Below are 248,327 nucleotides of genomic sequence, written 5' to 3'. Positions count from 1 at the left end.
GGGTTGAGTTCAGCCTGGATCCACACAGAGGATGTTGAAAAAAGGGATCATCATGGGGAACAGAGTTTGCTTCAGGCAGGCATGGAGTCACACACTTTCAGACACATCCCCGACTCTTGGCTTTTCCCATAACGTGTACATAATATGCCACCTGAAGTGTTTATTTCAGTAAGAGGATATTACGGCAGGTGTAATTTTATGCTTCAACACCTCTTCTTTCTCTTAAAATGACTAAATGACAGAAAAGAGTAAGAAGTGAAAAGATCTCTGAAAGACTGCCAATCCACAGACTTCGCTCCTCGCATTTTCCATTAAACAAACACCTGGTTCTTCATATCAAAGCACCATGCTCTGTCTCCTCCTTGATTGGTCGAGATATAAAAACTCTCTTTCGAAAGACAACAACCATCTGTCTTCCGTGTTTTGACTTTACATGAAAGAACTCTTGAGAATCTAAATATGCTCGATACCTCCAATGATAAACGTGTGTGTGCGCTTCATGGTAGGGTGGCATCAAAGTTTATTATCGCTCCGCATAAAAGCACCGGGAACTGTTTCAAACTCTCATATAAATCATAAATTAGAAATGTGCTGTGGAGGGAGCATGAAATTGATTAGGCTGTAAAAGAACAGCTTATATCAGCAATCAGTGGCCACAAAGGCAAATGCTTCTCCCAAAGTAAATTAACACCAGGAGAAACACATTCTTATTTCATTTTCTGTAGAAATGTAGATCTAGGGGGGGAAAAAAAAGAAAAAAAAAGCTAGCACATGGCTCAAAAACCGCAGTGTTTATATAATGAATCTGCAGAATTTCATCCTGTATGTGCGTGTTGTGCGTATGTGCGGGTGTGTCTGGGGCTGTGCGCGAGTGTGTGCTCAAAGGCTAAGAGCTCATTTCCACTCCTGATGATCACAGGCACCATTGATTGTAACACTGAGGGGAATGTTGGTTCAGCCCATGTTGTACGGTGAATCTGGACTTATTTAGGGCTCTAACTTTCATGTTTTTTCATGCTGGTATGAAGCTGAACATTGATGCTGCGGGCAGCTGGCTCTCATTAAGAAAACATGATGTCAAATCGAGTACCTACCTGAAGAAAGTCAACTGCTCTTGCTCCTGATATGCTCATTGCATCTTCTGACAGATGCACTGGGAACCCATTGACTCCCATTGAATATCTGATTAGTTTCAAAATGCACAAAGTCATTATTGCACACTTAAATATAAGTCATCTTTATTCTGCCCCGATGTTAAAATGTTATGTTGCACAAGACACATTAAAGAAACTCATTACACTATACTAACTTTGTGAATTTATATGTAAACAGTTTTAAAGATTTATGCGACAATAACAACATAGAAAATGTGCTGTTTCTAAAATCTATATCTGGAAAATGTCTCTGCTTCATTTCTGCTGTGATTCAAAGTTTAACGATAATTTCCTGGGCGAAATCTAGCATTTTATCTAAAGTGAGCAATTTAAACAGATATTACATGAGATATCTTAGTGGAAATGCTTGTTGTGATTAATGTAATATAAACTTCTTATCTGATGTAATTTTAGCCTTAAGTTATGACTGTTTCTATGCCAGTAGCAACAGCAATGTTACGATGAATTTTTAGATTTGGCTCTTAGTTTATGTTCTGAGGTGAAAAATGAACAAACATTTAAAAAACATATCATGTTCACTGTGCACAGATATAAGCATTGCCTTGGAGTAGACAACTGTTTTTTTTCCATTCCAAACTACTACAGTGCTTCATAAAAATGCCCATAACAATGAGCATTCCTAATTATGCCTCGATAAAAATACATACCAGTGGGATGCATTGGAAAAATGTCCTTATCAAAGGTGCTTTTGTCTGAAAAGGTCAGGCAATTGGCATCATCTGTGTTTATAAGACTGACATTCAATTTTACTATTCAAATATTACCCATCTTCATATTTTCCTTACAGTTTTTTTTTTTTTGCTTTCTCCAAGGAAATGTCCGTCATAAACGACTCTCTGTAAAGGAAATTGCAGTCGCCTTTATAGGAAACTGCAACCAGTTATTCCTTTGATATAGCTACCTAAAGTCAGAACATTTTACACTGTAAGTCATCTTTTGAAGGCAATACGGTTGTGAGAGATTAGACAGCTTTGTTTGTCAAGGATATCAAGACAGTCATAGCATAATCTTTCTTCTCAAAAATGTGAGCAGGCAGCTCAGTGACTTGATGCAATGTTCTATACAGGAATATATCAATATATCAACAAATACTAGAATGGCCTTGCAGCATTTTCTGTCACTCTCTAATGTGCCTTAAAACTTTGCAGATTTAATTTAGGGTGGAATAAATAATTACACCAAGGGTGAGTTTTTAGCTGATATAAATGCCCACGTTCTGATAAAAGTCAAGTAGGTTATTAAAGAAAACAAAACTGGCCCAATCACAAACCCAAAAGACATATCTTAAGATTTTTTTTTAATCTGCTTCCTAATTATTAATTTTATGCATGAAACATGTATATTTCATATATTTTTACAATACTAAGCCTGGTTCACTATTGAAAAAATTTTTTTTTTTTTAAATGTTTTGACACGCTTTCCTTTAAAACTATGGATTTAAATATCTTTTCCGTACACATTTTTGGGACGTCTGAAAGCACTTTAAAATGCAATGAGGACGGATATAGAGTAACAATAAACATGCAGTTTTCTTTTATTTTGAAGTCTGAATGACCTTAATCCATTCTAAATGTCTAGACATAAACAATCTTATGAATGACCTCAAATGTCAGACTGCACAGATGGGAAGGATCATTCTCTGCACACAAGGATGGTAGATGTAGCTTATGAGACCTTTACAAACTCTGTCTAATAAATTAAATGATCAGTGTGAACAACATTCAATACTTCCACTGTTTTGATTTATGATGGTATTGCTGGCTTTCCGGTTTCTCAGCATACTTGGAAGAACACAATGAACAGAGCAGCATGATGAATCCACAGCTGAAGCCGTTTGAAGTGGTCAATTTACTCAATAATTACCAGACCGAAATGTGCAAGAAGCAGAGATGCTGGAAGGATCCGTGTCCAACCTGCACCAAGTGACTTCGGAAAACAAAGAAGAGCTGCGACATCCTGACCATAAATCCCGTGTCTAAACGTATCGTTGCGGCGGCGCTTTTCCAACCCTGTTTGCAACATAAACACTTCCGCTCGCGTTGAGGTGTTGAGTGGAGCAAAGATTTAGGTGAGTCGAGGGAATCCTGTGATTCAGTGTCAGGACAGGCTGCGCTGTGCCAGTGCAAGCCTGTAACATGTTTACGACACTCGCGAGAGGCAGAAAAACATATGGTATACATGTTAAAAAGGCTTTTACAGCACAGCTTAACTAGGAACAATCATCCTTTTTCCAGGCTTTGATGGTAAGTGGTTGTTACTGCGTCCACCTTTGGGACAGGTTGCATTATCATCTATCTGATGCTTTTCTGGACAATTTAGATTTTTTATGTGGCAGAACTCTGGAGCATTCACTACTTTCCATCTTCAGTTCAATCCAAACACCCTTAAAATACCTGCATTTCAACACTGTATTCCCGTTTCTTCCATAATCACTGCATTCACTGCACTCTGTCCTCCACCCACCCATCAATCCAACCATCCTTCCTTCTTGTCCCTGGATTTTCCAAATTCTGAAGCTAAAGCTTGACATCTAATGACACGTCTGACTTTAATTCAAAGTGAGCTTTATTTACTGGAAATCTGAGTGCAAAAAAAATATGGAACTCCTTCTTATAATAAATCTGATTCCAAAATAAGCAACACACCTTGTGGTTTCTAATTGCTTCATGCGCAATTATTACAGTCACAAAAGCAAATGTTTTTGCCTGAAAATCTGTAAGAAAAAAAGAAACAAACAAAAAAACACCATGGAAACAGCGTTGATGTCTGACCCGCAGTTGACATCTGAACATTGAGTTCTTGTCCCGAAAGGTCCTCCAACAGTCATGCGAACTAAAGATCATTTCATATTTTAAAAATTTACCGCTTCATCTGATTTGTACCCTGTTTACTCTTCATCTCCCCTCGCACATCGCTCCATTATGCAACGTGCCAATGATCTCGCTGAACTCACTTCATTCCTGGCACCGTCCGTCCTCATGTTCGCAATCCTTTCAAGCAAAACTCCAAAGACAATGAAATATCGTGCAGATCTGATTGAAAACAGACCCCCATCATGTGAGCCTTGCAATCTCTCAGACTTATGTCATTCTGACTTTAAAATAGACCGTTTGAAACTTCACGGTAATTTGATTAAAATGGATTGACAGCCTTGTGAGTTACTGTCAGTGCGCCAGTGGGAAAAGAGTGTTTCTGATTTCTCTCGAGGAGAATCCTTCACCTCCCCAGCAGTTCCTTTTAATATGAGGGCAGCGCCTTTCATCCGCTCCTCTGAGCGAGGCTCATAATGCGTTGCAGATTCCTTGGGCTCTGACAGTGTTTTACCATTATCTTTTGAAGGATATCTGCAATGGATTTCAATTAATCTTATGTGAAATGAACTCATTTTTCTCCCGTTTTTGTCAAAAAATTACATACACCATTTATACTCTGTGATCATGCTGTGAAGCTGTTATGTAACACAAGTTGAATAATAGACCATAGATTTGATATGATTTACTACATGAGAAAATGTCTGCTACTCAGATTGGTGAGATACTAGAAAAACAAAATTGTGAGCCATGTTTGCTTTGCACAGCTGTTACAAAGAAGTGCAAAGGAAAAATGAAAAAATCTGCTGCTTTTTTTTTTTTTTTTAGCACTTTCATGTTAATTTTCTTGCTGACAATCAGATAGGAAGATTAATACCACTGTCACTTTGTGTTTTATCTGCAAAGATATGAGGATTGGAGTCACTCTGACAAATTTTGGGTGCCTGGCCAAAAACAAGACTTGGACATGAACCCTCTTTACCTCTACTTTTAAATAGAGAAAGACAAACTTGAGTTATAAATCACATTGACTTTAATTATCTACATTTCTTAACTGATCGAGTAAGGGATTTTGTTCTACTTTCAGTATATGAAGAAGAGATGATGGAAACTGTCCAACATGTTGTACCCTCCAACTATGTTACAAACAGTCTGACCAAACACACATTTCCCCTCCGGGTCAGTTCTAGGTAAAGGTTGTAAAATGTTTCAAAAGTACAAAAATTTCCATCACACTCTCCTACAGTGCAAAGTTCTTTCAAGGGCCAGAGCTTTCTCCCAGCTTTATGCAGCACAGACCAAAGGAGCATTGCCCTCCACCAGCACTATGGGCAATAAACACTTGAAAACTAATAAATTAATATATGTTTGATAATTAACATCACTAAATGTTACTGATGCCATTAATATAACTGGAACAATCAATATACTGTGCTGTCATAGCAGCAGGAAATGTTGCTTTTCTGTATCAAATGTATGTAAGTGTTGATACCATGATACAGTAAAACAGTGGTAATTTTTTTTTTATTAAAGGTCATCATACTACATCAACTCCTGGTTGCACAAAATACATTTCTGAATGTGAAAAGTTGTAGAAAATTCTATAAACAACCACATTAATTAAATTATTGTTGTTATGAATTAAGTGATACTACTAGTGTGAACATTGGCATACTTTGCAGATATTCCACCTTTACCTGATATTTTTATGTTTTCCAAACATATTTGCCAATGTCTGGGTTTATCCTATGCTTTAAGATTTTTTTAAATGACAAAGGATATAATTTACTTATTGTTGTTTTCCCCCCTGAAGTCTTAGTCTCTGGTTGGGAAAACAACTAATCTAGAACAGTTAAAATAACAAAGAGCACAGACATTCCCACCAAACATCAGAAATGTTATGGAATCGATGGTCTTAGCTCAAAGCCTGTTTCTGGAAATTCCACTTTCTTTTTAGCTTTTTTTTGTTTTCGTTTAGCTTATGCTCTTCCCAGTGATCTTCTGCAGTAAAGCTTCAGCTTTGTGGCTTATTCCATCACACAGTGGTTGCTGTTTTGTATAAAGGTTGCATAGTTTCCTCCTAGTCCAATATTACCACTTTATCCTAAGGTTTATCACAAGGTCTTGAAAAATAGTGAATGCACCTTGAATTTTTCTAGATATTGCCATCAGACCTATGAACAGATTGTCCCACATAAGGTGTGGATCTTTGCTGCTCCTCATAAATGTCCTGAAGCTTGTGTTTTTTTTCTACTTTGTTTATTTCACTTATTAGCAAATCAAGATGACTCACGAGGCTTCATTCTTTACTTACGGATCTTCGCACATCAGACCTTTCATGTCATAGGTGTACACAAAGCGCAATTTAACGTTTTGTAAAGATTTTTTTAGGTTTCTGCAAAAGAAGGCCTGAGAAAGAGTGGCCTTTATGTAACTTTATTAAAGATGATGAGACCTCATACTTTACACAATAACTCTGCAAATGGAGCATCAGAGAAGCTTGGGAGAACATCTGCAGCATGCATCAGCAAAGTTTTGAAATAGGATGTTAAAATCGCACCTGTTTGCTTTTGATTGGCATTATCTAATTGTGTTTGTATTCATAATCTCAATGATCAGTCAGCGCAGATATGTTGATAATATCAAATGTTTTGTCTACAGTAGGTTCTTCTCTAAAAGAACCCATTACACATACCACCCAAAACGTCAACTATTCCTTTAATCAACACACTGTATTTAATGCAATATTTCTCTGCTCGGCCGTCCCATTTGCTCTGGCTTAACCCTTTATACAGGCTTTCATGCTCGCTTAACTAAATCAACATTCGCTGTAGGACACAACCCTCTGATCCTTCATTAACCCCATTAGTATAACCAAATCAAGAGCAGGAAGTGAAAATGAATGAAGATGATACAAAAGCAAACAGCTCTTATTGAGGAGCAACTTGTTGTGTTCTTTAAAAGCCCCCGGCAGTCCCTCGGCCTCTCCGTGTGATGTGCAGGCCGGCGCTGCCTGCCAACAATAGCACTCTGGCTGATGCGTCTGGCTCTTATTAACACGAGATAGATTTGTGTCAAGCACAGCCGCTCTGCAAGCTGAGCCGCTCCTCGCTGCAGTTAGAAGAAGATTGCACGAATATTGTGCAATTGCTCACCGGCAGAGACATCAGGACGACTACAAATGACACGCCTTCAATCAACTGATCCTCTGCCAGGCTGAGTCATTTGTCTTGTGGCAGAATCCTGACACAACTCCTTTGAACAGGTGTCCAATATACTTGTTTTTTTCTTCTCATCATTTATTTCTCTCTCTTTTTCAAAAAGATAAAAAAAATAAAATAAATGCAAACAAATGTCTACCTCTCCCGATTCGTTCTAAGCAATTTTCGAATAAAAGAGACATTTTGCCAGCCTCTGGAATCGATCATGGACAAGAAATGTTTGAGGAAGAGAAAGTGCTTTAAATATGAGCCTTTGCAAGAAACATTTTCACACTGAGTGCAACTGTTTCACAAGAGGGGAGGGGTAATATTTCTTTAGTAAGATTACTTTGCCGCATCCCGATCCCATTTCAATAAGCTTAAAGTTTCATCCAAGTGTAGCATCACCAGATAAATATCCAGTGACTTTCCTCTCTTGAAGCCTTGCCAGCCCATGGAGGGGCTGGTTTTAATTGACCGACTGTCCACATGGTTAGAATATTATTCCCAGGCAGTGCCACGGGCAGCCCCATCTCATCAGAAGCTGCTGTTGGTTGAACATCTCAGATCTAAAGGCCAGTAATTGAATAAATGGGCTTTTGATTGATGTTTAGAGGAAGTCCCGTTACCATTTAAATATTCATGGGTCTGTAGCCTGCAGGGATGAGACAGGAATCCAGAGCCAACCTGCGCACAACAATGCGCCTCAGAGTTTCGCCTGTCTGCTTTTCATTACAGTAAGTACGCCTTCAGAGCTACCATCCCTGTCTGCATTCCTGCACTTTGCTCCAGATGATTTGATCTGCTGCGACAAGCCTCAAAATATGTAATAAATAACGCATGAAAGTTAGCACTGGCATGACTGACATTGTATCTTACTGAGTTTCACGTCTCTTTTTCCTGCACAGACGGAAAGTGCCAAAATGTTGTTCGCCACACAAGTGTTACTTCGAGGATGCATGCATGTCCCCCATGAATTGTTGCCATGGATTCTGTTTGTTTTGTGCCAAAAATATTCCAAAAGCAGATGCAAGAAAGCAACATTATGCATGATTTAGTATCAGGCCTGAAACAATTCCCCAGCTAATAAAGCACAAGAGAAATATCAAGTATGTTTAACCAATTTAATCCTGAATCAGCATTTTATGGTACCTCCAGTTCGATCCTTTGGCAATTCAAACCCACACGTAATCAAATTGTTTTTAATTGCATGTACTTAATCACATGATCAGTTTATTTCTTTATGTAGAAAACAATTTTTGCTGAATTTCTGAAAAAGAGAAATGCTTAAAATCTCACATAAATGATCTACATTATTTTAAAAATATTCCACATTACATCTGGGAGGAGACCAGAGGAAGACCTAGGAGGACCAATGTTTCTCGGCTGATCTGGGAACGCCTTGGGATTCCCCAGAGCTGGGCAAAGTGGCTGAATATATTCCATCTTTTTCCATTAATTGCTTTTCTGTTTCCCTTTTTTGCCAATTGACTCTTGGAAAATATGAACTGCAGTCTAAATTACCACTGATGGCTATTGTTGAAGTCACATAATTACAGTTCCCTACAGTGAATCATGACTATATTGCAGAAAAATACTTTAAATTAGCCGTTGAGCAAACAGGTATAAGAAGTTCCAAGGATTCGATTGATGATTGCTGCATTATTGGCACAAAACATCTAATGCCAGATTGCCTTTGCTTCCCACAGACGTCTGGCACAAAATAACCAGGACTGCAAAAGTACAAATTGTTGAAGGGGCGAAAAGACTGGTACGCTTTATAACACGATAAGAATGAACTAGGAGCGTGAAAATTTTTGTTTCAAGGTTTTGCAGTGTTTAAACATCATGTTTCTTGTCACTGTACAAAATGCAGTCCAGTTGCTGTCCAGAGTAAAGTATTAATATGAACCCCTGATTTTGAGATGTGTACCTATACTTGACATCTTGTGTTTGTTTCATCCTTATTTCGAAGTAATGAAGGAAATAGCCACTTAGTTGTTCTGTTGGACTGAGAGTTAGTGAACATTGTTGCCATCTTAGCAAACCTGCTGCCAGATTTAGTTAGCAATCGGACATTTGTGAAGACTCACTTTGAAAAAAGCAACGTGTTGTTTTTTTTTCGTTAGGAAATTTAATGAGAAAGCATGTATTGTTTTAACTCTTCTCAGTGATGAATGAGCACTTTTGAGTGGCATCCATTTCATTATATGTACCTTGTTGATTAGTCAAATTAACTGATGCTGTCATTTAGAGTTTCATGGCATACAATAGTCACTATTGACTCTGTTGGCTTGTTGAGTTATTTGACAACACCTATTAGCTATGTTAGCACTGAAGAAGCCTCACACTTAAATTGTTCGTGTGGAAGCATTTTTGGGCAATTGGCAGACAAATGACCTAAGACATTTTTTTCTACAGCCATCATTTACTCTTGTTTATTTTTTTTATGTGCTTTTCCACTGTAGTCTAAAGAAGGGATATAACGTCAGCAGACATTAAGTGAAAACTCTTTCCACTCCAGCAGCGCTGACTGAAGTCCTGCTCAGTCAGTTACTGAGTGTGAAAACAAGGCTACAGTTGTGAAGTTAAAAGCCTTAAAACCATACATAATGATTCTGTTACACCAACTATAATTTCTAATCAACATAGATTAACTACAAACTTAATGAAAAGGTATACATGTAACAAATTGTGAACGTACTTTGGCATTGCCATAGTTCCAGTCGCTTTTGAGTTGATGGAAAGCAAGAGGTTTCTGTCGGGATGAAAGCCCAGCGTTCTGGCCACAAACATCTTGTTATTTCCCAGCGATTACACTGTGAAACTATATCATAATCCTTTCCCAGACGTTTGATATATTCCTACATATATAACAAAGCCTGAAAGATGTGCCTGAGCAATCATAAACATAAAGGGCAACTATGTCTCCTTGAAACCTGTCAGTAATCCAGAAGGCGCCTGGTTGCTTTAATTTGTTCCTCAAAGTAAAATAAAGGTTTACATATCTTCCACGACAGATGAGTGAAAATTGACATTGAGGATAAATTGTCTGCTACAATAACTTTTAGAGTATTTTACATTACATTAAAATGCGTGGCAAGATGCAAACGCTCTTTAAAGTGCTGGGAAATCCATAGCCAGCTAGCTTTTCACTGCTAGCAACACTTAAGTTAGCTCCTTATTGCTGCTCTAAGATGATGGGCCGTTTCAGTTTTGTGTTTTTTCAAATTTGTGAAAGAATCTTAAACTGGCAAAATCTGAACTGATAATGATACTGAACAATAGTTGTTTATGAGATCTGTAAAACCTTTATGCTGTTTATGAAAACATAAAATGGGTAAGTTTCGATTCTCTTGCTAGCATTAGAAACCTCAAATTTAGACAAGGAAAAAACTAAAATGCAACACACAGATTAGGTAAATCTTCACCAGAAAACATTCTGTCCTGTTGAGAGCATCTTTTACACATGTTGTGAATTATGAAATATTTACTCTTATTTCTGGAGAGGGGGATTTTTCACTTTTATGGAGAAACTGTTAAAATCTCATCTTGTTTTGTTCTTGTGAAACCAATGTCCAATACTGCCTCATTAGCCAAATCTATCATTACACCCGTATTACAAGGAAAAAATGTTAAAACCACCGATCACAACATTTTAACTTTGGCAGATCAAGAAATACGCAACAGGGAAGTGAATACAAACAAAATAATAATAATAATAATAAGATTAAGCAATATTGTCCATCAAGTCAAAAGTGAATCATCGGCAGATGTCTTTTCATTCCAAAGGTATTGAAGTTGACAAAAAAAAAGTGTTAAAATTCCAGACTTCATCCTTAGACTTATAAACAACCTTCCTGAAGATGTGAGTCATTAGAGGTGGTGAAAGCTGCCAATAAACCATGAAAGCAGTTCCAGGCAAACACCTCCTGACCAGAGTACGAAGGATGCCTCATTAGCGTTGTAAAAACCCCTGCACATTGTCAGGTGTGAAAATCCTGGCTGCCATGAGCAATTTTAATTGCTCATTTGACCCCAGGTCTTGGTTGATTGTCAGCTTACTGCTGTGTAAAACTCCAGAGGCAGCCTTGGAAAACACAGAAACAAGAGAGAAAAGGCTCCTGGAAGCAAATCTGTGTTACTTTTGAGGCTGCAAACACAATCTTAGTTTAAAGTGACCAAAATGACTCATCTCTGGGAAAACAAATGGGATTGGATTGCCGGTAGAAGTGTTTTCCATTCCGAATATCACCTTACTTTTCCACAAGCACATTTCTGATGGAGGTTTTAATTAAATGAATGTGAGAGTTTGTTTGCAAAATAGTAGGAAAGCAGCAGAATGGTAAAAACTTGGTTCTAAAAAGCCGAGAGTCAAACAGAAGTCTGTTAAATAAACATCTCATATATCTGTCAGCGAACGTAATTCAATTATGCACAGTTTGTCTTTGTATCAATAAGGCTTGTGAAGATGGAGCTAACGTTAGACCAGGGGGAACAAAAAGATCTACACAGACGCAATTATGGCACTTTTTTTATTTTTCTGATTTCTGTCTCTCGAAGAAGAACTATTTCTTTTGTAATTAAACTCAAGTGATGCCCTGAAAACCTGTTTATATAAAATACAGCCATCTCACTTTCAAGCAGTTGCTTAGATGGCAAGTTAGCTCAGAGAAACATGTCAGTTGATTTTCAGCAGCGACTTTGAAGTGGGAGACAAAGTGGTGTACGAAGCATAATATCCCCAGGGTCCCATTTAGTATTTGGGAAAAATAAACATTTCCCAAGCCCAGTCTTGTGTGACTGATTCTGTTCATATAGTTCTGGCAGCAGAGTCCGCTCTCCAGTGTAATTAAACTGATAGGTACTCCGAGTTGGTCTGTGTAGATGATGTAATTAATCAGTCTCATTGACTTCAGGGAACATTAATAAAGACACAGCAGATAATATAAATAATAAAAACACACAAAGTATACTTCAAGGCCAATTTAATGACAAAATTTAATGTTGATGTGTTTCTTGCACACTTTTGGTCCAATCCAGTGTTTTTCTTCAAATTGATAAATAGACAACCATTAAGCATACAATTTCCAGATAACATTTAGTTCCTGTATGTTCTAACATCTAAGGTACACTGAAAGAAAAGCAAAACAAAGGAGATATTTTTATTTTACATTTGGTAAAATGAATTAAGATTATCCTGTGTCCGTATACTCCACAGTCCAAGAACCCCACAATAACGCATTGTAAAAAAAAAAAAAAAAAAGGTGCTGCTTCTATCTGGGCTTTACTTGAAACCAAACTCCATTCACCCCTCTAACATGATCAGGTGATCTATTGTCTTAGAAGTATCAAATGTCTCTGGGAACTTTTAATAATCAGAGAATGGTTTAATAAAAAGAGAGCTAAACTCAGTGAAGGAAATGGTCACGTTCACCAGTAGTTGCATAAAGTACCCAACCTACAGGTGCTAATTTCTTTCAGTATGTAACAATTTTTTGGTTTGATAGGATATCTTCCATATTAGACGATTGTACAGTATGCAATGATCAAATCTGTACTGACTTTCAGAACATCCAAGTCTCCCATCGTTGGAATGAAGTAGCCTGGTTAAACAAAGCTACTGACGGATGCTGAAGAAGAGAAATGAAAATCTGAATTAACTTCACTCAGGAATTAGATAAATGTAGCAAAGAGTATAATGCAAGCAAAAATGTTGTGACTGAATTAAATAAGTTAGATAGGTCCTGTGGTTTCACTTGTGGGTGAATCTCACACCTCAGCTTTTCACCAGATCCAGCAGGTTCCTGCAGGGTCGTCACAAAGACCTAATTAGCCAATGAGACGTTGCATAAGGCAACTAATAAAAACAATGGATTCTACTATTTTTTCTTCCACAACTAGCGAGAAAGAGAGAGATTTAAACAAACAAATAAACAATGCGTTATTCTACATTATTGTAACAAAAAAGTCCACATTTTGAGCTTAACTCATTATTTACTGTTGAACATGAGGTTGTCACAGATTGGTTTTTTAAGCTTTTACCAATTTATGTTGTGTGGGCAGGATCTGTTGTACACTACGCAAAAACTCCACGAGAAATTTAAGTTTAAGTCCAATGTTTCTTTATAGCAGGGATAGTTAACTCCAACCTAAATATATATATATATATATATATATATATATATATATATATATATATATATATATATATATATATATATATAACTGGTACATTTTCTTAGTAATAAGTTTGCAGTGAGAGGCAGTGGCACTGTTAAGTTCAGGGGGAAAAAGAAATCTTGCACTTTCATGATTAGTGTAAAAAAATAAAATGTATAAGGTAGTTTTAAAACCCTAAAACAACCATGAAACTTGAAAACCAGCCTAAACTAACTTTATGACAACAAATATAATAAAGTCACATAGCTGAAGATATATTTTGTGCCCAAAACAGAAGCAAAATCCACCATAAACAAGTGTGAATAACAGTTTCTTTGTGTTCAAATGTAGGTTTTTCAATCCGTTTTACAAAAGTTTTGCAATAATAGCATCAAGCAGGCATTTTTTAATCATGATGTGAAATTCTGTTATCTTGACAGTAGGAAGCATTAGGCCAATTATATTTTAAATGAAGACGGGAAAGTAAAAGGATCAAGATGGACTGTAGATCCCCAGATAACTGACTCATCAAAGTTTATCTGTGCTTTTTTTAAATGACTGACTTTCTCCTCGGCATTTGCTCAGAGGTCCTTTCCAAGAAAAGGGGAAAAAAAAAAAAGAAAAATCCTTGTTATGAGTAAGCACATATTTTTTTAATCTCTCTCCAAAGCCCACACTTCAACCACTCATTACATCCCTGCTGAACGTCCTGATTTATTATATCTCAGAATTTCACAATCTGGGTTTACAAATTGGTCTCCTCAAAAATGCACGAACATGGCCGAGAAGCCCCATATTAGTCGAAAATGCATTCCTGATGTTGCAACATGAGAGAGTATGGGCACGATGCATGTCACTGCAGATTAAAGGAGATGCCATGTTTTACGACCTGCAATACTGTTACTAATATGGGGAAACTAGATATGGGGCATTTTCTTGAAATGCAGACAAACACTCAAAAGTCATAGTGCCATGTCTTTTTGGGGGCAATTTGCAGGGCTCAAGGTGAAATGCATGCCAGGCTTCCTGGGTGACTTGGATAAGCAACTCTTCAAACAATGAAATGGAAATAGACTGTCATGGCAAAACACTCATAAAGAGCTATAAACTGGCAAGTTGTCTATCTTCACCTCTTGAGAAATAATAACTTCCTTCTGGATATATTCATGAGTGTAAAAGGGTCCCTACTGTCACGGTTTTACAATATACAAAAAGAAAAAAAGGTTAGATGCATTATATGCATCTAATCTTTTTTTTTTTTGCATCTAATCTGGAGTCTCTGGTGCTGCAAAAGGGCATGTCTGAAGTGTCACTGCTTTCCTAGTTGATGGACATGTTTTATAAAATCAGTGTGAGGCAACGAGAGGAAAATATCAAGATATATCAGAAAAAAAGCAATGAATTGTGGTGGTTCATCTTCAGAGCTCTGTGAAGTTAAGGGGTCTCCGCCTTTTATTTACTTCTATAAAAGAGATAATAATGTCAGTGGGAATAATTTACCTCAGTGAATATCTATACAAGATTGCCAGTAAAGAAAAAAATAAATCTTCCCCTTTGATGTGGCGTTAAAGTCCATGGAAACTGAGAAGTAAATTGAGTTCAGCTCTTTTGTGTTTACAGCAGCATTGAGTGAAAAAGATCTTTCTGACTTAAATGCAAAATGGAGGTGCAAAATGTGCCAAAGCGTATTGACAGCAAGACGCATGCAAGCACCTCTCGAATCAGAACAGAACACTGTTCACTGTACAAGATCAAAGGAGGAATTAGACATTTTTGCAAGTACTTTGCAATCACCGGCAATAACTCAACCTGACTAATTGCTACATAGTTTTTCTGTTTTTATTGCTGTTAGTGATTTTATTGCTTCTCTGTTTAGAAATTATTTAAATATGAAGCAAATGTGTGATGAATTTTCACATTTTTGCCTCATATTTCATTTCATCTTTCTGTCTATGTGTGTGTAATGTTCGTGATTTGCAACCCCAAATCCATGCCTCATCAGAACACATCTTCCCATTCGTTGAAAATGAAGACAGAGAGATGGACGGATGGATGGACAGACAGATAAAATGAAAAATAAATTGTTCTGGAGTTGACTCATTCAAAATCTATAATTTATTTCAGCCAGCTCTTCAACAGTGTGCAGCCACAGAAGTACTCTGTACTCTGTGCTTCACTCAGCAAAGCTATCGAAGTGGTTAAAATTTACAAATTTTTATTCCAACGCTTTTCAACGGTTTTCTCAGACAGTTGCAGCTGCTCCAGAAGGCTGCTGTTCGCATTCTCACTAAAACTAGAAATGGAGCACATCAACCCAGCTCTCGGAGCAACACTGACTCCATGTAGCTCAAAGAATGGGATTTAAAATACTTTTGTTAGTTTATAAATCACTGTATGGCTTAGCAACAAAAATATATTCAAGATCTGTTGTTGCTATCAACCCTCCAGGCCACTGAGGTCTTTTGGTTTACTCTTCATCCCCAGAGTATGAAGAAGCAGCGTTCAGTTTATTTTGCTCCTCTAATCTGGAAAAAAAAAAAAAAAAAAAAACTAACAGAAAAGTGCAAAACTAGTAAAACTCTGAGTTCTTTTAAATCAAGGCTAGAAACCCATTTGTCTAGAGCTGCCTCTGACTAATAACTACTGGAAGATCACAAACTGTACTCTGTTTTTCAACCTGTCGTCATTTTTTCTTACTTTCTCTTACATGTCACTGCAGGGTAACATTTCTTTTGCTTTTTTGTTGTTCATTTTTCTTCTCATCATGAAAGTCACTTTGAATTGCCTAGCTGCTGAAATGTGCTATGCAAATAAAATCCTCTCGCCTTGCCTTATCTTAGAAGCAGTAGTCTGCCATGATCTAATTAAAGAAGCCAATTGAGTGTAACGTTCTACTGGCAGCGCACAAAGAAGCCAGTAAGGGTCCAGAAAATATCCTGTACCATCACCCTCGGCTTCAGTGGAGAAAGAGTAAACACAAACAACTGTGGAGAATAAGCTAAAAAAAATACACGCAGTCCATTAACGCTGCATCAGAATAAAACAAAAGCAGGTTTTCAAAGCGTAGCACACTCCAAGACAAAGGAGAAATCTGAAAAACACTTCAGTGTGTGTCATCCGAGAAGGAGACTGTTTACATGTTACCACAGGATTAGGAAAGGATGGATTTATGCTTCGGCATGGGTTCAAGTAATTCCATGTCAAATCCATGGACCAAATGCATATATTTCATTCACCTTTTGTTCCACGGCCTTTTCAACTTGATGGATACGGTGAGAGCACATGACGTGTGGATGATTTGCTTCTTTCTTCTGTGACTGCTGTGGCTTTGTCTCTGTCTGAGCTCTCGGAGTCTCTAAGGATCTTGCAGGGATGTGTTTATTCATCAGGAGCCCATTTGTAATAGATCCATATTTCTAAGCAAAAGCAAACCATCAAAGTATTTATTTTATTTATTACAAAAAGCACCATGTTTATGAATGATGATACAATGAGGAAATAAGCTGGATGAAATGCAAAAGAACAAGAGGAACCCTAGGATGTAATAATACCAGCAAAGGAGAGCACGACTTAGCATATATTTGCAGAATCAATTTATTTAGATAAATCTCCCTGAAAGCACATATGTTCATAAAACTTTAAGTCATTGTACATTATGTTGATTAGTTCTCAATGTGTTTTCTTCTTGGAGAAATGTCTCTGAGAATCAGGAGGAATTCCAGAGCTTTGCATCAACCTTCTTCTAGATGAACCCAGCTTTATGTGTCTCTGCGAGCTTGTAAAGAAGGAAAAGAAAATGTCAGTAAAGGGAACGCGGATATACTATTCCCAGCGGAACTGTCCAGACTTTAAGAGACAAATGTGCTCCATTCTTTCCCTCTAAATGGCTTTTGCTATTGATATATTTGATTAAATATGAACAGTTCTCTTACAAACCGTGCCAGTGACCTGAAATGTTGTAAAATTGTTCCTGGAATATAACTCGGAAGTGAAATAAATGGTATTCTGGGTGCCTGTTTTGAGCCTGTGTATTGTTAAGATGTGTTATTGCTGTTTCTAAAGTCATACAAAACCAAAGTTATGAATATGACTTATTGTGTGGAAAAAGGGGTATAGAAAAACTTTCATACCCCTTGAACCTTTACCCATTTTTTTCACAAAAAAATTTGATTTATCTGATAGACCAACACATAGCAGTGAACAATGTGAAATTAAAGGAAAAGTATACATAGTTTTCAACATATTCATACAAAGAAAATATTAAAACTGTGGCTTGAGTTAGCACCCAGCCTCCTTTATTCTGAGACCCTTAAAGGTATTCTTGTGCAACCAATCGCCTTCAGATGACAGAAAAGTAGAAGTCAGAGAATATTAGCGAACGAACAGGTTTGGTGACGAGAGCAGCCAAAAGGCCAATGCAGAGATCATATGCTCATGATGCTATGTCTGGTGGAAAGCCAACACCATGAACACATAATTACTCAAAATGAAATGTGGTACAGGGCATTCCTAAGAATTGGACATTGACTCTTAAACACACTACCACATTTACAATGGAATGGTTTGAATTAAACCATATCAATATTAGAATGTCCTAGTCAAAGTTCTAACTTATAAACTGCTGTTCACAGATGGTTTCCATCTAATCAGACAGAGCTAGAGGTATTTTTTGAAAAGAAAATGACCAAAAATGTCAGTATCTAGATGTGGAAAGCTGACAGAGAAACTCCTGCAAAGCTCTGGCTCTACAAACTATTGACCCACTACTTTTAAAAATTTTTATTAGTTAAAAATGTACAACAATGTGTATAATTTCCTTCATCTTCCCTATAATGTTTGTCTAAAACATGTAATCTTAATAAAAATACATTGAAGTTTTATTTTTTGTAACATAATAAAATGTGAAATGCTTCAGAGGGTCGGAATGTTTTTACTCTGTTTCTTGCAGATAACCTTTAGAGGCTGTTGCAAGTAAACCATCTATGGTAGCCAAAACAGATTGAACTGAATGTGAGGCAGGAAGCTGGTGATAGAATTTAGGTTTTGACCTATTTTTGTTTGGTTTCACCTTTGTTTGCATACCATATCCCCACTAGATCCTGTGTTGACATTTACTGGGCACATTTACTTCTCACATGTAGTGAAAGCTGAGAATCCCTTGCTGTCTGTCAGTGGAGGGTCAACACAGCCATGCATCCACATACTGTAGCTCCGTGTTGCAAACTTGGTGACATGAGAGCCGAACCTCGATGTCCGGTTGCCTTGTAGAACCACAGGACTACTTCCTCTAATTAGTTTCCTCATTTATCAGTAAGACCCTTGACCACACGCCTGTGAAGTACAGTGATCCCCATGACCAAGGCCCCTCCTTTGATATGGAAAATAGGCTATTCATCACCACATTCGCTTCACATCGGTGCCGACTGTGGCCATTTGTTGTGCGAACATGTTCCCTCAAGTTCCCTCTGATTTTGCTTTAATCTGAGGTGGAAAGTCAAACAGGACGAGAAAGAGCAAAACCTCTCACATGAGGGTCTCTGGAAGTCATTTGCTGCGGGTGTTTGGACCTTGCTATGAGGTGTGAGATGGGAAACAAGAGACAGAGTTTAGTGGCTGCAGCTGAAAGGACATCTATCACTCTTGCCAACTCTCTCCATCCCTCCGCTGGAGCAGATGAGCGCTTTAACCTTGAGGGCATGGCAGTGGTGAACATATGCAAGTCATCTGTATAGAATAAATACCAGGACAATCTTATGACAATATGTGCAGCCGCTCTGGGGTTTGTTGTTGGCAGAGAGGAGAGGGCTCTCTGGAGACAACGGTGTCAAGCCTCTTATTGTCACTAAGGTGATCCAGTGTTGCTTGACTGGTTTTCAAACTTCATTATGATTTCTAAGCTTTGAAAGAGCAGCTATATAATAGTTTAAACCCTGAGATTAGTTGTTATTAATATTCTGACCTGCTACGTGTAGGTTGAATCTCAACAACCACCTCCCAAGTCATATGTATTGACCTGAACAGCAGAAAAAATATGATTCAGAGCTTCTTTGTTGTACAGGGGTTTAAGAGCCGGGTGTGAAAACACTCACACAGTTAAACTTCCAATTCACACATCACTACATGTAAAGGGCGGGGAGCTAGTTAGGAAACATCTAATAACGTGCGAGTAACGGATCACTGGAAAACAAACTGCTTTTATGCCCCCCCCCCCCCTTCCCTCCATTAGTGAGATATCAAAACCAGACAGAGCTCTTCCAGAAAAATAAAACCTCAACATCAGCTCTGTCATTCTCACCACCAAGTCAGAACACCTTTCCCAGCGAAGCTACAGATTGTGGATCGGCTCATTTCTTGTGCACAAGGCGGGGAACAGATGGATTGCGCATTAAAAGACCTCAGATCTGCCAGTGGCCGTTTATAAGAACTGGAAAAAAAGGTAGGATGGAGGTGACATTCTTTCAGGAAGGAGAGAGATTTAGAATGACATGATTTCCCTATGGCCTCTGTAACTGAAGCGCAGCTGGAGAGGAAACTTAGTCAACTATATCCATCTTGACTTTGTCTGATTTGTTCTGGATCTGGATTGAGGTTCCGTAAAATTGGAACACAAAGTAAACCCGGGTTAGAGTTCTCACAGCATGGCTGAAGAGGATCAACAAATTATGTCAGGTTATTAGGTTGCATGTGAACAAATGCTCGTGTTTTTATGAATCAATGCAATGCTCAGCATTGATTCATAAAAACTTTATTACAATTAATACAGTTTTAATATGTCTTAAACTTATTTATATTTTGTCATATTAAATTATTTTAAGTGAAAGACCAAAAAAGTAGTGCAGAACTATGAATTGGAAAGAAAATGATCAATTGACCAATGCAATGTGTAGTGGGTAGTTAACTTTTATAAAAAAATAGTACATACACACATACTCGTTCAGAAACAATCACAAGCTGGAGGAGGGTCTAACCACTGTCAATCAACCTTTATGTACACGCTGCTCACATCCTTCCCCCTTAGTCTCTGCTTTGTTACAGCTCCTTCCCCACAGAGGAGCCTGTGGTGAATGCACAGGCTAGTTAGCATGACTACTGAATATGGCAGATAAACAGATGTAAGTTGTTTCTTTATTGCTGTTTACATGAAACAGCAAGTACACAGGCATGATTGACAGCGTTAAGACATTCCATCTGGCTCTGATTAGTCGGTTTTGAATAGGAGCAGTGCATTTCTGCAGATGCCAGTAGGACCACAGGGAAGAGGCAAAAAATGAAACTTTACTTACTACACAACATCCTCATGATTAAACATGGTGGAGGTGTCATGCTTTGGGGAAGCTTTCTTGAGGAAGAACAGAACAGCTGGCCAGAGCTGGTGAGAAGGAACCCTTTGTCTATTCTTTATAGAAAAACCTCTTACTGCAGTGATGGCTGCAAGTCTGTAGAAGAAGGAAAGTCTTTTCCATTGACAATCCTGCACAGTTTATATTTATATCATGACTGAACTACTCTAACACAAGAATAAGGTTTGATCTAAACCACTCTATTGTACCTCTGTACTTTCAATGTCTTTATCCTGCTGCCCCAGTCTTATATATTTTGCAGCTTCTAAAAGGTTTCAAAATCATCTTCACAGCATGTCTCTATCACTATGATTCATCATGGTGATGATGTGTTAGGGTTATGAGAAAATTAAAAATTTCCAACACAACAGTATGACAAAAAGGCCAAAAAGATGGACTATACTTACCAATTACTTGTGAATTTACTTGGTTATGCAGTTTTTTTTATGGAGAGGTGTTTGGGACAAGGTGACAGAATACCTTCAACTTCACTATCACATGCTACTTTGATTGGTCCATCACACAAAGTCTTAATAATATATGATGTATTTGGGTTTGTACAAGTGTAAGGCAATGCAGACACAGTTCTTACTGGGATTTTATTCTGGCTTGGATTGCTAAAAGATAATATCTCCCAGTGCTTTACTGAGATTAATAGCAGCCTTTGTCTCACAGCACATCAACATTAGATGGATGAGAACACCGCATTTTATCGGACATCTGTTCAACGTGATCACTCTCGGACACCCGTCAGACCAAATGAAGACATGAACTGTTACCAACACTGTGCAGCGACTTGTGGTAGACTGTCATCCAAGAATACCATATAAAACCAAACCAGTCTTATAAAGCCCTGCGGTCCCTGTGGCTTGAGTTGGGCCTTTGGAGCTTATAACTGGGGTCCTAAAGTCCTTTAAGAGACTGTGTAGCCTCGGGAGTTAAGGTAACAGCTAATTGTTTCACTTGTGCTCTGAAGATATTTACTGTGAGCTCATGAATCAAGCATGTAGCCCTTGCATCGAGGCCACATCCCCTTGTTCTCCTCCTGTCGCATGCAGCCAGTGATTTATGGCTGGACAGTGGCCTGCAGAAGTATTGGATTAAGCGAAATGTAGCGGGAGAACATCTGGAAAGTGTATTAGGTCCACATCACATTTTTCTGACACTTTGATAGTGATAACTGGAGCAGGGAAGCAGCATCTTTCTCATCGAACATACACATGTGAAGTCGTGAAGTGTGGATCATGCTTTAAGTAGCATGGGATTAATGGTCCTACTTAAAGCACCAGGTGAGCTAACAAGAGCCCCAAATGAGGCTCTTCAATGTGTCCCTAATGCCTCCCAGATGTGGAGAATTTCAGTTCTGTTGGCGTCCTTGGTTGGAACAAAAGGCAGCGCCTAATTTGAAAAATGAAAGAGCCTTGATAGGATAAAGTACCCATTCCAAAGCTGCGTGACATGGCCAGTATAACACAAGTCATTTTAGTCAAGGATAATTGGGTAAAAAAAAAAAAAAAAGGACATCAGCAGGGAGTGCATGAGCACTGTACCTCTGCCTCTGCTCATCTCAGCCCTGTAACAAGAGCACAGGGAGGTGTGTTGAAACACAACCACTATTCATCCTAACCCCCTCGGTGCAACAATGACTAGTACGCGGTCTGCTTTTCATTTAAGGGAATTACCTTTGGGAGGCCAGCAGACGTCTCCTGAGCTGCTCCGTGTGTGTTCTTCTCATCCCTGTGGAGCTGTCTCATTAGCACGAGTTTGGTTTATCATACCCCCCCATCTCTGTCCTGCTGAAACCTGCAGCCTGCTGCACGGAGACCAAAAAATAATGACTCGCGTGGAGTGACGAGTCCCCACGCGGAGTTCCCAGCTTACTGTGGCGCAGACAGTCGGGCTCTCTAACAAGTTGACTGCAAAGCCGAGGCCACTTAAGACCCAGAGAGAGCGACGGAACCAAGAGGTAGAACTGGGTTGATATGAAAAGTGAAAGGAGTAGCCTGGATAAGTCTAATTTATGACCTTCATAAGAGACTCTGTGACAGTGGGTCCAACTTACCTAATGAGGTTTTTGACATGATACAGAACTTCTTATTGCATCTCACTCTGAACCATGACATGTTATCTTCCTGCAGGTATTACTCCTTCCCTCTGTGAAGAATGTTTTACTGCCTAATTATTCAATCACATGTCGGTGGGCTACTTCCTTTCGAGCCGTTACGAGTACAGGCGTCATCCCACCGGGGAGTGGCTCATATCATTTACATTTCATTAAAAGTGCGCTGCGAGACATCATTGATTTGTCTAGTAAACTGGGATTTTCCATGAGGCAACCTTTTGAGTAGGAGGTGAGGGGGAGACCCATCAGAAGCTGTCAGAAGCCGTCAGAGGACAGGATCCAGACCTGTAGCCAGGAAAGACCAGGCCAGCCAGCTGTCACCTCACTGACACTGGCTGAGACCATCCATCTGGCTGAGAGGGGCCCACCATGGGTGCAGAAAGGCATGCCAGGTCCCCTTCTACTTGCACTGGTAATGTGCACACGAGCACAGGAGCAAGCATTTACATGTGTGCAGGGACATACATGTAGTCCTCTCTCAGGCATCTACGCACGAATGACCTTGCACAATGCAACATACATGTACTGATTAATCTCCAGCACAATCTGCAGTGCTGCCAGCAGGAATCATTCCTTCACTGGCGGATCAGAGAAGCCGAAGTGACATGCTGCCATCGAGCTAAACAGACACAAATAAACAATTAGAACATTTGGCAGCAATGCTTGCTTTCACATACAGAAACATTCCGTCTCACAGAGTGAACCTATAAACTAGAGGGGTTTTTTTACCCATAGATCCAAGGAGCATTATAGAGAGCACAAAGAAGTCTTCTGCAGGCAAGATGCATAAGGATTCTGAATCAAGGATTTGTTTCACTTCAAGTGCCTTGAGTATCCTGTTAACTGTTAGATGTGTCCATGGTCCAACACAACTGAATCAAATAGCTGAATTATCTCCTCAGTAACACAGTAGAGTTCTCCAGAGTCGTGCTATGACTTTGTTATTTGACTCAGGTGTGTTGAAGGAGAGACACATCAAATGTTGCAGGACACCAGACTTCTCTTCTGTTTTGCAACTGTGTTACTGTGTGTTGTGTTTTTATTATTAAGCATGTTCCATAGTAAAATCTTCAAAACAGCAAATTATTTGCAAATAATATGGGGTTACCCTTCACAGGAATATTTGCTAATAGGTGAATCTGTGAATACTGATCTGCAAATACACCAGCGTCTACTGTACAGTAATCCTATTTTATCTTATACTGTGTAACACAGGCAGTCTATTTGCACTGATAAGGATTCACCAATATCAGAATGATCAATGCTTGGAGTGCCACAGAGCCATTGTCTTTTTCTAAGTTTTAGCACAGAAACAAGATGAACAGATTCTTTGAATCCAGAAACTAGAAACATGAAAGAATTCTATAAAATCTATATTTCTAAAGATTTGCTTAACATGGAGTAGAAATACTCTGCTCTGAATGGTCTCAGTTTTGAACAGATAGAAAAAAAAATGTTTGGAGCAGAGACCAGAGTTTATGGGATCCTGGGAGTGGATCCAGAGCAGATTTCTGACTTCTGCTTGAACTACCCCTAACACTTTTTTATTACCGTTTACACAGGCATCACTTTTAAGTTATCTGTTTAAGAAAAGTCTGTGGTTATTTACTCTAAAGAACACATTGGTATGTGCCCTTTTGCAAACTGTTTCATTTGAAGGTGAAACTGAACATTTTTAGTACTTTGGAGAACAGAAATAGGAAAAGTGAAAAGTAAAGAAAAATACGGACGTTACAAGATCTTGTGGTACAAAATTTTGCAATTTAATATTTCTTGGAAAGTAACTAACCAGCTGCAGTTCAATGCCTGAATTAGCATTGAAAAAGACATATATCACTTTTAAATTATTCGAGAGACAGTTGATGTAAATGTTTTATTGTCTTTCTTTTTATTCCTAAGGAAGCATCTGATTTAGATTTCTTATTCATAGCGACCAATCTAAAGTGCACATTTTATGTTCAAAACTCACAGATTCTCTCAAACAATATTTAGGATTTAATCAACGTTATAATATTTTTGAAGGACTGTGCCAATTCATAGCTTCAGAGAAAGGCTATTTGATTTTCATTAAAGGAAATGAGATTTCATGGGATCATTTTTAGAGCAGCTTGAAGAAGTGCAAAACTTGACCTTCAACAGTTTTGAGAATAACTATTTTCATATAATATATATGTTTTTCAATTCTTTTTTTTATTTAATTGTATTTGCTTTAGAAGCTCTTTATGAAAAAACTTTGTTAAAGTTGGCCTGAAAGTGCTAAAATCTCCTTTTTTGAACCACCTCTCATCAGCTGAAAGCAATGTTACAAGTCTAAAAATATAACTTTATTCTTTGATTTTCAATTGTTTGAACTACAATAAAATTATAACAGTTGACTGGTTTTTACTCTGCCCTAATTTGCTTGACGTATTCCATATTACAACATCTGTTTTAAATGAAACAAATAACGAACCACTGACAGAACATGTTTGTCACTGTAAATAATCATAGAATGAAATGTGCTTTTAAATAGGTTCCGTAATGAGGCATTTCCCCAAACGTCCTATTTCTTTCAACCAAGGTTGTTTAGAAAGCTTAACTCATTACTCGTGACTTCTTTGCATGTCCCCATTTTACAAAATCCAAACTGTTCCTTCACAGCTACATCATAGTTTAGGGGGATAGTTTAAAAGAAGCTGCCAGCGGAAAACATTCTCACCCCTTCAGTTTGTCTACATTTAGTTAAAACTGATTTTGGAAAAGTTTTTTTGTTTTCTTTAAAAAGTCATCCAAAAATTGCATGTCACAACAAAGTGATATTGATATCTTGGAAAATGTATTTACAATTTAATGTGTAAGTATAATATGTACTGTTTTCACATCCTTTGCTGTGACACTTGAATTGAACTCTTTTGCATTTTTGGTGCTGATCATAGTTAAGCTGCTCCTGCACCGCTCTGCACATCATGTTTTGAGGCAAACATCTGACCCACATGTAGGAAACTCTCAAGAGACAACAATTAATGTTTGAAAATCATGTATTCAGTACAATGCTTCAGTCTGCTTCTGATTTTGCCAAAAAGCAAATTAGATGTTGTCAAACCAGGAAAAACTAAATCACTGGTCTGTTGAAAGCAAAATACATATTTTTTGCTCTAACTCCAAATGCATACACCCAAATAGTAAAGTCTATGTATATACTTGAGCTAAATATGTCAGTGCACAGTAGCTGTTCATTCAACCTGTCTGAGCTTTGGAGGATCTTTATAGAAAAATGGTTGTAGAGAAATACCTCAATATCCTTCATAATATATTTTCCAGGCACTTAGTGCCATTTTATAGCACAATAAAGTAGATGTCTGATTAAAAATCCTGTATCAAATTTAAAATGAAAAGAGATGACATAAAATTGCCATCTATCTCTTTAAGAAGCATCTAGCTTTAAGTAGATGACATAATGCTTTTTAATACAAATGATTGTCAGACCAAAGATAGATTTAATGCAGACTTCTCTTCTGTTATATGTCAAGTTAACAGATAAACAAAAACGACTTTTTTCTGACTCTTTTATCTATCTTGCTGAAATATTTGGTTGTTTGTGATGGATACACCTGAACTGGCTTTGTGATGGAGACAGGGACTATATGATGCTATCATTTTTACGTGGAGAAATTTATTAAAACAAGCAAACAAAAGAAATATATAGAAATATCACACATTTCTAAGTCTCCAAACCTGTCTCAGGGACATCATAAAACATGAGTTTTGTCTATCATTACCAGAAGTCAATATATTGTTTCATCCTTGTTTCAGCAGAGGCAGAGATGCATCACTGCTAGGAAGCAGTCTGTTTTTCTGGTGAAGTCATTAGGATTTCTTATCTCGCTTCTCAGACGATAGGCAGCAGGGAGCCACGGGAAATGTTACTGACAGCTCAGGGCAGACCCAAGAAGACAGAGAGAGGACCAGAGTGGGAGATCAATGATAATGCCATCTGATGACTTTGCTGAGAGAGCTGTTCCCCTCCGGTGGTCCCACCATCGACCCACTCTCACTCGAAGACGGTGAATTTTGTTTGGCTTTAATCTTCCCATCAGACAACACAAAGCGAGCAATGTGCTGCGAGTGTTTTCCATTTTGGGCCCCCAGGAGAATTGTGTCAGGTTGCGCAAGTGCACAAGTGCAGATACGTCAGCATGGCACATTGACAGGCAGCTTGTTTGAATAAAGAGCCGACAAAAAAAAAAAGCTTGAGGCTGCGCAACTTGACTGCTGAGAATAGCTTTATACAGAAACACATGACAACTGAAAACAAAAACAAAGTTATTCCCTCCGCTGGCTTGTGGAAACTGTCAGTGGTGCTGAAAGCATGCATTTCTAACTGCTAAAGCTTTATCATTCCTTCTTGGTTACAGAGCTGTTTAAAAATGTGTTTTCTTGAAGAAGTCAGAATGTTCAACATCTGGGGTGGGGCTTATCTTTGACAAATGGACTCATATGGTTCTGGTTTCCAGACAAAAGAGTATGTGAGCAGATAATGATGAGTTGCGCTCATTACACGGGTACTGTGTGTAAATTATTGTGCAAAGCGCGGTTTTTAAGTAAGTTTTATTTTAAATTATGTGTTTATTCTTGGAAAGAATTTGATCAATATATTAAATAAAATGCTTAAAATAAAAAGGATGTTCTATGGTTTTCCATGTTTACATTAATAAACATTTTATGGAAAATATTTCAGATCATTATTACAAATCTTCATTCAAAATTTGACAGCACAAAAAAATAATAAATCACAATTTATTGACCTGTTCCTAACTCTTCAGGAAAAGATTTTGTCCATGGATGTACTTAGGTTTCTTCCATGCTTTGCAATAACAAATCTCAGTGCCACATCTCAAGAGGTCAATTTTATCACTCAAAACGTCCTAAAATTGACTTTTTGAATCCATTTTAGACCTCTAACTTTGCAATTTTGGGATAAAAATATATAACGTGTATTTTCAGCATACAGTATTTGAAGTCACTATTATGCAACAGACTGCTCAGGCTGGTTTAGACAGAAAGATGCCATCATAGAGCATTGCAGCGAGTGTGTATTGCAGTTTGTTGCATATGGAGCCTCATATATAGCTGTAGACCAGTTAGGGTGTTAAAGCTGACCCTGGATATTAATTTGATACGTTTCATTAACCTAAGCAATGCTGCAGGTCATTTAAAAGCTTTCCAGGAAATAGCATTCCCTGGTGGCTGAAAAATAGTTAAGCACTGGTTTGAGGATGACCAAACTGTAAGTGTTGATTTGGCCTCCAGATTGTTGGGATCTCAACCTGCTCTTAACATCTTGGTGCCATAGCCATGAAGGCGATGCCTCAATGAATCAGAGCTGTTTTGCTAGCAAAACACAGGTCTGCACACTATTAGACAAGTGGTCATAATGTTATGCTCGGTCACTGTAAATAACTATATTGTTGAACTGATGTTTTCTTCACCAGGAGCCTTGCCCATTTTTAACACCAGACCTTTTAATGCTCAACTGTGTGAGCACACTGTTCAGAGAAAAATATCATCAGGTCTGCTTCTTGGCCCTCGCCACAAACATGAAAGGTGTCTCTACACCAAATACTCAAGACAAACCACTAAAGCAAACAAGTAAATATTTCAAAGGTTCCTTCTGACCATAAAGAAAATAATATTTACTCATTGACTACAGTATTGATGTTTCAGCAGGAACCAATTGTGAAGACAGATGACAGAAAAATATGTGTCCCAGTTCTTGCCAGGCCACACGCAGACTCCCTCTAATTAGCTTTAGGCTGTCACAATGTGAAGGAATGCACTACGAGAGTCACGCAAACATGGCTGCCACCGTGCACACCTTCACTTAGCCTGGAGGTCTAACAACCTGTTTACATTGTGGTCACCTAATATGAGCCTGGCAACAGTGGTGTGTTTCATAAGCGGCATCTTAGTCACTTACTGCACAGCAGACAAGATCCTAAAACGACTGCATCTAACTACCATAACGCTGAATGATAACAGTGAATCTGAGCAATTTGACCCTTCCATGCCTGAATTATATTAGTCTTAATAAGTTTTGTTTTCATATATCTTCATTCATGATTTACTTTAAACTTGTACAGATAAAAGCATGTTCACTTTCCACTCTAAATATAAAATATGTATTTTAAAAAGAAATTATTATGATATGTTGTGCAAAAACCATCAAATATTGTTGCTAAACTAACATGGCCACATATTTGAGAAATTTCTATGATGTAGTGCAATGAAAAATTTTAACCCCGTTTTTGACCTTCATGCTTTAAGACATGTAGATATTGTCAACGGCAAACAAAAAGGAGAAATACAAACTGAACTCAAAATATTAATTAGATACAGAAAAATAATTAAAATCATCTGATATCATACGTAAGCAAAGAAGTCTCCTAGATTAAAACAGCTTCTGATATCTTGCTGTCTTTTGTCTTAGGTGTCTTTAGCGCCTTTATGATTTACAGCATCCTGAGTTCCCATCAGCGTCTTCCTTGACGGCTGATGTACTGCATGTTTCAGAAGTGTTTCTCCTCCAAATTAACTTACATTTAAACTCTGAAAATCATGTATTTGATTCAAGTGTGTTTAAGAGGTGGTGCAGCTAAAACATGGCGCACGTCCAGCCTCGAAAAGTAGAATTCCCCACATGTCACTCCTCCTTTTTCTGAGTGATATAAATAGGCACTGTCAGTGGCACCATCTTCATTTTACCTGGATGTAAGTTGCAGACAGGGTGTTGTAATCTTAACTGTAAAGTTGCTGTCCCACTGTTTCCAATCAACACAAAAACTGTAAATTACAGCCCCACAGCCAAAAAACAGCAGAAAAAGTAACTAATGTAGAAGTATTATCAGAAATAGTACGTTCAGGCACAAAGATGCACAATGTCACTTTTAATGGACAAACGATGATTGACAATTTTCTCCAAACATTAAATCTACACCTATAACATCAATCCTCCATTGTTATGTGATGCTACCATTACTATCATGTGCCCACACTGTTTGGTGATTAATTGGATTGTATGATGTGACACATTAATGTCCAAAGTGGTGGCTTTTGTGCAACTGTGTGACAAACACTCACACATGAAGCTTTTGAATCGCTGTCCACTGCAGTCCCCACTTTGTGTGAAATTCACTTAATGTCCTGACCCAAATTCATGGCAACTATAATTATTCTTGACAACTGAGATCATACAAATAACTCACTTCTCAAGCCTACACTCATTTTATCTGTCCCATTTGGAGCACTTATTAGCGATTGTTTCCACTGTGTTGGCTACTCCTATGGCTGTAATAATCCTTCTGCCTTGGGCATGCTTGAATTTTACATCATGACCAAATGTTTGCAGAAAAATAAATGCATAGAGTCAGGGGAAGGGAAAAACACAGTCATAAAAATCATCACCCAAAAGGGAGACCTTTAATAAACTGTAATAAAATTAATAATAAACAATGTTGGATACTCGTCCTTAGAAGTAAAATCCAAATCCAAATCAAGCTTTTTAATAGAGATGGGAAATAAAGGGTTATTATTTCCATTAAAACGTCTTAAAAATATTTAACAGCACAATCACATCATTACGTTGGTGCCCAGCTTGTACTGTCACAGCGAAGAATGGCCCAGGGATAGCCAAGAACGTTTACTGAGCGGATATTAATTGATTTGTCCTGACCTACCCAGACCTGGCCTCCCTGGGCTCGGCTTCCTCAGCAGAGCCATGCCAAAGCTCTCTCCTAACTCTGCATAAAAATAAATGAGAAGCCGTGGGGCTATAGTCTCTAAAGCCAGGGGATATTGTTCGATTTCACGTCAGCCCTCCAGGAGGCAATTTAAACAACCCAGCATGCTAATAAGCCCCCGTATAAAAGGCACTTCTGGAGGGGAGCCCACTCTTCTTTTAGCACTCTTTTTTTTCTATTGCAACAAGGACGAAAGGGCATAAACAATCTAAAGAAGTGCAAGCTTGACCTGATCTTAAATAGCTCACTCCTGCGTAATGGTTTGTGTATCACAGATCATTGTTTGCACTTAAAAACTAACTAAAAAGGTCTTTTGATCAATAGAACTGCAGCACTGCTCCTGGATCTGAGGAGACAGAGCCCCACAAATAACTCCATACTCCAATAAAGCCTCGGTATTTGTTGTGGCCACAGAAATACAATATTGTTCATTCTGTTCGTGTGCCTTGAACCCACAGGGCAGGTGGTAGCAGATCACAGACTTCTCAAAGACTCAGAGGCTAAACTAATCATGCACGACTCTCTCACACGGCCCAACTACTGCCCTCCCAAATCTACACCAGCTTCTCATGTACTGATACCACACAGCAGTCTGGTTGACTGACCTGTTATGCTTTCCCATGTGGTAGCGCTGTTCTATACAGCCTGACCCTTTGTTTAATTGTGCAGCTCATTAACAATAATTAATTATGAAGAAGTGATCAAATTGTCTGACTTGACGACAAGCAGTCTTTCATTGAGGCACAGGAGAAATTTGTCTTGACGTCTCAAAATGATATCCAGGATTCCACACGTTGCCCTCATAATACAGTTATACAACACTCCATCAACACACAGCCTTTAACTCAAAGCAGTATTTCACATCTGAAGGTTCCATTTGAAAAATGTTCTGCAATAAATTCATTAAATGGGACATTTCAACACTGCATTCTAAATGTTTTTCAATCAAAAATGCTTTTATAAACGCTATCTTGCAACCATTAATAGAGTAATTAAAAGAGAATTAATTTCTAATGTCCAAATTGACGGTGGGGAGGGGGGGGGGGAATTTCAGGAGGTAATGACTGTTAAACACTGCCCCCTACTGACGCGCGAATATTACTACATTTCAATATCCTGGTGGGATGCTTGTGCACAGTACAGATTAATGCGTTGCAATTTTAAGCTATCAAGCACATTGTTTTAATGTTTTTCTTATTTTGCTGATGCTTATGCTATTTTATTTTACGTAATGCATGTTGCCCAGCTTTAAAATCCAGTGTATTCTTGTTTGACAGAATCTCCAAGTGTACATGTGCATCAGTTTGAAAATTATTCCACAAGTTCATCTCTGAAAAGTCACCTCACATTACACATGAATGTATTCAAGGAGTGTATTCATGCCAGTCTGTGCAGGAATAATGCAAATGAACTGCACAGTGAATGGATAGTTTTCAGCCATGTTTGAAAAACATTTATATTTTATTGGCTTTGAATTGTAACTTGTCTAACTAAATCTGTATTTTTAATCCATAATCGTCCTAATTAATTAAGTCTGTGGAATAGATGTATATAATAAACTAGTTGTACCTGTAGAATTGAATAATGAAATCATTTACTTTTTAATTATATATGAATTTATTGATATTCACCATTATAAAGGTTAAAATATGGCCACCTTATAGCAAATCCTGGGTTGCCCTTGAGATATCTTTCTTGAAGCAAATAGAAGCAGAAAAATCACTTTGCATTCACATGAGCATCAAGTTCTAGTGATCATAAAGGCAAAATATGGAAATGGTTTGCTGTGGCACAGAAATGATTAAGCAAATTAGAATTAACTAATGCTAAATGCAAGTTTTTATTAGTTAAAAGTGATTTATATGAAAATGTATCATTATATTTAACAGCAATGTTTCAAATTGCTATTATTATACTACAGACTTATTTAAGGTTGTGTGTTTTTACAAGTCAAAATTAAATTTACCTCTAGTTTGTTAAACTTTACCCCAACAACAAAAGTACCTTTTTAATACAGCCACAGACAACTTAACAGAGGTACCTGTAAAGTTAATAAACACTTCCATAATCTCATTAAGAGGTAAAAATAAAAAATACAAAAAAAACCCCTCAGAAGTCCTTTTTTAGAATTATAATAAAATTTATTGTTATAAACAATACAGAAAATAGATAAAATTAGGTGGTGCAAATTATATTTTGTTGCTTTAAAAAGATATATGTTAATATACATCAATCAGATTATTATAACATTATGACCATGGATAAGTGACATGAACAACATACTCGCCTATGAGTGAGATATTTAGTCAGCAAATCAACAAAGTTAAAGTGCAGCAAATTAGCAGACCTATCCAGATGTTTATACTAAATTTAAGATGTCATGCCTAATTATTGCTTTGTATTATAAATACACAACTTTATAGTGTATTATCAAGTTTATACTTTTCTGAACATCTGAAAAACAAATTAAACTACATACAGTACATCTGTAAACATTGTAATTCAAGATTCAGATGTAGTCGAGTGTAATTATCAGTGAATAGATCACTAAGATTTTTAAATGTACAAAATTATATACATTTCCTGACATGATTGTGTAGAACTACAGGATGTATAGTATTTGCAACCATAAATGTAATATTATAATGTGTACAATCAATAACTTTAAATTAGCTGTTGTTAACTTACATGCTAGAATTTGAATTTTTAAAGCAAAAAATACTACCCCCTGAACAAGCTTTTGTGGAAACTTTTTACAAGACAAGATGCTGCTCAAGTTATTGGGAAAATAAGTGAAAATAAACCTGGTAAAGGATGTAAAGGGCTGGACATTAATGCAGCCACAGATGCATTAAAAATGGTTTAGATAAAATATTCATGTGTTACAGTGGAATCAGCCTAAATGTTATTAAGAAGACTTAAATATGTATCTTCATAAATGCTCTCCATTGAAACTGACAGACTTTGAGCTTTTGAAAAACAGAATGAGAAACATTTTAGTGTATTGCTATACAAAGCAAAAGATGATTCTATAAAACTATATCATCAGGGAGATGAAGTTATATACACACTGCACATTAAATTTTTCATTCTCGAAAAAAAATGACTGTATTGTTTTCCTTCTGATGAAGAAAATATGCACTTTGTCTTGATCCATCACTAAAAATTCCTCAACACATACTGTGTAGCTTGTGGTTGATACTTGCAAGTCCATGTTTAGAAAAAGATGGAGCACCCATTTTTCTTCAGCTTACTGTAGAATATCTCAACTTGACTATCTCAGAATAAAACTCCTTGTTACTTTTTATTTTGGTCTTTGTTCCTTTCTATCTGTCTTCTTTATTTGTTGGTTTCTCTTGGAATTGTGCCCATTTGTCATGTTGCCTGAGAGCTCCAACAATTTGCCCATCTTTATTCTCTCTGCAGCTCTTACTTTATATTTTCGTCTGCGTAGGTTAATCTTTGTCTTCAGCAGATTGTAGTGCTATGTCTGATCTTGTTCTTTTCTTCTTCCTCTGAGACTGTATTTTCTCGATCAGGTTACTCTCAAAACTCTTTGCATTGCTGCTTAGTGTCTATTTCTTGGTCTTGAATCTGTTCTGTGAGAATCGGGAAACGGATATTTGCTGTCTTAGTTTGGGTGGTGTTGGTCACTTATTTTGCAGGGTCTCCATTTCAGATTCTGTTTCAGAGAGAGCAGGCTGTTGCTCCTCCACTGTTGTTTCTGAATCAGTCTTTTTGGGAGTGGAAGCGGGCAGAACATGCTCCCTGTTTTCTGATTCTTCTATGGATGATGAAGAAGATTCTCCATTACTTGTCTTTGCACACTTATCTGAGTCGATGTCTTGTTTATGTACAGCCTTTGGTGAACTCTCTGGAGAGTTTTGGCTCAAAGGAGAATTCTCCTTGGCAACAGGCGGTGGCTGAACATCATTTTCAGGGGTTGATTTTCCAAACTCATTCTCCTCTTTCTTACTTCCTGAATCTGAAACAGACAGTAACAGTTGTGCTAGAACCCATCTGCTAAAAATATGCAAATATGTTGAACCGTTCATTGTAAGTAACCCCCCAAAAAATATCCCTGCATGGACTTTTTAGTACTGAACAAAGCAAAAAAAAAAAAAAAAAAAAAAAAAAAATCACTTCTAAACAAGGCAATGGAGTGCATTAAAGGTAATCAAATTGAGTCCTTCTTCCAGGTTGTGACATGCTTGTGTAAATACAATTTAACCTGTCAAAACTGATGAACGTTAGTCATTCCTATAGATGGAAAAGTTATTCACAATAAGTGTTTTCTTTTCTGAATCAGAAAATACTAGAACATCATGAATAAACAATAACGAAACCGCCGATGCTGAACCTATTGTGTCGGGTTCCATATTTTGAATATAGAAGACGTAATTTAATCTGGAAGCTTTGGAGATGAGGACATCATAAAAATAATAATGTTGCTTTGGGTTTATACTTTATGGTAATCTTGATGTATTCCACTTGACAAAACAATGACAGTTTTGTTCTTTGAAATACAGAAACAGGCAAGAAAAACATTCAAAGCAACCATATTAAAGAAAAATATGTACATATAATATGTAAAAAAAAAAAAACTAAAGAAAAAAGATTAATTGGGAAAAATGGTGACAGAGGAAGTAACATAGCTACTAAAAATATAAGTAAATAAAAATCATCTCATCATTAAACACATGACACCTTGTTATATATCTTTCTTTTTCGAAAAATATCCAACAACCCAGTCAAGGAAGTAAATAATTTCCAAGAAAATATTGTGGAACATCAAGTACTATATGCCTCACTTTTGATGTACTCCTCTTGTAAAATGTACATCAATATTATAATCAATGGTAGATCAATGGTATAAAATTTAAAGTGCCCTGCTGGATTATAGTTATGAACATCATTTTTCCTTTATGTCACCCTCTTGTTTGATTTATCTTTCCATAATAAAAGCTAAACGTTCGATGAACCATGAGTGCCCCCAAGTGGTCGAATAATTATTAAACAACTATAAGACATCAAGTAATGGCTCAAGTTTCACTTTTGGTTTCAACCATTGAACGTCTGAGGTGAGCAAAGCATCTGACCAGTGTAGTGTCAATTAAGGGATGTTAATACTACATTGTTCTTTCAATATTTGAGCCACCAGAAGGTATGTTATTCTCCTGTTGCATCATGTATTTCAATACCATTAAACATAAGGATGTATAAAATAAGAGGACAAGGGCGTTACTAACAATTGTTGTAAAACTACGATAATAATAAATAAAACAAATAACTTAGGAGAGCAAATAGGGATATAAAATTTAATATTTGCTTTGAAGCCTGGAAAACGTCCGGTGTTAAACAACCAAAATGACAATGACATACCGCAAACAGAATAAACTATATATCAGTTTTAATATAAAAAAGTTTCAATTGCTTTGTATGTTCAATCATACTTTTTTTGAAAATACAACAAAACATTTCTTTTCATAAAAAAGAAATTTTCGTGGTACTGTGTTTAAAATAACATAGTTAGTTCATTTGTACTCACTCTGATTTTCTGGCACTTCATTTGGATTCCCAGAATCTGAAGGATCATTTGAAACTGGTCTCTTATCTTCTGGGTCTGTATTTCCAGTCGCTTTTTTTAGTGCAGAGAAATTCCGAACAAGGTTGGATTTCTGAGACACTGAAGGAGGATGTGAAGCTCTGTTATCCTCATCCTTATTTTTCTCTGAGCCTGATGAACAAAAAAGAAAAAAGCAGAAAGTGATTAGTGGTTAATAGAGTTAGGAATTTTTAACTATAAAAATAGCAGAGAAACACATAGTGTAATGTATGTGTAATATTGTAGCCATTATTGCCATTCAGCACACCAGGTAAAGCATCCTTAGTCTCTTCAGCATCTATAGGAATATCCTCTTTATCCAAAATGTCTGGAAATTTATCTTCATCCCCTAGTTTTTTGTCATCCGTACAAGGATGACCAAGACGGGGTGATGCCTCAGGAAGAGATGAATTTCCACTGTCTTCAGGTTTTTCACTTAAACCTATAATAGAGACAGAAAAGCTATAAGAAAAACTAATTCTTTCAAGGCAAGCAAAGGTTTATTCTTGACACTCTTCCACAGACAATATTACCTCTAGAAAAAGACAAAATGGTCAAAATTGTGACATTAGAGGAAGTAAACTGGTTGCTAAAATAAAACAAAAAATCAGCTCATTATTAAGCAGGCGACACGGTTTCATATCTTGTTATGTCTGCTTTTTGAGAAATAACCTACAATCTTCCAAGCTTGATGAAATAAAGGATCTTCAAGGAAATGTTGTGGGACATCAAATCATGTCATGTCTTTGAAATATGCCTCGCTTCTGATGTTCTCTTCTTGTAAAATGCACATGTACTTTTGATCAGTGGTGTGCACTACTCAACAATGCACACCATTACTGCAAACATTACTTTCCCCTGATGTCCTTGCCTTGCTTTTATTTATTTTTTCCATACTAAGAGCTAAACCATCAGGGATTTTTTTTCAATGCTCCATGAGTGCCCCCAAGTGGTCAAGCAATTATTAGATAAAACAATCAGACAGTAAGGGATTGGTGTGAGATGAAGGGATGTTACTATCAGGCAATACTGCAAAATTTGAGGTATGTTATTCCCCTGTTGCATTATGTCTTACAAAACCATTAAAATATAAAGTGTTTTAGTCACAATTGTTATAAAACCGATATAATAATAAATTAAAAGGAGTGTTGATGAGCAAACAGAGGTATGAGACAGACATTTTCATTAACATAATGTTGCTAAAACCAGATTTAATGTTTTCTTTGAGGTTCAGAAAAAGTCAGGAACGAAACAACCAAAATGACAAACAAAACAGAACATAAGGAAGTTCACCATATATTAGGTTTAGGAGAAGAAATATTGTTTGAGTTACTTTGTATGTTCAATATCTTTTTTTAAATACAACAAATTGTTGTTATAAAAAGGAGTTCTAAGAGTGTTTTCTTTAAAAAATGGTTAGTTAGCTTATTTGAACTCACTCTGATCATTTGACACCTCATTTGGATTTCCAGAATCAGCAGGGTCATCTAAACTTTGCTTCTTGATAACTTTCGGATTTGTATTTTTAGTCACTTTTTGTAATGCAGAGAGATTCCGAACAAGTTTGGATTTTGGAGGCACCGGAGGACGATCTAAAGCTTTATTGTCCTCATCGTTATTTTTCTCTGGACCTGTAACATAAAAAAGGAAAAGAAAAAAGAATAGAAACAGAAAAAAAGTTAATAGGAACAAATTACTTTTTTTATGTACAGATTTCTATTTTAATTATCAGAATTTTTTAATTATAATACTTTGAATTTCTTTTGGTACTTCTCAGAGACTTCATGTCATTTAGAATTGTAGAGGGAGGTGATAAATAGCTTTAAAAAGTTTAATTTCTAATGATAGCAGAGAAAGCAGATTTTAAGGTAAGATCATGTGTGCTCACCATTGCCATTTGGCACACTAGGTAACGCATTTTCCTTAGAGTCTAGAGAACTGTCCTCTGTTTCCAATCCTTCTGGAAGTTCATCTTTTCAGAAACACAAATCAACCTAAATAAAATTCTAAAATATTTTGATTCCAAAAGGCAATTGATTTTTTCAGTACTTTTCATTTTAGCCTCACATGTTTGACTGGCTATTCTTAGTTAAAGATTGTAAATTGCATCTGCCAATCTGAAGATAGTAGCAGTTTTTATTACCAGACATTGTAATGTCTTGCTTTTATTAGAAAAGTCTTTCAAATGTTTTCTTCCAAATTTGTCCCACATTTATCCTCATCCATCTGTCATGTGCTCTAATAAGCCTACCTGTCCTGCTGAAGAAACGCATCCCCCAAATGATGCTGCCAGCACCGTGTTTCACTGAGGCATATTTTTAATCCATATGTACTCACTACTTTCAGATGACAAAGCTATTAGCTCAGGATCCATAGTCTCAGAATCTGAAGGGTTGTTCTCCAAGACTTCTTCCTCCACAACCTCAGCTTCATTAGCTTTTCCATTCTCCGTCTCAAATGACATGCAAAGTTGTTTAACCGGCGAAGAGAAAGGAATTTCGCTGTCTTGGACTTTGTTCTTCTCTGAATCTATACCACAAAATAATAAAAAATGTGAGTCTTCAAGGTGATGCAAGAGTGTTAGTTTTCCACCACAAATAATTGTGGCCACTTAGGCCACTGAGTTTAATTTTGGTCTCATCTAACCAGACACCTTCTTTTAAATGTTTGATGCACTTCTTTATTGTTTGTGGCCATCTGCAAACATGACTTTGATGGACTTCCAGCCATGAAGGACTGACTACAGGAGATTGATGTGTGAACGGTTAATCCTGCAACTGCATACTTTCAGTTTTAATAGAAACAGGAAGGAAACTCTTATGTCATGTGAACCTTGTAACCCCTACACTAAGACAACACTCGTTCTCTTTGCAAAACTGGTGCATAAAGAAAGGATGTCCTTATGAACCTCGCTACATACCCGATTTCACTTGGTGAAAGCCCTGCTTTATATTTCTCCAAAATACTACCCTTAACCTGTCTAGTGTGTTCTTTAGTATTAATATTGCTTTTTCACTAATAAACCCATTAGGTCTTCATAGAATGACGGTATTTGTACTGAGATTAAAACACATTTTCAAATTAATCTTTTAAGACAATTAGTTGTAATGACTGTTATTCAAGAGCATTAGAAAGGGCTGAACCCCCAAAAAGACCAAATATTTTCTTTCACAAGCTTCTTCTTTTCTTATGCCATTGTACAACTAATTTCTTTGTCTAATTGAAAATCCAGACCACTAAGTTACTGACAGATATCTTTAGAAGTTGCAGTATTTCCACATAATTGTCAGAATATTTGTTCCTTGGCTACATCAAGGGATCAAAAAGAAAATTACATAAGCCCCGGTTCTTACTTTACAGATGTTCTCAAACTCAAGTTGCATGTGAACGCAAGTACAATATTTAATACATAAAAAAACTGAGTGAAAAGTGAGCTGTAAACATTACCGTTACTTGCAGAGGCAAGTTGGGATTTGCCTTAACCTGCATGTGGCTTTTGTCTAACTGGTAAATTAACTATGTCATCAAGGAGCATAATTTGGTGAAGATAATTACAAGAAAACATGTACAACCGTTTGGATTAAATGAAACTTCATTGTTGTAATCAAACTGGTCAAACGTGAAGTTTCAGGTGATTGTCTTTTTACGTTTTTACTTGATAGAATATTCCTGTCAGAGATTCACTAGCGCAAATGGGTGTGACATGCTGTCACATCAATGAAATGTTATTTGGAGCAAGCACAAAACAGTGACTGCTTGGTTTTATTGAAAAATAGCTCTATGGCAGTGGAAAAAACTGTTTTCCCCTTCCTGATTACCTATGTTTTTGCATATTTGTCACACTTTGGTGTTTCAGAACATCAAACCAATTTAAATATTAGTCAAGGACAAGACAAGTAAACAAAATGTAGCTTTTAAATGAAGGTCCTTAAGGAAAGAAGAAGAAAACAAGCCTTCATGGCCCTGTGTGAAAAAGTGACTGCTCCCGTCCAATGGCAGACTTTGGAAGGGAGCCATTTTGGGGCCCAAGGCAAATCTTTGTAAAGGGGCCCTCGCCCACGTCTGCCGTCATTTAGCAGGAGGCCCAAAGGGTGAAAGATCCTGAAGGGCTGTCACAATGACTTAGGGCAGGGTGCCTGCAGCTGTGGTGAGATTTACTTTACACAAGCGTTTTTTTGGTGGGGGGTTTGTATTAAAAAAAAAAAAAAGATCAAGAAAGCAATCATTCATACAGGATTAGAGTATCCAAAAAACATATTTCAGTAAGCATAGCACCAGTTCAATAAATTTTAATCCAGTAGAAGAGTAACCATCCAAGAAATTACTTGAGATTTTTCGAAACAATGAAATGTGACAAACATACAAGAGATAGGAAATTGGGAAAGGAGCAAATGCTTTTTTCACACCACTGCAATTTGTCTTGACTTTAATTGTTTTTTAGCAACCTGGGTGTCCATGCATACTTCACAGGGGTCAGAGGTGGGAGGTGTCGGTGAGGGGTTACAGCTCTTTTCTTCAAACAAATGGTGTGAGTAACTTTTAAAAAAAGACTTTAGAAAATAGTAAAAAAAATACTTCTACAATACTACAATACTTCTTATGGTGAAATGAGAAAGTAGCAAATGTCAGCTCTATGTGAAGTGTTTTTTGTGTCTAAAAATACTTTTAAACATGTTTATGGCAGGTAGTAGCAGAGGGAAAAATGCTATTTTTTAATCCATATGTACTCACTACTTTCAGATGGCAAAGCTATTAGCTCAGGATTCATAGCCTCAGAATCTGAAGGGTTGTTCTCCAAGACTTCTTCCTCCACAACCTCTCTGGGCTCAGCTTCATTAGCTTTTCCATTCTCCTTCTCAAATAAGGTGCGAAGTTGTTTAATCGACGGAGAGAAAAGAATTTTGCTGTCTTGGACTTTGTTCTTCTCTGAATCTAAACCACAAAATAATAAAAAAATAAAGCACAGTGTAATATTGAATTTTTACAGACTTTGTAAAAAACAATGTCTGACTTCTGATACAGCATATTAAACTTTACTTTGTAACTTAAGACGCCTAAAATGATTTTTTTCACTTCATGCATTTTTGCCATTGTTTATACAGAAAAATATTTCCTCTACCACTACCAAGTTCTTTGCTTTAATTTACATGAAACAGTTATGCTTCACTTTCTTTAATCAAGTAAATCTTTCGGTAGAGTTTACCCTTTTGGGAAGGATCCAACGGGGTGTCATTTCTTTGGTTTAGGTGTCCAAGAGCATGTTTAGAGGGTAATGTAGGTGCTCTGTCCAGAAGACCCTGGCTTTCTTCACTTCCAGATGTTGCTAAGAAAAACATCAAAAGACATAATAAATGTAACTGGAAATCAATAATTATAACAATGACACTGTCACTGTTAACAAATAATTTACATGAAGATGATACTAAGAAATGCCTAATATAGAGAAAAATCTAATCTGTTACTGTAAACCTGCTTCTTTGTTTCATAGCAGACCACCATAGAAAAATTACTATGAGCTGCTTAAGAAAATGCTGTTTCAAAATGTAAAATCAATTCAATAATTGTTATATCATATCTAGATGACAACTAAAAGGCAAAAAAACATTTCTGTCATTTACACCAATAAATTATTACAAAAACTTAAATTTTTTTGCTTGACTTTTTTATCCCTGGTCCAGACAAAGTACTGACATACCTTTTGGAAATCCAGAATTTGACAGAGTTTCCAAATCAGACTTCTCACGATTTGAGCGTACTATAATCAAGAAAAGGGTATCATGATTAAGTGTCAGAGAACTGCCTATCAATCTACTTCTTCAAATCTTTGAAAAAATAACTACAATAAGGAAAGAATCAACATTTTTATCTGTGCATATATTTCTAATGAGGGTACCGACAAGAAATCTACAACAGATATTAGTAACAATCAGAGAAATTTACACATATGAAGAAATCTAAATAAAGGAGCAATTCATGTGTAATATTGTAGAAAACATTCATTAAAATGTATGAAATACTTGATAAAAGTAGCTTGGTGAATGATGACAGCTGCAAGACATATGGAGAAATCAATTGAATGTATAGCTTAGGTTAGATTGTGACTTATGAATCCAGTGAATGACCTAAACATTTTAAAGTTCAGGGAGACTTACTGTATATTATGCACTCTGAGAATCTATTCTTTCCATAGTTTTTCAATTGGATTCATATGGGTTTATTAACAGGGCCATTCCAGCTATTTTATTTTTTTTCCTCAGAACCAATTGAGTTTCATTGGCCGTGTGTTTTGAATCAATGTCTTAGGAATCTCTATGGCTTATTTTGTTCATGATTTCAATTATTTAATTTTATTCCACTTTATTACTCATAACCTTATTAATTAACCAGTTTATTTGTGACAGTACCTTTTTTAAGACAAAAGAAGACCACCAGCAGTAGAATCAGCAGTAGAACAGCAACAACAACAGCAACAACAACACCAGCAATCAGTCCGGCTTGAGCCTTTGTCTCTGTAAAGAAAAACAAAGTGAAAAACAAAAAACTGTACATAAAAAGAACTAAACTGCAGAAGATAAAATTGATAATCTGGTCCGAAATTACAATAAAATTGATTATAAGCATTGATCATACATCTTTTATCTGCTTTTGTTCACCAGTTATCTCTGTATTAAACACATGACCATTGAAATGTGAATAATAGCCCCTAAGGTATGTTTGTTTACTAAAGAATAAAAGTGTAAAACAAATATCTTACCAGGATAGCAGTCCTTAGCAAAGAACACTGCTGAATCTTGAGTGAGTGGGTTGTTTACAGTACAGTTGTACTGACGATCATCAAATTCACCTCCAAGGGAAATTTTCAGCATGTGTCCGAGATGAATCTTTGCATTTGTGCTCCACTGAAACCTCAGTGAGGACTGATCAGAATGGGATGGTAAAGAGCAGAGCAGAGTTGCCTTCCCTGGTGACTCAGAAGTGCTTGCATTGCTTATTTCACAGGATATGGTAGGCTTGGTGACTTTGTCTAAAATAATGCACAAAGGCAAACAAGTTACATGAATTGTTTCACCCATACTGACTGATTCATCAACATAAAAAAGAATATCTGACAAAATATTAAATACTAAGAGTTTTCCACAAAAGAACTACATTTGAATTATTTAATTTAAAAAAATGTAATTAATTTTAACATTAATGTTAAAACAAATTGATTTCAACTGCATATTGCCCTGATAAATCAACCATCTAATACAGTGAAACAATCTCCCTGAGTTTTATGATCTCAGTCGCAAAGATCTATATCAGTTTTGGGATAAAACTAAGAGCAAAGGTCCATCTAAGTGGACAAATATATTATTATCATGTTGCAGACTGTTGCATCAAACAATCATTAGGAGTTGTGAACTACTAGATAAATCTAACTTTTTTCAAAAAGAAAACCCAAGGAATCAAATATGAAGCCAAGGCATAAAATGTACTGTTACACAACTTGAAGTTTAAGAGAGAAACTGAAACACTATCAGAGAGTTGCACACCAGTGTCTGTTGAAACAACAACATGCTGCGACTTGCAGAAAAAATAAGTTGCAAAATTTGCCTTTGATAGAAAGTTATTTATCAAAATGTGCCTTATGCCTGATTAATGCTATTCTTGTATTGAAACCAGTAATGAAGTATCATGAGGTAACAGTGTGCAAAGTAGGATCATTTGCCCAGAGACTTTGATACAATCTGGATTATATTTTACAGGAACTGGACAAACCCCCCACATCCATTAGACAGACTACAAGTTAAAGGCTCTTCTGCACTGGCTTGACTACATTTTTTAAAATGTGTTACCCATGCTGCGATTCAACTCTGTAGGAACCTATTCATAGCAATAATGCAAACTATGCATAAAATAAACACTAAAAACCTTCTTTATGGCTTCTCATCAGCTAGTTACTTAAAAGAACAGAGTACTCAATGTCAATCTAAAACTGCTGTCAGAAATGTTTATTTTTAGGGAAAAAAAAAAAAGCTTACCAATGACTATCAGTTCATATCTTTTGGTCAGGTGTTGGTTGTTAATTAATAATTCCACGTCATATGATCCACTGTCTTCATATCTCAGGTTGCTAATGGACAGATCTGCAAAACGCCAGCCAAGAGTGGCCCGACCTTCATATGACCCAAAGAATTGTTCTTGTCTGCTATCAAAATGCACCACTTTGTGTACGTTGTGTCCTTCTATATGCTTCCACAGAATGTCGGCAGGGGATTCTTTATTGTCGCTGAAGCCTGGGAAGTCGACTTTCTCCCCAACCAGTACATATTTTGCATTTTGTCCAGAAACTACAAAAAGAATTAAAGTGAGAGTAGACATGTTAAAATGTAAAAAGATTAGTACACTATACAAAACAATGTAGTAAAGTAGAATTTCAAGCCCACCCCTGAGAATTTGTTTACTCAAACACTGGGGGAAAAAAAATGATGAAGTTCCTAGATTTTTATTCTTTCAAAATATATATGGCCCATATAGTGGAAAAACACAAGATATTACCAAATATTTTTGGTCTAGTTGATTTTTTTTTTTTACCTAGAAATGAAATAAACCACCAGTGAAAGTAGTACTTTTTAAAAATCAACATCAATAAATTATTTACTTAAAACAAGCTCTTAGATCTTACTGAAAAAGTACTTGTAGGATGGTTTTCCTCTGTTTCAAGTGTACCAAGATATTTGCACTAGAAACTGGAGCAGAAATTCTTGGTAAGACATTGCATTTTGCAGGGTAAGCTCTTCAACCAGTCATTTCTAATTCAAAACATGTCCTGTCTCCTATTATTGTCAACAACTTCCAAAAAGTCAGCAAGATTTAATTCTTGTGGAGCCTAAATACCCTGTTTTTTATTTATTTATGTTTTTACATAATTATAAAAACGTCAATTTATTAATAAGAACTAACAAAAATATATTATATTATTCTTCTCTATTGCCCACCCTTGAGAATGTTTTTATTATGAGGTCGGATAAGATTCTCTATCATTAAAACTGTTAACCTAGTCACAGGTAAAACACTCCATGTAGCGCGTAAACACAGCAATATTTACAGTTAGAATATACAGACAATGCTGTCAACGTCAGCAATGCTAGCTGCCCTAACGACACAAATTATTAACAGAAGAGGTTGAAAACAGTTGGAAAAAATTAGGTTTTTAGTCTTCATTTCTCTGAAATGATTTTGTTAGGATTAAGAGACCAACACAAGGTGATGGGACCTCCTTCATTTTCAGATGAGTTGGGCAGTGCTCAGTGGGAGGTTTAAAGCTTAGAATATTGTTTAACAACCAAAACTTTCGCTACTTTTCCACAACTCTGTAGCTGACCCGACTGGGAAGTACCATGGCAAACAAATGTTTGCAGTGTAAGAAAAGATAATAATCTTTTGTTGGAATTGCAGAGCTCTGAATGAACAGAGCAATCTCCACCCAGAGATTCCTACACAAAGATCAAAAGATGATAAACACTTTTAAGAAAGTTATTATACATCAGAAAGACAAAAACATATAGTTACGAGAATCTTAATACCTTAATAAAAGGTAATAAAGTGTCTTAAGTTATAAACGTTAAAGTAAGTTGGACGTGCAGTCAGAATGTGTACAAATTAGGTGTAGAAGAAGAATGTTGTCCTTGTGATGTTAAGGAAGAAGTGCGGTGTTGTTTTGTCATTATGTACAATGCATGTTTACAGAAATGTTCAAAGTAGTTTGAAAAGTATTTTTCATGTATAATTAAACTTACCCAGACAGCAAGTAAGAGAGAAGCAGGCGATGAAACACCGAAGATTCATTTCTGGACCACCGTCAAATTGAAGTTCGCAGTTTAACTCGAGGCCAAAATTTACTTTCACTTCGCTAAACAGGTAAGCGACAGCACAGGTTACCGAAGCCGGTTAGGTATAAATAGAAAAAAACGTCGAGCATTTTACCTAAAACCGGTGTGGACAGGATTGAAAATAATCTTAAAAATCAAAGGTAAGCTTAAGGAACGACACGAAACAACCTGTCTACTTGCGGGTTTCGAATTGCTTCACCTGTGTTACACCTGAATTTCCGGTGTCCTTCGCACCGGAAATGAGTAAATATTACTTCAACTATTAAAACTCTTTCACTAGTAGCTTTGGGAAAATAAATAGTTGTTCCCTAAATTAGCATTCCTAGTAGGGGAAATATAAATACCTTAGATGATTAAAAATGGAAAACATGAAACATAGATAAAAATAAATAAATAAAACGTTTACTTTGAAGCTTTCCGTAAGAGGACCGGAATCAATTAAACGTGTCTTTTCCAGCTTTTCGTGTCCTTGCATGTGAGGAAAGATAAGACTTACAGACAGCAAAAGCTACGAACATTCCTTTCGTAGGACTACTTAGATTGGTTTGTGGGCAAAAAATTCAATTGTTTTCTTTTTTAAAAGCACGCAAAATCTACTATTAATTTGGTGTTTGCCTCCACATCAGTTTATGTCGTGTAGTCCAAAGTCAGTCATGTTTTACAGCAACAGTTTTTTGGAACATAAATGTGCATCTCAGTAAATTAAAATGTAATGGAGAAATCATTGCAGTAATTAAAACCAAAAAGTGGACCTATCTCAAGTATTTCTGCCAGTTTTACTAATTTTGGTTCACAGTAGTCAAAAGTCAAAATTCAGTTTCTCAGATATTTAAGCCATAAACCATAAAATAAGTTTCTAACACATAAATGTTATGTTATGGACACAGCTAAGTGTTGCGCTCAATGTTAATCGAACAGACTAACTTTAGCAGTTCGTTTATCTGTGTTTTTCTAATATGTGCACATAATTTCGACAACAGAAATACCAAAATGTTTTACTCTAAGTGGGCTATTTTGTTCCAAATTTTCAGAATATTTCACAAAATATAATGGTGTAATCACCTGATTACACAAACTGTATTTAATTTTGTGTTATAAGACTTTAATCTTTGTTTTTGTTCTTTGGAGTAAAATAATATTTAAAAAAGAAACTTTGTTAATTTTCAGTTTCATGATAAACTAAATACAATTCTGTCATTTTAGTTTGACACTTGATAAGGTACTTATTTTCAAAGGATCAAGTGTTATTCATAACTCTAGACAAACTTTATTTAGTAGAAATAGGTAAAAAACAAATAGCTGTTTATATATTACAGGAACCTAACACATGACTTATACAATCATGGGAAAGACTGCTTACTTGACAGATGTCCAGCAGACAGTCATTAACAGGGTACAAACAGACACTAAGCAGAAAAAAGGTAAAAGAAGCTGGCTGCTCACACAGTCATGCATCTAAGCAAATTAAGGGAAAGTTAAGTGGAAGGAAAATCTGTAGTAAATTAAGGTGCAGAGTCAACAGTAAAAGGTGAGGGAAGAGAGAAAAAAACCCTGAAAACAAGGACAATGATTTGTTGCTCAATGATTCAAAGACCAAGATTAAAATAAAATTGTCTTTTGAATTGAATTGCTGAAATAAATTGCTATTAAATCATATTCATTGTGTTAAGATTAATTTTTACTGCTGAAATGTCGTTAATACACATATTTATACATATTTATACCCCAGAGAACACAAAATCAAGGAAAGATATTAACAGTTATTTTTAACCAGAATAGAGCTCAAGAAAATATATATTTATATTTTAAACTTTCACTGCTTACATTAGTACAAACACAGTAATATCTCATGGTAAAGTGGCAAGTGAATGAAAAAGATACACTTTCCCTGCATCATTTTGATATCTTACTTGCTGTAGCAAAACTAAAGTCTGGTACATGGAAGCTTGTGTCATTGGCACTCTGACGAAGGTGTGACTCTGTGAATGTGCGTGTAAGACTTCATGAGCGTCACACTGCCATGGTGGGATACGCCCAACGGTAGGACACACTCCTCTGTCAACACCCCTCGATCCACATCCCAGCACATCACCGTGGAAATCACTTGGTTCTTGTTATCCCTCCCCCCTGTGATAAAAAGTTTGTTGTTGCAGGCTGCGATGGCACAACTTGCCCTCTCCCCCAGACGAGCCACCAGGGACCAGGAGTCGGACAGAGGGGAGTAGCAGTACATGGCGTGCATGGCACCACCTGGAAGAGCAATAAAGAATTAAAGGTGAGCTAAAGGTTATGTCATAAAGCATACAAGCTACTAAAATTGGTGACTCAAATATTAATGAATATTATGTATCTACTCATTTTTTATCTTAGCTCATTTGTAAGCACACAGGAGTATGTGTGTGTACCGACACACATACTCCTGGACCACTGCTTCTGTGTTTCTTATGTCTGTTCAGCCTCCATCCAGCTGTCACAGCTGGTCTCCAGCGAAGTTAAGGTTATCCTTAACCTAGTTTTAAGAATAACCAGCTTATGGACCTGGTTATCCTGGTTAACCTGGTTAAGGCCATTAACCAGATTAGGTTAACCCTAACCTGTTAACCTGGTTAAGGTCCTTAACCAGGTTAAGATTAGCCTTAACCTGTTTTTTTGCAGGAAGTTTCTTCCTGTTTACGTGGAAAATTACAAGATCACATCTGCTAGTTGTATTGCTATATGTTTATTCTAAGTTCCTGTATAGTCCCACCAAAATATAATTATTTGGGTTACATGTAGAAGGTTGGGAGTTGTTTTCCACAGCTGCATTAGAACCAGACTGTCTCACCCCTTGTTTTGGAGCCTTTATCCTTGATATAAAACTCATGTGTTGTCTCTGCCTGGCAGAGCTTTTCATCCAGACTTGCTTCATTATTGATTGTCCTATGAGCTCTCTGAGTTGTGCACAATTCATCAATAAACCTGATTGAGTGATTTTACCTGAACAGTGCTTGGTAATAGTGTTTTTTCCACAACACTGTTTAAAGAAAATGTTTCTCTCCACTGTAGTCCCATGCTTGCTCAAGCAGAAGCATTGCTGCAAAGCTAACCTGGCCTTTCTCAGCTTACCAACACAGTACAATTAACTTACTTTAATTGTACTGTGTTAAAATCAGCATAGAATTGGACAATATATAACTCAACCAATCTGAAAAACTTAGGTTAATATGAGCTATTTGGACAGAAATGTATTCTGGACATTATGTGTATTGGAGCCCTTAGTCTTGTAAAGAGCCATGAAATTACATTTGTTGTGAATTGGGACTATATTAGTGAATTAAGATTTCAACATAGATGAGATATAAATAAACTGAAATGAATACCCATGGGTTATTGAAAGCCACATATGGATTTACTGTATGTACTGATAAATGAGTGCCTTGTTGAACTCTTCATACCCCTTGAACCTTTTCCCAAACTTCAGTGTATTTTATTGGGATCACGTGTGATAAACCCGCACAGAGTAATTGATCATTTTGAAGTGGAAGAAGGGGGATAGATGGTTTTCACATTTTAATTTTTTTTTTTTAATAAAAACAAAATCTTCAAAGTTAGCCATGCATTTGCATTCAGCCCCATGATTTAACAGTTTTGTAGCTGTTCTCACTTGATTACACATGGCTTCTGCATGGAAAGCTTAGCCTCATCTGACCAGCTTCTTTCACATGTTTGCTGACTGCCATAATTGGTCAGTGGTAAACTATAGAGGGGAATTGTTTTGTCTTTCTATCACCTAATCTTGCCTCATTTTTTTAAAGACAAATTTGTGGACTAATAGTTGTCCTACCAAAAGATTCTCCCATCTTGTGCATCTCTGCAGATCCTCCATATTTACCATGGGCATAGACGGAAAGGTAGGTGAGGTGGATCATGATCTCATGGTTGGTTTGTACTGCTCTCTTGTCATTTTCACCGGATGTATTGAACAGTGCCGCATGATATGCTCAAAGCTTGTGATGTTTGGTAAACTAATCTACAATTTAATGGCAGGTACTTTTACCTGCCATTAAATTTTATTTACAGTGAAAGAGTGAAAGTGAGAAAATCCTCACTACACTTGTCACATAATTATTATTTTTTAATTTGAAAAGCATGTTCCATTTTTCTTATATTTCAGAATAATCTGTTACTTTCCATTGGTCCATTGATCTAAAAATATGTCAAAGTTTGTGCCTCCAGTTAGTATAGCATAATTTTAAAAAGCCCAATCAGCAATGATACCTATTTTATGCACTGTTCTCCAATATATTCACTAAATAAAATTAATAAAGCTGCAGAATATGGCGAGTATGTAGTGTTAAAATAGTATTTTCTTGCTTTTATGCTCACTTTAGATGCTACCAACATAATAAAGGTATGGATAACTCCTCCGTTATTTGAAATTTTGAGGGGTTAGAAACTGAAATCAATCCCAGCTGTTTTGAAGGACAAGTTCTTTGCAGAATGTTTGAGCATTGTTCATTATGCATTTCAAATAGTTCATGATATATGAAATGTTTGGGTGGGTTACTTTTCTCGTTTGAAAGTAAGATATCTTGGTGCCTGGACTCTTGCAAATTTTGCAGAGAATGTGGTTTGGCATAGAACTGGTGAGATAATGGTTTGCCTTTCCTGAGGCTGTGAAGGCTGTGTTCCACTTTTGCACCTGTGCATGCTGGTTGTCCTGTAGTGCAAATGCAAAAGCAGAACTTCCTCTGAGAGGAATGTAGCCTTTGATAATATGTCTGTGACTTTGCTGCAGTTTAAACCAAATGTTTGCATTGAAATAAGTCTACGTTGGCTTTTACACTGTCAATATTATGCCAACCAGAAAAGATAACAAGCAATTTACAACATCAAACCATGTTGGTACAGCTTTCACAGAAATGAGCTAAAAACCGCCACAACACTTCAGAATCATTTTGCTATGCATGTTGAAGTGCTAAATAGCAGTTCTGAATGCAGTGGCGAATTTCACACATCGCCATGTTCTCAGCAGCAACATTATTGTTTTAGGGACTTTGCCTTGCACATGAAGAATTTGACATTGTATTTTATGCATTGTAAATAATTGCAGATTTCAGTTTTCTTTTTTATACAGCCTTTAATTTTTAATTTTAAACTTCAGAATTTCTCAGTCTTGCTGCACCCTGTTTAAGCATTTTTACATTTTACTGGTTTCACATACATAATGACCAAATATTTTACAAAGAAATTAGGAATATTATCTTTGTGACATATTAAGCTATTTATCTAAGTTTCCACACCTCAGATAATATCTTTGTTTACATCTCAAGTAACATCCAACTTTTTTTAAAAAAAATACTTCAAACTTACCAACGACGTAGATGCAGTTCTTGAATGTAACAGCATTGGTGCATTTGGTTTCTATAGGGATGGGTGCCCGCAGCTCCCAGCTGTCTGTTCCTGGTTCCCAGCACTGAACTTTATCTGTGGCTAGTTTTCCATTAGGACCACCACCGATCACATAGATCCATCTGCCAAAGCTTGCTGCAGCAAAAGAGCTGACACCCACTGCAAGAGGTGTCACCTGTGGTAAATACATAAAGAAGTCTACTAAGCAAGATAATATCAGTAAAGGGAGCTAATGTGGTAGTGATTCACAGACAAATCTCTGTTTAAGTAACATTTTTTATTGCACGCAGTGTAACATTAGGTGATATTACACCTGACCAAGACCTCCCATCATTCTCTAGGCTTTCCATGGTTTTTCAAACTTTGCCAGATTGCAGCAAATTTGAAAAAAAAGTATTTGTTTGTTTATTAGGATCCCCATCAGCCATTGCCATGACAATAGTTACTCTTCCTGGGGTCCACATCATAAAAACACATTTATTACAAAAACAGTTACACATGTTTAATATAACATGTGTAAGAAATATAATATAATTAAGTGATAAATTTACAATTATAGCACTAATAACATAATTAAACCAGGCTCCTTTAAGTGCTCTAGCATTTGTTACATTTAAAAAAATGTGAAGGAAGGGAGTTTTATTTGGGGAATTCTAAGGAAGGCAAATATAATCTTGCCTCACACTTAATAGTGAGAACATATTTTTAATCCTGCTTTCCTCTTCCCTGTTTTATCACAATGACAGTGACCAGAAGTATGATATCTAAGATGTTTCCCCACAATTTGTAACATTTTTCTAAGCATATTGGAGATTTGAAACCTCCCAAACCTCAGATTTATGCACCTCCAACATAATTTGGAGCTTTGTTGTGGTAGACTCCATCACTGTTTTCATCAGTTTATCAGCAGCAAGAGGAAGGTAGATGGCTTTACAAAGCACAGTACATATCTGTTTGCATGTTTTAAATGCCATTTTTGACAGCAAAACATCTTGCATCTTTTAACTGCACAAAACATTCCTTAGTCTATGAGCAATCAGCCAACATGCACATTTCAGAGGTGTATGCACTTGTCCTTTGCGCTGTATACCAATGCTGGGAAAGTGAGTGTTGCATTTCTTTACATTAACCCCACTTATTGGGATAGTGTAATAAGATAAAAAAAAATGAAAAATGGCTGGGGAAGTGCACTGGGGATTCTGTGTTTCTGATGTACATGAGGAACTCTTTAAGATCATCCATGTTCAGGGGAACTTTTAATACTGGTGTGGTGTAATTCGAATATAAAAGGGGACTTAGAGACATCAAAGTCAATTTTGAACTAAATGTGTATTTACCTGTGTCCAGCGATTGTGAAAAGGATCATAGGCTTCCACACTAGCAAGCCTCTGAATCCCATCAAATCCACCCAGAGCATACACTTTTCCGCCATGAACTGCCATCTTGTGTCTCCAGCGTCCATTCAACATTGACTCAATTTGGATCCACTTGTCCAGGGCGCCGTTATATTTCCAAACATCGTGTTGGGTCTCTTTACCACCTACAGCAAGCAAATCATATGAGGAAAACGTCACCTTTCACCAAGACTTTATATCCCTCTATCCTAACATGTAGACTAAAGATTAGTCTTGATGCCTGCATTGGAGCATTTGGTCATATCTAGGTTTAGTGCCAACAGGCCCAAGACCTTGTTTTAACTTTTGCAGCGTGCGTCAACCTTGGCAGTAAAAATACCCAAAGTTAAAATGTCAGTTCCTGGGTTGGGAAACGCCTAAAACCACAGTAACTGTTCTGCAGAAGACACCACGCCTTCCTGTTTGTTTTGTTCTCTAGTAAACTCAAAATGTATCAGTTCAGCCATCACATTTCAGTTCCAGTAAAGATAATATATTTTGGAAGCAACAATTATGATGGAAGATATCAATAAAAATTTATGGTAGGATCATATTTCAGTCTTTATGCATAAGATTGTGATTGATTTCTCACCTGATATGTAAACTTCATTGTGGAAAGTGATGCAAGAAAACTCCACCCACTTCTTGATTTGGGTCTCATCTTCCATTTCTGTCATTGGCAACCGGGCCACCTCCAGTCGGCTGCGTCTTAGAGGATCCAAGCAGGTGACAGTGGGAATAAAGCGTTCATCCTTAGTGCATCCTCCAATGATCAGAAAAACTTCTGACAGAAAGTGCTGCACTCGTGGTTTGGTTCGCTCTGAAACCACCTACGAATACGTCAATGATAAAGATAAATATTTGTGTAGCTCTCAAAGCTGTTTTTAATTCCAAAAAGTGAGATAATTTGTCTATTTAATGGCTACAAACCTCTCTACCAGAAAGATGATACATGCGAGCCTCTTGCAGCAAATAGAAAGCCTCAGTGCAGAGACGTATCAGCTCATCTGACTCCACTTTCTCCACAAAGTACGCCGGCTCCAACAATGGCAACCGCACATGTGAAAGCAAGCTGGCCAGTAATGGATAGCGTTCATCTTGCTGGGCTCTCACCCAGCACATCAGAGCTTCAAAGACACACTCCTCACACTTCACATTGAGGTCATCCCTCTGCAGGATGGCCTCCAGAGACTCTGCAGGCAGCTCTAAGAAGTCCTTTTGCTGCACCACCTGAGAAAACTGAGAGGTGATGAAGTCCTGAGCCCTGGTCCTCAGGGTGGGCAGAGCGTGGCTGTCAGCCAGATTTAGGATCCCTATGCAGGTCTCTAGATGAATAGAGTTGCTCAGAAAGCTTGCACATGCATCGACCACACGGAGGAACTGAAAAACAGAGGACATTTTTGTTTATTACAGTCATCCCTGGCTGACACAGATTTACAACACTCATTACAATAAAAGTAATCAATCTTAAAACTGAGGAGATGTATTTTCTGATGTCATTTTAAAACAGTTCTCCAAAAGGCTTGGAATGCTGTATGACATAATGTGGTAATATTAATTTCTTTAAAGGTTTAGTCGGCTCTAGTGACCTCTTTTTGACAGTCGTCAGACAGGAAAATGGTTGTTAGAGAGCCTGCATTCAGTCTACATGGTATCCGGCTGCTGTACAGGCCAGTGTGGCAGTTGTCTCCACTAATTCTTTTATAGCTTTGCATTTTAACTCAGTTATGTGACTCGGCATCAGAATATGAATTCACTGCTTTGTCATATTGGCGAAAGGAAGTCAGATGTCAGAATGACTAATATTTTCAGTAGTTAATGGTAAAAAAAAATAGCAGTCTCTTTCTTCAGAAGTGTACATACTACTTGTAGACTTGTTGCTGTAATTGACTAACCCTGTTATCCAATGGAAGAGCATAACCAGGAAAAATTCATCATGTACTCATCTTATGCAGCTCAGTCCTAAGATCAGCTTGCTGTTCTATTATCCAGCTTCCATTTACAAGCACCACACATTATGTGCGTCCCGACTTAATCAGTTGGATGTTTCCTAATTTGTTACACGTCGTTTATTATGGGAAAAAAAAGTTAATCATTTTCCATAAATGATCAAAGATTATCCAGAAATATACTTTCCTTGGATACTTTGATGACTGTCTTCGGATATTAAAAAATAAACATACTTTTCATGTAGTTTATCTTGGAAAAAAAAAGGGTTTATTAAATTCTATAAATTCTAAAAATGTTTCCAATAATACACACACTTTTCTTGGAGCAACAGTGGCCTGTGAAAAGTTTGCACACTGCAACTTTTGAACTTTATAACTTTTAAGATGTCCGCTTTAGTCATATCAAAGATGTTCTATAAAACTTCTTCTCTACAGGTCTTACACATTTTGTGAAGCAAAAGCGAAGCCCAGCTACAAATTGACAGTTATCCACAATTGTCCATGTTCAGACCGCTTTATGTAAATGACAACTTTTGTAAAACCATACACATAATTTTAGTGTTGCTGTGTGGAAAATAAAACACACAATCATTTTCCATTATGACGCTAGCTACAGACGTGATGGTTTCTGTGTTCCACTATAGCTTTTTTAAACTCATGCTTTAAATAGAAGCTAAATCACTCATGCCCTAAGTTATTTCTTTATGCCACAAGAAAGTTTCCTGTTTCATTCATTTATCAGTAATATACGAAGTCCCCAAAAACAGAAGCACTTGTGACTAATATTTTTATGCATTTCAGGCATGTTCTGGTATTTGTGATGGGTATATATTGTTTTAGGAAATGTTCTAGTCCTCACACTGATTTCCACCACGTAACTGTTGTTATGTTTGATTAGCTTCACTATGGAAAAGTTTTTGATTTTATTTCCATCCATTTGCCCAGCCGTGTGACTGTCTTCATTGTTTCTGTTTCTGTTTGTCAGCCGTTGTGCCTGTACATGGTTCTGTCTATATGGTTCATAAGGTTTATAGATACTTCACTGAATTTTTAATAATATCATGAACTGACATTAGTTTAGCCATCTGAGTGAAAAAAAATATCTGTCTAGTAATAGTTTTTCAATATGCACCAACGGTAAATGGCATTTTCCTTAATAAATGTATATTTTTGTTTGAGAACAGACATCAAAACAAAAATGGAAAATAAATTGTGCTCTTAAGTAAAAGTATTGATTTGAATTGTTAGGCTGACAAATATGTTGAAAATATTGTTTGATCTGATTTTTAATCATAATTTGGCATAGAAAAATATACTTATCTCAACAATTATAATAATTCTCAACTCATCTAAATCATGTCTGACTTTAACCACAGTTATGGCTGCAGGAATCACTAAAACAGCAAAAAGGAATCAGCCTAAATTCTTGAGTGGTTCATTTTCAAACTCCAATGCACAAATTGCTTTCTGCAAAAATAGAAACACAAAAACACAAACACCTGCCTCCTCTGTCAAACTGCACAGCTGTGCAGTTAATTTAAATCTAAATGGAAAACTGATCCTGAGTGTAAACAACAACCAACTTTCACTTCCCTATTAGAGCAACTGAGATCTTACCCCATTAAGTGTGTGTATCGTATCCTATAATAGGAAAGGTGTTTTGTGAAGTGAGAAGACAATTTATAGTTTAAATGAGTTTAAATGATGTTCAGTGTTCAATTACTAGAGCTACCTTTTCTGAGTGTACTTTTTTGCTGTTAGTTTTCTACTATTCGGCACTGTCTCTTTTAACATACCGTTAAATTAATCATGTGGTTATTAGAAACCACTAGCTGTTAATATGAAGCTTTACAGAGATAAATAGCATTTTACCTCCTTTGCATATTATTGCTATAATTCATTTTACCACACAAAACATGAGTGTTAGAAAGCTCACATAATGAAGCCATCAAAAGCCATCTTCGATAAGCCATTTAAAATGTCGAAGCATTCAGAAAGTCAAATAAAATATTTTTGAATGGGCTAATTGGCTTGCAATCTTGATACTGACATATGGGTTATGATAATAGCCTTTGTGTTATTCATGGGTCCCACTCATTTCGTCCCTTCACCAATTCATAGCCCCCCTTCATCGCTATTGCATTTTGAACTTGTAAACAAACTTTTTTTAATACCCATTTCCTTGAACCCTGGTGTATCAGGGTTTTTTCTCATTGTAATTCAAATGTATTGTGAATTTTGAGGACAAATTATAATAAAAATACTCAAACTTGACAAATAATAGAATTTAATAGTAAAATGTAATTGCAAACTCTTTATTGTACCTACTATAATTTCCATTTGAATCAAAAGACTCTCGTGAATAATGACAGAGAAAGACCCTTGATCCAATCAGAGTCAGCCACTTAAAAGCTCTAAACATGTAAGCTTTGGATGTTGATTTAAAATTATAATTTCTATTAATGGCAAATAAAAATTTGGTCAGTTTTTTACAGCTTTAACGTATTTGCAGAATTTCTGAGTGTTTTTTTTATTCCAGTGTTTAGTTTTGTGAAGATGAATTATCATTAACATTATATATCATTATATTCCAGTTAATATTGGTTAACAGATAATGGCCCCTAACTTTATCCTACAACCTCATGCTGGTAGGAAATGTTCATAGGCCTCACATAACTAAATTGACTTACAATAAGTAGTCAAGAAAATTACTTCAAATTATTGAATGTCAAAGCAGCGACAAATATCCCACTGCCTGGTAAACTGACGCCTGATTGCTCGGGGGTAGACGGCACTATTTTGTATGGGAAAAAGTCAATCATGAAGCCCCCATGTGAAAGTTGTTTGAGATAAACATTTGAGAATCTTTATAAAATATCAAGCTGCTGTACCTGAAACTGGCTGGCTGCCTCAAGTATTCTCTGGACATTTGAGTGTGTGAGGAGGGCTCGGCTGGTGTAGGTGTACTCCAAGAGAGAGCGCATGGTCCCGCTGTCCAAGCCTTTTATCTCCACACGCTCCTCATGACTCTCCTTGAGGCCACTGCAAAACATGGCCCTATTCAAACATACATCTGGTCAGTGAAGCTAGAAGTCCCATCATACTACCTTCATTGATAACTGGATTGTTTTTTACCTGAAGTACTGACTGGCAGCAGCCAGAATGGCCCTGTGGCAGAGGAAGTCTTGCCCTTGAACACAGAGGGTCACATCGGTCAGCTCTCTGTTCACCCTCAGGGTTTCCATCCCTCTCTGCAGCTCCACAGGTAGGCCTCCATCTTGCCAGCATAGCTCACTTGCACCTCCTGGTTTCTCTTTCTCGTCAGTCAGACTGGACCCATTTGCGAGTGGCGACACTGGACAGTCTGTCGTCCTTTCCAGTGAGTCACTCATCTTTCTTTCCACCAGTAATTTCCACTGAGGTAAAGTTTCCACTGAAGAAAACCAGTCGGCAGCTTCCGAAGCACCTCAAGGCTTCAAGAGAGAAGAAAAAAAAAAAAAACCTTTGTGGTTCACAGTGAGAGCAGTTGTGTCGCTTTGAGATGAGGATTTGTTGTTTTTTTCTCTTCTGTCCTCTTCATACTTCCTATTCCTGTTCTGTGGGGAACATGCGTGTGTAGCAATGCTTGTTTCTAAGCACTTCCTCTTTGAATGTGCTGATCAAATTTCCCCTAGCTTACCTAATATTCCTCTTTTTGCAGAAAAAAAAATGATTCTAGACTTTGTGCTGTAGACCTCAACAAACAGAGATAATGGTAAACAAAGCCAATGAGCAGCTTGAAGTAGATGTCTTTTATTCAACTCTGTAGTTACCTACTCTCCTGTACTCTGGCTGATTTACAGGGAAAACTTGCTTATTTTTCTTGCTTGCTTAAATGAGAGATGTACACAAGTTGTCCTTTTACTGCCACTTTTACCAATTTTGAGGCACAGCAAAGAAAATATCTTAATCTTTCTCATTCCAATCATTTTGGAAGAGTGAACAATTAGTCTTATGCTACATCTGTGTGAACTACAATGCAAAAATGTGCTCCCTGGGATCTTGGCTTTATATGGCAACTAAGAATCCATGCTGCATGGGCATTAGTACAAAGTTTCAACAGTCAGTGATAATATTAAAAAAATGTCATCGGGAAATCCTGATTGCCACCAACTATCAATGATTTGAGATTTTTTTTACATCTATTTGAAGGATATTTTGTCCAATCTTCTTTGTAAGATGTCGGAAATGATTTCACTGGACTTTTTTCGAGCAGTTCTTAAAGATAGGTAACAAGATTCTATGAAACAGTGTCATTGTTTTTAAATTGTTTTTATTGTTTTATACTTGTGCATATGTATTAATTGTTTTTATCTTGTAACCAGGTTGCTATGTATTGCAAATTTTTTGCCCAGGTCCCTCTTGAAAATGAGATCTAGATCTCAACGGGGTTTACCTGATTAAATAAAGGAATTTAATTGAAAATTGTATGAATTAGGTCACCTATGAGGTTTTTTGCACATAAATATCCTGTTTAGTGTCATGCCAGAAAATCACAATTAGATTTTGATTCTTACTTTGACTGAGCCACACCAAAACCTTCATTTTGTTTTTTGAATCATTTGCAGGTTGATCCATGAACTGTAGTCAGACACTCTCCTTTATGATTTTGAGGTAAAGATAACCTACAATCACAGTTTGAAAACTGTGTTTTATATTTACTATGCTTATCACTGTCTGATGATAAAATTTGTTTGAAGATTTTTTAAAGAAGGGAATACTTTTTTATAGAACTGTAAAGCAACAAAAGTTAGAGCTTGGCATTTGGATGCATTCATACTGGTATAGTCTGTCACAAATGAATCTCAATAAATTAAAATATTTTTGAAAAAAGTTTAAGTGAAACTTATGTATCATATGTAAAATATTCATTGCACACACAATATTATATTATATTAAAAGCAAATCAATTAACTGAAGGAATTATGAGCTATTGCTATTAAAATCCAAAATAAAGTTTCTTCGAAAATGTTAATATTAAATAGTAACAAGTAACAAAAAAATAATAATAATTAAGACAAAAACATTGTCATAGCCCAAATAAACATGGGGATGACTGCTGTCTTCACAGCTTTCAACACAATGTCACTAACCCCCTCAACAAGAAGTGTAAGCCTCGAAAGGTCATTGCTAAAGAAACTGTCCACATAGTGATTTATCAAGTACATTCACAGGAAGTTGGGTGGGAGGAAAACATAAGTAGAAAAAGGTTCACAAGCAACATGGATTACTATAGTAGAGGAGATCGAAAAGCACAACCCATTTAAGAGATTCAGTGTTGTAAAAGTTTCAAGAACCATTACACACAGATGTCCTCAAGACATGAGGTACAACTGTTGTATTTCTTTCTTAAGTCACACTTGGCCTTGAGACAATTTCAGAAGCATCTTACGATGGCTCAGTGGTCTATAGTTACTTACTCTCCCCTACTTACTTCAGTGTAACTCCTAGTTACTTACTCCTCAGATTTCAGTAAGTTTTGTATTTTATTTGGAAACCAAGATCCCAGGTTGAGAGACACAGAATATATGCTGCCTGGGCAATAGTGCAAGGTTTCAACTGTCAGTGATAACATGAATCATGTCATCTGATGGTTCTGGTTCACTGAATATCATCAAACTTTAAGATAACACAACCATACAGCAGGAAGTTTTAGACTACCTTACGTTTCCCTCTGCTGGTTTAACGATAATAGTATCACTGTGATTCATTCACCAGCAAACTGGCCTAAATAAGCAATAGTGAATTTGCTGTCAAATTCAGCAATTATCTTCTCCCCTCTGGTGGAGGTTTCAAGAACTACAGGTGGTAAAAACCAGATTTGTTCATGAGTCAAAGATGCAGTAATGTAACAAACAATTCTACTTTTGGAATGTTGACAGTAATTGAAAATCATATTTATTAATTTTTTTTTCAATTCATCAGTTTCAAATAATGTAACAATTAATAAAATCAATCAATGTTTTAGAAAACAAACTTAAAAATATATGCATCTGTAAATAATTTGTAATACAGTACAAATTAACTGAATATTAATTTGTACAATATGTAAAGATTCTACATATTATAATTGAAGTTAGGCTTGAATATTCACAAAGAATATTGTGATGGGAATTTGGCATTGACAATTGTAAATAGTCAGAATGTAATATGTAATCAATATACTACACTAACAAATTTCATATGTAAAATAACCAAGACTTAGTAATATGGAATAGAAAAGATGATTGAAATTCAAGTGAAATAGAGAAGTTAAAGGGGGATTATAATACTGATAAGAATAAGTAGCGAGTCCAAGACAATGGTTATTACCAAGGGGTCAGATTAAGTTTACAAGAGTCAAATAAAATCAAAAGCAATGAGTGGCAATTGTTAAACAATCAAAAACTACATATGTTTTGCCAAGACCTAGCATTTTATTGCAAATTTCTGGAGGGCTATGACCTCTGATTCGAACAGCTTCAGCTTTAGATGCCAAAGATGGTAGAGAGCATCTAGTGGCACACTGTCACTGTGGCGTTCATGCATTTTGAATTTCAGAAGCAAATATTTTGGTGATATTTTAATTTGTTGAGAAGGACCTGTGCATAATTTATACTAAAAAATGTATATATTGATAAACCAGATAAAACACAACGCATGGGAACTATTTCATCAATGTTAACGACAATTAATTCAGCAGTTTGCTTTATCAGGGCAGATGTTCACACAGTAAAACTTCAAAAAAAACTTCTTATATAATATTGTAGCTAGTGATTTGTACATAAAAGTTTATGTCTTTACAATTTAAAGTAATAAATTAAAACCAAAAAATACAGGAGCAGCAAGATGGAGAACACTCTTTTAGACACGGGTACGAGTTTAGACCATGAGACAAAACTGCAGGTCTGATAACTTACCACTAGGTAGCAGTGTTGTCCCGTTAATGTTTTAAGGGCGCATTTGAAGTCGTTTTAGGACCAAATTCAGGCTGCTTAGAAATATGTAATTTTTTTTATGTTACTTGTTACTTAGCAACGTATATCAATCCCGCATCGTTTTGTGGAGTTTAAAAAAAACATTAAAATATGCTATTATTGTTATTATCATGGCTATACTAATACATGAACAGGTATGATCTGTTCTGTGGGTGTTGCCCACAGCAGTACTGTCCACTGTACAGTAACTTTTCACAGCTATGCATAAAATAAATGCCTCTTGTCTGTAACTTTAGCATTTGCGGCTTGTCTTCTGTTCCGTCTACCGATGTTAACCAAAGGAAGTGCTTAGAACTGGAACAGCAAGTCGGTCTTTACCCCTTTTAACTCTATTACCTACTCGCTGCGCATGCACCTTTTCTCGTACCGGGAAATGTACCTCTTGCTCAACATCGACGAGAAGACTAAAGCAGTCAAATTAGCTTGACAAGGGACACTGGTGTGCTGCGAACAACGTCTTGCATGCGTTCACAATGAAGTCCTCGGTGTTCTCCCTGTGGAGACCCTTTTTATTGATTTTACTGGGTTTATTTCTACTTTCCGGTAAGTAGGACAACTATTGTTGTGAAACTTATATTGTCTTTCGCAAAGCCACGTTAAAGTCAACGTGTAATGTGAGACTTATTGGGGCTATTTATTATTAATAAATTCAACTTTAATTGACTAGTTTTATTTTAGATAAGTCACAGAAAAGGTAAAAGTTACAACTCAGTTTTAAGTTTCTAATAAACTTTGCGTGTTTCTATGATTACCTTGAAATCATTTTTGACGTCTGGCAGCGAGTTCCCTTAATATTTAGTCTCGTTTTGGGTCGTTATTCTTAATAATTCATATTAGGTAAATTGAAGCTAATGAATTACCTCTGATAATATTCTTAATACAAAACACCGCTGTTTAAATTGAATCTTACTAAGCCCCTGTCTTTGTAATTGCAATTTTATATTTAAAAACTTTGAACAGCAATACATTATCATTATTATTATTATTATTAGTAGTAGTAATAATAAAAATGTATAATTAATGTTTTCTGTTTCCATAGGAATCATAATAATGATTATTATAGTTATGATTAGTAGTAGTCATGATAGTAGTAGTGTTACTGTACTGTAACATTACATTCTCTGTTAATGTGAAGACTAAAATTTCTTGTAATTTTCATGTTCAGTTCTTACATAGTCGACAGAAGTCAAGTGATGTACTCTTAAAGCAAGATGGTAGCAAAAAATACACCTATAAATAAAGTCAATAAAACCAATATAAAATATTAGGTATCAAGAAATAACATGACATGTTGGGAGCTGGGGTCACAAGACAGACAAAAAGAAAAAATACCAAAAATGGATAATTCATTGAAGCAGATTTCATAAGCTTTGCAGCTTTTTGAAGGAAATTTCACTCAAGTCCCTTTGTTCTACATTTGATGCTGCTTAGCCTTCTGCCTCTAGGTCATGGGTTTGATGCTTCCCTCAATATGCGGGACACTGTGCTCCACTACGTGCTGTGGCTGATATCCTCTGCTGAGGGAAGTTAGTTACTTTGTTTTTTGGTAGATTTATGCTTTCAGCAGCCAAGCACTTCCTGTCTGGTGATGCCGTGCATACTCACCACCTCAATAACTGAAAAAAGGTCTGTATGAGTCAAGCTTGCTTAAGACCTCTGTTGAAATACAGACATGATCGTGCCTTATTTATGATGCCTGCTGGGAAGTCTGTGTACATACATATAAGGACATTCACCTCCAGCCTCAAGCACGTTGGAGCCTCCAACATCTCCATCCTTCTTCCCATCAACTTTGACCGGCTTCCTTGTCTCTGCTGTGGGAAAGCTGTCACACAGTACGATGTTTCTACCGCCATGTTTAACTATTTTTCAGTTTTCTCTCAACAATGTTTTTTTTTTCTTTTTTTGCTATCTTCCATTAAAGTCAGATATGTGGAGAGCATGATTAATAGTTTCTGTAGACAGATTCGTCAAACTGAATTATGGATTTCAGCATTTCCTCCAGAGTTAAGATAGGCCTTTTGGCTGCTTCTGTGGTTAATTCTTACCGTTAGTTTTGATGGATGGCCATGTTTTGGCCATGTCTTGTGTCTTATGCTTTCCAGTTTTAAAGGATATTGTTTTATATAACCTAACCACCATTCAGTCATCTTTACAACTTTCCCCTTGACCAATCTGCCCTGTTCCCTGATCCTCATGATGCTGTTTGCTTGAACAAACCTACGAGGCTTTCTCAAACCTCATGGATTTATACTGAGATTAAATTGTACAAAGTTAGACTGTATTTACAAATAATTATTTGATGTCAGGGCAAATGGGGTGAATAAAAATAGCACTTAAAAATATATTATTAAAGAAAAACCATGGATCATGTTACTTCCTGTTCAACATTATTTAAAATTCCAATAGAAGTAGTTAGAGGGAGTACAATTGCAAATAACATTAGGGTCATGCCTTCCCAAGCCCATAAGTCTTCTGTACATGTTTTGAACATCTGTCCATTCATTATATCATCAAGCAAACACATTTTACAAGCCAATGTAAACACTAGAGCTTCAGTGTTTCATATTGTTTCAAAAACTCTCAATCATTACCCATTACTAATTTCATTATCTCTGTTTTGTCTTTGCTTTATTCCTTAGAGGCCAGAGTGAACACTGAGATACAAGCTGGGCCCCTGTATCGTGTGGTTGGCTCTCTGCTCTCCATCTCCTGCAACACAAGTGGATTTTCCAACGTCAATTCTAAAAAACATTTTCAGATCCGCATGAAAGATCCTTCAAAGCCCTTTCACGAAATTAATATCATGAGCTCCGAAGACGAAGGCTTTAGCTATGCTCGTTTTATTCCTCGTATACAAAACAGTGAGATGTCTATCAAACATGTTGATTCAAACTCAATCATATTTGAAATAAAATACCTAAAGAAGGAGGATGAAGGGGTATACGAATGCTCCGTAGTCAATCCAGAATATAATTACAATGGAGTCTACTCTGCAACGACAGTTGTTAAAGGTAACTAGTTATTCTTTTAGCTGCCACACCTGAAGGTCTGGTTATAACATGTAATTGATACAATGTTTATCTTTCTTGCATTGCCACAGTGATTGACAATTCCCTAAGTGTTACATCCAGTGACACCCACACCTCACCCAGCTATAATGAAGGGGAAGCTCTCTCTTTGACATGCCAAGCCTCCACCAACACCATCCAGCACGTCCATCTGGCTTTCTCTTGGTACATCCGTAAAGAAGGGGAACAAGACGCTAAACCGATAATTTCTTTGGACAAAGATTTCACACTGGTTCCAGGTGAAGGTTTTGAGCAGCGCTATAGAGATAAAGCCATTAGATTAGACAAATTAGATGAGGCCACGTACAGGCTTAATATTGCTGAGCTTGAGCCGTCAGACCAGGGTCAGATCTACTGCCAAGCTCAGGAGTGGATCCAAGATCCTGATCGTTCCTGGTACAAGATTTCTCAGAAGGATGCAGAGGAAATTTCCCTCACAGTCAAAGCTAAAGGTAAGATGAAGTAACCATTTAATCTATTTTCATTAGTGCCCTGAACTAAGTGGCATGTCTTGAAATGAATCAGCACTTGTTAGCATATTTTTATGGCTACTCAATAAGAAGTTAATGGTGTCTTATATTTGTTTATTCTGTGTAGTGGTGACAAGCATGTCGGTTGTGAAAGTGAGTCTTTCGGCAAATAATGAACTCCATGAGGGGCAGGAGCTGTTGCTGTCTTGTGGCATAAATGCACAGAACCTCGCAAAACGGTTCTTCTCCGTAGCATGGCTCTGGGAAGGAATTGAGTTGGCCAAAATTGGCCCTACAGGCATTCTAACTGTGAGGCAAGAGTATATCGACAGAGAGAGAAATGGGGAGCTAAAAGCCACGCGGACTGGGAATAATAACTATCAACTCAGGGTAAAGCCAGTGAAAACTACAGATAAAGGGAGTTACAGCTGCAGGGCATGGCCAGAAGAGAGAGGAGAAGATGGAAACTTTAATCAAGGAGCAGCTCAAGACTCCCAACCAGTGGACATCAACATCTTTACTCCAGGTTGGTTGAGATGAACTCATACTAAAATAAATCTTTGCATAAATTATCCTTAATTCCGAGACAGTGCCTTGTAAAATGATTCATACCCCTTCACACACTACGTTTTTGCACAAGAAGTTACTCTAATGTGATTCATTTTAACTGATAACACCACTTAATAGTCAACTGTGATGTGGCTGGAATGTGATGTATGGTGTGAAACATTTTCACAAATTAAAATCTGAAAGGGTGACCTGCATCTGTCTTCAACCTATTTAACATGAATATAATTTAAATATATTCATATATATAAAACAGAAATGCACAGCAAACATGTGACAAAAGGTGCTTTGCTAAAAAAATAAATAAATAAATAAAATAAACGTTGAACTGTCTGGCCTTTGTGTAGCATGCTGTATATAGTGTAGATCCTAACACACCATTCCTATTGTAAAAGATGGGGAAAGACTTGAGACTGAAGCAAAGGTTCATTTTCCTATGACCATAAACATGCAGCAAGGCCCAATGACTCTGTCAAAACTCAGACCACAATCTAATTAAAAATATGTGGCAAGTAGTGCTGCAACTAATGATTAGTTATTCTATCAATTATTCTGACAATTGATCAGTTAATCAGATAAAAAAAATTGCACATTCTGCAGATTTTTCATTTTTATGCATTATATATTAGAAATAAATTGAAATGTGAAAATAAACAAATAATTTAATTCATATTTTAAAATTAAAAAACAAACATTTTACTGCCTAAATTGGAATAACGTAGCATAGCAAAAGATATGTCTGCAGGTAAAAACATACTTTTAACATCAACTTGTTAAAAGCTCAGCCCTTTCTGCTTGACTTAACATCAACATTGCACTGGGCGAATTTATTTGGATATACTGACTAATACTTGGATAACAAAAAGTGCTTAATAGGAGATTATTTTTTACAGAATTTGAATCAGGTGAATTTTAAAATGCATTGCATGTTTATAGAGAGAGAGAGAGAGATTTCATTATATTATAAAAACTTGTGGTGAGACTTAAAAACTGCCATTCACAGAGATTTACAATCCAACTTTACTCAGCTTGATTGATTTTGCAAAGAAAAACAGGCAAATATTACACTCTGATATGCATATTTGATCCTACAAAGTTGGGACTCAGGAGGATAATACCAAGGTAAACCACGTTTTCCATATTTAAAAAAATAAACTTTAGAAAACATGTTACTTCTCTTCAATGCTCCAATTTATTCTACTTGTGTCTATCAAAGTAGAATTGATTGATATTGTTTAACTTATTAGAATTACTCCAAATTTGTGGTTCTAAGATAACAAAAAGTGAAAGTATTCAAGGCTAATACATTTTTTTGCAAAGGAGTATACATTATATTTCAGTGATAAGAGGTTGCTGATGACAATGTTGATAACATTTTGCTTTCTGTCATCATTTTGTCAAACCCAGTCACATCTGCTGCCTTATCTGCTTACAGAAAGTGGACTCTCAGTCAAAATGGAAAACATGAAGCAACCTGTTTCCCCAGGAGAGAAATTAAAGCTCATCTGTGAAGCTGATGGGGTCAAAGGTCAGCTCTCTGTCAGCTGGAAACGCAAGGCCACACCTCCCACGTCATCTTTGTTTGCCACCATCATCAGTCTAAATGAGAACGGTGTCACAGAGAAAGCTGAGGCTTTTACAAGTCGGGAGGTGACAGTGACGCGTCCGACGACAAACAGATTTGTCTTCGAGCTGGCTGACGTTGCAGACTCTGATTCGGGAATCTATGAGTGCATTGTCTCTGAAACGCAGCCCAGCGGCAGAACTCAAAGCCAGATGCAAAATGTCAACGTCACTGTGAAGTCTATTGGTAAGACGTGTGTTTGTTTTACATAGCTTATTCAAGATAAATGATGAAACCTACACATTTTTTTAAAGACAGCTGATTAATAAAGATATACTTTCTATCTGTGACAAATCAGACAAACTGTTGGACAAAAAGAGACATTTAGTGGTCACATAGTCTACCAACTGTACCAGGAATACCGCACACTTTGGTCACATGAGCCTAAGACTGAACTTTTCTTGGGTGAAAATATGAATGTGGAGATGCACCATACTTAACCTCCACAGTTAACAATGTTGTAGTAACTGTAATGCTGGGGGTATCCTGACCTCATCATGACACTTTTAGATGCTGGATGGCCTGTTGCAAGATTGCCTTTAGGTTAAAAGAAATTATGGAAGTTCCCTGGTTGCTCAACTTAGTATTTCATAACTCCTCTAGTGATTACCCTATTGCCAACATTTGGTCAGATTATAATATTACATATATGAAAATGTAAAAATAATAATAATAATTTCAAGTTTAAAGATATTTTACTTTATCCATTTCTTGCCATTTCAATTTGTGTCTTAGATTCAATGGTAAAGGTGGTACTGAGAAATCGAGACCCTTTGGTGACTATGGGAAATGACGTACAACTAATGTGCAAAGTATCAAGCCCACGTGTGCCGATGACACTTACTTGGAGCCAGGAGACAGAAGACAACAACCTTAATACCATAGTGGTACTATACTCAAATGGTTCCATCAGCTGGTCTGGAGACCAGTACCGTTACCAAGTGCAGGTGGACAACCAGGGTAACAGTGTCATGCACTATCTGAAAGTCCTTCGTGCCAGCCACAGGGAAGCAGGAAAATACCAATGTATGGTGTCAATTTTCCTGCATAACGTTTACAAAAAGCTTCCTGCATCCAATCTGGTGAATGTGAAGGTACAAAATCCAGGTAATGCAGAAATTTGATCACGACATGTTTTGTAGCTTTGTTTTCAGTTGTCACCTTTGTACCTCTATTTATTTGTCTCTCATCTTTCTAGAAAACAAACTTGCCCTATCTCCCAGTCACACCATTGCCCAAAGAATAAATACTGACATACAAATTGATTGCAAAGTTACCTCAAGAACATCAGAGTTTTCTCTATATGCCGTCACCTGGGAACTTCAACAAGATGCTGGAAATAAGACCATTCTGACCTCGGACCGTAATGGCATCACTATGTTTGGGCAACAGATTGAAGAGAGTCATAGGAAACGGATCAGCATGAGGCACACTGACGGACCTACTTTTGAACTAACTATTCAGCAAGCCAGAATTTCAGACAAAGGCATTTATATGTGCAAGGTGGTGGAGTACCTACAAGATCCCTGGGGAGAATGGTATTCACTCTCAGATAAACATTTAACCACAGTCGTTGATGTCACTGAACTAGGTAAGTTTCTATTTTCTTAATTAAAATTTTCTTTAATCCTTTCTGATTCTAATGTATTTTACATTCTTCTCTTCTTTTTATTTATATCCAATGGCTTCATTTAAAACATTGCATGTTTATAGAGAGAGATATATTTCATCATGTTACAAAAACAAACATCAATATTTTATGTGATAAACAGACAGAAAGTAGAGCATAATTGTGAAATGAAACTACCATAAACTGCATATCCAGCTGCAAGTATTCTGAGACATGTTTTTACCAGCTTTGCAAAGATATTGACTGAAATATTCTCTCATTCATCTCTGCAAAATAGCTTAAGCTCAATCAAATAAGATGGTGAGCACATGTGAACATATTTGGCCACAAATTCTAAATAGGAAATAGGTCTGGGCTGTTCTGACGCATGCATGATCTCTGACCCAAGCCATTTCATTGTATCTCTGTCTATACAGTAAGGGTTCTTATTCTGTTTAAGGTGAAAATCCAAATCAAAGTGTTTTACAACCGCTGAACAAAATTCCTTCCATGTTTAACTTGTGCTCTCCTCAGTTTGTCTTCCCATCAACTAACCATCTCCCATGTCACTACTGAAGAAAACAAGCAAATAGCAGAACTGGATTTAATTGAGGGGTTTTGGTGTAAATAGGGGTGAATACTAGACCATGATAAACTTTAAACCCATGTATACCTTTTTCACATTTATGCTCTTCTTTGTCAGGCACGCAAAATATAGTAAAATGTTTGGGAGTTTGTAATTCTAATGATACAAAATGTCTGTAAATTAATGTAGCAAGAGTGTTTTTGCAACATACTTTACATTTTGAAGATGGAGTAGATTGATGTATGTACCTAAATAATACAGTATTACTTTTGTTCTCTAGAAATGCAACATGACTAGAGTAAAAAAAAAAAGATAGGTGTACTTTTGAAAATCATTCCCAGGTACACCTGTGAATTCACACCTATGAATGGGAACTGTCAAGGGCTATCAGATAGCCTTTGGTACTTCCCCACAAAGGCTATCTGTAGATCATGTCAGTGTGAATTTTGATTACTGGAGTTGCAAAACCTGACTTCTCTATTTCTGTATCTGCGAGAAGGCCACTTCTTTTCTGACTGTTGTGTAAAACACTTTTCTCTCAGGATTCTTTCATTGCACAATCTACTTCTCAATCTACGCCTAATATTTTTATATGTATATTTTTCTTCTCTTATGATGTTCTTTGTTGCAAAGCCATTTAATCCCCTTAACCTTTTTTCCAGGAAGTTAGGTTTTGCTTTATTAATGCATTCAACTAATATTTGCTCAAAATATCATTTTATGCATTTTCTCACAGAAAAAAAATTGTCCATTGAAAAGAAAGAGGTAGAGATGAACATAAGCATTGCAGAGGATTTCTCCATTCCCTGTCACATCACCCAACAATCCAGCAAGGAATCCCAGTTCCAGGTCACATGGTTTTGGCAGCAAGGCACCGAAGTTAAAACCATATTTACAGCTTACAGAAATTCTACCTTACAAGCCAGAAATAAGAATGTCGTCGTAAGATATGATCACTCCTCCCCTCACCAATTTGACCTTACAGTTTTAAAGTCTAATTTGGAAAACAGCGGCATATATTTCTGTGAGGTAGAGGAGTGGATTCACGCTCCTGCTGATGGGTGGAGGAAGCATGCAGTGGAAAAGTCTGGAAATTTGAACGTGACTGTTGATGCAGAGGGTAAGCTCTCTATACCGTTGAGCTAATTTTCTTCTTGGGTGTTGCAAAATCACAAATGTTGAGACTTGCTTTTTATTGCCACTTTCTTCCAGGGCAAGTCGGAGCTGTGACTGATCTGACATGGCGAGCCAGTACTTGGATAACAATATATGTAATAACTGTCTCAATCTGTTTATGCATCATAACAATTCTGACGTGCAAGCTGTGCAGGAGAAAGACTTCAGGAGGAAAGAACGCAGGTCATTCTCTCTGGACAGAACAGGTCCCCCTGGACACTTAGCTCTGAATCAGTGAAACTAGAGCAATGTACAGAAAAATAAATCTCTTATTAAGTCTAAGAAGTATATGAAAAAGGTTTTAAAATGTACATTTTATTTTACTTTGAACATATTTTTTTATTTTTTTATTGAATCTGTTATTATTGTTAAAAAGTTTTACTTTCTATGCTGGTGGGAATATCTTAGCTTTTATGAATAATTAAAATTTGTTACTAATTTTGAAATGAAACAAGCATTTGTCAGATTGGAGCTAAAGTCTCTCTACACACTCATTTTTTCAGTTTGAAGCTGGAAGTTGAGGTAGGCAGCAGATTTTGTTTGTGGTTTGTGCAGCTTTAAAAACATTCTTATTTTATGTTACAAAGTGTAAAAACTATGGATTTTTTTGTTATTTTTTCATTGGAAATTATCTGAAGCTTTGTGTGTCCAGAACAGCAGCATGTCATAAAATGTGGCAAGATTTGAAACCTTTGCAAAGAAAAGGAAGAAGCGGAAGTTTTCTGCGGTTGTGCACATGATGACGGTAGACAGTCTGCAAGCAGTGCTTGTGACAGACATTCTCACAATCAGGACATTTTTTTCTTTTTTTCTTTTTTTGAGAAAGACGCAGGCTTTCAGGGCAGTGTTGGTTAAAACCTGCATGTGTGCATGTTATACTTCTCTTATTTTGCAACTCTGATGAGGAAATCTGATGATGTTAACATTTCTTATGCAAGTTATTCAGCTGGCTGTGTTGCTGAGAAACTGAGTGGGTGTTTGTGTAACCTGTTTCTTGTGGCAAAGACTTAATTTAATATTTAATTTTTTTTCAAATATGATATATGAAATAATAATATGATATAATAAGCATTTCTGAAATTGACAGCATGGTTTTCACATCCTTGTTGGTTTAACCCCCCCCCCCCACACACACACACACACACAAACAGCAGCTTCTGTCAAAATAGCCAACATTTGCAGGTGCCTCTAAGCTCCTACATGCATGTTAAATAAGCATGCTTACGTTACAGTACTATTTTTAAAAAAATAAAAAAATCCAAACAAATGATATCCTAATATCTGATTTTTTTTATTTTTAAAAGGACTAATGTCACATTGTTGCGTTGAATATTGCTACAGTGTTATTACAAGTCTGCCTAAAATGTCACTCGGGCAGCTTCAGTTGATCAAGAATGTTTCTATTCATATTCTCACTAAAACCAGGAAGACAGAGCAGATCACCCCAGTTTTAAAGTTCTTCCAGTGGCTCCTTGTAGCTCCAAGAATAGACTTTAGAATACTTTTACTAGATTATAAATCACTGAATAAATATCACCAAAATACATTAAAGATCTGTAGTTGTTGTTGAATCTGAAGAGGAATAAAATTATGTTAATAGTTACTAATTATGTTGTCTGGCTGTTTTGCACCACAGCATGTTTTTATCAAAATCAAATGTACTGGGCCACTCTGATCTAGAAAGCCAGGAAGGAATTCAGATTTTTAGAGATGTGTAAATAACAAATTGCTAAACTGCTGTAAACAGCCAAATCGTGAGAGGTTCCAGCTGGACAGTTCTGGAAAACTCATAAGATTACAGCAAAACACAAGCCAAGAGATCTGTGTCAACCAAAGGGCAAACTGGACTGGTTGAGAACTGTACATACACATAAAAGAACAGATTTGAGTGTCAATGCACCCTGCTCTCAGCGAGAGTTGAAGGTTGCTGTGTCGTTTGTTATTAGCCACTTTTTCAATCCTTTAAGATCACTCAGGTCTTCTGGTTGAAGTCTACTCTCCATCATAATAACCAGAACAAAACATGGAGAAATAACATTAAATTTTTATGCTCCGTAAAACTGGAGCAAACTTCCAGAAAACTGCAAATCATACAAAGCACTGATTTCCTTTAAATCAAGGCTAAAACCTTACTGGTTCAGGGCTGTTTTTAAGTAAGTGGAACATTGATCAACAAATTTGATTCATATTTTTAATAAATAATAAATATGATAATTTTGATGATGGCATTTCACAAAATGTAGCATTTATTGCTTGTTTCATAATTGGTCAACGTATAATTTTATGATGTAATGGACTTTGAACTGCCTTGTTGCTGAAATCTGCTATACAAATAAACTTGATTTGAAAAAGAGATTTTATCTCAAGGCTATTCCTGGTAAAATATTGGTTAAATAAATGCACTCCAAACAAAGTTGTGTTCTTTTTGCAAGATTTTTTGTAACATTTTGCTCAGTTGTGTCTCACAGCAAAAAGCCGTGGTCCTCAAACATTTCCGAAACATTTGAGGGGTCTCCCTGACAAAAGTTACCAGTTGTCAGGAGAAAGGTATGAAAAAGAATCCAAAAATGCTAAAGTAGACCAGTGAAGACAGTTATCATAAAATCATCAAAAACTAATAAAAAAAATGCTCATCAGGGAAGTTTACAAGCCTAAAATGAACTGTATTGTAAATGTGACAACAGTTGTCGATACTCATACATTTAAGAGCAGGTAGGGTGAAAAAATGGAATCTGTTTCTGGGGATAAAATCAACCTGGTATGACAAAACTGTGCAAAAACAAACTTGTATGGTCTCCTGAAAGCATGTGGTGAAATGTGCTATGACCTGATGGAATAAAGGATAACCTTTTTGGACTTGATTTCAAAAGGTATTTTTGGTGCAAAATAACATAATGGTTGCATCATAATGCTTTGGGGCTGATTTTGTTCAACTGAAACTACTGCTTTAGTCAAGGCAGAGAACAGTTTCAACCACCACTCAATATAGGCACAACATTGAGTGGTTAGATAGAACAGCAAACAGGAAGAGGACCATCATCTTTTTTGCAGAACCAGAATCAAATTCTAGCATCAAAATCAACAAAAAGAAATCAAGCATAACACAGAAACTAAATCCAATTACAAATCTGCAGGAGATACACTTGATAGAAGCGTTTCATTTTTGCATGGAAGCGTGTGAAACTATTGCCAAGTTAAGATGTGGCATTCTGCTACACACCTATCTAGATATCACAAATGTTTGACTAAAATCAAACGTCGTTACAATTCCAACAAAGTATGAGGTTAAGGGTGTACAGAAGCATGCAACCACATTGTTTTAGGTTTTATTTTCCTCATAACGGAATGTCCACTGTAGATGGAAGACATTGGTCCAAAACTACTTTTGCAACAAATTAAAAAGATCTAGATTTAATTTAAATTTCAGTAACACCATGATTTTTACTTATTTGTGGCAAGCCACATTTCTTTTTTAGTAACTGTAAAACAAATCCATGTGATCTGGGATATGAATGTTTTCATTTGTTGTGCATAATTGCAAACATCCCAGGAGCGTTGCATAAGGTGGGGCAAGCAAATCAGTCAATAATTAAGTTCCCTGCCCTATTTGTCCTGACGACAGCTCTATCAGTCCATTTGTGTGAGGAAGTAAAACAGTTTAGTTATTGCATTTACATTTGCTAAGAGCAGGACACAACATAACTATTGCATATTAAGCAGAGAGAATTATACTAGTAGTTCTAATTTTGATTTTCTATTTTAAGATAAAAATGTGAGAAACTACACAAAGAGCTTGTTCTGTGGTTTTCCTTAGTTTTTTTTATCTCAAGATAAAAAAAAAACACTGCTTCAGTAGATCTGTTACATAGTGTAACTCTGGAGGAGATGCAGAGATCCACAGTTCAAGTGGGAAACTGCTTTGGTCATGTTATGGATAAATGATTCTGTGTTTTCCTCTGTCTCTTTTAGTTGCTTGAATGCATGCATACACACACGTGTGCACGCCCCCGCACACACATACACACATAAGGGAAAGGAAATGACTTCACAGGAGAATGCCATCTTTAGGTCATAGCTTATCTGTGAGTAAAAAGGAACTGGAAACTGTTGTTCGGGCCATTTTCTGTGTGTCCCTTAAGGAAGCATGGTGATGGACCAGCACTGTACAGTTAACTATTTCTCTGTTGTTCCAAAACAAAGTTATCACTCATTTGGCTTAATAAATTGGACTGAAGATTTTAACTCGGTTTTCATGGTTATTCGAGACAATCCCAGCTCAGTCAGAAGAGACAATAATCAATATTTATGGTCTACATACTATCTATGGTGGAATCCTAAAACAGTACATGCCATACTTTTGGGGAAATTGAAACACGGGTGTGACATCATGCTGTCAGGATGATTTTCTTCAGCTGGTACAGAAAAGCTGGTTAGAGTGGATTTAAAGATGGGCTGAGGTAAGCTAAATTCAGTGCAGTACTTGAAGATAAACCCTTGAAGGATACAAAAGATGTGTGACTATTCCAGAGTAAAAAAAACAACAAAAAAACATAATTCTATGAATCAGTAGTTATGTTTTTATTAACCATAAAATTGCACAAATTGAAATGACAAAAATACATTTCTTTAACTGAAATGCTCCAATTTTGAAACAATTCATGCTTTTTGACAAAATGTTTTTACGCTAAGATGGGGTGGTTCTTTTGAGTGTATCAAAATGGTTGTTTCAAATCTGCAATGGGTCACATGATCAATAGCTGGATGTTACTACAGGCAAAAAAAATACGTTATTTTACAAAGTACTATATCAGTAATATCCATCTTTACTAAACCCATGAATGTTTCCGGTAAGTAACTGGGTTAGTTATTATCTCTGCTGATCTCTTTCCAGATATGATTTCACATAATCGGCTTGGTGCTCTGCCCCATGGTGCTGATTGAACATCAGTTAAAGCTGTGATAAAATAGTTTTTCAAGCTGGGACTGATAAACTGACTTTTCTTTCAAGTCTGACAATGTCATCCTGATAAAAAGGAATCCTGGACACACCCTTTTATTTTATGCTCTTCAGAAAGGGGGCCACAGATATAGATCAACATTTAAAAAAAAAAAAAAAGGGAAATTTTTTTATTTAGTGTTTTTCTATATGTTCTTATTTTTGTTTTTTATTTATCTGAATGTCCATGTAAATTTCAGGAATGCAGTAGGAAGAAATACAATTTTTAAATCTTACCGGCATGCAAAACATGCAAAAATACATTGCTTAACTCTCTGTGTTGAGACCAAAAATAATGTTCAGCAAATCTAATGTTAAATCTCAAATCAATACAGCGAAGGTCTAACTTAAATGACAGTTTAACCGTCCAATGTTTTACCATCACTAATGCAAATAAAGCTTCAACAAAGAAAACAATAACGTCAGCCTATACATGTGGGCTTGAAGTAAAATCCCACATGTAGTTGCTTCCGACTACAGAGGAAGCAAAGCTGATTTACATGTCAGGCAGGTTTTGTTGTTTTGGAAGTTGTCTGTCTGGTTTAGATGAACTACCTGATAGGAACATGGTATTAACTATTTTACTTTCTTTTCAGTGATCAACTACCTTTGCCCAAAGCGCCATCATGTGGTGTATCAGTTGAAATGCCTCAGCAATAATTAGATAACTTGTCCTGCATTAAGGTAACAGATCTAAGAACATCTCCATCCTCCATGAAGCCATGCTAGTAAGCTGAGGCTAGCAAAATATATGATGTACATAGAATTAAAATGAGTGAAATAAGTTTTCCCTTTACCTTTTATGACCCATAAGGAGCAAAAATTTTCTTCTGCCAAAGACACGATTGAACCGCTAGTAGATACATTTGCAGACAGCATTGGCTTTGTCCACGACCACATATTTAAAGTTGTAATAGCTTAATTATTTACCACTGATATTGAATTATAAAAAGATAACTTTGCATTGGCATATACAGTACAGACCAAAAGTTTGGACACACCTTTTAATTCAATGAGTTTCCTTTATTTTCACTATTGACATTGTAGATTCACACTGAAGGCATCAAAACTATGAATAACACATGTGGAAATATGCACTAAACAAAAAAAAGTGTAAAACAACTGAAAATACCCCTTATATTCTAGTTTCTTCAAAGTAGCAACCTTTTGCTGTGATTACTGCTTTGCACACACTCTGCATTTTCTTGATGAGCTTCAAGAGGTAGTCACCTGAAATGGTTTTCACTTCATAGGTGTGCCCTGTCAGGTTAATAAGTGGGATTTCTTGCCTTATAAATAGTCATGAAAATAAAGAAAACCCATTTTAACTAGAAGGTGTGTCCAAACTTTTGGTCTGTACTGTATGTTTAACTAAAATATCAGTCTTGATAATGCAAATATATTAGTCAATGACGCATTATGCAAAACCTCAGATTAAAACACTTCCTCTGAGGTTCTTGTTGTCCTGCTGGAAGGAGAAACATCACCCTCTGTCAAAGGCAAATGCTAAAAACTTATATTAACGTTTGTGGTTGTAATGCGATTCAAAGGCGATAAGAGAAGTTTAAAAAACCAAAGTGTACTGTATGTGGTCAAGCTTAGTACCAGTCCAAGTCACATCTTAGACAGACACCACCACTGCCAACATGAGCAACCAAAGTTTGCCCTAAACAGTCTTCTGAAATAGAGCATAACATGTGCAAGGAAGACATAGTGATATAACATTCAGAGAGGAGAAACCACCAATCTGCCATCTGTGCGAATTACATAACATGTCTGCTAGACTCTGAAAGTCTGCCTCTCAGAGGTGCTGCTTCCTCTTACCTCAACTCACCCCGTTTTTCTTTTTTAAACTCAGATCCACTCCCTGCTTCGTCATAGGTTTATCTTACTCTCTGATGCTACTTTTACTCTAAAAGTATTGACAAAGCTTAGAAGTACTCCCTAACATTCTCAGCATGAATGAGAAGCTGCAGTTTCTATTTTTTGACTTCCATAATTTTTTTGAACACTAGATGGCGCTGTTGTACTCCCAAAATAAAAGGATTGATGCTCTTGTAATCACAAAAAAGCAGCCAGTGTTTTCCAGCTCGACTTTTTGCATCTTATTTAAAATTCTCCAACCATAAAATGTTTTCAGTTCCTTCTGTTTTAACAAACACTGTTATCACATGCTGGCACTAAAAGAATAGTGAATAAATATTTGTAAGTAAGTAAAAAAAATATATATATATTTAAACACCAACATATAATTATCTAAAAACGTGTGTTGTGCCGTTGTTTTCAGCCTATTCACTCTGATACTCCTCAGCAAATTCCTAAATGGACTGTACTTGGAGTTGTTTCTAAACTACTACTTGTAGCTTAGATTAGAATTGGTCTGAGAGACCTGAATAATAACTGGCTGGAAAAGCAAAGCAATTAGAAAACTGGCATGGAGGAAACTGACAATGAAGAATCTGGTGGGAAGGTGAGGAAACAGAAAATATCCTGTGCAGCTGAATGTGGTGAAGCTGGGGAAGAAACACATCTGAGAATCTGAAGGAAGGTGACTATTAAAAACAGAAAAAAGCAGAGCAGATTATACCAGAGAAAATGAATCTAATCTGCTAATCAAAGAAAAAAAGAATTAAAACTAATAAGATCCTAGACCAAATACAGACCAGAACACAAGAAAGAACCAAAAACTCCACACAAGGAGATTTGGAAAGACCTAAGTGGCATCAGGAAGCAAACCGAGTATCTCAGCACAAATACTCATGGGTAAAAACAGGTTAAAGTTCCTTCAAATGAGACAATGACCCTAAATAGGCAGTCAACACTACAGAGGATTTATATATATATATATATATATATATATATATATATATATATATGATTTAACTAGCCATTGACTACTGGAACTGGACAACCATGCTTTAGATCAAAGCATTTTTATATTTTAAAATGACCCAGATGTAGTCGAGATCCAACTATAATTCACAGTGTGAGGCAAGACATTGAGATTCCAATTTGTAGATGCTCTCTGTCAAATCTGAATGGGTTAGAGCTATTTACATGGAAAACTGGGCACAAATCTGAGTGTCTTGAGGCTTATAGAGACATAAAGTCAAAATACTTGTAGCTTTAATTTCAGTGAAAGGAGGTTGTACAAACCATAGACACAATATGGCTAAATGCAAAGGCAGACCACAAAGTTTTGATTTTTTTTGTGTGTGAAAATGCCAACATAACTCAGGTATTTTGAACTTAAACATACTCTCTTTTTTACTTTTTGTGTACAACTAAGAAGTAAAAACACATCATATTCACCTTCATGTACTTCTGCTATTTTAAGATGAGCACGAGGCCACTACCATGCTGTAGACTCAGAAACTTTTCATGAAAATCTGGATGTCCTTTTTATAGGAAGCATTTGTTGTTTTATGCTCACTCTCCACAATTGCATATATTTGGACACATGGGATCATATATATACAAGTTATAACAAAAGCCTTATAATCCAGCCTCTTTCTGTTCTAAGAGAAAATGCCATTTCAAACAATGGCATTTGGGAGAGAGAACTAAGCATGACTGACGGGTTTGTTCAAGCAAACGCTCAAGAGTATTACTTCATTTGTCGAACTCCACAACAACACACAAGTTCATGAATTCACAGACTACTCCATAAACTGTTCAGAGCCATCTGCTTTTCCTTGTCGAGGCCTGATTGTTTTCCCCCAGGACTGCTGCTGCTGCTGCTGTGTGACAAGAATGAGCTTGTGAGTCCAAAATAAAAACAGCCTTAAATGGTGCAATATGAAGTAATAGCCATGGGAGCTCTCAATAAAGTAAAATTTTTTGGTCTTCACAGACGCAACTACACGCATGGAAACTGAATGAATCTGCTTTGTCTGTGCTCCTCCTGTTACGATGACCCAATCGTGAACACATTTTTACACGCACATGCTGCCACTCACATTTTTCAATAATTTGGCATTTTTTGCCACGTTTTCTCAGACAGAAAGCAAGTGTTCAAATCTCAGTATCATGCTGCATGCACAGATTCATGTCATTGCATCCTTTTTTTTGCCGCCATCCTTTGTTCCGATTTTTCATTTTGTTGTTTTTGTCTTTGTTATGTCGGTGGGTGGATGAAAAAAACAGCAACGATGCTAAACTGAGTCTTGATTGAGCATATTTCTCCTTCCATCTTGCCTAGTCTCCAGAGGCCACACAGCTTAACAAGACAGGAAAGATATTTCCATCCAGCTGACAAACACGAAACAGATTAGTCATTTGGGGATTTAATGCAAGTCTCCAGAGTTGATAAAAATGATAACAACCTGTCTGCGCTTCTTTTATAGAACTGCTGAAGTTCTTAGCATGAAATCGACGCCTTCCTGTGTTGCTTGTTCTGATCGTTAACAGTTTTAATTCACAATAGCATCATGCAGGAATAATAACATACTAGAAGCAAAGGCATGACATTGACAGCAACATGTGAAAAGTGTGAATACCAGCTGACTCATGATGGGAGTTACTTCCCATACCTAAATACAGCACCACTATGGAGACTTCCAAAATTATGAAGAGTCCCTGGTTCTTTTTCAGCTTGTCTTAAATTACAGTCATACATTTCAGAGGGCTTGTATTCCATGAAATCTGAACAAAATGCAGGAAAGTTTGTTCTTTTGACAATATATGACGAACTTCAGTGGGCTCTGAAAGGATGTGTGAGATTTCAGCTGCAGCAGAACTTTTTAAAAATTGAACCGTGACTTCTGACTGAAGCTGCTCATGTGAACTCTCCTGTGGGGGGAAATGGCAAAACACTAGTTAAGTCGATCCAACACTGTTTGTGCACAGTTTGATGTTATCTTGTTTTGATTCTGGCAGAGCTGCCACAAACGGGAGGCCTCTTAGCGAAAGGGACAAGAGCAGAGGAAAATGTCAGCGGCTTCCGAACCACTCAGTCTTTCTCTTGTATCGGAGCAGGACAACAAATGTTGGCTATCAGGAGAAATCCATCTGCAGTGCAAGTGCAAGTGGGTGGCTGGCCAGTTCCTGAAGGTATTCTGACTTTCATCATGTTTTTTTAAAAAAAATGAGTAATGCTGCAGATAATTTAGTTTTGATTTCATGTGATAACAGCGGGGCAAGACTCAGAAAGAAAGGAAAATGTAAAAAAAAAAAAAGCTTGTCTTTGTGCTGATTTTCCAAAAGTACTGGTACCCCTTCAGTCCACAAAGTCCTAGGCTAAATCCTTTCAACAATCTGTGGCGAAACTTAAAAACTGCTGTCTGGCTGAGCAAGAAATATCTTGCTAAGACAAATGGCCAGAAATTTGGTTGAGATGCACTTCAGAAAACTTGTAGCAGAGCGAGAGTTTACAGAGTTTTGACACAAACGTGCTGAACACAAATCTACACCTTACTCTTCAGATTTTCATTGACAAAAAATAATAAAATGTCAAACCATGTGTACTTTTCTACTTCATAATTCTGTCCTACTTTTTCGAGGTTGTAATGGCTTCATCTCTTGCATGGCAGCATTTAATTATTTTAATAGATGTTGTAGACCAATATCTCAGCCTTTGCTATCCCAACTTCTTTTTTTGGTCCTGCATCTGTCATTTTGCCCTAGTAAAAAAGAAAGTCAAATGAAAGAAGACTGGAAAATAAAAAAGGAATACAAACTCTAGCCTGCCTTTGCTGCTTTAAGCCACGTTTTTTTTTCCATCTACTGTGGATTACTGTATTTGCCATCACAGCCAAATTATGCAGGGAAAGACTAAGATGACACAAATCAGCTCAAAGCTGAAATCACACAGATCCATCAAACAAACAGAACCAATCTGTGTTTGTGTTTGCTGCTTTCTTTAGTTCCGATCTGGACATTTGAATAGCTGTGCAATGCCATAAAGTCTTCATCACCACAAATAGGAGTGAGATAATTGTGTATTTACAGTCTCAAATGTTTTAAGTTTTTTTTATTTTTATTTTTTTTTATTCCTCACTGTTCCGGCTGAGTCTCTCAGTTTCTCTGTTGTCTGAGCAATTTATTCACACCATAAAGCCCATTTTGACAGGCAGCGAGTCTCTGAATAAGATAGCTGATGTCTTCATTAGCACTGGTTTAGATTATGCATCTCTCTTTCTCCCTCCCAAGCCACCAGCAGCACCGACGCTCCGCTGCGCCCATCAGCCTCACTCTGTGTGTGAGGCGCCGTCCCAACTGCTGAAGCACTAACTCATGTTGCTAATTAGCTGACAAATACTCCACAGCTCCACTGAGGAGCTGGCAATTTAACCACAATAATATTTGTATACTTGGGCAACCCCTAACAAATACGCAAATGTGTATTTGGATGCATGCATTCAGAATGAACACATTACATTTTTGTGCATTCATACGGCAATAAGAGGTAGTGTCCCTTAAACACTACATAAGATTTGTTTTACTTTAAGTTGATTTAATGAGAAGATCGAAAGGACATCAACAAAATTTTCTCCGGGGCCAAAATATCTTTAAGCAGATAGTGCTGGGGTCAACATCTGATTAGCCATGACAATGGTAATAATGCATCTCAATGTGTTTTATTAATGCAAGTTTTGCAGGAGCAAATAAACAGCAAGTACTATGCTAATTTATTCTTTTGTTTATCTACTTCTGATAATATAGTGACATAAAGCCAATGAAAATAACAAAGATAATGCTTTCTGAGTTAGAAAACACTGATTCTCAAAAAATAAAAACATAACAGCTCAGTGCTGTCAAAGTTTGTTTTGACACAAATCCAAAACAATTAGATTTAGAACAGTTGACACAATTAAAGTGTACACATATTCAATTTGGAAGACAACTTCACATAAAACTTCACACATGCTTGAAGGTGATTCGGACAAGACATTGTTTTTGCAGCTCAAACTTTGGTTTCTGGCATTTAAGCACCTTCTGTTGAGTCAACTTGGGTTTAATGATCAGCAGTTGATACATCTATTTTCGCATATTCTCTGCTGGGATTTCTAAAATCTAAGTCTAAAACAATTGCCTAAATTGCTCCTCAGAATCCAGAAACTGGATTTGAAAAATTAACAACTACCCCCCAAAAATTCTAGCATCCAAATGACTGTCTTGTTCATAAATGTGCATTATTACTTTAGTATCTGCACTTTGATCGGCTTTTATCTTTTTGACTTTTATATTATCGACTTTTACTTTATCAATAGTGCACATAGTAATGTGAAATCCTTAATAGTGACACCAGCAGTGATCACTATAGCAAAATCACTTCTTAAAGTGATGTTCTGTGAAGTTATTACTTTCCTGGTGTAGACGAATGTAATATTGAAAAGTCAGAAGGCCTCAGAGTAGATTAAGGAATTTCAGTGATTTTAGCAATTTAACAATTTCTTTCAATCGTGATTTTTTTGTGTTACTTGTTATTGTACTGAAAGTCTAGCTGGTCAATGTCTACCAGCATAGCACTGTTTTCCAATGACATAAACATTCAATTTGCGTTATTTATTTATTTTTTACAATTTGCGTTATTTTGAATGTCTAAAATTAACTAAACAATTGTAACAATGATGGTGACAATGGTAGGAGTTTGCTCAGCAATCGTTGGGTTGCCTGTTTGATTCCCACTCTGTCCGCTTCTGTCGGTGTCTCCTTGGGCAAGACACTTCACTTGTCTTGCTTGCTGGTGATGGTCAGAGGACCAGATCAGACTGCCCCAGAGTGGCTGTGGCCAGCTATCCACTAACTGGTCATAATGAGCGTGTGAATGGGTGAATGACTGAATGTAGTGTAAAGCACTTTAGGGTGCTCTGGACTTGATAAAGTGCTATACAAGTACAGATCATTTTACCATTTAAAAAGTTTGGTCCATCTGACTATTGGTTCTAGAACTATGAGTATTTCTTCACTTTTCTACAAGCTATCAGTAATATGACAACTGTCAACAATAAAAAAGGGAACTATAACCCTCCTTAGGGTAGCTGGAAAGGAAAACCAGTGTCGTAGTTTCAAGTGGTTTGCAGATTTTCTTCCAGGATTGTCCAGCATCTAGCTCCGCCTGCCTCCCCATCAACTTTGATCAGCTTCTCTGTCTCTGCTGAAGAGTAACATGCCCATAACATTATTCTGCCACTACCATGTTTCACTGTTGGGATAGTGTGTAGCATTAGTTTTGCATCCCCAACACAAATGTCAAATTTGGTCTCATCTGTTCAGAGAACCTTCCTCCACATGCTGTCGGTGTCCCCTATATTTCTTGTGACAAACTGCAAGGAGGTCTTCTCATTTCATCAGATATTATACTACTACTTTACTTATTTTGTGACTGTAACATGAGAAAATATGGTAAGGTTTAATTGTTCTAAGTAATTTAGCAAAGGCTTGCTTGTTGCAGTACTTGTAAATAATACTCTCGGTGTCTGATTCTTTAATTCTTTTAGATGTAGATGAGACACAAGACAGACTTAGAGTCCCTGACAGTGGAGTGGAAAAAAGGAAATGAACAGGATCAACAGAGAGGAAGCAGGAAAGGAGCAAAGGCATCTGTTGTTGAGTCATGCTCTCAATCATAAGTCTGTGGCTGGACCAAGCTCCTGAGATGTTGAAAGATGGGTGAAAATGTCAAACGTCTGCACCCTTGGTGATAACCCAGCAAGCTTTAATTTCAATTAGCTGCAAAAAATAAACAACAAAAAAAACCCACATGCATTTACAACTCAGAGTGCAGTGTGACTGGAGGCTTGAGACAATCAAATTTTCACCGTACCAGCAATTTTCTGCCCAGCTGAAATGGGAGTGGATTTTCCTTTGAGTAGAAATTATGACAAATAGAGCAAAAATTGATTTATTGTGTTCGTTATGGCAAATAATTACAGTTTATAGTCTTCCCGTGTAGCCTGCATTCAATTTATTGAACAAAGAAACACTAAACACTAAATAGCCTAATTTTAGATCCAAATGAGAGAAAGCAAATTTTACTTGCAGCTAGAACAGCTGTCTCTTCAATGCCTAGATCTGTTGTGAGTGCAATCAACCAGAAACAGAGTGATGAATAGAAGAGAAAAAATGCAGTATTGCGCAGATTATTGTTAGCTTCATTATAGCTCCTACTTTGCTCTGCTATAGACCTAAAAAAATAAATAAAATACACCTACATTCGGACTTGGACCAGACTCTGGGTCTGCCCTGAAGGCCCTTACAGTGTCACCCTGCCAAACCTTTGCAATGTGACAGCGCTGCCTGCCACGGCATCCCACAAACCAGCTGCTCACTAAGAGCAGGAAGGTTGCCTGAGTGAGAATGAAAGAGACAGAAACGCTGACATTTCAACATGTGCTGTTTTCACCTGCCTTGATCGGTATCATGAATGTCAGTCTTCTGATAAATTTACATTCTGAAAATTTATTTTCTCACAGATTTACTTTTAACATTCCCATGGAGTCGGTTACCATGGCAACCTTGGAGTTCGTAGTCAGATTCTCCAGTTAACTGGAGAATCCAGTGACTGTAAACTAGCTGACTAGTGAGACAATATTAGGGCAGGAGGTTCAATCTATTGCACCCACTTGTAATTTTTTTTTAATTACAACTATCCCAAAACCTTCCAATAATGAAGGTTAGAGGTGAAATGTTATGGCTTAGATTGAAACATATCCACATAAGTCCCCTTCTCAGTACAATCTGAATGAGTTTGACAAAGAATAGGCAGAAAATGCTAGTCCCTGGGTGTACAAAGCTCAGAGAAATGTGCCCCAAAGAATCCATCTTTAGCTTTAAGAAAAGATGGTACAGACTTTGGCTAGTTGAATAATTTGCTTGATGCAAATTTCAGATATGTATTTATATTAAAAACAAAATAAAACCATGCAATTAATTATCTATCACATCAAATTATAATTAAATTTATTGAAGTCAAGTCAATATTTATCCAAAGAGCACTTTTAAAAACAGCCAAAGGGTGATAAAAAAAGAGAACAGAATTCAATCGTACATTCTGTTGGCAGTGGTTGATAAATGCCCAAATATACAACAAAGTACAGAACAAAGAAGAGACAAAAGCCCTGATGTTTTTGGTCACAAAAGGTGTCTCTTTAGTCTTATGTTTTATCTTTTTGCTGTGGATATAATAAGGAACAAGATTTTAATGCACGTTTTTCTTGATTTGTTTTTTGGAGGAGAAAACCCTAAAATATAAAGGCAAAAACAGAACACTACTTCAAAATATACTAAAATGAGGAAGAAAATCTTATTATTTGACATTCACTTCTTCTGTCATGCCACACATTCTTCCATCTCTGCTTCATCTCTCCTACCTGTAAATGGCTGCTGCTCAGGATGTCCCTGCGTCCTTAAAATGTCACACAGTCTCTGCTAGGGGCAACTCTGCATGCTTCCAAGCAGCAGCAGCTGATTGTGAATCCAGGTCCTCTTCCCTGTCACATTGGTGGCAATTGGTTATTAAATAAAACATCACAAAAAAATACATTTAAACAGATTTTTGAGTCTATTGTTTCCCAGAAGCTGCAAAGATTATAACAGTTTCATAACTTCCAAATGATTAGTTTTATTCATCAAGCTTTTAGCTTTTGATTATCAGTCTACATGTGCCACGATCCAGGGGTGTTTTGGAATTTTCATTTGTGTTTTGATTATTTCCTTGTTTTAATTATGTTGCATGAGTCTTTCCAAACTCATCTAATTTATCTCTGTTAGGAATGTGTTTCCATATTCACCCATCCGTTTGTGTTTAGTTTCTTTGTTTATTCTTGCATTCTGTTCCTAATAAATTTGAATTTATAATAGTTTCTTTGAGTCTTCAGTTCATTTTTTCAGTTAATTAGTCCCTCCTACTCAGTTTCCCTTTTTTCTTCCTGTCACAGCTGTTCCTTGTTGCCTCTGATTAGTTAATCTGGTTCCTTTGTCATTTTCCACCCTTCCATCAGTATTTAAGTTCCTGGTTTGATTTTTCCAGCAAAGCAACTCATCATTGTTTTGCAGGGTACTTTCTAACCATGAACATAACAGCATCAGAAAAGGATCTGCCAACATTAAATGGTTAATGTCCAGGAAGTCTTCAAGCCCACCTGCAACTGTCAGTCAGGCGGAGGGCTAATAACTGGTTGCATTTACGTACTCAGTTACATTTACCCACTTCACTAAATAATGAATATGCTTGTTTTAAATGGTCATATTCTGGAAGTATTGTTTATTATTCTAACATGCATACATTACCTCCTTTAAAGATTTGCTTCAAGGGTTTTAAAAAAAACTGAGGATTTGAGTGTTCTTAGTATTAAGAGATGGTTTATTTTGACATATTTTATTGTTAACAGCACCAGAATCTGCACATAATGTTATATTTTGTCTATATGGTTTTCAGTTGACTACTTTTTTTATTCCACTTCAATAAAAACATATACTGAAGTTGTGTTACCCTTAATTGAGTAAAATCTTTGGCTTTAGCTCTGCTCCCAGCTATTTTACTCTGGGAGAAAGCTCACCGGCAATATAGGATGCTAATTTAATTCCTTGTTTATGATCACTTAACTGCAGATGTTGGCTTATAGGGCTGTGTTTCAGCTGAAAAAAAGATCATGACATAATAAAAACCATTTTAAAGGCTGTATCACTATTAGATCCTGTAAAACCACACTGTCTAAACAAGCTGCAGAAGAAGCTCTGATACAGGTTTCACAGTGAGAGAAATAGCAACAAGCCTTTCATCCCGTGCATCTCTCTCTGCCACAGCAGGCCCATTAGACGTCATGATGCAGTGTGCAGTAATTGGTATTTCTGTTGGTAAGCAGCTTCCTGCCAGAGCTGAGCTCCATGCTGTGCTGGAGACTGATATCAGAACTGCAAAGAACTCCTGACTGAGCCTTTACAGCAAGAGACTTATCACTCAGACAAACACCTCCCGTGATAAAAAAAAGAGAACAGAATTCAATCGTACATTCTGTTGGCAGAGATTTGCTTCAGTCTGTGTCTCACGTCCTGCAGTGGAAGCATCTCTGTATGACGATGAAGCAACAATACCTCCCCTAAAAGGATAATAGTTGTTGCATACTTAATGTCATTAACTGAACGGGAGGTAATAAATTAACATTATATTAAACGCTATGAGTTATCAGAAGTGGCTCCTCGGTTTACATAGATGGCAGCAGGGCGCTTGCCCCTTTGATGTGGTAATAGGATGTTGTGGTTTCTGTGTGTCTGGTGTGTTTTAACGGTGACAGGCATTCCCAACAGTTACTACTTCAAAATCAATTAAAACCCTTTTGCAAACAGCCACTGCCTGGTTTAAAAGGAGCCAAAGTAATTCCCTCTCCCTGAGATCTATGCACAAATCATTTGAAGAATATGGACCAGGAGGAGAGGAGATATGAAGTCCTGAGGGAGTGAGAGAAAAGTCCTGAATTCAGAAACTTTTGCTGCAAAATGAGCTTCACTCCATGTTTGCCACATTCACTGTAGTAAAAGCATGTGCCTGTGTGAAATATAGTCCAGCTGGATCAATGCGAAAGCTTAGCTTTTGAAATGTGTTGTAATTTTTTGTAGCACAATTTCAGTGACAATTACAAGTTTGTGGACTCTTGGACGTCTTCCTAATCACTCCAGACTTACCAGCCCAAAAAGCAGAGAAAAATATAGTTTGCTATTAATTTTTGATTGACAAAAATCCCATATGATAGATTTTTGGGGAACAAATGTATGTAAATTATAAGAGTAAGAGTTACTTCTAAAACTTAATACAGAGCACATTTCTACAAGTGTAAGAAAAGAGTCAGAAAAAGGTTGTTTCTGGACAGATGGGACCCAAAACCACAAGACTAACTCAATTTCTGGCTATACTTGCATCACAGTTTATGATTCTGGATCAGGGAGTCTTGCTGGCATTGACAAAATCATAGATTGTGAATTTGAACATTTACTGATAAGTCCTATTTTAAGAGAAGACAAATCTTGTAGGAAGCCAACAGTTTAGCAATGTTTTTTATAAAATAATTTCTGATGTCTTAGTAATCCGTTTGCTAATTTTAAAGGTTGGATTTATAGATACCACAAAAAATGCCTGTGGGTAAAAAAAACAACAAAAAAACATTCCAGCCTTAGCTTATTACTGACCTGATACTGTTGCCCAATACTCTCCAAATGTATTCATACCTCTTGAAACTTTTACTTCTTTCTGGCACAAAGTTCAATGTATTGTGTGGTCATTGAACCAATAATTAGATGAATTATCACCTAAGCCACCCCATCAGTATGTCAATAGGTTCTGCAGAGGCCCTGAAATGAACAATTAATTTGATTCTGGTTTGTTGAACCAGGTAAACATCTAAAAAACCCAACACATTGGCTCTTGAGGATGGAAGTTGACCCCTGCTGCAACAGATAAACACAAAATGCTGCATTATCATAAAACAGATGCATAGTTCCCAATATTTTACAAACAAAAATCTAAAATAACGCGGGGATGCATCTGTATTGAGTAGTGATGGGAAGATTAACTGTTTGCATCGATCTAAGGACATGCAATTGCGTGGTAATTTCTGCGAAAAAAAATCTAATTACACCGGATTTTTCCACTTATGGTTCAAATTCGACATTGTATTAAAACAAATTTTAAAATATAATTATTGACCAAACAGCACTTCCGGTCGACTGGAGCAGCTACTAGACGAAAAAGCTGTGCGTTAGGGTAGGCGTACACCTGCCAAAGATGGCGCAGCAAGCGGAACCGATACATTCACCATCACACTGTAAATCTAAGGATTGGCAACGCTGTGAATTTTACAAGAGAAACGGACAGATTGATAAAGCAAATGCAATTTGCAAAATGTGCCATGCTGCTGTCAAATACACTGGAAGCCCGACTAACCGTATGCCTTTCTTGAAACGGTGACACAGAATCCATGGAGACGCCACCATATCAGCTCAACGTCTTCAGAGGCAGATTCACGTGGTTCTTCTTCCTTCAGCTCCACGCATGGTGAGGTTAGCATTTCATCCTTTTCAGCGGACAATTGTCTATTAAGCCATAACAGATGGCGTAGGCCCCTTGTATGTTATAGTTTACTTCCGGGAAGTGTGCACATGCGCACAACGCTGATGGGCATTAAGACTTCTTTTGCACACCGTCCACAGCCGCGCTGCCATTGGAACCTATAGATGTGGGCAATTCTTAATTAAGGGATTTGCGCCACAGCAAAGGGGAAAATATCGGAGAAAAACCACTGAAGAATAACTCAAAACCACTCGTATTTTTTTTTCTTTTTTCCTCGCTCTCTGTCTCGTCTATGCTACGCACAGACTCGCAACTGACAACACCACTTATATGTATCAAGATTCACACAAAAAACACTCAAACGTTTCTCACACAAAGATTATATGACATATTTTTTGTTAAAAAAAAAAAACCTTATCTAAAAGAAATTAATTTGTAAATTATTAAAATTTGAATTGCTTTAATTAATTAATTAATAAACAATATATTTTTCAGCTAAGTTCATTTCAAAATTCATATGATGAGGACATAAATCTTATATAAATGAATTGCTGGTTAATGAGGAGGAATCTTAAATGCAACGGATCGTAACTTGTGAATCCAGATGTGTATCGTATCAGGTAGAGATCAGAGATTCTCCTTCCTCGTATTGAAGCCTTTTAATTCTAATACCCCCAAATAAAATAAAGTAAAACCAATTATTTTCAGTCATAGTTGACAGATTCAATCCCTGCATAATTTTGTCTCCGTATGTTCCAAATGTTCTGTGAAGCCCTTAAGAGAACATTTGTGAACAAATTGCATCATGACGACAAATGAAAACAGCAGGCAGGTCAGGGATAAAGTTGTGGGGAACCAGGGATAGGTTGCATAACAGTGTCTTAAGTTCTGAATATTGAAAGAATATGGCCAAATCACAAACACATCAACTTAAGGTTGCCTTGGTAACTTGGTAAACTGACAGGCTGCCAAAAGACCTTTGGTGACCCTGTTAGGAGCAGCAGAGAACAAAACTCAGGTGACAGAATCTGTTGACAGGACAACTTCACTTATCTGTCCTTTAGGGTAAAATGACTACAAGAAAGACAGTATTAACAAAAGACATAAGAAGACCTGTCCTGGAATAAAACCAGATTGAGATTGTAAAATAGAGACTAGTTTAGAGGTTCAACTTTCCTTAGAAAAACAACCCAAAACATACAATTAGAGGTCAAATCATATTCTTGTGATTAGAATGACACACTCAATGCCCACACCCAAAAAATAAAGAAACTCAGAGTCAATGGGAAGTTTTGAAGTGTAGTGTTTGCAGACACTGATCATCCAGTCACACTCAGCTTAAGCTATTTTCAGAGTAAGGAGGAAAATAAATCAGTCTACAGATATACTAAGTTGGTTACTCTAAAGGTAACCAGCTGAAAGACTTTTAGTTGTAATTGCAGTCGTTTTAATTTTCAGACAACTCTGATGTAAGTTGTTAATATTAGCAACAGTTAACAATCAAAACAAAAATGTTGCAATAACAAAGCAACTGTGTTTGCACAAGATTAAACTGGTACTTTAGCTAAGTGCCACAAGAGTTATTAGTGGTTTCATGCAACCAGGGGAGAAAGTCAAGACTTGTGAAGTATTGTATGTCATAATCCACTGAATGAAGGTTCCCTGTTTCACATGAGCTTACAGAGACATTGAAAATTGAGCTGTGTTTGCTCAGGCATGCTGAAATTTACAGCACAGTCAACACATACTAGTACACCCCTTCATGTGTTGCTGTCTGTATGTCTGCAGGGTATTTGTTACATTTCCCTCTACAACCTATGTATACGCAACAAAGGTCTTACAGCCTCCAGGAACAAAGCTATAACCCCACGTACCTGTTTCTAGTCCCAGAGGGACACAAAAAGCAGAGGAGGCTGAAAGGTATGACAGGGAAAGTGCTTTGCCTGGGCGTGATACCATGAGACAAAGTTTGCGTCACAGGCTTCTGTTGCTCATTGTAGATAAACATTATGTGCAGTGCATCCAAACATGTGCGTGCGTATGTGTCTCTTTGTATCTCCGCACCGATGAATATGTAAGTGTGTTTGTGTAAGAGAGTTGAGTACATGACTCAGCTAGAGGTAGGCAGGCAGCTCACGTTTCTTCTGGCAGGAAGCAGAGAAAAGATCGAACTGACCGGAGCATTTAGGAAGCCACGGACTCTGCCTCTGCCAACAAACATGCAACCAACTCAGAACTTAAGTCACACTGTACACATATGACTCATTTCATTAAATATCAGATAGATAGATCGATAGATAGATAGATAGATAGATATTTTATTCATCAAAGTAAAGGTGGGTAAATGTACAATTATGCTCTATATGAAGTACATTGAAGTTTGTTGATGTAATTCAAAAGTATGTGGAAAGAGTCAAGGAGTAGAAATACTTTAAGACACTGTAAGTTGATTAATCTTCTAATTTTCTTCTGTGCTGATGCAGACACACAACCAAAATAATTCATCTCCAACCAATTATTTCCTCCGGATGAAGGACACTCGTAGCAGACAAGGAAATCCATTTCTCTTCTAACTGGGTCACAGGTTGACATCCAGGTGGAATGTGCTTTCTTTAATGACTGGATTCTGATTATGACTAGTGCTTTATATACAGTAAGGCGGCTGGTCATTTGACCCAACTAAGTAAAGTAAGGGTGGCAGAGCAGGTCACAATGGGGTTGATTCAACCTCTTCATGGCTGAAAGCTTCTTGCTCAGTGAATAAGTAGATTAGTGACTCAAAATTGCCGCTGGTTTGAGTGGTTGGCTGTGTTTATGTGTCAGCACTTTGATTGATGTGTTGTCTGTCCAGAGTGCACCCTGGCTCTCGCCCTATGTCATCTGGGATCAGCTTGATGGGTGGATGAATGGATGAAACGACAAGAATATCGGTGACAAGCAGCACTTCCTTTAAGGTGACAACAGATTGACGACTTTGAGGAGTATTCTGTTTGCTGAGAGGGGAAGATTGGAAAATAGATACTGGTTTTGTTGACATACAAAACCAAGAACTGGAAGGCAATTTGCTTAGCTTACTACTCAATACAGAAGCGTGAAGTAAGAGTAACTCTACTATTTTGTCCTGTTTGTTTTAGAGGATTGTATCTACTGATTTTTTTCTGCTGTAGAATTGCTGATTATTGGTATTCAGACAATTCCAGACCTTTTCTTTTTAACCACAGTAGTCATACTTAAAGAACTACCTGCTTGCTTTAAAGCATGTCTCCTCAAAATAAGTCAAAATTTAAAATAAGACGTTGATACATTTTCAGATTTGCTTGTGGATATAATGTTAATAGGCTGATTGTTTCACTCTGACTGACGTTCTAGACGACAAACTTATTTTAGCTAGCAGTGTTGTTTGTTCCTCAGCTATCGGCTGTCCGTGTTGTGTGAAAACATTAGGGCTCCCCACTAACCAGTTCTTTATCAAGAAATGTTCACATGTCAGTGACTAAGCTGATGTTTTATCTATGGGAAAGTGAGTAATTTAATTTCAGTTAAACAATAAACAAATATTTTTATCAGAAAAACACAATAGGACAACCTACCCCCTAACATCTAGTCTTACACGTTTAGCTGAAAATCTTCAGCATGATGCTTTTTGTATCCTTCCAGCAGCTTCTGACATGTGTCTGAGAAAAGTTTGCTCCAACCCTTGCTTTCATCTGTGAGATGTCTGAAGGGTTTCTTGCATGGCCAGAATATTTCAAGTCGTGTAAGAATCAGCCTGGCTGGTTTTGACAGCCAGCGCATTCGATATCTTAGTTTTCATCCAGTCCATGGTGGATTCCCTGGTATGTTTTGACTGGGTTATTATCATATTGCAGCGTCTAGCCCTCATACAATTTTAGTCTTTATTTACCTTTATTTTCCAGGAAATATATCCATTGATCCTTCTTTACAAGGATGACCAGGCCAAGATAAAATCAGACTTTTGTACAAGATTCCAACAAGTTATTCCATTTACAAAGTTATTCCATTTACTAACAGAAACTCTAACAATATTAATAAACTATGTTATTTGTAGTAGCTGCAGGGTGTTAAGCAATAAAGTATAAGAAAGACAACACTTACTGTAGATGTTGCAGGTCCAAGATGTAACTAAGACCTCTGTCAGTTGTTTTACACATGGTCTCACATTTTCCTTGCGCATGCAACTTGGACTTCAGAGTGGATTCTGTGATCGTAAACTCCCAGGTCCTCCTTGAATTATTCCCAAACCGTGACACATCCCGTTTTATGCTTCAAAGATGGTATGCTGATTTTTAAAATGGAATTCTGCATTTAATTTATGCCCAACAGTTTAGTTTAAAGAAAACTCTTCCTAAGTTTTCTTTAACCTTATGACACACTGTGCAGACAAAACAACCCAGTGTGTACGATACTGGAAACAAATTTCACCCGGTGCCAGGGTGCTCCTTGGATCTCCCTGGTATATAACTATGTACATAGAAATGTTTTGATAAATATCTGTCTTGTGGTATTACTAAGTATTAACAAGTTTCTAGGTCAAATAGTATGTTTCTACTTACACCTCTGGGCAACTTCATCCTGACATAGCGTGCATGTTTTTAGGCTGTGGGAGGAATCCAGAGCACCCAGAGAAAACCTACGCAGGCGGCACAGGGAAAACATTTCATATATAATATAAACATATTCTGCAATTATAAAAACCCAATCTCCACTTCACAGTCACCAGTTATAACCCAATTTGGTTTGAAATAATTACTACTTGATGTCCCCGCTATCAAATTAAAGCCATATTTCCAGCCTGTAAACAACTTTCACATTCAGACTCCTTATTTGATAGCATATTATGAAACAACTTTGACCCATTTACCAATTAGGATCCAGTCAGTGGTTAACAGCATTGCTTCCATGCCCACGATTGTTCCCTACAGATAACTGTTAAGTAATAGTTATTCTAGACCTTGGCTTTTGCAAAACATATTTTCAGATTTACTGTAAGTTAATGAATGGTTGGTTTTCTAGTTTTTATAACTGATTATTAAAACAAAACAGAAAATCCTAGATTAATATTTTTTCTTCATTTTCTGAATTTATGCCAATTGAAAAGAAAAAGAAAAGAGAGTCAACATTTTGAAATCATCATGCAATTATGGCTGAAAGTCTTTTTAGGTATGTTTCTACTAGGTTTCCTAATCTCTGAACATTTCAACTGTTGACAGATTTCTTCAACGTATTCAGATCTAGGCTTTCAGAGAGAAATCCTAATAATACGCTTTGTTTTTGTAGCTCTGGTTGTATGTTTGGGACTGTTGTCACAAGTTTCAACTTGTGTGCAGCCTCTAACAAGTTTTCTATAAAGATTTTCTTGTATTTAGCTGTTTTGATTCTTCTATCTGTCACTGGCCAGCTCTGCTATTGTTGCTGAAGAAACTCAGCCACAAAGCTGGACATAACCTGTTTGCATATAGGCAAGAATGTTCTACATACTTCCTCTATGGGTCAACCTCAAGGCCTAGGGACCAAATCCAGCCTGACATAAGTTTTCTATGTAGCTTCAAGTTAACAGTTGCCTGCTGAAATATTATTTTATCAATTAAATTAAAACAGTTTTTTTCTCTGCTTCCTGCCAAATTGCATCAATGTGATGTGATTTTGTCTGTGTCTCTGACAGGCATGTCTTGGTAGATTCACAGTTGTGAGATATTCACAGCTGGTGTCAATATCTTATGGTCATGGATGAGAGGCAGGACACATTCTCAACAGACCTTTAGTCCATCACAGAACTCTACAAGTCATAAATTGATTTTAACTATATTAATGATAAAATTAGAACAAAGACAATGCATGCAATAATCTGCTACTTTATTAAAAAGACCCCTAAAACTTGTATTTTAGCCACTTATATTCTCTTCCATTTATAAAGCATGTCAGTTTAAGATGTGGAGGCAGAGTGAGTGAGTTACTATCTCCTGAAAATCGAAAGCTTTAGAAAGCATGACCATAGTGTAAAATTAATGTATTTAAGCCTCCAGTTGATAGATAGCATCTGCTTTTCTGCTGTTGGGTAACAGCAGAAAGGACGAGCCCTCTACCTGTGAGGGATGATGATGACACGTGTTGTGTAACATTGTTGTTGTTTTGGGACACAAAGATGAACGATCCAAGTAGCAAGTCATGAAAACCTCCCTGAGAATATTGTGCCAGGATGTGTGTGTGCTAGAGAGAGAGAGAGTGCTGTGAATGAATAATGCATGATGCTCATCTGTGTTTGCATGTTGGGCAACACCCACTTAATCAAGAGAAGAAAGACTGGCAAAGACAGAAGCAGCTAAAAGTGGAGAGATGATTGCAGTTCAAATGCATGACACTTACTAAAATTAAGACATGACTAAACCAAAAAATACTATTCTCCTGCTCTGAAGCAAAAGATATGTAGCAGTCACATGTAAAAAGGAATGAGTTTTATCTTTATAACAGACTGCGTAAACTAATTGTTTTATGGACTGTCAAGAAGTCAACATGAACACTTATACTATAGTCATCAGTAAAGTGCTCAATCTTTCCATGTTTAATTGACAATCAAAAACAAACAAGATCAAAACACTGATAAAAAAAGAAAAATACATCGTTTTTGTTATTTAAAATTTTTGATTTAGATTTTAAGAAAAAAAAAGAAAAAAGAAATTCTCCACAAAATTTAATTTTAACATTTGATTTTAGTTTCATCTGACCCAGAATGTGTTTAGCATGTAGACAAAATATCTTCTCTTCTTTTTTTTACCACTCCAGGGGGTCTTTTGTGGGCTCTAGTGTCCCTTATATGAAAGTAGGCTGACAGGAAAGGGGGAAGAAGAGGGGGAAAGACATGCAGCAAATATCGCTGGACCCGCGACTGCTGGACCGTCGCGGGTCCAGCAGTCGAACCCGCGACGGCCGCATCGAGGACTACTCAAGGCCTTCAAACATGGGTCGCGCTATCCCCTACGCCACCACGGCACGCCCCCAAAATATCTTCTAAGGCAGCTCAGCTGATTGCTTTAAGTTGTTACCTTTGCAGCAATTCCTTATCCTAAAAAATATGTGGGAACAGTAGAGGAATAACAATTAACTTTAAACCAGATTAAATCACTTCCACAAGCAGGATTATCATGAATGACAATCTACCACTGGGGTCTGGGGGCTTAGATGACATGAAGGATTTACAGAAAAAAGCAACAAAGCCAGTGAGCCAAGAGTACTTTCTATTGGGAAAAAAACTAGATACAAAAAAGATCAATGGCTCTTTTGATGGCTCCATATAGGAAAAAGATGGAGCTGAACACAGAAGGACTAAGCCAGGAGAACATTCTAAAGGAAAGTAAAACTGAAAGTACAAACAGCAAATGTTAGCAGAAACTTTAAAAGAATCTTTCTAGGAAAGCTATAGACCTGAGCAAAAATACAGTAGACCAGGTGTGCTTGCTATAGGAAAGAAGAGAAAAGTACTCAGAATTACTGATAAAAAAAAGCTCCATTTATAACTCTAACCAGCAAACTGTCATGGCAAAACATAAAAGCACTGAGCAAGGATGGCTCTCTATATGAAAAGAAACAAAGTAATAATATGAAAAATCAATCAAAATCATCAAAGACAATGCTGAACATAGAAACACTAAGCAAAGCATACTTCTGATGAACAGAAAAACAAAGAGAGTACAGTTTATGGCAGTGAAAGCTCCATCGCTGACTCTTCCCAAGGAAAAAACAACAAAATAAATAGTAGCGCTAGGCTAGGTGTACTTTCCATGGTAAAGAATAAGGAGAAAACAAAAGTAATGACAGCAAAAGGCTCTGTTGGTCATTTTGTCCAGAAAAACACACACAACATAAATGAACCGAGCCAAGAGCAACCTCTACTAGAAAACAAAAAACAAAGCAAGTACACATAGTTGTAGCAGCCACAGCTGTCAGTGACTGTACTGTACAGGAAAGACATGCAACTAAGCAGAGAAGCATAGAGCCAGGTGTACCTTTGTGAAAACGACACAAAGAGTGGGACCATATAACTGCAAAATAAAGAATACATAGAGAGTTGCAGGAGAAAATAGGGTGAAGTAAGCAGGGGCAGGTGGGGTGAAAGAGCCTATTGTTACTTTACAGTTCAGGCATTCTTCTATTTCATTCTAAAGCCCTTAATTACCACATTGAGTTAGCATTGCATTTTACAGTTCACTATTGCTTATTTTTCATAAACACTTGTCTGTTAACCATTATAAAAATTAAACATCGATGTTTAGTACTTGATTCTGTGGCAGCTTGGCTATAATTTTACAACAAAAGAGGAATTTAAATAATCACATACTATTTAAATTATGTGGTATTTTAACCACCTGCAAAGCTAGAAAGTGTCCCTGTAAGCCTCAAACACACACCCACATATTTCAGCGCACATAATTATCAAGCAATCATTCTAATCAGAGCTCTCAGGTGTAAAGAAGCACAACAACATAAAGTGGCACAATCAGCTTTCTGCACAGAAGAAAGAAAAGGGAGCGACATGTCCAATCAGAAAGCAGAGGGGGATACAGACAAAAAACAAGGACCCCAAAAATGATCAGCTTGACACTCGTTTCATATTAATATTCCACATCAGGAGTGCTTATGATGAATAATTAATCTACTGGCAAAATGTGGTGATCTGTGTGCTCCAGCTAGACTACGGGACATGTGGGAATCTGATCATGAACGTTTACAGGCAAACTTTGAAGTGTGTTTTTAAGTTTACGAAATTGAGTTTGACTTTCATCTGTTTAAAAAAAATGTTTTGCACTTGACATAAATTACCATCTTTAGCTGAGAAGCTGTATGCTTTGTTTATGATGGGAGCTTATCTGACAATCTTAATCTTTCAAGCAGCTATAAGAGGAGGTGTTAGAAGTTAAATAGTAAGTCTTTTGCTGTGTGACTCAGCTCACATTAGATCCTTAACAAAAGAGAGCCAGGTACATCTAAGTGATTGAAAGATGTATATCTGTCACCAAAAACTGCAAAATCTTTTAAACTGGTAGCTTTGCATAAATCATTGAAGACTGATATTGTAAAAAAAAAGCAATTGAAACCAGACTATTGCTTATGCTTAAAACATTTTTTTTCAATGCCTGATATAGAATCAGAATAAATGTTTGTTGTAATGTCAGTTTCCAGAACGTATTTTCTGCTAACTGCCAGAATAATGATAGAATTATTTCAGGACTTTTTATATTACTTTCTTCAATTTCAAAAACGTATATGCGCAAGTGCAGTGTTATCAGGCTTTCAAACAATTTGGAAAACCCCAGATGGAGGTTTCATGGCTTTATAAGCAAACCTGCGATTTTTAACGCAACAAGTCAAACAAACTGCTTCCTTGTGTGACATTGTGGAGGATGGAAAAATTGTGGACTTCTACATGTATGATTAACCCTTTGGTACAATTTTCAAACAAATGACTTTGCAGCATTCAGGAAGGAGATGGGTCTGTGTCCTGGAATTGAGCATCTTTTAGCATCTTCAAGTATGTAACGCATCATGCTATGTGGATGAGTTTGGGAAGATACTGAGTGGATCCAGTAGAAGAGTGCCATTACAGGATAAGATATTCATCCATTAGGTCTTTGTACATGTGAGTGTAAAGTTTAAGATGTGTGAATGGGGAACCGGAGGTGACAATTGGTGGGGGATTTTTTTTAGACTTAACATTTAATGCTGGAAGCACAGTAATTTCTTTGGGATTTGTCTCTGTTGTATCCCCCGCATATTAATGTAACAGTCATGTGAAGATGAGAAAAAAAAATCCCATAAATCATTCAAGTACTTTTGGGATGTTTTTAATGATGACATAAATGAACAAATATTTTTTTTCCCTTCTTATCCATTAAATGTTAGTAGCTCAACAGAGAATGCTACAGGACATTAAATTATTAGATTTGCAGTCTTATTTATATTAAATATTTTAGCCCAGACTTTTATAAGGGTTCTGCATTTTTATTTTTTTGTTATTATCACAAGTTGTTTTCTTACCTTCTGTAGACACAGGTCATCACCAACTGAAAAAGCATTATTTATGCCTGCCGTTCTGTCCTTGTGAATAACATCTGGCATCAGGAAGGACAACTCAGATCCTGTTGAGAGGGGATCTGTTCTATTGTTTTGGTGAGTGAGTGGCGCTCACATAGCAGGAGGGTAGATTTAGAAAGCATGTTCATACCAACATTTATGCACGTAAAATATAATCCCACGTGGATTATCTAAACCAAAATGTCATATAAACGTTAAAAAACACCTAAAAATAACATTTATAAGGTCAAACTGTGGTTGCTTGCTGCGTCTGAAGAGAGAGAATTTAAATGATTTTGAACATGGCAGGGTTATCAATAACAGGTGGACTGGTATGAGTATTTCAGAAACTTTTCATCTAACTGGATTTTAACAATACTTCTCAGAATTATGAAGATAGCCATGAAAAAGAAAAAATATATATCTAGTGAGCATCAGTTGTGTGGATGGAAGTGCTTTGTTGATGTCTGAAGAGGATGGGCAAGCTGGTTTGTCACAACCAGGATATTCAGATTCACATCTGTCAACACATATATGTTGACAGATTCAGATTGGGTGATGTGGTAAAGGACCACATCTGGTGCTACTCCTGTCCACTACGAACAAGAAAGTGGTGTAATGGTGAGGGAGATATTTTATTAGCACACTTTTTTATTTCCTAATTGTTGCCTTTTGTTTGTGTGTGTTTCGGGATCGGGATGTATTAGTTTAGCTGTGTTGCATGATAGTGATGCAACACAGGATTATATTTAAAGTAATAAAGCAATGCCGGCGGCAGTTTTTTCACTGTGTCGAGGTGGTCCGGACATGTATACAATTTATCATCAGTGAATATCAGTTATTGGAGAACAGCAATCTTATCAAACCTCAATACTGGCCCAAAGTTTTATATCTGCATCCCAATCATAACCTACTGGGACCTACCTGGATATTATTACTGATCATGTCCATCATGATCAGAACACTGTGGTTTCATAAAACACGAGGGTTAATGTAGCTCCTATTTGTCCTTTTGTACTTTCTACTTTTTTATTTTATTTGGTAGGCTAAATCTAAAAGTACTACACACATGTAAATGGGTAAGCAGTAGAGCAATAAATTATCAACATTAATATCACAATATCATAAAGTCCAAGTCAATGAGTGCAACATCAATGTATAATAGGCTGCTCCTGAAGTTTTTCTCTTGCTTGCCACATGAGATTATAAATCATTAGATGCAATCTTCAAGAGCCTTGTTTGGATGTTTTATTCTGACAAACAAAAGGAATCACCCTTAAAAGTAGAATTTAAGACTGAAGGGAATATTGCATGTGAAGTCATACTGACTAACTGGATAATCTTAAAATTATGTTCTTACAGTGTTCCTCACAATGCAGCAATAACAATTTAGATTCAGTAGCAACGGAATACAGTTAAAGTATCTGCACTACCAGGTAGACTTGCTTTCTCTCTGGAGTTTTCTATAAAATTCTGCTCCATTTTCTCACTTCCCTGCCTCTCATCTTTCAAGCCAAAGAGCATCTTCTGCATATTCTGGTTAATATAGAGATCATTTTGTGCTGTAAAGTAATAGCCTCATTACAAATTCCATCTGTAATTTGTTTTTGTCACATTTATATGTTTCAGACCATCAGCGAAATCCTTGGTACCAAAAAAATCCTGAGTGACTACAAGAAGCTGTTTCCCAATTGGGTTTTTAGTAATAGAAGCAAAATAATTGCCATCATTTGTTATATTTATGAAATAGCTGTAATGAATCCCATTTTAGCTACATGGCATGAATACTGACTGACATGTACAATTAAGAAATTACTCAAACAAGGTGGAAAAACAAAGTAATTGACATCTATCAGTCTGATTACCAAATAATTTCTAAGGTTTTAGGCCCCCAGCAAACCAAAGTGAGAGCCAATTGCCATATATGTGGAGAATATTTGACAGGGGAGAACTTTGCCAAAACATCGCATTTTAAAAAAAGAACATCATACTGGCAAAGATGATGATGATGATGGCCATAGTGTGGCTTTGCCTCTTCAGGTGCTATAGTGACTTTTTTAAACTGGGGAACCATAAATTATGCTTTCTCCAGGAGTCTGATATTAAGATGTATTAATTAAAATGTATCTGAAACATTTAAGCGTGACAAAACGAAAAATCCTTTTTTTTTGTTCCTAAAAAAAACAAACAAAAAAGTTTTTCTTTTGTTCCTATGTGTTCCTAAAAAAAAAAGTGAAATCGTTTTATTGTTGTGACTCTTTGTGTTGGGTAAGTCTTTGGGCAGGATGAAAAGTCTCAGCATACACAATTGTGCACTGTATGTAACACAGACATTGTGAGGTCAAGAAAATGAAATTAACATGAATCTAAGACAAATGTGTTAGAATGCAAAACTAACACTGCAACTAAAATAGTATTTGCTTGCATCTGTGTGTGAAAGTTTTGATTTTGCGCTGTGTGTATGGCTACAACTACTTTCTCTTCCGTGTGAAGATACACTGCAAGATCAACGTCACTGCAAAATACATTCAGGTATTGCTTTAAACTTGTCAAAGTGTAAATTTATCTAAAGTAACTGTGTGATATCACACAAATGTTTTATCTTGAGGATGTATCCCATTATAAAATGTTTAACGCAATACTCTGTTTCCATGGAAACCTGTTTGGTCCATTGCACATATTACACCATATGTTTCTCTGAAGACTACCTACTGTATATGTTTCATTTTAAGAAAATATATTGAGTATATTTATATTGTATACAAATATCACAGGATTAAACTAGATCTTATATTATCTGCTAATATCAAATAGCAATAAAAAAGAAAACAAACAAACAAAAAAAACTGCATTGCCTTTTAAGCTGCCTACATGTGAAAACTGTGCCACTAATAGGCCAAGTTGCAATATCAGGTCTGTGGAGAACTGAGCTAATTTTAGGTGCAGCAATATGTAGACCAGGTGGACAAGCATGGCCTACCTAGCAGCTTTGTTTGGCTGGTTTTTATTTTAGCAAGACTGGACTTGAATAGACTAAGGAGAGGCTGAACCCACAATTCTTCTCTGCAAAGTCGAACCCTTTTCTGATTTACATTTTGTTCCTTGTTAAAGCCTTTGTTTTCTTAATATAAACATGCTATAAGCTTCCCCTTTTATGTCAATTGTATGACACATTTCTGGGCCCAGGGAGGCACACGATTTATTTTTCTTTGAGCCCATCAATTTATTAAGTTAGATTTTATATGGATAATTGGCAGATTAGATATAGATTTTTACTAAGCTGTTCATAGTTGGTAAACATTTACATATTTAGCCATGTTACAACAACAAACTTTTAGGTGTCTTATTGAGATTTACAAACAAAGTAGTGCATAATTTTGAAGTGGAAGCAAACTGATTAATGTATGCCAGACTTTTCAGAATTTTATTTGGAATATTGTGTGCTGATCAATAACAAAAAAAAAAACCCTGAAAATGCATTGAGCCAAGCGGAGAATAGTTTTACAAGATACTCTGTGCTTCTGGGCTTGAATTTGTCTGTATGTATTTTTTATTTTTTTACGTTTTAGTTGAGCTCAACAATCTATGAGCAAAGCAAAGGGTAAATAATCATTTTCATTGTCTCCCAAAACCCCCAACATCCATGTCATACTAAAGCAGTGGTCGGGACTTGCAATTCCCAGCTGGTAATGAGAAAACTGGATGGGTCTACTGAAATTACTTTTGGTAGGCACATGCAGAGGCCTGCTTGTTCATTTATTTATGCATCACACAGAGAGGAACTTTCTGTGTCTGAGAGTTACAGCCTTTTGCATTCTCTATGTCTGTCCTTTACTGACAGCATCTTTCCTTTTGCAGCCTCACACCAATGAAGTATTATTTTGCTTTTCACAGTTTACCTGCAAACCACCCTCCTTTTAGCAGGTCTATTTTGAGATCTTGCTAATAATGCAGCAGAGTCATAAAAAGCCATAGCAACTGTGCTGGTCATAAGTTTGCATGCACTCATCATAGACATGAATGTCACATTAAATGGCTCTTTTGGGGGGGGGTGAACTGATAATTCAATGATGAAAACAAAACTTTGGTGCAGAGGTTTGAATTCAATTTGACTTATCTGTTATCCCCACAGAGTGAAAATAATTTAATCAGGCTCAAGTATATAAAATAGTATTCAATACATTTTAGTTTAGCAAGGTTCATGCATTTCACCAGCTAAATTCACTAAATGAAACACATTTTTAGTGGGACACACCATAACCATTAGGAAATAACGTGTGATCAACAAAGAACAAAAACATTTTTAACACAATGAAGGAAAATTATGTTTAATACCTGCTTAAAGATTGCTATTTTTAAAAAGGTACTTGCAATCATACAACAAACCTCATTGGAACACATATCTTAATGTATTAAATGTAACTATACATACACCCAAAACATACTGTCACTGTGTAAGTTGTAGAGAAACTTTAGTAAGATCTTTCTTGAGGCGGTGGATTCTTCTTAGGGTATCATCCTCTAAGTCCATGGTAAAGTTCATCTTGCTTCAACTTGTCTCTAACATCTTCCACTTTAGTCCTTCTGTTCACTGTCAGTATAAAAGAGGGGAATAAACGAAGAGGCGAGAGCTAGGAAATTTCTGTCTGCATCACAAACGGCTGGGCAAATTATGTATGAGAAGGTGACTTTTTGTGAAGAGCGAAAGACAAGTGAAACCCATTTATGAAAAGAATCCTTTTTCATCATGTACTTAATATGCAGTATATTGTGCAAGTGATCTGTGCTGTCACTGAAGGGTGATTACTATCTGTCTTGCAAATAAAAAGATGGGAGAAATGATAAGCTTTAAAGATTTTACTTAAAGGCTTCTCTGCTTCAGTTAACCTGCTCCTAGGGTTTTCAAAATCTGGTACAAGTGTCACTGGTTGCACATGTGCTGCCTTTAATTGTAATTAAAAACAAAGCATTGAACCAGGAATAAGTACTGGAGGTTGTTTTGCTGTGCTCTGGTTAACACTAAGGTCAGAAGTTAGATCTGGAGATGACATCAAATCCAATTAATCTGTGCTCGATATCCATGTTTAGTTCAGTGACCGTTCTAACTACTGCTAGCAAACATGCTATTGCAATATATTTTCTCCATTTTAAAATATCAAACGCTGTCATATCCTCACTAATGGAGACAATACAGCATTATGAGTATAGAAATTTAATAAGATGCAAATTGTCAGAAGAGTGGATAGTTTGCTTCTGTTTTTAAAATCCAGCCATAACTAATTTTGGCTGGATGCAAGACAATCATCAAAATATTAGATTTTGAGGAAGAGGTTGACATTCCCACTTGGAATTCTGACTTCAAGAGACTATTATGTTAATTTTTTCCAACTTCAAATGCAAAATGTACACATTTGAGTGAAAACACATGACTTTTTGCAGCTGTACATTCTGTACATTAAATACTTTTCTGTGTTTCTGCACTTTTCCTCCAGAAAAAAAAGAAAAGAAAACTTTGGATGACTGTTACGACTGGTTCAAAGTCATAACAAATACAGGAGACCATGCAGCGGTTAAGGTGGAGAAAATGAATATTTTATTAATAAAAACTGCAACAGACTGTGAAAGTCAGTCTGAGTGGCGTAATGCAAATGCTTGAATGTGTTGTATGTGTGTGAAGGAAGTGTTGAGGTGCAAAAACAAAGACAAACTCAAATGTGCAAAAGGAGGGGAGCTGAGGCACGGCATCAGGGCACCGCACACATCAGAAGGCAGAGTGGGCACCAAACATTTCTGTTATATCTAGTTTAAGAGTGGCTTGACCCAAGAGATGAAACATAGGAACAGATCATTTTTTAGAGCACATTAATATGCTTATATACACAGCTCTGTTTATAGCCAAGAAAAGTCAAAATTCCCGGTGATTGTTGGCCATTACATGATCTTGGAATAACATTTTTCTATAAAAAAAATATATATATATATATATATTTATCTTATTGGGGTTATGTGATCATAAATTTTGCAGAGGTCCTCACTAGTTGTAAATCATAACATTTTCAAAGTTATTGAAAAATATCACTCTCATTAGTGAAATCTTTATGATATTTAGATTTACATACCTGTACATAATCGTATTGTAGTATTCCATGATATTTTTGTTGTTGTTGATTTGCACATCTGTTACTGCTTTAAATTGTTCCTCTGTGGTGGTACACTTGGAGCACTTGCTACTCACTGAGATGGTACTTGAACCTTAAGCAGCGTGCTCCAGAATTGTAATTGAGAAATGCAAATCTTAACTTCTTCCATGCAGTGGCAGACCCCCCCCCCCCCCCCCGCGCTGCCGGGGCGTGGTTTCTGCGAGTGGGTGGGAGCAAACGCCACGCTCGTAAGTTTTCAAACTGACCAAAGTAAAAACAAGGAAATAACCTTGGAAGAGAGCAAAAAAAAACAGGATCGAAAGGACGTCTACTGGGATAACAACATGATGCAGTCATTTATTAGACATAACTGAACGAGTTTATTTGAACGGACGCGCACATTTTCTTGGAATCGTTGCTAGGAATTAGATGGATAAATTAGGAGACTGTCAGGTCGTATAGTTGGAGTGTTTTGAGTCTATGTTACAATTTTATAAATCTGATAGGTTATATCAGAGCACAAAGCCGTGCATCTGCTTCATCTAGAGCGCCCGCCCCATTGAGGCTTTCTGCGGAGCGATGGTGAGAGATTTATTATAGTCTCCGGGATTTGCCGTGGAAAAAAGCCAGAGAAAGAGCTGCTCTCCGATCAGCGAAGAGGACTTATCCCAGACTCCTTCGCACTCCCTACATCCCTCAAGACGCTCTTTGAGTCCTTTTTATGTTTTGGATCAGGGATCCAAAATACGCACAAGTCACGCCGGACTTCTTTTTAAAATTATTATTCTAAGGAAGCTGCTGGTGTGTGTGCGCGTGTATGTATGTATGTATGTGTGTGCTGGAGGGGGGGGTCGCCTCCGCAGTCTCGGATGCGTAGTAAGCGGGAGAGTGGGTTGGGTCGCCTTGGAGCCAAGCACACGTCGTCAGTGATGAAAAGCGTATAGGTGAGGGTGAGGGCGAGGGGAATACGCGTCACCAGAAGCTTGCGTGTTGTTGGGGGAAGAAAGTCGCACACCGGACTCGCCGGCTCTGGATTATAGACTCTGCCGTCCAGACACCCCCCTCAGCAGGTTCTTGTGGGATCCGTACACCTTTCTTCATCTCTCTGATCCAGGATCAGCGATAGTGGCTACGCTGCCTCGACCGTTGCATACTCATCTAAAAAAAAGGGGGCGATTTGGTGGTGATTCCGCGGACCAACACATACAATGGCAACCGGTGCGCTCCTGCTCGCCTGTGCGCTGCTTGGTAAGTCCGATTGCTAAAGAAAAAAAAAAAAAAGAGGAAGAAATAAGGAAAAGCTTTGATCTTGTTTCCATTCTGTGATTTTTTTTGTATCCTTTTTTACTATACCTGTATGAGACACGATAAAGGGTGACGGTAGTCATGATGAATCAGGTACCAGCAGAGATCACATCTATGATCACCGCATTAACAACAGATGTCTCAGAACAGCTGTTTCTGTGTGTGAAGTAGGTTAATATCGTGTGGACTTTAGTCACACATTAAGCCGGTATATTGTTTGATCGCCGATCTTAAAGACTGGTCATTTAGAGAAGCTGCTGTTTTTTTTTTCTTTTTTCTTTTCTAAGGTAGACACACAATTACATCATTGATACACCTGGATAAACCTCATGATCTGATTGGTGAAATCTCTCTGTGGGTGTGAGCAAATGTTTACAGGCATAGTGCCTTGTGATGGTTTTGTCACAACCCCAAATGTAACTATATTTTATTGGGATTTTGAAAAAAACTATCTCCTGTAAACACAATCTTTATGCTGGAACATTGTAGTGGCAGCATCAAGATATAGGGATGTCTTTCTTTACCAAAGACTGGAAAGCTTTTCATAGTTGGTTTGATGATGAATGGGGCGAAATGCACAATCCTAAAGAAACCTGTTAGAAGTGGCAAGAGATTTCAGCCTGGGACTGAGGCAGCATGGGCAAATAGTCATTGCAACATGGTAGTGGGAGAATCATGATAAGGTTATTTAGAGTATTCTTTTCTTCAGGAGGATGGCAAGAAGGGAGTTGGTACATACAGGGTGGCCCTGGCTGAAAACCTCTTAGTCTTCAAAAGACTTAAGAACATACAGTCAGAACCTCAAAGGACTGGTGGAGATCAAAGCACATGCTCAAGCAGTAGATTCAAAGTCAAGACCTACATCTAATTTGAGACACTACTCAACAGTTAAAAGGTGAGTTTGGCAGATCAGGTGTTCCCCGTCCAATCCGACTTTGATTTTGCCATTTTGCAGATAAAATTGTTAAAAATGCAATCTTTAGATGTGCAAAGCTGATTGAGACATGCCCTAAAAGACTGGCAGCTGTTTTTGCTGCCAAATGTAGTTTTGCAAAGTTGAGAGGCTGAATACAAATACAATTTACACTTCCAATTATTTTTCATAAAAAAAAGAAAGGAAACAAAACAATCAATACTTTAATTTAACTTAAACATTATGCTCTTCTTTGTGGTGATCTATTGCATAAAATCCCCAAAAAATTATGTTGAAGTTTTGGATTGTGAAGTCCAATTAGTATTTTGCAAGGTACTGTACACAGTTCCCATGTGTTATGTTTCTAATTACCATTTTTCTGTAATTTATTGAATTTCATGGACAAATACAGGATTGAAGCGTGAGCATCCCGGTGACACACACCCAGAAGCACACACAGAAGCAGTGACAGTCACACAGGCGTGACTCCCGACACACTCACGCCTGCACACGCACAGCCTCCCTTCTTGCCATACATCCTGTGTATGAGCTGTCCCAAACAAACACCAGATGGCTTTTCTGTTCCTGGATGGGGTGGCCTGTCAGCGCTGCTGGGGGGGTGGACAGAGATTGGGGATGGGAGTGGAAGCTGGCCCTCTGGAGGCCCCCACTCAGCCAAGAGGATTACCAGTCTGTGCCTCGCCTCAAGTCCCCCTTTTAGCATGTCAAGTCACTTTCACTGGGGTAGGGTGGAGAAGGGGGAGCGAGAGAAAGTTGTTTTTCTTTTGTTTAAATGCAAGTATCTGTTGGTCCTAATAGAGATGGATCTCTCTTTTTCACTAAACACTAAAGGATTATGTCAGATGTTTTGAAGTGAGGGTGTGTTAAAAGGTTATATGCAGTTTATGTCTCACCTGCAGTGGATAACTCACTTAGTGTTCTCATTTAGTGTAAATCCAGATTTGTTGGTCCCAAAGGCAGAGGCTAACGACTACTCAGAGAGTGGCCAGGACCAAAGTGAACCTCTCTTGTCTTAAAACAACTCCAGTCTCAAAAATGTCTAAGGGGTTTATGTGAACACTACTTTATGAACCTTTAAACTGTCATCAATATATTGAATGGCAGGAACATTTAAAAAGGTTGTAGGTCAGAATAAGTGCATGATATCAAAGTAAAAATGATCCCAGTTAAAGTGAGGCGATATTGTTTTGAGTTTCATGCTGTTTTCTATTAGACATGTTCCTCTGACTGGATACTTTATATGTTCTTGGTATGTGTTTTTGACAGGAATTTCATTGGTGGTTCATCCCCGCCTCCTTCAAAGTGTTTTGTGTAATAAAAAAAAAAAAAAATCAGCTTCTTAAGAAAGAACCATGCAATGCATACATCACAACAGAATAAAGATTCATAAAATATCATTTGCAAAAAAACACTGACATCTTTAAGACTGAAATTGCTAAAATCAATATAAGTTTTCCATCATATTTTAAGCCGTCTTGGACTTGCCGTTGGTGTTAGCCTCCAGGAGCAATGGATTTATACTAAATGAAATAACAAAGATAAGATAGTACATGCTTGTAGGTTTTTAATAAAATCTCTTTTTAAAAATCTGAACTATTCTTTAAGCTTTCATTATAATCCTGAATCCGTAAAGTAGTCTGAGATGTTGGGGAGTATGGAGAGTTTGATGAAGATGAATTTGATTAATGTGATGTATGGTTTTCATTACCACACTGTTCTCACCCCAATCTCAGACAGGCAACTGAGATGTGTCTCATCATTATAGATCCAAATCTGCTTTAATTATTCTAAATTTAGGTATTCTCAACAAAACTTTGTGAATGTTTTGGTAGTGTCGGCTACAAAGAACAGTTTTTGTTTGTTTACATATTACACATCATTTGCACTGAGTAAATAAAGTGTGAAAGGAATCAAATAGATTCTGGTCATTTTGCCAACTTTGCTGTTACCTGCCTGGTTTTAGGTGTTAGGTATCCAGCTTTTGTACCAAACTGAGTTGTCTGTTGTGGAATATTTTCTAATAGACGATGCTTCAATTTGTACCCACAAGGTTGATGTTTCACATCTGCTTTGACAACCTTGATTTAAGATGTTTTCTATATTCTACTCAGCCTCCTGCCAGCAAAAAGTTGCTTTGGTTTACACAGGGATCATGATCATAAAAATCAACTGGCCCAATACCCCAAATAAATGTACTTATATTACTAAATTATTAGAAAATGATATACTTGTACACTTAATCAGAGAATTTGATCATTTCCACAATTACTCCTCTCCTGTAGAAATGAAGCACTAATGCTACTTGCTTTATAGATTGTTGTTGGGGTTGAGGCCGACTTGTGGGTCATAAAACACCAAGCATGGGGTATTTAAATGATCTCCAGAAGTCAAAGTGATTTCACTAATCATTGCTTATGGTATATTAAAATAGATGGAAACAACTGGGATAAATAGCTTTAAAGTAGTATCCTGGGTTTGACTTATTGGCAAGATATGCATGTTTCAGCTAGAGCTGAACAGGGTCGTAGTCTTGCTGCAGTCTGGCTATAGCACCGCTGCTTTTCCTCCACTAAAAACATAAAAAATTCTTTGCAATAAATTGCCATGTCATTTTTTAAAATCTTCCAAACACTGCAGTCACACGGTTCTAAGAGATATGTACCCAAGACTTTATGTGTGTGATCAGCTCCCTGTTCTACTGCCACCCGTCAGGCAACCCAAATGTTTGCGCTTGAATTTTGCTTGTTCAAAATGAATAAAATAAAGACTCCTGACGGCTGCGTTCGTTGAAAACAGTATCCATCATAGTTAGATCTGGAGGTGTCACCTGCAATTTCTTTTTTTTAATTTTTTTTGCAGGTAAATCTTATTTTGCGTTATTTGTGCTGCTGAGCTTGCAACCAGGTGTGAGCAAGTGAGAGCGCGTGCATGCGATTCTGTTTGTTTGTGGCAGAGGGGCGTGTGGTATAAGGCACATAAAAAGAGTCGCCTAAAGGAACGAATGGTTATTAGCTTTACAAACAGGATGTCTTCCCTTTTCCCCCACAGAGAGTGAGAGAGATTTCACGCTTTTTCTGTGCTGTAACTGTGTGTGTTTTGTATGAGAGTGGGGCTTGAAATGGGAAGCCAAACCCAAAGTCCCAGTTTATTTAACTAAATTGAAAGTTTAAGATGTGTGTGGCTGACTGCTTTAACTGTTAAAGGCATCAGTGCTTTCCATTTACTTGGCTGACAAGAGAGCAGCCAGAAGTTCTCTAGGTTCTGGTTGAGTGCTGTTGGTTCTGAATATCAGCTGGCCTGAGAACAGCTTCGCCTTATACAGATTGAGGATTTCGCAGATTATGTCTGACAACGTGCACTTTTTTTCTTACTGGCACTATAGTGGTGTGCCAGCCCAGATATGCCAGCTTTTAGGACAAAGTTTACTTACTGGTTTGGATTGAGTAGGTTGGTTGTGGATATATATAAGAGAATAAAACATTTTTCACACAGCTGGTGAAGGTGGTAATATGCAAGAGAATCATAAGCACAGTATTTCTATGCAGCGAAAAGTCTTGCAGACAGCATCATATTTACATCTCAATTTTCTGGCAGTCAGGGTGATGGACTGTTTATAAAACATGGATGTAGATATGGGATCTGAAATTATTCAAGCCAGGTTACATTTGAAGTGAAGTGCCTCTCCTGAACTCAGAGGGAGATGGAATAGCATGTGAGCTATGGGTCTGTTTTATTTTGATCTTCATTAAGTACAGTTACTTGTTGACACGAATAAGGAGTATCTTATTTGTGTCAATAAATAATCCAATGACATGGCGGCAACCCAATGTATTTAGCCATGTAGATGTTGTGAAGATGACTTGCAGAAGTTCAAAGTGAGCATCATGAAATAAAATTAAAAAAAAAAAAATCGTTGGATCTAAGTCTCTTTGAACGTGGGATTGTTTTTACTACTAGATGGCCTGGTCTGAATATTTTAGAAACTGCTGTTCTATGAAAATTTTCCATCTTTATGGTAACTCAACATGGTCAGAAAAATAGTCTCTGGTGATTGTCACTTGTGTGGATGAAAATGTGTTATAAATGTCACCAGTCAGAGAAGGATAGTAAGACTGATTTGAGATATAGAAAAACAACAGTACCTCAAGTAACCCATTACAACCAGTGTACGTGGAATACCACCTCTAAACAGACCAACACTTGAGTCATGTTAGGTATAGTAGTGATCCCGTGCCAATCCTGGCACCTAAGAACTTGAAACAAAAGCTACAATTAACAGAAGCTCACCAAATTTAGACAATAATGGACTGAAAAAAAGGTTTTCTGCTCTAGTGAGTTTCAAATTCAGGCTCTCCACATTAAAATGATGGGGTCAGAGTTTGACATAAAAGCACCGGTTCAACTGCAGCTTGGTGGTGGGAGCATGATGATGTGTAACATATTTTCTTTACATATTTGGAACACCTCTGTACCAATTGTCCATCATTCAAACTCCACTGCTTACTTTAGTATTGTTGCTGACTATATCAATCTCTTTATGACCGCAGTGTCAGCACGATAACACACCATGTCACAAACCTGAAACCACATAGGCTACTGGTTTCTTGAACGTGATAATGAATTCACTGAACTTTCCGTTGTCGCCAGATCTCATTCCAACAGAGCATCATTGAGATGAGGTTGGAATGGAAGAATCACGTCATGGATGTGTAGCTGAGAAATCTGTTGCAACTGCATGATGTTATGGAGTCAGTATGGAGGAAAAGAGGCAAAACCTGGTCCAACGTGGAACTAGAAATGTGAACTTAATAAAATGACTGTTAGGATTAAGGCATAGTTGACACCACATTATGCAACTTTTTTTTTTTGTCCTTTTGTCTTTGTTTGCGTTTTCAAGTTTCTGTTCTTCACAAAACATCATCTAAAAAAATGCCATCTCTTGTAAGCTGTATTAGCACAAAGTTTTGATAATGTTACAATTATAAATGGCTTGTGGGTGCATGGGCTAAAAAACATGAGATAATCAAGATTGCTACAATATTGTTTGGATTCACTATATAAGCTCTCATGCTATGCTAGCCTGGTAAAAACCAGACTACATTCTATGCCATTTGCTTCGTACACAGAGTCTGGGCTCTCAGCTGCTGAGAAACGATTGCTTACTGGAGGCGTGGCTTTTACCCAATTGCTAACATCTGCCAGTGAAGTATGTAATGTGCTATTTTAATGCTATGAAACTTACTGGAAATTGCCTGCCGATGAAGGCGGCTGTTAATGTTAATTCAATATTCGAAAGCGTGGCCTGAACGGCTTTGTTCACTTTGTCTACTGCCATTGCTAAAACTATTAGCAAACTGCAATTCTGAAAGAACACAGAAAATCAATGTCATCCTTCACAACTTCTCCTTCTGTTTGCTGATTGGCCCTGTAAAAAATCTGCCAGAGACAATCCAAGTCAAGGGGAGAAAGCCAGACTGTGCTTGGAGTGAGAGGAAGGCAAAGGCCAGGCTGCACACATCCTGAACTAAAGCACAATGTGGCGAAACTGTATGCACAAATTCTCATTCCTGTGGTGTATGTTTATAACATATTTTGTCAGCTTGTGTCTTTCTTGCTACCTAATGCAGCAAGGAAGACACTTTTAAACAATAGTGTTGCTCAGCTAGATGAATGTTTAGCATTTTAAGATTCTCCCACAAGTTCTGAGAAACTTCAACAAGACTTTCTGCGTACCAAGATAATTTTTAATTGTTTCACTTCTTCCACAAAACTGTTTGGTTCATGTTATCTACTGTCATAATTTCTGGCAGCTGAGCAAAAGACCTCAGAATAACCTTGGTTTCTGGAAAAGTGTTTCTGCAGTCAAAACACACCTATAGTGTTGGATCGTGTGCTAGCCAAGACAGTTGGGCAGATTAAGGCAAAAATGTTGGCACATTCAGCTGCACTGTGGCAGTGACTTGGGCTCTGTGGTAGGTGTTGCATTTGGTTGCATTGCCTTAGACCAACAAGGTTATTATTGGAGGGTATTTTGATTCGTTATGCTGTTTCACCAAAAATATAGGTCTGATCCAATATTGACAGATCTGCGATCAAGCTATGTAGTGTATATATAAGTAAAGCAATGTATGGCATACAGAAATTGTTCTTAAATTATATTTCTCATTCTAATACAACACCTCAGGGGATTATTATGAGGATTCTTACTAAGCTGGATATACTGTGGAATATTCAATGTGGATTCAGTTTTATCAAAAGAATTATAACATTTTCAGATAATACACAAGGACATGACATTGGAATTATCTATGTTTTAGTAGCAGGGATGACTAACCAAGTAAATCCTCAGTGAAATGTGAATATTTTCCTCCTAAGCCTTCCCTATGGTTAGACAAACAACTTTCCATCCATGATAGAAAAACAAACCTTTACATTGGAAACTGTAGAGCTACTACTCTGGTTGCCAGATTTGAAATAGTTTTAACGTTTAAGTTGGGAATCAGTGTGAGCTTACGGTTGGCACATTTAAACACATTTAGACACAGTTGGCTAAATTTATCCCCATTAATCCTAACATGTCATTGTCAGCAAGAAATTTTCTTGTTGATATCCTATACGTGACAAGAACTGAAATGCAGAACTTTCAGACGGTCTTCATAGGACTTTCTTACTGCAGCACACTTGCCTCATATTTCTTGGAGACCATAAGAAAATTCTGCCCGGAATAACAAGCTGCAAGAACTCCCAAACCAAGGCTGCAGGAAAAGAAGAATGTTTGCTGCCCTGAGATGGAGAGAACAATTTCTCTGTTCTTATGGAGTGTGTATTGGCCTTCATATTAGATCAGAGAGACCTAGCAGTCTAGCATATCTTTTTCACATATTTAAAAAACAAAATCTGAACTGTATATTTTGAAACGAAATTTGCCTCATGACTTTGTGCACTGTTTGAAAACAAATTGGATTCATACAGACCCCAGAAAAGCAATAGGATTCTTTCTTTTATTCAAAAACATTATGCATCTTATTAAACTGAATTGATCAGGAGGTGTGAGGGGCTTCTTTTGCTGTGTTTAATAGCTGGTTTCAATCAGAGAAGATGCTAAAACAGGAGCTATGTTACAGGGCTATTGAGTGACTGTAAAAATGGAAAGTTATGAGTATGCACAAATGCCAGCAAATGTTGAGCAAATCAGCAAGGTGTAAAGCCAGTGCTGCATAATTGGCACAATTAAAAACATGGCTGTAGTTAAAACCTCATTTTCAACTTAGGCATAACTAGCTGTTGTCTATTGCTCTGTGTTTGTGTGTACTATTCCTAAACATTTTACTGTGTAGTAAGTTATGACATTTAAAGCCACTCAAGCATACATTATTTTTTATGTCTTTCTCTGTCAAATGGCACAAATGTTTAAGAGGGCTTTTGTTTGAACAATAACATTTCTTCTTGTCAGGAAAACTCATTAAATTAGTACATTTCCTAGTGTGAAGCAGGTTTATAATTAAAACTGAAAGTGAATAAAAAACAGTTGCATTTGGTTTAATTATCTGCTGCACAGAACTGGTAGTGTGAGCATTAGTTTTAGACAGAAAAAAAAATGGATGACAGGCAGGAGTTCTATGTTAAAAGAGATGGCATAAAAACAAGTTTTGACATGAACAGTTCTTAAAAAAAAAGAATTCAAACCCTGTGAACATTTCACTATTTGTCATGTTACAACCAAAATGTAATTTATATACAATGAACCAACCTAAAGTAGTGTATAATTGTGCATATTTCTAGAGAACGACAACTGAAAGGTCTGACGGGCATCAGCCCCACTAAATCGATACTTTGTAGAACCACTTTTAAGTGCAATTACAGTTGCTAGCTTTTGATGGAAAATCTGTCAGCTTTATAATTCCAAAGACTGAACTATTTTTTCAAAATTGCTCAGCTATATTCTCAAGTAGATTAGATTAAGTTCTGGACTTTGACTACTGGAGTATTGTTACACCTAGATATACTTAAATCAAAACCTTTTTGAGGTTCTTTTTATTTTATGCTTCTGCAGCTTCCATCAACACTTAGTTGCCTACCGTTCTCTGTTTGAACAAAACCATCTCCTTAGCATGCATGCTAGGTTTCTCTATGGGGATTAGCAATTTAAGTTTTTTTGCCATACATAATAAGTTGCATGTTGGCCAAAATGTTCAAATCTGATATCTTTTGAGCATCTTCTTCTATAGTTTCCTCTTTCCACTGCTTGTGGAAACTAAAAACAGGGCTTCTTTCACCCATGGCTTTCTTTCAACATTGGCTTTCTTCTCTAATTGACGCCCTCCTTCCTCAGCCTGTCAGTTTAGTTGGATGACTAGGCCTTGGTCTTTGCCATATTCTTTCCACTTTCAAATGGAATATGTAGAGTATTTGAAAGTGGAAACGGTATGGCAGATCGGTACTCCGAGATATTTGAAAGTTGAGTTTTTATTTTATCAGATAACCCTTCTAGCTTATAAAGATTTCTTAGCACTTTATCCCTGACCTGTTTGTTTTGTTCCTCGGTTTGTATGATGCCTTTTCATCGCTAATGCTCCCTAACAAACTGTTGAGGACTTCATAGACCAGCTGTGTTTACTCTGAGATTAAATTACACATAGGTAAACTCTACTGTTATTTACTAATAAGGTGACTCATAAGGTTGTTTGTCAGGTTGTTTCCCTCCTCTCATGGTCTGTAATGTAAAATCGCACAAAATACTTTAGAGTTTGTGCTTGTAATATGACAAAACATAAAAAATTGTTTAGTCTCAGGTTTTGTTCAACCATTTACTGGCCATTTGTTGGTAGTTGTTGAATTATTTAAACCTGCTTTTAAGGTTCAACATCCGAGGTGCCACTCCCTGATGCCACCCCCTGACGTTACTCTGTCCCAAATGAGAGGGACAGCTGGAGGCGTCCCGCCCAAAAATTACACACATTCTACATGTGGTTAAGCCAGTGTGTCCTCTTATTGGGTCAGCTTTTAAAACTCTTAAAAATGTGTTTCTTGTTTATTTGTTTTTTTTTCTGTTTTACTGTGACAACACACTCTGAAAGTGTGTTGTTATTTTCAGAGTTACAAGAACAAAATATCTCATTTGCATGAGATATTTCAGTCTAGACAATATCAGAACATAATAAATCACCGTCTAGGTGTTTGCGTCTGTTCTATGTTCTGTGTATGGCTTGGGAAATCTTTGGCACTTGTTCTCTGAGATTTGCTGGTTGTTGTCATGAGAATCCAAGGCAGACCTTCTGGCTGTCAGCGGAATCATGGCCTCGTGTAGCTTGCTCTCTGATTATTGCTCTCTGTGCTTTCCTTGTTATTTTTCTGTCTTCTATATATGTCGTAGTTGCACAGATGCTGGTTTGCAAAATAAACGCCAGCGCCACGTCTTTGTATACCCTCATGACAACATCCCCTTTGTGCTATTGTTTTTTATCATATCATAACACTGTTGACTCAACTGACAAAGGACAAAACAATAGGAAAGTAGAAACAAGGCTGTCAGCTCATAAAAAAAGTTTTTAATAAACAGCTGTTAGAGTTGGTACATATTAAAACCACGACTCTCTTTGTCAATATCTATTCATGCCAATCATGTATGCATCAATAGGACTTTATAAGTTGGGTTTGATTGCAGTAATGGGGGGTTTCGTTTTGTGCAGGGGGATTTTTTTGCTTCAGGTACACCTTCAGGCACATACTAGTTAGTGTCAAATAGCCACAGGGCGAGTAACTGGCCTGTACTACAGGCTTCACAGTCTGTTACTGAAACTCACACCGAGTTACTAGTTTTACTGCTACAGTGAATTCTCCAATCAGGGTCCAACGTCTCGCTCTCTCCTCTTCAAGCTAAAAGCCTAGTAACCTGTTGTTCCATTGTCACTTCCGAAGAGATGAAGCCATTTGTTCTTCTTTAGTCAGAACTGATTGAAGTAAAGTTAGCTATGAGTAACCACAGTGTCTTCTCAAGTATACAGTGTCTGCTTTTTAAATGATGATCCTCCCCTGTGACCCAGATTTGAGATGTGGTCTCTCTCTCTCTCCCCCTCAAATGGAGAAGACGATTGACTGACGAGAAACAAAAGACTGGTTTTAACCATGAGCCCTCCATTGTTTTTCTTTTTGGGACATATATTCCCTGAACCTTGTATTTTACCCTGGTTGTTTCTTGTGTGTGGTTTTATTGTAGTGTCCATAATAAAGCCACATGCTTAAATATTGCAAAAATTTTGACCTAATTATTATGACATTTTGTCGTAACAATTACACTTTATAGCTATTACGAAGTGACTACAATCTACATGGAAAGTACACTTTAAAGGGTTTTTGCTGCGGTAGACTTATTGTCTTCTCACTTGAAATTAGACAACAAGAGAGGCTGACATTACAACCTCGTGATTTGACACATTTACAATATGAAACAGAATTGAAATCACCTCTAAAGGCCTATGTGTACTTCACAGGGACAGATAAATGTGCTGTCACTTTCAGAGCTACACAAACAAAATGACAGCATTCTATTCTGGAAGTTCTGACAGCTTTTTAATATATACTAACAATAGAACAAATTTCTCTCTCTCTCTCTCTCTCTCTCTCTCTTTTTTTTTTTTTGCTATGCATGTCTTGAGTTGGCATAGTAAGTTTGTTACATTTACAGCACTCCTGTTAAAAAGGTGACTGTTTTATTTATTATGTGTGTATATGCATATCAAGTCAACAGGGAATGATCCCTCTACTTATCCCCCTCCCACAGTGTAATAGCTGTAGGAAAACCCTGTCACTCCTTTGATTCATGAGGATACTATGGACACTATTTCACAATTTATCATTATTTTGTCTGCATTTGTTACTCTCTAGTTGTAAATCTAAAATATTTAGATTAAAACAGAGTTTGGATTTGAAAACCCATTATTCTGTTTGTGTTAACACATAAAAAAAGATCATTTCCAGGGCTTTGTTTTTTGGCATTTTGGCCTTGTTTGACAGAAAAGTCTGTCTACTTCCAAGCACAGAGCTCAGAAAAAGGGGATCGTCCAGAGAATTAAATTTGCACAAACTGCCACTGACCTATTCTGGTTTCTTAGCTTAAACGTATTCACAGCTCGCTGGTTTATGTAGTTTTAATTTGTACTTCAGAACAAAAACTGTCAAAATATTATTTTGACTGTACGAGTCACTCACAAGAGAGAGTAATTTAAAATCAGCAGAGGATTTAAATCATATATTATTATAAAGTTAAAAGAAAATATGACGTGTAAATCAGTCTAAACAGAAATTATGGGTGGGGGAAAGTAAAATATTCAAAAGTCCCTTCCTTCATGAAACCCTGCCTAAGAGCTGATTGTAAATAAAAAGAACAACCTTCGCTTGAGGGGTATTTTATCCTGATGGATGCAGTGGAAATACAGCCTGGCCTAAGTTTTTGAAGGAGACATTCTGCCTGCTGCAATAGTTTAGTAAGAAGCTACTGCTGGACACAGAACAGGGGCAGCTTTTGCTTTGTATCTCATTTGAATCTACTCCCTGACGTCTGTTTAACCGTCTGGTCTTTACACTCCTCCACAGATTCACAGAATCTTGTCGCTGAGCCGGCTCATCTCTTCAGATTATATCTCGCGTGTTTCTGATAACAAACCCCAAAACAGCCTTCCAGCTATTAGTGAACTGGTTTGTTCTTTTTGGGCTGATTTGCATGGTTCTCTGCCTTGTGCACGTTAAAGGCACACCAGCTGCTTTCTCTGCAGTGAATAACCCCTGACCTCCCTCCCCCACTGTTTTTTGAAACAATGCAGGGCCCATCCCACCCATTCTTCAAAGAGCACTAATTAGAAACTGATAGTAAGTGGGATGCAAACTAGATGGTTTATCCACCTTAAACGGGAGCTTTTGTCTGTAATAGTCACGTTTAGCTCCAACCTTCTCAAGATTTAAAGACTAAAGCAAACCCCCTCTCTTCTCCTTTGGGAATTTGTCTGCTCCTCCTCCCTTTTTTTTATGTTTATGTGGTGGGAGCAGTGATGGTGGCTGGCTGGAGAGAGGACTCCACTTCACTCCTCCACACCAACACACAAACACAGAGCTCTATGAGCTACCGTCCCTGCATGCAGCTACACTCTCTCTGCTCCCTGCTTGATCCTACACCCAAGCAGATCCCACGCTGGTGGGATGCACACCAAGCGCCGTAACTATGGCTACGGCTCCCAGCACACACGCTGCCGATCCAGGAGCGGTGACAAACGCTCAGCCTGGTGTTTCCCATTCAGACTGTGCACCTAACTTTCTGTCAACAACAAAAATCTCTTGGCTCTCTTTGTGTTTTCCAAAACTATCCCTCTTTCCGCTTCACTCCTCCAACCTAAATAGGTGGATGCATTTGTGTGTGCATCCTTATTTTGCATTCATGAATGCGTGTTTTTATCCAACTCATGTCTTTGACAGCCGGAGAGGCAAATGACAGACAAAGGCAGAAAAAGTCTGTTTGAAGTAGACTACTTAATACTTGATTACTTTTGTCTTCCAATCTGAAGCTTTATGTACAAACGCCATGGCAGAAAGCGGGTTGCCAATCATGCAAAAACTAGCAACTGTACATTAAGTAGATGCAGCTGTCAGACATAATTGTACACAAGTCTGAGATGGATAATGACTGAACATAGCATCTCAGCTTGGTCTTGCTTGCCTTTATTAGCATAATTTATTCACGTGGATTAATTTTGGTGTTGTGATGTGGTTAATTCTTTAGTTTAAAACTTTTGTTTAGCATAGATTTGGGACTGTGTGATTGTTCAAGCAGACCAAATAGGGGGAAGTGTGTGAGGTCGGGATGATTATTGGGGGAAGGGGTGGTTGGAGGTTAGTAGGGTAGCAGGTGTCCACAAAGAGTTAATGGACTAAGTGCTGGGAGTATAGCTGGAGGCTGTTAATGTACTCGAAGAGTGTGTGTGCCTGTGTGTATCAGTGTGTGTATGTGTACAAGGGTTGATATGAATGGACCAGCCCTTCACAAAACCAAAACTGGTGTTGCCAGCCTTCTAGCTATTAGTGAGTCATTAAAACTGTTTTATCTTACCAGTTCTAACAGCAGATATAACTAATCTCCGGTTAGCATTTGACACTAACAAATGATAATCTTGAGAAAAAGCACTGTGATATTATAGCATTTACATTTAAATTTAAAAAAGGATGCTAATGATTCTACTTTTAACAAAACAAATATGTACAGTTTCATTTTATTTAATGGACTTAAACAAAAGTAGGAAGTAATTACATAGGAATTAGTTAAATAAAGTTAGTATTTTTAAGAAAACCTGCTCATTTAATTAAACTGATATTAGATAAGTAATTAGGGGAAGTTTGTTCTTTGGTAGCCTAACAGACGTGCTGGGTGTAGCTTACCAGCTGTAAAATGTTGCCTTGACAGGCATATATCACCATTTTACAACTTTTTCTTTTCAACTGTGTCCAGGTGCTCTCTGAATGCAGTAGCTTAGAGATGCAACAAAAGAGCACCCTACAGAGGGATTTAAAAATGCTCTGTAGTGATCCCAGTCTGCATGTAACCATGGCCGATGACTGCTGGTGACTAAAGCTGTAGTTTAAAACGCAAAAATTCTGATAGTAATTAAATAAACAACATTGTTTGTTCTATTACTCTCTTTTCCACTGTTAAGCTAATGCTCATGGATGTCAACCCTCCCATTTTTCCATATGCCAGAATAATTTTATGCAGGTGTCACTTTTCTCCATGGAATCAGTATGTGTTTTACTCGTGGGGGTTTAACAGCCCTACAGCAGTGTAGCTGTCAAAATGGCACTCATTGGACACAGTCTGTCAAACCTCTCCAACTTTAAAAGGCTGTCCACAGTTTCGTCACAGCAAGATGTTGTTCAGCCATAAAACGTCACTTCAAGCTAATGCTACACATGCTGTGGTTCAGAGGAAACTCAGACTACCAAAACAGGAAGGGTAGTAAAATGTTTCCCGTGGGTGTCTGAGCCTCATTTGGCTCCATTGCTACATTTTCTGACTTGATAAAATGTATGCTAATAACTAACACCTAGAGTTGCCTAGATGTTCATGCATCAATGTCATAATCCTAAGGCAAGACGATTTTCCCATGGAGAATCAACCATCCCCATAAAAATGTTTTATGTTTGATTAACAGTAGTAAGACAGACATCGATTCATTGATGTTTACTTTAAAATATATTAATGTTTTTCACAACTGAAAACATTTCCAAACACCCACAATTGCCTTGTTACATAAATGTGAAATTTTGAAGCAGTTTAAGACTATGCTTTGCCTTACTACCAGAAGTTGACCCTTGACTCCAGACATAACTGCTGGGTTTAAGCACTGACTTAAACACATCCATGTTGCATAAACTGTTTTTCAGTTCATCACATCCTATATTAAATCTACAACTCTCTTATGTTCTTGAGCACCAAGCTTCCAGAAAACCTGTCTATTTTATCCAACATTCACATTCATTGAATACATTTCTGCTGGAGCTAGAGAGGTGCTCTTCTTCACTAGCAAGCTGCAGCTTCTCATAGTCACTCACTCTTTTTTTAAAATTTTAATTATTCATTGACAATATGGTTAGTAAGGAGCTGACTTGACACATACTTTTTAGATTTTAATGAAATTTATATGACAAGATGTTTCTCTTGCTGTGCCACATTTGACTGTGGTGCAGCAGATGAGTTTCAGCTCTGCCCAGACTCTCCCTGTTGACTTTTGCTGCAGTGCTCCAACGCTAAATGACACAGTATTTCCAACTGCGTTCCAGAGTAAGCTTGCATACTTTGTAATATTTCCATGTTGAAGGGCAGATTAATAAAGTCACATGTGGCATTTGATAAATGGTTGTTTTGCAGGATGAGCAAGAGAAAAACTAATGAATGTTGATCGAAATTGTGCTCAGGCTGTTATTTGAATGGATCAGAGGAATCATTGCGTGCTTATTAAATCTGATTCCAAAGGCTTCTGTTTTTCTGTGGTCAAACAGGAAGGCAAAGCAGCTGAGGATGTGGGAGGAAGGATAAAGAGGCAGCTGTTGAACAGAGGAGGATAGATGTGATATGGCCCAAGCAATTAACACAATAGAAAAATGATAAAAAAGCATAGGGATAAAAGAGGAGTGAATATGAATTGTCCCAAACTGGAAATAAAAAGGCATTATGGTAAGTGGCCTTTTATGGCAATAACCACTAACGGATAGTATTTAGTAAAACCCAAACACAGACATATGATTTAGCACTGAAAACTCCCCTTTGCTTCCATCCTGGGTGCACCAGCTGTTATGAGCAACAGTGCAGGTGGGGTCATGACTGCTGTGGCCCAGGGGAGCCATAAATCAGAACTAGTTAGCATAGTGAGAGCAGAAGAGAATATGACCGAGGTGGAAGTCACAGCGGGAGTTCAACTTCAGGCAAACTTTTGAGGCCTGGACTTGACTGACAGAATGTAAGCATTTGGCATAGACCTGTTTGCACTGAGACTCTGCTTAGCAGAGAAATGTGCCTCCTGGTTTTTAAAAATTTAAGGCCTTTATGTATCTCTCTGTCCATGGCCTTGAGCTGCATGGATGTCACCGAGAGGCATGCCTCATATTTAGACTGATTTTGTTGAACCAAATTAAAGTGAAAACTTACAGATACACTACACTTCAGTCTCACAGGGAACTTCAATGGAATAGAATAAAGGGACTTTTCACTAGAATATAACTGCAGTTTTGAATACTTGTGGTTTTATTGGAATAACGTATTAAAGTAGAGAAAACAACAAATCCATCCACTTGATATTTTCTAAAAGTTGGACATCATTGGTTTTTCTCTACATTTCACTAGTAATGTATTCTTGGAGTCTCCCTTCGAGTTGAACTAATAATTTTGCTCTCAGTGCGCATAATTGGCACAATCTCAAAAATCTAAGATGCACACAGAGATCTGTAGAAAGTTGCAGTGGACACTAGCAGGTGGGTAAAAAATGTATAGCGAAATTTATGTCTTGTAGCCTTTACAATAAGTCGACTGGAAGCCATAAATTGGGCTTTCAAAAACAGCTCTGATTCATCTGCGCATTACGTAAAGCTTTTAAGAGACAGGGGGAACTCCTCTATCTGTTAAACATGGGAGTAGCAATGGCGGAGCTAGTTTTTGGAATGAGAAGGTAAGTAGCACCAGCTAATACCGAATAAAGTCTGTTTTTAACAGTGAAAAGTCACATGCGACAGTAGTTAAGGGTCACAAAATGTAAGAAAAAACAACTAGATATTGGAAAAAAACCTGCAATGGGTTTCTTCATTGATTCATCTTTTGGACCTTTCATTATTATTATTATTATTATTATTATTATTATTATTATTATTATTATTATTATTATTATTATTATTGTTATTATTACTATTGATACAAAAATCGAGCTAGTTGTCATGGCATGTCAACCATGCATCAGTTATTTCCCACCAGGGACATGTTTTGTGTCTGCTTTGACAAGTGATGATCTGAAGAAAATGAGATTCTCACACTATTTTGTGAGAAATATTGTACACTAGCTGGGGGTCACTCAGTTATTTTAGTTTGATTAGGGATTCTAATCAGTCACCTTATATAAGCCAACTGGTTGAAATGGAAATGAGAACCAAGTCAATTTGAAATAAATGTTTTACAAAGTTTTTCAAAGCACTATACAGCTAAGTGAAATTATAGTTTGATTTGATCCTTTGTATGAGGACTAATCCCCATAATTAAAAGGGGAAAAACAGATTTGAAAAGCTGATCTATAGGTACAAATTGCTTTATGTGAACACAATGGAAGTAGGAAGTGAAAAAATGAGTGCACCAATTAAGGAAGGAAGGCATTTATCTACATTCCCTTGTGATTCATATAAATGAAATGTTGCAATTCTTGCTTCCTTCTGAGTGCTCTTGATGCACATCTTAAGGAAGGTCCTCAGTTGGAAAGCTTGCAGTTATCTGAGGAGAGGGAACAAGGTCACATAAGTTAAAAAATGTCTGGAAAAAAGTTAGTTTGACAATCTCGTGTTATAAAAAGATTATCCAGCAGTGGGCTACACAGTAAAAGAAAAGATAAACTGACTTGACAACATGGAGGTTATGTTAGACATGTGGAGGAGTTTACAAAATCTAACATTGCTCCACAAACACACCTTTGGCTTGGACCTTTAGTTGGACATTCTGCAGACTACTGTGAGCTCTCCTTACATTTCGAGGCCTGGTCGAAGGTTTTCTAATACCTTTAGAGGTGACAGCAAATGCAGAATAATGGGAAACCAGGCAGAAGGTTGCACAGCGTCACAACCAACACATTAGAACTAAATAGCAGCTTCTCTTCTGATGCTGTACGGCTCATGAACTTGTCTTCACAAACTGCACACTAGATTTTGTTTTTATTCTTACATGGGCATTGATGTATTCTTATATTTATTTTTTATGTTGCTTTGTTTTTTATTGCTAAATTTTCTATATCTGAGTAAAAAGGACTGGTGTATGCAGAAATTCAGATCTACTCAAGAGAGATTTTTGGTATTCAAATTGATCTCATGTAGGATCTCTGACCAATATGTAATCACATACTACAATTATTGCAGAGAGAATTTTGTAGCCTTTTTAATAGTTTGAGAAACAGGCATTGTTTGTGTGTCAGGCTTGTTGATTATGTGAGAGTGCAACATATGAAATTAAAGTAAAGACCCTTTTGAAGTGTAAAATATAAGGAGAGGTAAAATCTAGCATATCTGTCTGAAATACATTCAAGGAATATTAACTTTTCTCATGAAGTACTAAATCAATAGTTTCTCCCTGAAGTCACTGGCTAGAAAAGATATAGCTATTAGGCCCCAAAGATGGATATTTGTGTCCAGATTAGGAGTCCTTCTGCACTAGATCCTTGTGTCAAATCAGAGATAAAGATGACAGGTAGAAAATATGCATAGCAGGCTTATTTAGAATCTGCTTTCAGGTTTCTCATTTTTTATATTCCAGCAGCTAATCAGGTTGATATTGAATAATCAGATCCCATGCTGTTTGAAATAGTTAAATATGCTTGAGAATGAATTCTGAAGTCTTGCAGAGCAGAGTGTGTTACGCAAAAATGAATCAAAAGCTCAAAAAGAGAAGATATGCATTGCATTGAATTCTTTTCTTTTAATATTCTGTGTTGGTAACATTTTGATGTTATTACATTTTTCTCTTCTTGAAACTTGCACAGTTTTCTAACTACTAAGAACAGTGCACTTCTGAATGCATATATCTAAAGAAATAAGCCATATTCTTAAGAAAGACTGGAAATGGACACAGTGGGTGGCAGGTTGAAGCATTGTTGTGATGAGGTGATGAAGGGGGGTGTCAAAAAGGGTAGGAAATTCTTAGAGGCAGAGGCCAATGTCAAGCTGTCAAATATGGCGTTAATGCTAAGTTAAATTTATTTTAAATTGTTTACAGTATTTTTTATAACACCTGAAGGTGACATAGTTACTTGATTGTGGAAATGTTAATAATTCCCCCTCCCAAAATGTTTTTGGCTCAAATAACTATTGGAAAGATAATTTATTTTGAAATGGCCAGAATGATGATGCTACAGGCAGGTATTACATCATTAGCCAGTATGTAGATGTTGCAAAGCTTCAGAAAGATTAAGAAAACCAAGGTCTTATTTTTGAAAAGGATGCTTCAGGTATTTACAAGAAAAACTTTTCATTTTCCTCTATCTTGATGCAAACAGAAAGTACATTAAAGCAGTCTAACATGTAGTGATTCATCTCATGCCTTCTGATGTTTTTGGCTTTCGAAAGCTTTGAAAAGTACAACGATGAATCATTCATGCTGGCAAACAAACAACAAAAAAAACACACTAAAAATTGAAAATCCTCTTGATCGTTACCTAAGCATCCAATATTTATATGACAGACACATGCCCAGCCTTAGCTCTATATGCTCCATTGATATGGAGACACAGTATTCTGACATACACAATGACTACTGTTATGCTCGCTGCCTGTACATCTTGTACTCAGTTGCTTTGCTCCGATTAGTGCTGTGTGGGTGTAATGGGCAGTTGTTGTAAGTGTTTGTCAGCTGTTGAAGTGACCAGACGGCCTGTCTTACCGGCCGCTAATGGAAGTCAACTCTTAAGTCTCCCTTTGTATCAACTCTTCTTCAAGTTGCACTCACTGTCACACCTGTTTTTCAACTGACAGACTTTCCGTGAGAAGTGTTTTCTGTTAGCTGCTAATACTTCAGTTTTTTTTTCTCTCTTAAGAAAGATATTTGTCTGCAAAACATGGATTTAAAAGATTCTATTTAATAAATTAGTCAGGCAGTAAGGGATTTGTTGAGGAGTCTGACGCTGGGAGCAGGGTCAGGGGTTGTTAATAACATGCCTGTTACAATGATTTTTACATTCTGATGCAGATGGTGATTATCACTGCAGGAAGGACAAGGGCTGAAAAAGGAGAGAGAGGGAGAGAGAGAAAGAGGAGGATGCTGCCTGAATTGTAATGTTTGACGCTGTCCAGAGCCACTCAAAGAGCCAAAACACTGTGAAAGAGAAATGCTGGGGATTCTCATCAAGGATGAAATGATTTCCCAGAGTTATCTACTGACTCATTTCTTCCTCAAAGACAATATGGGCATTTTCAGCCTCCAAGAGCTCATTTCCTGTCACTTCTATGTTGGCACAAGTACAAAATCACTTGTCATGTCAATAAGAAAATACTTGAAAATGTGTTTCATATGGCCTTAGTCAATCATGGAATGTTAACATTCCCATTTTTTATGTCTCATCTTTTTCTGTTCATCAAAGAATCTGTTTTTTTTTTTTAACTTTTTTTCCTACTCTTTCTGGTAATGATGGTAATGGGGTCAAACGCTTGCAGTGGCCTGAGGGCAGACAGATCAATGGCGGTACAAGAGAATTTTGAACCAGTACTGGAGGAATGGGGGGGGGGGGGTATACTCTGATGTGCCGTTTATTTCTCTCTGATATACATATGTGCAGAGTGTAAGTGAGTGTCACACTCATATATTCACTTAGCTCAGTGCTTTTTAGGAGTGGTTGGGACCCTGGAGGTAACTGTCGACCTCCTACTGTTTTCGCTTTTTTTCCCAACCAAGCAATTTCTTTCTCTGCTCTTCTCATCGTTTTCTTGAGTTTTAGGAATCTTCACAGGAACCAAGCATAAGTTTGAACTTCTCTTGGGGCAGATAGGACATAAATTTCATCCCTTTCATAATTGGTTCATGTTTTAATAACAGATGTTATTTCGGTGATGTTTTTTTGACATGTAAGTAGTTGGTTGATAGATTATTGGATATGCCTTCTGCTAAAGAAGACTGCTGTAGTTCATGCTAAATTAGTGTGTACTAGGGTTGAACGTCATCAAAACTAAAAAATCTACAACCCAGCTGAGCTTGCAAATTAATATCGAGTTACTTTATCAAATATTCATGGCTAAATAAAAAAAAAAGTGAATCACTAGAAAAACACATTTGTTACCAGTATTTTGCTACAAAACTGAAGTAAGAGCTAGAAAGTCGTATTCCATCAGAGTTAATTGCACTCATTAATGAGATGATTAGTGAAAAAGAAAAAGACTTAGTGCTTGAAAAATTGACTGTTTACTTAATGTAACATGAGTTCATTATAAATAAGCTACTCTGGTTCATTTTCTCAATCTGTTTGTGAGTGTAGTATAAGAATATAATTGACATTTTAGAGATTACTCTTAATTGTTTTCAACAACACAAGCAAATTTGATTCAGGTTTTGATGTAATGTAAACAGATAGGTTTAAAGCTAAAGGTTGCTTAAAGTACGTTCATCTTAGTGCTACTGCATGTTTTTGTCCAAAGACAGTGTCATCCATTTAGGTAATGAGCACTTTCCAGTCACCTAGATGTTCAATTGCTTTTAAGTACCAATAGTGGAGCCACTTTTAGGGACCATCACATGCTGAAGTTTGAAATGAGCATCAAAAGGGAATGAAGGAAATCTAAGAGACTTTGATTATGTTGTGGTTTTTGGTGTCTGTAGGGCTGGCCTGAGCATTTCAAAAATGTTGATTTACTGGGAGTTTCATCTACAACCATCTCTCAGGTTTAGAGCAAATGGCCTGAATATTTCAAGTGAATAGCAGTGATGTGAGTGAAAATGCCCTGTTGATGTTAGAAGCCTTAGGAGAATGAGTAGACTGGTTTGAGATGATAGAAAGGTGTTAAAATGGAACTCCGGTTTTTGAGGAATGTTTGACACCCTGGTGAATCTGGGCCAAGAATAATGAAGGAGGTTCTGAAAGCAAGGGCTCCAAGTCTGTACTGCAATGGTTCACCTAATAAAGTGGCCAGTGAGTGCATATGCCTAGGTTTCCTTTACTCTTGTATCTTTGGGGGCACCTGGTTATATTATCTAGTGGGGGATTAAGGTTGGGAATGCGGAAATATTCCTATTACTTGTATAGGAATATGTTGTGTATTTGATATTTCGGACTGAGACATTAGTGACAAGAGAGTCTAGTGTTCCTAAGAATGGTTGTAAACAGCATCATGGAGGAGCATTGTTGTGATGACAGGCTTAAAGGGGAGTGTCAGAAAGAGTAGGAGCTTCTTAAAGAAACAGAGTCCCAATTTCAATTGCAAAATCAAATTTCTTACATGTCAGTTATTTTTGACATGAATGGCATTTTTTTTATAACAACTGAAGGTAACACACTTCAGATTTGTTTAACTAAGCCTTAAATTTGGGACATTATTTATGTGAGTGCCATCAGGTTTGTGACTTTGAGCACAAAAAGTGAACTCTTTCATTGAGGTCAGTGTTTGTTTTTAGGTTTTGGATTTTAGCTGCCATTTGCATTTGTCAAACTTATCATGAAGACTACAGAATGCATTAAGTTAATAGAAATCCGCACAAAGCTATCTGAAAAACAGCAATGTGTGTGTGTGTGTGTGTGTGTGTGCGTGAATAAGCGAGCTTAGTTGATGAATACTTTGAATCTCCATGTTGGCACGTTTCCCCGCTGCTGTGAGTATCTTCTATATTACTTCACCCCTGCTGCGTTTTTATTATACACCTTTCCAGGTGTATAATTATCACGTGTCACAGCGTAGAGATGATGTCTGTGGAGCAGGCATGTTTCGCTGCTTTTTCCGCTGAGAATAAGACAGTGGCCACAAATGATTGGATTAGTGTTTAACCCCCACTTCCACTTAGCTTAATCCGCTTTGCAGCTTTGTGTGTGTGTGTTTGTGTTTGTGAGTTTGAAATCATTTGCTCCCATTTCTGTTTGTTCCAACTGATGAACATCAAGGACAGCTTATTTGTGGTCACTCAGCATCATCTTCCATTGGAATCACACTTCCTGCATCCAGTGAAGGTGTGTGGGAAGCAGCTAGCAGCTAAACGAGAGAGATGAGACATGGGGAAGGGGGAAACTGGAAAAAAGTGAGGTGGGGTGCAAGAGAAAGTAAAAACATACAACATCAGCGGTTTGCAGAAATGAAGATGAGCATTAATAATAGAAAAAAAAATACTTAGGCCCTGTTGAGCAAACCCAGGCACCTGGAGATCAAGCTGGCACAGCCAGAGGTGAGGAATCTGTGGGGGGGTTGTGGGCGCAGGATTATTGTGGAAGAGTGGCGGAATAGAGAGATCAGTTGAAGGTCTGCAGGGTTCGGTATGTCATTGTCATCCTTTCTAAACAGCCCGCAGAACGATGGGGACTTTGAAGTTCCACAGAGCTGCCTAAATCCCGCTTGAAAAGATGCAGAGAACCGCGAGGCAGGGAAAAGAGACAGGAATGTGGAGAGAAAGAAACTGCAGGGGCAGGACAAGGGAAGGGATTGATGACGGGTGAAACACAGAGGAAGGAAAGTGAGAGTAATCAGAAGTAAGGAGGCTCGTTTTAAGAGGGATGACAGGAGACAGGCAAGTGGAGGGAAAGCTCTTAATGCACCAACACTGTGAGAGATGAGTAATATTAGTTTTTTTTTTTTTTTGGAGGTGTATGAGTAATATGCTTCCAGCAGGTCTTGAAGATGGACTGAAACATGAGAAGCGGTGATGTAGCAGTACAGTTATAAGCTGGTCTGAGCTGGAAATTGGTAGCTGTGGTGCTGCCAGATCAGCAAAGTGCCAATACAGCAAAGGGAAAGAGGCGATAGAGTCAGGGTCCTTTTTAACTTCATCCCAGAACATTTAGAGCCAGATTCCTTTCAGGCATTTTTGTACCAATAAATACTGTTCAAGATTTGCTCCTTTTGGAAGAATTTTTAATTCTAAATGAATTTCTTACTGTTGAAGTATTTAGCAAATAATCTCTTCTTTGAAAACACAGTGTAAAAAGAGATATGAGGGTAAGTACAATGTCCTTTGGAATACAAGATTTGTTGTATTGTATTGGTTATCTTCTAAACAAGAATCATCCTGTGGAAGGAAGCCGGAGGATTCAATGAACTCTTGACACGGGAGACATTCATGGCTGAAATACAAAAAAAGAGTTTTTCTTACAGTGAATACATGTTAAAAGAAAAATTGAATAAATATTCTATGAATATTTGTAATTAATCTTGTATTCCCAGTTTGATATATTCTTTTACATGTCCCACAGGAGTATCTGTTTCAGCTTATTTTCTATGGAGCAACAAAACAATGAAAATAATATTGCTTTGTGCCTTTGCATAAAGCTGCATTTTCCTCATGGAAGATAGGAGTAATGTGCATGTGGGCAGAAATATCATCAAATGCATTCGCAGCTTAAGTCAACTGAGTTTAATAATATCTCAAGTAAGGCTGCATGAGGTTAGGGAAACCTGCAATAATACTGTATTAGTGAATCTGGTGATGGTGATATGACTTATGAAAAGGGGTTGATATCTTTCTAAATTTGGTTCATAGTAAACAAAGACCTAAGATAGGGAGCAACTGGAAACAAAAGCAAAAAAAGTCAATCAGTGGCGATTTCTGATTTGGGTGACATGGGCAGCCCCCATTTTATCACATCAGAATCATATCATACTAAATTATGCCTACTGAAAATAGTTTTCATCTATTTATTTTGTAACTTTTCCAGTCATGTTTTAGTGAAAGATCTTGTTTAAAAAATGTTATGCAAAATGTATACACACATGCCTTATAGCTCACCAATGAGTTGCATGAATCTCAGAAACAAAGAATGAAAAGTGTTAGAGCAACATATATATACTCACCGATACATTATTTGCTCATAAATATATGCAGAAGTACAAAATAATTATGTATCTTCTTCACCAATTCCAGATTTTTGTTGACACAGGGGAAATAAAGGGTGTGTGCATATTTAATCTTACAACAACATAAGTATTTCTCAATTAAAATGTAGACATCTCTCACATGGACACACATTACATGGACGGAAAAATCGCTGTCTTAAAAAACGCTGAATGAAACAAAGTAACTTTAGGCGGAAGTGTGAGAGAGGCAAGGATGTTAACGTTAAAAAGCTGTTGTAGTGAATTATTAATACTGAGCATTGTGCCCACAGACTTAGACTTAGAATTAAACAGACTTTCTTTCTCTAAAACACACACACATGTCTGCACACACAGTTAAACAGCTGCAATCCCCAGTTGCTTGAGCAGACAGGAAACGGCACGCTTGTCCCTCTGTCTAGATTTGGGGTATGTGTAAGTGCTCTGTTGTCTCCGGCCTCAGAGGGATGTTTGTAGTTGTTCCCTAAATGGGGATTTTGTGGGTAGGCGTGTGAGTGTGTGTGTTTGAAAAAGGTTGCGTCAACATTCACATATGTTGTATCCCTAAATATAGGTTATAAAGATGGGTAATGATCACTGTACAAAGGGGCTTTTCAGACAGCAGTCTGGTTGTGTCTGTTCTCAGGATAAGCCCAGGCTTTATTCCATTTACAGTTTAAAGAACTGTAAGATGCAATATCAGCAATTTTTAAAAGATTATATATTCTAATTTTTACAAGTTTTCCCTTTTAACTGTGAAGCATGTTGATGAGACTCTTTATGCCAGTTTGTCCAGTGAGGAGAAGAAAGTTAGGAAATGTGTTGTCTGAGAAGCAGCACTTTGGAGACCTAGCAGACTGGTACCCTACTCAGAGATTTAGAAGCACTCCAGCCTGCCTGATTTGAAAATATATATATATATGATTCGAAAAACGAAAGATTTCAAAGACTTCTGATGTACACAAGTGCACTTTTTTTTTTACCACTAGTCTGGTTAAAACCAGCCACTTGCACTATACTTTTCTTTGTACAGAGAGTCTGGGCTCTTGGCTATTGAGGAACAATTGCTTCTTGGAGGCATAGGCTGTGTTGAGGTTTTAAATTTTACTTAGTCACTGTGACATATATAATGCACCAGTTTACTGAAAATTGTCTCTGCTTTAAACAATCATCCTTCACTGCAAAGAGAGACAGCTGTTATTGTTAATTCAATTTGTGACCAACACAGACTGAACCACGTCCTTTGCTAAAACTACAGGCAGAGTACAATTCTAAAACAGCACAGAAAATCTATGTCAACATTTGTTGATTGACCTAGTCAAAAATTGATTGATTGATTGATTGACTTACCAATATCACAGCATATATTAGAAGACTATGTAATGCTTATACAGGTTTCATTTTTCTACACGTAATCATCTCATTTTACTCATCACCTTTTAACTTGAAACAACTGGGGCTGAATAGGAAATGTAATTGTCTTAAAATTGGTTATTGACTGGTTTTTGAAATTATTGGTTTATGTAAACTTTCCAGCAACATGTCAATGTGCCCTCAAGTAAGGCACTTAACCCCAGTTTGTTAGGCTATTTTTGTCAGAAAAGATGTTTTGAAATTACCAGATAAAAAAAAAAAAAACATTTCAAATTGACTCTTTAGGTTAATCCTTCTGCAGTCGAGGATTTAGTCTACAAATGTAGAAAAGACAGTTTTCGTCACATGTTTTAAGAAGCAGTACTGTCTGCCTGGTAAAGTACATTTCAAAATGACCATAAAAGTTAACTCTGTGAGGGAATTTCATCGTTATGTTTATCCCTTGCATGCTTATGCCAAGTGTGTTGCCAATAAACAAATACTTGTTTGTGTCAGCCTGGCTGATGTTTCAGTTTGACTCAAAGCCACGGTTTGTTCTCATCCATGCTCAGGAATCATGGCATGACAAAAAGATTAGGGATGCATCAGGGTAAACACTGTTTATTATCCACTTCAAAAGCACCTGTTCTCTTTGCAGCTTGACAGCCTTAATGCGTCTCACGGGCTTGTGTTTTACCTGCTCACGCTGAGCTCTCACGTTACTCCCAGATGGCTTCCTCTAACCTCGGTGTAGTGCAGCCTTATTGCTGTGCGTAAGGTGAAGAGCTAATGTCTGAGTGCATGTAATAGCAGTGAGCGACAACAGTTACGGTGATCTTTTCGAGTGCCATTTTAAAAGCCATGTTTGTGTGATTGTCTGTGGGCATTTCTACCTCAGCAAGAACTGCTCTCAGAAGGCTTAGCTGCACACACGTCAGTCTTTTTCTGTATTTCCTGGGAGATGTACGGTGTCTAAACTGTGTCAGTGTTAAATATTTAAATTGCAGCTTTTTAACTCATGTTTTCCTTTCTTTTCTCCCCACTTTCACTTCTTTCTTTCTTCTTTTTTGCTTCCTTCTCTTCCCATTGTTATCTTGCAGCAGGCGTTGCAGTTGCTCAGAGGGTTGTGACAGTCCAGAGTGGACCCCTGGTCCGGACAGAAGGTTCCCATGTGACCATCTGGTGCAACGTGACAGGCTACAAAGATGGTGTGAAACAGGACTTTGACTGGTCCATGTACCTACCGTCAGTACCAGAACGGGAGATACGGATTGTAAGCACAGCCCAGTCAGACTATGCTTATGCTGTGTATGCCCAGAGGGTGAACAGTAAAGAGATTTTTGTGGAGAGGCTGAGTGATGACTCAGCCGTTCTTCACATCACCAAAGTGCAGGCCAGGGACCAAGGTGTGTTTGAGTGTTACACCCCCAACACAGACGGACGGTACCTGGGATCCTACAGCGCGCGCACCAACCTCACCGGTGAGTCTCTGAACACACACATTGTCATTTGTCATCAAAGTGACAAACAGGAAACCTAAAATAAACCCACCACTGTTAAGGTGATGACAAACCTACTATTAAAAATGGCTTTTGTTCATATGTAGCTTGTTTGAGCTTCTAGTGGCGCCATGCAACCATTTTAATTTTAGCATTACACTGATATATTACACGGTGAATTTGGAATTATAAATTATAAATTAGATTCTTTTTGCAAAGCCTTTTTGCAAAATCTGTGCTCTGAGTAGAGTTTACTAGTATAAAAAAAGAAGATTGCAGTAATTAAATACATTCTTGAGAATAAAGTCACAAATTAAACAAATAATATCGGTCTCTCTTAAAAATCTTCAGATGTTTTCTTTCTGAAAACTTGTTGCTTTTGACATAATTTTTCCCCAATTGTTGTATTCTAGCATTTTCAGGGGGATATTTGTAGTTAATACATATTAGTACTTCTTTTGGTATGGAAAGTGTTTTTCAAACCTTTAGTTAAATTGAGAGCATTTGACACAAAAAAGACAACTTGGCAAAGTACCTGTTACAAAGGTTTTTTTTTTATTTTATTTGTACACAATTAGTTCTTATTTTGTCAGCAAATATTGTTGGAGAGAAAAAAAAAACAAACAAACTTTAAAAGTAAAAAAAAATCTTCTCCAGTTAACAAAGAAAAAGAAGGCATCATATTAAAAAAGCCAAGTGGACTGGAATGGAGTGAAAATGTGTTATGAGGTATCTGTTGTCCAAAGAACTGTTGAAAGCCCATCAGACTTTAGTTTTTAAGACCCTCAAAAAAAACTAACTACTGTACCTGATGGTATCCAGGATGGTTGTACTCAAAATACATAAAAAACTGCACTAAGGGATTCTTGTAATTTTGCATAATTTTGGTCGTAATTTGTTATATTTTGTAGAAAGGCAAATGTCTATTATTGGTTATCAGAATGAAAATGATGTGCTATAGAGTGCTATATAATATTTTCAGATGACAAATGGAAAGAGAATCTGATGTGAGACTGAAACATTTTTATGCTAATTTATCTCTATAATTTCTTAAACTAATATGGCAGAGTGTAAAGACAAGGATATTAAATGGTTTGTTTACAGGTATGAAATGGAAGTAAGAAGGGGTGAAATGGCAATCCCCGTGAAAATGGGAGAAGGGAATACTGAAGTGGTGAACTGACCTAGTGCCCATCTATTTTCCAACTAAATACCAAGTTAATAAACCATGGAGCGGTGAATTTTTAAACTAATGAGAACAAATTATCCAATAGGAGTGGTTCAGACACATTCTGATTCCAGCAAGAGAAGTGCAAAGGAGAATATTTTGGACTCTCTTTGGAAACTGAGGTGAACGACTTGGAACAGGTTTGAGAGTCAGTCTATCAGAGAACCTGCTAGCAATGAAAAGCTTAGGAATTTTAATCTATGTTACCTCAAATTTGGATTTAGTAATTGTGAGACAAAGGACAAGTCAAACACCCAGCACATAAGATGAAATGGCACACACCCGGATTCACAAAAGCTTTAAATCTCTGTTTGGTGTGCAATTATCCAGTTGAGGTTTCAGACACAATTATTTAAGATTTTGAGATGATCAAATGCATTCCAAATTTATTAATAAAAATGTTAACTGTGTTAATTATTTTAACTCGGTTAAATCTGTTTCCGATTCTAACCCTTGTATTGTCAAAGGCTGAGAACATTTCCTAGTTTTTATCAGTTTTATTATACAATAAACATCAATGTCATTTTTTAAAGTGTCTTAACCTTACTCATCTTGAAAGTGTAAAGTTTTTCTTTTGTTTTATTATCAATTATAATAAAAGTACTTTGAGGACTTAGGATTCTCTGAGGTGGTATTTAGTATTTAAAAGCTTAAGAGCAAATGTTGGACAAAACTCTGAATAATGAGGGTGAGTTCAAAACTTTGTCCTATGACTGTTTGGTCCTTGATTCTTAATTCTGGGGAAATACACAAAGAAGAAAGTCTCTCTGAAGTATCTGTAATTGTCACTCTAGTTTCACCCAGTCCCGCTCTGTCTGCCTGGAGAAAGCCAATCTCTTAATCTTACACACATCCATACACAAGCCAACACCTATTCCCACCTTCCCACCTATTCGTTTCTTGCCTTGGGCTGTTTCTGTAGCATACCCACTGTGTTGGCAGGATGAGTGACTGTTTCAAACAGCCAGCACAAGTTTCCCCTTCAACTCCTTCATTTTCAGATACATACTTAGATCTAATCCCCCTCCACAAAAGGCAGCTCTGAAATCACAGCTGCCACAGTGGTGGATTCCATTCCCTTCGTAACTTCATGGCTTTATCCGTCACATATTTGACCCTGTTCTTGAGGCCAAGGCTCAGACCAAATGCCTCATGCTGAAAATGGGAATTACAAAAATCTGTGGAGTAGTATGAAACATGAGTATTTGCAATGCTTTTCTTTTTAGGCAAGCGTCACGTCCAGCTGTCCTTGCTGTCTGAAAGGTGATTAAATGATATGGTTTACATATTAATTTAGTTTTTTTTTTATATATTTCGTTGAATGAGTGATCCTGGACTTCAGCTGTTATAATTTCTAGTATGTTCAGTGCGATCTGAATGTAGGGCAGGGCTCAGTTGCAGGACGCAGTGAAACAGTGGTGCTGATAACACAGAGTATTTATAGATCTCGGTGTGTGCGTGCGTGTGTGTGTGTGTGTGTGAGACAGAGAGAGCTAGACAGAGTGTGTGAACAGAGGTATTGGGGGACTGTTATCCAGGCTTCTTTCTGTGTCTCTAACCTCTTAACCCAGTTCCAAGGGTCAGGGGTCCACTGCAGGGTCTCTCCCATATTTTTCTCCCTACCATGGCAGAAACCCCCTGTGAGACCCCAGATGGCTGCATGAAACCATGGCTCATGGTGTGAGCAAACAATAGCTTGTCCTCCTTACACTCTTGTCCCTGTTCTTCTTTTTCCCTCTCATCTTGTGTTTTCTATTGTGAAGTTGCTTACTTATTTAATCACAGTCGACCCTTTTAGCAAAGGTTTACTTTTGAGGAAAAAAAAAAAAAGTACTCCTAGGGTAATGTCAGAGGACTGTTCTGCGGATATCTTCATAACCATCAAAAACTTAATTTATTTGAATACTTTAACACGTTTCATTACATTATTATTACATTATTTTGATGATTTTTTTACTCAAAGCTAGGTTTCAGTTTCTCTGATATTTAAAATGTTACGTAGGACCAATAAAACAACATCATGACAGAAATGTTGTTTCATGGCCATATTGTGGCCACAAAAGTCATACGTCTTGACAGTTTTCCTGCAGTTGTCAATAACAGCTGTAAAAATTAGGTTACATAGCCTACAAAAAAAGTTAACCCCTTACAGAATGCTGTATCTCTGTATGCTATTTTTAAGCTGAGTGAATTGGCAAAGTTTGGAGCAAAATTGGGAAGAATGTGATTGGAAAGTTGAGTGGAAAGAAAAAGTAAGTTAGAAAAGGTTGAACAAAATATGGGGATTACCACACTCTTAAGAGGATTGTGAAGCAAATCCATTTAGAAGTTTGGAGGAGTTCACAAAATGTGGACTGATGCTGGATTCAGTTTTAAGAGTTACGACACAGGCCTAACTAGGACATGGACTGCAATGCTTGCATACATTTTTTAAGCATATAGACAATATTAGAAGTGTTGTTCTTTGGCTAAAAAGGACAGATTTCTCATTCAATGGTCCAAAGTTACCTTTAGATTATATATTAGCACATGCATATTTCACTTTTCCAGAGGTTTGTGTGTGGTTAGGTTAGCTCAAGTCTCTGTAGTGATGCTTGTAGTGATGATTCAGCCTCACTCACAGTGATCTAGTTCCTCCTCTGTTGCATTTTCTCTGTAGTGTAATTATGGTGTTCTTCACATAGAATCTAGTACCTGATGCCTGAGGAGGAAAACTGTTTTATCAGCACACCTGGACACCTTTTTGTCTGTCTGTCTGTCATGTGTTGTAATGCCATTTACATGAAGTTACACACACATATGCCTGACACCTGTTTCTGTACCTCAGCAATACCTTTCAAAGAAAGTCAGCAATCAGAATCCACCCGATATCTCACCCTGTATGAAGTTGCAAAGTTGAAACAAATTAAAGTTTGGTTCAGCCTACTTAGTGCCTTTGGGGAAAAACAGAAAGAATTCAAATGTGAGAACATTCGAATTCTTTGAAGCAGGCACAAAAAATTGGATTCAGTACTCTAAAGTATGAATGTGTAAAACCCAACTTTGGAATTTCTTTTAGTCTTAAAAGGAAGTTTTTAAAATGTTTTTGCTAGTCTGCATATGCTTTAGTCTGCATATCATGGCCAAAATAAGATGAAAAGTTGGAAACTACTTCAGCCTGTGTTTTTCTTCAAATGAAAACATTTAGAAGCTCAATTAGATGTTAAAGTTGTGTGTACGAAATACTGGCATACGTTTATGTAGTGTCTGTCTTGGACCTGTTACTTCAGCAACCCATTGAGAAAATGGATGGAGGAGCAAACCTTTTATTTCTTGCAAACCAATAACGACTACATCCCTATGAAGGATGCATGTCTGCAGGTGCCAGACATCTCTTGCCATAAGTTGCATTGTCCTTGCCCTGCAATATTTATTAGTTGTCCAGTTTAAGTGGTTAGGTCCTATACAAGGTCTGCATTTAACGTTGGAGTGTTGTAGCTGTTTAAGTCTTATTGTAGTTACAACGTCTGTACATTTTCTTAAGCTGAAATATGACTGAGCTCCCATCTGCTTCGTCTGAGTGTATGTTTCTCTGTGTAATGTTTGCACGTTTGCGTGCATGGTTGAGTGTTTGACTTCCTCCTACACATCAGATTGCAAGAAAAAAAAGGACAACAGCATGACATGGCCATCATGGTTGTTCTTATCCTACGCACCAGCCTGTGTTTGAGCTTATCCAACAGCTAGTAGAACAACAAGCCCTGGCATAGAGACACCATGACGTTTTTGTGAACCCCCACTACAGAGGAAAGCACCATAAAAGTGATTCCAATGGAAAATAAAAATAATTTTAAGGTTATCTGTATCCTGTACGATAATGATTTTTTAAAAAATATAATCCTTAAAGGACTGACAACAATGGTAAAATTCCAATAATGGCATTCTTGGTCCTTCTCCTTATTCACTGCTGACGAGTGAGAGAAACCCTATTTCCAGGTGTCAGACATGAGGGGGAAAAGGAACTTTGGTTTAAAGTGATGTGGAAGAAAGAAAGTGAGATGGATGGTATTAGGAGGCAGAGATGAGAAAATTGGAAAGGAGAAAAATGGGGACAGAAGTGACAGCGTTGGAGATGAGCAGGGCGAATGATGTGAAATAGAGTCTGTGACCAATAAATGACAAGATGGGGTCTCACTCCACTGTGGTTGGTTACACCTCCTACAGGTATATAGCCCACATGACAGCTAGCACCATTGGTGTGCATTTTAAAAAGCTCTCTCCCTGATGTGGCTCTCGGGGTTAATGTAGCTGCGCGCTGCCGTGCATGTTCTAAAATGCAATTAGCGGGCATAAACTGAGGAAATGGTGAAAGAAACAGAGGAAAAAGGCTTGAGATGAGACAGAGGAATTTCAATTAACACTGAAAAAATGTTACTTAAATCTTCTTTTAGAAAAAGCCACAGGAAATTACCACATCTCTCAGTTTTCATTTTCTTCCATTTAAGATCTACATATTTCTTTGTTCTGCTAAAAGAAGAGAAAAAGGGTTTTAATTTACTGGTGAAATGCCCTTACTCTGAACAGGTACTTTTGCATAAGAATCTAAATATGTTTTAATTTGAACAAAAAGAACAGTTATTTCAAACTCAAGACTAATTAAAAAGAATTTTTAATACAGAAATGCCACCTTACTGAATAGTATATTCATGTACTCTACAGTATACACACTTAGTACTTGGCTGGGGCTACTTTTTATGATTTAATGCAGCAATGTGGTGTGCAAGGAAGTGATCAGCCTGTGACTCTGCTGAGGGATTAAAGAAGAAGTGGCCTTCGGCTCTTCTGCATTGTTTATATGGTAAATGGCCTATACATGTATAGCAATTCATCAAGTCTAAGGACTTGATGAAGTTTCTGGACTTCATCAAGTCCAAAGAACGCTACATTAAGCGCTACCGAATGTAGCGATTCATACTACATTCAGTCATTCACCCATTCATGTGCATGCTGCTGATGGTAAGCTACTCACTGGTTTAGTTTGATGTCTGTTATCTTTCTCTTTACCTAAATCTTATAGTGCTGGCCAATCAAGCACAGTGATCCCATTCTCATTAAATCAGGTGTTGATACTGTTGGCAGTATGGGAAAGCACAACGTGCTGGTGGAAAATTAAATCAGCATCTCCATAAAGCTTGTCAGCAGAGGGAAGCTTAAAGCTTCCTGCTAGATGACTATTCTGACTTTGGACTTGATAAAGAAAACTGTGTGACCATCACCAGCAGATGAAAAGGTTTTTGAAATCATCTCCGATAGTGAAAACCTCATACTGCAACTCACACAGCTTCGGTTCTGTGTCTCTCCAATCTTTTCTGAACTCTGTTTTTCAGATGAAATGCAAAAACTACTTTCATAACAACAACAAAAAACAGTATTTTGAACCACTGAATAGCAGCCTTGATGTATTTGTTCTTTACCCAGGAAAGACAGTTCTTGAAGCAGCTTAACTTAAGGAATGAGATATTCTTACATCTGTTCTAGACATGTGTGTCCGTTCTGGTTGGTCACTTTGTTCAAATTCTGAAGTCACTCAACTTGCCGTCATTATTCTTGTATACAGTTCTGGTAGCTGCCAACTTCTTTCACACTGAGCTTTGGTAATTTGCCATGCTTCTGGGGGATGCTAGTCACTGTCTGCTTAACCACCTCAATGTTGGTAGATTTCCCCATTGTTGTGGCCATAACATTTTTGTCTTAAAAATAGTCTTAAGTTTTGCATTTTAAGTTTTTATTAGTTGTAAGCCATAATCATCAACATGACCAGAAATAACCACTTGAAATCACTTCATGTGTGGAATAACTTGGTACAAGTTGTATGGTTTGAACTAAATAACTGAAGTGAATGTAATTTTCAATGATTTCCTTGTTTATTGAGATGTTGTAGAACACAGGCTAACGTCCCTGTGAGTGGGACGGGAGTGATTTCTTTGTTTTTTTTAGTTAGCATGGACATGGCTTTGCTCTACTCAACATGCAGCAAGAGAGGCTGAAACAATCTTCTGCTGAGCTCAGCATCGTGGGGGTGTTCATGTCTGATTTGTGTGTCTCCCCTGCTTTTTTTTTTCCCCATGAGAGTTAAAGTTGCCTTCCTCTACTCTTAATGAGATGGGCCGTACGAAGAGATGTCAACTTGCATTCTGTCTGTTACACCAAGTGACACGTGGAACCCACCTCCCGTTTTCCTCTTCATTTCTGCATTTCCATCTGAATCCCACTGCCTTCCTAAGCCTATTGCTCAGGATTTGATTCCTTGGTCCTTACATCAGCTCCAAGTCGGCATTACTCATGCTGGTTTATGGCTTTGTCAATGAAATGGAAAGACATGAGTGTGATTGAACTCCAAGCAGTGATTAAATAAGACAGAGAAATGGGGAAATCTTCAATGATGTCTTGTGTTAGCAAGAAAGATGTACAGGATGTTATTACTAGAGGAGAAGGTGTGAGAGAATGGACAAACGAGGAGTCAAGACATTTTTGTATCTCTTATTGATTGACAGCACAGATCTGTGTGTGACTGAAGCATCTTTATCTTTTTCATCTTTCCTTACAGTGACACTTACATTTTCCTGTCCCACCTTTCACTCTGGCCTTACAATCGCCTCTCAGTTTCTTTTATAATTACATTTTCTTTTTCTCGATTTGTGTGTGTGTGTGTGTGTGTGTGTGATTGCTCGAACTGGCTGTAAGTTGCAGACCAGGCAGCTCTCCAAATGGAAAGAGATTTTTATCGCCTTGTCTAGCTTGCCGTTCCCTTGCACATCTCATCTACTTTAGCAGAAAAGGGCTTCCTGCCAATAGCATTACTGAAACTCAACCTACTGGACACAGATGCACACATATATATGAATTATCCTCGATGGAAAACACAAACTCAGTCACACACAGTAGTGAGCTGTCAGTCAGGAACTATGTCGCACCCGTAATTGAGTCTAAGAGGGATGGTGCTGAAGTGTTCCCATTGGAGGACATGCTTTCAAAGGAACAGCACCGACGAGAGGCTTAACAACCCGTGGATCACTGTAGTTGACAATGTAACGCCTGGGTAGAGCATGTAGCACTGTGAAGAAAGGAGTGCTGAACAATGAAAACTAGACACCTTAATGTCTTCACTACCGCGGAACAAGCTGCCCTAAATGCTGTGTGCAAGTTTTGTCCTTCGCCCGTGGCCCAAATTCACTGGGAGACATTTAAAAATAACCCAAAAGGTGGCAGAAGTTGAAAATACTCTATAATTGATATATTTTTACTCATTATGTTATGGCAAATTTGTAACTGGCAGCCACAGTTTAACTCTCTGAGATGTGGTTTCCCTTGTCAGAGATTTAAAGTCTAACGTGGTTCTCTTAGAGTAGATTATCTCACTGACACTTCAAGGTGCCTCTAGGTTTTTCTTCATGTCATCTGCAGCGACTTGAACTAATGTCCAGGTCACACACTACACCTTTCACCCCCATACTGACTGAACAAAAGCTCCAAGTTAATTTGAAAAAAAAAAGTACTCTAAACCATTGTATATCAGTTTAAATATCAGTTTATCTTGGTAGTTCAGTACTTTTATTAAATTATCCAAATGGAAACACTTTTAGGGTTAGTCACCAAACCACAGTAATGACCAGTAAAGGTAACTTGATTTTTTTATGCTGCTCCTTAGGGTACAGTGCATCAGATTCAGTGTTGATCACATACATTTAAATGGCTAGATAAATACGCACCCCTTTATTCCAGTAAAAGTACTTCCTGTGGTTCATCTTTGGGACTTGGAAACACTAAACAACATTGGAATAGGAAGCTTAGTTACTGAACAAATGATGTTCATATAGCACAAAGGTTATGGGGGACCAAAGTAATGAGGCTACAAATCTTGAAACTTTTATAATTTAATACAGAAATAGAAAAACGTGACCCACTGATAACCCTTAAGAACCTGGCATCAGTAAATGCTTTTTTAAAAACGGGATCTTAAAAATCACTCAATTGTAACAGGCTTAGAGATAATTAAATCTAATCCATCACGCTGGGTTTTTAAGCAGACAGGACATTAACGCTGCCAACATTAAAGACAAGCAAAGAAACAGCCTTATCAAAAAGAATGTCTTCATGAATACTCTTTTCTTCATTTGCAGTCATCTCAAAACAAAGTGTTTATCCTTTTATTCTAACAGAAGTGTTCAGTTTAACCCACCAGAATGGACCAAACATGATTTGATACATTTTGAGGCTCAGATGAGGTCTTAATTAGTTGGACCTTTGGTGATTTTTGTATTTGTTTCTGCTCCTAAGTGAAGATCAAATCTAGTTTAACTTTAGCAGAATTCTAGAAAAAAGAACAACTAGCTATATTGACCTTATGCTATGAAGTTAGGCAAGATACATTTTTTATTAAGTAAAAATTATCCTGAAGGACATTCAACTATTTATCCTACCAATCCTAAGTTTAACATTAGATTTCCTGATATGTTATGGTCAGTTTGCTTGTTTTTGTTGTATGATAAGGATATAATGTCTTGTTATAAACAAATAAAAATCTGTTTAATAGAGTACAGTTTTTGTATTTAAACTTTCATTATGAAAATGTTTACTTCTATGTATTTACAAGCCCAACTAGAGACTAGTTTGACTAAGTTAAATATGCAGAAATAATCTGAAGCTTTTCAAAAGCAATACGAATCATTTTTGCTCAGGAATATTGACTGCAGCTATAATTATTAGGAGTGATGGCTTCCAGTGCCAGATTTTTGTTGCCTTAACTTGGATTGTCTTTTGTGCAGATATTTACTTGTTGTCCAGTGTTGGTGGTAAAGCCCTACACAAGGTTAACCTTTAACCTTGGACAGCCTGAGTCTGAGCTAGTTAAGCTCAGCAACACTAAATACAAAACTCAATAATTTGGTTCCTCAGGCCAAAGAGCTTCTGTGAAGTGAATGGACCAGTTATTAAACATAAATCAAATTCTCTTGTTGGCTTCAGGGCACAGAAAAAATCTACTTTACTATGAAGTAAGGGTGTAACAATATATCTGGGTCATGAGACAAGATGATACACTATATGAGCATATGGAGGTGGGGTGGTTGTTTCACAAATAGAGTATATACAGTATATCACCGATCTAATCAGCGAACAATATTGTAGTCTGGCTTTTACTAGTCCTCATATAGTTGTGGAGAATTATTTCAGGTCCTTCTGCTCAGCAGGTGTGAGGCTCATAACCATCAATGCTCTCAACAATATATTATTTACATAAAATCTTTTTTTAAAAATAGTCTTATTTTTGTATGCTGTTTTTCATACATTTTTCATTCATACTTTGTGTGTCTGTCTTCTTTCACTTTGCTGCTGATATTCACCAAGTTTCCCCAGTAATGGACATTAAACAATACTTCTATTTTCCTTATGGAGACCGGATACCATCATTAATATTTTTAATAGCTGACTCTGACAATAAGACAGCTATTAACAGCTTTGTATTATAGTTTCAAATAAGAGTCCGGGACAAAGAGTGCCGAGCTTAAAGCACTCACCTTCACCTCTGGGACTCAAAATTGTAGCTTAGATTTATTTCGCCAGACAAAGTCACATAATCACATCATCTGGATGCTGGTTTGGAGAACAGGTGTAACTTAGAGAAAAACTACTGTAGCATGTTAATCTTAGATTTAATACCAGATAATCAACAAAATTATTTTTTTATTTTAATAAATTTCAAAATATCATATGGCAGAGTTTTTTGGGTTTTTTTGCTGCAGTGCTTATATGGACTTACGATAGGTGCGCCTATTGTTGACTAGTGTAGCAAAGGGACCTGCTGCATCTTTGGGATTAGCAGCACAGAGCCACAGTTTGAATAAGAATTCAATATGAATATGGATGTGAATGGGCATACTAATAAGTGTTTGTGTTAATGGTCTTGGGAAAGACTTGAAATTGCAGGATAATGGCCTTTACTAGCCATATGGTGAGTGATCAGAGAGTCTGGCGATCCTGCTATGTTGTGTGATTTTAGTTGTCTGGAGAGTCATTTTGGCAAAAGACGACAGGCGTTTTTTTTTGTTGTTTTTTTAAATTGGATATTTCATAATCCCATAAAAAAATCCATGTGCTTTTATTTGTTTGTAAAAGAACAAAAAATGCAAAGACATTGGCACTCATGCCTCTAGGTGTTGGATAATGCACTTCTAGCACATCAAAGAGGAGGAGATTGGGTATTCTGGAGATGCCTTCAAGCCCCGGAGAGGCATTGATGGCTTCTTCTACAATTATTACACCTAATTCGCAAGGTTTCTAGGTAAAAATCACTGGCTTATGTACAACCGTGATCTTTAGTGTGGTAAGGGCTTTCAATGAAGCATGTGGATATCTGTAGTTAAGTGCAGCACCATTTTTGTTATTTCACTGAGGGTCTGGAGTTTCTCTTACTTTGTGTTTGACTTTGCATTTGCCAGTATGCCAGAGTCAGCAAGTATGCGCATGACATAAATGTCACTAGAATGTTTTTGTAAAGCTCTGTGTGGACATCTGCACACTCACCAGTTTCCTGCAACTGCACCCTGTTGTCTTCATCATGTACACATGCTGTCTTCATTGGTAGTTTTGTGGAAGGGAAAGGCACAAATAGGAGAGAGTTCCACTGATTGAGCTTTAGAGATTAGAATCAAACATAGCATATTTGCATAGTAAACACATGCAGCCTCGCTGTTTACTGAGATTAAGTTAACATGTCTGATGTATAAGTGTGGGCTGTAAAGCTTAACTGAAAGCTGTTTTTAAAGTGCCGTGCAGAAGGTAAATAAAAATAATGCCTGGGAAGGTAAATTATTCTGGTAAAGCAAGCCATATTTCCATCTAAAGTCTGGGTCAGTAATTCTTGTGCTGCTGCAAATAAATAACAAAATCCAAAGTGCGAATTACCTTTTTCTCTGCTGATGAGGTGATCGTTTGGGACAGTATCACTCATGGCTTTCACAGTAAGTGATCTAAAGTAATGTTTTATATCATGCTTGCAATTTTCTGTACTTATAAACAATATCTACAATTTAGCGGCTGCTCACAATTATAAGGTTTGGGCACGGGTGCATAGTTTCTCACATGTTGGCCAAGAATCACTATATGTGGAATATGGCATGATACAAAGTTTGCAGAAAATAAAATCAAACACTATTAAAATATATGTGAGTTTCATATAATGTTTATTGGTTTACGGGTCCGTTATTCACTGATTTTTATGATACACCTGGCTACATAAATAATAGATTTACAAAAAATATTTTAGGTACACTGAAAATAGTTTGTTTACTGGAATGAAATTGAAGAAAGACAGGATGAAATGGGGGTAAGAACTGAGGAAGGGACACATTTACTCAGATATTTCTCCCCTTGAAGTGTTTTGCAATAGGTATCAGCATGTAACTTTACCAGGTCAAATAAATCAAAGCTGTTATTTAGATCGCCAGAGATGAAGGAGTGCTTTAAGCTTGTCACCTTGTTTCATTTATGATAAATGAAACATGTTTTTATTTTACTCTGGTTTTTTTAAATCTAGTACAATCGTCTGAATGCAACTGTTTAAAGATGAGTTTTTATGGGTTAGTGGGAATGACAATCATCTACCCAATTGAAGATTGTGAATATGCTTTCAGCCTCCACAATGTGTCCTTAGGAAAGGTACCGAGAGGTTCTACTGATCTACATATTGTAAATGAATGCGAGTGTTATGAGTTCTGCTAAGTTAATGTTAATGTACTGCATTGTAAAAGGGGTTTCAGGGGTCAGTATGGCTAGAAAAGTGCCTGTTAAAATACAACTTCAGTCTATTTGCCATTCATATATTTGCCATTGTTAAAACATATGGGTTTTAACAAGCTCCCATATGTTTTAAATAGTTTGTCAGTGTTTTGGGTGTTTGCTAAGAAAATAGAAATAGTGACAGACAAGATATAAATACCGTGAAAACACTGTGAAAATACTGCAACTTATTCTGTGATAGCCCCCAGTGATGCCAAAGTTAAAATCCGTTTTGCACCTTCCCACTGGTTCTAAATTTGACAGCAATGCCTTTGCTCATCTTTAGTTCAAAATCTAAAATACTTAACTGATTGAACCTGAACTGGATAGGTCTACTAGACAGAGACTCTCAAGAACACACATTTATGAAACCATTATTATTTCTGTGAAACCTTTACATTTTAATTTTGCTTCTGTGACCTGGATGTGTAGTTACATCACTTGTGCTCATTCACACAGACAGATGCAAACCAGTTTTAACCTCTTTTCAACTGACCACAGGGAGGGAGCAGACATATGCTGGCACCTGTGCTCTCATGCCACAGTGGTAACAAGGGGCTATGTGGTCAAAGCGAGGTGTTTGCGTGTAAGAGGGGAGGAGCTGGGATGGCATATGCCTAATTCCCCACAGTGCTGGCAATTCAGACAGACAGTTGCTCCCTCATCTGCTGTACTGCTGGATGGATGCCTGGTGACAGAGCACTGCCACCCTCGCTTAGCCGCGGTCCCTCAGTGACTCTGTTTCTCACAGTGATACAACACATGTGCTGCCGCTTAGCTTCCCCACCTCTGGCTGGCATCACACTTGACCTCTGCTTTACACAAAATGATAGCCTAGATCCTCTTGGCTTTGGGTTTATAATCATTACGGTGACTGCCCTGGGATCTACATGGCAATGTGCCGCTTTTTAGGGAGGCAGGTGTGTGGAACTTGCCTAAAACCAAGGGCTTTGTACTCTGATTAAAATGCAGTGATTTGCTATAAAAGGTTTTACATACACACACACACACACGCACACACACCCACACACACACTCACTAGTAGATAAAAATGGTCAGATGGCTGGGGCTATAACTGGTCCTGTCCTCAGGGAGGTCTTAATTGGTCACAGTGCTTTACCATCTGGGGCTGCAGCAACAATGGAGGAGAGATGAAGGTAACCAGTGAGAGCTCCTGGAAGGGGTGTAGAAGGGACAAAATGAGAGGAAAAACCAGCATGCACACCCTGGCAGTGATAACGTAAGAATTATTTGGACCATTGTATACCTGATAAAATCAGTTTATATAATACAAGTGGGAGGCTGCATGAACGATCGTTGGGCTGTGGTGTCCGTGCCTGTAGGTAGACAAAGTATTGCGTGGCCGCATCTGTGTGCTTCTGTGCGAGCATACACGCTGTTATTGGCTGTCTGAGCAGAACTCACCACATGTAATAAGAACCTCCAGGACCGCAGCCATGGAGAAAACACATAAATCGTGTCTTGGAAGCTCTCTGTTTGTTTCTCTGTCTTTCTGAGTAAACAGTGTTTGTTGAAGTTTGTGTTTGTTAAAGACATGGGCAGATTGGATATCCAGAGTTCTTGAATTCTGGGAATGTCTGCAACTGCATTTGCTTATTCAAGAACTGAGCACTATGGAAATAGAAACTCAAAAAATATTTGTATTTTGCAGACTGTAGTCTGTACTTTAATATCTAAAAGATTATTCCATCCAGGCAGTCAAACCTCCAGTTGTTTAAACATATTTAAAGCATAAATAACTGAAATACGAACACAAAAATTCACTGTGAACTTTTACAGTAAAAATGGCCAAAATACAAACTCAAAAAAAGTATTACCTAGAAAACTTTGTAGTTTCGATGTGAAAAATTAGTTGGAATCCTGGAAATAATCAAAAGTGATGGAAAAGTTGAAAAGATGATGAAGTAAAATGAAGGATAAAGACACTGAGGAGGGGAAGAGGAGGAGTGCAATTCTGAATTGAGGGACAGGAAGAATATTTGATGTGTTTAGGTATGATGAGTACATCTTTGATAGTCAAAAGGATTTCTGTCAACGATAGCTTGGCACACAGCACTCCTCAACCGCTCTTAGGAAGATTTGTCTTTCAGACTCCCACCTCTCTTCAGACTACCCCTCCTCTCACACTTTGCCTTTTTAATCTCTTGCATACTCTCCATCTTCGCAGCACACTCAGTCAAGCTCTTTTTCCTGGCTGGGCCTCAATGAGAAGTAGTGTCGAACTGAGTGTGTATATACCGTATAGATATGAATGTGAGCTCCCAAGTGTTTGTGTGTTACTTAGAGTTAATTCCTCCTCTTCTGCCTTTGTGTAAACAGCGTCTCATATTAGAAAGCCTCTCCTCACCACGGATTCCTCTCTTATCACAACATTCAGCCTTTTAACTGCACGTCACCATCCTCCAGTAACAAAGCTCAAGCCTTCACTCACTGCCTACCTTTCTTTTCTTTTGCTCTCCCACCTTTTTCCTTTTGTTGACTCTATTGTTGAATTGTTTTCTACAATGAGAAAGAATGGACATATGCAAAATAAAGGTCTGTAAATACACTGTGAAAACTGTGGAAGTTTTTATTTGTTTTGCCACATTAACTGTCAGTCATATTTACTGTTTAGTTAGTGATGAAAATGGATAAAGTTCACCATGATCCCAGTAATTGGTAGGTTGAATACTTAAAGGTTTGAATTTGTTTCACTTCATTAAAGACATCAGAGCTGAAAACCCACATGGACAGCCGACATCATTCTCTTTGATGTACTTTGTTTTGAGATTAATAAAAACAGATAAAGGTCTAGGGCATGTGCTTTGGTTCATAATCTTGTAATTCCTTTACTTTCAGGTTCAAAATATCTGCTATCAGGGAACCAGCAGCAATGTTTCCTTATTATGTGGTCTGCATTTGTTACATTTATTTGTTGGATCTAAACAAATTTTATGCAAAATGCGTTTGTAGATGATGCTGGTCTTTAGAGAGAGGATTAGTAGACCGTATGGCATTGTGGGAAATGTTAACTTAGTTAAGTTTTAGGTGTGATTACTCAGATTACTGGTCTGTTTTTGAAAGGAGAAAATTGTAATAATGAAAAAAAATTACATATTTATCTGTAAAAGAAGTGTAATGTTGTAGCAGAACTATTCTTAATATGTTTTTTTTCCATTTTGTTTATTTATTTGTTTTGTTTATATAAAACAATACATTTATATCTTTATAGTTTATAAAGCTATAAATGTATTGTCATTGGGTAAAAGGCAGAGTACACCATGGACAGGTCACCAGCTCGTCACACTGACCTTAAGCTCTACCAGGTTATGAAATTATTTAGTCTTTATTATTATTAATTAGATCAGGAGGAAGGTTAATTAAAAGCATTTCTGAAATATTACGTAAAACCCCAAAAACTCTTAGAATGAAGGAATTTGACTTTTTACATTTCTGTGTATTTTTATATTTCTGCATGAGTGAGAATGTGGTGAAACCCATTACAGCACTTTGCTCAATAAGCACAGTCAGCCAAGATATTGCATTTATTTAGATTCTTCTGCCTCTGGAGATAATCTTCTTAAAATGCTTTTTTATTTTTATTATTTTTCTTTTCTATATACATATATATATACGTAAAGGCTCATTTTGATGCTGTGTAGAGGCAACTTTTTTTGGGACAGTTAGAGGTTTTAGTATAAAACAGATGCTTGCTGCTGCAGGAAACAAGACAAAATTTACAAGGTTATAGCTGTATAATATTAAAGGCATTTATGAGTTACAGTCTACATGTCTCAATCCTAGCATTTTAGCTTATAAATAATTTGGCCTTTTCCAGGTTCTAAATCTAACCCTGAAGGACATAGAGAGTCACAACCCACAGATTCATCTATTTCAATATTTGAGTAAAGATGAAGCCAAAAAAAATAATAAAATAAAAAGATTAAAGAATCCAAAATCATAAAAGCATAGAAATTTATAAAAGATGTACTTACTGTTTGCCACTTATCTCTACAGGCTATTAGTCAGAATAAGCTAGAAAATATCAGGATGTCAGGGTATCTCGCATCCCTTGTAGTTTATACCGATAGTAAATAACTTGTTAACAGTAGAAGAAAATGTGCAGGATCGTCCAACTAGGGCAGGACAACCAAATGTAGAGCTGCTTCCAGAGGAAGAAAAACACATCATGTTACTTGACTTTCCTTTTAATAAAACCGAGGACAGTCTAGGCTTCACAAGCACAAAGTTATTAAATTCATTTAACTATATTTTGTACATACATAAGGAGTAAGTACAAAGATACAAGCTTAACATATTCAGGGTATCCATTTAAGTTACCATAATTAACTAGCCATTAAGTGTACTAAACATGTCTCGTCATTGGTGATCATCCTCACAAAAGATTTTTCCGCTTTGAATTGCTGTATTTCCTTGTAAATAGCATTGTGTTTTTATCATGATTAATCTCTGCCGTTTTGCTTAGTAGATGATGCTGCTAGAATATTAAAGCAAGAGTAAATGCAGTGGTTTTGTTATGAGTAAAGTGTGTTTACGTTTATGTTTTAGGTTATTTCTGGAGGCACATGAGAGATTTATTCCCTTTTTATCACTGGCATGCTACACTGGCTCTATAAATGCTATTTGCACTTAGAGCAAAAACAAACCTTTACAATCATTGTGTTTATTGCAAATGTCTGTCTTCATTTTAATACAATGTGTTCTTTAAAGGCTAAATTAAAAATGCTTTACTTTCCCAGCAATTTCACTTTTAAAATTGTTTTACAAGAAGGATTGGGACACGGAGAACAGTTGATGCAATTTGGGAAGCGTTATACTCTACACGGTTAGTGGCTCATGTGCGGTGTATAAAAACAGCAATAAAATATTTTGTTGTTCAGTGAAAAGCTTAATAAAGAACAAGGATCAAGATTACTTTAAAATGATTTAAATTTATCAGTAGAGTTTCATGGAAACGAGCTCCATTCGCAGTGTAAGAAAGGAAGGAAGTTGCTTCTTTATACCAGTCAAATGGAACTGTTTATTTATGAGGAAAGCTGAGAAAATATCTCTCAAGTATATGAATAAAAGGCAGATATGGACATTGTGTTCTATCTCATCTCAAAGAACTTCTTCAATTCTACTTTAAAGTTTTAGAAAGTCAGGTGTTCAAAGCAGTGTTAAGGACATTTGCCTCTGAGTCATTGAAGTAACCTGCGTCACCGTCTCACCTGTCAAAAATGTGAGTCATTTCTGTTGTCATTACCGAGTTGTTTACCGAACAACATGCAGGTTGTTTTTTGTCACAACTGAATAGCTGTGAAACTGCCTGGGGAGCAGAGTCAACTCTGCCGATGCTGGAGAGGTGAGACATGACGACCAACTCTTGATCTTGACTTTCCAAGGAGAGACTTTCACTGCAGCCCCAAGTTCTGTATTGGTTGTTCTGGAGGGGCATTTTCACATATTTGGATCATTTCTAATTTCTCTTTAGTTTAGAATTTATATTCCTTAGGATTTATTAAGTCTACAGCTTGATGGAAAAAAAATGTACAACTAAAAACTTATACAAGAAAGACTATGACATCACCAGTTTTTTTTGTTTTTACATATGCAATGACATATGGGTCATATGGGCAGTTGCCCAGGGTGGCAGCAGCAATTAGGATGTAGAATCAATGAGGAAAAGTATTGTTTTTATGTATGCAGTTAATGGGGAGTTGGAGCCCCCTATTTGCAGCCAAGAATACAGAGACTATTTTACATCATTTGTACAGGATTGTGTTGAATTTTGTCTTAGACCAGGAATTTACATGTTTTCTTGCATTTTTATTGTTGCAACTGAAGGAGAGGCTTATAAAAAACACTGTGGATAGTTTGCTCCTTTCACATCTCTGTAGTTTGGTATGATTGTTTTGATAAAACAATCAAAATAGTTCTGGGGTTCTGGGGTATGATTGTTTTGATAAAACAATCATACCCCAGAACCCCAGAACTATTTTGATCATTTGCTAGACCATGTTAAGTTGACTGTTTTTTAATAAGGTTCTGTAAAATCATAGCTGTAGTAAAAATATGTTGAATGCCAGTGAGTTTGTAAAGAAATGAAGAATTTCTCCGGTAGGCTAACTGTTAGCCTACCGGACCCTCCGTCTTAGGGTATTTTTGCAATTTCAAACAACTGGAGCTGAAAATGCTATATCTATGGAAGACAACACAGTATCAATGGGTATTAATTATATGCACTCCCTCTATTAGTTTCATGCCATTTTGTAAGCCAAACATTCCTATTATCATGTAAGTTAAGCCGGTTGATCCAGCCGGCTGTATAGAGCTGCCTGAGATGCATGACAAAAGTGAAGTAAACTTTTGGATGTTTGTTATATATGTATATATTTTTTGTTGTTGCTTTTTCTGGTCTACTAGTTGGTTGGAAACTATCCAGCTGGACTGACAATCAGCCAAACAGGCAGAACAATGCAGCTGAAAGTCTCATGGAAAGAAACTTTTCAGTTTGAGTTGTTTTTAAGTGACAAAAATCTGGTTTAATGGACAGATAATTTTGCTGGTTTGCCTCCATCACTGTGAGAAGTTCTTCAATCTTCTACATTTCTCTCTGATATGGCATCTCTCTTTGGAAAGTACTGATAATAAATTTAAGAAATATTACTTTAAAAATGCTAAACTAGCTTTATATACCCGGGGGCTTAAACTCTAGTCCTCAAGGAACTTTCAGACACACCAGAATGACATGGGTGAATTACCTCCTCAGTGTGCAGGGAAGTTCTCCAGAGTCATGCTAATGACCTAATTATTTGACTCAGGTGTGTTAAAGCAGAGACACATCTCAAAGCTGCAGGACATCAGCCCTCAAAGTCTGGAGTTGAAGATCCCTCCTGTATATTTCACGTTTTTCTAACTCTTATAATGCCATGTTAATATAAACCAACAACCTGCCAGCAAAACCTGTAATCCGTGGCTGGAAAGAAAGTAGCGCCTCTGGAGGTTTCCTACAGTATTCAAAGGATCATTTGGACTGGTCTAGGTCAAGCTTGTTCTGGGACTTCACATATTTTCACGATCAGATGGAAATCTGTGAAGTTTAAAGACCGGGTCAATACCTCAAGGTCCTCCCCGGGCCTCTCAAGCTCAGTGTGTGTGTGATTTAATCTATGCTCTTAGACAACTTTTTTCTTTTGGATGCTGCATCATTGTAGCATTTTTCTTTAAAGACAACTTTATATCCTTTGCATCTATGTCAGAGAGGCATATAGGAGGTTGTGTAGATGCTAAGTTTACACTTAGAAAATATAGGTTTGTTAAGATTAAACACTTTGGAACATGTGTGATGCTGAGATCATGTATGGCCTACTGACTGTTTTATAGTGGAATACATGGCAGCAGATCCTGTTCAGTTCCAGTTTGTTCTGTTATTAACCTCCTGTGTGTTCCTCCAAATTTCTGTGCTAATGAGCAGCACATCCTTTGAGACTATGGGGCACAGTGTAGCTGACTCACACCCCTCAGTGAGGGTTTGTTTGTGTGTATGCAAAAGGGAAAATACCTCTGCACCATAGGGGAAATGCCTACTCGACTAACTCAGGGGGGTCAGAGAGCTGTCATTCCTTCAAGCTTAACTACCTGTGTGTTTGGCTGGGTTTACAAGCCACCCAGGTTGGCTGTTTATCCCTATTGTGCCTCTTTTAGGAGCTTGGATTTGTTTCTTTATTGCTGAAACATAAGATGACACTGCTTTGCAAAAATATATTTGAGATTTTCTTTTTGTGCTAAAGTCACAAACATCATGACTTTTAATTACGTTTTGTGTGACAGGCAAAGTGAAGAAAGGAGACGTAATTTATCAAATTTCTAACAAGTAAAACTCTGAAGTGTTGCTGATACCCACATATAAAGTCAAGTACCTTGAGTAATTTCTTCACATTTAAAGGGTCGACCATATTGTGATTATCTGCAAAAATACCACATGTCTGTTTCCTCTTGAAAGTTAGGGGTGAAATCAAACGCTCTGGTCAGATGAAATGAAATCTTTTACCCTCCATGTAAAAGGTGGAAAACTAACTTCACAAATACCAATACCAATTTATCACAGAAGTAGGATCATGACCTGAGATTTTCTCACAATTTTTCTGTAAGGAAATATTTTGCCTTAGAGGACCAATAATCACACAGTGTGAACATGGCTTTAGAAGTTGCAAAACAATTAAAATTCAACTAGAGATTAAAGAATATTAATGTGTTGGAAGGAACGGCCTGTTAAGACCTAAAAATGTATATTTATAAATGTTCTCAATCCAATCTGTAAACTGAGCGTGAACTATTTTGCAAAGAACAGGCAAAATGTTGGTGCTGTTGTGCAAAGCTGGTAGAGACATACCCCCAAAATTTGTGGCCGTATTTGCAGAAAAAGGTGTTTATGGTGAGTATTGACTCTGGACACACTTCTCAGATTATTTGTTATAAAAGAACAGTAACTGAAAATCATGTACTTTTCAGCTTCGACTTCACACTTGTGTTCTACATTGTTCTAGTCTTCTACTTCTCTTTTGACTATTCCCTTCAGGGGTTGCTACAATGAATTGTCTGCTTCCACTTGGTCCCATCCTCTGCTTCCTCTACTCTTACACTAAATAATCTCATGTCCTCTTTCTACACACCCATAAATCTCCTTTTTGGTCTCCCTGTCAGTCTGCTGCATGGTGGTTCCAAGTTAACCTTGGCATTCTTTTATTGATATAACCATTGTCTGTCCTATGAGCATATCCAAATCATCTCAGTCTGGCCTTGCTGACTTTACCTCTAAAATGTCAAACTTGATTAACTGATAAACTTGCTCATCAGGGACCGCTTGTGAGCTGTGAGCTCCCAAAGACAACCTCAAAATCTTGAGTTCTGCAACCTTCAGTTCTGCTTCCTGTCTTTTCATCAATGGGACTGTCTCTAAACCTTACCACATCACTGGTCTCACTACTGTCTTGCATACCAGGATATATTTGTGATTTACATGTTTGATTTGACTTAGGTTTTACGTCAGATGCCCTTCCTGACACAACCCTCTGCATTTATCCGCACTTGGAACTGGCACAAGAAATCTTGACCCCTTATGGTGGCATTCTACATTGTGCTGGTCTACCACGTAAAATCCAAAGTATGTGTCAATCAGACAATCAGTACATAGATTTGTTATAAAGTCTATGTACAAATCTTATAACATAGATTTGTAATAAAATCTATGTGCTGATTTTATAACAGTCTATTTTCACAGAACAAGATTGAGAATTGTATCCCATCTTTTCCCTTAACACACACTGTGTTTATGGAATACTGTGTTGCAAAGCCATCGGGAGGAGAATGATGAACTGGAGGAGGAAAGTGATGAAAAACAGAAGAAGTGATAATTAGGAGCTGATAAGTCAGTTCACTTACAGTAAAAAAAATACACTAACCAAGAACTACATTAAGTGGTGGCGGACTGATGGAAGGACTTCTTGATGAGAGGAGAAAAGCAGGCTGGGAATGAATGACGGTGTAACAAGAGATAAAGGAATACTTGGAGATCCCTTTATTAAATGTGGAGGCCAGTTTCTTTTTCAGCTGGTGTGACCTTTTATGTTCGAGTACAGGACACACATACACACACCTCCTCACACCCACTGGCAGTGATGTTTTGTTGGCAGAAGACTTCACATCTCCACGCTAAAATCTCATAACAGCAACTTTGAGACCTCTCATATCCTCTCACCCCTTTCAGCTATAACCTCCTCTCTTCATCTACTTCTTCTATTTCATTTCTTTTTCACAGTTTTTGATTTGATTGGGGGTCATATGGTATTACAGTGTGGAGTTCTGCTTGATCATTTGAACGTAGTGTCAGACATTCACTGACATTATAGTTTCACATTTAAAACACTAGCGTTGGAGCAATTTGTTTTTAGCTGTACAGTTTAAATGCATTCTTAATCCTTTTAAAAACAGTGTATAGAAAACAATCATTTACAGAGACAGGATTTCTGCAATTTTCCACTGAGAAAAACAATAGTTTTGGATGCATTATATATACTCAGTCATGCAGGATATGACAATCCTAAGTTTTTAAATAGAAGGGAACTGAACCACAAGGATATTTTCCAAGTGGAATATTATGGTACAGTTTCAACATAACACCATTCTCTGACAGGAACACATTCACCCCAGGGATAAAACAACAAAATAGAAGTTCAACAGTGTGGTATTTTCAGTCCAGAACAGAGGAATGTTCAGAGCTGTATACTAGATAACTTAAACAACTACAGAAAAAATGGCCCAACATAAAACCGGCAGCTCCTTGGGTCAAGACTCACAATTAGAACTGTAGTGAGCTCAATTTGGGTTTAACACTGGAGTGAAGTCATCGATTGAGCATGAAAACCCAATGATAAACTGAGGCGGTGGCATCCTCAGGTTTCATCTTTCTAACACATAAAGGGCAGCTCTGATCCTGATTTGTCTTGTTAGGTGTGTTTAACAGCTTTTCACACCTTGAGACATTTGACCAAAACAACTTGACTGTTGCTGTTGTAAGAAGACATGTTTGGATATTCAAATGACAAAGACCTAAACTCTGAACCAAACTGTGGACAGCACCAGTGAATCGTGGGACCCTATTGACCTCAATACTGACCTTAACAGCCCTACTAGTGTGGTTGTTTTGACTACAACTTATAAGCCCAATAAGTCCAACTCGTGATTAGATCTGAAAAAGCCTTTTGGTTGAGACATGAAGTGTATTCAAGAAATAAAGAACTAGTCCTTTTTACTTGAGGATTTAGAATGTTGCAGGCATGTTTTTCTTGGAAAGTGTGGACAGAGAAAATTGTGAGCAGAGAAATAAAAAATATTTTTAGTATTTTTCCTTCCTTCCATCCATCCATCCATCCATCCATCCATCCATCCATCCATCCATCCATCCGCTTTTGCTGATAATGGTTTGCGTTCAGACAGTAGAATCTTCTGCCATTTGACCAGTGGTCTTACCTTCATTTGACAGTTGCATACGGAAAATGCAATGCTTAATATGCAACAAAAGAGATATAATTAAGACCTCCAATTTCCAGCTCAGCCCTCTGCTTGGATGAATATATTAGATAAGAAGACTGACATATTTTGGAACCTTACATTAGTCAAAGAAATTTTGTAGATGCCAAAGAGCTACTATTTTATGCAAATGCAGGGCTCTGGTGTTTTAATTACATTTGAGAATGTTGTGCCAATAAAAACACAACTTTTAAAGCTTATATTCAGCAATGTGAAAATTACTCTTGACTCTGACAAACCCTTCAGCTGTGTTTGTGTCAAACTTTAGACCCGAGTCAAAGAGGGAACGGTCGGCTTGTTATATATAATTACATTTTAATTCAACAAAATATACAATGGCTGTTGTTTTTTCAGACTGTTGATGTTTTGATTGCTAAGGTTTATATTCAGCTAAAGGTAATTTCTGCACTCTTTTTGATTGCATATTCTACACTGTATTTTATTCCAGTTTATCACAAGATAATTGTGAAATGAAAATTACTATCATTTACTGAGAAAAATTGTTGTCAATCTACTGACAACAATGCAGGACATCCCTCAGTCATATATTGCTTTAAATTCTAACAGCACAACTCAGGAAGTGTGGTCTTTGTGTTGTACTCCTGAATAGACTGATTATGACCTTTGCTGTTTCTCAGTCAAACCTGATTACAAATGCCATTCTGTTGGTGACAATTACAACTTTGAAAATGCTTTGACTTTTTTAAAAAACAATTACAAACAACCAACCTCTTTTAATCAAGAGAAACCTTTAGTGGAAATACCTTTTGATTTTATATACACACCTGATTGACTGGTAGGGTTGCCATCTTTTAGAAATGAAAATAAGGGACGCCCATCATGGCTTCTCAGGGTTATCATGGCCCAAATTGTCTGACTCTATGGGGTAGGGTGCCCAAGGCAGTTTAAAGGCTTATTTTTTATGTTGGTGTTTTTTGTAAAGGAGTGATTAAGAAAGCAATTATACACACACAGAGGTGAGTCCGAGTTCCCAAAAATCTTATTGTAAGAGCAGCACTACTTCCACAAGTAGAAGTAAAACGCAACGGTCCTAGAAGGACTTAAGCTTTAATTAAGTAAACATTAAAAAGTAAAGTCAAAAGGCTTCTCAAGCAGTGAGTAACTATTCATAACACATGATTTAATATTCTAAAATTACTAATCAGACAGCCAAAAATATGACATTATATGCAAATCCTGGTATTTCAAACGCTGTTTCTAAGAAATGTATACAGATTAGGGTTGGAGACTACAGGTCTGTGTGTGCTGCATTTTTAGTTAAACATGTTTGTTCTTCATTCAGTGAAGTTAATCACAGAGTAACCAGACATTTTACTTAAATAAAAGTAGCAATATGTCAAAATCATGCTAATTAAAAGTTAACAAAAATATGTTCCAATAAAACTACTCCCAAAGGTTTTCTTTTCTCAAAAGTGCTACCACATCTGTATATATATTAAGCTTAATCAAATAGTTAATTAAATTAAATGGCATATGTCTGCAGAATGTCTTATGACTTGAAATGATGTTAGGTTATTCAAACAGTTCAACCACATTGATAAAATAAACTAATTCCACCTGTGCACATGTACTGCTAAATTTGTTCAAGTGCTTGCAAAGTTCAGTTCTTTTTGTTTTCTCCACTGCAATCACTGACTGTGGTACTAACGAACTGGTGCTATATCAGAACCAACTCTTACCGGGGCCAGACGAATGCTCATCAGGAGTTCAAGGTGGACGGATGGAAACCAACAATTAAAATGTTATGAAAGCCCTTTTCTAAAGGATCTGTCCTGAGTTAAGCAGATCTTAAATTTGGATCTGCCTAACTTAGGACAAAAATCCTTTTAAAACATTCAACTTTGATATTACATAAAAGTCACTCAGTGCAGTAGTGATACTACAAGCTCATCATCTCCATTGTTCCAGTTTCCTATCTGAATATTAGTTTAAGTTAATCAATATGCTGCTCCGGATGTGATTCTCGCCCCTACAGATGGTTCTTCTGACTCAGTGCTATTGGGTTTTTTTTCAATGTCTTCCTCATAATAATTTCTTTAATCCCCCTTCAGTCAATATTTGTCAAGTAAATTTTCTTTGAATATGTTTGGAAAAGAAGATGTTTCCTTCCATGTAATCAGTTGTGCCAAGCTGATGAAAGAATCGGTTAAAACTTGCTTCAGCACACGCTCTAGTTAAGCCCTGGAACTGGAGTGGGTGATATTCTTGTGATATTCCATAAAACTGAAAACCAACATAAGACAATCAATTGTTTTTTTAATCACGTGGAAGAAGATGTGATTTGGAAAATGCCCATACGCACATTTAGTGGAGGGCCAAACTTGCAGAGAGTAGACATCAGTGTTTGAAAGGGGAGCTTTTGTTTTACTCAATAATCAGTGGTCAGTGGCATTGTTTTTCTGGGTACTTCAGGCTTAATAGAGCCTTGTTAGCTGTTGCTTGTCTGCAACTGATAAGACCTGCTGACATCAGTCCTCATTTTAGCCGATAAGCTGACAGTTGCCATCTTAAAACGAGAAACATTTTGCCTCTCCTTTCAGCTTAAGTGGTTTTTCTAGGCCCACATACATCAACCTTTTGCATAATAATACACAAACTCATACAACTGGATGGGCAATACTTAAAAAGAACTGTTTTGTATTTCAAATTAAATTAGGGGAAAGGCTGCATTTGATCACATGCATATGTTCTATTGTGGATGTACCCCATGCTGTGGACACCGATCCCAAGTGAAACCGTTCAACTCTTGTCCTTTTTTCTCCTACTCTTTCTTTTGTTCTCTATTACAGAAGGCTACCACATGTCTCTTATTTGCGGCTCCAAGTCATTATCCAGATATTGCCTCCTTTTTTTTCTTCTTTCCCTCCTTATTCTTGCTTTAAGCTGGCACCCTTGGGAACAAAGAGCGTATAGGCCTCAGCTTACAAGAGTTTGCTCTCAGATGTTTGAAATAGTTTTTCTTGTGATTTGAGAAAAAAAACTGTTATTTAACAGATTTGTAGCATCCTTTTATATTCAGGAAGCTGAAGACAATGTGAGGGACATTGTCTGTATGTAGGTGACAAAAAAAATCTTTGTGTAATGTTTTTTTTTTTTTCATCTACCTGGACTGAAATCAGAGTTGTGTGTACTGGATGCATCAACTAAACGAACATTGGCCTTTTGCTCATCTTAGTTATTTTCTTCCTCTTTGTCTCCCTCCTCTGTCTTTTTTCATCCTCCCTCTCTCTTCCAATATCCCAGTAGAACCACTTCAACCCTCACTCTGACTCATCAGCAGCTCTTGCAGAAAATAACAAAGCCACAGAGGATGTGAATGGCTATGATGTTGGATTACAAAAGTCAAGTGTAGGCAGAGCTTCCGCACCTATTTTTCTATGTCTTACCTTCCGACCTAGTGCATCTGCATTTGCTGCAGGCATTCTGGGTCACTGAGTGATGTCTGCTGTGTCTTGGGGCTGGACTCACATGAAGTAGAAGCGGAGGATCCCACCCACTCACTCTGTTCCCTTCAGTAGTGCTCTTAGTTTCACAGAGTAATTAACGATAATTACCCTGCTGGCTCTGCCAAGTGGCTATTTGCTTTGTAGCAACACACATGCACACAAACAGACACTCAAGACCTTAACCCAGCCCGACCATCGCTGAACAGCTGGAGCGGGTGTCTGTAAAATTGGTTAAAAGAAAATAGATATGAATATTTGTCACTTTAGAATATGGATGTAAAGTTAAAGTCAGAGATTTAGAAATAATCAAATGTGAATATCAAAAGAATTTGGTAATTTTTTGGTAGTGATTTATCTTAAATATGTTGTTTTATTCTGGTATAATTGTCCAACCAAAAACTGCAAAAAGTTGAAATTCAAGAATTGGTTGCACCTGTTTAAATTTATGAGGTATTTTCTCATAAGTCCTCTCGGCAAATGAAGAATTTGGAGGCAGTTCTTCCTCTTTCACTGTACCTTCTACTTTTACAACACACTAGTATCACTGACAGTAAAACAGACCCTCGGCAAAGTTTCAGCACAATCATGCATGACAGCTGGCACCATATTCTTAGACATGAAAGTCTCACCTTAACTCCTCCACACATTATTATTGTTTTATTGAGACCAAAGAGCTCAATCGTTGTTTTTCTGACAATAAACTTTTGCCTGAAACCTTATGACCAGACCTGAAAGTCTGAAAATGGCCTGCATACGCTGATATTTTGCGCAGTAATCTCTTACCGAGTTTTGAAAAGTAATTTTATGAAGAATCATTGTGACAATACTCCCACTCATAATTATTCTACATTCTATTATTCTATTATTCTACACTATGGGAGGATTGTACAAATTCAGTTCTTAATGAATAAAAACAGGCAGGTTTAGTTGCCAACACAACTAAAGATGAACATTTTCAGCAATGACAAGAGCCAACATAAATCGCAGCATTTCCTCCACTAATCAACCTCTCTTATGAAAAGACAGAAGGGATTAACCTTGACTCTCATATGCTCAAAATCCTTAAAGAAAACACAACATTTCCGCAAGCATTAATACTTAAAAACAGAACACAACCATTTGATTTTCCATTGACTTCACATCATCTTTTCTGCTTTTGTAATGCCACGGTGTGAAAAGATGCTAAGAGCTGCATGCATGCCGAGCGCACAGATGACACTTCATGAATAATCATCTTTTCCTCTTTGTGTCATCTTTTGCAAAATCCCCCCCACTCGTCTTGGCATCCTTTAGCCCCCTCACACTTCTCACCTCGCGTGTTTAGACTTAAAAGGCCAGCTGGAGGGTTGACAAGCGTCAGTCACTTCAAAAAGCTAAAAAATGTAAGGGAAGATCAGGAATATAGGGAGATGAAAGCTAATGCTCAAGATGGGGTAGAGCAGAAAGAGAGGTTAAAAGACTTACAGCGAACTGATGGTGTCGGTGCCAATCAAAATAACTGATAAATATGGAGAGTTTTTAAGTGCAAGTTTCAGATTTCACTTGATTTATTGGTGAACTAACTCGGTCAACAAAAAAGTGCAATTCCCAATTTTTAATTTCCGTTTTTGTTTTAGTCATTACGTTTAATTACATTTTACAGTCAATAGTTTAATTTCATTTTTTTTATGTGCGTTAAAGTCATAAGTAAACAATATTTAAAAGATGACTTTTGGGACCTACAAAAGCTTGGATATTGTTCGCAGATTTTAAATAGTCAGAAAGCTGGAATCTTCTCAGACACAGAAGGATAGTTTTTCCATACCAATCATTTTCCTTTTGTTGGAGCAACTTTTAAATTTTAGAGGAAAGACTGTTAAAAAATCAAGATCTCAAGTGAAACTGACATAACTTAAGATAATAGCATGAGTTTTATAAAACATTTTTTGTGAAAAACAGAAATGTCTTTCAGCTAAATAGAAGTTTGAGTTTGTTTGGTTTTTGTTGGTTTTTTTTTCTCCTGGTTCTGCTTTGTCGATCTGTTTGGTTGAAGCCAGCCTGTACAGACTTATTCAATCATCGACCTTTTTTAAATTATCCACAGTTTTTTTTCTCCCCAAAATTCTGTTGTTTTTCCATATGTTCAATAGAATCTACAATCTGTCGCACAAAATTAACAAATCCCCTGACATGTCAGTGTCAATCTGTTCTTTACAGGCTCTTCTGTTCGTTATTCCAAAAAAAAACTGTTTCTCCAGTTAAGACACTGAAATATATCACAAACTTATTTAATTTTCTCTCCATATTTATCAGTTATTTTGATCAGTAACAATTTCATGCATTATATATTTGTAAATGTGCAAATCAAAACAGCTTTCATCATTATTTGATAAAACTTCTCCAGTGGAGTATCTCCAGATTTTTTTTTAAGTTAAACTGATTTTAAATAAACATTAAAAGGAGCTTTTGACCTGTTTGAAATTGTGTCAAGTTCTTTTAGCTTAGTGAAGATGCAGATTCCAGTATGCCATCTAAACTTAGGTCACATTTAAGTTGCATAAATAAAGACTTCAGACGAGATTGAATTCACTCATGCACTCATGATTTCTTTGAAATGGCAAAATGTTCACAACATTAAGCTCTTAGCATTTGAAAGCCAAATATTAAATGTATTCAAAGTAATATTTTAAGGCTGTTCTGATGGTAACAGTTTAGCACCCAGCAGGTAGAATAAGTCACAACATTGTCCTCACAAGTGGTAAACATGAGTGTTAGTGCCCAAGATTGTCATCTCATGCTGTTCCTAATCCCTTGCAGATTGAGGTCAGCAGGGCTGTTGGAGGATCTTGGTTTGTTTACCATTTTAGCCTGTCAGAAAAAGGCAGAGACCGTCTGATTTCGTCTGATTCTTGCAGTGCTTCGTCGCAAAGATGCGAAGTAAAAGTGGTAAATATCCTTTGAAGAAGTGCAGCAAACGATGGTGATGTCGCTGCTTTTTTGGGGTTTGTTTTTTTAGCTTTGCACAGGTGTATCTGAGAGGGGCATGTGAATCAGTTTGGCTATCAGGTTGGTCTTGGTGGGTATAGTTGTTACAGTAACTCTGGACTATTCTTAGCGGCCGCAAAGCATCATGTGGGAGGGTTGCTATGGCAAAGGCAGGTTGTAACGTAGGTGCGTCGTTGTGGTAACTGTAGGTCTATTTGAGGCTGCCATTCATTCATTGTTGACTTGAGTGAGAGAAGTTAACAACCTTACCAAGATCAAAATCTTATGTTGATGGAACTAAATACAATACATTTATATATATATATATATATATATATATATATATATATATATATATATATATATATATATATATATATGTATATGTATATATATATATATATATATATATATATATATATATATGTATATTGTTTTATATAATGTTTTTGGACTCTTGAATTGACATCATTTTAGCTGACTTAACACTAATCTGATGTCTAACTGAGTAAATAGGGCAGATTGAGGGTCTACCTGACCAGAAGAGACTAATGTCAAAGGTAGTGTTACTACCTGGTTATTTCTCGTTTTTTTTGTTTTTTTTTTTAAGAAATTGTTCACTTAAAGCACCTTAAATGATTAATCCAAATGGATTATATTTACCAGACGATTAAAAGATCTGATAATGGTAAATTATCTTAATACTTTGATGTTTATAAGTGTTTCTGGAGCTGAATGAAGTAACTACTATAATTTCTTATAAAAATAACAACTAAAATCTCTATAATGCTATTTTGAGTTGTTCTATTCTTTATTACGCAGTGCGCTGTCTACAATAAATCTCTGTAGAACTACTGACAACATCATTGAACCATAAGATATTTCACTGCTTTCAAATGTTGATATTTTATACAACGTGTGCTGACACTGAGCTTTATTTAGACCCATCTTATAACACTGCACCTCAAGGTTGGACAGCCCAAGAAATTTGACAAAAATCCAACTGAAATGAATGACGTCTACGAGAAAAAAGTGAGCAGACAGATTTTTATAATACTTCAGATAAGAAAAACAAGACCTTTAATGGTTTGTAAACCAACTAAAGCAGGAGAAATGTGAGTAAGCCAAGTAGCCGGGATAAATATGAATGATGCATGAAGACTTCATGGAGCCAGACTTCTAACATGATAGTCAGCCAGACTAAAGCTGCATTTGATTTTGACTCTGAAGTTGTGTTTCCAGTGATTACAGCAATAAAAATTAATCAGAAGCCCCAGAAAATAATCTGACTGCAAAAGTTTCACACTAATCCCAACTTTTAAATCCATGGCTGCCTCATGCATAAATCTATCACCAGTTGTTAGAACTGGTGATAGATCCAGTATTAAACCTAACATCTGATAGAAAAAACTGTTTTTACACTTTATCAGGTAGAATTTGCCACTATTTCCAGAACTGACTTTCAAGGTAAATAGAAGATTAGGGTCCTAAAATTGTGGAGAAATATGACAACAGTTACCATTATGCATCAGTAGATGGAAATTACAGTTGACAACATAATCAAGCCCTGAAAAATTCATCCCACAACACATTGTGGCAGCTAGTCTGAAGCTAAATGAAGTGCTGTGTCAGGCTTCAAGTAGCACAACTTAATTTTGGAGCTGACTGTGCCTTACCACTCCTGAAAGGCCTTTAAAAGGCATCCGAAAAGAAATACTCCCAAGTATAAAAGATTAGTCACCCATTGCAGACAATGTGTTAAAGGTGCAGATTGATTGCCACTGGAGGTAAGATGCAGAGGGCTTGAGGCCATATGATTCAACTTTGCCTTCACCATACTGGGCATTGAAGGATTGCTTTGAAAGAGAGGCCATCAGCAAACCACCAGTGCAGCAGAGAACACCCAAAGTCGGCTGTGGTTCAGAAGAGCTGAACAATAGGCTTGGGAGTAGCTCAATTTCAGCTCTGGCACCACCAAAGGCTTGAACTGTCTTTTTAAAATCATTCTGTTGGAGAAAACAAGTTTAAGAGCAGATTGCATTGAGCTGTTATCACCCAGACGTCACAGCCATTGCTAACAAATACTCAGCCCAAATCGGTAGAAAATGTAAAGCTTTTCAAACGGCACAAACACAATCTCCGTGTGATTCACATGTTAGTCATTTTTATCTCATAGCCCACAAATAAATGCACCAGCAGGACAGTTTTATGAGTTTTTTATTACTGCCTACAACTTTCATTTGTAACCCTTGCAGCTAGATGGCTTTTGAAACACTCAATTTGAGCAATTTAAGGATTGTGTTCAGTCAGAGCATATCTGTGTTTTCAAGAATGTGGTAAACTATTGCAGAAAGCAGTTTGCTCTTGTCTTGACTTAGTTTATATATCTCTTGAGTGCAACACCTTATTAGAGTGCAACTGTATCTGACCCACTTGATTCTTTTTTAGTCTCGTTTCCTGCTGCTTTTGCTTTTATGTTGTTTGTCTCGGAGTGGCTTGTTAAGCTCAAGCAACCAAATGTCAAGCCTCTTCACTCGAGATGCTGCAGTTTTTTCTTTCATCCTGTCTTTGTTCCTCCAGTTGTTTAATTAGCAGTGACCGATCCCTGATCTGTCTGTCATTAAACCTCGCTGTGTTTTAAGAACCAGACACACTTAAGAAAATGTGGGGTTTTCTCATCTCAATTAGTGTAATATGTACGTTCAGAACTGAGTACGGTACATTTAGCTCTTTTTTCTTTCATCTGTAATTAGTACTAATGTTGTAAGGGCTACATTTTCACAATTGATTATTTGATTTTTACTGTATTATTGCAAACTGATATCATGCAATGTACTATGTAATGCTAACAACAATAATACTAATTACACTAATAATACTAATAAACATACTATATTAGTATGTTGTTACATTTCAATTAACTAAATATTTCCGCATTATTACCATCTTATTACTGAGGTATATGTAATAGGAATTATATTATATTAATCATTTTCCACCACTTATTTTAAATAAATAAGGGCCATTCCTTTATTTAATCAGGTAAACCCCGTTGAGATCTAGATCTCATTTTCAAGAGGGACCTGAGCAAAAAATTTGCAATACATAGCATAGGACTTTTTTTTTCAAAAGGGGCTCTGTTTAATAATAACCTGCCATAGATAAATATTGTTTTCATTATATATGCATACATATTAGACTTTGGGTCAGACTGAAGCTATTAGCTATTCAGAGGTGGACTAGAGCAAAATGACTTCCACCATAAAACAACTATTCTCTAAAATGTCTTGAATATTTATGCAAGCACTATTTCATGAAAATGTAAGCTAAGGATGCAACTAAAAGAATTTTGCCAGAATCTGCCAATTCTGATCAATATTGGATTTCTGTCTGCACATTTACTTTAATCCATTGTCATATTTGCATTGTGTCTTTAAGTTAGCACATTGTTAAGCCTGTATGCATTATTTCAAGACCTCTAGGGACATCAGGTCAACAGGGGCCCCAAGCAGTTGCTTATGTCTTGAACTGGCTTTGGTCAAGTATTAAAAGTGGGGAAAAAAGCAGAATGCAGAACATGCAGATTGTTCACACTGTCATTGTGCCAGTAGCCATATAGCTCTGAAAAAAACCCTCAACTTGTTGAAAAAATGTGGAGAACTTTAGTTTCCAGGCTTTGAAAATTCACTCAAAATTATCAAATCACTGTCATGTAGAGTTCCAGCTTCTAGTATTTTCCAAATGTAGCTAAACATCTTATTCTTGATATTTATGCAGTTCCTTGTGACCTGCTGACCTTCTGACCTTGCTAGCATTTAGCTCTCAATAATACATTATGCCCTGGAGTGCAAGAAGTTAAATCCTGTCTGGAATCCTCCATTTCCATCTTCCACACACACATTAATATACAATACTGTGGCTCCCTGATACCGGTCCAAAAATACTCGCTCAGCTAAACATGTTTCTTTAAAAAGCTTTACATGTTTATTTCTGTCGCTCTGCTGAGCGTTTCCAGCCTTCTGAAATTCTCACATCTTGATGTCTCTCTTCCTTCCTCGCACCTGAGTGTCCCACTCTCTCATCTCCTCTCTTCAAGCCATCTGGCTTTTTTTCTGTACTATTTTTTCACCCCTTACTTGTACTGTAGATAGAACTAAGCGGAATGTATTACAGTAATTTTTAACTTCATGTTTGCGTATTTAGTTCATGCAATATTAATAAAATATCTGAGATGTTTTGAGGTGGAATCTTGTGTTGTGTTTACTTTAACAATCAATATGGTATGTAATCAGTCTGAAAGCAATGCTAAGAGCATCCCCAGAGGTATCTGGCTGTGCGAGATAGAGAAAAAGCCATCAACACGCAGTGTCATTTGAAAGTCATATATGGATGAGAAAATAGAGGGCGGTCTCATCTGAACAAAGACTATTTAAATTAACGCCTTTTCCTCACACCTTCTTCTAAGAGTGAATCAGATTACTTGGCACTTAGAGCTGCATGGGTGTTTATTTTTACACCCCTATAATGGTATGATAAATCAAAAATGCTATTTAAGCATTCAGCATTTGAAAAATTACACATGGTACGTACAGTGTCTTCCAGAAGTATTCATGCACTTTTAATAACCCACATTTTACAACTGATTTTCTATTGGATTTAGATCTGGATTTTGACAGGCTCATTCTAACACATAAACAGGCTTTTAACTCAGCCATTCCATTGTAGCTGTATTGCAGGACTGATGTTCTGCTGGAATGTAAATCTCCTCCCATTTCAATTTCCTGTTGCCTTTAATAGGATTTCTGTCAGGATTGCTCTATCCCTGTTTCGATCAACTCTGCCAATCTTCCCTGTTACTGATGAGAAAAAGAAAGCCTACCCACAGCATGATGCTGCCCCCATGTTTCATAATGGTGGATTGTGTGCTATAATAATGTTGTATAATAACATGCAGCATTAACTAAATTCAACACATAACATTTTCCTTGCAAGCTAAAATGTTTGATTTTGGTTCAAATGACCAAACCATCGTCTTCCACATTTGCTGTGTCCACCACATTGTTTGTGGAAAACAAGACTATATCTTCTTCAGTCAGTTCTTCTTCTGCTTTGCACTTTCCACTCTAAAACCATATTTGTGGAGTTCATGACTAATGGTTACCATATCAAAAGTTTCTCTTAGTTATGTATCTCTGTAGCTCCTCTTACCCTGACTTTTGTGGCTGCTTCTCCGATAAGGATCTCCTTGTTCAGCTTGTCAGTTCAGATGGAAGGTTTTGCCTTGGCAGGTTTGTGGTTGTGTCATGCTCTGCCTTATAATGATGATGATAATAACTTTCTCTTTTTTTCCATTTTTTTCAGTGATCCCTGACTCGTTGACAGTAACAGCTCCTCCCCAGACTCTGTCCAAAGTGGAGGGTGACACATTACAGCTCAACTGTGAGGTGTCTCGAACCACAATGCAGCATACACACCTGTCGGTCGGTTGGTACCTCAGGTCCCCTGAGGATGCGACTGCCCCACCTCAGGAGCTGGTCACTCTGTCCAGGGACTTTGTTCTACGCTCTGGAGGACCTTATCGGCAGAGGATGGCAGCGGGAGATCTCAGGTTGGATAAAACCAGTGCCACATCCTACAGATTGACCATTCACAAGCTCCAGCCAGTAGACCAGGGGCTGCTATACTGTCAGGCAGTCGAGTGGATTCAGGATCCAGATGGAAGCTGGTTCGCAATGACACGCAAGCAGAGTGAAAAAACACAGCTCCGCATACAACCGACTGGTGAGTGAACCCTCCAGCTTCATGTGAGGTTCAAGACTTCTTGCAGACCAAATCCATTGCAGCGTTTTCAAAGTCACACAGGAGAGGTTTAATACCTTTTTGAAAATGTTTTCATCTGTGACTCAGTAGGTAAAGGTATGTCTTGTGATTAATGGGTTGTAAGTTCAAACACCTTTTATGACAGTCTAAGCCACTTTGGCGATTTGGCTTTGGTCAAGACATTTGACCCCTTTGCATTCTGGTAGGGGTCAGAGGTCCTGGTGGCACTGATTAGATGGAAGCCTAACTTCTGTCAGTCTGCCCCAGTGATGCTCTGACTACAATGTAACTCACCCACACAACTGTGTGAATGTGTACAAATGGAAGAATGACTGATTACAGTGTAAAGAGCTTTGTAATCCTCAGACTTGATTTAGCGCTATACAAGTGCAGACCAATTACCATTTACCATGACTCAGGCTGTGTGAACTGAAAGCCATTAGAGCAGGGTGCAGCAATTTATTGGACAAAACAATAGACAGATTTTTTTACTCAAGTTTTTCATTCATCAAAATAAGGACCTGAATCAAATGATGTTTTTGTCTAGTTATTTAACTAGACAAAAACATTGTTGAGGTCTAATTTCTTTTTTTATAGAGGGACCTGACACGATAGCAGGACCTAAGGCATTAAAACTGTCTGTGGGAGTACGTTTTCTGTTGGTCTCTTTCTAAAAACGAAAGCCTTCATTCTTGATTCATTCATGAGCAGTAATAAAAGATCCCCTTCAATTTTAAAAGAAGGCAGACAGTTAAAATATGCACATCCAGTAAAGGAAATCTTCAGGATCCCAAGGTCTTTACACTGCTTACATTGCAAATATCTTATTTTTAAATCAAATTAACTTTAAATATTTTTTGTGAGAACAATATACATATAATTTTGGTGCAAAACTTTTTATAATCACAGATCTAGGTTTGTTAGGGTTTGTATAGTTTATGCAGTCACTGTCTTTAAACTTCAGTGACTAGTGATTATTTTTGTTATTTGGTGTTCCCAAGAGAAAAAAGTCTGGCCCATTTCCCCCTCATATTTTTACATTTTAGAACAACATATAGCAGAACACTTTCTACTAAATCCTTATCGATTAGTCATGATTACAAAAAGTACCCACAAAAAACATTTTCCTCTGGACATGAGTATAGTTGAAATTTAATAATACAGGTTATGTATTGAGATTGATATTTGCTGTAGACAAGTAACTGCATCGATCCATTCTGAATTACATGATGTATTTCAAATAATATATACTATTTATCCTTTGAACCAACCGTTAAATTGACAATGCCACATACGTTATCTAAGAAGGTTATCTAGTCTAGAGAGTTAAACATATAATAGAAACCTTGCATCTGACTGAACTAATGATTCAATTTCAGTTTTTCATCATTGAAATCATCCTTGGGATCACTTATACTTCTACTCATCGAACTCTGCACTGCATTTGCTCCAATCCAGTTTTTTTCATAATGGGCATAAATTGAAAAATTTATTTAAAAATTCAGAAAGAGTAAAAACAGTGCACTTTTGCTGTACTGTCTAGCCTTCGTTTTTTCTACTTGTTCCTCTTCAAGTGATGCTCAGTGGGTTAGAGGCATGCTTAGGAAGAAAAGGTAGCCATATTTAAAGAAAAAACACATAAACCTCTGTGGATTTCTGAAAGGCTCCTGCTTGCTTCAGATGTAATCTCAATAGGTAAGTGCTTCATACTTTGGCCTTTTGCTTGCTGTTTTAGGAGAAAGTGACCTATTCCCCTAAGAGGTCACATTAGGAGAATAATGTGAATTGCCTTGCAGTTCCTGCTTACTGAAGCTACTAGTGGTTCATAGTTTTAACCAAACAAACTGACACATGGACACAAGAATCTGGGTGTTGAACCACCAACTCCAATCAGTAAACAGTTCTGCCCCCTCCACTTTCTGATTCACAACCACACATTGGAGACAAAGCGTTTCTGTGGGAACCAAAGAGAAAAATGGGTAATCACATCGGTCTGGATCCCCTCTGTCCTTTTGATAGGCATACACGCCTGCATGTGGGCCGGGTTCCTCTGATTGCTGATCAGTATCTCACGTTAAGCTCATTAGCTTACTAAAAAGGGCTTAGTTAAACCTCCACAGACTCCCCACTTTTGTATTTGTGTCTGTTTGACGGGCAACATTACAACCAATTCCAAGAATAAATTTAAATGTCTCAAACAGTGTGGGTGTTTGACATGGGAGACTTATGGCTTACACATAAACAACATCCCCAGGCAGCACATGGCCCAGGGTTCAGAAGCCAAAATGGATATTTTTTGTCCAGTTGTGCAGTTGTATAGTAGCATATTAATGTGAAATATTACAGACATCATCAAGTCTGTTGAAAGCAAATACATACAGAGAATAAGCTTCTAAGTAATGAGAAGGAAAATAAGATAAAGGCAGAGTTGGAATGTGAATGGAGGTACTGGGATGGGAATGATTTAATTATACAGAAACAATAGTTAACTCACTGACCATCAGTCCATCTATTGTCTGTACTTGCTTTATCTTGCATGGTCATGAGGCAATAATTGATCTCCAGAAGTCAGGGGGTGAGTGAAAAACAAGTTGTCCGCCCAATGTAGGTCAACACAGAGAGAATTACACATAAAACCAATTTAGCTCCAGGAGTACCCTGAGATAACTCACATATGCAAACACCAAATAGAAAAGAACATTATTTAAACAAAAGACCAGCTTTATACAAAGCAATTACACTAACAATTGCCACACCATGCAGTCTGTTGACATCTCAATAAAATAAATAGGCCCAAGTATTATGATGGCCCTTCCAAAGGGTCATAGGATAAGGATAAGAAACATCACACCTTCTTGTGACAAAGTTCTGGCCATCGCTCGTTAAGACTCTATGATTACAGCACCATCACAGAGGCGTACACCATCGCAATATGGTGGAAGCATGATAATCTGAGATGACATAAAGAGGGATTTGTCTTTTGGGGTGTTCTGAAAAACTGAAAAAGCCCAAAGAATGTGTTTGGGTGGCTGGCATTGTAGTATGTCTCATTAGATAATCATCTAATAAGGCCATCAGTCTCCTCACACACCAGAAGGACATGCAACAAAAGCTGCTTTATAGCTTTGCACATGCACATAGATCTTATCAAGCACTTCAGACCCACTGTAATGTATTCCATGCACATAAAGAGACTCTGTGTGCTTCTAAGAAAAGGCCAGAGATTTGGGTGATAAACTGCTTTGCCTCTTGCTTTGGTGACTGTCTGATGCCAGCAAATCACTTCAAAGTGAAGATCATTTTGCCTTTGTCCATTAAACGCTGATCCGCTGTGGCCTGATGCAACTCGACGGTGCCCCAGCTAGTGCAACATGTATGAGAACAAGGGGTTGAGTTGAGATCTTCCATAAATCGAGTTTCAGATCAGCTCATGCTACTTCAGAGAAGAGACACCAAAAAGCTCAACCCTCAACACACTTCTTTGCTTCATCTTTCCTGTAATCTATAATTGATGCAGTTATTGTTGCACGACAAAGAGAATAAGCAGCTGCTCGGCAGTATACAGCTGTATATCGGAGTGCTTAAACTTCGTTATGTGCATATTTTTTTTCAGCTTGTTTTTGTGTGCCTATTGCATTATGAGGGTGCAGCTTGCATGCCTTCAGGGTAAAGTTGCCTGTTTTATGTTTCACCTGTTTAAGGAGATATTTGGCAGTGTGTGCGATAACATAGACAAGAGAGGCAGCAGCTCCTCCATTAGGCTTCTATTATAAAAGATGGAATGGATCTCAAGACAGCTTCATCACTAGCTAATCACCCACAGCCGCCATCAGGGAGAGAAGTAACAGACAGAATCCTAATGCATCTTTCACTTTATCTGTTCTTCTCCTGTCTCTTACCCTCCTTCACTTCTCTTCGACCACCTCAAATGAACACTTTTCGTATTATTTTTGTATATTTGTTTCTTTTTCTTTACAAAGTGCAATACCTCACCCCAAATGCACCCTATCCTCTGCCCCATTACTGTAAACTCCTCCTAATATTGAAGCACTTTTCAGAGTTATGGCCGGATTTGGGTCACCCGCCAATCAATGACATTGATCTATTTCAAATATCCCAACAAAATATTTCACTGACCTCATAGAAGTACATTAGCTATTTTTGAATCCATTGGTTGTTCTTCTCTTTCCTGTTGCCAAGTATGTGCTCTCACACTGTCAATTTAGATTCTTTTTTCCAAGACTTTAAGAAGGAAACAGTGAAAAAAGAACAAGTTGAAGTGGTACAATAAATAATGTCTACACTCACATTAATAGAGATAAAAGCTTTTCATCACCTTATTGGAATCTATTTCAGTAAGGTAAAGATAGCAAAAAGCTATAAATTAATGAGTCAAATGTTAAATTTATCATGTCACTCTCATACATTTGCATATCTTGCTTACTACTATTTGTTTCTTCAATGTTTTTTTTTCCTCAATTATTTGGTTTTAATTTGGGAATTTGAATGAAGAACTGAACATTTTATTCCATTATGCAACTCTAAATAGGCGACTAGAGCTATTAATTTAGACCTCTAGCCACTGTCTCCTTTATGGTGACCTACATTGGGAACAAACTAGACTCAGGGGACATGAGGTTCCATCACACTGTGGGTGTGGTCACCACATAATGCGTATTATTGATTTAATATAAAGCAAATGATGTATAAAATAGTAAAGCACCAGCTAAAGGCATGTTTCCATTTTTCTACCCTGATTATTTTGTCCCCTGGAACTTATTCACCCACTGAACCTTTGGAGTTGAATAAGCCCATTGAGAATCCTGAACCTGCATTGGAAATAACTTGATCTTGGAAATGCAAGGCCATTGAAAGCAAGCATGCTGGCATCAGCATGTTGGTATTAATAGAAAATATTAGCTATAAATACAAGATATTGATTTCTTTCCATCCATTGCTATTGCAGACATTAATTACTATTGGTCAGTTGGCCAATAATTTTTGTTCAGATGCTGCTAGTTTGGTCAGTCACTCATCTGTTGTGTTTTTATGCATTAGTGGTTAGTGAACAAATACATTTATCATTGATCTCTTATTATATTATTCACCCCCACATCTATTGCTCTTCTACCAGGGGAGTCTTTGAAATTGTCTCCTTAATTGTGTTCTTTTGAAACCCTGTTTATACTCACTATAGTTAAAAAAAACAAAGTTGCCACATCAGTTGAATGCAAGCTTCTCAACTGTAAAATATTAAAGCAAATTAAACAGAACAGATGGACATATACACACAAACAAAAACAAAACTACAACCAAGCTTAATTTAGCCATGTGGAAGTGTTGGAACTATCAGTGTTAACTCTAATTGTTCACTTGGTGTGTGTAGGAGGTTGGAGCAAAACAGCAAGCTAAAGGGCTAAGTTATATTTTAATTAAATATATCTATTCTTAGTTCTGGTTGTGAAATATGGGAAATGGTTCCAAAGATTTGTCTTCAGAGCAGGGCACCGGATGCTTCATTTTTCATCCCATCTCTCCTCCCCCCTTTTGTTTCTTTTCTTTGAAAGTTTATTCAGCTGTTGCCAGTTTAAGTTCAAAATATTTAATTGGTTTTAGACATCAGAAGGAAATTGTTTGGATGTTGGAGAACAAACCTTCACCTCACCCACACCTTTTGCTTCTTTATTAGAATTGAGTACATATTTGGCTGTTTCTGACTACTGTTTTTCTCTATGTCTCTTTCTTCTACTTAGATCGAGACTTCAGCATCCAGGTGAGCACGGAGCGGCGGTCCTTCATGGCCGGTGAGTCGCTGGAGCTTCGCTGCACCATAGAGGCGCAAAACGTCCCCGAGCGTTTCTTCTCGGTGTCGTGGGTTTTCAGCAGCTCACCGGTGGCCGTGGTGGGCCCCAGTGCCGTGCCTGTCCTGGGCCCTGGTTACGTTGCCCGTGAGGCAGCCGGACTCGTCACCGTGCGCAAAGAGTCTCCCAATATCCACCTGCTGAAGCTCCATCGCTTGAGTACAGAAGACGCCGGAAAGTACATCTGCCGCGTTACGGAGCGGGAAAAGACACCAACGGGAGACTTCATTGATCGCAGCAAAAGGTCGCGCAATGTCCAGATCACAGTTCAACCACTCAGTAAGTATTGAATCCACTACATAAGACTCATTTCTCTTCTCAAAACTGATCTATACCAGACTGCTTCACTGTCTCTACCGTCAGCTTTGAGTAAGAGGGAAAAGATAATGCTGCTTTTATTTCTGATGTGTTTTCTTGAGTGGATTGTTTAGGGTTGGTAATGCTGCTCTGTGGTCCTTCCCCATTTGCTTGGCTTTATGGGAGGGGAGTAACACTATAGGCGGATAATGGAGAGCAGTAGAGTCTGGACTAAAAAGAGCTAACAGCCATGAAATGAAAGTATGGAGAAAGAAAAGAAGCAGAGAAAGGCGTGAGGCTCTCCAGGGCCATATAAGTGGTTCCTCTGGCTAAATTAATGTGTTCTGCTGGAGCAGACCTCTTCAGCTGGCTCAAGCAGGGCTGCCCATTGGGGTTGTGTCAGGGCTGCAGCTGACTGATTCAAAGTTACAGTAAAACCTTTAAAACTGTGGTCACGATTCTGTTAACTGCCCCTGAGACTATTCCTTCCCTTAATCTTGGTGGGGGAATATGCTGCCTTCTTCTTTTTTTACTCTACTTTCATGTCCCTTAGGACAGGAACAGTGAGTATGGAGCCAGCTGCTACAAGTATAATAAAAATTGAGTGGGATCTCCTACAAAACAGCCAGTGTTACCTTACTTTTGCTGCTGCACCTCCTGCTAAATTAGAGAAAAAAATGATGGTGTGGAGCTTGCCGTTGCTCCTGAGGGAATATATGTACAAGGGAGGTTTAGCTTCTCTAACAAAAGACCCTAATGACCTATAAAGGATGTTTATTGTGCTTACTCAAGATAATAACCATGGCTATTCTTTCACACAAAAATATTCTTTAATGCTTGACTTATCTAACCCATGTACAATCTTGCTTGTGCCTCCTTGCTCTAATTGGTGTAATAGGTGTCAGGTTAGTATTAGGTTGCAGCAGGAGCTACTGCTGATGAGTGGGATGTAGACAGAGCTGACAGCACAGAAAAAACCCAACTGTAAACACCTCTGATAAATCAGAGCTGATGGATGAGTTTACATTTTCAATAGGAACGCAAGAGAATGTTCACCTGCCAAACTGGATCTGTTTTACACTAATAGAACAGCAAGGTTTCGAGAAAACTAGAAGAGACGCACTGTTGTGGAGAACACATGTTATTTGAGAGAACAGGAACATTTAAAACATATAAGGTTTAAAGAGGATTTGAAAATGTAAATGAAGAAAAACATAAGAATCCTTGGCTTGTACCCATTACACAGATTCCGACCATTCTTTATTTTCTTTTAAAACGAGAGAATTAAGAAATAAATATTAAAAACGACTCATTTCATTTTTCATTTTTGCTTGAGATTCAAAAAGTACCAATGTGTTTGACATGATCCTCACATCACAATTCAAACATTTGTGACACCTCACGCAAAAAGTAGGAACAAGTTGAGTTTACATTGAAAACACATCACTCAATCCATGCTGGTAATGAGGCGTTAGGGAAAAAAGAAGGTGCCTAGATATCGTTGATCAGACGGTTAGAAGTGTTGTACCCTGTGTTGACTAACTGTATCTAGTAGTTGTAACACAAAACCAGACAGGTTTCTGGTTTTGCTGTGCCCAGTCACTTTTTTAAAAAACCCACAAACTCATTTGAGTTTGATCTTTTGCTACTTTCCAGTTGCAATTAGCTACATGAATGTGCTCATTGTCTTTCTTTGAGTCACACTAGCCATATAAACATTTAGCAGAGATTTTCCATTTTATGTATTAAATGCTAAAGAATCAGCTTCACTCATTCAGTAAAACTTGTACAGTTATGCTTATAGATGACTTGATGACACAAAAACTTTGAAAAGGACAAATTAATAGTACATCACTGCAGTTTTCTCTTAAGTTTTAAATATGGAGCAGCCAAATTGGATTTTGAGGTGGGAGTTGCTGCAACTTTCCCATGTTGTATCCCATGGTGACTTGCTTTATATATCCAGCTTGGAACTTGTATGTTTTTTATAGTAACAACAAACTGAAATAGTCCTGATTTAGTACTTTTTAGAAATATGACAGTATAGTTGTCCTTGGAAACCATAATGTTTATTGAAGAAGTACTTGTTCTATAACTTTGAACAAACACTAGAGTGCACACTTAATTATCTGATGCAAATTATACATCTACATTTCACTTCCTGCTTTACTTTATAAATCAGTGAGGAAAAGTGATACAATAAAGCTGTGGAAAAAAGTGATGAAGTTATTAAAATTAAAGACAGAGGGAAAGAGAGAGATAAAAGGGTTTCCCTTTATCCATTAGAGTGTGATAGAAACAAGAAGCAATTTTATTCCATTTTCAGTGAAGGCTCATGCTTATTAGGCGCAATGAGGATGGCAGAAGCATGAGGCAGAGCTTGGCCTAAGGGGAGGCAAAAACTGAGAAACACTCACAAAACTGAAGCGATTCCTCACAGGGGGATGAGATGTCATGCGCCAACCAGAGGTACGGGATGTTTGATGGACGTAGAAGTGACGTGAGCTTCTGCAAAGCAGAAAAAGGATGAAAAAAATTTAAAAAAACAGAGCCGAAGAGAAGACTTTTATCCTTTCACTCTGAAGTGCCACTGAGCCCTGTGATCTGAGTCTTCTTTCCTGTGCGTATGTGGACTCGGTGAACAAGCTTCATGGGGTTCAGAAAGAGAATCTCAACCCTCACGCACACGTTCAAAGCTGTCAGTGTAAGAAGCCTGGGGCCAGTTAGTACTACATGCATGCTCCCATATTCACTTACAAGGATTATAATGGACATGAGCCACACTTTTACATACATTTGTTGTCCATTTAAGAAAAAATGTGGTTCTTTTTATTGACGATGGCCTCAGGTACTCTTATGGGTTTTTTTCTGTATGTTTTTTGTAACTGAAAAATTTTATTACTGTTGTCGTTTGTGTTCACCGGAGCTTGACTTGTCTTCGTGGTTAACAATGTGGTTCCAATATGGAACAGAATGGCAAAGTATATATGCAGACCATTTTCCTACCACCTCAAAAATAGCATATTAACAAAAGCAAATGTGGAGTGTGGGTCACCTTAGAAAATTCAAAATACCTAAAGCTAAAGACACCAGGCCATTATTCTGACAGGTGGACTAGAGAAGATATTTTTTTCCAATAGGAGCTTGCAAGTCATATTTTGCTTTTATACATATATCTGACTTAACACTTACAAAAATACCCCTTCACTTCAGCTCACAATGTTTTCCTTGAGAATAGTTTAAGATGCCAGACTTATGGTAGCATGTTTATTGACTGCTTTGGTATGACTTATTGATATTGATAATCCACTGCGGTTTCATAAATGTGCTGCCAAAACTTACAAGTTGTTCTTTTGCATCTCGAACTTAAAACTTTCCTTTATATGTCATATTTGATAAACAACATTTTAACTGCTTTTTGTGCAGGTCTTCCTTACATAGACAGCTGCAATAGGAGTTAGAATATTTCATATAACACAAATTCTTTATTTGCGCAAGATAATATGCACAACCTTTTGCTTTCAAGTGTGAAATTGGTTGTACAAATTGCGGTACATTGCTTATTGTGGGGACAGCTGACAAAGAAAAATATAAACGATACATCCATCATCTGAAGTGGGACTTACTGACTCAACTGCCTATTATTTTAAAAAGCCTTAATCAAGTCCTGATACTTGGAAATTGAATCATGAACAACACATGTTCATATATGGTTTAAAAACAGATCTATTTCAAGGAATGCTTTTTTTATTTTTCATGGAAAACACTGTCCAGGTAAAAGAAAATTGACTATAATTCCATTGATAAAGACTTTGGGGCTAGCAGAAACATTGTAAAATCTGCAGCATTGTTACCGCTAACTGTGCTCTCTGAAGTGTGACAGCTCAAAATGTATTCTGTGGAAAAATGTGGATGAAAAAAGCCTTGTAGCTCACAGACCTGGATCCATTCAAAAAAGTTGTGGGCACTTTAAAAGATTTAAGGCGCTGTCACGGCCATTGGTCGGCAAAAAGATTGAAGAAAAGTACAACCATCAACTCATATTTGTTCCCTGGCCCGAAGCAGACTAACGTTACTGTTCAGTAAAGGGCATCTGCTTCTGTCAGCTTAACCCAAAGCTGTATCTCAATGAAGCATGGCTGCAGCAGCATCATAATAGGGATCGATGAAAGACTCAACTTTCATTGGCACTGTGTTTTAAGTAATGTTGCTATTACTTAAATTGCTACTAATTCATTTTATATTAATCCATCATAAATTCTGTATATATCTTTCTGAATACAAGAAAATAAAATTTAATGTTTTAAATTTTCACCCTAGAAGAGAGTGAAATAAAGCTGCCAGTTTTATTTTAGGCATTGCAGCATTTCCCTCTGAATAATTCATTTTGGAAGTCAGACACAATAAAATTACCAGCGACAAAATGATTTTCCGCTTTTGGCAGTTTCCCATTTTCACCTCACACCTGCCTCTCTGCCACCCTGAGACACTTTGAAGTAGACATGAACACAAGTTTGCCATCACTTCCTCTGCTGCACACAAATCCCCCTTTTTAAGGTTTAATGCACTCTGTTAACAAATCTACATTAGAGATCGTTGTTGTTATTTCCCGTACAAAGCAAATAGTTTGTTCTCGTTATCATGTGGAGCTCAGGTCTTGAAGTCTAAACACACAGGAATTTTACAGTTTTAAAAACACATTATACATTCAGAAATCTATGAACAATTCACACATAAATAGCAAATACCACTGAGAGTCAAATGTTGTATGTTTTAAATAGATTGTACAGAATGTAACTCGATGTAATTGATTGAGTTACACTGACTGAATGACAGACAAGAGTAAATTCGTCGTGATTCAAGCCAAAAATTAATATAGGAGTTTAATTCTCAAACTGCCTGCAAAGAAAGACTTGCATTGACAAGATTGCATTGCATTTAAGTAAGGTATAATGGATACATTTATAATAAATATACCCATATTTATTTAGTTATGTGGAAGTATCAGCCAGTGTAAATAGCATTGCATTCAAAAAGATCAGAGCGGCTTGTGACACTCAGGCTTCGTGACAAAAATACTGTCGGCGGTGATCTAGTGAGGGTTTTACCACGAAAGAGGGTACGGTGTCACAGAATGCAGAAATAATTCTCTTCCAGTGAGGCATGACTGATATTTTTGCAAAAAATACATTTATTATGCATTTTGCCTTTTTGTCTGTTAAGCTACTCCGTCATCTTTTACTAACTTCAATTGAAAACATCTAATTCCTTATTCATTCAGAAAACCTAATTATGTTCTAGTTCTCCCCGATACAATCGGGTGTTGCTAAAGCTTAAAGATTTTTCTTGATTTTGTCGAAACTTGGAGCTTACAGTGAGTTTTTACTCTCTCTGTAGTAAACTTGAGCTGACAAGCAAAAATGTAAGCCTGATGGAGCATAAAACTATGGGTGCACATGTAAACAAAGAGGCTTCTGAAAATTTGTTGTACTTATTATGATTTTTAGTAAATTTGCAACATTTCAATATATGCATATACTGAGACACACTGATTCTCATCTTCAATCTTTTGTCTGTGTGTTTTCTTTATTTCTTCCCATACAGAGAACAACACCACAGTGTCGCTATCTGCTAACTCCTCTGAGGTCCTCGAAGGAGACCCCATCCAGTTGATGTGCTCAGTCAGCTCTGCTATTGCCCCGCTGACTGTCGTATGGCAGTGGACAGGCAGGCAATCAGCCGGACCGATCCAGGAAGTAGCCTCTGTGGATCGGGACGGTACTGTTACTCATGGACCCAGCTACAGAGAGCGCTCTGGTTATGGGGAAATTCGTGTTGAGAGGGTGCGTGCTGACATTTTCTCCCTATCCCTCTACAATGCTTTACCTGGAGATGAGGGTCAGTACCGCTGCTCAGCAACCCAGTGGATTAACATCGGCACCGAAACAGACCCAAACTGGGAGAAGCTTGGCGAGCAATCAGCCACCAAAACAGTCACAGTAAAGACTGTTGGTAAGTTATACCATATAAGCCTGGATTCTCGACCCCAAATGTTGTGCATTTGAAAACTTGAATATTATTGGAAAAGTTCAATTTATTTCTGTAATTCATTTCAAAAAGTGAAACTCCAAGCCATGCTGCTCCCGTTTATGGAGTTATTAATGAAAAATACCAATAATCAGTGTATGCTGCTTTTTATTAGGCTGCCAGTTTTCAATTTGTTAGTCCTATTCAATAAATGCACATATATAGGGTAGCAATTTTGAATTCTTATTTGATATCAGCATTAGTAACCTTGGATAACATAAATTAAAACTTAAAATATGTTCATGTTTATCCAATGAATCTACTGTATATAATGCATGACTTTTACCCATTAACACTGAGACACATTACAGTAGTAAATGTGGCATCAACATTTTACATGGGAAAATATTGCCTTTAATATGTTATATACTTTGTTTCCCTTCCAATTGAGTCTAAGTGCAGCTGCAGGAATGGGGGTTAAGGGGTTAACTGGGATTCATTGTTTATGTAGTTCAAATATAGTCTGCTTTTTTAAAATGTCTTGAAGTCAGTAAGGCATGTAAACAGTCTGACTAGCACAACGAATGCTACTTCAACACCAAATCACACTGAGCCATGTAGTTTGTGATTTGGTGAATGGCTCAGAAAACACATGCAGTCCTCACATTTGAACATCCCATGGTTTATTCGTGCACCATTTAGGGGAAGGAGCAATTATGAGAGACACACACTCTTAACACTACCTGCCTCGTGTCAAGAGCAGTGCTCTTCCCATGATGCCAGGGATAAACCTATACACGCCAATACACGCACGCACACCCCCACACATATGGATTAGTTAGAATAATTAGAATGGAAATGCGGAAGCAATATGTTTCACAGTCTGCGAGTTTCCTCTGTCACCGCTGAGTTAAGCTTAACATTCACAGTTCAGGCAGAGGAAGCCACTGGAGCGGAGCAGTTTGGAGCTGGCAGGCCACAGCACCAGGCGCTCCCACACTCGCACGATCGAGGGATTAGCTCCCTGCAGCAGCACAGAGCGGCGCTGCAGAGAGTAGATGTCAGTTTTTAAGTGGCCATTTGTCAAGTTGGAGCAACAAGAACAACATTAGTCTGAGGAACAAGAGACACATTATGCAAATGTGGGAGAAGTCCAAAGCTGCTCATCGTTCTTGGGTTAGACTCCTCAACGTCGCCTCCTCTTCTTGTCCTCCATGCTTGTTGATCAAAGGATTTTCTGAATATGCACCGTTGCGTGACGGTCAATGTGTTTTTTACTTTGGCCCTCATTTTTCTCACTTTACCCCTCCAGCTGCAGCTTTATTGAACCTAATCCTCCCATGCAAATAGAAGTCTGATTTTTCTTCCAGCTTCCAGCTTGTACAACTGTTGGCGTGATTTTTTAGTCCCTGTTCTTTTTTTAACTAAAAGGAGGGGAAAAAACTTCTGCTCCAAGTTTTCTGTCTAAGCACAGATGTTAACCATGTCCTCAGAGTGAACCAGTCTTAAAGGCTGTATATCTTCATATTTTATATATGGCTGCTGCACCCTCATTAATGGTCTCCATCTGATTGCTAGTGGTGAATAGAGGGATGTCCTCTGGAGGCTTTGCGTAAAGTTTTCTTTTTTACCTCAGCTGACTTGCTTAAAGGGAATTTGTCTGGTTGCCTGTTCAATTCCCAATCTATGTTAATGGGATTTTAATCTATAGACCAATACAGAAGATAATTGGAAAGAGAGAAAAGGAAGTGAAATATTGTTTTCGGCATCTTTTTTTAGAAATATAAATCTGAAAAGTATAGAGTGTGTTTGCATTTTCTTTCAATTTGGTTCCCCAAATCAAAATTCAATTAAACTGACAACCATGAGCAGTCAAATGTATAGTGAGGTGGAACTGCGAAACTTTCAAGGCCTGCTTGTCCATCAGAACTGACAGCCAAGAGAACATTAATCAGAGAAACAGCCCAGAGGCCCTTTATGACCTTGGAAGAGCTGGAGAGCTTTTTGCTCAGAGGACAATTAGTAGTTGTGTACATTGTTGAAAATATGTCATGTTTGCAGTCTATCACAAGAAAATACATAAAAGAAGTTGTGTTGGTCAGATACGGCCATCCCAATGCTGAAAAAGGTTAGTGTTAGCATCATTGCATGGAGCACATTTTTATAATGAGGACTGGGATGCTGGTAAGAGCTGATGGAAGGGTGGATTGAGCTACATACAGGGGAAACATTGAGGAAAATCTTTAAGAAGCTGGAGAAAAACTGGTAAGACGGTTTAACCCTAACCCCTTCCAGCACGACAAAATGCACACAGTCCCAGCTACAACCGAATAGCTTAGCTCATTTATCTAAATGAATCACTCAAAATTCAGACCTAGATCCAAAAGGAACTGCAGCACAGCTTGAAAATCCATGTTCCATTCAGTTTGACTGAGCTTGAACTATTTTGCTAACAGGAATATGCAAAAATGTTAGAGATTTACTACAAGAGACTTGCAGTGAAAAATTTGGTTTTACAAAGTTTCGACTCAGTAGTATAATGCCAACTTGTTAACATGTTGTGTTGCTTTGTGTTGTTCTACCACATTAGACCGATGTGGAAGATCAACCACAGTGCTTGGTCTACCACCAATGGCAGATTTTATTAGGATTTTTATTTTACATCCTAGTCAAATGTATCAAAATTTGCGCCTGCAATGTGACAAAATGTGGAAAAATTCAGGTGCCCTGAACAGAAGAAAGACCTATGTGAACAGGCAACCTAGTGGTATGTTCTATTGTATTATATGTGCTCATAGATACAATATTCCACACAACAGTGATTTATAGACGAAGTGGAGGGATGGACAGATGGATGGGAGCAGTTTTGTCAGGAGATGAGAGATAGAGCGAGAGCAGAGACTTATTGTCTGTTAGGGAATTATAGCCTCAGGCGGTCGTCCCAACAGCAGCAGCCAAGTTTGGACAGAGAGCCATTGATTAGACGCCCTGAAGGGCACCAAGGAGGATGGCTGTCAGAGGATGACACAGGGTGAGGACACACTAAAGGAAACAACAGGGCTGTTGACAAGAACATAATGGAGGAATCTGCAAAGTCTCAAGAAAGTACATTGACAGGACCAAAGTTGGCTCCACCCCCATTTCTTTTTCTCATCCATATATCTACTTTGTCCTAATGAGCAACCATCCACATACTCAAAAATAGTGAGAGAAGAGCAGTGTTATTATCATTATTGTGTCTTATCTTTTGATTTATTTTCTCTCTACCTTGGCCTCCAACAAAGGTATGTTTTGGCTTTATCGAGTCAGGCAAATGTTTTTGCCTAATGAGGACAGTTTAGACTTGGCAGGAGCTGCGTGTACATCGAACATTGGTGCTTAGAGGAAATCTCTCCCTCGGGTTTCTTCTGTTACATTACCATTCATTTTCAAGCACACTAAGAAACAAGTACAAAAGCCACTTATACAGGCCTCTAGAATCTTTGGCTATGAAAATATAGGGAAGTACTTGTGAAGATTTAAAGCTTCTTTAAGTATAAGTCAATGTCCTTTCCGTCAATACTGTCTGTGTTCCTCCAGTATGGGGCTTATGCCTTTTAGCATCCTGGCTTCCAGCAGGAGATTGTACCCCCTGCATCAGTAGAGACTAGACTTAATTACATGCACAAGTCAGCGTGGCTCTATTAGAGCCACTCAGCAGAACCAATAAATCTAATAGAGAAGCCATATGACTATGTGTGATCTTAACCTCCTGTGCCCTTCTTCTCCCATCACCCAGAGTCTTCATTTATGGTGTCGGCCTCATCGCGGACGCCATCGATCTCCTTTGGAGATTCCTTTGACCTCCTTTGTCTGGTCAAGCCTCGCCACAACCCCAGGGTCCCCACATCGGTCACCTGGCGTTTCATGCCAACTGGTGCTCAAGATGACGATCAGGGAGAGTTCAAGGACCTGGTGACGTTCACTCGCGAAGGCACCCTGCAATGGGGAGAACAACTGCTTGGTTTGGGCACTCGCACCACTGTGGACCGCTCACACTCCAACACCAACTTCCGATTATCTGTGACCCGCGCAGGGCGCCGCGAGGCTGGCAAGTATCAGTGTACTGCCATCCTGTGGAGGAAGAACTATGACAACAGCTGGAGCAGAGTGGCTAACCGCACCTCCAACCTTCTGGGCATCAATGTCCTTCAGCCAGGTAAGGCTTTATTTCCCTTTGTCTAGCAGAATGAACAGAACTGCTACTCAAACAGTAATAAAAGCAAGGCAAGTTTATTTGCCACACCAAATTTATATAGTAAAATGAAGGAACAAATGTAACAACTAAACATAAAACAAAAAAAAAAAAATAGGAAAAAAAATAAGCATCACATGAAAGTAAAGAAGCAAAAATTTAAAACAAATAGCTGAAACAATATCAATTTGAGATATACATGGGAGTATACATGTTATACTCCCATGTATTCAGGGAGTTATAACAGAAGTAAGATGCACAGGAAAGAAATAAGACTTTCACTTGTTTAGTTCTGGTCCTCTGGACACAAAACACATCTCTGATGATCTAACTAATTAGGTATTTATGGTTTGTACTCGACAAGCAACACTTAAATGTGTTTGGTGAAACACATAGATTCATTAATGTTTTGAGAGACTGATTTTTTAAAGTCTTTATTTCTGTTAATTGTGATGAGTTTTTTTTCTTTTGTAATGAGAACACATTTCTAGGAGATTAGAATATTACATCTTAATATTACAATAATGAAAAAAAAATATTGTAAAACAAAGATGAGAGGTTAATAACAAGTATGTTCAAATCTACTTTCATAATGTACTTTTAATCAAAACAAACTAGCCTTTTCACAACGCATATTCCAATCCATTGAGCTGTGTCTGTATCCTTTTTCTCACAGGGGACCAGTTTATTGAGTCTGCTGTGATATGATTGATTTCTCTGGTGTTAATTAGGTCTCTTTAGGTGCTTTTTGGATAAATTGTGGATGCTCCGTGTTCTTTAACCTCATTGATTCTAGCAAGATCCTGCTCTTTAAAAATGAGTTATTTTAATAAAAAAATGAATTTAGACATTTCTGCATTAAGTTGCAGGCATATATGAACACAAACACAGTGGCTAAATCAACTGTTATCTCTGTGTGGTAGCATACATAGAGTATGCTGTCACTAAGAGACTGCATGCAGTTCAAGTCAGATTATGGACTGCTACTGTAATAGCAGTCCATAATCTGACTTGAGCACAGGGGACATAGTAATCCATGAGTGGAACCTTGAGGAACCCCACAGAAAAATTGTTTGTTCAGATTAAGAATTGCTCTAAATTGTCCAAATCCACCCAGTGCATTTATCAGAGGACCAGAATGTCCTACCCACTTTTCCAGTCAGTCTGTCAATATTTATGATCAACTGTAAGAAATGCAGACCTGACATCCAATACAGAAGTCTTAGATGCATCACTATCAATGTTATTTAAAGCATTAAATAACAGCACTGAGACCAATTCAGTTTCAGTGCTTTGAGCTGAACATTTTACTTGTCTTTTGATCTAAAGGAGTACCAGCAGCAGCAGCAACAGAACTCTGGTAGTCTTATTTAATTGTTGGTTATCAACATATTATTGGTAAACTGCTTATCTTAGTGGTCTTCACCAATAAATGTTAGGGTAGGTTACACAGGAACCACAGACTGACATGTACAGACTTTCACATGCACACACAGGATGAATCTACCAGAGCTCAGAGGATTTCTGCTGGCTCTAATTGCGCTTAGTCTCTGGTTTAGCAACTAATTGTAGTGTCTCTGGATGTCTGCCTGTGTGTATAGAGCAGGGTGGAGTCTTCTAATGGAGTGCAGCGAATAGATTGCTAAATATCCCACAGGAAGCGAAAACTGAGCGAAAGTAGTGGGCAAGACAGAAGCAAACGACAGAGACAGAGAGAATTAGGAAGAGTGATGAAGAGAGAGGGAGCGATCTGTCCTTGAACCTTTATCCTCCATGGAGACATTAAACCGTCTAAGCCACCCTCATTGGCCCTTTGTGTTTTACACACACACGCACGCATGCACACCCACGCCTACAGACAGAGCCTAATTAGAGTAGGAACACAACACAAAAACATGCAGCAGAACTCACATTTGCCCAATTTGGCAGAGCCTGTTGTGCTTCAGCAGTGTGATATTTCACTTATTCAGGTGTATGTGCCTCGGGCAAAAAGTCATTCTATTAATAAAAATATATCCACAAATCTTAAGCTTTTAAATCAGAGCAGCATATAATAGTCTCCCCTGCAGTTATAGTAGGGGTTAAATGTGCTGGATTTAGTGTGAAGTATGTCAGTAATTTATGTGGAAGGCATGAGATGTAGGTTTTCATCCCCCAATCATGTAGCAGTTTTCCCACTATGTTCTATTTGTAGCAAAAATGATGCACATAGGCAGGCATTCTATGTTTAGGTGATGATGTATAAGATGCTGCACAGCTTTCAGAAGCAGGCCTCAAAGATCAATTCCACTTTTGAAGTGAACCAGAGGCCATCTGGTCACGTGTAACACAAAGGTAGGACTCCCATCTATGTTGCTATTGATTGGGCTGTGCACACAAATTCAAGCAGATGTAAATGGACTGGAATATAAAGGCACAGCTAAAGAAACTGTACAGTACATGTAATATTTGCCATTCACCCAGAACAGTCTTACCCAGAGCTTTTCAGCATGTGGACCAACGAACAAACAAGTCGGGGTTAATGGTTTAGAGGTGGTTTAAAGTAAAGTTGGGTAATATATAAATTTCAAATTATATGAACACTTTCACAGTGCTCTCTTAGGTCCATTTTACTTTTAATATTAAAACACGATATAACTGCAAAACCTATCATGTCAAGGTTGTCAAGCTAAACTGACAGGTCAGGCAAGGAGATAATTAATTAGAAAAGCAACCAAAGAGAGGAAGAGAGGCAAGCGGAAGCTCATTGCTGAAAGAAAGCCAGAAAAATTTACATGTGCGATGTAGGGGACAGGTTTTCTGCTCAAATGAAACCTTTTTGGCCTATTTAGAAAAATCTATGAACAGTCAAAACCAACAATGCATACCACACCGAAAACACCATGATTAAAGTGAAACATGGTGGCGCTATCTTGGTGTGGGGATTTTCTTATCATTTAAGTGAGTATGTATAAGATTATGTTCAGCATTCAGAGGCAGACCATAGTAATCAATTAGTCTTGATCTCTGTGGAAGGGATCAACCAGATAGTTGTTCTTGTTTTAGCATTTTTCCCAGAAAACTTGATTGAAACTTTGCTGGTTTATCCAATTAATTTTCTGTCATAACGAAGGGGAGAATATTTTTGCAGATAGCCTGAATATGAGGAACTCTACTTATTTCTAACATTTAAAGTAAGCAATACCTCGCATAAAAACCTGCAGACAAGTAACTTCACACTTTTCCCATCAATGTACAATGTACACACAAATACAAACGGATGTAAATAGACTCCCACAGAGCCACAGCTACAGTACTACTCATGAACATCTGACCTTAACCATTGACCCAAACCAGACTTCCTCCTCTGAGCTCTTCAGGAGCAATCATCTTTAATGCTCATTTACGTTCCTTAAACCGACACAGCTTACTTTGTTTAATCTTAAGTAGAAAAATCTAAAGAAAACACACATTTCCTCACACAGGCAGACTTTCGTCCTTCCTTTTGGAAGCAGTCTGTCTCCTTGACAAAGTGATCTGTTACCTTGGTAATGCCATCAGTTTCTGTGGCGATGTGATCAGTTGCCAGGAGAAATCCAATCATTTACCTCAACAGCGCAATCATTCTGTGTGTAAGGCCACTTTCTCATCAAGCAGGGAGTGAGTGAGTAATTCTTTTATCTTAACACTTACCAAGGCCGTGTTCAGTTCTTGCCGTGCCATCCTCCTCTGTTGTTCAGCCTTCGATTATATCAGTGATTCATTTCTCAAAATGTAGGCAGTCCAAGTGCTGAATGCAATTATTTATTACCTCGGGTAAAGATGTTCAAGAAACTTTAAAACAAATCCTTCTTTTAACTTAAAAGAAATCAATAAATCAAAATACAAGATTCACTTATTTTTCTCAGGCCTCCTTGATCTGTTGTCTGCATTAGCCTGGAATCATCTCACCTAATTTCGCCAGTTTTCACAACACACTGCAGCAAAATTTCAAGAAAAATTCAACCTTATTTTGGATGTAATTATTCACATACAAATTAATCATTGGCACCAATAAAAATCTCTGTAAAATAACCATATCCAAGTCCTTTCTGAAGTTCTCAACTTTTTGATGTTTGTCTGAGTGTTTGGCATGACTTCTAGTTTCCCTGGGGAATAAACATGACATGACATATAGAGCTAGTGCTTTTAACAATATGCCACTTGGTTGGATGAAGATCCATCTGTTAGAGAACTACAGCAAAGCGTAGCTTCATGAAGTAACAAAGTCTTCATATCAAACATTAGACTCTTTCAAATGCTTGATGTTTTGAAATGATTTTAGGAAAAAAATGCCCTTTCTGTCCTTCCATCAAGAACATAAACATGCAAAGCTTTCTGAACTTTACTTGGACTAACTGGAGTCATGTACATTGATTAGATAAGACTCAGATTGAGTATTTCAGCAACATTCCAGTCGATTTATCACACTGTTAATCTGTTTCCATTTCTAAGGCCATAGGAAACCTTGTGTGAGTACTTGGGGTCCTTACATTTTTTAGAAATACCAGGAGACTTTTAAAAAATAGGGTGATTTTTACAGGAAAATGTTAAAATGGAAAAATCAATTCAGACATTTTTCATTGGATTTAAAACTCTTCCATTTCCATTGCACTCCACAGGCCTAAATTCTATCAGAAACTTGTGAGATGAACTGAAGTTACAAGTTGAATAAGAAAGGACCACGACTTTGGATGGCTTAGAGAAACTGTGCAATGTCACTGAATAAAATCTATTTTAAAAGTTATTTCTTGTTAGCAAATGTATAGGCAGCACAGATGATAATATAAAACTACCTTTTCCTTAATGTGGAAGGTATTCTCCACTGAAACTGTTTCTTAAATAAAAGGACAGATTTACTTAGATTTTTTAGTACCAGATCACGATTCTAGTACAGCCATATTTATATTAATATGGTTGCTGCTCTATCAATCACTTTGCCTCATGCGTCTCTCCTTTTATCTGTACTTTTTTATGAAAGGTAAACCAGTACTGGCTCAATGAAGCCATTAAAATGTTGTCTTGTTCTCAGAATTATAGGATAAAAGAGAGAGAACGTAATTAGGGAAAAGCAACCAGATACTAACAAAGGGAGTTAAAAAGGGTAATGCAATTTGTTAATGCAAATACTGTACATATTACTGTGCATGTTCAGTTTATTGTACAAAAGCAAGTGGCCCTGTGGATGTGCCTCAGAGAGCAATGCACTTGCTATGCATATGCTTCTTTGACCCCCCGACACCCAGAATCAAACTGCTTCTCTCAGCTTTATGCTGGTTCAACACATACTGTAGACTACCACCCAACATTCAAGAGAAAGTTGCATACACCTAATATTATACAGATTCAAATCGCATAATGACCATCCTCATTAAATTATTATGGGACTTCAAAAGCAAAGGAAGAAAACAAGCATTAAAAACCGAAACCCTGATCCAAAGATCTGCGGTTCTTAAATTAGCGGGAGAGACGTGTTGGATGTAGATAAAAGCTGGACCAAACTCGCACAGAAGAAGTCAGCCGGTCAGCGTAATATTTTCTTCAAACTGTGCCTCCCAGAGCTTCCTCCTGTTCCAGATTGGTTTAGGCAACACGCTGCCTGCGTCCAAGTCCCAAGGGTATTATAAGAGGAGCTCACCGCTGTGTCTGCATTTGCAATATTTTCCAAAAGTTTTCATACCCCTTGAACTTTTTTGAACATTTTCTCACCAAACCACCACACATTTCGGTACACTTTATTGGGATTTCTGTGATTGACTAAGACTATATGAGGTATGTTTATAAAGTTTGTGGAAGGAACATGTATATGTGTTTATTTATATTTATGTTAAAAATGCCTATACATTTGCCACAAGAAATCTGAACTAAAGTCAGATTTCTTGTTTATGTGGCAAATCTGACTTGTAAATCTGATTCTTATTCTGGTGTCCTTTAACATTTCTGGTGGGTGGAGACTGGTGAATTCATAATAATGTAAAGGGCACCAAACTGGCTAACGCCGGCATGCCGCTAATTGCCTTCAGAAATCACCAGTATGTAAGGTGCCAATTCAATGCTATGAAGCTTACCAGAAATTGCCTGCGATGTATGCAACCATGCTCTAATAAAAATTGTTGTTAATGTTAATTCAATATTTGGAAGTGTGACCAACATGGACTGAACCACTTCATTCACTTTCTCTGATGCTATTGCTAAATGGCAGCAGAGACTACAATTCTAAAACAGTGCAGAAAATCAATGTCATTGTTCACAACTTCTCCTTCTGATCAGTAATTGGCCAGGTGGACGTTCCTACCGGAGGCAACCCAAGTAAACGGGAGAAAGCCCAGACTTTGCTGTAGAGATTTGAATCAAGCATAATAGCACAGACAGGCAATGGCCAGCCTGCCTGCAGCCTAAACTTACCGAACTTGTGTTATGTTGCAAAAAATTATTCACTTAGTATTGCTGCATACAAACATGAGCCAAACCATATATCTTTGTACTTTCACTTGAAAATTATGCACCACTTTTTGTCTGTTGCATAAATTCCCAATAACATACACTGAAGCTTGAAATTGTAAGATATAGCAAAAAGTTGAAAGGATATAACTACATTTGCTAGGTACTGAATAATAATTTTGCAGTTATTGTAAAGTTAACCTAATGCAGCAATTGGACATTTGAATTATCCACCAAAGGCTAGCTACAGAAAACTATTACACACCGGAGTACAAGCCTCATCTTCCTGCAAGAATGTGCAAACGCACGGTGGGATTACCTCCTAAAGCAGAAGTGTAATTATCCAGCATGATGGAAGATGATTAAATATTAGCCAGCACTCGGAAGGATACCCAGAAATGCACAGAAACACAATATGCAGCCTCACATACAGCGAAGGAATGATTAGATTTCAGCTGATTGAGTTTTCTCTTTGTCTCCTTCTGAAATGCAATAATGGCAAACACATGTTCAGCATGGCAGATCACCAGGGAAGTCCCCGTCTCTGGTACACAATCTAATATCATCTACTCATAACCCCAAACTACACCGGCATACACACACACAGCAAGATGCACATGAACGCCAGGAGACAAAAAAAATGCCCAAAACTAATTATGCAGAATCTTCTCTAATAGAAGCACCGTTTGGATTAATGATAATTTGGGGAGATCAATGAGGGTTTTTTTTTTCTTTCATCTTCATTTGAGTGTGTGCAAATGCGCGTCAGTGCGTGTGAGTCTGGCAAGGGGAGCGAGATATTAAGACAGTCTGGTTATTGGCTGAGTTAGAAAGATGATGGTTATAACTGGGGGGGAGGTGTCCCACTTTGAGGTTTTTTTTTTGTCATCTCTTCTCTCGCACCTACTCTTTGCCGACTACCTTAACTCACTCAGTCAAACATCACGATGCCTTCTTTTTACTTCTCCTTTGAGTGACTCCTGCTTTGAGTTAGTCACATAATCCTCCCACCATCTTTTCCCAGATTCTCATATGCTTTTTCCCTGTTAATAAAGTGTGTCTTCCTATAATATCGTCTAGATGTGCTCTATTTTCATGCCACTGATGTAGCTACCACTTAGCATTTATTGATGGTGTTTACATCAAAGCAATAATTGGAGATTCCCGCTCATCAGGCCATGAATTGGAGCTGTCGATCTTCATTACGGCCTCATCTATTCCATCTTCACTCGCTACCACTCCGTGCTTTTTCCATATTTTGTCCTCACTCCCTCTGTAAGCTCCCTAATGTCTTCCTTCCCCTTCACTCCCACTCAGCTGCATGTTCCCCTCCTCACGCCCCCAGCCTCTTTCTCACTCCTGTGATTTTTCAATATTTTATAATTCCCTACTTTCCTCCACCTCCTCCCCTGCAACATTCTCTCTATTATATTTACATTTTCCTCAAATAGCTTTCATTATTGCGTGAATAATAAGTGTATTGCAGTCATACAGCTTTTTTTTCCCGGTGTTATTGTTCGTGGCGGAGTGGTAAATCTTTTCTCGTTTTTGGTTGCAGACGGATGTAGTTTGTTTGTCTTTATCATTCCTCTAAGTTCACCCGAGTGCACACACCACTTGACTGTTCTGCCGACAGTTTATACTTCGCATATTCAAATAATCAGAATGCACTCAGAGACCTGTCAGTCTTTTGCATGCACACAGGACCACAGAAGGTCATGGCGTGTGATAAATAGAGGCTTGGAGGGGGGTGCACTGAAACAGAAAATAATTTCATAAAAGGCTTTTGATTAATTATGTCTGTTTCAGGCATTCAAGGTCAGGTTCCTTCCTAGTCGTGTCTTCCCTGTCTCCAAAAACCCCCCTCACATTTCTCTGTTATGACCCTCACACAGGCACATTTTTCTGTCAAAGCTAATCCAATCTGGGCTTCATTTCCTTGTTCGGCCCAGTCTGCCAACACAATGAGATTCCCTGTGCCCCTCTATCTCTCTTAAGCACCTAAGTGTGCGCGTGTGCACGTTTTTGAGTCCTGCTGCTGCTGTAATTGAAGTCGTAACTCAGAGCCAGATACAGTACAGTTGCTCCCCATGTAAATCAGTGGCTAATGGTTGGAGCAAGCAGAGCTTCTTCCTGAGCACACGCATACATACACACACAGTGCTTGTCATTCTGCAGACTGCACTGACAAAAGAACCACTGTTCTGTGTGAATAATGAGTATTTTATGTTTTATGCTTATTGGCAGACCTCCTTCCAAAACACACAAAGTCATGCAGACAAGCTCAGTCTAATGTGTCTCCAATTAATGTCCCCCTTCAAGCTCATACTTTAGGTCATGAGTCTCCCAGAGTTTCCCTGCAAAATTTCCTCTTGCCCACTCCTTCTAGATCTGCCGTCCAGGTTTATCCTAACAGTTAGACAGGCAGACCAAAAAAAAAAGAAGTGCATTTGTACTTCAACCCCTTTGGCAGTAATGTAGTTCATCTTTTAGGGTATCCATTTTGTCACCACCAACTCTGACCAGCTTCTCTAATCCTGCTGAAGAACAGCATCCCCTCATCTGCTACCTCTGTATCATGGTGGGAAGGATGTGTTGTTCATGTCGGTGTTGGATTTCCACCACAAAAAGAGTCACATTTTGGTAATATCTGACCAGAGTTTCATCTCCTGTATGCTTGTTGTAACCTTTATGTAGCTTTTGGTACGCTGGAAACATGACTCAGTGTTGCTTTTTAGCTATGCCTTTTATCTTGGCACTCTTCCATAAAGGTCAAATTTGCTGAATGCACCACTAATTGTCGACAGATGTTCCCATCTGATCAGAGCACCTCCACAGTTCTTCCGAAGACACTATAAGCCTCTTGGTTGCATTTTTGTGAATGCTTTCTGTACCTGGACTTTCAGTTTAAGTGGATGGTCATTTCTTGGTAGTTTTGCAGTTGTTTCACACTTTTTCTATTTTCAGACAATGGCTTGAACAATACTCATTGAGAAGAACGCTTGGGTTAGTGTTTTGACCTAACTTTGTTTTAAACTTGTTGTTCTTCACATCTCTACTGTTATTTGGTTCGTTTGTTCACTGATGTTCTATATCAAACCTTTGAGGAGTTAACAAACAGCTGCACTTAAACTGAGGTTAAATTGTGTGCAAATGGACTCCATGTAAAAAGGGGTAATTTCTTATGGCTTTTCTTTGCACTGAATTTTACTTCAGGGTATCAGATTGAAGGGGGATTAATACTAATGTACACCATGCTTTCCCAATTTTAATTGCAAAATGATTTGAGATTATTATATCTCTTTTTTCTAATGTGCATTAACAGACTACTACTTTAAAATCTTCCAAGGAGATGATCCCTTTTGCAAAATGCATAATTTGTTGGGGGGTGGGATATTGGGGAGATTTCTTAGGGCTATTTGTACAGATTTTAGACTACACACAAGAAAAAGGCATTTTTCATTAAATTTGATCAAATTTAACAGCTTTTTAGTTTGACTCAGACATCAGTAGATGTATTTTTAAGGATTACTTCTTACATTTTATTTATCAAGTGGATTTATAACTTGTAAAGACAGATGGCAGCTTCTTCTTCATGTCTTTTCAACAAAGCTTTGTACAGGATTAAGATCCAATTACATACAGTCTAATAAATTTAAGTTATACTACAATAGCATCAAATTCAGCAGATCATATAAGTAAAAAGGCTGATTGGAAGTCGTTGAGATTTCAGCAATGACTCATCCTTATCAACAGTGTAGCAGGTGGCTCCCGAGATGAACCACCTCATCTTAACATGAAGGAACTTTATACACAACCAGGTTCAGTGTGAGCAACCATGTGTTATGGCCAGATGAGGAAGATAAGGTGAATTATTTTACAAATGGTAAAAAGATGTGCTTGCATTTGAAGCGTTAAATATAGCCAGTCACTTAAAGATTGTAGCACCAAATCGATCCAGAATTATTCATTTAAAAACAGAATGACATGAAGATCTTTTCATGGTATGCATCTCCTATGGTTCTTTGTCTAAGCGAGCATCGAAACGGGACATGAACAGCTTGATTGGTGGTCTGTGAATGACCAGAGGTGCCTCAAAACGGGGCTTTTTAGTGAAAAGGCCTATAGATATCCATATTTAACTCAGCCAGCGATGAGTCGTGGTAATATCCTTCTGACACAATGGGATCATAGATACATCACAGTCATTAGCATAGAAATTACACTTCAAGCTCTCCAAAGGAAGCCACTTTTCATTCAGAGGAAACTCTGTCTTTCATTACTTCCGACGTTCGTTCGGCCTGCCCTGCCCTATACTCCTCCTGTTTCAGAAGTTCAGTAAGGTCATTGTGTCGTTTTTTTTTTTTTTTTTTTTATTGTGTGAAGTTGCTGTGGGTAGCGCCAAGCCAACGTGAGCTGTCCTCTTGGAGGATCAGGGTGCAACTGAAACCTTCGGTCTTGTCCCAATGCTGGATAAGCGAGGGCAGTGCTAAATGCTGAAAGCATCAGCGTCCCTAAGGGTGCAGCAGGCGAGACGTCGTTCTCACTTTGTCTTTTACATCTCACTCCTGTTTTTTAGACACGTTTTTTTTCATTTCTTTTGCACACATCTCTCTCGATGTCAATATCAGTTCTTTTTGATGATATTCACCCATACCTTTCTGTTTATTTTTGCCTCTTTAGAAAAACGTGTCCATTTTTTTTTTCTTTAATTCACGTCTTTGTTCTTCACATTATTTCATCTTTTAAATTTGAAACATGAAAGTAGATTTGTTGCCCGGTGGATGAATTTCAGCTCCGTGATGTTTCAGGACATATTAAACTAGAAGCGCTGAACCACATTTCTGATGTTCGCGCTTCATTTAGGCCTCGTTAATAGTCATGAACCCACAGGTTAGTCTGCTGAATATTTATGCAGGGCTGATTAGACAAGAGTGACAGACTGTGATGGGGGCAAAAGATGAGAGGCTTAAGTGAGAGCCACAGCCTGTCCTGTATTAAAAGATTTCAACGGCAGCGGCATCGCAGAACAGAAACATAAAATGAATCATGTTTTTTTTCCTCCCTGGGAAACAGTAAAGGATAGCACAGCCTTTGATTTACCATTTCGGGCCACATCCTTCTCTGAACACTCAGCCAGGAAGTTTTACAGCTCCTTTGAAGTTAACCTAAAATTTTGTTACAAGTGTGAGTGAGAGAGTAAAAGCTGTGACTGGTGTGCTCTGAAGTGGCACAGTAGAACCCCCCTTCATCCCCAAGACTCTGACTTGTTTTCATCAACCGGGCTTCGTAAACAATAAGCCCGAGGTTTGGGTACAGTCGGACAGGATTGTTATTTATAGACTTTGTGCAAGTCCTCTGGTAAAAAAAAAAGCTTTTACAGTGGCATTCAGGGAACACTGTGTCTCTCAGTTTCAAAGAAACTATCTGGTTTTGTGCTGCAGTTGATGCTCCACCTTCCAGAGCAATTGTGCGAAATTTCACCAGCTACTTTTGAAGCAATCTTTCACACAGACAAACAAATGCAGATGATTGCTTACATCTGCCTAGGCTCTTTCCGCTCTAAGAGGAATACGGGCTGCTTTGTTTTCAACCATGCTGTTTTCTGCGGCCATTACACTAGACCAATTAGGCACACATAAAAACAGGGTGAGAACGCGTTTCAGAGAGCAATTAGAGGCTTTACTGATTGGGTTTGGGGAGTTTGTGGAACAAGCTCACAAAGCAACTGGAATGTTGTTGGATAATGGTATGTTCTGCATCTTAAATCATCTCATAATCCATCAAAGGAAGGTAATGTATTTTAAGTTTATGAATTAGGTAGTGGTGTAATGACACATCCAGCTCACAGGATGAAAGTACACAATCATTTGCTAAGATTGAATTTTTGTAAAAAAAAAAAAAAAGAACAAACAAAAAAAAGGGTTTCAAAAATCACAGTTTGTTTTAAAGAATCTATAATCAGTGTTGGGTAACTTAGTCCAGGTTTGACTAATCCATATATTGTGGTTTTTATGCTTGTCTAATTCAAAAGTTACAAAGGTTTCATAAATATTTAGGATTTAAATCATCTCTGTTCAGTGTAGTTATCTGGTTCAGGACTGACCAGTCCAGTGTTATTATTTTAGATTTTTAATGAAAGATGATCAAAGGCATATCAGGCTCATTAAAAACTGTGAAATAGCCCTTTAGCTTAGCACAGATGGAAAATTCCTAGAGGCTAACTTTAGCTTCATTAGAGGGTAACAGATAACCAGCAGCAGCATTTTCATATTATATATAAACTGTTTAGATCACTACTGATTAAATGCATCAAAACTAAGAACTTGTGTAAATGCATCATCATCTTTGACAAAAACTTGTTTATTTTAATACAAACATAATGAGATGGATGTTAAACACATGTACTTTAAAGCATAAATGGTGATAATCTTGTAAAACCTTAATTTTCTGCTGGAACCTGCAGAAGATTTGTTTCTTACTAGTGTTGTGCTACAGTCTTTGGTAGAAAAAAAGGAATTGGGTGGAATTGCAAGCTTTAAACAAAACAAACTAATATCTGCCAGGAAACGAATATTTAAGTCTGTTTACATGCAAAACAGCTTCATTGCATGTTGAAAAAAAAATTCTGAAAACAAAGAGAATTGTTAAATATTGATGTGATATGTACAAAACATTGCATGATTTAAAATGTAACCCACTTGAATGCAACGTTATTATTTAGCCCATATTTATCCTCTATTGTGAGTCTATTTTCAGTCATTAGAGACTTGAGACTTGTTCAAAACATACTTGTGAACAGCTTTGTGTAATATAAAAAGTGTATATATAATTGTTGTATGCTATATGAATCCTAACCTTGGGTAATTGTGCCTTCCCTCTCTATTGCTGGAGGAAGAAATCTGTGAGTTCCTCAAACTTACTTCACAATGGTGATCTAAGACTCACGGTTGCCCTGGAAACAGTAGGTGAACAATACTGAAGGCTCTGAACCATTATTCTCAAGGATAAAGTTTAAACAAAAATGTTTTCTTGAATGGCAGTCAAAGCTTGTACATTTCAAACAACCTATATGTCTAATTAAGCTTGACTTACACAGGAACTACCTTTTAGATGTAAAAGCAAGCACTGTTGATATTGGATTCATGTCACTTTGTGGATGGGCACTTCTTGCTACAGAAGCACAGTCATGAATGTATGTAATGGAACCAGAAACAGATATTGATTGCCATGATGACCTTCAAACACAGAGGTAATTTTGCTCTTTATTGAACATACATGAGGAGCATCTACATTATAACAAAGAATAGTCTTTACTTGGCTTTATACTCGCCTCAGATTGAGTTATTGCTGATTCTGTCAACAATTGCATTTTTGTAAGTGGCTGATGGGCTTTACTGTAGTTGATAGGAAAAACTTAATTCTCTGTGGAAAAGGACACATGTCATCGGATTTGACAGGCCGTTCTGTGAAGCTGCTTTCACAGCAGTGAGATTCAGCAGGGACATGAGACTCTGAAGTCCTTTTGGAGCATAAAACGGAGAGCATTCCTTCCCCTTTTATGTCTCCTCTGGCTTATTGGCTCATTGTTTCTCCATTCTGTTTGTCCCATCAGTCTGTGCTTGAGTGAGTCCTTGGTAATAATAACTTTTAATAGCTCATGATGCCACCTAATAGGGCTTAAGTAATTTGCTTATTTTAAATTAGAAAGGGAATTTCTTCTAAACACTCGTGCACGGCAACAGGCTTTCAGCCCCCAGTTTTTCTCCTGGCTGTGGATTCAAACTTCAAATGGGAACTGCAGAGCGTTGCTTTGTCTCGTGCCAATCCCATTCTGCATGCTTTCACTTCAGGAGGTTCAGAGGTAATTCTCCTGAAAAAAGAAGAGGAAAATGGTTGCCAGGATTCCACGGGGTGCTACATTTTCCAGATGGAGATGTTTTCAGCTTCTTGAATGTGGTGGGTAGAGAAGCAATGGTGATGATGAGTAATTTGAGATGCTAGCTTGAAATACTGCTGCACAACAGGGTGGTCTGGCAATGCCTCATAACCATGTGTCTTTTAAATGCACCCAAAATCATGCAATATTTATTACTATATATATATATATATATGAAGCACTACAAACAGGAGTCAGTTGACCACGCTCACCAATCTGTGGATAAAGATGAGGTTTTCTCAGCAGATGGCTGTGACCGTAGGCAGTCGATCAGCCGGCCTGTTATAGCCAAAACCCTGCATGGACTACAGCAGAAGGAGCTGAGAAACTATTAGGTAGCAAATAAGCGACTTTCAAAAGTATTGAGACCTTTTGAACTTTTTCACATTTTGTCGCTGCGACTTTAATTAGACCAACACAAAGTAGTTTGTGACTGTGAAGTGAAGGAATGTTGATACAGAGTTTTCAAAGTAGCTTCCTATTTAGCTCCCTTAAACCTGATCCCCATTGCAGACCTTCATCACAAGTTGATCAGAAGTAATCTAATTATATACAACATACCAGTGTGAAATTTAGTTACACTATAAATAAAGCTGTTTTGTGAATGCCTCAAAGGTTTGTTGGAGAACATTAAGCAACTGTATGAAGACCAAGCAACACAACTGAATGTTGAGTTTTATGGTTGTTGGAAAGTTTAAAATGAATGTAGTTTTAGTTTTTTAAAACATCATCCCCAGATCTGATCATCTTTGAGCACACTTCAGTCCATCATCTGAAATTGAAAGAGTTTGGAGAAGCAGCCAAGAGTCTCATAATACCACTGGAGATAGTACAGAGATATATATCACATATCATAAATCCAGCCTTTATGGAAGAGGGTCAAGGTAAAACCATTACTAAAAGAGGACTGTTAGTCATTGAACACGTGGCAAACATCTGAAACATGGCACACAGTATGAAATCTGTTCATGAAAATTGTTGTTTGGTGGAATGCTAACAGTGAACATAGCCTTCAACACTACATTTAAACAAGACTAGCAGCGTCACACTGTGGGAGTTTTTGTTCAGCAGGGACAGAGAAGCTGGTCAGAGTTAATGAAAATAATAGACAGAACCAGGGCAGTACCGGAAGAAAAAATATGTTGGCTGCAGCAAAAGAGTTTAGGCTGGGATGGAGGTTTACCTTCCATCAGGACAACAACCATAAACATACAGCCAGAGCTACAATGGAAGGATTTAGATCAAAGTATATTGATCTTACAAGATCTCAGGATCTTGTAAAGGTCCAGACAGAAACTCTGAATTGTTGTCAAGACCTGGAGATTGATGTTCACTTGTGTTGTCTACCTATTTTCACAGAGCTTTTTAGACGAAAGTGCAGAAACTCAGTTTTTATATCTGAACAGCTGGCATGGACATATCATAAAAAAAAAACCTGCAGAAAAAGGTGGTTCTATAAAGTGTTGATTTGGTGGAAATGGATACAAACACTTCATCTTTCATTTGTATTTAAAAAAAATTAAAACCCCTTATTATTTTCCTTCCATTTGATATTTATCCACTGCTTTATAGTAGTCTATCAAAAAAGTCCTAATAAAGTAGATCATTTAATTTATTTTACCGTTAAACCTCAAATTCATGTGTTACATGAACAAAAAAAATACCAAGCAGTCTTCCATTCTGGTGAATGTAAGACATTTACCCATTCCCACTTATGTTTATGCAAATAATGTGCTATTTCAGGGCTGTTTCAGTGGTTGTAGCAGAAATAATATTTCAGATCTAAAGATAGGTGTTCTTTTTCCTGCGTCTGTTTTGTGTCTGTGTGAGCTCTAAAATCTAGAAGTTCTTTTCTGACAGCAGATAACTTTTTCCTCAGCTGCCTGTTTTGACAAAAGTACTAAATTACAAAGCTTTCTGATGGCATTTTTGAAGTTATTCTGTATCAGTTCAAGGTCATCATATTTGTATTTTTTTTATTGATGTTCGCTTTACACAAAGTAAAGAGTAAAAAATATGTTAATCTTTTAACATTTAATTATATTCTCATATATTCTAATTATATTCTCAAGATATACATCTTTTTAAGGTAGTTTATATTTGGGTTATTACAATTATTCGATTCACTACTTAAATTAAGTTTCATGTTTTATTTTTGGTATGTGGCTTCATTACCATCATCAGATTTTCAGGGTTAATTGGAATTATTTTTATGAAAGAAAGTGTTTTTAAGGTTGATAGAACATACATAGAACTTTAGAGTTGGACGTTTTGTGTAAATATCTGCGCAATTTCAATGAAAATATCTAGAAAATATATAAACTGAATATTTTTAAAGATAACTAAAATACATGTTTTTTTGGGGGGGTTTCCAACATCTTCTCAAGAACCTTTTTAATTTCTCTCACAAAATGAAAAACTAAGCACAGTTGGAGAAAATAATTTTGCCTTAGAATCATAAGCTACATATTGTTTCAAATTTCTCTTAATTTTCTTTTGCTTCTTTTGCCATGTCTTGTGTCAAGGATGTGTGTATATGTATGCATGTGTATGTGCGTGTGTGTACCTGTGTGAATGTATGTGTTGGTGCACTTCTGTGTGTTCTGCACGCTTTCAACTAATCCTCTCCCCCCTGAGCGTTTGACAGTGGGGCTCTCATGGCGGTCACACCTGATGTACCTGCAGCTAATCCTATCCCGCAACCGATGTCAGTGTAACCAATCCTGTCACAGCACTCAGAAAAAATGCAGCTTCCTCCTGGCATTTTGGTCACACCTCTCTGTCGTCTCCCTCTCCTCTCGTACTGCTCTCTCTCCTGCTTGACTTTATAGATGCATTACTTCTTCGTTTTCTTTCTGGCAGACTGACAGGACCTCCTGCTCTGATTTTGTCTTGTTTTCTACCTAATAATATCCTTCCCTACAATCTATCGCCCTTGTCTCTTTCTCTGGTCTGCATTTTCAACAGACTTCCCATCACCCTGACTTTGACTTGTTTGGCATTTCCCTCTTCTTTCACTTCACCTCTTCTTCTTGTCTGTCTTTATCTTTGTCAACTTTTGAACTCACCCACGCTTCGCCAGTCATTTTCTGCCCTCCTGCCACCAGAAATAAACCGCATTTTAAGTAATTTGTCACAAAACAGAAATTTCGATATGTACCTGTCACCACTGATCATATTCTTTATAACCAGAGAGCTGACTGTTGGCTTTTTCTTCTCCACCCCCCAACCCTGCTTTTTCTGTTTCCTTGCAGAGAGTAGGCTAAAGGTGCAAAAGAACAACCAGTCTTTGGTGTACCAGGAGAACAGCAGGGTCAGGATCAATTGCTCAATCACCTCCCAGACCAGCCAGGACTCCCAACATGCTGTGCTATGGTACATAAGACGGGCAGCGGGGTCAGAAACCGATGAACTCCTGCTGAGGATTGAACGTACAGGGGCCTTTGAGTACGGCGCCTACGCAGACGAAGAGAGACTGAGGCGGCGGGTCCAGGCAGAGAGGCTCTCACCTCGCCTCTATGCACTGACTCTGAACAGGGCAGAGAGCAGTGATTCTGGGACATATTACTGCTTGGTGGAGGAGTGGCTGAGTGACCCAGATGGAGCCTGGTATCGACTCTCCCGGGATACCTCAGGCTACACCAGGGTTCTTGTCAAACAACCAGGTGAGGCTAAAAGTGCTCCTCTTGTTCAAGGTCATTTCAATGAATGAATGAATGAGTGAAGCATGAGCTGACTCTTTAATCCTGGGAGCTGGGTCAGTGTTGCCATGGATAATATTTCTAAGGATCAAAAGATTCAAAGTTTGACGCCTGGTTGGCTCGCCATCATGTTTGTTCCAAGCCAACAAATAGCAGAGGTAGAATTAACAAAGACACAGGTTACACATGACAGCATGCAGGGATTTAATATAGTACAGTATCAAAATTGTTGTGACAGGTCACCCTTTTTTAAGAATTTTGGTTAAAAGCAATAAAATCAAATAATTCATGTTCACAGTTTATTCCTAATCGTAGTTAAACCTAAGCGCTCTAAATTGAGTTCACAGTCAGACGATTAATTAGTCGTCATTCATCTATTAATCAATAAAATCTTTAATATTGTAAATCTATATGTATAAAATTCTTTACTTAGAACATCTATCAGTTTACATATTCATTATTTGTCATCTCCTATCATTTGCATTCTGGACTTTGGTAGCTTATTTCCATCAATTTCATTTGCTCTTGTTCTTAAAAGTTGCTTTCATTTAGATTTATTGATGTTTTATTTTTTAGTATGCAGCTAGATCTTTGTCAAATTTTGATTGCAGCACCCCTGAAAAAATAACGAGGTGTATGTTTCTTTTCAATAAATAAATACATCAAATGTTAAAATTGCATCTCAAGTAATTTAAAGACAATATGTGTCTCTGCGGTCTTTAGAGATGTGCATTCAGCTGTGACTTCATTCTTCTGATTTTCTGTTCTTTTCCTGGGAAAACCTATTTCCTGCCCCATCAGGTGCAAAGGTGAAACAGTGTTGCAAAAGGAATACTTGCTCCCAATTACAAGTTGTAATGCAAACCCATGTTTCTGCTCCTCTATAGTTTGACCCAATGAAATCTGATCACTCTCTATGGTCTAACAAATAAAGCTCATGTTTTTATGAACTACAAAGCATAACATTTATGCTAGAAATAATGGCACATTTTAGCTTGACACTCCTTCACTCCTTGTTGGCTTGATTCATCTCACCATATACTTTGTCTCAACATGATCACTTCACGTGTACAGTAAACAGCCTTGGACAGAAACGTTGAAAAGAACTGAATCTCAATCATCTCCTTAAGTGTTATAATTTGTCACTCAGGAAAAAAAAAAAAAAAAACACTGAAGAAAACTTTTCACAGCTTTGCAGATGGCGGCTGCCTGCAGCAGAAAGATGAAGGGGTCTTTTGCTCATCACTACTCATGGAAACAGAATCTCAGGAACTGCTTTCAAATCAAATCTATATGTAAACTGTGTAAATTGCCTCACTAATCAGCATAAACTGACATGTGCACGCAGAGGCCAAGCTGATACTTTTAGTGGTAAATGCTGAACTTGTTTTCTGAATAAAGAAAAAGTGTCAAAGTTTGACTTAAAGCGTTTTAGCTTGCAGATTTTGTTCGCTACCAATAAGAGCACTGTGTAATGACAGAGAGGTCTTATTTCACATTAACTTCTTTCCTGATAAACGTTTCTGGCACATTTAGTATATTCAGTATTGTGCTACATTAATGACCTATTTAATGTTACAATTATTTCACTCATATTTTCAACCGACTCCCAACATGTTCTGCTCTGCACCTTAATGGTTCTAACCTAACATCTGCCCCAGTCAGAGCTCAGGAAGATTAAAAAATTGGAAAACTCCCAGGCACTGATGGACAAGCTAATCCACTTGTCCAGTACTGAAAAATAGTGATTTAAAGTGACGATGTATCTACTTCCACCCACACCGTGACATCCCACCTCATCAGAGTTATTTTGAGCATGATTCAGCTCGTATCTCTTAATCTCTCTGAGAGAGAGATCTCTTTTTGGCCCATTGTTCCTGAATTTATCATAGAGTAGCTGTCTATGATAAAGTCATAGACAGCTACCTGTAATTTGGGTACCCCTTAGTGATGTTCAAAGAATTTCAAATATCTTCTGAAATAAGATGCATTACAGGAACACAAAATTGTTTATTGTAGATTTTAACTTTTGAAGGCAGAGATGGGTTTTAATTTATTGTTACAGCATCCTCTGAAGCTGCAGGAATTAGCAGTTTTTCCACCCCTGCTGTCTTTCTGCGCCTCATTTTGGTTTAACAAGAAGTCAGTTCCAAACATTGTGTGAGAAAAAGCCATTATAAGCCAAGTTTTTATTGCCCCATTTTTTCTAAATTGCTGGGGAAGTGGGTCATAGAACCACCCCTGAAGGGCTGTAGCACATCCATGCAGACAGACAAACTAGCCTTGAGGTTGGATCCGAACCTGCTGGGAAGCGGAAAGACTGGTGCTGGCTGCAGGCAGGATAGTGAGTCTGATTTAATTTTGTCTTTTGTTTCTCCATTTCCTGTAACACATGCAGAAATGACTATTTTATGATGTTAACATGTTTAAATTAGTTCATTTTAGGGCTGCAATTATTGTATCTCTTCATTATTTTGTAAGTAAATATTAAAAAATGTACGTTTTTCTTTTTATATATTCATCCATCTCAGAAAATCAGAAAACAATTGAAAAGTTAATTTATTTGAGTAATTCAGTCCAAAAGATTAAATTGTTTTATTATATAGATTAATTACACAATTGAGTTCAAGTGTTTGATTCTCTTCATTTTGATGATTATGGTTTACAGCTAATAAAATCCCAAAATGTAGTTTTTCAGAAAATTAGAACTTTACTTATAAATAAAAGTCTATTACATTACGATTACGGCAACCACAATAATGATGGAAACTGCTGACTTGACAGGTGTCCAGCAGACAGTTATTGACACCCTTCACAAAATGTTATGCCACAAAAGGTCATTGCTGAAGAAGCTGGCTCTTCACAGACTGATGTGTCCAAGGTAATTAATAGAAAGTTGAGTAAAAGGAAAATGTGTGGTAAAATAAGGTGCAAAGGTTTTGGGGAGATTAATGAGGTGTGGCGTTAGTGTTTCAAGAACCACTACACAAACTTATCCAGGATATGGGCTACAGCTGTAGCTCCATGTATCAACCCTCACCTAAACCGGATAATGACATCAGAAGCCTCTTACCTGGGCTAAGACGAAAACAGGTTGTACTGTTGCTCAGTGGTCAAAAATCCACTTTTCTGATGGAAGTAAATGTTAAATTTAATATGAAATTCAAGTTCCCAGAGTGTGGAGAAAGAGTGGAAATTAATATAATCCTTGACTTCAAGCATGAAATCTGCTCCTGTGCGTCCACTGTGTTTTATCAACTCAATTGTCTGGTATATTATTTCCTCTGATTCCTTGGCCTTATGGAGATGCTGATTTTCTTTTCTATCAAAACCTGGCACCTATACTCATTGACAAATTGCCCAAACCTGGTATCGCTGTGCTCGATTGGTCAGTAGATATAGCACAGTCCTGTGATGAAGCAATCCATGCAAAATGATGCCATGCGTATACCCTGCAGTGCACATTCATTTATAAGAAATTTTATTTTTGGTTTTGATTAGCTCAAAGATCTGATCATCAATAACTCTGTAATTAAACTAAATAATATGAAGGTTTCCCTTTTGGGTTTAGTAACTGTAATAACTTAGCTGTGCAGTATAATTTAATGGGATCCACGTTTACAACACTTTTGAAAATGCCAAATTGACAACATTGCATAATTAGCCCAATAGTTGTGAATTAGTACACGTAAATCACCTTCCCTGTTTGAACTATATGTGCATTTATTAACATAAATTGTCTTCCTTTATTCCTTCTCTCTTGGGGAACTGCTCCAGAGCCTCAACTACGTGTTGATGAGCTTGAGAATAACGTGACAGTGGAGGCGTCCAACTCAATTCGACTGGGCTGCAATATTTTCAGCCAGTCGTCTCCCGACTCGCGCTTTTCTGTGTTCTGGTACGTGGATCGCTCCGATGACGAGGACATCGAGGACCAGCCAGGGGAAGACGACGATAAGCGGGACTGTGTGTTTTCCATCGGCCATGACGCCATCTTTGGAAATGGAAACTGCAGCCCCCCTGACGACAATGGGCCCAATTCCCGCTTTCAGTTTGAGAGGACTACTTCTGACCAGTACAGCCTGACCATTCACGGAGCCCGGCCAGCAGACGCTGGTCGTTACTATTGCCATGTGGAGGAGTGGCTTCTCAACCCTCGCAATGAATGGTATCGCCTTGCCACCAATAATTCTGGTGTCACCATTGTCAATGTACTGCAGCAAGGTGAGTCCTTGGTAACAAAATCCTCAGAGCCTCCGCGTGTGTCTGTGACACTGATCAAAGGAAAAACATGTAGGTAATTAATTCAGGGAAAGGGGTGAAGGAAAATTTATAAACAAGTAGTTCAAACAATGTAGTTAATTACACAATCTGTGTTATTCCTCTGAACAGCTAATCAAAAGCAGAGTTAACATTGAGGGCAAATCTCCTAATTACCTCAGATTTGATTTGAAAACAATCTAGTGAACAAATACCAGTCAGAGAGAAAACAAATTAGCTCTATCCAAATGCCATATTACACATAAATATTAATTTTTATCAACCAGTTGGATCTTTTACATAGCTGATACTTTCATGGGTTGTAAGTCTAATTTTTCCCAGCTTGATCAACTGCACCAGTGTTTGGATGATTGGAAGCTTAAAAATCTGACCTTATCCATTCAGGCAATGCACCATACCCATTAGTTCATAGTAACAACACTCAGACATGGAAGCTGATACTGAAGAAGATGCATAAATTTTACCCATGAATGGGATACACTTAAATATGTAGCAAAAAAGATGATGTTATGTTAAGTACAGGGATGTAAAAAGCCATTCACAAGGACATCGTAGAAACATCTTGATGGCTCATTCAGGCTGCAAGAGAGCAAGACTGTTCATTTAAAAAAAGTTTTATTGGCTCTGGTGGCCTTTATTTGATAGTTAGTTGACAGGAAAGTGAGCAATGAGAAAAGGGGAAGACATGCGCCAAAGGTTGCCAGGCCGGGAATCAAACCTGTGACAGCCGCGCCGAGGACTAAGGTCTTCATATGTGGGTTGTGCTTAACCCCTGCGCCACCACACCCAACTGTTCATTTTACCCTTTTGAGTTTCAACCGTTGTCACTGTTGTCAATCCTGTAGAAAAGATTTGTGGTGAGAGTTTTTGTTCTCCTGAACATATACAGATAGATTCTGAGAGGCCAAATATTCTGCTCACCAATTTATTGGCTTCTGACCAACAAAAAGGTGAAACACATGTGACCCTGACTATTTGATGAGTAGACAAGCAGGTCTGAGTCAACTAAACCTCTATAATATTTATAACATTAATATGATTTTTCTAAAATGATGTTCTGTTTTTATCATTATTTCAACCCCCAGTGATGCCAACTTTTCAAACCTCAGATTCAGAGTGTGCACTAGCTGTCTCACTCCTCCATTTTGTATCTATAAAGTAGATTTGCTTTGTCATACCTGACTTTTCTAAATATAATATGGAGAAATCTGCCACAGGACATTTTGCTCCTTCTAAATGTCAATTCCTACCCGCCATGTGGATGTCTCATATTGTCTTCAGAAACAGAGGATTCGCTGTAAGGACATGCTGTTAATTCTAATTAGACAAAACATATTAACGGTAGGATGTCGCTTAGGGTTGATTTGGTTTAATCTGTCATTTTATAGTCAGTTGGCCAAGATTAGGTACTAATACCAAAATAAATACACACGTAAGAACAAAGAAAAACAAGCTATGTGGATTTCAGGTAATAAGTTATTTTATGGGTACAAAATGGAAGTATGAACACACCAAATGACATGGGGGCATGAAAAGGAGTACAAGACGACAAAAGACAAACTGAAAAAATTGAAGTTTTCAACTTTAATGCAAGTTTAGAAAATGCTTCACTGTGCTACTTTGTATTTGCTAACCATTTTGAATTGTTTGTTCTTTGCCCCCAGTTTCCACCATACAGTCAGTGGTGTGCTCCAACGAGTCCCTCTTCTATTTCCTCTTCTTCTACCCTTTCCCCATCTTTGGCATCCTTCTCATCGCGTTGCTGGTCGTGCGCTACAAAGGTCGCAACAACAACAAGAGCCAGGAGGGCAAGAATGGCGCCCCCCTGCTGTGGATTAAGGAGCCTCACCTCAGCTATTCTCCCACCTGTCTGGACCCCCCAGCACTCAGCTTGCACCCCGGCTCGGTTGACTAAGCAAGGGAGTGTGTCGGACACACCCCGCCCTTTTTTCTGCCTCACGCACATTGCGGACTCAGCTGACACAATGCCAGGGAGCCTTTGTGGACTCCACCTTCAGACCTTACTGTTGTTCAATGCCGTGTTGAATTATAGTCAATGAGTTTTAAGATTTCTACTCTGGCGGCTGTTTGTTTTTATGTTGACGACTGTGTGTTTGTGTGTGTGGATGTGCTGACACGGATGGATGTACCATTTCAGCACAATTATTTGCGCGAGGGCAAACTGAAGGGCGAGAGAGTACCATGAACCTCTCCCAGTTTCTGTAAGGCCTAATCCCATAGTTGCGTTTTGATTTTTATTACAATAAATATTTATCTATTTTTCAATAGAGATGGAAGAAAAACTACAGATAAGATCGTTGGCCAGTCTCGGGAAGAATATTTAAGAGAGTGAACTCTACAGGCAACTCCAGCATTAAACGGTATGCAGAAAAGTCTTCAAACTGATCCAAGTGCAGCCACAGCCTAGCCTACTATGCTGGTTCCCATAGCAATGCTCTGCACCCACTGACTTCATAGCCGCTGGCTCCGTTGCCAGGCTGCAAGGAGACAAAGGCTAGGACACACAAGTCTGTGTCCTGAGCGAGGATGTGTGTTGGCCCACCTGCCTCCACAATGGATTCGCCTTGGCAGACTGAAACAAGTCCTGGTGTGCCACTTAAACACTGCCAGACACTCTGGCCCGAGTGAAAGACTGCCCCACTCGTCTTCTCCACCCTTCTCTCCGAAAAGAGACGGCAAGGGAAAGTAAAGGAGGCTGAAAATTATGGGGAATAAATGAAAAGGTCTCTTTTACTGAAGATGTGTGAACTTAAACATAAGTGATTTTCTTTTTTTTTCTTTCAGTGCCAAGTGCTCCTTTTCAATACTGTTGTCTGCAGCTAATGTTTGAAGTTTTAAAAGGCAGTGGGGAAGCTGATGGGTTCAGAGGCAGTCGATTAATATGTCTGCATACATCCCGCTGTGGATTTATGGGCCTTGCTGGCTGTTAGATCTTAAATAAGTTCAACTTTTTTTGATTAAATTAACTGAGTTACTGAATGAAATTTAATTTTTGCACCTTTTCCTTGGTTGCCCTGTATCACCACTCCTTTTATTTATTTATTTTTTAATACAAAGGCCACAATGAAGATTATTAATGTGTAGTGTGGTAGGTGTAATATAACACAAAAATGCTACCTGCACATGATTTGACAAGGATAAATGTTTAGTTTACAATATTTTGTATTTATTGTTTCATACTTTTTTTTTGCATTGCTTTGTAAGACTTTCTCATTTTTGCCTCTTTATTTCTTAAAAATGTGTGCATTGAGCACATTATATCAATAGCCTGTGTGTTGAAAATGTGGTAGAAGTAGAAATGCTAGATCCGTCCTGCGCGTTGCAGTTTGTAGCATTTCATTACCAGGCTGTCAGGTTTGTTCAGTGTCAGAACACTGTATATCTATACATATAATATGCTGTGGCTTTATGTGTACAATAGTTGAACAAATAAGTCACAAGAATTGATTCACTTATACGCTTTTTTTGCTTGTTTATTTAGTGAAATGTGATGTAACACCTATGTAGGATGTTTCAACTGAAACTTGAGATGTGTTTGGGGTTTTTTTTATTATTAGTCACGGAAGCTGGTTCCCACATAACCGTGATGTAAGGCAGGAGGGCTGGAAAAGCTGTGCCACCTTGTCAGCCCAGAGAGGTGAATCCCTCTGCGTAACCTGTACACTGCCAGACTGGACACGAGAACTCTTGAAAAAACCTGTCTCAGTTGTGTCAACATGTATATTGCATGACAATATTACAGGAGGAATTTCGATGTTTTGTAAAGTTTTGAACATTTTAAGACTTGTGTTTTTGTGACAGAGCTGACGACCTTCCCCTCGCTCTCCTTCCTCCCGAACTTCCTGAGCCAAGAGTTGACACAGTGTCCGGTGCCCCTGGTCATCTCCAATATTTGACTACTGGTCCAAGATGCCCTTTGAACCTGTTTAAATAGCTGATTTTAAGGATGGGTGTTGTGGAGACTGTGTTTGATATTATTGCTCATAACTGTCTTTTTAATGCTTTGCTTTTATGCAGCACTTCATTAAACAGATTTATGTGAAAAAGACCAAGTTGCGTTCCCAGCACTGATGCAATGGACATGATTTTAATTAATTTAAAGTTTCAAAATGTCTAAGTTTGAATGAAGCTATAAATGGGATTAATTTCTGTAGTAGGTAAGTATTAGAGATGGTCAAACATTGCAAACAGAACAGCCTCAATTCAGTTCAGTTTATCTACATTGCTCCAGTACGTAACATAAAATCTTAAGGCAATTTAGAAGACATTCTTTCAAAACACTACAGGTATACTGACAAAATCAGACTTATTTGCATCCATTTTAATTCAATTTTAGTAATAAAATAATGCAGTGAAGTTTGATTTAGTACCATTATGTCAATTGGTAAAAGGTTTTCTGTCTTAAGGAACCCCAGAAACTGCATTGGGTCATTTTGAGTGAGACAGTTGGGACAGTGGACAGTTGAATGCAATCTTGTGCAACTGAAAGAAGGGTGTCCTGGAAACCTGCTTATAAGTCACATATCCTGTGAGGACACTAAGGTTCGTTACATTGTTTCTGAATGAGTCAGTTACTGACCAAGCAGTTTGTTTTTCAGATTCTCTGGCTGGAAGATAAAAAACGTCTGTCTTCTCTGAAATCAAATAAGAAACTTATAATGTTTACAACAGTATGACTCAGAGAACTGGCCCAAACATTGAATTCTGTGGTACTCCATAACTTTCAGGCCTGATAAAAATGTACCATATTAACAAACTAGAATCTGTCAAATATCATCTGGACTAGTGCTGTTACTTTGATCCCTGGAACATGTTCCAGCTGTTTGTAAAAGAATATTGTGAATATTATGTAGAGGTCGGCCATAAATTCTCCGCAGTTTCTGTCTGCAAGCACATTGCATTTTGTATGTCCTCCCTCGTTCACCTTAGTTTAGATGAGTACCTTCTCAGCAGGCATCCTCTATATTAAACTATGCATTATCTTCCATACATCATATGAGGTTTTCCTTGTCTGCAAGAAAAAACTGAATAAAAATTGCATTGTAGTTCAAGTGAGAAATAAACACTTTCCTAGACCAAGAGGAATATTGGCAACTTGCCTGCCACCCATTATTATAGTTTATTAATAGATGATTTTTCCTTGATGGATAACCTTATAAGCTTCAGAATATTAATGGTTAATTTTGAGTTTTCTTTGATATAACAAGATGGTAATGCATACAATTAGGGTGACATTTAGAACACAATGGACGATAAAACACTTGTGACAGATGCCACTGCCCTTTAGCTGTGCATAGTGTCCTAAGATTCATAGTCTAATAAAGTATTCATTTGTAATTATAGGTCAAGCCAATATGGAGACAACTTAAATTACATATCAGACGCTTCTAAATCAGGCAGTTAGAAAGAGGGCAAGCCTTTGGCCATTTTCATGATGTGTTGCTGCATACAACATTTATCAAATACAAAAGAAATAAAATAATATTTTCAAAAAGGTTTTGCAGAATTTAAAACAGGATTTGCAAATGATATTAAAGCCACTAATTTCAATGTAAAGTTACAAACAAGAAAAGAAAAGATGCAGATTATTTTTGAAACATCAGTGTTAATCTGTCTTATTTTATGGAACTCTTTTATTTTATCAACCCTCCAGAAAGCCCAGGCCTCCTGGACATGGGCTATTGGCTTTCCCTGCTGTGTGAACTAAAACATATGAGGATTCTTGTATTTCATTGTGTTGCTCTCCTTGAGAATTAACAACCCTAAGACCTGAAAATGAATGAAAACCACAATTAAAAGAAAATTAAATGTTTAAAAACTTTATTTAGAATTTGTCTATGTTGTTTTAGCAAAATTATTCTATTGCGCTATCTGGGTTTTAGTTTTGCTTGAATTTGAGTCAGAGTTAATCATCACACTGTCCTTAATCTTATTTCATTTTAAATTTTGGTCATACATACAGTATATACAGTGCATACATACATAAGTTCTACACATCTTTTTGATTTTGATTTTAGCTAAGGACTAAGAGTAAACTATATATATATATATATATATATATATATATATATATATATATATATATATATATATATATATATATATTGCGTTAATTTACCTAATTTACTGAGAATTTTAACATATCCAACTGTAATAGATTTTGTTCTTTGCTATAACTATTAAGATGCTTTTATTTGTCATTTTAATACTTTATTGTATTAACAGAGAACAAATTTGTGTGCATTTTTCATGTATGTTTTAATTTTTAGTTTTTCTTTATATGAAAAAGATAGAGTTTTTCCTCCTCACCAGATTTTCCCATCGTATTTGAAAATAGGTCTGTGTAAGAGAAAATAAAGGCATGCTGGATGCTTGCGGCCCACATGGCCCTCCTGCAGGGCTCTTTATTATGAAAAGCCAATATGTTCATCCTTTGATATATGTGAAAGAATAATGGATCTTTAAGGCTGCACATCTTGAGTAATACACATTTTGACAAATGCACAATGACAGAAATTTTCTTACATCTATGATGTGTGCATTGACAAAATATGCATGTGTCTAATTTCAGTACCAGGTTATTCTGTTTGCCATATTCTTATTTTTATTCTGTCCATTCTACCATTATCTTAACTTCACAGATTAAATTACTCAGAAACAGTCAGTGCATTTTAAAGTCTCAGAGTCTCTGGGAACATTTGCTCAATTTGTTTTTACTGTTGTTTGACAGCTTTACAGAAGCGTTATTGACTTGCACTGGCAAGGAATGCTGAGTGAAAGCTGATGTGAAAAATAATTACATAAAACGTATTTGTTGGTTGACTAGCTGCCTTTCATAAATTTTAAACATTCCCAGAGATGCAGTTTGGTTAAACTGTGCCACAGTCAGAACAGCTGCTTCAGCTGCGCCTCTGAAATCCCTTAGAGTTCATGTAAAATTCATTTCATCTCCTCAGATTTGTGCCAGGAAGGAGAGAATGTGGCTGAGGTGTGATGTCATGATGCTACCACTGTCACTGGGTCTGTATAGAGTTTTTTTTTTTGTGGTAATGATATGAATACCATCCACAGCTGCCTCCTGAGATCCCTCCAGGCGGTGTTGTAGCCTTATTTTCATGGCTGAACAGCTTTAATATTTTGGTGTAAAATAGCATGACTTGATATGATCTGTTGGGTCTATTCAACAAAGATACATTCAGTTAACTAATTCAATGCATCTTTGTGTTTTATTTGGCTTTATTTTGAAAAAGATTATTAAAACAGTTGGTGGATGAAGTTTTCTCACAAAAGTTAATGAACCGCTACCACTATTTTCAATCCCCTAGCTCTGCTCAAACCATACATTCAATGGTTAATGGTGTGAAAACTGCACTCTACTGTTTTGCTTTTGTGGGATTTTCACCTCAAACAGCATTATCTACATGTAACATTTACAGCAACTTTGAATTGATATTTACTTATACTAGTATGTGTTTACAGTGGCTGTCACGTTTATAGGCACAGTTGAAAGTGTGGGAAGCATTAAAATAAAATCCTCTGTTATTGCACTGGCTGTCACTAAAAATGCTAGAAACATCCAATGTTTATAGAATAATGTGAGTATTATGTGGGGGGGGGGGAATATTCATGTCATGCACTCTAACAAGGTTCAAGGAAAAAAGCAGTTCCACATGGTCACACGTCTTCCACCATGCTTAATAGTGGGCATGAGGTGTTTTTCCACATAGTTAACCTTTGTTTTATGCCACACTCAGTTGGAGTGTTTATGGTGAAAAGCTATGTGTAACACGTCCATTATACGGCAATGTGTGTCTCAATGGAATAGGGCAATATACACCTTGGCTCTCAAGGCTGTTGAAACTTTTTCTGCTACACTTTGTGCTCCCTTTCAACTTGCAGCTAGTAAGCTTTTAAAATGGCACTCAGTGAATAACCTGCCATTTTATACCTCCATCATGCTGCTCCTTACCTGCCTTACATTTCAGTTGTGTTAGACACAACTACACTGCCTATGATTACATCCTCTCCCGCTCCCTCTTGCTATGCATTGGACAATACCTCATACAAAATTTAATTTCCATCTAAGCCATACCAGAGGAGAGACAAAAGTTATGTAAGTCGTAGGTTAATGTAGCAATTACTCAATATTAACTTGATCTGAGGCTAAGGTTGTGCACACCAAGAGTCTACACCGATAAGGAGATGTTAAAATGCCCAGCTGACCGATCTGTTTCCAAAGCAGCAGACCCAAAGCAAAATATGTTTTTTCTTCACAAAACACAAGAATTCCTGCAGGAGCAAACTGGTTTGTCAATTCTCCTTATGTCAGTCTGGATAGACCAAGATTTGACGTCAGTAAAAGATATAATTGTCTGTGTCTTATTCTGATTTGCTGTTCAACTCTGAAGGTTTTTTTTGTCAGGATAAAATCTATCATGCCTGACCCGTGAATCTTTTTAATAACAAATTCCAACACTTTCTGGTTAATTCTATTAATAATCATTTGGAACATTAAACTTGAAGTCTCCGATGATAAGTTGATCCCTAAATATAGCATGAAAAAGCTTCTGACATCAGAGTAAAAGTAATGCATCCTGTCCTGAAGAAATAAAACACTAAATTACCCCCCCCCCACCCACCCATCACTTGTATTGTAAAAAATATTGGTACAATAAAAGTGGCAAAGATGTTAAAGGTTATTTGATACTCCAGCATACATGAGAAGTTAGGAAACAGTCTAACAGTAGCTTTTATAACCTGGTAACCACAAGTTTCCATGATTTTACCACTGCTTTTACCTCACTCAGTATGTTGGCAGTAAAAACTGGTCTTCTTCCAGCCTTGTAGCCAGTGACTCCGAGGAATGTGCCTCTGTGTCCTACCATATTCATATTTCAGGGAAATAGAGTAATGAATCCCTAATTCCAAGAAACTCTGATAAATTTACTCTAAAAGGGATACATAAGAACATTTCTCCAGTGAAATTCATTTCTGCAGAAATGTATAAATAACTACAAACAAAATTTTCCCTACTGAAAAAAACGTAAATTGAAAGTTAGATTTTCTAAGTGTTTCAATGAGATTATACTACTGCAGTAAAAGTATGATTTAAGGTATTTTACAGTTCTTTGCCTGGGGTGCCGCTAAACATGGCCAGCACTGTAATTAGCATGGGTAAGACAATGAATCGCAGTGGGAAACCTCATTCACCGCAACTACCGCTCACCTTATGGCTCTTTTTCGGGTACTTTTATTCATTTAAGTTGAATTGAATGTGCTATAGCTTGGACTCATCATGCTCTCCAATCTCAAAGAAGTCTATACTCAGAAATAGCATCTGCTAATACGCTACAGATGGGGTTTTTTGAGACTAAGATGTCACATCCTCACAAAAATGCATAAGAGCTCTCTCTCCCTTTCACTTTCTGGCTGATCTTTTTTGCTTTGCCTCCATTTTTTTTTTCAAGCCCACCCCCTCTGAGGAAAGAAGATTTGCATAAAAGTAAGCAATGCTCACAAATCCACAGTTCTTCTTGCTGAGGACGCAGTCACCAGAGGGCACACTCGCATAGACAGTGCTCAGCAATCCGAAACGGCAGTATGGCAGACAGGCAATGGGATCCAAATTTACTTCGAACGAGAGGGAATGTGGTGAAGGCATTTCGACGAGTGACTCCTGCTTACTCTGTGTAGTGGACTGCCTATGATAAATGTAAAATTAATATCTTTTTGGGTTCCAAAACATGTTGACCCCCTCACATTGCACGTCAGCGAGACAGATGGGCTGCTTTGTTTTTAGAGATGCACGAGGCAGAGAATTATCAGCAAGTGAAGTGTGACTGCTGGTTGAGGCCTGTGTGCACAGCTTGTTGCACTACCCACAGTATGATACCACACCGCTTTGTGGGAGAGTGACTCACTGAGTGATGTAAGGCTGAGTCAAAACACAGAGAAACACTCCTGATAAATAAACTGTAATGTACATGTTTCAAGCAATACCCAAGGTTCTCTGGTGATGATTAAAGACAAACTGTTCTGCGAGAAATGGCCCTGCAATTTGGCGAGGACGTAACAGCGGCAGGCAGTAATTTCTTTTACCATGTCATCCTTACAGATTATGTTAGAAAATACAATCAACATAGTATGTGTAGTGAAGGGTTTGTTAGTTAAAGATACTATCCTGTTATATATTTTATTAGAGGATATTAAGAATTGAGAATTTTCACTGCATAATTTCAAGAAGTAAAAGGGTTTTAAACAGTGCACTGAAGGAAAAGGAAAATTGCTGCTGCTTTTCTGTGTGGATTTTCATTCAAAGCTAAGGAATTTGAGTTGGATTTGAGTTCAACTTTATGTGTTGGAGCCAAAGTTTGGCTCCGGTGTCTCCCAATGGGTGGTGCTATGCATGGTGAATCTGAAGCAAAATTGTGACGATTAACTGGAAGAAATCAGTTCATATTGCTTTTTACCTTTTATCCATCTGTTTGGTTTTTGTGCCTTTTTTCCAGACATAAAATAAGTAAATGTGGTTTTCTGCTTGCATTTCTAAAAATTCCATCTGTTTATTCTTGCAGCTTAAAAAAGCTGTATTCTCACATGTGACTCAGATGATTGGCTAAAGCTGTATGGAACACACATGCACCTATTTAAAGGGGAGATTTGATTAAAATATGCAAATAATGAAGAATGAACTAGAAAAATGTTATTCTACATATTTAAATAAATAAATAAATCTACAACCAGTTGCTACATGTGATGTCATTAGAGGCTTATATATGAGGAATATTGTCTTTGGAATTCTATATAGAATTAACAATTGACAAAAAAGTAAAGAAGTAAGTTATCATGACATATTTGATAGGTGACAAGCTATATGCTGTATATCTGAGGTAAGTTGAATTGATTTTACAGAAAACTCTGGCTAGTTGCTTTAAAATTGAAATGACTTTCCCTTACAAAAATAACAATCCACAACAACAAAAATGCAGAGGGTCAGACATTCTTTGTGGTGAATTAAAAGTATGCAATATTTTACAAACATGCACAGTGAAATATTCTCAACCCATCAATATTTAATCAACATGATATTTTGTGTGTTTCCACTGGTTCTGCCTAACATGGAGTAAACTGATGCAAAGGTTTCCTCATGTTTCCTGCTGGGACGTCGGCATTTAGTCTCTCATTTCTCTGAGGGTCAGAAAGAGCCTGGAGATTTGCTAATTGACGGTCGTAGGCATTTATTGTTTTATTTGTTTTGTCACATCTCCGCATTGGTGAAATCTCTTTGACACCAGTAGATTTTTTTTTCTTCAAATTGCCTGTAGTTCGTCATCATGATTCAGTTAATTGAACGCTGTATTTTCACTGTAATTTTATGTTTTTAGAACCACAGGACATTAATGAGATTAATTTAAGAAAGAAATTAAAAAAATTTAAAATTTGCTATAGACTAAATTCTAGCTTTAATTTCAACCTTACTATGATAAACCCTTAAACAGTTATGATTAACCTTTTCCTTATTTCTTCGTGGAGTTTTCACTTTAGCCCTTGTTCCATCAACTAAGTTGTTCAGTTGTTTTGTTGAAAAAGAAGCAAAGAGAAAAAATTGTGTTAAAAGAATGGAAAGAAAGAAGTATTGTTTAAATTTTGCACAACCAAATAAATCATACACCAAACATGTGAAAGAGAATGCTATTTTTAGCATGCTTGTAAAATGCTTTGTGTGCAGACTATCCCCACAGTGAAACATGAGTGACAGCATCATGACATGGGGTTTAATTTGTTCAGCAGTGTCAAATAGCTGTCATTGGTAAAATAAATAAATAAATATGTGAAGAAACATGTCTTGCTTTCTGCCTATAGAGATACGTGTCTTTGGTTGTAAAGTAACAGAATGTAAGAGCAATCGACTGTGTGCTTGGGATGCACAGTGAGTTTGAACAAGATAGTTGTTAGGGTTTTTCTTCTTTAAAACATCCCATTTAAGTGTCGAAAAGTTTGAAAGATGTGTAGCTTTCTCAAAATGGGTTTAACATTTTTTTCAAAGATGAAAGGAAATAAGAATCTGTGCTCATGTTCCCTTTTCTCATTAAGAAGTATTGCCTCGAGACTCGGAGCTAGTTTCCTAAAGGGATGGGATAATAGAGGAAAAACAATGTGACACAGATGCCAAGCGTGACTCTTTATTGTGTCATCTTCTCAGTTTTGAATGTCTGACTGCATCTTCGTCTTCATTTCCTACGCTCCATTGGGCCGTGGATAGACAAAGACAAGTCATTTACTGTCCCATGTTGTTTAAAGTAACTACTTAAGTATATTGACCAGAGTTTGCTAGAAATTTTTGCTGTCTTTTGATCTTTTATAAATGTGTATCATTCCTTTCAATAATAGCAATCCCATGTAGGAAAACAGGGATTTTTCTACATGGGATCAGTATCCCATCAGCATCAGTATCAGTATGCTGATACTGATGCTGATGATCAGTATCAGCATCCCTGACAAAATTAGACATGATGTCTTGTTTTGATGTGCTGTCAGAGATTATGACAGCTGTACATCCAGCAGACTGTACAGTTGTGTCTTATTTGGAAGGAGCTAAAATGAAATCACTGAATTTTATGACCACAAAACCAAAGCACTAAGATTAAAAAGCTTATAAGTTTTGTTCATACACAGTTTTGAACTGCACTGAGATATGTTACGTTGTGTATTGGGGTTAGTCACCTTGGTATTGTGAAAATGCTCCAGGAAAAGATTTTGTTTTGTTGAACAAAAAGGACTTTATTTCAATCAGGTATCAAAAAGTACAGATTTGTGCACTGGTCTTGAGGGACCTTAGAGTGGAATACAGAATCCTCACTGATCTATTAACACAGCATGTTTACCTGTTTTGATGAAGGGATGCATCTAAAAGCTCCCAAGGTCTTTCTTGGGTTTTGGGTGCTCCTGGCTGTTTTTGATGCAAACACTCACCAGATTTGCACTGAAATCTTGTTAACACAAATTGGGAACCAGTCAATTTCATGGCAGAAGCTCAATAGATTTGAGAATCTAGAAGTGGTATAGAAAATTTGCTGAAGTTCAAACTGAGCATAAGAATGAAATGAAAGGGAACTTAAGTGATGGTGCATGGGCGTTGATGCCACGGTTGTCTGTATCTCAAAAATGACTGATCTACTGGGATTTCCTCATCTGACTACCTCTCGGGTTTACAGATAATGGACCAAAAAAAGAGAAAGTATACAATGAGCGTTAGCTGTGTGACAAGCAGTGGTCAGAGGTAGATGACAAAAAAGGTAACATGAGTTTAAAGTCTAAACCCCAAGTGAAAACATAACCACGCCCCTGACACGTTTTGCAAAATTCCAGCAAAGTGGGCGGAGCCAAGAGACGTTGACACTTCTCCAAGACACATTTGCCAAAGTCACCGTTTGACCAAAGGCAGCCAGCAGTGAGACATTTTTAGGCAAAATAATGTAGAATTAAAGAAATTTATCCTAAAGTGTCAAAATTGGCACAGAAACATAGAGATAGAACCCTTATTCACCAGATCTCAATTCCATAAAGAATGTTGGAGTCTAGCAGAACAGGAGACCTTCATCAGGGATGTGCCACCTACAAATCTGATGCAACAGTTTAATACCATCACATCAATGTGGACCAAAACATCTGAAATGTCTCTGTAGCCTTGTTGAATATATGCCACAAAGATTTAAGGCAGTTCTGAACCAAGGATCAAATGGAATATATCAAAAACAATACGACATTGTCCTTAATGTCACTGCATGTAAGGTTCTAACCAGCATTATATATCTACATTTCCTAGAAAATGTTTGATATGACTTGAATAAATGACAAACATGGTTCTATTTATAGCAGAAAAAATCTGTAGTTAGAAAGTTAATCTTAGCCTTATTGGGCTACGTTGTAAAACGTCAATCAGCTTCTCTTTGTTTTGTCTTGGAGCTGGAGCAAAATGCAGGTTACCTTTCACTTTTCACTTTGTATTTATTCCCTGTTTTATTTTAAAATATCTTGGAACTTATGTGTGTAGCAGTGAGTTCATCTTATAAAATGCTAACCAGGCATTCACCAGAATCAGCTATTCTTAGGCCTAAGACGATGCCCCTGTGATCAATAAGGTTTCAAGTTTGACTAGTTTTTTGACTAGTTTTTGATACACTGTCTGTTTAAAAAAATTGTGCCCAATCTTTTATTTGCCTTAATCCACTGCAGCCCAGACTGTTTGCTGCTGCTATAATAACTTTAGTATAGGCAAACCCTCCAGAAATGACACAGTAAGCTCATAATATAAGCAGCTCAGTGTGCCTTTCAGCATTTCTTATTTAAATAAACAGAAACGGGAGGCAGCTCAGCTGATCAGGCTTCCTCTCACCCCCCCCTCACTCCCAGTCCTGATACCCTCCTACCCTACAATGCGTCAACTACTGTTGCCCACAACATATACCATCTGTACTTTACTGCAGCCCATCTCACTTCGGGGCAAATGAAAAAGAGATTTTCTGTAATATTATCTTCTCAATTTATTTTTAATTGTTAATAAGACAATGAAAACTATCAGATGAGGCCTTCCTTCATAACAACAGTGAGTGTTTTGTTTTCCTAGGGGGCCCCACAGTAATTACCAATGAACAGGAACATGGAAAACAACTTCTCTTGTGTGCTTTTAGTGCTAAGAATGAGTACATAAGCGGAAAGATTTAATCCTGCTATATTACCATCCCAGAAAGGAGGAAAGGAAGCGTCTCTGAGGCAAAGAGAATGCAGCGGGGAATAAACTCGACAAAATAAATGGCAGGAGAGAGTGAAGAAGAGAAGAGAGAGAGACAAAAACAATACACATTCCCCAGGGAGAGGCAGCTTCTTTTAAACATTTTGGGATCTGACAGCTTGTGTTACACAGCAAATGTTTGGGCATCCCAGCTTAAAATTCTAGCTTGAGTAGCAAAGCAATTCAAAGATGGCCTTGTTTCCAAATGGGTTCAATTGAAACATGTTACATAAATTTGTTTTAAAATATAACTGCAAAGACACACAAAAGGAGAACTACTTATGTTTTTATGAATACTACTTATGTCGGCTTTATGAATACAAATAAATACCATATGCTTACTAATTCCCTCTTTCCACTCTTACTTTATTACTGCTTATTTTATGAAATTATCTTTTTGTTTGTTTATGTATTTTTTTACTTCTTTAAGGATCAAATTAGGAAAGAAAAATCTAAATCTACATATTCCAATGATGTTAGTTGTATTGTCTAACTGTTCTCTGTGAATAAAGCATCAAAGTAGCATTGTTGTTCTGAAGCTGCACAATTTCAAATGTTTGCTGTCAAGCTTTTGATAGAAGATTTTGATGAGTCAGGCTAGACTGAACACAAAACATACCATCTGTAGCTGCATCTCCACTGATTGGAACTTCATCAAAAAGTTTTTTGTCTGTAATTCACTTTAAAAAGTGCAAGTCACATTCTCTGTGGATTCACTGCACACAATGACACGGATGGATTTTAAGTGTTAATTTATGCTTTTAATTCATTTTGATGACTATCGATTGACAGGCAATGAAGACCCAAAATTCTAATTCACAAAAAATAGAATAATACATGAAAACAAGATTCTGTGTGGCTGAGTGGGAAGAGTAGTCATCTTGCAATCGGAGGGTTGAAGGTTTGATTCCAGCTTCCTCTAGTACCCAAATCAATCGAGGCACTTAATCTCCATTTGACTACTGATTTGCGTATTATCAGTATGTAAACATGTGCATGAGTGTGAATGTAGCTGTAAAGTGCTGTGAGTGGCCAGTATGACTGGAAAAGCACAATATAGGTTCAGTCCATTTACCGTCAGCATGTGGCTGTGTTAAAGTGTAACAGAAGCCCTGGTTGCTTTAATAATGATCTTCAGCTTGCATCGGTGGAGCTTTTGTCTCTCATTGTCCTTTTGACAATACTCCAAAGAGTTCAGGTCAGGCAAGAATCAAGCAAAGTGATACCATGATCATTGAACTATTAGAAGTTAGAATTCATCAAAGTTTGAAAATAGATGAGCCTTTCAAGTTCCTGGTAGACAGCTGCGCTAAGATTGGAAGTCAGAAAACACAGCGGACGGACACTAGCAGGTGACATTGCTCTCCAAGTCATCACTGACTGTGGAAACCTTTTTGTGACCTCTGACAACTTGGATTCTGTGATTCTCCAGACTCAGAAATCTATGTTAAAGGTAAATTTAAAAAAAACAACAACAAAAAAACACTGATCAGGAGTCCAGTCATTTTTTCTCTTTGGCCCCCGCAAGTAATTTTTGATGTCTACAGTTCAGGAGAGGCTGAAGGAAAACAGGGTTTCCCATGTCCTAGATATGCGTTTTGTAGCTCTGCAAGCCCTGATCCTGGCTGCAGTCCACACATTTTGAATATCCCCCCCGACTCTTTAATGTGCTTTGCTTCACAATCCTCTCAAAGCTTATTTTATTCCTTCTGCTTTTGAGCTCATTTTCTAACACACCTTCTATTCTTAATATGCTTGTATACAGCTCTCTGTCAACAGTCAGCTTGTTTGGGAGTGGAGGGTGTTAAAGATTGTCTGCTGGACACGTATTAGCTCTTCCCAGGGATTGTGTTGGAGATAAAAGAAGTGGTTTTATATAATATTCAGGTTTTCTGATAAATTAGCTTTCGGTTTTCATATCCTGTAAGCCTTACTCATCAGAAAAAAAGGGGGGTGGAGGTTCTCTTTTTGAATGGACTTATTGAAGTGAAGTAACTTTTCAATTATAATCCAATTTACTGACATGCATCTTTTGAAAGATCTAATTATGTGCAAGATATGGATTCACTGTGGTGAAACTCCCCAGCAAATTGCACAGCTTCACCCTCGGATAAACAAAAGTATCAGATGTTTTTTTGTTCATTTCTGCATTGCTATGAGAGATTCTCGAACCATCTAAAACGTACAACTTTTAAGATAATTGTCTACTGGTGGCAAATCATGTTTTGGTCAGAGGACCATTGCAAAATCTTCGTCCTGTGCATCTTGATTTTACAAACATCTTCTCTTATCAGTGTTCACTGATGATATTTAAATGAGTAATATTTAAATGTATTTGAATGTGTTCTTTGCTCACCAGTATAATGCGAATAAGAAAAGCTCAAACCAACTTGAGTTCTACCTTGTTGTGGAAAGTGTGTTTTAACTTTTATTTGGTCCTCAGGACTTGTTAGACTAGTTCAGGTGCAAACTCTCATTGACTATTCCAGGAAAGTTGCAGAAAAGGTCAAAATTTGACAGTGGAGCAGAATAACTCCATTGTGAGCTATACCTCCTAGAGGTGTTTTTGGATTCACACTTAAAATTTGTAAGCCATCAATTTTGTTTCTATGCAAGATTTACATTTTTTTTCTTCTTCTTTTTTTTACTTGGTCTTCACTTTTACAGAAGTGGAAAAAACAGCACTGAAACAGGTGTTAATTTTTGGGACAAATTTTAAAAATTCCCGTTGTGCATAAATCTTTAAAATAAATAGTGCTGGTCCCACTTGTTATCAGGTAATATTGACCTCAGTAAGACTTCCAAAGTTCTTAAGCATCTGCATGCCTCATCGTTATGAATTTGAAAACAAACTGTGGTTTCTTCATGCTTGAAGGCCTGGGGTAAAATTTCTTGATGTGCGTTTCATCTCTGATCAAACCAGGCATAAAGCAGCTCTCTGTCATGATGAGTCAACCATGCAGTCCATTAAGACTGGCTGTTCAGTGATCTGACCTGCGTCGCTGTGTGGTTGAATACCCTCTGGTACTGACTTTAAAAAACGGCACACACCTCCGTTTGAAACCGAGATGCTCCCTCGCGGCAATTCTCTGAAATTCAAAAATACCGCATGATGGCTGTCTGAATTATTTTTTGTGCTTTTGTGTACACACATTTTCTAGCATGTTTACCTGTTTCACCTGTTTTGTTTCTAGCTATGTGCCGAGGAATATACTGCCTTGAAAAAGTATTTACACCTGATGACCTTCTCAGATTCCATCACATTATGAACACAAATTTCATTAGATTTATTTTTTGCAGACTGAAAGTAGTGCGTACTTGTGAAATAGAAGGAGAGTGATGGATGGCTTTCAGCTCTTTATAAAGAAAAATTTTACAGGTTTGTTAGGCATTTGTCAGCACCCTTTACTCTAACACTCCTGAAAAACAAAAACTAAAGCACTTTTCAAACATCACCTGAAAATGGACTGAGGGTAACACTAGTACAAACTTTCTTAAACTGCCAGCCATAGAAGGGGAGTATAATTTTAATTCCTGCAAGCTCTGATTTTAACTTTTACTAGTCTTGCCAGAACCAGTTAGAAACTATGACTTTTCTCTACTCACAGCTAAAGAGATAGTATGCATGATGATTTTTAACAAGCCATGGAAATGCCCCACTCTGTTACATTTATGAGTAATAAATGAACTGCAGATTGGAAATAATTTAAAATATCTGCAGGTTGTTTTAGATATTACATTGTCTTTTAAATGTCGCATTAAGATGTTTGTAGAAAGTGTAACACTTCATCTCCATAATTTTAGAAGTAGTACTAGAACATCCTTCACTGCAAACGATTCCTTGATGTTCTCAGAATAATGAATGAGTGAGTCTTTCAGAAGTTCAGCCACACTAAATCCTGTTAGATAACTTAAAAAAAAACTTTACAAATACTACCACCCCCATTACCATTAAGATAAGAGTTTAGATTAAGAGCAACTGGTCATTTTATATCTATTGCAAGAGCAGGTGGCAGAGAAGAGCCTCTCAAAAACACACATTCAATAAAAAATCCACCATCTCTCAATCTGTGTCAAGACTTGGAAAGAAAAAAATGGATGATCATAGATACTCTCGTTCCAATGCGAGTTTTATTTTTTAAATTTGCAGCAAAAGATGGGTCAAAAACGTTGTGGGACTGTTTTTTCTTTAGCAAAGATGGAAAAAGCTGGTCAGAATTAAAGGGAAGATGAACACTGAGCAATTACGGAAGAAAACTGTTTAAAAATATACAGTACATTTACCGATTATCTCAATCCAATCTGACTGCAAAGTACCATCACTGCTGGTGGAGACATACCCCAAAAAGACTTGCAGCTTTTCTACACGTTTTTGCACACTTTCAGAGAACATCATTAAAATGTTGCATTACCTTGAGTTGGCCTATGAAATAAAACCCCAATGAAATGCATTAACTTGTGAGGGTGTATAAGAGAAATGAGAAAAGGCCCTATAAACACACTTTTGCAAGGCAATTCACATGTAAGCAGTTTAAAAATCCAAGGAATGTTGTTTGATCTTTTGAGCACTCTGATCCACTGCCATTTCTTTCATTTTTGATAACACAGCGTCTACATGCAGTTGTCATGACGCCAGAGGAGGAAGTGTTTTATGACCAAACTTTGATTCAACCAGTGCGTGGCCCAAATCAGCAAGTGAAAATAGCTCAAGACAATCTGGAGAGAAATAACACCTGTCACAAATAAGACTGCAACATGGGTTAAGTAGCCTGGAACATGTGTAAGTGCTGACAGCTACCCCCTGTACGGATTGTCTTCCTGTCTTTGCAAGGCAGCGATGACACTAGCATACAAAACGCTTGTCCTCATCTATTAGAGCAGAAATCTGTCACTGGAGATTCACACAACCTTCACAAATGCATGCATCAAACCCAAACTCTATTGTTGAACGCGCACATTCAATTTGAACTGGTACACATATAAAGTAAATGCACACATTCAAAGATCCAACGAGCAAGGAGGACAACATTATCTGCCATTAAGTGTGACTTTGAAATGAAAATACAGATTTTCGGCATCAATATTTCAGGGGGCCTGCGAATTGCCTCCAAGTCATGCGCTGAATTATTGAGAGAGCTGCTTGCGGTTGAAGCATGTAGTGGGTGATTTTCACTGACGGGATGGATACTTCCAGAGACAAGAGAGACAATAGACATGTTTTATGTCTGTCTGTCTGTCTTCAAGTGGAGGGATTGTAGACAGACCATATACATACGTCTATGGTTTACATATACTTATGGTTTACATAAGTACATGTTGACCAATTAATCCATTAAAAAACATACTGTCCAAAAAGTTGGATTGGATTCTGCTCAATATTCCACCCAACTAAAACGATGCATTGATTGAAAAAGTTAAAGTGGCAAATGTTTCTGAGAAAAGGGGTCAAACAGCACTTGAGCCGTGAGATAATTTCTTTTTTCTTTTTTTGCCATTTTCAGGACAGAGCCTTTCTGAGATTATTTTATGTCCAAGGACTCTGTTGAACTCTTAGTAATTATGTTTCTTCCAGAAAGTCTGAATGTATTATGCATCACAGAAACTTGGTTCCATTGCAAAACAAGTGTAAAGCATTTGCTCATATTCATAAATTTATAGCAAGCCCTCACAGTATAACCGTAATTCTTCACACAGGGATTTCTTTCATCAGTTTTTGTCCAAAGTTGCCATCTAGTGTATGAACAATGGAAAGCCATGAACACAGATTTGAAAAAAATAAATAAAAATAAAAAACTACTAAAACTATTCAGGTTTTTACATTAGCGATTAAGTCATAAGGGAATGGCTTTATTCGATGGTGGATCCTTAATTCTAGTTGTTTATACACTATTTAACTACATTTATATATTAAAAATCACATCTTCCTCATTCAATAAAATATATTATTTTTTATCTGTCTCAAAGATCAATCAAGACTGTCTGGAGGGTAAAATTCTGTCAGGATGTCTGAACTACATACTACATATAAAAGACTGAGAAGAAAATCTTATGAGAATATATTATCAATTGAAATTGAATGACTTGACTGGATATGGTTTTATATCGAATTAATAGATATCTTATTAGATAATCACAATATATTTCAGTTACATAAATAATACACAAACATAAAATCTAACCACTGACAGGAAAATTAATAAGGGAAATGAGATAAAACATTCACAATATTTTTGACTAATTAATGATGAAAGACTTTTAATATCTCTTTGGATCTGAAAGCTAAACTCAAGATTCCCATGCATAATTTAGATTCTAAATATCTCTCTGCAAACTGAGAGAAGCTAAGGAAAAGTTTTTTGGCAAAATTCAAAAAGAGGAAGCCTTTTGAGTTCAGCAGGACTCGATGTAAGAAATTAGCCTTGGATGAAACAGGACAAGCGGACCTCTGGGTGAGTCAAACGCTGCTTCAGGTTGGTCAGCTATCAGCCTTCGGGTTTAGCAAACATGGTTTCTCCAAGTGGGCACAGATTTTGATTCTGTTACCCAGTCAGTCCATTTTCTGTCATCTCTCTCCTTTTACTGACTCGGGACAGTAAAGTCTCTGCCCACATGGTGGTGTCATCAGCTTACCTTGTCTTTGGAACATTTTCATTCTCAACACCACACCGAATCTATTGTACTTCTATTTAAACCGTTTTCTTAGCATTGCTCAGAGGGAAGGTTTCACAAAAAATGTAAAACAAAACACTATAAATTATGTATTTAAATATCAGGATGAAGTATATACAAAGCCTGAGAGCTAAACCAAGATGAACAAGTTTTACTGAGTTATCACCCAGAAGTAAAATTGTACTTCAAAGCACAATATTTGACATTTATCTAAATGGAAAGTTTATCGTGAAAGTTTCAAATCAAAAACTTTACTTTGACAATTTCAGGAGCAGTGCTTGGAATAAAGAGTTAACTAAATTTAGTGTCATGATAAAGACTTTTGGAGTGTTTAAGGTTATGTTATGTAGATTTCTTAACACTATAACCTCCTAAAGATTTTTTCTTAAACACTTCCTGTCTCTGAAAGCCTAACATTTTCCAGCTTGTACATTTATTTTTTTCAGAAATCTGATTATGGTTTACCTTAGGAGCAACACTGACAGAAGAAACTCTCGCTGAATTGGCTGAGAATTGTGTATTATTGTTCAGATCAGTTCGGTTATTGGACAATTTCCCTAATTTTGTCTCTTTTCATCATCACACAATATTGTCACTCAAGACGTAACCACGGGCTCATTTTTCAAGCTTTACTTATTCAGTTAATTAGGCTAAATTTCCCTGAATTGTCAGCCAGAAAGCCCTCTGTGGCATACGTCAAAAGGAATCCACTGGCAAGTTTAATAAACACCAGTTTCATCGTGTTCCCAGAAACACGATGCTTCAGCGGTCTAGGGAGCGCTTCTGGATTGCCTCGGCCACCGCTGTGCGCACAAGCGCGATGACAGAGCTGAAAGCACATCTTCATTTTTAATGGAATATGTCCAATGCTCTCCTCTTTACATCATTGTGGCTAAACTTTAACCAATTAAAACTTTGCCTAGAGGCCTTTTCTACACATACATCGTTTTACTCTGGTCTTTCAGCTGTCTTGATGGTTTTCAGTAGTTTGCATATGGGAGGAAACCTTACATCATAAGAAACAGACACCTTGTGTACTTCTTTCAAGAGTGTTCCTCCTTCCTCTTCCTTTATTGTATCTTAGAAGGGAAGATTTCCTCATAATTTGCTGTGAACTTGAACTTATCAATTTACTATATATTAATAGACTGCTTTACAAGTGTGTTTCTAAATATGACTGAATGACATTTTTACTTTAGCAGATTTTTTTTTCATCTTCTTACCAGATACATTGTTGCAATTTTTTTTTTTCCCAAACACCCAGCCTTACACTGGAACAAGACTGGACTGGCACAAGTGATTAAAAGTAACACTTACATTGGTAAATTTGTAACAATTTACTATGAGTGTTTTTATATCAGTAAAACTAAGTAGCTGTGACTGTGTATTACTTAAATATATTACAGTAGGTCCATAAACTTTTGATAGTTTTAATCTGCAAAACAAATCTTCAGGATAACAGTTTTGTAGGATGCATTTTTCAGTAGTACATTCTGTACCTTGTGATTTCAACCAGGACAGTAAACAAACCTTTGTCCTTTATGGGAATCTTTAAAACATTATTTCAGTTGGAACAGACGCTTAAGGTGAAGGCATAATAAAACTGCTTCATGGGCCATTTTTGTTTAAGACGGAGCTCTGGAATGCTTACAGAGTTTATTGGCGTGAACTTTAGCTCCGGTCCTGGAGCAGCTCCTGCGCCGAGATGGGGCTGAGTTTGAGTTGACAGACTTCTGGCAGGAGAAGTTAAAACAGGCGCGACACAGCTTCAATCACATCACACCAATTGTGTGAAGGGTGTTGGCAAAAAGAAAACAAAAAAAAAACAGAAGCCCCTTTCTTTGACCGTGACCCCTCGACCTCCATTTCTCCCCACAAATGTCCAATGTTGAGTCGTTTCCTGCAGCTGCTGCGGCTTGTTGGTGTTATGAGGGGCGGGTGGACCGTCCCTGCGGGTGGACTCCCAGGAACACGATGCTTCAGCGGTCTAGGGAGCGCTTCTGGATTGCCTCGGCCACCGCTGTGCGCAGGAGCGCGATGACAGAGCGAGGGTCGTCGCTGCCTATCACAGCGCTACCCGACACAATCATGTTAGCTCCAGCCTGAGGCGAAGGTGAACAGGCCCAAATTACAAAAACTACAAATGTTCTAAGCTTCTAAATACATTCATAATGTTTGCATCCTTTACCTCTGCACATTTGTGAATAGTGTCAGGGCCGACGCCTCCGTCTACTTCAATGTCTAAGGAGGGAAACTGACTCCGCAGCCAGCTCACCTGCGTGACACACAGATGCAAAGCAAAGCTCAACTGATTGGATCAACTCCTCAGGAGTCCATCAAGTGCCACAGGTGCCTGTTAACCAAATATATGTTTAAATCAGGTGTGTGGCAGTGAGGGGAACACCTACTGTAAGTACATGCAAGACATGCAGGGCCCACTGTCTTGGGCCCTGCTCCACAGCAAAATCAAGCAGTTCTGAAGTGTGATGGAACATTTTAACCAGCAGTGTGGTTTAATACAATTTAAAGTGGTTCCATTAAAACTGAAGCACTTGCATTAAGTGATTAATTTTTAAAATGTTGATTGCAGCAGATTTGACAAAATTATACTACTTTAGTTTTAAGAGCCCTAATAGTTTCTTTTAAAACTTTCAGTCATTTCTGCAACACCATCTGGTCAGTAAGTGCTGGGCATCTGCAACGTTTTCCGCCGTCACTGTTTGCAAGCCATAGCCACGCCTCTTCACAGGAGATGATTTCACCAAATCATTTTCTAGCAATCACAATTTACACCACATCAAAGCTAATATTCAGCTACAAATGTACAACTCTGAATATTCACACTTTGTACTGAAATGCATAGCGCTGTGGCCATGGCTTCTTATTGATGTATACAAAAAGAAGTGCAACTATTTTTAATCCAAATAATTTTCTAGGAGGTGTAGGAATGGACAACCTTTGATTTTTGAGTACATATACTGAAGCTTAAACATAACCAAATTCCATCAGTATCTTCAACTTCAATAACGTACTGTGGCCATGATCATCTAAGAAAATGAATATTTCTTCAGCTGTCAGAAGTTTTAGCATTCTAACTGTTCAGATTAAGTCTTTATTTACAAAATTTGACTAATCTTTATTTTTCTTTTTTACAGTGATAATGGTCTAGTGATACAGACCTGCACAGCAGGTTCTACTTATGTAATAATGTATCTTATATATTAAAATATCATTTTCCTCCAGGTGATTTTACAAATGTAAAGTCATCAAACTTTTTCTCAGCAAGCTCATCATTAATAGCAGAACTGCCTAAGAGTCAATTTGACAACCCCAAAGGTTTTTAACTCTAACTAACCGTCTTACATTGAATACTTCTTTAATACTTCATGACCTTTCCTAAAATTGCTGTCTTTATAATTTCCACAATTGTGAGATATTGGAGTTTGGACCCTGCAAACCTAGAACCGCCGAGGGGAGAAACCATTAAAAAATGCTACGCCCTGAGTGGTCCCGCTGGCAGTTGAAGGTTGCTATGGTGACCACATTGTAAAGCACACAACTCAAGAAACCATAATAAATGTTTGCCGAGTTGGTTTATGACTGAATAATATATCATTAGAATAATTGACACGTCCTGTAAACCAGCCTGACAGAGAAACGCAAAAGACTATAATACAGCTATATATAGGCATGAACAAATTGCAATAGGTTATTAACTACAGGCTACAATTTGACTAATGCAGAGTCTATTATGAGTAAAAATGAAAGAAATAACATGAAATAAGTTTTGGCACGACTCCAAAACTACATGCAGGATTCAGATTAGGGGGAATTGGGCTGCTCTGTCAGGAGGAATTCAAAGCGAAGTCATTAATCAGTAACTATTGGATAAAAACAAGACTAAGATAAATATGATGAGAAATATTCCAGTGGGGCAGCAAAGAGATGAGTCCCCTCCTGCAACTTCCTGCACCTTTTATGACCCAAAAATAAATTCATCTCTGAGCTCTGCGGATAATTCCACCCTGAATACATCTTCAGCTCAACACAGAAAACTCCCAAGATGCGATAAGCAAATAAGAGAAACAAGACTGTGGAGCAAAACGACAGGGGAAATGAACATAAAAATCACAAAATGTAGAGCAGGGAGAGCTCCTCGCTGTATGTTGTGAGCAGTTTGAATATCCAACACTATCTTGAGCAATACCGAATGTTTTGTGGAGGTTATTTTTGTATCTACAAGAAAAGTTTGATCAAGGAAAAATACTGATAACCACCAAATTACAACTACTTAGTTTATTTATTGTAATTGGGGAGTTTTGGTCTACCCTGAATCAAATGAAACGTTGCATCTCCTTTACCTTGGGCATCATGTCTTCCATGAACTTCTGTCCCCCAAATCCAGGTTCCACTGTCATGACCAGAGCCATGTCGACCTGATTGGCCCAAGGTGCCAGCTCTTCCACCGTAGTACCAGGCTTTATGGCCAATCCCACCTTTGACAACATCAAACAAAACAATATAGATTTTTTCCTATTGTTAAGAGGTGAAAAGGCCTTTAAGATACATCACTTGATTAATAGCACCAACTAGTGGTGTGGCGAGAGCATTGCACGTTTTCGATGTGTACCTTTACTGTGTAAACAAAGATTGTAATTAGAACGTCTTTATATAAATGTAATAACAAAAACGGAACAAAAATTCCATTTTCATTGGATCATTGTCATGTAAACAGGGCCTATGTTCCTACAGAGGAGGGCAGAGATTCCAGTTAGAACTACAGAGATGCCACGTTGGTGGAACACTTACTACAAACAAGTATATATGTTTTATAATATATTTACCACCAATGACAAAAAAACATTTTCACTTTTCTGAAAAATTCACCAACGGCACAATTCCTGTTAAGAAGTATAAGGTAAGTATTTCAAAAGAGAAGAAGAAATCTTTTGTTTTTTGAACAATAACAATATTTGCTGTTCAACTGTTGCTAAGAGATGAGCGCATTTTCTGGTAGCCAAGTGACACCTGGTTACCAGAAAGTAATTTACCACAAAGTAAGAACATCTGATTTTTACTTTTGCAAAATTTAGCATTTTGGCTAAGTTTAGCTTAAATACTAAGTTTAACAAACTTCATGGGGTAAGTATGTGACTCCACATGCTATTGAGTACATTGTAGCTTACTTTAGCATCAATGCTAATTTTTAGCATCAGAACGCTGGGTTCCATCCGACAGGCACACTTCGGTAGGCCTCGCTTGGAATTTCTTCAGAAATTTTCTAGTCACATCTTTCCATTTCTGTTGACAGTAGTCCTCTTCAGCAATGTCATCTGTGTGTTTTAGAATGGCCAAATTCTCCAGAAATCTATAGTCTTGCCACATGGAGGTCAAATGTTTTGTTTTTCTGTCTGTTTTTTTTGAAGGAGGAATTTGACTTATAACAAGCAAATAACCATGGAAAAAAATACAATTTGATGCACTGAAAAAAGTCTGATGAACTATGTTATGCCTATCCACCTTATTCCTGGGAGGCTTACTGGGGAAACGATTATGAGTCTTACTTCCGGTGGGCGCCGGAAGTAGCAGTATTTCACTGTAATTTATTGGTTTTTTTGCTAGTCTTTATTCATGATAGAAGTTACATCTCTATTTTTGGTTATAATACAATATTTAGTAGAACTTGTCTACGGACATGTCGTCTGCCATCAGAGAGCTTCTTTATGTGTGCTCATTTCATTGTGTGGATAAAAAGCCAAGGAAGAAAACCGGCATCTGCATCCGAAGCAACCGAGTCAGTGAAGTAGCTAAATATGCTAGTGTGGGTTATTTGCGGCCATTTCTTCAAGTCACCATCTCTCCCCACAATAGCTGTAGGTAGCGGTAAAACAATATTGCCACAGTTAAGCTGTGATAGCTGGTATTCCCCCATATTTTATAACCTAAAACCTCTGTGGAAAGCCGGTTTCCAACATTTAAACAAATCGCTTTTAGGCGGAAGTCGCGCCCATGAATCACGCAAAGCCTCATGGGGGATAGGAATAAGGTGGATAGGAGTGTAAAGTTTTGTTTTTGAATTGCATCATTGATTTTAATGAAACTAGTTTAAAGAAAATGTGACGATAATAAACGACAATAAAATGTTACAAACCACAACTGAGGATATAATCCACTTGATAATTCAGTCTGTTTTTTACTATCATACTCACTTTCATGCCGCTCTCCCTTATCTCCTTGATGAGGTTTCCAGGGTTGGTGGTGGCCTCCACATGGAAGGTGTACTGGCTGGCTCCAGCTGCAGCCATGGGCTTCACCCATTGCTCCGGCCGAGACACCATCATGTGCATGTCTGCAAACGTCAATAGAATAATGAGCAAAGAGGTCATAGCAGACCTTGATTCAACTCATAGGTTTGAGCATGTGTTGTCGCATGTTTTGGGATGAATCCTTCCTCACCGAAAAAAGGATCCTGGCCTACAGTTTTCCTCAGACACTCCACCATGGGGTGGCCGAATGTGATGTTGGGGACAAAGTGCCTTTAAAGGTAAGCAATAACAGCTTGTTGAGTAATCTCCCAATGGTGCAAAGTTAAGCTGTTCCTGTAAAGGGAAATTTAACTCCTTAAGTCAGTATAGAAGATTTAAAACTTTTTTAAAAAATCAACAAGATAATCTAAATGCTTTCGGTTAAATAATGAAAACTTGGCTTTCAGGACTTAACATTTGTTATTCTAACTTAGCTTCCTGATATTAGCCAACTTGTGCTCTCAGAGTTTCAGTTGAGCCTGTTAGCCGTTAGCAGGCTGGCTAATGCAGCCAGGGACAAACTGACCCGTCCATGACGTCCAGGTGCAGATAGTCCGCCCCGCACTCCATCATCCGGACACACTCGCTGCCCAAACAGGACAGGTCGCTGCTCAGGATGGACGGACCTATCTTCGCACTGTATGCCATGCTGTGCCTGCTGTTGGTGGGATGTGCATGCAGCCGAGGCACGCTAGCTGCGAGTCTAGCTAAGCGTAACATGGTAGAGTTTCCGGTTGGGACCATTAAAATAAGAGCATTTAATTAACGTGTCTAAAACGGGGAAATGTCTTGTCATTTTAAAAAAATATAATTAGCACTTAAATTGGGTTATATGAGATGGAAGCTTTTTTAAAAAAATGCAGAGACATTATATCTTCAACTTACAGTTGTTGTTGCTGTAGTTCAGTATAAAGTCTTTTTCAGCGTAAGTCCTATAGAATTAGGCAACAAAAACCATGTTTAGTCATTTTTATTTTGAGATTTTAAGTGCATACAGAACGTTTGTAGTTACATGTTTAAAGACAAATGGACATTAATTAATTTTCTTTTTTTTCATTTGTCTATTCACACCCTTTTACACTGGTCAATTATTTAAAAAAACACTTGTCTCGATAAATTTAACTATATGAAACAAAACATTATTTGGTGAGAACCCCAAACAAGTTATGGCTTAGATATAGTTACAACAAAGATAGAAAAAAAAAGCTCTGATGTGCTATATAGCTTTTAATAAGGATGAATTTATTCAGTATGATGCCTACCGGCGATATTTTAATCTGTAGCCTAGTGGGAAAAGGTGAAAGGGAGCCTGATGTGTAGGTATCCTCTATTGAGAAGAGCACAGTTTGGGTGGTTCAGACAGACACACGGGGTCAATGCGGATTTGTGATGGAAAATAGTGGCGAGTGGTAGTCACACCTGCTATGATGTATGGTCTAAAGACAGTGGCACAAACTAAGTAATGAATATATTAGGGAGACAGCTCAGATTTTGAAGCAAAGTTAGAGAGGCAATACTGAAATAATTTGGATTTGGGGGAGAGATATAGTGGATACGTTGGACAAAGGATGTTGAAGATGGAGTTGCCTGGGAGGATAAAGAGAAGGCTTCAGAGAAGGTTTAACATGTGAGTATGCAAAGAATATGATGAGATGAAGACAGATAACCTTCTGTGGTGAATTAATGTATTTTTTTAAACATCAGTCATAATAGATTTTTCAGATGTTTTATTAAAATTTTTCTACCCCAAACAAATATACTGACATATACTTCTTCAACATGTTTTACTTGTTTATAGGAGATTTAATAATTAACAAACTATCCATTTCCTCCAGCCCTTTCATTTCTTAAGACTTTTAATTTTCAAGTAAAACGATAACTTCCGGTTGTACTTTGACCGTTAATGACTATTTGATAAATTTCTGTGTTCCCTCTGCGCCACACTCCTGCTTTAAAAATTATATAATACTATTCTTTTAACACTAGATGGCGCCTAAGTAATGCACTCGTGCCTCTTTCAAATTTATTTAGGTGTGAGTGAACCTGGCAGTAACAACAACATTAAAACGACAGCTACTGGTGAAAAAATAATCTGGAATAAAGAATAAAATATAATGACAACGTCTGCATACGATTTCTAGCTGATGTAACAATCAGAAAACTGCCAAATTTCTCAGTTTTGTCTCGGCTTCCGTTTTCTCTCTGGTTTGTTTTGTAATGCTTCTGTGCACTGCTAGAGTTTCCTCTTGGCTACAGCTGTTTATGTTGTTCTGTGAATGCCTCAGTGGTTTGTTAGAGAACATCAGTGAAGAAATAGTATCATGAAGACCAACAAACGCAGTCGACAGGGAATTTGTGTCAAACACAATATCTCAGATTCAAAATTCGGGTTCAGCGTTCTTTAAATGTGAAAATGGAAAGAATATGGCACAACTGTTACCCGAACAAGACCTCACTTGGCCGTCAACCTGTACTGAAAGGCCGGGCAAGGAGAGCATTAATCAAAGATGCAGCCAAGAGAATGTCGACTCTGGAAAAAGCTGCATAGATCCACAGCTCTAGTGAGAGAATGACATGAGAGCTACTAGTCATGGGCTTCACAGTTGTGGCCCTTGTGGAGCAGCAATAAAAAGAAAATCATTGCAGAAAGAACGTCATAATAGATCAGAGCAGAGGTGAAACTTCCAGCAGGACGAAAGCATTAAACCTACAGATATAAGGGAAAATGTGACAAGACTTGATAGCTGACATTCAAAGCTGCTCTATTTCCAATCTAACTGAACCTGTGCTGACCTTTACACAGAACACCATTAAACTCTGTGGCAACTCAACTCAAGGCTGAACCTGATATGGAACACTAGCAGTGAAAAACAAATGCGAAGGCAAACAAATCAAGATACTAAAATCTTGATTGGAATAATTCAAGCGGCATGAAAGTGTGGCACGTTGGCCACAGGCAATATTAATTAACATTGCCAATGTTAATTAATATTGTTTTGTGTTTTTTGTGTGTGCAATTTACTCGTGTCTCAATTTGACGTGGTTGCGGACGGAGACAGTATCGCTCCGCTGTTGCTAGGAGACAAAGGTTGTTAGAATGGATGGTTTGTTTTTCTAACGGCTGTGTAGCGATACTCCTAAAGGAGTTACTTTGTAACAGTTATTAAATTAAAATATTGCAGACTCAATCACAATATCTTGCTTGATTGTCACTGTTACAAAGGCTTTTTTTGAGAGTATGCATATTTCAAATGGTGCATTACTGCCAATTAACTGCATTCAGAGCACTTTAGGATCTTAGTATACGTAAGTATAAACAGCTCTGAGTTGATAAAATATGGGCAAGCTTTAATTAACTTCAGTCTTATAATTGATGGTGTTTTAAGTTCTATAATTTCTTTATTCCTCCTCTTCATGGGATTTTCTTCTGTCCCCTTCCCAAGTCTCAGCTGCACCCCGGGTGTGGAAGTTGCATTGATTTAAGGAGCAGGGAGGTTAAGGTGTTAATAAACTTCTCTGCTGGGAGTCAATCCACAAAGAACACCACTGATTTACTCAGGCAGCTTGAACAGATTTGGACATTTATGGGTTTTTGCCTGCTTCTTGCATTACTACTGGGATGATGGAAGCAGTGGTAGCCTGGAGTGCGTTACCACGAGGGCAGACATGATGTATGTCGTCTTTAAGCGGAGCTGAGACAGAGTAGGATGGCGCCACAGAGAATCTGGGCCTCATGGGATTCTAAGGAAGATAGTAAAACACTCTTTGGGCTTTGACAGACATATTGTGGTGTGTTGCTGTAGCTGCAGTTTTATAGAGCTGTGCTTACCAAGGGCCTTCAAAGTGGCTTTGATTGTGCAGAGACAAGGTCGAGGAGAGATGATTCGCTTCGGCTCATTAAGTGAATTTTGGCAAAATGAAAATTAAGGAGTGTTTGAATGATCTGGGTCACGCTCAAAGCTAATGCACTCCCCATTCTGACTGATTAGATTGCAGCTCGCATTTGCTTCAGAACATTTTTAGCACTTTGTGCTTGATTCAGTCAATGACAAGCTTCTGTTTACCTCAGGTCACTATTAGCAACACCTTACTTCCCCTTTTTGGTTTATCAGATGGAGGCGGAGCCGGTCAGGAATGCAACTCGTACTCATTTTTCGGATGTTTTCGTGCTGTTCTTTGTTCTCTGTTGACACGGACTAAAAACACTTTCCTGTCCAAATCAGTAGAAGTGATGTCATGTTTGAAGCATTTCCTTTTACTGATGACACACGGGAAGACATTTCCCACAAAGCACAAGAAAAAAACAATTAATGAGAAAAACCTTAAACATTTTCAGTTTAAAAAGGGTTTATTTAAGATTAAGCAAGAGATGTGGAGATATTTTATCATTAATAATGCAACGATTTTTTACATAAAAGTATAAATGAGGCCATTAGCAGTGCAAAGCTAATCCAGCATTTAATTATTCATTGTCGCTACAGAGGGTGGTTTATTTAGCTAAAAGCTGATTTAGGATCTTTGTGCATGATGAAAAGCCTGAAAATATGCACTTTTTCCATTGGAAATAAATCTGTTGCGGTCCTAATGAGCTTGTGGATCAAGAGTTTCACTCTGCATGCATTCCAGAGTCTCAGTCATCTGTGCTGACAGTTAAAAATGTCTCTTTAGCAGCACATCAGGACAAGTATGTGCTTATGGTGACAAAAGCTGAAGTGCAATCAATCCCACCCTCCTGCTTAAACTGAATTATCGTGTCTCTACTATTTGCAGCCAGTTCAAGGAATTTCCAGATATTGAACAGCTGCAGAAAATAACAGGCCTGTTTACTTTTCTGACACTTGTCTTTTTTAAAAATTAATACCTGTTTTCATTTCCTCCATTAAGATTTCAGCTCCTGCTTGTTGAGTTCAGTTTAATCCCAGGAGATTTAGATTTGTTTGTATTTTACATGTGACTAATGGCACTGGAGGAGATTTTCAGTGCCTTATTAACCATTTACAGCACCCTCGACATTTATTGGCACCACTGGTATAAAAGTGTAAAATGCCTTGAAATAGGTTTCTCTTTTGTTAAAGCAGCCCAATCTCTGTGTTAATTTTATTCAAGAAAAGTACAATATTTGATTTCAGTACTAAATTATTATTTTGTTTTTTACTAAATCTTTGGCGCTCCAAAGATTAGGACTCCTGTTGTTTTAACCCTGTTTTGTCAATAGGACAGTTTAACCTGGTCCTGAAAGATTTTACCGTGTTTGCAGAGATATTTGGCAATTCTTTCTATTGTTCTCTTCTGTTCAACTCACACCGCAGCTTTCTGATAGCTTTCCATTCTGGGAACTGAGATTGTAAAATCAGAATGTGACCTTGCTTGTGGTGAGCACTTTCTTTCATTATTTGTACAGTTTTGTTATTACGAACTTGTTGAAAGATCCAGCGATAATACCTTTTCAGTTTTCTGGCAGAGACCACGAGATTAGAATCTAGAATGTCCTAGTAAGTGAAAGATTCAAAGAGCCTTTGGAGGAAAAACTGGCCCACAGCCTACTGGCTACTACAACAGCCACCATGCTTACAGATGGCCATATGATTTGAAAAATTCGGACTTAAGACTGCCACATAGTGTGATGGATAAAATCTTGCTGGTAGCTCAGCTTACACTCTACAAAGGAAGATTACACTCTTGCACGACTTATTTCTATAGATATAGGAATCAGCCTAGTTATGAATTATACAATAAGTTACTTGACAATCATCTTTTCATGCAGATGGCTGAAGAGGCATAGTGGAGGAAAAGGGGAAGGAGACAGAGGTAGAAGAGGACAAAAAACATCTGTTTGTTGCAGCATCAGTCTACATGCACCTGATTTAAACTCACAACCACAAGAGAAAGAAAATTGGTCTACAATGACTGGTCAATTTAAACCTGGACTAAATCCTTCCAACACCTCTGTCCTTTATTTTTCACGACTTAAACATAAATGCACCAAGAGCATTTATGTTTCATGCTTCACCAATGGTTATCTACATAAAAGTATGGCTCAAAGCATTAGGAGGAAATGCTTTAAACTTTTGGCTAGTAGCCTTCATTCGACCTTTGACCTGCACTTAAAAACACAGGAACAATAAAGACATGCACGCTGTTCTTCTTTAACTTTTTCCTGTGTAGAGACGGATAATTAAGATTTCAACGGAAACCAGTCAATGTGTTTTCTTAATTCAAACCTTCTCCTTTCTGATCACCAGAAGGGCATTCTGCAGGCCTGAGAAAACAAATAGAGACTCTCGTGATGGTCAGATGGGAAGCATGTCTTTGTTGCCTCGCCCTGCCAAGATTTGACGTCACTTAGGTCAGGGTCCACGGCTGGAAAGGAAAGGGTGGGAGACGCCTCCCTGCCTTAGGTTAATTAGCAAGATTTTTGTTTGTTTGTCGCATGCTTTGTGTTGAACCTTTGGTATGAAGACACCTACAGGAACCCTGGTGGGTCACTTCTTAATGGAGGATATCCGTGATTAGAATCAAGATTAGCATGATTTTCTTTGCTTCCTTTAATTGCTAATTTTCCAGTGAAAAAAGGTAGATCCAATTATCATGTGGAAATGAACCAAGAAAAGAAGGAACTATATTATAACGTAAACATGCGCTTTTATAATTTTTGTGTGTGTGTGTGTTCAGATGTTTTTATTGGTTTAAAAATGTAAACATTTCCCCACATGTCATTGCTGATACAATTTCACTTCATGTAAAATGCCAAACTCTGATCATCAAGCACAAGAGAATGCAGCAGCTGTAAAAAGTCATTAGGGTTTTCTATCATGTAATCATTAACAGAACCATTTGTCTCAGAACTGATGAGGTTGTCATTTTGTGCTCATGTTAGATTAAGTTTATTTGCCCATTCAGCAAAAGTATCCCTCATAATAGGATCTTCAGTAAATATTTGCAAAGCTGATAAAAATCAAGCAAAAGAGTAATGATGAGAAGTCTGGGCTTTGTAGTGTATAGACCAAAAAGTAAAAAAAAAAAAACAGATTACAAAACATACAGATACAATTTCATCTAAACAGCACAATTTTAAACATAATATATTTTTATATAGTTTTTTTAAGCAAGCTTGTTTTTTAAAGGCTAAGCTCCCGCAGTTTCAAATCAAGTCTCAGCAAATATTTGGGCACACTGCAAGACCATGCAATTTGCCAAGAATCACATCCTTAAATATTAGATGTTTGCTCAGGTTATTTCAGTTCAGACTCTGAACTCTGGTACTAATGCAACAGTCTTCTTATCCTGTGGCTTTCCTGGATCACCTTTTATGTACGGCTCCTTTCAGGTTTGTCGAAATGTAGAAAAAAAAAATAGTACATGATTGTTTTGAAGTCGTAGAATTACTTGATGGACTCATTTTGTATTTTAATCTCAGTTTACTTATAGCTAGGTTCTGTAAACCTTCTTAGAGGTTTTAGGACAATAAACATATAACCAGAACTATAGTTATTTACAGTTGTTGCTACAGAAATATATTGTTTCGCTACTCCAGTGTGCTTAATGCACCTGGAGCAAAGTCATTTTTCAAACAGGAAATTAATTTTATTTTCTTTCACTGCAGTAGGTAGTATCTATATATTTCCTGGACTTTCAGACCATAAGTTTAAAACAATAGTAATAAAAAGAAAAGAATGAATTCCTGCAGAAGTAAAACATGGGAGGCTGAATTATTACAGTTTGTCACCCAGCCGCCCAACAAACCCCCCACTTGTTGATTTAAAATCCAAATGTTCGCCTGCAGATCTTGCTCGAAATAAACTTAACTATGTTTTTATATATTTATATATATATATATATATTCCACATAGAATGAGCACAAAGCATGATGGATAGTTGCAGATATTTATCTGTTTTTCATGCAATAAAATTTAAGAAGAAGGCAAAAGCAATATGCTATGTCCATCCATGAGAAACAAGGGTAAATGCTTTTGTGGTGATGTAATATGGAAGGTTTTTCTTATCTAATTCAATAACAAGATAAACTGTATGTTCTTCCTAAAGTTTGCTGTCTGCTGTTGTCATTTGTGTAAATCCTGTAGCTTTCTGTCAGTTATTTCAACAGCAATAATGATATTTTATGTCATGCTGCTTCCTCCTTGACGTGACCTTAACTTTTAAACCTTAACAGGAGCACTCCTTTGACCATGAGTGGCCAGTGTGTAACAGCCTTTGAAACTTTTCTCTGGGGAGAAATGAACCACTTTGCCCGTCGTTATTTACGACTGCACAGGGGACGGTTTTTCACTTCAAAGGGCCAGAAACGGGAGTACAAGGTGAGAAATGTAATGACATTTCTGAATAATGAATGAGAACTATAAAAGAAGAAGGACCGATTTATTGTTACAGCTACCATGTAGCCTACAAATTCATAAAACAGCCCACTCTTTCAAATTTGAACTTTAGCATAGAGGAAGTAGTGAAACACAAAAGAAAAATTACGCTGGCAGGTTTTTCATTTCTTCAATATGACTTCACAGTGGGTAGAAGTTTGGTTTATGAAACCTCAAAATCCAATTTTGATAAGAGTTGTCTGAGATCAAATAGTTTTCTTTTCCAAACAATTTTTTATGTGGTGCCTTGAAAATATGAGCTTTAAATTAACTTGTAATCTTTCTTATATTCCAACTCACAAATAGTAAATCTGACAACAAATCTGGGAGCAGAGAAGCTTTTCATCCTCTCTGAACATTGTTATAGTAATTTATAGAAGTATTCGCACAACATAAACTCTTTTTTTGCATTTCTTTACATTACAACTAAAGTCTTCAATGGATTTTTTGGGAGGGGTTTTATTTGAAAGGCAACACAAACGTGTGCATAATTGTAAAGTAATTGAAAAACGATAAACGTTTTTCAAAACTGCACTCAAAACTGGGGTTTGTACTGAGCCTCCCTGACTATTCTTTGTAGAATCCCATTTAGAAGAAATTAAAGCTGCAAGTCTTTGGGGGAATGTCTTTACCAAGGTATTAATAGATGGAAATAGTTGATTATTCATGTATGCATAACAACCCAAGTTCAGTCCCAAGCCTTTGCAACCCTTCAAATGTTTTTTTCCAGGTTTGTCTTGTTTCAGCTCCATCCATCATCCCAGCTTTCCTGTCCCTGCTACAGAAAGGTATTTCTGAATCATGTTCCATCCACCACTATGTTTTACCGTAGGGTCAGTCTGCTCAGAGGGATGTGCACTATCAGTTTTCTGCCACGCAGCATTTTGCAAGATTGCGTGAAAGTTTATTACTGGTCTGAACCAGACTGGGGAACCTTATGTAATGTGTTTGCATTTACATTAGCTAAGTCCCATTTAGCTACTGTAAATGGGCTAGTGTTTTGTTTCAACAATATCTTTCTTTTTTTATTCTTTCCACCCTCCAAAAAGGAATTGCTGTCACTTTTGCTTCCTGTGCCATGTCGTTACAAGATTGCAGTTGTTTTAGACAGTTTCTACATTTGAATTATACAGAGAAAAATGCTCGCTGTGATGTTTAAAGTTGGAATCATTTTTAATAAGCTAACTCTGATGTATCTTGCGCACTTTATTCCTGACCTTTTTGAATGTTTTCCTTCACCTTTATGATGCTGTTTGTTCTCAAACAAACATCCGAGGCCTTCACAGAACAGCTGTTCCTGTTTATTTTATGTCTTTCTTTCTGAGTAAGAGCGTCTGAGCTGTAAAATGCACATTCCATTTTATTACTTTGAAAGACTTTTTTAAATTCTGTATCCTTTTCTTTTCCCAAACATGCACTTTTTTACGATGTATTTTGTTGTTAAAGGATCTCTCTTTTAACTCCCGTGAGCTTTA

At 37.4% G+C, this 248,327-nt stretch overlaps 5 protein-coding genes across 7 annotated transcripts; 2 read left to right on the top strand and 3 right to left on the bottom strand.

Annotated features, from left to right (window-relative positions):
- Positions 1-33,298: 33,298 nt before the first annotated feature.
- On the bottom strand, positions 33,299-46,266 carry LOC111609320. The gene is made up of 12 exons (XM_023337100.1): positions 45,972-46,266; positions 44,214-44,522; positions 42,944-43,213; positions 42,594-42,698; positions 41,885-41,944; positions 41,393-41,512; positions 40,921-41,121; positions 38,527-38,718; positions 37,629-37,820; positions 36,458-36,631; positions 36,133-36,321; positions 33,299-34,569 (listed from the first exon to the last, which is right to left on the bottom strand). The coding sequence occupies exons 1-12, from the start codon at positions 46,018-46,020 to the stop codon at positions 34,235-34,237; spliced, it is 2,196 nt and encodes a 731-aa protein (XP_023192868.1). The 5' UTR covers positions 46,021-46,266; the 3' UTR covers positions 33,299-34,234.
- Positions 46,267-47,323: 1,057 nt separating this feature from the next.
- klhl6 (kelch like family member 6) lies at positions 47,324-58,190 on the bottom strand. The gene is made up of 7 exons (XM_005799371.2): positions 57,934-58,190; positions 57,690-57,855; positions 53,780-54,229; positions 53,442-53,679; positions 52,793-52,995; positions 51,417-51,630; positions 47,324-48,314 (listed from the first exon to the last, which is right to left on the bottom strand). Exons 1-7 carry the CDS (start codon positions 58,188-58,190, stop codon positions 48,016-48,018), a joined length of 1,827 nt encoding a protein of 608 aa, XP_005799428.1. The 3' UTR covers positions 47,324-48,015.
- Positions 58,191-62,015: 3,825 nt separating this feature from the next.
- On the top strand, positions 62,016-72,187 carry LOC102219215 (immunoglobulin superfamily member 2-like). The gene is made up of 9 exons (XM_014468863.2): positions 62,016-62,357; positions 64,457-64,828; positions 64,918-65,337; positions 65,483-65,881; positions 67,358-67,732; positions 68,282-68,653; positions 68,745-69,137; positions 70,478-70,861; positions 70,954-72,187. The coding sequence occupies exons 1-9, from the start codon at positions 62,288-62,290 to the stop codon at positions 71,139-71,141; spliced, it is 2,973 nt and encodes a 990-aa protein (XP_014324349.1). The 5' UTR covers positions 62,016-62,287; the 3' UTR covers positions 71,142-72,187.
- A 34,227-nt stretch (positions 72,188-106,414) lies between these two features.
- LOC102226904 (immunoglobulin superfamily member 3-like) lies at positions 106,415-213,648 on the top strand. 2 transcript variants are annotated; one of them, XM_005799318.2, is made up of 9 exons: positions 106,415-107,392; positions 135,116-135,493; positions 171,437-171,856; positions 177,649-178,035; positions 183,658-184,065; positions 187,859-188,278; positions 205,967-206,377; positions 210,191-210,637; positions 212,359-213,648. In XM_005799318.2, the coding sequence occupies exons 1-9, from the start codon at positions 107,353-107,355 to the stop codon at positions 212,607-212,609; spliced, it is 3,162 nt and encodes a 1,053-aa protein (XP_005799375.1). In that variant the 5' UTR covers positions 106,415-107,352; the 3' UTR covers positions 212,610-213,648. The 2 variants fall into 2 exon arrangements, with proteins under 2 accessions (XP_005799375.1, XP_005799374.1); XM_005799317.2 differs by having other exon boundaries at positions 135,113-135,493.
- Positions 213,649-233,591: 19,943 nt separating this feature from the next.
- On the bottom strand, positions 233,592-239,200 carry rpe (ribulose-5-phosphate-3-epimerase). 2 transcript variants are annotated; one of them, XM_005799315.3, is made up of 6 exons: positions 239,007-239,200; positions 238,632-238,711; positions 238,385-238,524; positions 236,537-236,671; positions 234,364-234,450; positions 233,592-234,277 (listed from the first exon to the last, which is right to left on the bottom strand). In XM_005799315.3, the coding sequence occupies exons 1-6, from the start codon at positions 239,198-239,200 to the stop codon at positions 234,155-234,157; spliced, it is 759 nt and encodes a 252-aa protein (XP_005799372.2). In that variant the 3' UTR covers positions 233,592-234,154. The 2 variants fall into 2 exon arrangements, with proteins under 2 accessions (XP_005799372.2, XP_023191988.1); XM_023336220.1 differs by having other exon boundaries at positions 238,632-238,774; positions 239,007-239,098.
- Between the last annotated feature and the right edge of the window lie 9,127 nt (positions 239,201-248,327).

This window comes from Xiphophorus maculatus, chromosome 7 (assembly GCF_002775205.1).
Source record: "Xiphophorus maculatus strain JP 163 A chromosome 7, X_maculatus-5.0-male, whole genome shotgun sequence".
In the NCBI taxonomy this organism is placed as follows: Eukaryota; Metazoa; Chordata; class Actinopteri; order Cyprinodontiformes; family Poeciliidae; genus Xiphophorus; species Xiphophorus maculatus.
The sequence above is the reverse complement of the archived record's forward strand: the minus strand, read 5'-3'. Positions and strand labels throughout refer to the sequence as shown.

Coding starts and splice junctions, on each gene's coding strand:
- LOC111609320 (XM_023337100.1), bottom strand. CDS start 46,020: ATGAATCTTCGGTGTTTCATCGCCTGCTTCTCTCTTACTTGCTGTCTG. Junction 43,214..44,213: donor ATATGAACTGATAGTCATTG/GTAAGCTTTTTT, acceptor GCATTATTTTAG/ACAAAGTCACCAAGCCTACC. Junction 34,570..36,132: donor TGAAGTGCCAGAAAATCAGA/GTGAGTACAAAT, acceptor TGTCTGTTTCAG/ATTCAGGAAGTAAGAAAGAG.
- LOC102226904 (XM_005799317.2), top strand. CDS start 107,353: ATGGCAACCGGTGCGCTCCTGCTCGCCTGTGCGCTGCTTG. Junction 135,494..171,436: donor CGCGCGCACCAACCTCACCG/GTGAGTCTCTGA, acceptor CATTTTTTTCAG/TGATCCCTGACTCGTTGACA. Junction 210,638..212,358: donor TGTCAATGTACTGCAGCAAG/GTGAGTCCTTGG, acceptor CTTTGCCCCCAG/TTTCCACCATACAGTCAGTG.
- LOC102219215 (XM_014468863.2), top strand. CDS start 62,288: ATGAAGTCCTCGGTGTTCTCCCTGTGGAGACCCTTTTTATTGATTTTA. Junction 67,733..68,281: donor CGTCACTGTGAAGTCTATTG/GTAAGACGTGTG, acceptor TTTGTGTCTTAG/ATTCAATGGTAAAGGTGGTA. Junction 69,138..70,477: donor CGTTGATGTCACTGAACTAG/GTAAGTTTCTAT, acceptor ATTTTCTCACAG/AAAAAAAATTGTCCATTGAA.
- klhl6 (XM_005799371.2), bottom strand. CDS start 58,190: ATGAGTGACTCACTGGAAAGGACGACAGACTGTCCAGTGTCGCCACTC. Junction 51,631..52,792: donor TTCACAATCGCTGGACACAG/GTAAATACACAT, acceptor TATTTACCACAG/GTGACACCTCTTGCAGTGGG. Junction 48,315..51,416: donor GAACTGCATCTACGTCGTTG/GTAAGTTTGAAG, acceptor TTGCTCTTCCAG/GTGGTGCCATGCACGCCATG.
- rpe (XM_005799315.3), bottom strand. CDS start 239,200: ATGTTACGCTTAGCTAGACTCGCAGCTAGCGTGCCTCGGCTGCATGCA. Junction 236,672..238,384: donor TAAGGGAGAGCGGCATGAAA/GTGAGTATGATA, acceptor ATGTTGTCAAAG/GTGGGATTGGCCATAAAGCC. Junction 234,278..234,363: donor CTATTCACAAATGTGCAGAG/GTAAAGGATGCA, acceptor CCTTCGCCTCAG/GCTGGAGCTAACATGATTGT.